The sequence below is a fragment of the Alligator mississippiensis genome, chromosome 1, assembly GCF_030867095.1.
Source record: "Alligator mississippiensis isolate rAllMis1 chromosome 1, rAllMis1, whole genome shotgun sequence".
NCBI classification, from domain to species: Eukaryota; Metazoa; Chordata; order Crocodylia; family Alligatoridae; genus Alligator; species Alligator mississippiensis.
This window is the reverse complement of record NC_081824.1, coordinates 447,255,426-447,488,516: the sequence shown is the minus strand read 5'-3', so window position 1 is coordinate 447,488,516 and position 233,091 is coordinate 447,255,426. Positions and strand designations below refer to the sequence as shown.

Sequence of the window (233,091 nt, the reverse complement as noted above, 5' to 3'; positions counted from 1 at the left end):
CAAAAGAAATCTCATGAGGTTCAACAAGGATAAGTGGAAAGTCCTGCACTTAGGATGAAAGAATACCGTGCACCAGTATAGTCTTGGGATCAACTGGCTAAGCGGCAGAAAAGGATGTGGGGGTTACAGTGGACAATAAACAGAATATGAGTCAGCAGCGTGCCCTTGTTGCCAAGAAGGCTAACAGCGCTGTTAGTGGTGTCAGCAGATCGAGGAAAGTAATCATTCCCCTTTATTCTGCACTGGTGAGGTCATATCTGGAGTTCTGTGTCCAGTTTTGGGACCCCCTCCAATATAGAAAGGATCTGAACAAGGTGGAAAGAGTCTAGTGGAGGGCAATGAAAATGGTTCTAGGGCTGGGGCACATGACTTCTGAGGAGAGGCTGAGGGAACTGGGATTATTTAGTCTGCAGAAATGAAGACTAAGGGCAAATTTGAGAGCAGCCTTTAAATACCTAAAGGAGGGTTCCAAAGAGGATGGAACTAGACTGTTTTCAGTGGTGACAGATGACAAAACAAGGAGTAACAGTCTCAAGTTGCAGCAAGGGAGGCTTAGATTGGATATTAGGAAAACCTTTCTCATTAAGAAGGAGGTGACACACTGGAACAGGTTACCTAGAGAGGTGGTGGAATTTCCATCCTTGGAGGTTTTTAAGGCCCAGCTCGACAAAGCCCTGGCTGGAATGATCTAGTTGGGGGTGGTCCTGCTTTGAGCAGGAGGTTGGACTAGATGACCTCCAGAGGTCCCTTGCAACCCTAATTTTCTATGATTAAAACAAAGCACATGTTTGTGTGCATTTAAGACCTCTTTTGGGAGACATGGTTTCCTCTGACTCCCTTTTGGTTAGCATTCAAATTCTGAGGTACCTCACAGAACAAATGAAACACATATGAGGATATGGGAGGTACCAAGATTTGTATAGTTTACATATTGATCTGCAGAAGAATGGTAGAATAGCAATGGCTCTGAACTTTAGAAAGAGCCAGAGTTGCTAGGTAAGTGGATACGTGCTACAGATAAATAGGTGATATCTTTTCCAAATCCCAAAAAGGGGAGAGATCTGGGGCACAGAGTTGGCCATGTATGCAAGAAGGCCTCAATCAGGCAGTACAGTAGCAAGTTAAAATGGAGGAGCCACAAAACATGGCACAGAGCTATAGTGGGTTTGCTGTCCTGATAGCCAGATGCTGAGGTTTCAGGAGAGACCTGTGATTCCACGTAACAGCCTGTTAACTTAGAACAGGGGCAGGCTGGAGGACCACTTACCAGCTTTTGGCAAGCTGTCGAGTGCTGCATTGGTAGCCCCTCCCCACTTGGCAGGTGCCTGGCACCCTGGTTGCCATCTTGTGACTGGAAGTCCCGCCCCCTAATCCATGACCTTTGCAACAGCTGGGCAGGAGCGTGAGGCCTGCTCCAGTGTCCCAGGACCACGGCCGACAGGGCCCAAATGCGATGGCAGAAGCACAAGGCCTGGGCCAGCAGGGGCTCTAGAGCCAGGTCAGGCTGCACCAGCAGAGATGAGGGGAACCAGCCTAGCTCATAATGCTCCTGCTGGCCCAGACATGCACTCCTGCCACCCCGGTCTGGGTCCCACCGGTGCTGGCCCCGCGCTCCCATCCAGCTGTCACTGCACTCCTGTGTGCCCTTTCGCTGCCACTCTCCTCCCCCACCTGCTGCTTTCACTGCTTTCCTGCCTTCCACCTTGGTACTCTGGCACCACGTGGTTCCCGGCTGCATGGCTGCAACCACAGGACCCAGGAGGAGCCAACCTGGCCCAGCCCCAAGGACTGGGGCGATCGCCCACGGTCCCCCCTTGCCTCCCCTCCCTACTCTTATCTGAATTTCCTTCCAATTGAGGGAGGTGGGAATAGCTCCACAATCCCAGGCCAGAAGCCTCTGCTAGGCAGAGGGTTCCAGAGGCTGAGGGTAGGGCGGGACCGGCCTGGCCTTGCTGCTGGGTCCTGCCACTGGCTTCCCCTGGGTCCTACTGCCCCTGGCTCCTGTCATCTTTGACAGGCAGCCAGGAGCAGATAAATATTAATTTTCTAAAATTTTTAGGGGTGCCACGGGCCAGATAGAATGGCCTGGTGGGCTGGAGGCTGTATTGTGCTCGCCTCGGACTTAGAGTCTAATTCCACATTGTCAGTGGTTTGTTTATATGGATCTGAAATTCTGTATTACATTAATATTGACTGCTCTTGTATTAGTTATATTTGGAGACTTGTGTTACAGGACCAATCAGCTAGAACTCATATGCTAAAGGAAGCAGACCTGTCTAGCTTAGGGACAGTCAATTATTTTGGGCAGAGGGCTGCTTACCCAGTTTTGGCAAGCTGTCCAGGGCTGCATGTGTAGTGCTGCCCAGTGACAGGTGCCCTGCCCCTTGACAGGTGCTCTACCCCCTGGTCACCATCTTGGGACCAATGTCCTAATGTCTTGAGACTGATGTCTCAGGGCTAGCACTGGTGGGGCTCAGAGCAGGGCACAGGCTAGCAGAGGTCTGTGGATCTGGGCTGGGCTGCACCAGCAGGGAGAGGGGGGAGCTGGCCCGGCTCCAAAGAGCCCTTGCTGGCTGGGACCCTGTACCCATGTCACCCTGCTTTGGGCCCTGCTGGTGCTGGCCCTGTACTCCCACGCCCACTCACTCCCAGTGCCCCCCAGTACAGGTGGGGGGCAGCGCACAGCCTTGACCCCCTGCTCGCCGGCAGAGAACGAGCTGGTGCCGAGCGCGGGGAAAAGCGGCCCTTTGCCTGCCCCGTGGCCGGCACTCCCTGCCTCAGCTGCTTGCAGCCTGCGCGGGACTGTCCTGAGCAGGCACAGGCAGCCCCAGGTGGGCTGCGAGTGGCTGCAGTGAGGGGCACCGGCCACGGGATGGGTGAGGGGCCACTTTTCCCCCTCATGCTTAGCGCCAGCTTGTAACCTGCCCCTGCTGCCAGCCTGAGCCCCGTGCGGCTCTGGGCTTGCCTGTTGGGACTGCTCCACAATGGCAGCAGCTGCGGCTCCCCTGCTTGCTGCACCAGGCATTGTTTGCCACCGCTGCCTCTGGGCTGCCCAGCATGTGAGCTCTGGGTGGGCAGCAGCAGCAAACACTGCCCAGCACAGCAAATGTGGGGGGCACAGCTGCTGCCTTCATGGAGCAGCCCCGACAGGTGAGCCTGGAGGTGGTGCGGGGCCCAGGCTGACAGCAGGGGGCAGGTTACAAGCTGGTGCTGAGCGCAGGGGGAAAAGCAGCCCCTCCCCTGCCCCATGGCCAGCGCCCCACACTACAGTTGCTTGCAGCCCACCTGGGGCTGCCTGTGCTTGCTCAGGACAGCCCTGTGGGCTGTGAGCAGCTGCAGCAGGGAGCGTCAGCCACAGGGCAGGTGAGGGGCTGCTTTTCCCCCCACGCCCAGCTTTTACCCAGGCTCCTTCTCTGCCCGGGGTCCTCCCCTCTCCCCGCCCTTACCTGAGGTTCCCGTGCCAGGGCAGCCATGTGGTCCCAGGCCAGAAGCCCCTGCTGGGGCTTCCAGGTGGGGGGGTGGGGCCGGGTTGGCCCTGCTGTTGGGGGAGCCCGCTGGGCTTCCCCTGAGTCCTACTGCCCCTGGCTCCTGTCATTTCTGACAGGAACTAAGGACAGATCAATATTAATTTTCTAAATTTTTTAGGGGCCCCATGGGCTGGGTAGAATGGCCTTGCAGGCCAGATGAGGCCCGCAGGCCATATTTTGTCCACCCCTGGTCTAGCTCTTTGGCTCTGAGAGATTTTTGGAAACCTCACAACCACACATGGTCTCTACTGGCCTAGGAATTGAGAGACCTGGGTTCAGTCCCTTGTTTTACTGAACTCTACTGAATGACCCTTAGCAACTAATTAGCTCAGTTGGTGCCTCTGTACCCCTTCCCTCTCTTAGTCTGTCTGTATAGTACAAAGGGTCTTTGATCCCAGCTGGGGCTCATAAGTACTACTGTAATACAAACGAATAAAATGGAAGCAAAGCAAAGATGAGACATATGCAAATGTGAAGAACACTACAGAGAAATAGAAACCATTCCCCTAGGGCAGGAGTCTTGCATCATTAGGCCACTGAAAAACAGAGCTTCAAAGTCAGTACCTTATACAATTTTAGAAGTTAAAACTCAACTGCTTGAATCCTTGACTGCTGTTAACTAATTTCAGTGTAGAGGAAAAAAGCATCATCTCCAATATAATGGATTCCTGTAATCCCTATTTTCAGCTGCTACTACTAAATAAGTAATGCTGCAGTCTTCAATCAAATTTTAAAAAGGAACATAATCATGGGACTTATTGCCTGCTGGTCCATTATTACTTTGATGTTAACTTTCAAACCAGGTGACATTTACCCTGGGCCAGATTCTGCCTCTCCTCTTGGACTTGGGGCATAATGGGGTTTATCTGCATGGTAACAGGAGCTACAATAATGGATTTGAAGGGTGAATCATCCAATGCTTACCCCATTGTAACTGTGTTGGGGCATTTTTTTTATGGAAGAAGAGTTCCCGACTTTGATATCATATGTAGTGGTAAAAAATAATCTCTCAGTTTAACTGAAGTTTTATTAAAGCACAAAGCCATATGTAGATTTGCACCAGAATAACAAAATGTTTGAACTAAGGGTTGAGTTGCTACATTGACAAGGCTGGAGAGAGAGTTGTTGACTTCCTTGTTACTTTGAACAGCTGTATTCAAAGGGAGACTGAAATGTCTTCTAAGAACATGCAGTCTTGTGCTTTACCAGTTCATAGTTATCATAGTCTTATGGATCCCCTGGTGGTTTATAGTGGGATGAATTTTATCAACTTTTTAATTATAATTCATGCAGAATTAAATATTAAAAGCATGTGAAAGGTAAACTCTCAGTGATAAGGAAATGACATGGTTTTAAGGTAATTTTATTTTAAATCTGCCTTTGGTATATTTGCATTGTGATACAAGGTCAGATCCTAAGCTGGTATATATTAACTGTTTATTTTCTGAGGATGTGGCTCATGGCCTTTGATTATATGATTAAAGAATCCTGTGTTGCCAATCCAGGAAAACACATTGTCATGATCCTAAATTTATGCTTCAGGTTAAATCCTATTGATTATAGTGGGACCAGTCATGTGTTGAAACTTCAGCTTAGACTTAAATTTCCCTATTGGATCAAGAGCTATTTCCATACTATTACAATAAAATTAAAACTTACTACATCTTTAGATGTGTGCACAGTATCTCACAGTGTTTTATGTTTCACTAATTTAGTTTTTATAAATGCCCTTTTGTACCATTACTGTTGGATAATTTATCATCTAAAACGTCTTTCTATTTAAAGTGCATATTTTAATATTTTAGTCAGCACAAATATATTAATCCATGTTTGTTTGTGTATTTACAGCCAACACCATATCTTTTTAGGTGTCTAGAGGGGGAAGAGGCACATAACGGGAACGTTAACTTACTGTGCACTCATTCACAACCCACACTTTCTTTTATGTGTTAATCAAGCAGGAAGGCAGATCATCATTATGAAGCTATCTCCACTAACAGTTTATCCCCTAATTCCACAGACTCCCATACATATGTTTGACTTTAATGGAACTCTGCCTGAAAATAATGCCAATGGGACTATTTGCATGTGTGTGGGCATGAAGTCAGAAAAGTTAGGGGGACATCTTGCTATAAATCCAGAGATGCGGTGTATAAAAGTCATTCCAGGCTTACATAAAAAGCATTCAGGCTGGGGAGACAGGTGATCAGATGTGATGCTTGTCACATCTCTCCCTTTTCTGCTGTTGATTATGAGGCTGGCTTGTTTTAGCCATGCTAGCCCAAAGGACCATCTAGGATCAGGTGGACCTTGACTTACAGGAGTAAATGTAAGTATTTGAACATTTACATGATCAAATCTGTAGGTAGCCAGTATATAGCAGCAATTTCGTGTTACTCTCTGTGATGTGGTTCATATTTGGCTCTCTAAATACTTCAAAGGAATAAAAAGTAAAATCGTAGAAAAACAGGGCTGAGAGGGACCTCAGGACATCATCTTAGTCCAGTCCCCTGCTCAAGACAGAACCTTCCTTGTCTAAACTATCCCAACCAACTGCTAGTTTAATATACATTGCAAACTTCCCAGAGTGCTTAGCCATCCTCCTAGTTAGAATGATCTCCTTAATATACTTAAATCTCCATTGTTGCAAGGTAAGCAATAAGAGAATTTAAACAAGGGAGGAAAGCTGTTTAAGCTAAAAAGACAATGCAGGTACAAATACAAATGGGTGCAAATGGACCATTGGTACTTTTATAAGATAGTTTCCTACCATCAGAGGAGTTGAGGCTCAGGAGCACCCTTCCAATTGAAGTTAAGAAAACAGAAAATGTAACTAGTTTTAGGATGAAGCTTAATGAATTTATGTTCATGATTATATGACAAGGTTAGATCATGCTTGGTCCAAAAGGTTGGACCTTTTATGATCCAGGAGATCATTTTCAGTCTTCAGTCCTATGTTCATAAATACAATTTAATGAATGCTTGTCATATAAATACCTTTATGGACTGTTTAGTCATAATAGTTGGACTATCCTAATCACCATCTACCTTGTTATTCTCAAGAAATGTATCCCTTTGGCATGAGGTTATATAAAGCCAAATTGGGGAATGAGACTGAAATAAGTGGTTTAGAAGAAGCACTGGACTAAGCTCACTAAATTCAGTCTGGATACCTGAATGTAAGTGAAGGTAAAATGTAAACACAGGCAAGATCAATCTGAATAAATTATTCACAATATATGGAAACAGGAAGGCACAACAGCTGATTCCAGTACCATCACAGGTGCTTATTAGATTGAGCCAAGGTGCAGCAAAAGATCTTAGGGCTTTGAGACAATTAAAAAAAAACAACCCAAAACTGGAGCTCGGGGTTTATTGAGAGGCAGTTGCAGCAAATGTAGGTGTCCTGGGCAGCAGGAATGGATACGCCTTAGGTGGAACTAGAGAAAGGAGGGCTGAACCTGCAGGCCATTAAACTATGCAGTTTTGCATTTTTTGTCAGAAGTTTCTCTTGAAAACGACCTTTTTTGCAAGGAAATTCTACTTCTTCAGTAACTGGTTAACAACGCAATAGGTTTCCTATGGAAGATTTGACCCTTTAGGACCAGCTGCACTTAACTCTGCGAGTTGCTCAGCATTTCTCCAGTGAAGTGCAGCACCTTTTAGCAAAGGGGTGGCAACTGCCTCCATCTGTTCAGCAGTATTACTTCACTCAGGCCTAGGCACTGTTCTGTAGAAAACAAACAGGACCTGGTCCTGCCAGAAACACTCTGTGGTTTTTCTGGAAAATCACCTGCTCCCAGGATAATTTGGCAACATACGGATACCTCCTCTAAGTCTTTACCTAGTTTCCATTCAGAAAGAAGCAATTAAGTGACCTCATTTACTCCATAGCTGTGAGAAACAGTGTTTCCTTCTAATATACTATATGAGGTCTGGAAGTTCATGTGGAAATCAAGAATATCCTCATTTGTTATTAATGACAATTATTTAGAAAGAGTTGATCTCTGTTGGAGGTCAGGATGAAACCAAACAAGACAAATTATTTCACATCAGTCTTTTGTGAGGTTCGTATACCTTCTTTTGAAACATATATTACTGTCAAAGTTAGGATACCAGATAAGATGGACCATGGGTCTGGTCCATTTCTCTGTTCCTAGAAGAGTTGATCAAAGAGGAATGTAGGACTCAGGTCTGAGGGTTATCAGCCTTATGTGGCAAGAGTCAGTATCCAGGGTCTCCCATGGCAACTGTTACATTGGCCCTTCTGTGATTGCACGAGTTTTCCTGCAGTCGTGACAGTGGATGAGTTGCTTCACATCCTAGATTTATCAAGTCTTGATCTCCACCAGTTCGTCCATATACCTGAAATGAAAAGAGATGATTACTCATGCAAGATTACACTGACTTCTGCTTCTGTTTCTAGGCTTGTGGAAGTGTGGTCTCCCAGGACCTGAATGCTAAGAGCACTCTGGAATACAACAAACAGGCTTATCACAAGGGCTGCCTTGATTCCCCTCCCGCCCCCTCCTCTTGCCCATCCCTAAAGAGACTTTAGAGCTTCCCATCAAGACTTGTAAACAAAATGCAAAATTCAAAGGAAACCGGCAGTCTCCCTGTGAAAGAACGTACTGTGTGTGTTTCACTGGGGAATGGCTATCGTAAAACTCACTGAAAAAGAAGTGCTCACAGAAAAAAAAACCATTGCAATCACAACACTGCCTTTTCACACTCCTTAGCGGATGGTGCAGAATGTATTCAAGACATGGGGCATAAAGAACTTCTTAGCAATACGTCTTATAGGCAATATAATCCAGTTTAAAAATGCATTTAAAGCAGCAGTACCTTGGAAATCATCTCATAATGTATTGAAAATTAATGGGAATATTTGTTCTGTGAGGAGGGGGAAATGTCAGGATTATCATAAAGCTGTACTGTCCCACAATGCTGCATTACAGCAGAAAATGAAATGATAAGAGCAAGCGACAGTGACCACCATGAAGTCCACATTCAGCCCTGCCAACACAACTTCAAACCTGGCTATGTGCAGTGTCCTCCTGTCCCTTCCTTTCTCATGTCCTTGTGACAAGGCATTTAGAAGAACTCACAGATTCATTTGGTATCTGACATGGCAATGCTGTGAATGCTTCTGCTATGGCCTCAAACTCTCAGTCTCTTGACTTCTGGCTTCTCACCCACATCCCTGGCACTGGAACAGAGCGTGTCTTCCTGTAATCAGGCTAGGGACACTGGATGAAAACACCGCTGTGCAAAACAGTTGGCTCAAAACTTTATGCATAAGGTAAGTCCTGTGTTTGTGCTCAGGGCATAAATAACACAGGTGTTGTGTAGCCCTCTGCACAGGGATGATTTGCCTCAGTCACGACATGTGTGGAATGGTACCTCACTGTAATGATCTTCAGGGCTAGATCCTACCTGCTCTTGCATAAGCTGGCAAACTAGGCAGAGAGAGCATGGAGATGTTTTTTTACTTGAGGAAAGGAAGGGCAAAGGAGAGACATTTGTTTTTTAAGGTTCCTTCTGAGTCTCTCCTTTCCCCTGGGATGAAGCAGCTCCATTTATGAGCAGTCCCCGTTGCTCTTGTTTTAGTTCACCATTGGAGTTAGGCCAGCGGTAAAGTGTGTGAGAGCCACTTCAGACATACCTGCTCCCTCCTGGCTTAGTAGTGGCAGCCACAGCTGCAGCCGGGCCTAGGGAAGTGGCAGCTGGTTGACAAGCTCTTACATGTGAGCTGGCAGGAGGTGGATGCATTAGAGCTGCTTCATGATACCTTCCCTCCCGCATCACTTCAGCTGCCCATCCGGAGGCAGTCATATTTGCTTTCTTCTTTCACCTCTGCCTTCCTGTTCAGATAAGCTGAGGGAAGCAGGACCCTGAGGCCCCTCGATTGTTTGAAGGGTTTGCTTCCCTGAAGTGTGACATGGGGAAGGTAGTTTGTCTTTGTTGTGGAACTGAATGCTGAAAATTATGACTCATGAAAGCTTATGCATTAGGGCTTTGCAAAGTGGGTGGTGATTCGATTCAGAGGAGATTCGGCCCAATTCGGTGGCTGAATCTCCAAATCTGAATCAAATCAAGGGACCAATTAAAAGGTCCAAATCGAGTCGAAGCTCTCTGAATTGATTTGGAAAAGATTCAGAGAGCTTTGGTGATTTGGGCAGTGCCCATTCACTGCCGCAGGGAGCTGGACTGAGACTCTGAGTTGGTAAGTAAGGGGGCGAGGGACGAAGGGCTGGAGGAGGGGGGAGGGGACCATGGGGGGACCCTGCCAGGCCCCCTCCCCTGCCTGTTCCCCCAGCTCCCCTGAGTGCCCCCCAACCCCTGCCTCTCCCCCAGCCCCCCCATGGCTGCCCCACCCACCTCAGCTCCCAGCCCTTTAAAAAAAAAGCTCCCACTCACCAGCTTCTGCCCAGCAGCAGGGTGATCCCCCCCCCCCACTGCCCCATGCCATGTGAGGGACTCTGTTACAAGCCCCCTGACCCCCCTCTGCTCTCCCAGCCCTTGCATGGCTGCCCTGCCCATCCCAGCTCTGGCCCTTTAAGGAAAAAAAAACAACCCTCCCACCCCCCAGCAGCCTCGGGGCTTCTCTGGGCTCATGGAAGAGCCCCCCACGTGGCATGGGGCAGTGGGGATCACCCCCCTGCCGGGCAGGAGCCAGTGAGTTGAGACCTTTTTGGTTTTTGGGTTTTTTAAAGGGCCAGGAGCTGGTGTGGGCAGGGAGGGGTTGGGGGAGCAGGTGCAGGGGTTGGAGGGCTTCTGACAGAGCCACCCACATGGTGTGGGGCAGTGGGGATCACCCCCTGCCGGGCAGCTGCCAATAAGTGTGGGCTTTTTTTCCCCATAGAGCCAGACCTGGGGCCGGGCAGCCGTTAAGAGTGGGCAGGGGATGGGGCCTGTGTGATTCGGAGATTCAGCTGATTTGGCAGCAGTCGGAGCTCCGAATTAGATTCGGCTGAATCAGTTCAGGTCAGTGATTCGAATCACTGAATCAAATCACTGTCCCCTGAATCAGCCAAATCCAAAGCGACTAGTAGCTGCTTCGCACAGGCCTGTTATGCATCTCTGATTTAGTTAGTCTATAAAATGCATCTCTACCCTTCTCCTGCCTGATTACTGAATAGACTGATTATGGGTTTTTTGATAGCATAAGGTAACGGTGATGTTCTTGATACAGAAGTTGCGTGGCTGGAAGCTGGAATGGTGCTTAGTTAGGACATCATTGCAGGGTACTGTGTCACTGTCACTAAGAACATTCTATGGTGATTATTACCTTATTTTTAATTAATGATATAAAATGAACATGCTCCCAGGGTCTAATTTTATTCCTGAGGTCAACCAGGAGTACCTCTGCCGACATCTTCAGGTGTGTCCAGTTCCAAACAACGCAGCTTGAAGGCCATTTCTATAACAAACAGACAAAAGACACTGTGACTTGGTTGCTCTGGTGTTTTTTATGTCTCATTTTAACATGGGAAGCATGTAATTGGTGCTGACTGCCACACAGACCACAACTGGACACAACCAATAGCCTGGCTACAGTGGGAGAAAACTCTCCAGGTAAGATGGCAACAGTACATCCTGTATTTATTGATGCCCCAATACTGCTGAGACAGGATCAGGATTAGGGTCATGCCAATAATTGTTTTTTCAGTTTAGCTGCTGAACTGAAAAATTGGGGTAGGGGCCAAGTTTGGTTTTGATTCAAAGTGAATTTAAAATATTTATTTTTTTTCTTGCCATAGAATCATAGAAAACTAGGGCTGGAAGGCTCTGGACTGTCTAGGATCATCTAGTTCAGCCCCCTGCTTGATGCAGGATGACCCCTGTCCAAACCATCCTATACAGATCATTGTCTAATCTATTAGTAAAACTACACAGTCTAGCCTGTCACACGGCCTACCTGCTACCAGTAAAGCAGGGGGCCAACGGTGGTCAGTGCACTGTTGCTGCAAGGGTTGTCAAAATACATTCCAGAGATCCAAGGGAAAGGGCCGTGCCCCCATCATAGACCAAGGCAAAAGTCCCCACTGTCTGTGCCAATCTGACCATGGGGTAAAATTCCTTCCTGATCCCAAACACATTGGCAGAGGGGCAGGAACCTCCATGTTTTAGTCCCAGCATGAGCATTGCCACACCCCAGTCAAAATCACCAGCCTTTGCTGCAGCCAATACCTAGTGCGTCTAAGGAAAGTGGGGGGAAAAAACAACCCAAACCTATAATAACTGGGTGGAGGAAAATATCCTCCCTGGCCCAGAGAGGCAACCAGTGAAGCCCAGAAGCATAGGAAACACCCACAGCATCGGCACAGGCATAAGCATTGCCATAATAGGTTTAAAATGTATGTTGTTCCGCATAAACCTTTGCATTTCTCTGAAGTGCTAGCTAAAATTAATGTTGGAGAAGAAGTTGCTACTGCCTCTGAGTCTCCTGTTTGCCATTAAGTCAGCAGTGGGAGCAGTAGCATAACTAGAGGGGCTTTGAGTGGGGCAACACCCCTGGGTGCCAACTATGAGGGTGCACCAAAATGCCCAGTGGGAGACTTTGCCATGACAGGGGCAGCCTTGTTCTGTCAGCTGTAGGAGCTGGGCAGGTACGGCCTTGCACCCAGCAGCATGGGGGCAGGGCACAGGTGGGATGAGTGAAACAGTGCTCCTTCCCCCACCCCCCTGGGGAGTTTTTGTCACAACAGGCACAGCTGGCACCCAGTACTGTATCTGGCCAGGGGAGGAAGGGGTAGAAAAGTCACTTGGTGCAGCTCCAAGGGACCCTACACCATGGAGCTGCTGCCATCCAAGCTGAAAATGCTGCAGCAGCACCAGTGGCAAGCATGTATCAGCTGCCTTTGGTGTAGAGAGCCCAGGCTAGTGAGATTTCCCTTCCCTGCACCCATGCCCCTCACCTATATTACTCAGCATATCCCCCACCTGGGTACTAAATTAGCTTGATTTGCCTCTAGGTGGGAGCTTAGGCTGTGAGAGAGCTGACTCTTAATTTTCAGGCTAGAATGACCCTCCAGTGTGGTGCTTAGGACACTCGCTAGAAGAGGCAGAACACTTGGCTTCTAGTGTCAGCTCTAGTGAATGTGTATTCAAAGTAAACTAGTAGCAAACAGACAGCTGGAGAACTTCACTCCTTCCCCTCCCTAGTCTCCCCAAACCAATAGTCTGATGATTGGAGCACTTACTTGGAAGGTACAGATTCACATCCCCTTAGCCAGAGAAGGGCACCCATGTGAGTGCTGAACTATTGGGTAAAAGGGGTCTGCTACTACACAGCTACCTCCTACAGCCTTCTTGTGAATCTAGCCCCCAAAATCATTTTTCCAGTTAATTTTTTTTTCAGTTTGGGTTGAACTTTTGAATAGTTAGGGGATGACCAAAACCTCAATTTTTTTAGTAGTAGTACAAAGATATTTGTTCATAACCTGGTAGTGTGAACAATTTCATGGGCATAGAGCATCCTGGCTTGTTAATGGAGCCAAATATGTTGGTGGCTAGTGATGGCTGCTGATGAGCTGTGACTACAGCAAGAGTGAGAGAGAGAGAGAGAGAAAGAGAGAGCTAAGGCGCCCATGCTCTTGGCATCCAAGAGATTCTCCAGGGCTGAGAAAGACCCCAACAGTGAAAACTCTGAAGTGCAAAAGCTGGTATTCAAGATTCAGAGGGCTATGAATGGGCTGAAGAGCAGTCGTATAACATGTGCATGGGTTGGAAAGCATCAAGTTTTGTGTTCCCCAGTTCCCATGTAAGAACACCCACATAAGGACCACCCACATTCAGTCTATGTGAATGGTTCAGTCCTTTTGATTTATGAACACATTCTTCCCCAGCTCTGCAGGTACCCTTACCTGTAAAGCCAATGCAGTTCCACTGCATAGCGAGGAAGGAGGAACTGGATCTGGGGGAGCCTTACAAGGGACGCTTATTGTGGCTGGGACATGGTCCTATTCACAGAATGGAGCTAGTACTGTATGTCGAAGAGTGCTCCACGGAGGCAAGTTGCATGACCGGGGAGACGGAACATGGCAGTGGGATTGGGGACCTAGGTTCTCTGCCCACTTCTGCTCCCAGTCTGTTGTGTGACACTGGGCAAGTAATTCCCCCGTGTCTTTGTTCCCCCACCTGCAAAATGGGCATAGTGATATGGACATCCTTTGTAAATTCCTCTGGGATATATAAATGAAAAGTGCCATCAATAAAGGAACTGTAAAAACTGATCAGAGATGAGGCATCTTCTCAGGTGGGGTTGTGGGTTTACCCTGTGGCCTAGGAGGAAAATGCCTGTTCTCTGCCCCAGTGTCAGCTCGGTTTGGCTTCTAACTTCATGAGATGCATTAAGAACAAATGAAGGTTTGGGAGCAGTTTCAAATGCATAGACTGGATTTTTGGGAGAGAGGCAAACTTTATCACATTTCACAGCATTCAGCATTTGTTCTTGGCTCATGGGCAGGATCAAAATCACTGAAAAGAGTCTGGGGCTAAAACCCATACAATTGTAGAATTACAAAGAACCCAGCTCAGTAGAAACACAGACAGTTAAAGTGAAGGGCATGTTTAAAAAGCCACGGGAAAGTTTTTCATCTTACATGCAGTTCCTCAAATATGCCAGACATCTTCATCTATTGTAAAATTTAAGTCAGTTATTCTGCATCATACAATTAAAGGAGAGAAAGATTTTTCCCTTCACTTTGCCCTAGGAGGCCTGATCCAAAGCTCTTTCAAGTAAACAGAAAGACTCCCATTGGTATTGATAGGTTTGGGAACCAGACTTCTTAATACATCTTAAACTTGCAACCAGACTTTTTTTTATTTGAAAAGTGCTTGACTCTAGAGAGTATTTTTTCTGTCTGAATGATGGATTGCTGGTGGACTCTCTGCAACAGGCTTGCAAAAGTAATAAGAACTATTGTGTATTACATAATGGAATAATTAAATCAATCCATTTCCACAGCCTTCCAGCTAGAGCAGAGCATGTTCTGCTATAAACTGTTCTTGTCTAATTGTCCCAGGGTAAATATGCTTTACAGGTATTCCTCACTGTTAATCATATGCTTATTGGGGTCTCCTGTGAATCACTGGACCATTGGATATAATTGTTAGTTGATTCCCATGCTGAGAAATCAAATGATGTGCCCAAATCAAGAGTTTGCAACAGCTACAGACACACTGCAAAGCTAAAGGGTACTCAACTAGCCATTAAAGAAGAAAAAGAATTGGCACAGGTAATGTTTTATCTGGAAAAATGTCACAGCAAAATGTATATCTTCATGGTGGGAGACAGTTTTATTTTCTTAAAAATGCAAGTGGAGCTGGCTGGAAAGTGTTGGTTCTGCTTGGGAAAAAAATTGAGAGGCTTCAGAATTTTGCAAATTTTCATAAAATATTGAGGGAGGTCCCAGACAGCCTGAGTCTGGTGCTTAGGGCAATTAGAGTGTTTGGGTGAAGTTATTCAGTACATTAGACCATAGTAAATCTGTAGAATGTTAAGTTTAGAACAAGCTGGGAGGAGTAGCATGGTAAGGGTTAATACCATTTCTTGCCTGCCGGGTTCTGACTTGCTATTAGAGGGCTGGAGAACAAAAGCATGTCTAAGAGCCAGGACACCTGGGCTCTATCCCTGCTGGGTAGAGGGGAGGGGGAGATTGGGAGTGGTGCATTCTGGGATACTGGAGAACTGCATATCACTCATTTTATCTCTGGAACTGACTAAAGTAACCCTAACACAAGCTAGGTAGCACAGGCCAGAGTTAACTCTCATCAGAAGTGACATAACTTTGAGATGCTCTGAGGGCATTTAGCACAAGAAACAAGCTTTAATGTGGATGATCACGTTTTAAGTGCCCTTAGTATGGTATAAGTGTAACATCTAACTTCACCCTTAAGAACACTGGACCAAAGTCCCTGCTCTGCCTGATTATTAGCAGTGACCTAAAAGTGCCCTGACCCCTGGATTATTCCAGACTCTTTGGGCATGTCCACACACACAAGCACGTGTGCTTGCAGCAGCTCAAATAGAAGCAGTGCAAATTTAAGCCGGGGCTTTTTGCCTCAGCGCACACGCTTGGACATGCACTTTGTTGTGGAGCAAATTGTGCCACTTGGGGCAAAATAACCCTGCCTGGCTCCTCTCAGATCTGCAGCCAGGGGGAGCCAGAGCCCAGGGCCAGCACCTGTGCTGTCCCCAGCAGTATAAAAAGCTGCCCTGTCCTGTCAAGTAGCTGAGGGCTACTTGCTCTCAGGTGCTTCTGGGGCCATGGGTGTGTATGTGGTGAGCTTCATGGACACCCCAGTCTCCTGCCCCTTCTGCAGGCAGAGGGAGACCGTGGCGTACATGACCCTTGAGTGCGCCAGGCTGCAGGCCCTCAACCTCCACTACCGGAGCCTCCTCTTGAGGTTCTGGTTGAATTTCACCCCCCACCTTTTTGTTTTGGTCACCCCATCCATGGTCCCACCAAGTCCTGGGACCTCCTGGTCAACCTCCTCCTGGCCCTGGCCAAGTGGGCCCTTTACTTGACCAGAAAGGAGGCTCTGGCTGGGAAGGTGCCTGGAGACTGTGGGGCTGCTTTCCTCTCGCTTATCCATGCATGTCTCAGGACAGAGAACAAGTGGGTGGCATCCACCGGCTCCTTGGATGCCTTTGTGGACCGGTGGGTGTGGTCCGGGAAGCTCTGCTTGGCATCCCCCTCAGGCACACTTATTTTCACGTTTTGACCCTTTGACCCACACAACACTCCTATTCTGTTTTTTGCCTTTGTTGTCCCAAGAATTCTGTTGCATCACCCATTGGCCCCACACAGTAGGGGCTATTAGTTAGCCAGGTGGGCCTTAGAGCCCACGATACTTGAAGGATACAAATAGACAGGAGCTTCTGGGGCCTGGCCAATTGGTAACCACGGACACGATCCCTTGTGCCAGCTGGTCTGCTGAAGCAGCCTTGTGAGTTCCCTGCACCCTCTACCCACTACAGCAGTCTGGCCATGAGGGCTGCTGCCTGGCTGTGACCTGCTGCACACCTGTCAGACCCGGATGAGGCATCTGTCCCTCTGGGCCAGCTGCCAATGGGCTGTAGCTGCAGAGTTGGCCTTTGTGTGGCACTACTGCCATGTGTGCCCCCTGCCTGGCTATCTGGGCAGCTATCGCCCAGAAGATGTTCTGGGTGTGGTGGCCTGCTTTGAACCATCAAACTGGCCCCAATTGGCCAGGAGGTCAGCCACAGCCAGCTGGGTCCAAGGTGCCAGCTCTGAGCAGGCAGGGTCCTGCCACTGGCCTCCCTAGCAGAAATTCTGGTGTTCCCTATTGGAAAACTGAAAAATCCCTGATTAAAAAAAAATCCCAAAGTCACTCTGTAAAATACCCCAAAATCTATGTTCCTCCACAATTAAAACAAAAGACCACTAGAAAGAGAGAGAGAGGCACAGAGAGATGGGGATCAGTTGGGCAATGTTTTATTGATATATCTACAGTGTTAAAGCAATTTGGAAGACTACCAGTGTCTCGGTCATAATAAAGTGAATTCTAAACACATTTCAGGAATTCATGAATACATAAATATATGTTTTGTTGCCCCCCCCTTCAGGAGCTACAACCCCCCAAAAGGGGCCACAGCCCCCCTCAGAGGCCATGACCCCCCAGGGGGGCTACAGCCTCCCACAGGGGCTACTTCCCCTGCAGGGCCCACATGCCCTGCCCCACCCGCGCTTGCTCCCCCAGCGCCTTGGATTGCTACCCTGCTTGGCCCCATCCCCTGCCAGCTCCTGCAGTCCCCCAATGGCTGGCTCCCCCAGGCCCTCCAATGGCTGCCCCCCCAACCCCAGCCTTAGGCACTTAAAAAAAAAAGCCTCTACTTACCAAGCAGGGGCTGTGGGAGCTCCAGGGCCGCCTCAGCAGAGCCCCCCACAGGCAGCATGGGGCATCAGGGCCTGGACTGGGGCCACTGGGGCTGTCTCCCTGCTCCATGCTGTGCAGGAAGGGGGAGTGACCCATATGGCAGCTCAAACTGCCAGATTGGGGGTGTTCAGGGGGCAGGTGGGGCATGGGGCCAGACGGGGAAGGGATTGGGGGGCTCAGGGCTTAGGTGGCGGGTGGGACTGGGTGGGCAGGGCTGAGGGAGTGGGTGGGGCTGGTGGGGGTCCCCACATGATCCTCTCCCACCTCCTCCAGCCCCCCAACCCCTTACTTACCGGCAATGGAGCCTGGCTCCAGCTCTTTGCTGCTGGCATGCTGCCTGCCCTCCATGGGCAGGCAGCATGCTTCAGCACCAGGGTGAGAGCTAACCATAGAGATGCTCTGGCAGCCAAAGCATCTCTATGGAGGACCCAGCCTCCGGCTACCTCAGGAGCCCAGCCTCCTGCCTCCAGCTACCCAGCTTCCTGCCCTGCTTTTTTTCTCTGCGGGTTTTATTGACCCCTGGATATCCAGGGGTCTAATTTTGCCCCCACACTACAGATTTGCAGCGCAGGGAACATTTTCTCATTCCTGCACATGCCTCTAGCAGTGTCTCACAGGAGTTTGAGACAGTGCAAGAGGCATGTGTGGGCTCATCTAGACATGCCCTTTTTCTCTTTCTCAGGTTTTGACAAGAAAATTCTATGTGCAAGTGGTGTTTGTGCAAGGGTTGTGAAATACTGTTGCGGTGAACATCTGTGAATGCAGTCTATGCAGCTTTCCCCAAGTTACCCTTCCAAGGCACCTCATTCCTGACCTGCCTGCTATTTTCAGCCTGGCACTCTCTGGAGTAAAGACTTCCATTTATGCTGAGCCGTGCACTTTGTGATTTGAATCAAAGTCTTAACTTAGTCCTATGGCAGCTGCTAGCTGGGGATCAGGAACATGACTATCTCCTACATAAAAATTCTTGGCAATTGTATTATTTACCCAGTGTCACAATGTAGGGCTCCAAGATGTGTTCTGTGTATAGCAGGAACTTCTTAAGTAAACAGTAATAGCAAAACAAGCACATAAGTCCCTTCACCTGTATCTCATTCAGCCTCATTAGCTCAATGCAGCTTTCAGGCCAGAGCTCAGATTTTCAAAGGTATCTTAAGGCAGTGGTTCTCAATCTTTATTGTACCATGACCCATTTGTAAACATCAATAGCCAGTCCTGCCTAGAAATGTGAAGGCCTGGAAAAAGACTGGAAAAATCCAGGGAAAAAGAAGGGTTTTTCCAGTTTTTTTCCAAGGATTTTTTTCCTTTTTTTCCAATGGAAAAATTGGAAATTTTGGGAAAAACTGAAAAAGACTCTTATGAAATATTTTCTTTTAGAGTAATGAATGAAATGCTTTTTAAGACAAGATTTTCAAATATTGTTTATTACAGCTGCCCTTTACTACCTCAAAATGATTTCTAATTATATAATATGAAGATGTTTTATTTAAGACAATTTACAGGATTAGATGGTTACATTTCCTTTATATGGAAGAACACAGGTGATGTGTAGGGGTTGCATGGGGTGGTGTGTAGGGAGCTCTCTCCCCTGACAACGAGAGCTCTCACCTTAGGTGATGGGCAGGGGGCAGGCAGAACACTTGTGCCCCTCCCCCCAAAAAGTGCCACTGGCACTTCTGGGGACACTGCTGGCACTTCTGGGCTTGGTGTCCAGCCATGGGCCGCCCCCCCACCACTGGCATCACTGCAGCTGCCTGCGGACAGTCCCCACTTGGCCCACCCTCGCCACCAACTCTTGCATCACCACCTGCGGGTGATCACTGTGCCCCCTCCCCAGCCTCAGGAGGTCCACATCGCTTATGGATAGACATAATACAACTCTCAAATCCAAGATGCAATTCTTTCCTCACATGGCACTGCCATCTGCACATGAGGAAGAAGGAAGGATCCAGGATAGGGGCAGGCAAAATACGGCCTGCAGACTAGATCCAGCTCACCAGGCCATTACGTCCAGCCCATGTGGCCCCTAAAAAATTTAGAAAATTAACGCTTATCTGCTCCTGGCTGCCTGTCAAAGATGACAGGGGTCAGGGGCACCAGGGCTCAGGGGGCCCCAGTGGCAGGACCCAGCAGCAAGGCTGGCCCAGCCCCACCCCCCAACTAGAAGCCCCTGCCTAGCACAGACTTCTGTCCTCTGCTTGAGACTGCCCTGGTTTTCTCCATGAGTAAAAATGCATCCAGTGAGGGGCAGACTCATTGTGCTGGAGGGAACACTTGAGCTAGAGTGGGAAGCAGACTGTTCCAGCCCACCAGAAGCCCCGGGGGCAGGCAGGGCCCAGGGAGGGGTTGCATTTGCCAGATGCTGTGAGGCTATGCTGGGCAGGGGAACTGCTACAACTTGCAGTTCAGACACTGCTCCCTGCTGTGCCAGCGGATGAGGATTGGGGCAGGAATAAGCTCTCTTGCATGGATTGCAGAGGAGGAGCAACTGCCTGCTGCACTAAGGCCCCTGAAGCTCCTGAAAGGGATGCCAGCAGCAGGGACCGCCCATGGTCCCTGTGCCAGAGACACAGAAGCAGCCCTGCTCCCTGAGAAACCCAGTGAGGGGCAGTGTACGCAGGGTTCTCATAGTTAGCCTGGAGCATACACATTATAGACTGTGTGTGTAAATAATAGGCTTGTGTGAAGTGGCTGGTATTTGCTTCAGATTTGGCTGATTCAGGGGACAATGATTTGATTTGGTGATTTGAATCACTGTCCCAAATCAATTCAGTCAGATCTGATTCAGAGATTCGGCCCCTGCCGAATCTTCCGAATCTCTGAATCACACAGGCCCCACCCCCTGCCCACTCTTAATGGCTGCCTCACCCAGCCCCAGCCCCAGCTCCCAGCTCTTTGGGGAAAAAAAAAAGCCCCCACTCACTGGCTGCTGCCAGGTGGAGGGGCAATCCCTGCTGCCCCCCACCATGTGGGGGGCTCTGTCATGACACCCCTGCCCACTGTCCCAGACCCCCCATGGCTCCCCCACCTACCCCAGCTCCCGGCCCTTTTAAAAAAAAACCCAACCCCCCCCTGGACTCACCGGCTACTGCCCAGTAGGGGGTGGTCCCCACTGCTCCCCACTACCCCACGCTGCATGGGGGCTATGCCAGGAACCCCCAGAAGCCCTGAGGCCACTGCAGCAGCCAGTGAGTACAGGGTTTTTTGGTTTTTTGTTTTTAAAGGGCTGGGAGAGTAGGCAGGGGGCTCATGGCAGAGCTCCCCACATGGCATGGGGCAGTGGGGGGCAGCGGGGATTGCCCTCCCGCCTGGCAGCAACCAGTGAGCAGGGGCTTTTTTTTAAACAACTGGGAGATGGGCTGGGTGGGGCTGGGGGAGCAGCAGGGGTTGGGGGCACTCGGGGAGCCTGGCAGGGGGGCCAGCAGGGACTGCCTGAGTCACCGAAGCTCTCTAAATCTTTTCCAAATCAATTTAGAGAGCTTCAAATCGATTCAGACCTTTTAATTGGCCCCCTGATTCAATTTGGATTCGGAGATTCAGCCCCTGAATTGGGCCGAATCTCCTCCGAATCTAGTCAGCACCCAAAGCTTCACACAGCCCTAGTAAATAAATTCTTCATGGTTTATTATGGTCTATTAGTTGGTGTATCAGTTATTTATTTACTAGCCAATTGCCCATCAAGAATGATGGGGTGAGGTGGAGATGGAGCACTGCCTCCCAGGAGCAGGGAGGGGAGGTGGAAGCTTGCCCTGCCGTCCCTTCCATCCCCGCATACTACCGCCCCCTCCAGCACTGCTGGCCTTGCCCCCCTCCTCCACCACTGGCCCTGCTCCTCAGAGGTGGTGGAGCACTGCCATGACATCAGGGACAGAGTGGGGGTGGGGCAAGGCCAGCAGCACTGACCTTGCGCCCCCTCTCCATCCCCCTCCTCTGTCCCTGCCGTCATGGTGGCACTCTGATTGTTTCACTAACCAATCTGAGTGCTCCAAGAATGTTACGGCTAGACAGACCAACTAAGCCCTTTATTATATAAGAATTAGTTCTTTATTTAGCATGGGTAATTTGTATGCCTTCCTCTGGTGTAATATGTATCCAAGAAGCATTAACCCTTAAGCCACCATTGCCCAGTTACGTTGTGTAACATTACTTGTATTATTGTATTAGTTATATGGTATCTTGTAAATAATTAAATTCTTTCAGTAGTTTTATAATGGTCTGCAAGGTTGTCTGGATTGTCAGGGGAGGCGCTCCGCTTGGGGACCCTGCAGGAGCTACCCAGGGAGCTGAGTAGGAGTACTGGCTGTTGGGTACCCCAAGTTCCCACTCTTCAAGTGAGGGTATGGGTAGAGTCACACCCAGGGTTACACATGTATGAAGTCTCCTGCAGACATAAAAAATATCCTTCAGGAGTGTGAGTGAGGTAGATCATGATGACAGTAGAAGTAGCACTTGCAAACATTCTCAATCTAGAAGTCCTCCTGCTTCTTCTGTAACATCAGCATCACAAAGGGTTGCCCAGTCAATGTCATCAGGTAAACAGATATCTCAACCAACTGCATCCAAAAGACTCCCAATAAGTTCATTTGTAGACAAGATGACACCTGAAGAGCAAGAAAAAAAACTGACCACCTCTTGCAAGAGCAATATATGCTTCTGGGACCACATTATCAATCACTAAAAATGAACATTGGCAAGTAGCATTTAAATTAAGACCATCATACCATTTGTCCAGCAGATGTTCTTAGAGCAAGCCTCTTCTAGAATCAGAATATGAATGTGTAATGCAATCTGTGCATGAAAAAAGAATCAACGAAGCACTCTGTCTTAAAACGTAGGGGGAGAAGGAATCATAAACTTTGGGATAACAACATCTCAGTCAGTTTTTCTATGAAAGCATTGAAACAGGAGAGAACAGACATACTGCACAGTAGATCAGTAGTAAAATATGTGAAGTCCTACACAAGATTGGGAGTGTTAAAGTATTTGTCCTGCTGACTGACAATGCAAGTAATATCAAAGCAGCATGGGATATCTGTCCATTATGAGATCATAATGGACAAATATCCACATAGTACTGCAATAGGATGTGCTTCTCATGACCTAAACTTGCTTTTTAATGACTTCATTAAGTTGGACACACTGCAAAAGATCTATATTGGAGCAAAAGAAGTTATAAAATACATTAAATCTACTCATATTGCAGCTGCAATCTTTAAGAAGAAGCAGGAAAAAAAAGAATGGGAAGAATAAAATGGTAACAAACTTTGTAGTAAGACTAGAGGGGTGTGGTGATGATCTCATTTGAAAATTTACTAAAAAACAGAGAAGCTCTTCAAGAAACGGTGATAACTGAAGATCTTAAAGTAGTTTGAAGAGTAAGGAACACTGTACTTGATAGGGATGTTTTCTGGATCCAGCTGCTGAACTCCTTGAAGTCTCTAAAGTCAATTTCTTCAGCAATCACTGCATCTGAATCATACAGTGCACTTTTGTCAGATATCCCTTACCTGATGGCCCAAACAAAATCAACTGTTTGACAACGTAAGTATATCTCCACTTATGAGTACAGAAGACAGAGAAGTAAAACACTTCATCCACAGGCAGGAGGAATTTTGTCATCAGCCAGTTTACGCTGCTGCAAAACTTTTGGATCCAAGATTCAAAGGTAAAAATGTTAGTGATGATACCACTGCTACCGCATTTGACTGGATTACAAAACAAGCAACACACTTAGGACTTGATGTCGGCAAGGTACTTTCAAATGTTGCAGAATACAGAACATGATCAGGTATTTGGTCCAGGAGTGCAATCTGGGACTCCGCCAAGTGTGTTCCTCCTGGAACATGGTGACAAGGCCTTTGTACAACACAGCCTCTGACTTCATTTGCTTCTCACTGCTTCCTCCATCTGCTACAGTATATGAAAGAACAGGCCTATGTTTGGAAATACACACACCAAATTTAGAAATAAGCTAACCTGTGAAAGAGTAGAGAAGCTTGTTTCAAGCTGTGCAAACCTTCAATTTTCTGAAGTCCATCGAGATAAAAAACAAAGGTTCAAATTATCAATATAAAAAAAAAATCAATAAATATCAATATTTATATTTAAAAAACTGAGTCTGACTGATTAGACAAAGAAACTTGCAATGCTAATATTTTCAAGGATATATTTGGTTGTTTAAATGACATATTGTTTTCATATGCCAAATTCTCTCTCCAGCCTTAGAGGGATGTTTTTTTCTGACCTTTTTTCCCCTCAAAATATGAGTTTCTTCTGTTTCTGGAGAGTGCTGACTATATGGAGGAGACTTTCCAAGTCCAGGTAATAAAAAAAAATAATTTTTGTTTACTACAATGTTGATGGATTCTATTTTCAACTTTTATTTTTTCCTGGTTCTCATGAACTGGCAAAAACTAAGATATGCTTAAGTACCCTAGGGTGCAGCAGCTTGTAGCTCCATCTGTAACACTAATTACAAAAAATTAATTTTAAAATGTCTTAGTTTTGTTCAAATAACAATAAGGCATGGATGTCTTCCATCCAGGAAGAGCACACACCAACTGCAGGTGCTTCTTCAGGCTGACAAAGGGTATTTATACCCAAAAGCTTGCTAAGAAGAATTTTTCCAACTGTTAGAGTTGGTCTAATAAGAGATATTAAATTTACCCAAAGACCCTTATCTGCCTATGTCCTCAGACTAACACAGTGACAACCTATATCCCTATAAGGCAGTAGTAAAACTTAAAATTTTAAATTCCATAAATATAATTAAAACAAAATTGCAATGTTTGGTAAGTTATACATTATATATTATGTTCTTAAAGTAGTACATTAAATGTAGATAGATAGGACAATAAATAATGCATGTCTTCCACCCCCAATTTTTTTCTCCCCCCCACCCCTCTGGCATTGGGGCAAGATCTGCAGCTCCATTCCTCCCATACACCGCAGCCTAAGCCTCACAGATGGCATCCACAGTTGTTAACATCACCAGCCCCACACTGGGCCCCAGAATCCTTCAGTCCAGACTCCTACACTCAGGCAGCCCAAATGAGAGTGGAGTAGGCCGCCTAGCTCTCTGAACCATTTCCCCTCTCCAATGTGGTCCCCCCGGGACCTTTGGCCACAAAGGCCCTGGCCTTGCCCCAAGGCCAGTCAGAAACCCCAGGCCCTCAGCTCTGGGTGTTCCTCACGGTGGGTCCCTGGCCCTTTTGACCATTCTGGTCCTGGCCCCAGCATTGACCAGTCAAAGGTATTCTACGTCAGGCCTCTGAGCCTCTAGTCCACTCTCTCTCCTGGGTCCAGCTTCTTGGCCCTACTGGGCACATCCACACATGCAAGCATGTGTGCTTGCAGCAGCTCAAAATAGAAGCAGTGCAAAATTTGAGCCAGGGCTTTTTGCCTCAGCACACGTGCTCACACATGTACTTTGGTGTGGAGCAAGTGCCACTTGGGACAAAATAATCCTGCCTGGCTCCTCCCAGATCTGCAGCTAGGGGGAGCTAGAGCCCGGGACCAGCACCTGTGCCATCCTCAGTAGTATAAAAGCTGCCCTGTCCCGGCCCCATCCATACAAAAAGCTTCTCTGGCAAGCAACTCCGGGCTACTCGCTCCCTGGAGCTTCTGGGGCCCAGCCACTTGGTACCTGGGGACGCTACAGTTTGCGCCAGCTGGACTGCTGCAGCAGCATCCAAAATCTGTTTTTTAAAATACACCAAAATCCATGTTCTTCCACATTTAACACAAAAAAAACACTCTACACAAACACATATAATTGAGAGAGAGTAAGAGAGAGAGATAAGTTGGGTAATGCTTTATTGGTATATTTACAATGTTAAAGCAATTTGGAAGCCTACCAGTGTCTCTATCATCATGAAGGAATAAATTCTAAATACTTGTGTGTGTTGATTTATGCTTTTGGTTTTCTTCATACATGAGTGTGTGATAGGGGGGATGTGGGTTGGTCTGTGGGTAGGAGTGGGGCAACTGCTAGGGGCACTGTGGGTGTGGGGGACCTTGTGTGGGGGCTGCTCAGGAGGGATGGGTCCCCTGGCCCCCACAGGGTGCAGCCCCCCCACACAGCACACAGCCCCCCCCCCCCCCCCCAGCGTCCCAGCTCCCCCCTGGAGGGCTACAGCCCCTATCCCCACAGGGCCCCAGCCTCCCTGCCCAGGGCCCATAGCTAACCTTTAACAGCAGCTGCAGGGGGGACCATGCACCAATCCCAGCCTGGTTCTGCTGGCCCTCGGGTTGCTCTTGCTGCCCAGCCAGGTCTTGTGGCAGCAGGACCCAGTGCAGCATATGGGGACCATGTGCCAGGCCCAGCCGGGTCCTGGGGCCCCTCTGCAGCCCAGCCAGGCTGAGCCCAGATCCCCGAGGCTTGCTAGTCTGGCTTTGCACTGGAGCGGGGGTCGCACAGCTCCGGGAGGTGCGCACAGGAGCCATGCCTCCTGGAGCCCTGTGACCCACTCCAGTGCAAGGCCAGACTAGCGAGCCACATGGGGCTGGGCCAGGTCCTCACACCCCCGCAGGCACAGGGGGCAGAGGCAGGAGCCAGCCCTGGGGCCCAGCCCATGCCGACAGGAGCCGGCGTGTCATGCAGTTCCCACGTGCCATGCTGGGTCCTTCCTATAGCTGCAGGATGGGCAGCTCCTAGGCCAGTAGGACCCGGCTTGGCTCTGCGTGGTCTCCATGCACCGGGCCGGGGAACACAAGCCACCTGGGGCTGGCAGAACACAGCTCAGCTCCACACAGTCCCCATGCACTGGGCCGGGGGCATGAGTCGCCTGGGGACTGCGCAGCTCGTGCTGCCTGGCCCAACCTGGCGCATGGAGACTGCGCGGAGCCAAGCTGGGTTGTGCCAGCCTTGGGGCTGCTCATGTCAGGAAGCATGAGCAGCCCCAGGGCCAGCAGGACCCGGCTTGGCTCCATGTGGTTGCTGCACGCCGGGCCAGGTCCTGCAGCTATAGGAGGGGCCTGGCCACAGCAGGACCCGGCACAGCACGCGGGAACTGCATGCTGCGCTGGCTCCTGTCAGCATGGGCCGGGCCCTAGGGCCAGCTCCTGCCTCTGCCCCCTGTGCCTGCGGTGGGGGGCGGGGGTGAGGACCTGGCCCAGCCCCATGTGGCTTGCTAGTCCGGCCTTGAACTGGAATGGGTCACAGGGCTCCAGGAGGCGCGGCTCCTGTGTGCACGTCCCGGAGCTGTGCGGCCCACTCCAGTGGAAAGCCAGACTAGCGAGCCTCAGGGATCTGGGCCAGGTCCTCCCCCCCACAGCCCCAGGGACATTTCCCACTCCCACACTCCCCCCGCCACTCTCCGAACCCCCTCCCCCCACCAACTTACCTTGGACAGTGCCGGGGGCAGCAGGAACACAGAAGACATGCTCTGGCCAAAACAAGAGCATCTTTTTTGGAGGACTGGCTCCAGGTACAGTCTTGAACTGTGCCTTGCTCTGCTCTATTGTAGAGTGTTTTTTTTTTTTAGACCCCTGGATATCCAGGGGTCTAATTTTCTTCCCACACTGCAAACTTGCAGTAGGGGGGGAACATTTTTTTGTTCCCGCACGTGCCTGTTGCACCGCCTCAAAGGGGTTTGAGGTAGGGCAATAGGCACGTGCGCACTCATCTGGACATGCCCACTAGGTGTAACCCACCCAGTTGTGGGAGCTGGGGTTAAGGTGTCCTGACCCGCCTTTCACAGGGGTGGTAACTGGCCTGGTATTTCCTGGGGGCTCCCACAACACTGGGAGTCCCACCAGGCCACCCACTCCCGGCAGGGTGCAGTTTTAGGTCATGCCTAGGACCAGGAACCTCCAAATCATCCCCTACAGCTCCTGCCCTTACCTCCAGGACTGTTGCATGCAACCAAGCAAAGTTGCTACCTACCTGCTAACAACAAAATGCTGTTTATATAGGCGGCCATAGATCTAAAATGGCCACCACAATCAAGCACCTGCTGGCTGCTTGGCTGAGCCCTTAAAGTGGCAGGCACCAACAGTGCCCTGCCACACACCCCCAGATATGTGCACCCACAGAAGGCACAGGGCTGCAGCCTGGCTGAACTGGCATGGGCAGGACCCAGAGCATGGGCAGGACCCACACTGTCAGCAATATGAGGAGTAACAGATGGGGAGGTGGGTTTCCTCACTGCCCTCACTTCTTCCTGCTACCAGCCACTCATACACCAGGCCATGGCTCTACCCCACCACCATGGCCCGGTCATTGCCACTGCTCCACCTGTTGGGTTGGTCTGGCTGGGTTGGGGACTGGAGGACCTGGACACTGCATCCTTTTATAGGATATCAGATCTCTTCCAGTAATTTTTCATAAGGGGGCTTCTGCTACTTCACGACCCCTCATCCTTCCAACTGGAGCAAAGATTTGGCTTTACAAACTCCCATCTGTCCCTGAGCCATGAGCATCAGTTGCCCCAAGACAGGCTGAACTACTGGGCCCTGAAGTCTTCCATCCCTTCTCTCTGCCTGAGCAATGCTGACTATTTCGCAACAAGCATTAGGGCTACTGCCATGCAGAGTCATTTCCCAGCCTGATACCCCCACTAACAGCCTCCTCTTTAATTCTGCCTCTTTTGTTCTTAACTCGCCCTTTTGAGAAATGAAGATTAGCTGATTTGAGTCTTAATAATACCATTTACTTCCATTTATACCACAGACCTTGCTTTGAGCTGAGCACAAAAAGAGTTTTTCCTATAACAGTAGCAGAGAAGCCTCATAAATCTGCTCTTGAGTTTCAGTGAGCAGAGATCATTGTGGCTGAAGCATGGGAGTCTTGAAAGCCAGGCTAGTAGAGTATAAGCACAAAATGAGATCTTAGAAGCACCTCTGGCACCTGTGTTTGCTGATCAAGTTCTTTAGGAAAAAAAACAGCCAGAGATGGAAAGAGATTTGGCGCCCAGAACAAGGTTAACAAGCATCAGTTTCTCCAAGGCTTTCCCTGCCTCTGAAGCATCACGTGCAGCACAAAAACTGCTGGAAGAAGAATGCAAGGCTAACTAGATCGAAGTATTCATCCAGGGACCTGGAAGATTATATGGTTTGAGGCTCGGGCATGGATTTGTGCCAGCAAGGAACTGCTCAGTCATGCGACTACAGATACTTAAGGGCTGACATCTTGCAGCCATCCCTTGAGAGAAAGGAGTGTGTTATCTCAATGGAGTCAGAACTCTTGGTAGAGGTAATATCTTATATTAGACCAACTAAATAGTTGCAAAAAAAAATCTTTATTTGCAAGCTTTCAGGATTACATGCCCTTCCTCAGGCGAAGGAGAATGCACAGATTGTAACATTTCTTCCAGATAGAAATGAAACTGCAAATTGCACAGGAGAATAGAGAGATGTTATAGGTCGCCTGGGTGGAAAAGTTCATTTTATACAAATTATCTGAATGAAAAGCTCTGAGATACTGTGTATCCCGGCTTTCTAATGGCATGATGTGTAAGGGCTCAGTCGTACCTGGCAGTTCTTGGATGAGTGGAGGGAGACGAGCACAACCCCTGCCACCTCAATTCTGGGGCTGCTCTAAATGGGGTTAGCTTGCAGTTTATTATTTGTAGTTATCCCATTGGCCCAGAATTACCAGAGGGCAACGTAACATTTGCACTACAAGCGGGAACGGGAAAAGCGGGGTACAGAGCCAGTTTACTTAGCCTGATGCCAGCTGAAGGTTTCCCCCTTTGAGGGGACAAAGGAGATTTGGTGGAGCATGATCTGCCCAATCTGTTTCAGTTGGTTTGCAACACCTGCTAAAGTCGTGTCAGAAATGCACTGAGGAGATGGTGGTTAAAATGATGCGATCCTAAAGCCTTGATGTCTAATAGCCTGGCTACAATTTTAGCACAGAACTCAAGGCAGCAGGAACGGTTCCCAAACACTAGTTTGGGATATTTCCACCCACTTTGCCATCCCTTGTCCAACCCAGAAAAAGGGCAGTTCAGAAGGCTCTGATGCAGCTGCTTTACCTCAGGACCATAAGCATTTCTCCACTTACCCGGTTTGATGAGATCCTGCACACATGTATCCTAACCCTGGAGAATGTAGGCTCCAGGTTATTTTTCCCCTTGATCTTGAGGAAGCTCTAACCCATAGCTATTGCAGGCTTCAAAGATCATGGCCAGGAAAGGAAAGCTAACCACACTCCTTGGGATCTTCTAAAACCCACAGATCTATGGGATAGAGAGAGAAAGAGCCACTATCTTCAAGAGAGCTATTTGTGGTGGCTGTAGTCCTAAAGCAGGCTATGTGCCACATGGTTATTTCATCAGCATCCCTTTCTTTCAAACCTTGAAATGCAAAGGATGGGAGGGAAAATTTGGATTGAATTATAATCTTCTGCCTTGTTCTTCTTAAAGGCAGATTTATTCAATACAGTGTTATAAATCTGTTCTGTAGTTAATGACTCACTTCTTGAAGCACTTCAACGATGTTCTCAAGGCCATCTTGAAAAAAATTCAACTTCAACATCAACTCGTGGGCAACTACCATCTGGGACTGCCCCCAAATGAGGAAGTCTGCTGCAAGGATCTCAGTACTTTGAAACCTTATAGGCATTTATACACATACTTCTTTTCCTGTGACACACCACAGATTTGCCGCTTTGAGGTGTTTCAGTTCAAAAGTGTGCTACCACCATTTTGTCAATGCTAATGCGCATTTCACCACTTATACAACTGCAAGAATCGCAGTGCCGGGCACTTTTCAAAGGTCCCATTTGGGACCGATTCAAGAACCCAGAGACACCCATCCTTCACAGAAACATGTGTCTGAGTGCAACAGAGTGTCAATCCTGGATAGGCCTTGTCAGCTGTCTTTGGACCCACAGATAAGACAAACATGAAAAATAATCATCCTCAACTGTGAGGGATTGCTGAAGAAGAATGACTTGCTTATATAAAATACAAGGAATTATTTGAATTGTGCAATATCTGCTCATCACCTTTTCAAAGATGGTTTCAGCTTGCCTTGTTTATGTAGGAGTAAATGTGCCTATGCCCCAAGCTGACTGATAACATCTCAGCGCAGGTATGTAGACTAGAGAAGAGTTCCTGCATGCCCGCGCCAGTAGGCAGGAAAGATTGTCAGGAGTCTGTTGGCAATGTAATTACAGTTGCGGGACATGGATTTTTCCTGATATGGAAACCCTAAACCCCGTTTGCAAATGTCCTAAACCTACAGTTAGGGTTGGAGATGGATTCCTATTTAAACATGGTGCTTTTCTTAGACTCTCCAAGAGTTTAAACTAATATCTCAGAGCTGAACTCTGAGGGAGAGTTGAATTTGAATCTACCTCTGAACCTTCTCTAGTTTCTTGTCTGTGAGATCACAAATGGCATCATTTTTTGAGCTCCCAAGATCTGTGATTAGAAATATACTTCCTTATCTGAAACCATAAGATGACGGGATAATTATCTCGCTCTTTTTCTGATCTGTCCATGTCCAGATTCATATTGGGCAAGTACTTGGGTAAATTAGGAGCGACTCCACTGAAATCAGTGAAGCTACCCTGATGCAGTGTTGACACATAGGGGGGGCATAGGGGTGCACGTGCACCCCCTGAGAGTGCTGGCGCACCCCCTGACAGGCAGTGCTCCCCGCTTAGGTGATAGGCGGAGGGGGCAGGTGGGAGCACTGGTGCCACCCCTGTGAGTGTTGGCCGGGGAGTGGGGGCACCAGGTGAAGCACCGCTGGCACTTCCAGGAGTGCTGCTTATGCTTCCCAGTTGGCGAGATTGGCTGTGCGGGGACCCCTCCCCCCCATCACTGACTGGCCGCTGGGTGGGGGGGGGGGAGGCAAGTGCCCCCTCTGACTCAAGTGGTACCAGTCACTCATGCCCTGATGTAAAACTTGGGTCTGTGCAATCAGAACTAGACCCCCTCTTTTTGATCAAAGAGAGTTTCTCCTTTCATACAACAGACTGGATGAATTATTGCTCTAAGCTCAGAGTGCCTGTCAGGAGTCCAAAGGAAAAGAGCAGCATAAGTCTGTCATCATGTTCTGCAAGTGTCCAGGTCGGAGATTGTGTGGGAGAGAGCTTGGGGTCCATGAGCTGTGAAACCTGTTGACCACTCTGAGTAGAGAACTGACTTTGCCTGACTCCAAAGGAAACTATGGCCATTGTCCAGAATGTGGTCCAGACCATAATTTGACTTTCAACATGCTGATTAAAATGTTTACTTTGTCTCCCTTCTCAGCCCCTTTTCCAGACACTTCATTGTTAATTGGAGCTGCTCTAAAATGTAGAAATGGCACTGAAAAGTAGAGGGAGCAGGTCTGTGAACTCCCTCCCTGACATGCAATGCTGTGAAGAGATCTGGCACAGGATTCTCATTCTAACAAGGTGCAGAATCAGAATGCTTTAAATTCTGTGCTAAAATTGGCAACTCCTGGAAATCTCTGCCAACTCTGCATGTGGGAGAGGATGATAATGATGTCCTAAATTAATTCTCTGTCCAAGTTGGTTCCTCGCACAATTCTGGCAGCAAACTGGAATGTCAGATCTGAATCAGCTTGTCCTGCCTTTTCCCTGCTTGTGTGTGTCAGGGATATAGCCTGAATATTTCACTGTAACACACACATATTAGTTGACATCAACTGTCATCGTCAGTGGCAATATCTGAACCAACCCTCCCCTTCCTATGCTTGGTCACTTGAGATCAGGGTTGAGACACGGTGGTGGAGCAAGACTGGCATAACTGAAACTTTTATGTCTTGGATTGTACTTCTTGCAAGGATAAAAAACATCAAACAGTGAAGTTCTCTGGTATATGTTCAGACAAGATGAATGTGATGGTCCCATTTGCCTTAGTATCAGTGTATGAGATGGACTGATTTTCCTTAAGTATTTGACTTGTAGAGAAGATCCAGGGTAGAAGTGTGTTGGCAAAGCAGAAAGTGGAAGCCTGTGCTACTGGCACCTAGATTTATCTGTGGATAAATGAAGGGCTTCAGTCTTCAGGAATGTCCATGGAGTTCGTTCCACAACATTAAATGTACTTAATATTCTATTTTAATTAAAGAAGTAGGGAAAGGAAGAGAGAAAAAACAAAACTTATGGAGATTGCCTTGGGCTGTCTAAACTTCACTCACATAAAAGTGTGCTATGCTTTTGTTCCACAAGTTCTTCCACAGATTCATAGATGATAGGGTCGGAAGGGACCTCAACAGACCATTGACTCCGACCCCCTGCCTAGGCAGGAAAGAGTGCTGGGGTCAGATGACCCCAGCCAGATGCCTATCTAGCCTTCTTTTAAAGACCCCCAAGGTAGGAGAGAGCACCACCTTCCTTGGAAGCCCATTCCAAATATTGGCCACCCTTACCATGAAGAAGTTTTTCCTGATATCTAGCTTAAATCTGCTCTCTGTCAGTTTGTGACCATTGCTCCTTGCTACCCCAAGAGGCGCCCTGGTGAACAGAGCATCTCTGATCCCTCACCCCATTACGGCACCCCGTAATGAATTTGTAGGCTGCCACAAGATCACCTCTCAGCCTTCTCTTGCAGAGGCTGAAGAGGTCCAGGTCCCTCAGTCTCTCCTGAGCCCCTAACCATACTAGTGGCCCTCCTCTGGACCCTCTCAAGTCTATCAACATCCTTCTTCAAGTGCGGTGCCCAAAACTGGATGCAGTACTCCAACTGCGGTCTGACCAATGCCACATAGAGGGGAAGTATCACCTTAGATCTATTTTCATGCATCTGCTGATGCATGATAAAATGCGGTTAGCTTTGCTGATGATTTCATCACACTAATGACTGATGTTCATCTTGGAGTCCACTATGATTCTGAGATCCCTTTCTGCTTCTGTGCTGCTGAGAGGGTCACTTCCCAGCTAGTAGGTGTGCTGGATATTTTTGCACCCTAAGTGCAGCACTCTGCACTTGTCCTTGTTGTATCGCATCCTATTGTGTACTGCCCACTTTTCTAACCTGTCCAGGTCTGCCTGCAATCATTCCCTACCCTCCAGAGTGTGCACTTCACCCCACAATTTAGTATCATCCGCAAACTTGAACAGAGTACACTTCACACCCACATCCAAGCCACTGATGAAGATATTGAAGAGTACAGGTCCAAGGACCAAACCCTGTGGGACCTCACTACCCACATCCTTCCAGGTTTATACTGACCTATCTACTACCACTTTCTGGGTGCAACCACTAAGTCAATTTGCCACCCACTGGACCATGTAAACATTTGTCACAGCCACTTAATTTATTTATGAAAATAGGATGAGATACTGTATTAAAGGCCTTGCTAAAGTCCAAGAAAACAACATCCACCTCTACTCCTGCGTCTAAGCATTTTGTGACCCTGTCATAAAACAAAACCAAATTGGTCAAGCATGATCTACCTGCTACAAATCCATGCTGGTTTCCCTGCTGCATTATTTTTCCCACTGGACTCCCACAAATATGATCCTTCATAATCTTTTCAAAGACCATTCCAAGGATGGAGGTGAGACTGACTGATCTATAATTACTCAGATCCTCCATCCTCCCCTTCTTGAAAATAGGGACCACATTGGCCCTTTTCCAGTCCTCCGGGACCTGACCTGAGCGCCATGAGTGCTCAAACAGCCATGCCAGTGGTTCTGCTATGACACCGGCCAATTCCTTCAGTACCCTCAGATGCAGCTTATCCGGGCCTACTGACTTGAACACATCCAGTCCATCCAAATGACTCTGCACCAAGTCAGTGTCAACAGTTGGTAGGCTAGTGTCCCTCTGATGCCCATCCATCTTACTATACTTTCAAAGATACTTGCTTTCTTTTTCTTGGGCATCAAGGGCAGTCAGCAACTTCCAGATTATGCTCGCACCATACAAAAGCAGGCCTTGGGTCACTATTATGCTGATTATTCAGGTTGGGGTAGGCCCTTCCCCAAAATATACTAAGCACTTCCTAAACAAAGGAAGATACAGTCCCTGCTTCAAGGAGCATGGTCTAAGGAGGCAAAGCTGAAGGGTTAGGGAAGCGATGCAACCTTTAAGGAAAGTGATCAGGGTGATCATAGCCACATGGCTTAATACAGGAAACTCTTGGTATTTGCAGGTTCAGCATTCACGGTTTCAAATATTAGTGAATGCTGAACCCACACTTTAAACACTTACCAGAGCTCCTTGGGAGCTCCGCACTTGCTGCCACCAGGCTCCTGCCACCGCCATCGGGCTCCCACAAGCACCACCGGCGCCATGTCCTGTTCCCCAACCTCAGCCACTGGGGGCACTGCATTCATGAACGCAGTGCCCTATTTGCAGATTTTGCCATTCACAGGGATCACAGGAACGTATCCCCCGCAAATGGTGAGTGTTTCATAGATTTCATAGATCCTAGGGCTGGAAGGGACCTTGGAAGATCGAGTCCAGCCCCCTGCCCAAAGGGCAGGAAGTCAGCTGGGGTCATAGGATCCCAGCAAGATAAGCATCCAGTTTGCTCTTGAAGGTGTTCAATGTAGGCACTTGAACCACTTCCGGTGGCAGGCTGTTCCAGACCTTAGGGGCTCGGACAGTAAAGAAATTCTTCCTTATGTCCAGCCTAAAACGGTCTTGTAGTAGTTTATGACCGTTCGACCTAGTCGTCATCCCTTGGGGCGCTCTGGTGAACAAACGTTACCCCAGATACTGGTGGTCACCCCTGATAAACTTATAGGTGGCCATCAGATCACCCCTGAGCCTGCGCTTTTCCAAGCTAAAGAGCCCCAGGGCTCTCAGCCTGTCATCTTAGGGTCTGCTTCCCTGACCCCTGAGGGGAAGCAGACCCTATGATGACAGGCTGAGAGCCTGTTGCCTGTAGTCACAAATTTGCTGAATTTATTTTTAGTAATGGCTGTCTAAAATCCCTTCCTCTTTCCACAGTTCCTACCCCTCACTTCTCTTACCCCCCAAAGTTGTCCCACCATCAGTTCCAGTATCTCTTCTTCCACGTTTGATCTTTTCCCTCAACATAATTTCATAAATGTAAAAGCCAGAAAGAAACAATAAAGTATCCAGTCGATCTCCTGCCCCACGCAGACCCAAGAATTCCATCTTAAGCATTATTCATAGATTCATAGATGTTAGGGTCGGAAGGGACCTCAATAGATCATCGAGTCTGACCCCCTGCATAGGCAGGAAAGAGTGCTGGGTCTAGATGACCCCAGCTAGATGCTTATCTAACCTCCTCTTGAAGACCCCCAGGGTAGGGGAGAGCACCACCTCCCTTGGGAGCCCGTTCCAGACCTTGGCCACTCGAACTGTGAAGAAGTTCTTCGTAATGTCCAGTCTAAATCTGCTCTCTGCTAGCTTGTGGCCATTATTTCTTGTAACCCCCGGGGGCGCCTTGGTGAATAAAAACTCACCAATTACTTCTGTGCCCCCGTGATGAACTTATAGGCAGCCACGAGGTCGCCTCTCAACCTTCTCTTGTGGAGGCTGAAACGGTCCAGTTTCTCTAGTCTCTCCTCGTAGGGCTTGGTCTGCAGGCCCTTAACCATACGAGTGGCCTTCTCTGGACCCTCTCCAGGTTATCTGCATCGCTCTTGAAATGCGGCACCCAGAATTGCACTCAGTACTCCAACTGCGGTCTGACTAGCGCCTGATAGAGGGGAAGTATCACCTCCTTGGACCTATTCGTCATGCATCTGCTGATGCACGATAAAGTGCCATTGGCTTTTCTGATGGCTTCGTCACACTGCCGACTCATGTTCATCTTGGAGTCCACTAGGACTCCAAGATCCCTTTCCGCTTCCGTGCCACCCAGCACGTCATTTCCTAGGCAGTAGGTATGCTGGACATTTTTCCTCCCTAGGTGCAGCACTTGTCATTTCTCCTTGTTGAACTGCATTCTGTTGTTTTCTGCCCACTTGTCCAACCTGTCCAGGTCTGCTTGTAGCTGTTCTCTGCCCTCCGGCATGTCCACTTCTCCCCATAGCTTTGTGTCATCTGCAAACTTGGACAGAGTACATTTCACTCCCTCGTCCAAGTCACTGATGAAGACATTAAAGAGTATCGGTCCAAGGACCGAGCCCTGCGGGACCCCACTGCCCACACCCTTCCAGGTTGAAACCGACCCATCCATCACGACTCTCTGGGTGCGACCCTCCAGCCAATTTGCCACCCACCGGACTGTGTAGTCATCCAAGTCACAGCGTCTTAACTTGTTCACCAGTATGGGGTGGGATACCATATCGAAGGCCTTCCTGAAGTCTAAGTATATGACATCCACCCCTCCTCCTGTGTCCAGGCGTTTCGTAACCTGGTCATAAAAAGAAACTAGATTGGTCAGGCACGATCTGCCTGCTACAAACCCATGCTGGTTTCCCCTCAGCATAATTTGTTCTGCTGGGCTCTCTCAAATGTGAGCCTTGATAATTTTTTCAAAGATTTTGCCAAGGATGGAGGTGAGACTGACTGGCCTATAGTTGCCCGGGTCCTCCTTCCTCCCCTTCTTGAAGATGGGGACCACATTGGCCCTTTTCCAGGCCTCCGCGACTTTGCCCGTGCGCCACGAGCATTCACATATTCCCGCCAGTGGCTCTGCTATGATGTCGGCCACTGCCTTCAGCACCCTCGGATGGAGCTCATCTGGGCCTGCCGACTTAAAGGCATCCAGTTCTTCCAAGTGACTCTGCACCATCTCAGGGTCTACGCATGAAGTCTGGCGCCTTGCTGCTGCCTCTCTACAACCCCAGTGAGAGACTTGTCATGCCCCTCACTTAGGAACACTGAGGCAAAGAACTCGTTGAGTTCAGCCGTGTCCCCCCTGTCCATCACCAATTGTTTCTGCCCATTTAGCAGGGGTCCTATTCCTCCCTGGGCCTTCCTTTTACTCCCTATATATCAAAAAAACAATTTCTTGTTGTCCTTTACTTGGGATGCCATCCTCAGCTCCATGGTAGCTTTGGCCCGTCTAACTGCCTCCCTACAAGCGCGAGCAGAGGAGGTATATTCATCTTTGGTGACCTCTCCCTGTTTCCACTTTTTATGTGCTCCCCTTTTGGCCTTTAGGCTGCCCTGGATTTCTCTGGTCAGCCAAGGAAGCCTCCTGGCCCCTTTCCCTCTTTTTCCTCGCATCGGGATCATCTTGCTTTGTGCCCGAAGGATCGTTTCCTTAAGGCACAGCCACCCTTCTTGGGCTCCCATCACTTCAAAACTCCTACTCTGCAGTGCGTCCTTGACTAATTGCCTGAGTTCATTGAAATCAGCTTTCCTAAAGTCTAGCACTTTCACCCTACTAGTTACCTTACCCACTCGACGTCTTATGGTGAATTCTATTATTAGGTGATCACTGTCTCCCAAATGGCTACTGATCTGTAGGTCCCCTACCACGTCATCCCCCATTGCCAATACCAGATCCAGTATGGCATTCCCCCTAGTGGGACCGTGTACCTCCTGTGTCAGGTGGAGGTCCTGTACACAGGTTAGAAACCTGCGTGAACGTTGGGACTTTGCTGTCTGCGTCTCCCAGCAGATGTCTGGGTAGTTTAGGTCCCCCATAACTACCGCCTCTTTAGCTTTTATGGTCTCCGAGAGCTGCCTCAGGAGCCCTGAATCTATTTCTTCCCCTTGGTGTGGGGGTCTGTAGCAGACCCCTACCACCAAATCCCTTTCTCCTTGCCTCCCATGTAGCCTAACCCACAATCCTTCTACTTCCTCATCCTTGGATTCCGTCTAGATGAGGGTTGACGTATATTGCTCAATGACATAGAGCACAACCCCTCCCCCTTTCTTCCCCACCCTGTCCTTTCTGAACAATCTATAACCCTCAATATGTACCGCCCAGTCGTGGGACGAATCCCACCAGGTTTCTGTTAGCCCTACTAAGTCGTAGGTGTTTTGTGCAAGCAGGAGCGCTAGTTCATCCTGCTTGTTCCCCATGCTCCTAGCATTAGTATATAGGCACTTGAGCCCTGTGACTGGTGCCTTTGCTGCCCCCCCGCTCCGAGTCCCAAGGGGCCCCTTATTTCTTACCTTCTCGTTGCTTACCTGTGCTGTAGTGCTGGCCGCCCCATGGCTTGCAGGTTCCCAATGTTCTCCTTCTTCATCTCTAATTCCCCCAAGAATTATTAACAACATAGAAGTCTATAAATGGTTTAGTTGTTTTTCTTTTTCAGCTTGTCTATGACCTGGAAGCCTTACCAAGAGATTTCTAGCCTAGACAGCCTAAAGGCAGCATAGCATCAGGTTTTCTTTGCCTGTATCCTAGATGACTCAGCCTAGATTCATCACCAGTCAGGATTACTTGCCTCTACCTTCTCTATTATTTAGTGAATTATCAAATAAGGGACTCTTATTTATTTTAGAAAGCTATAGCCAGATCCCAAACTACTGTAAATCAATGTATTTCCAGTGCAGTCAGCATCTTTTATATCAGGTGAAGTTCCTACCAATTGTATTAATAATAAGCACAAGAATCAGTTCCAGCTTCTTCAGCAGCTCCTGTGATTTAGCTGTGTATAATTTAAAAATATATTTTGCAACATATTTCATCCTCTCAGCTATCTGCATCCCACCAACTTGGAACATGCAGTTGGCAACTTCCTTTGTAAAAGTTTTCTTTGTTCTCCGTACACTCACTCATCTTTGGCGGTAAATAAATTCTTTGAATTTGGCATGGATGTCCTTCTCTAGCCTAGTAAAGCCATTTATTAGAGTGAGTTTCATTGCTGCTTAGCATACTGTCCTGTGGGGCATCTAGGAAGGGAGCAGGGAGCAAAGTGGATGGAACTGTAAGTGGGTGCAGGGCGCAAGACAGGGGGGAGCAGCTCTTGTTGCTATGTGCACCCCGAGAGGGCTGCAAGCTGGGGAGCTGCACCAGGCTCTTCCTGGGGGTGAGGGCCCCCAGATCTGCATGCAGGATGAGAACAGGCTGCTGCTGCAGGCTGGGGCTGGCAGTGGCACTGGGCTCTTCCTGCCGCTCAGGGTGGGCAGTGATGCTGGGAGGGGGGATGCTGCCACTCCAAAACTTGCCATAGCCCTCCCCAACCTGCCCTTCCAGTGCTGCTGCCAAGCACCAGGAAAAGCCTGATGCCACTGCCAGCCTGAGCCTGCAGTGGCATCCTGCTCTCATCTCACACGCAGATCCAGGGGTACTTGCCCCCCGGGAAGAGCCTGTTGCAGCCCCCCAGCCCACAGTCCTCCTGGAGTGTGCACAGCAGCAAGAGCTGCGCCCCACTGTCCTGCGCCCTGCACCCACTTACAGTTCCCTCTGCTTTGCTCCCTGCTGCAGCCCCGGGAGCGGCCAACAGGCTTCACCGCACCCCTTGTCCTGCCCCTTCCCTAGTCCCAGCCTGACTCCCTCCCTCACCACCGTGGGAACATATCCCTATTTCTTACATTATAAACTGGGTTCCCTTTATGCAAATTCAATTTATGTACAGTTTTCTGGGAATGCATATATCACATAAATCATAGGAAACCTGTACCTGGAAGTCTTACCAAGAACTTTCTAGCCCACACAGACTAAAGGCAGCATAGCACCAGGTTTTCTTTGCCTATGTCCTAGATGACTTAGCCTAGATTCATCACCAGTCAGAATTATTTGCTTCTACCTTCTCTCCAAGGAAGGGCCTATTCTGTGACCCACTGAAGTGAATGAGCTCTGGATCAGGGCAATAGGAGCACTTGTACATGTGACAGGGGTTTAGTCCTCAGGGTTTTATTCTATGCCATCTAAATTGAAACGGTGGGTTTTTAATTGAAACCCACTATTTCAAATTTTCTGTCACCTTACAATGAGAGGCCTGATCCTTTTTTTCTTTTTCTTTTCAATGCTGGAGCCTGCCCATGGCTGTGGGGGGCAAGCTGCCAGTAAGCCAAGTATCCCCTGATCTGTGCTAGTCCTTCCCTTCATGAGGATGGTGCCCCCTGGGGCTGCCCAAGTGGGCTACTAGTGGGCAGGTGCTGCCCCAGCTGAGGCAGCACCTGGCCTGCTGGCAGCCTGTCCAGCCAGCCCCATGTGGTGATGCTGCTGCAGAAGGAAGGACAAGGTCACCCCTCAGCTCAGGGGCCTCCTGGCCCTCCGGCAGCTGTCCCCCAGCCCAGGGGGCAAGCTGACAGCTGCATCATTGCAATTTGCAATATTGCAAACTAAAATACATCCAGATGTAGTTTACTTTGTAATGATGCAAACTCATTTAAAACGACCAAAACTCTTGCATGTGTATAGTGTGACAACATTAAGTCACACAAAGTGATATTTTCATCATGTGTACAAGCACCCTAGTACTTCAAGTACTTTAGGAAATACTTATTTGCTTTACCTCTCAATGTGGAATATATAGGAGCTAAAGACAAGCCAGTGGCTCTGTAAATTAGTGGTTGGGAATATATGAATTAGAAATATCCCTTTAAATAAAAGAATCATTTTAATACTACCCCTCCCTTAGGCAAGGGGTTCAACCAAATGACCTATGGATGTCCCTTCCAGCCCTATTTCTCTATGATTTTAACGATTTTTATGATTACTGCTAAATGTCAACTTCTCGCAATAATTCTTTCCACCTTAGGTGTAAGAATGGTTCTTTTCTTTCCCCTTCTGCACTTCTAGTGGCTTAATTAGTTAAAGATAAGTATATAACATATAAAATGAATCCAAACTCCCAGTACTCTTAATACTGATAGGTAGTTTGTAGTAATTTGAAACTCTTTGAACACAAGAGAACAGTTGAATTCCAGTGCATAACTTATACAAGACTAAGCAAGTCCAGGCAATGGCTTGCATAGTTTTCATAGAGCCTTCACTGGATAAGGAACAAATACCTCAGCAAGAGAGTAATCTTTGGTCTTGCTGTATCAAGGTAAAGACAGAGAGTGCCAAAGAAGTTGCACGACAGATGCTTGGTAAGGTAAGATTTACCGTTTGTATTCTATGCTTTTTGAAAGGTCTTGTCCAAATCAAAGCTGGAACATTTCCTACTGAGAATACAGAAAGTAGCCATGTGCTTTCTGGTGCTGTGTGCTTTTAGTTCACAAAAGTGCCACTGAGAAATTATCATCTCTTTAATAGATAAGCAAAGACTGGGTGTAAAATGAATTGGCATGAATCAAACTGTGAATACCACTGGCTGAATTAATGCTAATGGGTGAGGAGGATCTAGTAGCTGGTGCTTATTATTTGTTCAGAATGAGCAGCATGCTCAGTTCGAAATGAGAGACAAAAGAAAATGTGGTTTGCTCTGAAGATCTTAATATCCAAATAAGGGTTTTATAGTCTGATTTAAAAGCATACAGCCTCTGATATGGAAAGGAAATGCAAACAGATGAATTAAAAGTGCCCAGGTTTGCACTTCCATAAAGTTTATTGTAAAAGGAACTTTCAAATTAAAAAATTCAGAACAAACCCATGAACAAGATACCTGACAGTCCTACCAGCTCCAGAGAGAGATCTGGTATTTTCCACAACTTTTTGTAAGATGGTGGTTCATTCCACTTCCTGGTCCTCATTTTCATGCTGATCAACAGGCTGCTTCTCTCCACCTGAGAGGTGGCTACATTTCTGTGGCCTAGTCTGTACCGTCTGTGAGGTTCTTTGGGATTACCTGTGAGGAGATCTTTTGTTCAAGTTTGAAGAGTCACTCATTTGAAATAAAGAGCAGGAGTAGCAACATCTGGGGGCTGAAATAAAAGCTGATTGTTAGGAGCAGATGTGCTGGTGTTTTACATAGGCAGCCTGAGACGGATTTGGATGAAGATTGCTTTGTGTACATTTTAAGTCATGCAAAATGGAGAAGTGATTTCAAATGAAATGAAGACACATATTTATTATTTGTTAGATTTGACATGTGTTCTCTAGCTGTGTGGCAACGGGCCAGGTCCTCGCTCCAATACCATCAGTTAGGACGACTTAAAGTTACCTGACTATACATAGTTCTCCTGGATGCAAATGGAACCAGATTTTCAGCTCCCATTGTGAGACATGCCTAGATGCTCAAAAAGGGCCAGCATCCCATGAGCACCCAGAAATCCTGAAAGTCTAGCTTGGGCACACCATTACTTAGCTCAAGTAAGGGTGGCAGAATCTATGCAAGTATGTTAATAAACACCAGGTGTTCTCAGGAAGGTAATTGGCATTGTAGTTTGTGTATGTTCCTCCCATAAAATCTTCTCATGCTTAAAATGGAGAGTTGCTTATATTCCAAAAAAACAGCTGTTCTCAGGATATTATTCCTTTCATGAACCATGTGCACCCAGGCAGCACAGGGTGTGCTTTCTCCAGAAAGAGGCTGGGAGGGGAATGCATATTTCAACATGAAATCCTCCGTCATGTCCCAACATGCACAGGCTTCCTGTAAACTTGTGCCTGTCTCCAGTCCTAGTATTCCCCTCCTGAGGACTGTGATGCCTAATTCTCCGAGTGCTCTTGGCTTCTCCTCTAGCTGTAATAAGGTCACATTAATTATATATCAGTTCAAGATAACTACCATGAATCATTCGGTTAACATTGTGATCATATTCTGGGCCAATTGGCTCAAACTTCGCTCTTTAAGGAACTCCTTAAGAGCAGCTACATAGAACATTTTGAATGAATGCATTAGTGAACAGCTCATTAGTCACCTTTTTTGTTTAATTAAAGGAGAGCTTCACAGGGAAGGAATATATGAGGCAATAAAAGGCTTATGAGGAAAATTAAATGAAGAAACCAGATGGAAGGGTTTGATAACTGCAAGATCAGTTTGCTGCCTTGTATATTCTAGCATGAAGTATTCCTACTATATGGCTGTGGAAACTCCACTCAAACACACAATGCTTTTCAAGCTCATGAAGGTCTGTATATTGAGCATTGCTGCTTTCCAGGCCTGATCCAAAGCCCCTTGGCTGGAGTTGTGACCGGATCACACCTATTAACTTGATTTTTTTGTGTTCCCCTTGAGGGAGAAGAGTAACTGTTTTAAGGCAGGCTTCAGTAGGTGAATCTTTTCCAAGGGCTGTTCTATCTGCCTGACAGCAGCCTGCAGACATGCTGAAAGATGTGGTTGTACCACATTAACACTTTCAAATTGGACATCTAAGGGTTTTTTTAAGTTTATCTGCATTAATACTGCTGGAATAGGTCAGTGGCAAATTGTCCTTGTGTAGGCACAGCTGCATCCATATGTATAAGTACAAAAGTGCTGAGAAAACGTACTCATGCTCAGCAAAGCACAATAGCTTTTTCTATAGACAGATCTATGATTTTGAAAAGGGAGGTACAGATAGTGTGGTGCCTCATTTTATAGAGCACAACAGAGTTTTCTCTAGGCAAAAAGAAATTAGAAGCTTTGCTAACATGCTCGGGGCCTAGGGCTGTATTATTCAGTTTAAGATCAAAGCAAAAATAAATATCACTTTCATTGGAATGTGTATTTATTTCCTATATCATATACTATATTTATTCAAATATAAAATGAGGTTTTTCCTCAATCAGCATGGGTATTTATTTCCTATATCATATACTATATTTATTCAAATATAAAATGAGGTTTTCCCCCAATCAGCATGGGGAAAAAATTGTTATCTTACATTTGCAGATAAGGAAACCTCATTATATAGATTATCTATCATTAAACAGTAGGCCTGTGAGAAGCGGCTAGTTCTTCGCTTCGTCTTTGGATTTGGCCCATTTGGGGGACAGTGATTCAATTCGGTGATTCGAATAGCTGTCCCGAATCAATTCGGCCAGATCTGATTCTGAGATCTGGCCGCTGCCGAATTGGCTGAATTTCTGAATTGGCCCCATCCCCCGCCTGCTCTCCCAGCCCCGTCAATAGCTGCCCTGCCTGGCCCCAGCTCCTGGCAATTTGAAAATAAATTTTAAAAAGCCCCCACTCAGTGGCTGCTGCCAGGTGTGTGGGGGGGGCGCGATTCCTGCTGCCCCCCACTGTCCCACACCATGTGGGGGGCTCTGCCACAAGCCCCCCCAACCCCTGCCCACTCTCCAGCCTCCCCGGCCCCAGCTCCTGGCTCTTTGAAAAAAAAAAGAACAGATGCCCCCACTCACCAGCTGCTGCAGAGGCCTCGGGGCTTCTGGGGGCTCGTGGGGGCTACGTCCTCTCCATCCTCTCCCACTGATTTCTCATAGTAGGACTGGAGTTCACTCAGAAACATTTTAATACAGTCCATTTGCTTGAGCTCAGTGTGTCTGTACATCAGGAGCTTCCTGCATTGCCACAGGGTGCTCCTGATGTAGGACACAAACTGGTCAAAGCGAGTAGTCTGGGACCCCTGATGTTTAGTCAGGTGTCCATACAGTGCTGCCTCCTTTGTCAACAGCCTGACTCCTGTCACTTCCTCAAGGAGCCGGCTTACCTTTTCCAGAATCTCTTGCATAGGGGCAGAGCCAAAAGAGGTGGTCGATGGTCTCATTCTCACCTTGGCATCTTGCCCAGGGGCAGCTGGCTCAGGGGCAGCTGACTCTTATCTCACTCTGTGCCTCCATGCCTTCACTGGGAGTACACCATGAGCTATAAGCCAGTTCAAGTATCTGTGGTCCTTTCTTAGGTCTTTGTGAAAGATCTGGTCCTAGACAGCCTGGCAGTTGTCATCAGGGAGCAGCTCCAGGGTCGATAGCCTGTCTCTGACTGCCTTCTGTATTTTCCTGTGGTTGGACATGGTCTCTGGGCTTTCCTTCTGTAGCCCCTACTCGCTCTGGAACTCTTTCAGCACACTGTAGATCCAGGGGTGTTCCTTGGTGCACAGTCTCCCTCTGGCTGGTGCATACCACCACCCCCCATGGTCTCAGGAGGTGACTTGTAAAATACTTGACAAGGCAGGCTGATTTGGTTGCTGGCCCAGTTGCCAGCTTGCAGATCTAGCTCATGCACCATGCCCACAGGAACAGGTGGATGTCTGGCATCCCCCTAGCCCCCACCTGTTTCTTCTTGTACAGGGTCTTCCTTGCCACCTTCTCCATTCTGGATTCTCAGAAGAAGATGCACATGGCTCTCTGGATTCTGTGTGACACACTTGGGTCGGGGAAGACCAGTGTGGTGTACAGAAGCACTGATAACAACACTGCCTTCATGAGTGCTATGCGCCCCACCATGGAGAGGTGACATGCATGCCACTGACCTAATCTCTGCTTCACTTTGGCCTCCTTCTTAACCCAGGCCCTTCTTCCGCTCAGCTTGGGGTCAAGTCATAAGAAAAAAAAGGTGGTACCCAACTGTGGAAGTGAAAGGGAAGTAAAAATGTATTCAATGTAGTGGTTCACTATGACTTGTGGGCATTTTGGCACCATGGGTGGGTTCCAGAATTTGCCCTAGCTTTTCACCCTCTCATGGTGCCAAAAATGCCCACTGTGTGCAGTTTGCCTCAGCATTGACTCATTTTCAAGTCATAGTGAACCACTACATGGAATACATTTTTACTTCCTTTTCACTTCCACAGCTGAGTACCACCTTCCTTTTCCATGTCTTATTATTTATTTTTTTTCACCAGCTTAAATGTCTGACAAACATCACCAAATGGGGCCCCAAACAGTTCACCCAGACTCTCTCTCTTAGCCTATCACGTATGATTTGTGTGGCCCAACTCTCCATGAGGTGAAGCCGGACCAGGTTGCCCCGTGCGTTATCTGCGTAAAAACTTCTGGCGTATCCCAGGACTCATGACAAGAATACCTGGTTCCAGTCATGAGTAGGGGGCTAATTAGCACATGAATCCTTTTTGTGGGGTATCTGGAGTACACACACATACTGAACAATGCTGAGCTATGGGATTAGCATGGCTTGAAAAGCTGTTGATTCCCTTGGGGCCCAGTCCAACGAACTTTATGGTAAATCATTCATGAGCCTTTTGGCTTTGAACTAATATCACGCATACCTGAGTGGGAAGATACCATGATAATGGTTTTGGCCCAGGTGGTTTTACATACCTAGCAGGGGAGATTCCCTTTTCCTGGCCTTAAATAACTTGATGTTGTTGAGGGTGGAGAGCTATCCATTGTACAGTGGGTGGGCACCCCTGTGAGAGTCTACTATAGCCTCCCAATGGGAGGATCTCAGCTACCCAATTCATGATGATGGGGGATTGCCCTTGGACTCTCTCTCTAGCTTGCTCCTAAAGCCCTTGGACTAGAAGCAAATGAGACTAAGGGGGCATCTGAACTTCAAGGCCTCTGAGCTTGGGGTTTGCATGTAGGATTCCTGCCATGGATTTGGGAGTATCTGAAGCCCCAGGCTGAAGAGTCTGGGAATTAGGATACTTGACAGTTGTAGCACCACACAGACTGAAATGATTGAGTTATTCTCAGTCAATAGAATTCAGAGCTGATTTGGCTAATTTGGCTTGAGACACAAAATAAAAAAAAGGCTTATACTATATATAAGTAGGTACAAAAGTGCTGCTTAAAAGTATGTTTATAGAGTACCTGTGTTAAAACTTGCAACAGTTTCAAAAAAGGTAAGATGCATCAATTCTGAATGAACTAAGTCTATGGGAACTTTTAGTAATTTGCCTATATCCAAATTACTACAGGCATGCTTATTTTAAAATCAGTGGATGCATCTACATGAGACACTTTACAGTGGAACTAACTAATTAGCTCCACAGCAAAGTGTCACCATTTACACATGCGCCTGTATTAGGGCACAGCAAATTAATTAACTCCACTGTAGGCTAGTACTGTCTGGGACAAGTACTATCCTACAGCAGAATAGTTACCTGCACTAAAACACATGTTTAGACAGTGACCAGGGCTCACTGGGGCATGAGGGTGCTAGAGTGTGGGGGCTGCCTGTTGGCTAGCCCCAGACTGTTGCACCCTCATGCCTCAGCCAGCCCCTCCACAGCACACTGAGCCAGAGTGGAGCAGCCCCATGCTGGCAGTTTATCTCTCCCTGGCTCAACATGCTTCAGTCCTGGCCACACATGTAAACGCTGTGCCTGGGAGAAAACTCCAGTGTTTAATTGCACATGTAGATGCACTCACTTTTTTCAAATTTGCCCCTCACTTCCATGTAAGTAAGTGTAAGGTCAGACAGTAAGGATGGGGGGAAGTGGTTGCAGGGGGAAGAAGCTGGGGGGGCAGAGGGCAAGGTGGCCACCTGACCTGCCCCCCCTCCCCCCCATTTATTTTCCTTTATGTAACAGTAGGAGAGGGACAAATTCAAGGAAAACCTCCAATAATTAGAATTTATACCTGGAAAATTATAACATTTATACATTTTTCATATCTAGAATCTAATTATTGGGGGGGTCATCATATTTTCAGGGTCATCTTCTATATGAGTAAATACAGTACCATGTATAAAAAAAGAACACATCACAATAGGCAAAAATAATCAAAAGATGGGTTTTCTTGTCCTGTTGTAATCAGAATAAAATTTACCTCTCTTTCAGCTTAATAAAACGAAAGTTAGCATTGACTTCCTTGGCAGTGTATCCAGCGCTTCACTGAAAGTTATTTCCACACCTGAGTTGATGTTCACTGGAGTTAAGATTTCCACACTTGAATAATTTTTTTAGCTAAAGTTAAAACAATGTGCAGGGCTGTGAAATAGGAGCTACAGAATTTCAGAAAGGATAGCTTGATTATTAAAAGGAATCAGGTAGCTTATAATGATCCATGAAGTCAAGTAACTCCCCCACCGCTGCCTAAATAGAAATGCTTCTGCCACTATAAGGCAATTACTTTTAATTTGGGTGAACCAGGAATAAAAGTGTGTTGTGGGGGGGAGGGGGGCAACTGCATCACTTGTACCCCCTTGGATCCACCCCTGGTTTTTACTAGTGCTAGCAGTTCTTAAACTAGTGAAACTGCATCAATGCGATATGTGGCTATATTGGTCAAACTCTCACAGAAGTGTAGAAGAGACCTAAGTCAGCAGGCTTATTTGTGTCTGAGAGGAAGAGCAGCACCCTGCAAAGTGCATTCTCTCAGTCATGTGCTGCTGCTGCTGCTGCATCTCAGGCTGCCTTTAGTACTGCTGGGTCACAGGTAAGCTTCTTTGGGGGTTCATACTGGGACAGGGGGAACTGGGCTGTCAGGGGTAAGACTGGGGGCTGGGCTGGAGGGGCAGCATGGTGAAGGATGAAGTTAGGAGCATCAGAATGTAGGGAGTGAGTAGGAGGTCCCTGGCAGGGGAGTTGCACAGTCTAAAATAATTGCTGCAGCCAAGCAAGGTTGCCAACCAAAGAACTTTTTTTTTTACTGCAAATTTTTACCAACAACCAAAATCCTTTACTTTTTTCCTACAGTTGATATTAAACCCCTAAATTTGAACTCAGCCTTTCTAATTGGCTGGGCAGCATGACAGGGTATGGCAGAAGAGTTACATTTACCTTATGTAGAACATATATATCAGTAACAACACGTGTCAATAAAAAAGTTTGGCTGCCATTAAAAAGGTTTGCAGATAGTAAAAAAAATTATTGGATTTACAACCCTACTTGGAGCATTAGTGTGCTGTGAGAGTGGCAGAAGGTGTTCCACAGAAAATGGGCTTGATGGGGCTCTGGCTGTGCTAGCCCCATGGAGAGGAATTGGACCCTGCATAGTTGGATAAGGCCCTAGCTAGGCCAGTCCTGTGTGGAGGGATCAGGCCCCAGCTGAGCCAGCACTGCACACAGGATTGGGCCTATTGACTGGATCTAGCCCACCGACTGGTGAGTGAAGTGTACCATGAATTTTAATCCAGACAAAAAGTGTGCCCCAGGTATCAAAAGTTTAGGAAACACTGAATTAAACCTTTTGCTTATATAATAAGAGCAGTTGTCCTGTTGCTGTCTGATCTCACTGGGACAGAAAAACTCTTGTAATACACAGATGTACATAATATTTCCTTCTCCCCCCATCCCTTACAAAATCTTAAATACAAATTTGTAGAGTAGGGGAACTGCGTTTAACATTCATTTTCCTGTTGTTCTGGTTACATCAATTCTACACAGTTTACGGTTATAAAAATGCAAGTGCAGCTGCTTACTTTCTGAAGAATTCATGCAGCAGACTGTTGTAAACTGGAAAAATTCCAAACCAGAAGCTTAACTGTCTTTTGTTCTCTGCCATCCAGTTGTTACAGATTAGAGATTGTAAAAATGATGCTGGAATAGTAATTCACATGTAACAGTTTTTAATCTGCAATTTGGGAAGTCTTAGGAGGTGGAATACAAAAGGGAAAAGAATTGCATGTGTGTCCTATTTTGCTTCTTTTGGATGTGTGAAGAAGGCCCGAAAATTATTGGGATCTTTACAGTATTTTCCCACCTGTTTGAACATCAGGTATTTGTCATGTCTTGTTTTGTTTGCAGTAGAGAGCTAGTTGGAGCTTCTAGGGGTGTAAACTTATTTGCTCTGTAAAGCAGTAGGGCTCATCCTTTTCAGGTCAGTGGCATGGAGCCCATCCAGGGGCCAGATTGGACCCAGTGTACTAAGATAGGGCCCATGTGGCCTGAGCTAGGATGTGCGCTAGGATTGTGCTGCCTCTGTCTGGATTGACCTTGGGGCCCTGCACCATCTCTGCCCAGCCCTGTCATTGGGATTGGGCCCTGGGCTTGGGCACCACTTCCATCCAGCCCTGAACACCAGGATCAGGCCTGCAGGGCCCCACACCTCTTCCACCTGGGCCCATGCACTGGAATCAGACCCTGCACCACTCTGCACCCTAACTAGAGTGCAGAGCCATGGCCCACGCATGGCTGAAACTGGGGAGTCCCATGAGCCAGAGGAAATGTCAGGGGCTGGATCTGTCTGACCTGCTCTGACTGCGTATATGAAAGGAAATTAATTTTTAATGTGTGCTCTTAGGCTTAGGTGTTTTTGAAAATCCACACCCCTTGATCTTTCCTAACGACTCCTAACATGTTTGAATGGCATATTAGTTTTAAACAGCCTGAATGAAAATAGCATCCCATCTCAATCGTTCAAGTTTCATTTGAATTGTGCCTGTTGTGTCATATACTTAATCCTTCTCCAGTTGTCCAGGGACTCTTCCTGAAACGAAGGGGCTACTGGCAATCTCCCATAACTGGGGAGTAAAGTAGGGTTCCTCTGGAGGACTCAGGACTCCCCACCTGGTTGAGGGCAGTGGTGTGGGAAAATAGGTCTCCACTGGCTGGCTGTTGGAAGCCGAGGGAAAAGTTTCTCTAGTAGGAGTAGCAGTTTATTTATAGCTTTTGCTAAAACAACACAATTAAATGAAAAATACAATTATATATAATATAATAACATTTATAAAAGCATACAATAAGATTATCCATTCTCAATTTACACAAATTAAAACAGAATATAGTACATAATTATACAAAAAATAGATAAAATGAAGCAGTGGACAATACAGTAAAATAGCCAGATCATATTTGATTTTGGCTTTTGTTCTTGGTGCAAGTAATGCAAATACATCTAGGGAATATAGGACAGGCTCCAAGCTGTTAGAGAGAAGCCAAATTGTTTTTTCTTCAGTAGCCCAGTGTTAACAATTTTCCACTAACAGAAATCCATTTCCTCCTATTTCTTCAAAAAATAAGACCACAAATAGGGTTTTAAGTCATTTTTCTCATTCTTCCCTCAAGAGCATATTCTGTCCAAATGTGGTGTCCAACACCACCTGCCCATGACAACTGCAGATCTCATTAGAATGAATCCCGATCTAGTAAGGGTCTCTCATTGTTTGTAGTTTTCTACTGCAGCTAAATAAGTTTCTAGGCCGAAGGAATGCTTTATTAATCTCAGCAAGGGGAAGTTTGAGAAGGTCTCACTGCTTGCGTATCTGTTTGTATTCTGGCAGCTTTAATTCTTAAATTTATGTCCTGCTTTAAATATAAGGGAAGTACTGGCTCAGTGTTTCTCAGTACATTTCCCAGGCCATTTGTCTGGAGAAGAATATAGATGTTATTTAACCATCCTAACAAGGGTTTAGTTGGAAAAATAGAGTCTTCTAAAATACACTTCTTAGGGTATCTGGTAGGCATTAAAGATCTAATATTCAGCCAATAGTTTAGAATTCTTAATTGCCTTAACATGCTCATATAAATCAGTCCTGTTTCAGAGCACATGGAATACATTTTCTTCTGTAAGGTCTAGAAGAGAGAACAGGCTTCTAGGTTTTCTCCAAACTGGCCCTTAGGGAGAAAGGGGATTCTTGCCTTGGAAGTACTGCAGTTTTCAGCAGCAGGGAAACAGGGACACCTCTTCATTACTGTATTGGCAGACATGGTTTTTTTTAACAAAATTTGTTCAAACTTTAGGCCAACGGGCCTTGATTTTTTCACCTAATTTACACCTCTATGACTCTACTGGGCTCCCTGAGTGGAAGTGAAAGAAGAATCCACTCTATCAGGTATAGGTTCCCTCTGATCTAGTATCAGATCTTGGAGATATGATCCAAGCTCTGCCATGTAAGAACCCACGATTTGGGATATACATTCACTGAAAAACTGGAACTACTGACTGGAGGTTTTCAGCTTGTACCCAATGCTACCAGCTCAGGCAGATGGGAGAGTCCTGGTCCCTAAGGTACACGTGCCTTTCTAATATCAACCAAAGCACTCTTGGTCCCCACCGCCACAGTGTCTGTCTCACTTTCATTCCCCCACCATAGACACATTGTACACCCTTGAGCTCCACACTGCTGCACACATGAGGTTATGGCCAAAAGTCAGAAGACAGCTATATGGGGCAGGTCCTAAATTGGAGTAGTTTAGTGCAGCTCTGTGGTTAGCACAGTACTATGCTGTTTCACAGTCACTGAGGATCTGGCCCTGTATAGTTACAACCTGTTATCTATTTAATGCTTGTGCTTCTGTTGTATTTACAAGCCACATATTACTTATGGTTTCTGAATACTGTATTGATACCATTAATTAGATGCAGCCAGAATAAAGAACTACTCCCAGAAACTTCGTTCTGGTTCAATACAACAGCTCTCTTCAACACCCTTGTTCCTTCCAGTAATAAAAGTTCAGCTGCTGCCTCCTATGCAGGGGTAGATAAGTAAAAGCTAAAGCAATACTTGTGATTTATGACACTATTAATAGTTTCTCAATGCCTGATATGATTAGCCTTAATACATTTTTACTCTTTTTTTCTCTAATGCTGGCATGGAGTTCATGCTTCAGTGGAGCCAGAGAGTTTGCAGTTGCGGTTAATATTCTACTTGATGTGAGTTTGTGAATCATGTCTAGATGATTCTGAGTAGAAGCCAACAGCAGGCCCAGAGCTGAGATTTGGCAGTTAAAGACATTGGTCTTTTCAGAAGAGATGGTGGATGTAGAAAAGCTATTTTATCTCTTGCATTGTGTTGATCCCCCTTTTATTCTCTTACTTTGATGCTTTCACTGTGCTTGTAGGCAAGCCCTTCTCTCATCAGTGGGAATGAACAAACTGCCAGTAATATGCTTGCATTTTCTAGAGCTGCGCAAATAATGGATTTTTCAGTCTGGTGTCCAAACCGAACACTTGGAATCAATTTTTGCTTTTAGTTTACAGTAAAGAGAATTTTTTTCATGGTACTGAATAAAAAATTTAATTGTGGGGTTAAACTCCTTTTTAAAATCTTTAAAAAAATACTGGGTCACTTTCAAAACAAAAACGTCATTTTGAAACAAAGTTGAAAGTTATCATGTTGAAATACTCAGCATAAACCGTTAAAGCATTTCTGATAATTTTCCTCTTTTCAGTCAAAACTATTCAGTAAATTCAACCCAAATTTGTGAATAGTTTTGGTTGACCCTGAACTGCATTTGTCATTGAGTATACTTTTCACCAAAAAAAGTATTGCTGAGCTCTATTCAACAGGATTCTATATTTACTCTCTGTTTTGTTGCAGGGATACCTGAATACTTAGTGGGTGCATCTACATGTGCTAGTTATGCACCTGAATAAATTCCAATGCAGTTTGTGCCAGAGTTTTTTGCTCCTGGGTGCAGTGTTTACACATGCATCCAGGACTGCAGCACGTTGAGCTGCGTCAGAGCAACCGCAACTGGAAGGGAGCCCAGGGAGTCAGCCTGACAACCCAGGGCTGCTCCACCCCTTCCCAACATGCTGCAGAGGGGCTGGCTAGGGCATGAGGGTGCTCCAATGCAGGGCTAGCCAGCAGGCAGCCCCTGCACTGAAGCACCCTCATTTCCCCCAGCCAGCCCGTTACCATCTACACCAGGGGTGTCCAACCCTTTTGAATGTGGGGCCGGATCATGAACTTTTTATCACCCAGTGGGCTAGCAGGAGCGGGCTCACATGGCCTGTCCAGTCTGGCCGCGGCCTGGGGGCACAGGGGTCAAGGGATGCCACCTGACCCCGCCGTGTCCTCCCTGCCATCTGGGTGGCCTCGAGGATGCTCCCACACCTGCGCGCCTGGGCTTAGCAGCCAGGGGGACATGCGGGGACTCTACAGGGGGGTGCAGGAGATGCAGGGACACCCCCCTGCTCCCTCTCCCGCGGGGCAGCCCGAGCCCAAGCAGCAGGGCTCCCTCCCCCAGGGCCCGCGACTGACCACCCCCAGTGTGATGTCTGCGGGTGCAGGGGGAGGCAGGGAGGCGGGAGTGGCGCTGGCTTCCTGCCCCAACAGCCACAGCAGCAGCTGCAGCAGCATCTCCTGCAGGCCCAGCTGCAGCATCCCTCCGAGCCAGCATCTGCACCCCCTGCGCCCACCTGCCTACTGCACCGCGACCTGCTCCAGCCCATGTGGCTGGTGGGGACCGGTGCAGGGCAGGGGCGACATGCAAATGAGGAAGGGAGGGGTGGGGCTACGAATGGAAACCCTGCAATGTGGGAGGGGGGGGAGCTGGCATGCAAATGAGGAGGGGAGGGGTGGGGTGAGGAAGGGACACCATGAAATGAGGGGGGAGGGGAGGAGCCGCACCGCTTCGGCATCGTCAAGCTGACACAGTGCATGTAGGAACCTTGTCCCTTTCCCAGCCCTTCAGCAGCCATTAGGAAGCTACTGAGGGGCTGGGGAGGGACAAGGGGTGGGAATGAAAGTAAACAGTGTTTACTTTCGTTTCCTGTCGCAGCACTGAGGGACTTAGAAAATGGCTTGGTGGGCTGCATGGTGGCCTGCGGGCCGTATGTTGAACAAGCCTGATCTACACATACAATGTGGTACATTAAATAACTCCGCCATAGGATAGTACTTGTGTTGGGCAGTACTGTTCTGCAGTGGAGTTAATTAATTAACTGCAGCCCAATAGCACTGCACATGTAAATGGTGACACTTTACTGCAGAGCTAATTAGACAACTCCGCAGTAGAATGCACAGGTAGATGCCTGCAGTATCTAATACTTAGGATCCAGTGGTGTTGTCCTGACATCTAAGTACTGAATAGGTATTGTTCTGCTATGGTAATGTTATGTGGTAACTGTGGTCCATAATCTTCCTTTCCCCTAGGACTGTATCAGAGTAACATAGCTTTAAAACTAGTATAACTCCAAACTGCATCAGCACAGGATCTAGTTCAAAGACTTTTTGTCAGGACTTGCCTCAGTCAGAGTCTTGGGCTTTCTCTGCACGCGTGCATGCTCTCTTCCTCTCTCAATCTGTTGTCTCTGCTCCCTTTCTTCTCCACTCATCTGGCAGGGGCTTCCCTCTCCGCTCAGCCTGCAATCTTCCTAAAACAAAAGCCTGCTTTTCTCTATGGGTCCTGCTGTTTAAAACAAAATTCCTTTGTATCTGCAGCTCCTCTCTGCCTCACCGACTCTGTAATTTTCTGAGAGACTTTGTTTATTATAGCTCTATAATATCCTAGTGCTTCTAGCTATATCTGGATATTGTAGCAACTAGCTGTAAGGAAAAACCAGAAGTAACATGTTGACTCCTTTCTACCCTGGTATAATAAGGAAAATATAAGTCTGTGCCTCCATGTGTTGTTAATAATCTTACATAAAGTAAGTTTATGGGTAATCAATATAGGTCAACGGACAATAAATATTTCAAACTTGGAGCTATTAAAATAACAGCATAATACCAGAGCAGATAGTAAATCACTTGGGTTATTAACTTTAGCTCAAAAACACATCATTGTGCCATATTTAGGGACCCCCTAAATGGCATCAGTACATCTCTGTATTAAAGGAACGTGGTCTCTGGTCCTGGTCTGGAAAGAATGAATTCAGGACCTATGGGTATAATAGCATAGGATCCCACTGCCTGAGACAAAGGATCACAGCCATTAGTTTGAAATCAGCAGCAAATTCCACAAACTTTTATATTGACTAGTTGCAATAGAAGCCAAAGAGTCATATGATTCAAGTTAACTCAGTCCCCCAGGTTCCCAGGATGCTTTGCACCTCCCCCTACCTCTGCTTCCAGGGTGGGCAGGCTAGCCTTGGCCCAAGCTGTCTTCTCCAGCTGAGCAGGAAGGCATGCTCTAGTGCCGCCTCCCCCCCCCCAGCTTTTGGCCTGAGCCACTATAGGCATGTGGCTTCATTTCTGGAATCCAAAGTTAGTGTCTGGTCACTTGCTTATCAGTTCAACCTACGCAGCTTAGACTAACCTATGAAGATTGAATTGATTCAGGGTCAGGCTTTTTGACTGTCTATATTTAACTACTGTGTTACTGTGATTATTTTATTTTGGAGTTTTGCTACTCAAATTCTCTATGCACATGGTCAATACTTAAAAAAAGGAATTATACTAAAATGTTTAGAATTTGATTCACTGCCCATAAAGAATTGTCTGCAACATCAGCTCAAAAAGCCCATCCAATAATCCTTCCAGCAGCTTTCCTCTCATTGATATGAAGGCCCACTTGCACAAGCACCCACAAAATCCCTACCATCTTGATAATCTTTAAGATTAAAACCAGCAGCTAAGCTTTCTCTCAAAACCCTGTCCCCTCCTACTTTCTCCCCCCCAAACAGCCCCATACGGACTAAACACAGCTTGACACTCTCCTTCAGTGGATATCTGCATGCAGATTTTGAAGCTTGGCAATTACAGTTCCAAATCTGTTTTTGTTATTCCTCAGAAAGAACTGCGGGAAGCTTGCTAGTAGCTCTTTGATGCTGTGTGCGAAATATGGACCTTCATGAAAACTGGAAACTGGATGGTATCAACTGGCTGGCTCATGATGGGACTCTTCCCTTTGCCACTGCAAAAGGAGGTACAGTAACTGTGTGGCTTTCAGTCAACAGAGTGAACACTCAGGGCAACCTCAGCTTCTGCCACACTCACTCACAGACAGGAGCTCCTTATCCTCCGAGTAATCTCACTGGTTTCATCAGGGCAATTTTTGAGTGAGGTGCACCTTGCTGTAAGGATGGGGGAATATGGAGTGAGGCACCTTAGTGCCTGGCTCATTGCTGACAGACAGAGCTCTTACGTTAAATCCTTTTTTAGGCTTGTCTTCATTACTTAGGGGGACTAATTATAAATGATCATCCTTTCAGGGATTCATTCCTCTGGGGCCCTGCCTGTTGGATTTGATCACCATGATCCTCTCCTAAAAAAAGAGCTTTGCAAGAATGGCAGAGGGCTGGAAGTGGCCAAGTAGACACATCTTTATTCAGTGACATGCTTGGGTGAGGACTTTGGGCAAGGTAACTCCTGGAAGGGGAGTGAGGGGCAGAGAAGGCAGTCCTCTCCATTTGTTCTATCCAGAGCCCCTCAACTTTCCCAGGGTGTGATCAGTCCACCGAAACTAAGGCTGTGGGAGCCCTCCTCCGCTGGAGCTCTCCACACCCAAGATCTTGGTTGTGCTGCTACCCCAGAGCTGCACGTTAGTCTCATAAAAGCTCTCCAAGGTGTTGTAGTGGGAAACAGGAAAGGGGGTTATTTGTAGACACCAGGGTACAGCCCTTCTGGGTCATGGCAACACCAAAGGTTTAGAAATGTGCTTTTTTTCCACATTGCTCCATTCCAGGCCACTCCAAATCATGGAAATCAGCAACCTGAACCTCCAATTCCCACATCCCAGGCCATGACACAACACACTCCACACCAGAGGCAGCCTGTCTGTCTTTTTCACTCTGACTAGCCTTGACACCTATTACAGGAAAAGGGGACAGGCCAGGATATGGTACAGCCTCTCGTCCCACAAATTATTTTAAGTTGTTGGAGTTGGCCCTGTAGTTCAAGCTGCCTAGTTTTGTGTACCTGACCCAACTGGCTGTCGGTTCAGTCCATCCTGATAAGAATTACCAAAATGTCATTCTAGCAGAAAAGATACTCTTAACCTATTCAGTAGCATCAAGATGTGAGGCATTACTGTGTTGTGCTGAAGCTAAGGCTATTTTTCCCTGCTTATCAAGATTAGGCAGTGCTTCACCTAAATTGTTTCCACCCTAATCCTAAACTCCTTGTTTCATAGTTGGGATGGGCTGTTCAAGGGCAGCATAGGGTCCTCTGCTCATGCTCCACCTGAATGAGCTAGACTGTGGATCTAACATATTTGCACAAAAATGTCATGGATTTTCCTCATGCAGTTCAGGAGTTTAAGGGGGAAGAAGCCAAATGTACAGCCCAAATCATTTGTCTGTTTGTTTGAAGGGGAGTGGCATGTGACTAGATAAGCTAAGATACAACTGAAGTGTTCCTGGAGCATCTACTTCCTATCCATCTTGAAAATCTAGAAGGAAAAAATTGTAAGTGGTTTGTCTCACATGAAGGTGAAAGGGCCTCCTCAGCCTAGCAGCTAATATGGTCAGCACAGTTACAGCATGCCGATGTCTGTGCTCAGCACACAATAGTGTAACTGGGAGGGACGGCTAACTAGGGCAGCAACAAGTGCTGTCCTGTGCATCGCTGCTCCCCAGAATAAAAAACTGTCCTGCCACACCTCAGCCAACCACACACAATACAGTGATATGGCTAACATTATGCTCATCTGCATACAACTCTCTAGGCCAAATGACCTTGCCCTGACACCACCACAGCTTTCTTTTTCACCGCATTAACCTAAATGTATTTGAACTCTGACCACATGTGTAGGTCTGTGTTATTGTTTCATGTTTATATTTTGGTAGCGCCCAGACCCCCTGTTGGGATTATGCCCCTGGCCTGCTTGTGTCTGTACAGATGACAGGGTCCTGTTCCTCCAGAGTTTGCAATTTAAAAAGCAAAGTAACCTGGAAAGCCTGGAATCAAATGTACAGAATGGTTAGAGACAAGTATCAGTTTGCATGCACATTGGGTACATGTGTCTCCATAGTTTTATTCTGAAGGTAGGTAACTGCATTACATCTGATAGGGAAAAATCACAAACTTTATATCCCCAGAAATGCTGCTGCATTTGTGGAGTCTTGAAGATGTTGAAAAGTTCATGATTTATTTATTTTTTAGAAAATAAAAAATTTGCACCAGTTTTACAATTAATAATGACTCAACAGCTCCTCCACCCCCTGTGCCCAGTTCCTACACCTTGAACCTGGTGGAGTTTCTGCAGGCATCACAGCAGAGTCCTGATTTCAGCTGGGGTCAGGATAGGGCTGAGGGGATTGTGGGTAAGGTGTTGCCTTGGGATACAAGAGATTTGCATTAATTTCCCACCTCTGCCTTCAACTTGCCACATGCCTCTGGGCAAGTCTCTACACTTTTCTGTGCCTCAGTCTCCGCAGTTGTAAAATGGGCTTCCTAGCATCGCCCTGCCTTCCAGTGCAAGTTGTGATGATTGTTTCATTCATGGGCATGAAGTGACACAATCCCGTGGTAACAGAAGGTGCATGGATTTCAAGGCTTGCCTAGAGACTAGTGGAGGAGCAACACTGATTGTATCACCCGTGAATATTCACCGAGTTAAAGGAGCACCAGTGTCAGGCAGCTGAAAGTCTTGCTCTGTCTGCTCTTCAGGAGGGGGAGAGCCAGGCAGTAACATTTTCCCTTCTGGCCAGTGGCTGAAATCAGCCCTGGTTACTTTCTGTCTGTTTGACAGACAAGGTTTCAGTATCAGGCAGATCAGATGCAGTCAAGTGAAGGAGCAGGAGTCTTTTTGAGTTATTTAATCTCTTGTGGGAGGATCTGGCCATTCCCTAGCTTTTGAATAATACAAAGCAAAACAGAAACCCCAAAATACCCTCCTAAGAGTGGGAGAGCTGATGCTGAATGCATTTGCAGAGCATGTCTGCTGCAGTTGCCTAGCGACCAGTAGGGAGGCAGGCTGGGTGGCAAAGAGGGGGTCCTCTTAGCATAGGGAGGTATTTGTGCTGTCAGGTGGGTGTGGGCTCAGCGCGCTCATCTCTGTTCCGGCTAACAATGCTTTTGGCCAAAGTTTGGGTGCAGAACAAGCAAAGGAGGAGATGAGAGACACAGCTTTTCTGAAAAGTCCGAGGACCGCAGCAGAAAAAGAGGTCAGAGTTGTGTGAGTGCAGACTGGGCATCCCATGAAGAATGAGGATGGTGCAGTGCAGCCCTCTGGGACTGTGCCAATGGAAAGTTTCTGGGGGCTGGAAGGATGATGAGGTTTCCCTCTGCAGCAAGAAAATGCACCGGTTTCATTGCTGAATTGACCAAAAGTTTCTCTGCCAATTGCTAATTTTCCAAATAGACATGCTAAAATAAAGCATGCCTGGGAGGAACAGGGGACAAGCTCCTCTCTGCAGTGGTACTGAAAGTAGGTTTAATACTCAAACTATATGCGCCTATGAATCCAGTTGATTTTTCCAGGCATTTATTTTTCTCCCTCCAGGCAATGAGGTTTCCGAAGGTACTCCAATTCTGTTCAGTTTGGATCAGTTGGGTAAGTCCATGTCGAGCATATTTTCCTATTTCTTTTTCTTCTCTGCATTCTGTCGGGTAATTACAAAGAGATTACTTAGATTAAAAAAAGGAGCAGCTACTGAGTGTGGTCTGCTGCATACATGCATAATTTCTTGCTTTTTCCTGGCTTGTTTTTGAATATGCAGAGCACAGAGATAGACACAGCTGGATACCAGGAGATTGTATTTAGTTATCTTCTGAGTTACATTTGCTTAGGAATTTTTCTTTGCAACAAGAGCTTGCATATCCCTGTTGCAGGTGCGACAGCTTTCCTGAATATAGCTTTAAATTTAACCCATGCCTGTCACTGGAACTATTGTGATCTGAAGGTGGAAGGTCCTACAAGGATTTCCCAAAACTTGTGTCCTCTTTTGCTAGCAGTTCAAGCAGAGGGCTAGGAGTCAAGACTGAATGTATGTGAGGCATGAGTGAAGAGTCCAGCTCATAGGTGGAACTCAGCAGTTCACTTCCTATACGTTCCTATGAGTTTGACAAGCTCACAGGTTCAAGAGAAACAGACTAAAGCACAGTCAGAGCTCAAGACCTTGTTCACAACTTCAAGTGGGGCCTAAGAGAGGGTGGCTGGAAGGTGGGAGCTTGCAGTCTGAGTAATCTTGTTCTATCTTGTAGTTATCCCCCTCACCTTCAGACTTCAGGGAGTGCTATCTAGCTTTTCCTCCTACCACTAATTTCAGAGAGAGTGTAGCCCAGTTGAAGCAACTCCCTGGGAAAGCCACAGAGGGTCTCTGGGAGGCTGGATGTACTGCATGTACCATAAATCTTCATCAGGGAGCAGTAAATAGACTGCTGCAGACAGCTCCACTCAGCTGGACTGAGACACAGCCCATAATCTTTTCCCCCAGGGGTTCTTCAACACCTCTAAACTAGAAGACAAACATCTGTAATCTCTAAGTGGTTTATTACAGGACCCTTAGGCCATAAAGCTATGGAGGCTCTTTTAGTCCAGAGTTCTGTAGGACCTAGTGCAAAGCAATCTGTTTCTCAGTCATAGTTTGACGTGGTCTGCTGAGATGGAGTGAGAGCATGGCATGCTATATGCTCAGTACAGGAGGCCCATGTCATCAGCCTCAGTGGAACCAGCTGAAGATACTGCGATATCTGGGCCCCTGAGGAACAGGGAAAGGGCATGCAGGCACAGTGGTGGTGGGGAGGTCATGCTGCCAAGAAAGGGAAAGGAAAGAGAAGGAGATTTCAGGGATGGCTCAAGAGTAGGAAAGGCCAAAGGCATTGTCTGCAGTGAAGTACAATGTGCAGGTAGGAAGATAGAACTCATTCATATGTTGTGGTTCTGAAGGGCAAGGGCTTGTTCTCAGAAATGCTGACTGAGTGGCACTCAACGTGGATAGCCCCAGCTGGCCTCTATGGACACATTAAGAATCCTGATTTATTGCCCCTGAGCAGGGGAGGCTTTGCAGGTTGTAGGCTGTTACCATGGGAGAGGATAGTGATAAACCAAAAGCTGCAGCTCAGGCTGGGTCACCTCAGGAAAGGACACTTTCTTTTTCCATTTAACCTGTGGCACCTGTGCTCCTAGAACAATGGTTTTCCCTCTGATCTTCAACCAAAGCTATCCTAACCAGGAATGGTTGTTTTAGGTGCAAGCCCCATAATTTTCATCAGTATTTAGCACTAAAGCTTCTGGAGCATTTTTAGGCAATAGAGAGCAAATTTCTCGTAGGCTAGGAATAGACATTAAAAAAGTCTGAGCCTGAATTGAGTCAATCTTTGTAGGTTAGTCTAACCTGCTTAGGCTGAATGAGTTTGTAACCACACAGACATCCCCTCTGGACCAAAAAAATTCAGGCACATGCCTGCAGTGGCTCAGGCTAGAAGCTTGGCCATGCTAGAGCAGCCCCCCCCCCCCTTCCCTTCCTCAGTGCTGAGCTGAGGGGTGTGTGGCCAGGATGCTCTGATTAGGGAAGGGCTCCCCTCCTCCTGATCACCCCAGCAGGCAGCTGATAACATGGTGTTTATCACCCCAAACTCAGTATTTATCAGCCCATTAAGAAAACAGAGGGACATTACCAGCTGCCTGTTGATTCTGCCTTTCTCTCACAGCATGTACTGTACCAGCATGTGGCCTGCTAGCTAATGCTGGGAGGTTTCTGTGTAAGGCAGAGGGGAGTGGTGAGGGGAGGGAAAGGGGGGAACAGGGGGAAGCCAGGTAGACATCTGCTGTCTCTGCCAGAGCTCCAGCCAGGGAGCAGAGGGGAGAGGCCAGCCCTGCTGTGGAGCAGACAGCCCAGCCCAGAAAGCATGCCAGGGTCCTGGGGAAGTCTGGTTTAACTTAAACCAGGGAGTGGTCTGGGACAGACATTGTATAAACCGGGTTGACCCAAATCAGTTAAGTCTGATACTACATTCAACCAGGTTTACCTCAAACCAGTTTCAGCCATTTTCAAACTGGTTTATGTGCACTGAACATCTGTTCTGTTACAGGTTTAAACCAGTTTGTGAAATGTCTGTCCCTAGCCATAAAGCCTGAATGATGAAAGAGTCACATAAAAGAAGGTGATCAGGGTTAATCCTTAAGTATCATACAAGAACCATATTAGTTTGTTGTGCCTTCCAAAGTTCTGCTTAGCTGGAACCAAAGAAAGACTCTTCTCTGATTAAGAGAAGTGGGAGACTAGTGATCTTTTAAAAATAAGTATACCTGACCATGAGGTGGAGCATCTTGTCCCATAGACAAGAGGGGCAAAGGGCTTGTTCTGACTGTATCCATAAAGCATGTATTTTCCTAAACTAGAACATAATAGTCTCCCACATCCAAAAATGAACAGCTAGGGATAGTCTTTTTACCCATTGCACCCAGTGCACATGACCATGTGTATAACATGGCAAGGGGAGGGGGGGAAATGTCTAGCTTACCTTTAATTGAAGCATGAGATTTGAATATTACTGCAAACCCAATCTCCTTTTATGAAATACTGGATTTCTCATATGAAAACTGAATTTACAGCCTGGAATAGCACCAGCATTGGAGGGTAAAACACAAGGTTGTCCATAAATAGACGTAAAGAACATTCATTTTATCATGCACATGTCTGTACTGTAAATCTAATGCTGGGAATCTGGATTTCTTAACACGGTGACTAAACACAAGCTACATTATTGCTAGCTGGTTAAGGGGGGTGGTGGACAGTAGCAGTTATTTACATTGATAAAGATTCTTTCATGCAACTGAAAGGATCTTAGGAAAGCTCTACGGGGCAAAGAGTTTGGATGACTATCAAGGTCTCTACAGACTACAAAACTATGCTCACCCATAGCTTTGTAGGAATCCTGAGGGAGGGCTGTGGCATTACCATGCTGCTCTGGAAGTAGATTAGCAGCTAGCTTGTGCCATTGGATGATCTTTCCTTGCTCCATTTCTGCTCTAAAAAGGAAATAATTTGCATCAGCCCCATACAATTCTCTTCCTCTTGTGTGCTGGTAAAGCTGAGCTGGCTGGAACATTGTGGGGGCTCCCACACAAACCCTGCTTCACACCTGCCCGTTTTCTGCCCGCTTGTGTGGGAAGGGAAGTAGCAGCTCTCTGGAGACTGCTTTTCCCTGTGTGGGTGCATTAGACATCCCACAATCTGGACTCCAGGATAGCAATGATTATTAAAAATAGACTTGGTAGCACTTTACATAGCCCCTGTGTCTTCCAAACATAAAGCGAATCATCATGTTCCTATCTAAGATAGTCAGGTCCAACAAAGAATATGGGATAGCAGTGTAGAAAGGAAAGAACAAAACAAGATCAGTACTTAGAAGAAGAAATGCATTTTTAGTAACAAGGCGGGTGGGGTGGGGTGTATGTGAATATGAGAGAAAAACAGAGGTCCTTATGGCCAGGAAGTGAGTGACTATTCCAAGTGTAGAGGGGTGTGCTTTCATGAGATTTCTGGTCTTCCCTATGTTCATCTAGTTCAGGGGTGTCAAACTCACTCTGGGCCAGTTCTGGACCAAGGGGGTACTTGTGGGCTAGATCAGTGGCAGGGCAGGCGGCGGCACTGTGTGCAGCATTGTCAGCACGCCCATTGCTGCCCTCTCTGCTGCCAAAGGCTGCCCTCAATAGGGCCCCAGAGCTGGACACAGACATGGGCAAACCAGGGTGGTCGCCTGGGTCCCAGACAGAAAGGGGGCCCGAAGATGAATGGTTTTTGGTTGTTTTTTTTGCAACCAAAAAATAATTATGTCTGGCAAAACAGGGCCCAATACTAAAAGTTTGTCTGTGGCCACCAGGAGTCTAGGCGTGGCACTGTCTGGCCCCTCACTCACCCTGCCACAAATTTGTGACCCCCTGGTAGCTCCTGATCTAGCTTGAAATATCATAAGAATTATTATGTTATTTTGCTATTTTGGCTTCCAACATGAAACATAGCAGCGGAAGAAAGTTTAGCCATTTGTTTCTTCAAGCTTTATGAAAGGCTTACTTTGCATGACCAGTTCTTTCATTCCTAGTAGCTGCCAACAGGCCACATAATAGTGAAAGAAAGTTGCCAACAGGCACGACAAGGAGCACCTTCTTTCAGCCTTTACCAAACAAGATGGGAGCTAAGGGTAATGAACCGCATTGGGAAGTGCTCAGCATCTGGCAGGATTGGGTCCTTGGAATGCTTCTACAAGCAGCTGTTTCCTTTCTCCAAGTAAAATTACTATGATAAGCAAACACTGGAGACATCCTTTTGCTATGGATGTATGACAGCTAGCCACAAGTAAACTTTTCTTTCTTTTCATTAATTTGTCCCTTCTCTCCCATAGTTCAGTTACAGGTTTTTGAGTGTATGAATCAGCTGGTGATTGTTGGGTTCCTTTTTTCCCTGAATGAGAAAACAGAAAATTTGAAAACTTCACATTTCTTTGTTACCTAACAGAATGATATTGCACTGACTCCTAGGTGAATTGCAAGATGGACTTGTTGGCTTAAGAAAAAAGGAGTGAAGGGAGAGAGACTCTTTTAAGCAAGAGCATCAGCTGTTGCCAACATACTGTTCCACTCAGTGAAGTGCCATTAAGACAAATTAGCACAATATTGGGGAAGGGGGAGAGAGATAGGACAGGTTGGAAAAATTAACTGGGGGGGGGGGAGAGGGGAAGAGCCCCCTTCAAGAGTTAACCTTGGACAGACTGATAGGAATTTGATGACAGAGGGAAAAATGAAATGCAGGTGGAGGTATGGGAAATCCATCTTCTCATAATCCTGATCAAATTGCTTTTGTAAATGACACAACATACATGTGAAAATTTTTAGGGCCTGTACACCAAAATTTCTGATAGTTGGATACATGCTTGATTATTTTGGTGTATTCTTTATATCTGCACTATGTGTATTATAACCCTGTTAGAGATGTCTGTTATATTCTGCTTGCAGGAAATAGAGCTTCTGTGGTACTCAGTTCTTGCAGAACTATTACAACTGGGAATCAGATCCCATTTGATTAAAAAAAAAACCATCTCTGACCTGTTTGTTCCCATTGCTTAGTAGCCATCTAAGCTGGGGGTTTTTTTCTTTGTTGTTCTGACCTCATCTCTCACTGGAATGAATCCAGGGAGCTAGTGCTCTGCTTAACACAGTCCTCTGCCAGAAACCATATAGGTCAAATTATTAGAGGAAAGAAAAATGAAAGCTCTTTGGCAAAATTGGAAAAACAGATGTGCAAAAATTATTTGCTTTTCCAGAGACAACCCTGCCTGTTAAATAAATGCACATTGGGGGGAACATGATAAGTCTGTACAGTCATCACCATAGTGAAAACCTTGTGGTGACTTAATATAGCACAATCCTATATTTCTTTTAATGCTCACTGAGTTTTGGAGCTCACTGTCTATCTGGTAGCTAGTTTAAACACCTTTTGTAGATGGAATTTTGTAAGTGCTGTTCAAAGAGCATGCGTGGAATTGTCTCTGCTCATAACTTAAAATGTTTCAGAGAAGCTGGTGATTGTTAAAATAGTATCTGCTGAAACAAGCTGTGGATGTGGGGTGAGCAAAGTTTGTGACTAATCAGAACAGCTAGCATTCTTTCCATCTGATGGGGCAGGAGGCATGGCAAGGACATCTTTTTTTTTTTCTTCAAAGGATCTGTGTAATTATTTACTAAGCTTAGTTTAATGGAACTTCTTGATACACTATAAGCTAATTCCATGATTCAGTTCATGCAGTTGACCATGATTGTTTTAGTTCATATCTGTGGCTGGTTCTACACACTGTATCACAGGGGGTAATGTTAACAGGGCTATAATTCATAGAGTATCTAGTTGAATATCTCATGAAGCTGCAGGCACATCAAGAAATGCATGCAGGCATTTGGGATTACCAGAGTGTCAGCTGTAGTGGGACAATTATTTGTGATAATTATTGATTACATACATGGGTAGTTTTATATGTAATAAGTGTCAATACCAACCTGCAATTGCTGTTCAGAACAGCAGAGTCCCTTCCACAGGAGCTCAGTGATCTTCCCTGAGGCCCATTATAATAACCAAGTCAGACCTCTATAGTCATTAATACAGAACTGACAGGACCGGGAGATCCAGGAGCCTGGTCATGACTGAGTCCAGTAGACCCCTGGAAACAAATGGAAAAAAGTTGTCTCCTTCGCTTCAGATCTTGCCAGGGAAATATGTGGGATGTTTTCTTTTCTACTTCCAAGTTACTGGTCTTAAATCTATTCCATTGCCTTAGTTACCAACAGGGAGCTGTGGGGGAGCAGGCTATGTGAAATGAGATTAAATTGTCTATTCAGTTATAGCGCACAACTCTTTACCTGCCAGCAAGGCATCTGTAATATTCAGCATCAACAGAGTGGCCAAGGGCAGCATGAACACTTGGAAATGAAATGCCGTAACTGGAGGAGTTCTCTTCTAGCCTGCTGCAGGCAGTGGGCCTTCGGAGGAAATTCTAAATTCAGTGTATCTGTGCTTTGAGGAAATTTGAATTACTGCTGGCCTCCTCCCTACCTGTTACTTAGTAGAGAACATATCATCCAGTCTGCACCCTTTACAACTATCACTTCATTATAGCATCAAACTGGAATTGAACTAGAGGAGGATACTGAAACACCACTCTAAAAATGAAGGATATGGGGACAAATACAAAGTTATGGACCCCAAGAAAGAGCGAGAGAGAGCATCATTCACTGAAATTCATCACAGTCTGGATCAGGCCCCATGGGTCAGACGTGCTGTAGAAAGATTGATTCTGAAACAGTCCTCCTGCTCAGTGCTTCCCTAAAGTACTGTGATTGTTATTGATCTTTGGGAGAACAGTGTATTAACAAGGGAAAAGAAAAGTGAGGACTTGGTAAAAAACATATAAACCCTTCTAAAAGCTGGTGCAGAGGGAGCTGTGGATAGTCCAGCCAGACTCAGCTGGTTCCCACAAGTCCAGCTCTATTCAGATGATATAAAACTCTTTACTAGATCAAGTTAATTAAAAAAAATTTACCCTATTTCATTCAGACAATAATTAGAGAAGGAAGACAAGAGGTGTTTAAATTGCCATTTTGAAATTAGCTTTGTGAGAAATCCCTCCTTCCTTTCTGCACACTGACATGAATATGCATATTACAAGCCAAAGGCCAAATGTTGTCTTTGTTTATGTCTGACTAGTTGCTCATATGAATACAAATAAAAGCAGCCTTTATTTCCAGGGTCTCAGCAGATATCTGCCCTGAAAGACCAAGGGCCATATCAATCACTCGGAGTTTAGGTGTGTAATAGTATTCAAGCACTTAAATGCCTTTTGGGCCTGAACATAAGTGACTTGACCAAATGCAGACAGGAATCCTGTTTCAGAGAAGGAACTGAAGCCTTCCCCAGTCCAGGCTAGTGCCTGAGCCACTGGACCATCCTCTCATCAGAATCCTGAAATATGTAGGTAGAATATGATTCTTTGTTCCTTCACCCTTGAACCATAGTGTATTTGCAATTCTGCTGTGTTTTATACCTGTGCCAGTCCAGAGTGTATCTCTGACTTTGGGAGTTTACTCTGGAGCTCTGCCACTCTAGCTCAAAGCTAATCTTGCACCCTCAGAACTAAGGGGAACTACCGAGTGCTCAGCACTTCTAAATCAGCCCACTTTGGTGTCTAAACACAAACCCAGGAGACTAACTTCAGGCGCCTGTTTTGACACGCGTGGCTGGTGCATATTGTGATAGCACCCACTGTTCGCAAGGAACCGCACAGCCCCACTGGTTGAAGTGTTCTACACATACAGACAGGAAAGCTCTTGTCTGCTGTGCCCAAGCAAGATGTGCAGTTCAAATGGGGAAAATGCTTCCAAGTTAAATACTAGCACAGAAGAGACGTGCATGCCAGGACTGAGTAACCCTGTGATCTTAGTGTTGCCTTCAGTAAGGTCACTGGTGCAGCCCTGTCATGGCCCCTACCCATCATCAAAGTGGGACAGATGGACCAGGGCAGAGCCCAGGATCAGCCGCACACTGCCCATGTGCCACACTTGGGAGTACTCTGTGAAGTGTGGCGTACCCACTCACTCCAGCTCTGTGTGCACCAGATTCTGGAAATGAGGCAGTGCAGTGGCCATGTAAAGCAGCCCTAAGTGCTTCTCATAAGTTTTTTGTCTGCAATGTGCTTCCTGGGACGTGCACAGTGCTGTGCCAAGGCAGGCACATGTTCTCACTTTCAGGATCTGATGCACAAGAAATGTGCTGCTTGATGGTGGCACAGAGGCAGTGCAGGCTTGCTTCTTTTCTTTTAGGTGAGTCATAAAGCACTTTGCACATAGTAGGCTCTGCAGGAGTAACTCAGATAGTCCTGCTGTTGCTGGGCACTGTGCTTGTGTGTGGAGCACTGAGAGAGAAATCTCAGCAAGGTGCAAACAAAAACCCTGAAGAAACACCAAAGAACTGTCCAGCTATGTTGACCCCAGGAAAAACAGTGAAGGTACAGAAAGATGTATGTGGCATAAAGTGGGGGTTGGGATGCATGACTCCCCAGGCCTCAAGAGAGTCATGCGCACACTTTAGTACAGTGCTTAGAGAGCCTTTGAGGAATAATGGCACACACAAAGGTGCTGCTACTTACCAATGAGCTGGGCTTCCAATGAGAAACACCCCTCCTCCCCCAGCATCAGTGTGAAGAATGGTTTGACTAGGTTGGGTCAGTGAGGTGAAATCATGAATCCTTCAGACTACAAAGAGAACACATCCTGTGGAAACGGCATGCTGCACAGCAGAGAGCCTCTGGGTGCTGACAAATTTCCTGTGTTCCTGTTAGTGCAGTACTGCTGTCTAGCATGGTCACTAAATCCATTGCTTGACTTGAAAGAATAGGTACTGTGTGCTATTTAGGTGAAAATGAGTGATGAAGCAAGTATACAACAAGGGAGAGGATCTAGAGTTAATAATAGCAATGCTACTTCTAATCCTCCCCCACGTCCGCACGATCAGATGCAAACACACAAGCTACATTCACATCAGTCTGGGAGGATTGCCTAGCAGGTACCAAGAAGAGATATGGTTAAGGCACTGAACTGAGACTCAGGTAAGCTGGGCTCACTTCTGAACTGCCTTTATGGCCACCTGAAAGTCGCTCAACTCCAGATCCAAATCAGTAGATTAGGTCCTTGTCTGGGGCTTGGAATTAAGTTAAGTGCTAGCAACCACAAGCCCCATAAATGTCTAAACTCACTTAGTTCCTACACTTTGGTGCAAAAAGATATATAGGCGCCTGAACTTAGGCTTTTGAGAAGTAGCCCAAGTCCAGGGTTGCCAACCCAAGAACATGTTTTCACTGACAATTGTAAAGATTTTTATTGATGGCCAGACTTTTTTACTGATATATGTTATACATAGTGTAAATGTAACTCTTCTGCTAGGCCTTGCCCTACTGCCAGGCCCTAGTTTAAAGGGCTGGGTTCAAATTTCAAGGTTTAACATCAAACATAGCAAAAAGTATAAAGTTTGGTTGTCAGTAAACAGTTTGCAGTAAAAAAAATATTCAGTTGGCAACTCTGCTTGACAGCACGTATGGTTTTACAGGGTGGGGGTGATTAAGGGCCCCCTAAGTACTGCCTATCCTGAAGTCCCTGACTGCACCCTGCATCATGTTTCCCACATCCCAAGCTCACCCCCTAGTCCAGGATGGGCAACTATTTGGGCTGGAAGGCCACTTAGGGAGTTTTGGCGAGGTACCGCAGGCCAAGTCCTGCCTCTCCCAGCCCTCAACAGCTTACCCAAATTCCCTAAGTGGCTCTGCTCCAGGGCCCAGCCCTGCACTGTCACCTCCCCAAGATCCTGGCCCCAGTCCCACCTGCCTGTCTTGCTCCCAAACACTACTCCGTGCTCCACTGCAGCCCCATCCCATCCATCTGGCCAGGTGCACCCTGCCCACGTGGGACCCGGGCCGGTATCCGTGACACTCCCAGCGGTGGATGTGGGGCAGACAAGCTGGGGTGCCCAGGCAGTGGGGCCAGCTTTGGCAGCAGTGACAACACTGGCAGCAGCAGCCAGAAGAAGTGGCCACCACCGGGGCTGCTGAGAAGTGGAGTCTGGCCATCATGCCACTCCAGCCCTGCCCTGCAACCAGGGGTGGTGGGACCAGTGCAGGTGTCATGGCTGGGACTTCCCCTTGCACCTAGGCTGGGTAGGGCTGAGCGACCTGCCACAGGCCTTATTAAATCCCTTGGCAGGCTGAACTTTATACACCGTTTCAATTTAGGGGCTTCTGTCACTGTTACAGAACAGGGGCAGGCATCACTGAGGAAAAAAAATAAAAGTGATGAGGGGTCTGATCTTTCTTGTTTTTCTTGCAGAGACTGCCCACCTCTCTCATGGCTTGGGTGGTGAGCTGCTGGTTGCCCCTGAGCTGCAGGGGGTCTCGGACCTTCCCTCCGCGGTGGTGGCACCCCCCAGGCAGCACCCACCTGCTAGCAGCCCACCCAGGAGACCCTGGGGGGCACTGCTGCTGCAGAGGGAAGGTCTGCGAGAAAAGAAAAAAGAATCAGGCCCCTCAATGTTTTTTCTTGGCAGAGCCTTCCTGCATGAGCTGCCACTAGGTTGTGCAGCCCCTGAGCTGCAGGGGGGTTGGGTACTTCCCTCTGTGGCAGCGTCACACCCTGGGGCTGCCTGGGCGGGGTGCTAGCTGGATGGGTGCTTCCCTAGCTCGCAGGCAGCACCCGGCCCAATCCAACAGTGCATGGGGCACTGGAAGCCCAGGTGTGCTCTGAGAAGCTGGGGCTTGGCAGGCTTCCAGCGCCCTGCGCACTGTCCTGGCTGCCTGGGACTACCTGGGAATGGGCTGGCTTGCCGCTGGGGCAGTGCAGGAAGGCAGCAGGAGGGCAGCTGGGTGAGCTGGTGGCCAGAGAAGGTGGCAGAGATAGTGCACAAGGTGCTGGAAGCCTGCCAAACCCAAGCTTCCACGAGCATGCCTGGGCTTCCCTTATGCACCATCCCTGCCACCTTCCTCAGCCACCAACACACTCAGCCGCCCCCCTGCCACCTCCCCATGCTGCCCCAGGGACAAGCCAGCCCATTCCCAGGGCAGTACAGAGAGACGGCAGGAGCTGTTTGACATGTACACATGACAGATTTTTTTGTCCACAATGGGACAATTTGCCATGACCAAACTAAAACACATCAGCGGTGGTTTAAATTGCCACACTCAAGAAAAAAGTTGACAAAAAACCTGCACGTGCACATGCTGATGCCATTATGCTAGGCAAATGGCGATTTCTCGTCACTTTTCATCATGTGTACAAGCGTCCCCTGAGAACAGAATGGAAGTGATTGAAGGGTTCTCAAATAAAGACTCCTGAACTGTTGTTGGAAATGATTAATACATTAACACCAATGAAAACGATACGCTGATGGCTGGAAAAATGGAGAGAACTTATTTTCTGAATAACATTGGGCTGTCTCTGCAGCTCTCTGAAGTGGGAAAGAAAATCTGGGAATCCTTTAGGTCCTGATCCAAACACATTGAAATCAGTGGGAGCTATCCCATCAATTATAATAGGTTTTGGATCAAGGCTGCACTTCAGGAATGGAATAAAATGTTAATTGGCTTGAACTATTTGTGTTTACTTTTCCATCATCTAGAGTTTGACTGTAACCAGGATCAAGGGCAGTCTTGCAGACGTTTACACACACACTTAACTTTACTTACTACATTGTGAGTAGCCCTATTCCTGGGAGTAAAGTGAAAGCAGGTGTGTGTAGGAGTTTGCAGGATGGGGACTTTAGTAACCTGGATCACCTAAACCAGTGGTTCATAATCTTTTTTGTACCAGGACCCATTTGTAAACATCAGTGGCCAGTCCTGCCTGACCCAGTGCCCCTCCGTCCTGACCAGCTGTCTCTAGCTCCCCAGTGTGTGGGGCAGGGAGGGTGTGTGGGGTGGGAGAGGCTGGAACTCTGCCAGCCTGCAAGGGAAAAGCTGCGGTTTCCCATGTTGTTGTCCTTTAAAGGAAATTCCATTTTTTTAAGTTGTCCACCACCCTTTCATATATTCCTGTGACCCAGGGGTGGAGATATGCTGACCTAAATCAACTGCATGCTAAGTGACTGCAACAGATCTTGCAGGGAAACCTATTCATGGCCTCCTTCAAAGACAGTCCTGTCCTTTGCCTCGGTCCTGAGAAGGCAGGGGCCTGTGAGGTGTGCTGAAGGCCTGTCATGCACTGCTGGCACAGTCATCCCCAAACTATTTTAACTTCTCTGTTTGGCAAATGCAGGGCTGCTCCAGAAGTGGAAATACACTGCGGTTGCAGGTGGGGGTAGGGCAGAGAGGATTTTGTTTTTAAAAGCACCCATTTAGCCAGGTTTGAGCCCAAATGCTTTTATGCATTTAATATTCTAAGCAGTCCTAACAGGGTGGTGGGGGCAGAGCCCATGTAATGGCCACTGGCGTCAATGTCTGCAGTGCAATCAGCCCTGGAGCCCCCCAGTTGGGGGTCAGTCACCCAAGACTGCCCCTGTTGAGCCCTCCCTCTGCCTTCAGTTATTAGAAGCCGGGTGTGAACCCCGGCCTCCCGTCCAAGAGACCAGCGGGTCGCGTCTGCAGCCCGGCTGCGACCTCCCCTCCCATCCCACGCCTGCTAGGAGCTGGCCCGGGCGTGCACACGCGCGCTTGTACGTGTGCATGCGCGTATTTGCGCGTGTGCACATGTGCGCGCATGTGCATATGTGTGCGTTTAGGCGTGCGTGTTTTTGTGCAGGCGTGTGTATTGGGGGGTGTGTGCACGTGTGCGTCTGTGCATGTGCGCGCGCGTATGTGTGTGCGTGCACGCGTGCGTGTTTTTGTGTGTGCGTGTGCATGTGCGCGCGTGTGCGGCGGTCGATGCCAGGGCCCCGGGCCGGGCGGGAGCGGGCGGCGCTAGGGCCCGGGGGCGGCCGCGCGGACATTCCCCGCATTCCAGGCTGAATGGGCCGATTGTTGCGCGGGTCCCGCGCGCCCGCCCCGCCCCGCCCTAGCCAGGAGCGCCCATGCGGGCGGCGGGCGCTGCCGGGCGCGGGCGGAGAGGTAACGCGCGGTGCGGGGCAGGGAGGGGAGGCTGAGGCGGAGGCTGGCGCGGGGAAACCCCCAGAGCTCCTGGTGTCTTCACGAGCCCCGTGCCCGGCCTCCCTCTGCCCAGCGGCAGCAAGAGTCACCGCTCCTGGTCACTTCTAGACGAGGCTCGGAGGAGATCAGGGCTGGCAGGGAGGTCACCTCGGCCAGCAGGACCTGCCCCCGCTACATCAGCCCAGCCCCGGCGGTGGCCAGCCGGGGCTTAACGACCTCCAAGGATGGAGGGAGAGAGCTGGGGGATGCTCCCTGTTGCAAAGTGCTTCTAAAGTCTCCCAGGACCCGATTATTTCCCTGCGTTTTTCCTCTGGAAAAAAAAAAAGAATAGCAGCGGAACAGGTCAAGGATAATCGAGGAGTGACCAGAAGTTGGGAGGTATGTTTCCTGGCTGTGTTGAGGGATTGATGTTTCCAGCGTTTGAGGACAGTTTTCTCGATGCTTTAATAGAGAGGGGTGCAACACTGCAGGGATCGTGTCCATCTAAACTTCGGGGCCCGGGACGAGGTGTCTGTGGTAGCAATCGTAGCCTCTCCTTATTTAAAGGGTGGTAGTGCTCGGCTCTGAATTCGTTAGAAACGTGCTGTGTCCGACAAGTGGTAGCGCATCTGTGTGAGAGGCCAACTGCTCCCTTTGAAACATTTTCATTTCAGTAATGGCAGGGGCATTAATAAGGACCCCATCGGTTACTACCCTGCAGTGCACAGACCTGAGAGGGGGTGCGGGAGCATTCGCGAGGATGAGGAGGAAGGAGCTCTTAGGATATGTTTAGCGCTAGGTGAAGATAACGGTCTTTTTGGATGTTTGTGCCTAGCAGGTTTAGTCGGGGTTAAGACGTTAACAACCAGTAGTAATGCCTGTGAAAGGCTTCAGAGAAGCAAAAAGGGATAAGTAAGGTATTTTCTTTTGCAGCCCGGGGGGAAGGGTGGTCAGAAAACTGCTTTAATATTTAGGTTACATGTTAGTAGAGGAAGGTAAAACCTACCGAGGCACAGGACAAATTGATTTGGCTTTAAAGTGATGTCTCAATTCTAGTCCATTTAAAATAAGTTTAAAATGAAATTTTAGATGCTAAACCCTGCTTAAGAGCCTCCTGCTAGTATTTGTGGTTTTACATTTACCTGTTTAAAAAAAGAAAGTTCTTTTCTTTTATTTTCTTTTATTGCTATATGAAAGACCCACACAAATAAGAGTAAAATTGATTGTTTTCACAGCAGAAACAGTGCAAATGACTGCACACAGAGTGCTGTCAAACACTCCACAGAGGAGGAACTGTTACTTGTATCTAATTTGTCAGTCAAGGCATTTATAAAGCCCACATCCCTCTAGGTTCTGAGTGCATATACTGTAGTAACCTAATTTTACAGTAGTAGATCAAAACAAAAAAACAAGCTTGCGGAGCAGGAGTGATCTGAGGACCCCTTTATTTTTTTGCATGAAAATTTGAGGAGTGTGTATCTGACATCTGTTGCAATTAAAAAGGTACAACTATTTGTAAATACTGGAAGGATTTGTTACTTCAAAGGTGGCCTTGTCAGTATTTTAACAAAAGGTGTTTGTGTGTTGATTGCTTCAGACAGTTAAAAAGTACATAACTCTCCAGTTGGAATGAACTGCTCCTTGAAGCCCATCGCCCTGTACCTGCGTGTGATGTCTGAGCATGTACTTTGCTGTGGTGTCACAGCTAATAATAATTTTATAGCTGCCATAGTCCAGGGCTGGCTTCACTAGTGTAGTCTGGTGGCTTGAATGTGGGACTGGGATTTGGGGGACTTTGATTCTAGTCCTTGCTTGGCTACTGCTAGCCTGGGTGGGCAACACTGAGCCATTTCCCTCTGCCCTGGGCTCCCCAGCTATAGAATGGGAATAGGATTGTAATATGAGTCTCTTTAATAAAGCAGCTGAGCCTTATAAAGAGCTTTGAGATCTTCAGACAAAAATTGACATAAAACCTAGCTTTTATATAGCATTTTTTTCATCAGTAGATCTCTATAAACACCTTACAATGATTAACTGATTATGCCTCGCAGTATGTGTGGAAATAGCTTTATATTGATCTCAGTAAACTTGTCAAACTCAGTAGGATGAAAGCTACTCCAGAGCTACTATCTGAAGCAGAGCAGAGCAATCCTGAATACCATTTTAGGACAGGAGGTGAAGCACATTGACCTTGCTGTAACTGCAGAGGGAATGTAAATGGGCAGAAAGCAATCACCAAAGTGACCAGAGAAATCCAGTGAATGTCAAATTGGCCAATAGGCATTGTAGAGGGCCTGGCACAATGGGACTGTGACCCACCTTGGTCTCTTGGGCATGACTGTCATGCAAATAGCAACAAGGGGTCAGTCAGTGAGGTTTTTTGGAGGCAGTTTAGTCCAGCGCATGACACACTGGGCTCTGGCTCTGCTTCTAGCTCATGAGACAAAATTGGACAAGTTGTTTCATCTTTCTGTGCCTCAGGTTGCCCCTTCTGTGAGCTGAGAGTGGTGGTGCCCATCTCCTTCATCCATTGCTTTGACAACCCTGTCTGAATAAACCTGAGTGAGGCATTATTACTGCTATAGTTGTGTGGCCCAGTTTAGCACTGTTTTATATCTGCTGCCTCAAAAGATATAAAGTAATAGAAATGCAAACCTCTGTTTGATGCTGTCGAACAGCCAAACATTCTGGTTTTTGCTGTGACTGTCAGCAAATGTGAGCTTGTGAGACCCTCTGATGTGGCCGTCCTGGGCAGGGGGCTGCATCAGAGGCTCTCTCAGGCTCACATTTGGCCTGCGGGCTACACACTGGAACTGTTCGAAACTGTGTAGAATATAGTTGGCTCAGTGTTAGTGAGCTCTGCTGAAAGGCAGATCTGCTGGCACATGCACAGCACTAAGTTGGTTACAGTATGTCTGACTTAGGCAGGCTTCCAACCTGGAAGTAGTGTGGCTGCTTCAGTGTGGTGTGGCACATGCCTGAATGCTGGCACCATCCTGGGGTGGCATTGTCTTGGTTTGGGCTGTCATCATTCTGTGGCCCCATGGTACTTGCATGCATACCTGCAGGGTGGCCTGCCTTCAACTGGAGGGGTGGGCAGTGCCCCCACCTGGATTATTCTGTAGCCTAGTGGTCTGGGAGCTCCTGGGAGAGCCAGATGTTGGGTTTGAGCCCCTCAGGCAGAGGAGGAGATAGGATTCAGGTCTCTTGCTTCCTGGATGACTTTTAACCAAGTGGCTCTTGCATCAATGGGTGGTGTGGGGGCGAACAGCTACTGCCAACTCTGTTTTTGAATATATGCTGCTGTGGTTGCTGTGTTGTCTGTGTATATTAGGTATGTTCAGAGTACACCAAGGGGCTTAAGCTCCTCCCCGCTTCATTTCTGGATGGAAATGGGCCTGAGGCTCCGAGCTGCTCAGACTGGTGCAGTTCTGCACACATGCAAAGACAGAGCTGCGGGCATCTGAAGAACTTTCAGGCCAAAAAAGTTTATAGCGTGGAGCTTAAAAACTGTATATGGCCTGTTTCTTCGCTCCCTTGCCGCAGTTTTAGGCTGCTGTTGCTTTACTGAGATCAATGGATCTAGAAGTCTTGCATCTTAGAGTTATAGCTGAATTGGATCACTTTGGGGATGGGCTTGGTTAAGATTATCAGACATTTCAGATCTACCAAGTTGGGTTAATTTTAGTTCTGTAGGACAAAATGGTTGGTCCCAAAAGGAGAGTCTATAGAAAGCCCAAGTCATAACCTTCAATACTGAAAGGAATTTCACTGCTAGTAGCAACCAGATTGAATTAAAACTGTATACCCACACACTTATTTGAATTTAGGGATAACAGAGTGGCTGTCTCCTTAACCAGTTAGACAGCAACCATGCCAGTTCTGAGGGGCTCTGGATAGCTCTCAGGTGTGTGGCTGATTTCATGCTGTCCCTATCCCGTGTAAATGCAGGGGTAGTGCTACAGAGATGGTGAGAGGCTGTGGGGTGAGGGCAGGGAGCCTACTGAGTAACAAGATAATTGGAAGCGGGAAGACAGCTGTGCTGGCTAATGATCCCTGGATGGAGGAACTGATCTTCATGCCTGGGCTACAAAGAGAATGTGGTCAGTCTGGTTGAATACTGACTTACTGGTATGTGGAGTGTGTGTGGGAGGCAATAAGTGAAGAGAGAGGTTTGAGTGAATGGAAGAGATCAAAGGAGTGTGGGGATGTGTGAATAGGGTGAGACGGGAGGAATGCTGGTGAGGTTCTGGGGGGGAACAAGAAGAAGAAAACTTCCTTTTTTTTTCTTCCTACTTCCTGTAGGGAGGGAGAGGTAGAAAAAGGAGTAGAAGTTGGAGAAGTGGGACCTGAAATTAGCTGTGGCCTGTGAGGAAGAGGGGAAGAGATGCCAAATGCACAGAAGCTGGTGAGCAAATATCTCAGACAGGAGGAGGGTAGAGCACAGAGTGAGTTGGGGAAGAATGAAGGATTGTTCAGGGTGATTTTATAGTTTGAGGATCTGGGATTGCATTTTTGATGCAGAAAACAGAATGACAAGAGGTAGGGGGCCGGGTGAGGGAGAGGGGAATAAGATGACAGGCCATACCTCAGGGGTGGGCAAAATATGGCCCGTGGGCCGAGGCCATTCTATCTGGCCTCCGGGGCCCCTAAAAAATTTAGAAAATTAATATTTATCTGCCCTTGGTTCCTGTCAAAAATGACAGGAGCCAAGGTCAGTAGGACCCAGGGGAAGCCTGGCAGGCTCCCACAACAGCAGGAGCTGCCCAGCCCCGCCCCCCAAGCTGGAAGCCCCAGTAGGGGCTTCTGGCCTGGGACCAGGTGGCTGCCTTGGCTGAAACTGCAGGGAAGGGGGGAGGGCAGGGGAGGATCCTGGGCAGGGAAGAACCCCAGAGAAAAGCTGAGGTGTGGGGGAGGGGTGGGGAGAGGGAAGCTGTCCCTCCCCAGCTCCATGGCTGCACTGCAGTTGCTCACAGCCTGCATGGGGCTGCCGGTGCCTGCTCTGGACAGCCCCATGCGGGCTGCTAGTGGCTGCATCAGGGAACACCAGCCACCGGGCGGGCGAGGGGCCGCCTTTCCCCCACACTCAACATCAGCTTGTAACCTGGCCCCACTGCCTTGGCCGGAACTGCAGTCGGCCCCCCCGCTTGCCACACTGGGCAATATTTGCCCCTGTCGCCTCTGCGGCCAACCACGCGAGCTCTGAGCGGGCAGCAGCAGCCAAAACTGCCTGGCGTGGCAAGCAGGGGGGGCCACAGCTGATGCTGCTGCATGCAGCCCCGATGGGCGAGTCCAGAGCCAGCGCGGTGCCCAGGCTGCCAGTGGGGCCGGATTACAAGCTGGTGCTGAGTGTGAGGGGGAAAAGTGGCCCCTCACCTGCTCTGTGGCTGGTGCCCCGTGCTGCAGCTGCTCACAGCCCACTTGGGGCTGCCTGTGCCTGCTCCAGACAGCCCCGCATGGGCTGTGAGCACCTGCAGCAGGGAGTGCTGTCCACAGGGTGGGCAAGGGGCTGCTTTTCCCTGCGCTCACCTTCAGCTTCTTCCCTGCCGGCAAGCAAGGGGTTGGGGCTCTGCGCTGCCCTCTGCCTGTACTGCGGGGCTGGGGGGCACTGGGAGTGGTGTGGGAGCCAGCGCGAGCATGGAGCCTGCACCAGTCTCCTGGGGCCAATGCCAGCGGGGCCCAGAGCAGGGTGGCAGGAGTGTGGGGTCCCAGCCAGCAGGGGCTCTATGGAGCCGGGCCAGCTCCCCCCTCTCCCTGCTGGTGCAGCCCAGCCCAGCTCCACAGACCCCTGTGCCCTGCTCTGGGCCCCACTGGTGCTGGCCCTGGGACATTGATCCCAAAACACTGGGACATTGGTCCCAAGATGGTGACATGGGGGTGGGATACCCATGTGGCCCTCCACAGCCTGCCAAAACTGGGTAAGCAGCCCTCTGCCCAAAATAATTGCCTGCCCCTGCCATACTTTAACAGGGGGGCTTACTGGTTCCAGTATGGACACGGGAACTTCACAGAATGAATGCTTTAACACAGGATGGCTGGTGGAGGGGCACACCTCATAGTTGTTGCATGTGACCTATAAAGGTAAGAACTGGGGCAGTGGCTGGATTGGCAGCTGACATGGGTGTGAGGGAGCTGAATGGTGGAGTGAGGAAAAAGGGGTAAGATGCTGCTTAAGCAGCAGACCAGCTTGTGTGTTAGGCGAAGCTGTGATGCATGAGGCAAGGTGTTGATTGTGAGCAGGTGTGCCCCACCTGTGCTTGACTTCACTGTCCTTACTGTCACCCAATGAGAACCAGGATGCAGTTGCCTGACTCCACTTTAGTCGTGCCTTACTCTGTCCCTAGGCCCCCTTAGCGCTACAGAAGGAGTAAGGCACCGTTCCAGGGAGGGAGGCAGTAGTGTAGCAGGGGAGAAAGGGGGTGAGTGGGGCAGTAGTATAACAAGGGGGTGCCAGAATAGCATGTGCTGCCACAATTAGCTCAACCCTTGCTGCTGCCCAGGGCACGGACCCTGTTCATTATGTTTCTGGTTGGGGAACCAGAACCCAGCCAGCAGCATACAATGAACGGAGCAGGGAGGGCTTTTCAGTGCCTTACTGCTGTGGTGTCTGATCATCAACAAACTTCAAATGCCTCCCAGCCTAGTTTTGCTGTCTGAAGTGCTTCCAGACATGTTTTGTTGCATCAAAGCCATCCCTAACAGAATTGACTCCGTTTCTGTATTTAAAAAGGATGTGTTTATTGCCCAGCTGCCTACCTGGCAAACACAGCCTGATCTCTGAAGCCTTTGAATCTCATTCATCTTCAGTAACTGCACATTGAAGGCAGCCTTTATTTAAACCATTGTTTAACTGCATTGTCTTCAGTTATAATTTAGGGTGGATACATGTATCTGAGGTTTGAAGTGACATAACTGAGGGCAGAAAAATAATAACCAGAGGTGAGAAATGGGAGGAAAAGAGCTGGGTGATTTTCAGACCACAGGTGGTGCTTGCAGGGCTGGCAGGCAGAGAAAGGTATATTTGAATTTTTGTACAGGGCACTTAGTAAACAAAAGCCTGGTGCCAGTATACTCTGTATAGCCACTTTTCAGAGCAGAACTGCTCTTTACAGACCAGATTTGGTGAAATGTTCCTCCCTCTTTCAGGTGGGAATAGTTTGTACTTTGCAGCCCTCATACTTGGAGCCTGGAGGGAAATGGCTGAATCCATGTACTTTCAAGAGAGGCTATCTGCTAATGTAATAGTCCCAATGGAAACTTCAATGCTTAGGAATATTTTGTGGATTTGGGAAAATCCCAGGGGGATTTTCCCTTCATAAAACAATTTATTTTTGGCAGCTGTGGGACAGATATAATGTGGTTCCCATTTGTTTCCTGAATTTTAACATCAAACAGCCTTTATTTTGTTTGGAGCCATGGACCTAAACCTAAGTGTCATCATCTTAATCACCTTTCTCCATGAGAAGAACCATAGAAAAAATCATTAGGCTTCAGCTTTTGACCTTTGTGAAGAGCAAATCAGTACAGTTACCTCTTTGTGACTTCTTATGACAGCATCAAATGCTATTCTCGATTTCCTAGGTGTAAATCAGGAATAAGACTTAGAAGTCAGTGAAGTAATTCCAGTTTTATACCAAGATTGATGAGAGAAGAATTTTATCCCACTCAACAAAGGGCAATTGATTAATCTCAAATGGTAGCAGATATGGATGGCACTGTGTATCAACCTGAATGTCATACACCTTCTTTTCAGTTAGCAGGTCTGTGCTAAGCCAATCCATAAGTAGGTTATATCTGCAGTGCAAGGCAGTTGATGCACTCTTTCAGCACCAACATTTCGAAATACCTAGCACTGTCTTATTAACTGGGTGGTAACTGGTAACATGACTCTCTGTAGTGTCTTGGGGGGCAGAAGCAGGGAGGGTAGTTTGCTTTTTTGACCTTTTCTATGATACAGCAATTTAGGAAAGCATGGTTGGGATAATCTGCCATGAAACAGTCCTTTACATTTTTGGTTATGGCTGTCTTCTACCATAAATATAAGTATGCTTCAGATGAAGGTAGTTGCAGGGATTAGGCTCTTTTGCATGGACTTAAGTTGGAGAACAACTAGGCTGAACATTTGGAGACAGATACTGTTCTCATTGTAGTCAGTAGCAAAGCTCTCTCTGACATCACTGACTTCACCCTTCCATCTGTATTAGACAAGCAGCACGAGGCTCCTTGGTCCAGCAACACAAGCTTAGTTCTGTGGTTATGTTTAAGACTTACTCTTGTTTAAGCAGTTGAGAAGGGCAGATCTGGAAGCCTCTGTCTGAGTTATGCCCGTGCAGTGGGGCCCATGGTCAGTAGTGCAGACCTGGGCTGATTTCTGCTTACTTGCAACATTGCTGTGATCTACAGAGTAGTGGGAAGTGGCAGAGAACTTGGCCTCAGCATCTGTAAATCAAAGAGCAGTTCCTGGAGCTGGTGCAGTTAAGGTATTCCCGTTTCTGTAGCAAACATCACACAAGGGTGTGATGTGGCATCATATCCAGCTACCTCTGACTCCCCAGCAAAATTGATCAGGTACCCGTTTATAGCTGCTGATAGCCTCTGGAACGAATCTAGAGCAGAGCTCAAACCCATGCCTCTGCGGCTATAGTAGGACACTGTAAGCACCCACCCCCAGTGCCTGTAGTAGTTAGGTAATTTTAAGTCAAATCTTTATCACTTTGTAAAAGTAACTCTAGAATTATTGGAGTCTGGCCTTAGCCCTGGTGTAGGTTATTACTTTGACCTAGTCATTTTACTGAGACCAGGAAATAAAAACAGTTATCTTACTAGCACTTCTGTATAATGCTGTTTTTAAAAGCAGTGTGTCAAGAGTGACAGCATAAATTCCACGCTATGCTTTGTAAATGAAGAGTGTATAATACTTTCATATATTTTTTCTGGTGGAAATGGGACTAATTTTTTTTCTCTTTAACCTGCCATTTGGGGGAAGGAGGAGAAATTCAGAGGCACTTCTTAGTGTAGTTTCATCACTGAGAACCAGTAAAATTGATAAAGCAAGTGATTATGGCTCCCTCAGCCAGTCTCTGATCTGTTGATGCTATAAACCAGGCCTGCAGGCTGGATGCCTCTCACCCAGTTGGGGGTGTAGCCTGCCCTGGAATTCAAGGCCTTTTGGCTCTCCTGGCCATGGCCATAGTTGGGGAGTTTGGCTTGCTATTGCTGCTGCCTTTGGTCTCACTGCCACTGCTGGTGGATCCCCGCTCCCATACCCCTCACCTCTTCCAGACCTGACACTGCCCTTTGCATCTGGCTAGGGCTATTGAATTGATGCAACTAAATTAGATCTGACCCATGAGGAGCTACAGTTTGGATGTAGCCTAGGATCCCAGGGGAGTTTGACACCCCTGCTACAAACTATAGAAAGTGTCTAGTAATCTGAGGTGAAGCATTAAGTCAAAATGTGGAAGCTTAACTACTTTAAAGCCTGTGCATACCTTGTTCTGCTCTCATTCTGGCCTCATCCCAGCTTAATTTAATGCCCACAAGTTTGTTGGAGTAGTTCAGAGAGAAGAGCTATTTAATTTAAAGGATGATGTTGGCCAAGAAAGAGGGGTGTAGTGTAGCTGTGAGTAAACAGAAGCTGGAACTTAAAGGAAAGTTTGTAACCCTCAAAGGACTGAGAGTCTGAAAGAGAGACCTTCCACCCCCTAAAAAAGGGACAGCAGCAGAAAACCTTTCTTATTTCATAATGCAGTTTGATAAATTTGGGGAAAGGATTCTGTTTTGATTATCTGATGTAGCAGGGACTCGTTATATATAGCTGATTCACCTATCATTTTTGATATACTGGTGCAATCAAGTAGGTAAATGGTCAAGTGATATTAATTGTACCAGTCACTTTCTGAGACTGGAAAATGTATTTACTTCTAAAGGGAATCACTATGGTAAAATAAATCAGAACTTGAACTCCAGTTTTGCAAAAGTCTGCCCGATAATTTGCAGCAGTTTGATGGGTTTAATTTAATTTCAGAAGTATTTTCCTTGCTCTCACACCCTGCATACTGAATTTTATTCTGAGGAAAAATGTCTCTTGTGGCCTCAAGATCAGAATTTACATGGTAATGAAAATGCTGGTGGACCTCTAAACTGTAATGATAAACTGGGGCTGCTACATTGGAAGTGACACCTTGAACTGCAAGCTCCATTTCATCCTCTATATTTCAGTCTTTCCGGGAGAGTTTTCTGCCTTTCCATTCTCCAGGCTGTAAAATTCTTAACCTTTTGTGTCAGAGCTATAACCCTGATATCAGGCTTTATGATTATAACACTAGCAGCTCATGTTGCTGGTGATCGAAGTGGTAGCTTAAAAAATAAGTTAGTTCCAATAAAACCTTATTATAAATTCAAGTTGTTTCAGTATCATGGAGCCAACTGTGCCTTAGAGAGAGAAAATTCATAGCTAATAATATAGAGGATTCTAAAGTGTATGTAAGCATCTTAACCGTCACCCCCAGAGCCTATAAATCATAATGCAGCCTCATTAAGGTCCTATGTTTCATCATGTGCCAAGGCTAGAAACAAAAAGTGCTGCATCTCCTCTTGGACAGGCTGAATCCTAACTCTCCAACTGGATGAACCAGTTCCACACTGCCTTGCTCCTTCTGGAGGCACTTATGTTCCAGAAAAATGATGCAAAATAAGTGCACTTTGGATCTGACTAATTTTATGCACACTATGCGCTTGTTAGTAACTACACAAAGCACACAGTATTGGAGAAACAGGTCCCTATTTGCTTGCTTGCATGGGTCCTCACATAGCATTGTTATCCTGTTGCTGGTCAGGGAACAGGAATTAGTAACCAGCTGGAGCTCAGCAGAGATGAGAGCGCACAAAGCAGACAAAATGCAAGATAATAGCAAAGCATCACAATAATATCATATAAGTGGTCTAATAGGTATAGCTATTCTAAAACACATGCACACACTTGCCCTAATTAGAGCATGAAATCTGTAGGAACCTATCAATGGATCTCTTAGACCAGCATTTCTCAACCTGGAGGTCGCGACCCAAAAGTGGGTCGCAAAAATATTTCAAAGGGTTATGAGCTGCAGCAAGGCAAAGAGGCTATGGGAAGGGGCAGAGAAGACCTGCGTGGCCGGGCTGGCAGCATGGGGGCCGGTGCCCATGCTCATGGGGGCAGGGCAGCCGGGAAATGCTGCTTAGGGGGAGGAGGGGCCATGACCAGGCTGCCCGGCATGGCATGGCGCAGCAGCCCCAGCCCAGGGCTGGAGGGGTGTCACAAGAGTCTCCTTCTCTCTCCAGCCTGTGCTGGGGCTGGACTCCTCCGCTGCCACCCACATGAGCGGGAGCCGCCACATCACCGCTGTATCCACCATCTGAGTGGGATTGGAGCAGCTGGGGGCCCCTCCGGCAGGGCTGGGGGGCAGGGGCTGCGGGTCAGGTGTGAGGGACACCAGCATGGCCTGGGGTGGCAGAGGACTGGGGGGTTGGGCACAGAAGGGCCAGGGGGGTATGGGTTAGGACAGGCCATGGAACTTTGCAAATGAGTCCTGGTAGGAAAACGGTTGAGAACCACTGTCCTAGATGGTCATATTTAGCTGAAGCTTTGTCAGTAATTACGTGTTTGTTTGTTTTTTTAATTAGATCTGATTGAAAAATCCCCCCTGCCTTCCTCCTCTCCCCCCAGAAATATTTAAATGAAAATGGGAAAAAAAAGTTTTTTCATCTGTGCAAAATTGTACATTTTCCCATATATACTTAAATAATACAAGTATTTGATTTAGAAATGCTGCTGGGATGTCCTAAGCTCCCATTTTCTATTACCTGGGCTCCCACATTAGATTGTATCTTATATGATTCATCTCTTATTGTGGGGAGGCCATTGGAGACCATTGGGTCTCCCAGATACACCAAGGTATTTAGGATCCTAACTCCTCTTGTCTTCAACAGAAGTGGGAACCAAAAGACCTTTGGGGTCTGGGCTATAGGATTGCAAGGAGTTTGCTCACTGAATGGAACGTGGTGATTGAACTAGGTTCTCCATGGGCTAGGGACAGAAATTACACATAAACTGGTATAAGTGGTCAGAAACTGGTTCAAATCTGTAACACAACAGAAGTTCTGTGCATATAAACAGCTCTGAAAATTGCTGAAACTGGTTTAAGATAAACCTAGGTGGATGTAATATCAGACAACTGATTTAGGTTAAATCAGTTGATGAACTTCTGTCCCAGATCCCCTCCAGATTCAAGTTAACTCTCAGTCTCCCAGGATGCTTTGCACCTCCCTTACACCCCGCTCTCCCCTTGCACAGCGGGCAGACTAGCCTTGGACCAAGCTGTCTGTTCCAGTCGAGCAGGGAGATGTGCTTTAACGGCCCCCCGGCTTCTGGCCTGGGCCACTGCAGGCATGTGGCTGCATCTCTGGAATCAAAAGTAAATATCTGTTCACTTGCTTATTGGTTCAATCTACGTAATGTAGACTAACCTGCAAAGATTGAAGTGCTTCAGCCTCAGGCTTTTTGACTGTCTTATACATGCCCCTAAGGCCCAGGTGAACGTGTGTAAACCATGAAGTTGCCTTTCCTTTCATGAGCTAAATATGATTGCTACAGTCGAATCTTGGCTGGGAGGGAGGATGTGACTAATCATGTTTAAAAGGTTTAGGAAACATTAATAGATTGAGAGCTTTATTTAAAATATCACCTGTTGTTTTCCTTGTAAATCTGTTGTTTGGTGCCTTAACTAGATTTCTATTCCTCTGTGAGAGGTTTTTCTATTGTAGTGTTTCTCAACCTTGTAGATTCAAGGCACCCTGGTTAGACTCAAGAGTCTTCCCTTACCCCCTCTCCAAATGCCAGCTCTTGGCTTTCACTAGTTTTTCCATGACTGTGGAAAAAATAACACAGCAATTCTGTTGCAAAGACCTCAGAAAGACCATAACAGGTTCCAGAATGTTTTTAACACTATGGATTCCTATTTGAAATCTCTAGGTTTATCTGGTGAATCAGATATAGGTGTTTGCACAGTGCTAGTACTGAACTGCCCCCCAAGACACACTACCCCCCAGGGTGCCACAACACCCTGCTTGAGAATCACTCTTCTGTTGTAATAAAAATAGTGCTAGCAATGATAGTTCAGTTCTGTTCTGGCAGTGCTTGCTAGCAGGCATGGATAAAAGGTTGTGCATTCTCTTTGTATTTATAAGAAGCCTTCAGGATATATAAACTCACTGATGTGAAATCAAACGCTGTGCATGGTGGGGGGCTTGGTGGTGCTTGCTTACCTTTTGTTTCAGTGCAATTGCTTTATGTTCCTCCTTAAACCTAGCTGGTGTGAGCATGAGCAGCATCTAACGATCAAAGTAGTATCTTGAAAGTGGCACCACCAAGTCTAGGAACATTTCAGCTTGAAAGTCCTTGGGAAGAAGACAAAACAAGACACTAAGGGTGAGATCATTTCAAATATGTTGCAATTCTGGTGCAAACAAGTGTGCTATGCCTGAATGCTGTACATTGAGATCTTAGCAGCTTTCCATAATTAACATTGCAACTTATGGCTTTAATGGGATACTGCCAACTTTAAAAGATTACATTCTGTCTGGAAGTGTTTCACCTACTGCTGTTGCAGGTAGTACCTAAGAAGATTGAAATGGTAATGAGATTAGATAAGAATATATTCTCTCCTGCGTTTGCCCGTATTCACAGCAACAGTAGGATATAAGAACCAGACAACATCTGCAAGAATTTGTCCAGGTTGATGTGATCGTATGGAACCTCTGAAAATCTCACACAGGCAGATAGAGCAATCTTCCAGTGATATAAAAGACTGGTTAGTCCATTTAGCAGCCTGAATTGTGAAGGGCACGAAGGAGACATCTGTACCTGCCACACCTACTCTTTGGCCTAGGCCCGGCACTAAGAGAATCTAGCTTGTGCTATTAGTTTGCTTTATGCTTTGTGGTTTGGACACCACTATGGTCCTACCAAGTTTCAATGCTTTCCTGGAAGAGCAAGTTTCCATTGCTGTTTGTATGCATTTTTCATGCAACCACAGGAGAGAGGAAAGTGCTTTAAAATAGAATAGTATGTGTAATGATCCTCCTCTAACTGGCTGTGGGACAGGTAGAGAACCTGGAACTACTTTAAATCATTGGTTGTTCTCTGTACCACTTTCAGAGCTTTCTTATAAACCACAGAAGAGTTTGCAGGCATGTTCAAAATCTCTTTCTTTTTCATTTTCAAAAGATTACTTTGAATGTGATTTCAGAAGCCTTAGGACCCTTGGATCAATGCAATAAATTTAGACAAGCATATTTCAATAGGAATATTTTCTTTTGATCTGTACTGTGACTTTCTATTGAACATTCTGCTTTCATTCCACACTGGGAGCTCTGAATATCAGAGGAAGTGCCATATGTGCAACTAATGCAGAGTATGGCACAGAAATGCAAATGTGTCGTAAGAGATTAAGGTACAGAGAAGGTAGTAAGAGGTGTATAAGTGAATAGATCGCTTAGGTTTATAATTACTCACATGAAATGTGTCTCTAAATGGTAGCAAATTAAAACTAATATCTGTCAGTCTGTCTTTGCAAGATAACTATTTTTCATGGCATAAAGAAGATCTATTATCACCCTGTGTGGTTGTGTGTACAGCATAGGCATGCACACATTTTTAGTCTTTCCAAATGCATTTCACGTCATTTGGCTCTAATTCTGCTTCAGATCTGGATGGGTTAGAATCTGCTGTAACCCTTGCATTGTGCTATGGGGCAGGCCCTTAGGAGTGAGAGATTTATAGCATTCTTTAAATTAGCAACATTCCCCTAAAACTTTGGCAGCAACGTGTGTGTGCATGTGGAATTAGGAACAGTATTCTGGGAAGAGTATTCTGCTCCCTGTGACTTGTATTGTACTCAGCACCTATGTATTTATCCCTGGGGAATCGCTCTGAGCTGGAATTTCTAATATAGGGAATTGAAAACAAAATGGAAAATGTCATTAGGCCACTGTATAAATCCATGGTATGTCCACAGCTTGAGTACTGCCTGCAGTTCTGGCCCCCCCACCTTTGAAAGGATATGGTAGAACTAAGCAAGGTACAGAGAAGGGCAGCAAGGATGTTTAGGGGCATGGAGAGGATTCTGTCCTAGGAGGGATGAAATAGGATGGGACTTGTCAGCTTAGGGAAAAGATGACTTCAGTTGAGAAATGATGATACAGAGAAAGCAACTGGAGGTGTCTCACAATAATAGAACAAGGGCACACACAAGGAAACTATTGGGAAACAGGTTTAAAACAAAAGGAAGGTTTTTTTTCACACAGTGTGTAATTAAGTCATAGAAATCTGACACGAGGTTGCAGAAGCTGATGGTTTAACCAGGTTCAAAAGAGAACTGGATAAATTCATGCATGATAGGCCCATTGGTGAGTATTTGAGGCATACAACCTTCAAATAAAAGGACCTCTCAGTGCTAGAAGCTGTAAGGAAAGAGGGGCAGGGAACAGGTCAGTCTGGATAGGACCTGCATAATACTCTTCCCCTTAGCATGGGGCACTCTGCCACTATGAGATACTGGATACATGGCCTGGCCCCATATAACATTCTTTGACCAGGTCACTCACTTCAAAAGTTTCACTTTTTCTCTCTTTAATGTGAGGTTCCCTGCTGGTTTTTAATAACCCATTTTCCCCAACCACTTGACATTCCTTCCACACCTCCTTTGGGGAAGAAACCCGGTTCCTGGGGGTGCCATCATGGTTTCAAGAAATCTGCCTCTCTCTTGTGTTTGTAGGAATTTTTTGGTTTTTTGATGTTTCCTGGACCCTAGACTTAACTCACATCAGACGCAGGAAATGTCTACGTACCTCTCTTCTGCCTCTGGGTTCTGGCAGGTAAATTACTCACCTAGATAAGTCTTAAAAGATGAGTCACTGCGATTTAGAGGTGTTACAGAGTAGTGCAATCCTATAAAGCATGAAAAAGATACTTGCAAATAAAGTGGGAGCAAGAAACATCCTCTTATACTTGAGAGTATTGGTAATATTGAAATTGCGCAGGGAGCAAAATAAAGATCTAGTTGTGCTCCCAGTGAATGCAGTAAAAGCAGGATCAGGCTGCCAAGCCCTAGAATCCACTCAATCACAAGGGATTGGTTTTGAGGCAGCAATCACTGGATTAATGTCAATGTAAAAGGAAGAACCCCATGGCCATTAATGCAACTAAATTAAATTCTAGTTTAGCAGTTTTAGTGACTGGAACAATAAATGTGTGCACTACTGCATATGTTGACACTGTTTCAGTGAATAGCAAGACTAAGTGCTGGTGGTAAATGTTGATCTTGGCTTTGGTGCAGGCAACATTGACCTCTCAGATCAATATGTTGTGATGTTCCCTTTAGCTGGGTGCATGCAAACTCATACACATAGGTGCATGCACAAGTCACTGTGCCCACTTCTGAAAGGCTCTCCTGGTAGTCCTAGTAGAAGGTAGCAGTTGTTAAACAAGACATAGCAGGAACACACAGCGGCTTGGAAGAATTAAGGATTGAAGGAAGAATATTCTTTACTGTTGAAGCTTTAGTGGACTTTTCAGTAGGCTGAATAGACTTTCTTAAATTAGAATGCAACCTGTACATCACAGTCTGTTTTATCCTTGTCAAAAGTGCCAAGGGATAGTTAATGGCTGTCAAATGGCCAGGACCAAAAGATGATGCTGTCACCAAAATAATGCCTCCTACAGACCTTAGTTACCTACTGATTCAGACAGGAGTATCACTTGCTGAATCACCAGAGCCCAGTCCCTGAAACCCCAGCGAGGTTTCTTGTCTGAGCTTTGACGAGGTTAGTCTGCTTGGTGCGTATGTTCTGAAATGGTGACAGCTGGAGGATGTGTAATGGACTTTGCATGTATTAAGTGGTCATTGGTTAAAACTCACAAACAGTATTGAAACTGAGACCAGATCCTGGGACTCCATCTCTAAAGGGGAGTGTCACCGAGTCAAGTTCTCTCTCGTTTGTTTTCTCTCTGGCCTTTCTCTCTTGAATTCCTTTCTGCCGAATGGTGTAGCTTTAGTTAGGGAAGTGTCCTCCTGCCAACCTGGGCAGTCAAGGTTCGTTGGGTAGATGTGATATCTTTTATTAGACCAACTGAGTAGTTAGAAAAAACTTTCCTTGCTCATGCCAACCTAACTTCTAGCCGGGTGGTTTGGGGCACTCTTGTGGGAGTGGTGGTCTTGAACCCTCTCGAGTCCACATGAAGCTGCAACCTCTCTCTTATGTTCTTGGTGAATGCTCTAGCCTCTGCAAATGCTAGTGGTGCCTGCATTTTGCATACCACCACTGAAAATCTTGAGCCAGGCACCCAGGTGGAGTTTCAGACTGAATGGGGTTCCAACTCCGGGCTACAGGGGGAGCCAAACTACTCCCTAAATCTGAGCGAGAGGTGAGATTTCAGGCAATGCCCCCTCCCCCCCCTTTTCTGTTTCCTGTTAGCTGCTGTATGCATATGCTATTCAGCATTCTGCATGTTGCGAACCCCAGTCATAGGATCCGTTTACATGAGATGTTTACTGTGCAGTATACTAATTAGCTACACAGTAAACTAGTCTCAGTGTCTACACTTGTGCCCCTATTAGGTTGGAGTAAACTAATTTACTCTGCAGCAGCATGCATGTAGATACTGCCCCGACTGGCTGGGGCGTGAGGGTGCTTCACTGTGAGGGCTGCCTGTTGGCTAGCCCTGTGCTGAAGCACCCTTGTGCCTTAGCCAGCCCCTGTGCAGCACATTGAGCTGGGGGAGCAGCCCCAGGCTGGCAGGCTGACCCCCCAAACCCTTTGCCAGCTGGGGATGCTCTGACTTGGCTCAACATGCTGTGCTTCTGGGCACGTATTCAAATGGCAATAAGCTCCGGAGTTTATTGCTCTTGGGTGCACGTTCAAACAGCAGAGCTGGGAGCAATAAACTCCAGTGTTTGCTTTGTATTAATTGCACGTGTAGATGCGCCCATAAGGACTTAGTTTCTCCATTTAAAGCAAGAGGAACTTAGAAGCCTAACTCTGGTTTGCAAAGTTCTTTGGATAGATGTGATATATTTTATTAGACCAACTAAAGAGTTGGAAAAAATGTTCTTTGCAAGCTTTCAGGCACAAACACCCTTTCTCAGGCATAGCTTTGCCTGCCTATATCTTTAGACCAACACAGCTACAACCACCACCCTTGTAACTATGGTTTGCAAATGTAACTTTTGGAGCTGAATGCCTCACTCTTAGGCCCAGGAATATTTAGCATCACGGCTCCTAAGTTCCTTTGTGAATCTCGCTCTTGGCCTTGGGATACCGGTATTCTCCAAAGCTTAGTGCCTAGACACAGCAAAGGGCATAGTAGACGTATCTAGACTATAGCTTATAGTATAGGAGAGTGAGTCTTTCTGCATGTGTTTTATTATCATATCTTTATATAGTCAGATATTTGACCTTGGGTCATTCAGCACTTGCAGTGACTTTAAAAGAAAGGCTTTATTTGCATGTATTAAGTGAAAGATTTTGGTGCAGGGCAGAGACAGCATTCTTGTCTTCTGAGAAGGCAAGAACACTCAGCTGAGAAATGAGACCTAGAGAAGGCAGGATGCGACCTATAGGTAGGGACTTACCAAAATGATTGCACGATCTTCACAGAAACTGAGATTTCAGGTGGTCTCTGTGCTTTTGGTGGGCGTGATGCAAAATAAATAAATAAACTTACTGGTAAGCAAAGAAAAGTGTGTGGGGAAACTGCAGTTTTAGAGCATGGCGGGAGTGGGGCAGGGTGGCAGGACTGCTTGCAGCAGCTTGCTGCAAGCAGTACCACCCTGCCCTGCCTCCCCCGTGCTCCAAGACAGTAGGTCTTCCCGCACGCCTTTGTCTGCTTGCTGGTAAGTTGGTTTATTTTTTTTGCAAAGAGCGCACCAAAAGCACAGAGCCCGGCACTTTGGGATGGCCCGAAACTGTGGCTTAATTATCCTGATTAAGCCCAGGAAAACCATTAATGCGCACTTAATAATGCATGGATAAATGGCTTCCCCTGGCTTAATCAGGGTAATTAAGCCACGGTGCCATGTGGCAATCTACGGGGAGGGGCAGGACTGTCGGGACCCCTTGGCCAATCGGAGGCATGGGGGGCCCCTGCCACATCAGGCCATGAAAATGGTGGCTGGTCTTGGGATCTGCCTGTGAAATTGGCTGGCCACCTCCTTGAGCTCGGTAGACCCCTACCTATGGGATGGTTTTGTAGCCAGCACAGTACCATGAGTCTGAGATGTGTACTAGGTGTGTGGACAGGGAAAAACTTCCTTCCTAATCTGGAGACCTGGCTTCAGGCTACAGTACTACCCACGGTTATCCAACCCCCATGCCTGGGCAGTGTGCATAGCCACTAGCTCAGTGGCCATGACGGTTCCCTCCAGACACATCCCAGGGGCTTGCTCCTCAGTGCTGTGGCAAGCTCCTCTATCCTGCTGTGCACAGAACCTATGTAGCGCACATGTGGGCTGCCAGATTGAGCTGAAGCTGGAGAGGAAAGCACATTCTGTTTACCAAGGAAATATTTTAGGATGAGTCCTTCACAAGTGAATAATCAGCCCCTACATTCCTGAGGATCAAAACTAAATGCTACTTTGGCCAACAAGTGCACACACAACCTGCCAGCAGTCAGTGCATGTGATGGAGCCAGAGGCAATGCCACAGCTGCCAGCTTAACTGCTGAATGCAGAGGCTGCCAGCAAGCCAGGTGCTGATGCCCCTGGAAAAAGACCAGGGGCTTTCTGACCAGCACTCAGATTTTGGTATATGGATTTGCTGCCCACAGAAGGAAAGAGGACCAGGATGAGGGGGAATGTGGTATGGGGCAGGGGAAGTAGAGGCATAGTCCTCCAATAGCCTTGTGAACAGGTTAAAAAGCCATAAAATAATCGCCATGATATACTGAATATTCAGGCAAAACAAGTCCAGCATTTGTTCTGCTGCTAGGTTATCTTTCCTTTTTTCTTAATATTTCCTGCTCACAGCTCATGTTGAACAAATAATACAAATACAATAACTGGAGCAGAATATTCAGGTCTGTATAGTGGGTTTTCCTGGGTAACACAATGGGATTGCACACAACCACGCATACAACAAAGCCCTCCACTGACCAAGGTGATTCCCTGCCTTTTTTAATTTATATATTAAAAAAGAAGTGTGAAGGGGAGACAATCTTGTTTTAGTAAACACAGTGCTAGGGAAGTGACGTGTGCCTGCCTGAGAGCATTAGGGACAAGGTGACAGGAGTCATTTTAGCTGTGGAAAAGCACAGTCACTACAGTGCAGGCTTTCCTACATATCCAAGCCCTAACCTGAGCATACACAGATGTAGGATTTAGCAAGGGGTGGGGTAGAGCAGCACACTGTCCCTCAGACTTGTTGTGGGGCATGGGGGTGAGTTGCTGTTGGAGTCCCCAGACCAGCGGGGCACTGGGGGGTGGGGTAAGCATCAGGAAGGGAGAACCTACTCCCTGCTGCCACTGTCCCCAATTGACCTGGATAAAGGGGGATCTCCAAAGCTGCTTCTCTCACCTTATGCGACTTGCTGGGCAAAGGGGTGTTTGCGAGGAGTGGCTGTGCAGGGAGCGAGGCTCAGCCAGGGACAGCAGTGGCAATGGGCAAGTTTCTCCTTCTTGTGCCTGCTGCCTGCTTATCCCCTCTGATCTCCATTTCCCCTACGAGGACTAGATGCTGGAAAGAGCCTTCCCCTCACCTCCACTGCTGCTGTCCCTGGCTAAGCACATCATCCCATGCAGCTGCTTCCTGTGGCCCCTGTTGAACTGGGGCAGGAGCAGCTCTGGGCTCCCCTGTGCCTGCATCAGCCAGGGGCACCAGCAGCAGATGGGTTCCTTCTCTTACACTTTCTCCTGGCCAGTGGGGCACGAGCAGGTACAGGAGGAGGAACCCTGCTGCTGCTAAATGCATCTGTCTGCAAACCAGGTACAGCATAGACTCCCAGCATAAGTTTCACCCCACTTCCCTATCTATGCACCTTGGCTCAGATGTGAAAGATCCTATTCAGCCTAAGGTACAGTGCACTTCAGCCCACACTCTCAAGTTCTGGTGTGGATCCAGGAGGAGTGCAGTGGTGCACCCTGTTCTGCCGCTGTCTCCAGCAGAGACTGGCACCCTGTGAAGCCACTCCCCACAGCTGGAGCAGGACAGGAGTAGCTTTGGGGCTCTGCCCTGCATGGGTTAGCTGGGGTCGGTGGGCAGGTCCTTCCTTCCTGTTCCTACTCCCTTCTTAGCCCGCTGGTGTCCCCTGCTGACTCTAGGTGCAGGGAAAGGCTGCCCAGAATGCCGGGCTTGGCTGGACACAGTGGAGGTGGTGAAGAGGGGGTGCAGTCCTCTCTTGGATCTAACCCTAAGTTCACTGTCGCTCAGGTCTAAGTTAAGGTGCATAGGTAGGGAAGTATGGTGAAACTTATGTTGACAGTTTCTGTGTTGTAACTTGTTCACAGATAGATGTTTTTAGCATCTAAGACCGTAAGCCTAAGACCTTTCACAGCCATTAAACCAGGGGTGGGCAAAATGTAGCCCATGGGCCGGATGCGGCCTCCCAAGCCATTCTATCCAGCCCGTGGGGCCCCTAAAATTTTTTGAAAATTAATATTAATCTGCCCTGGGCTGCCTGTCATGTGGCCCTCGATGGCTTGCCAAAACTCAGTAAGCGGCCCTCCGCCCAAAATAATTGCCTGCCCCTGCATTAAACTCACTCATGAACCCCCCCAAACAAACAGAAAAGTATCTGTATCTTCTTTTTTAACTGTCCTTTACTTGAAGTAATATTAAAAAAAATCTTTTAGTTAAGTCTCTTCAATTCCTATGCAGAAGCCCTGCCGCCAATAATCTCTGGCAGGAGAAGTAAGCCACATAGACAGACCCCATTCTCTATTTCTTTTGCTCGTCAAAATTTCAGTGGAATCTGTGCTGGGCAGATTTCTCGGCTGGAAGCTTCAGCTCATTAAAAATCCACCCAATCTAAGCATCTGTGGCTGTTTTGTTCAGCATAGTTCTGAGCTATCCACCCATGAGCTGTGGTTTTCAGAACAGTTCAGGAACAGTTTGCTTAATTATTTCTCATCTCTGCTTGGAAATTCAGACTTATATTTTCAAAAGTGGTTGGTGATTCTGGGGGCTTTGGGTTTTGGTGGTTACTGGGAAGCCTCCAAATCAAGATATCCGGAACAACATTGCCAAAAGGACTCAGCCCCAACAGCTTAGGCACTACGATAAGTAGTCAGTTTTCAAGTGCTCAGCATCTTCTGTTCCCAGTGGGAGCTTCTGAGCATTGGTCTCTCTTAGGGTATAAACAGAGCTGATCCTCTTTATTGTCATTTACAGACGTCACCCAAAGCTGTTGTCCCATGGGCTTGGGTCCCTGTCACCCTCTGGGGATTCAGGGGCCTGATCCTGCAGGACAGTGTCTATGAGTGCTGTGCCCAGACTTGGGGCATGCCTCTTCAAGTGGGGGAACCCCCAGGCGTTCTCACTAGGAAGGGTTCCCCCACTGCAAGGTATTCCTGCAGCATGTGTCTGCAAGTGGGGGAACTCGCGCTAGCCACAACCCATGAGTTTCCTTGCTTGTAGACATGCACCGTAAGTTGGGGTATAGTAGCCTGGTGCATGCACTGTGGGAATCTTCTGCAGGTGAATTCCTGAGGCAGGTAATAAGCAATCACATAGCTTCTTCTGTAAGGTGTCACAAACTGTGACAACCGTTGATTGTGGCAACATTTTGGGGCATTTGGAGCATGGCAAAGGACTAAGACATCAGTTTGCTCAACTTGGGCTGCCATAAAAGTTGGTGATATAAAGGCTATTTGCAGCCTTGAATATCTAGCCATGCTGTTTAATGGGACCTACATGCTTTTGAAAATCTGACTTTTTGAGGCTGATGTTCAGAACTTCTGCGTTCCCATTGATTTTGGCAGGTCAGTAGTTTGGTCCCAAGCTTCTTGTCTCAGTCTCCAGTGAATAGACTAAGTATGGTACTCCTAGGCAGGACTACTGCCAAGGCAAACACTGTCCCTTGCCTTGGGTTAGATTCTTGCTTCTAGCTCTACCTTTCTTCAGGACCAATCTGTCATCATGCCCACGGTCCTTGCTGGGCACATTCTAGGATCAGACGGTACTCTTGCCCTTGTCGCTTCCTGTATGACTAAAACTTCACTGGTCGAGGCCAGCCAAAGGACCCCCCTCAGATCAATACTGTCCCTAACAGTTTAATTAAAGAGGATCTGTGACCTCTGGTCTGCATGCAACTTTAGAGATAGCACATAAAGGAAGAATTACACATCTTGCCACTTGCCCATCATTGAGTGTCTGGATTTATAACTAGCCACCAGGCTTCTCCAAAAGTCGCAGCCTGGAAGGTGCTTGTGTTCTGCAGGTTCCCCTGTCCAAAACCAATGATCAGTGGTGGTTATCCCTATAAGGATCAGCATCAAAACTGCGGTGTAAGAGATGGACTCATAGGCAGCTCTGCCAAGCTTCCTGAGTCCATATTGCTGTTGATTTTCTGACCTGTTACATCTCTGCTGTACCCCCATGCTCCCAGGCTGTGAGAGGGGGAGAACACACCTCAGAGCCAGGGATTGGAGGCATAGTGGTCAAAATCCCAGTTCAGTAGCCATTTTCTAATCATCTTTCCTGACTGGGTATTAAGGATCTTCCTAGTCTCACCTAACATTACGTACCCCTGAGCTGGCATTATGGCTTTAACCAGGATCTCCTATCTTCCTCCCCATCACAATAAAAGTGTTTTTTAAGGAGCACCAAGAGAAAAGTTTTCAAGTCCTTTGTGAAACTAAGGACAAGCCATATGGCAAAAACGATCCCAGTAGATCATATGATAACTCCTTTGCAACTCGCAGCAATCCTGTCCCTGCCACAATTTAGGTATGAGACACAGAAGGTATAAGCTTCCAAAGAAGCAGTGCCAGATGCTGATGCATACATATTGCACAGCTCGCTTGCCCTCTTCTGACTGCGTGGGAGCAAGGAGTTCACGTTTTTTTTCAAAAGTCTTGGTTTCAAAGGAAATTTCCTCAAAGGTGCCCCACCTCTTCCTAAGACTTCTCTGACCAACGCACTTCAGGCTGAGGGTCATCTGCAGGAGGAGGAAAACCATGGGAGTCTTCTTCTTCCTTCTCCTGGGGGCAAGGGCAGTTCTTTGAACCAGAGCTGTCCTGGACAAGCATAATGGAAGCCATCCTCACCTGTTGCAGTTTGTGACACTCACAGTCCCCCAGCTTATACACATGGAGGTGGGTTTATTTATTTTAGCTGGTCCTTCCAAAGCTCCAAGGAGAAGCTGTTCCTGTTTTCAAAAAAAGCTCTGTGGCAGGGGAAGGTATCTGTCATCTGGTGTGCTTAGCAACAGGTGTCCTCACAGACCTCTTCTTTGCCAGGTAAAATAGAGGGGACTGCAGGAACTGTATTGCTAGCTACCCAGCTGCTAATGAAGAGTCCCATTGATTCAGTTGCTGCATGTCTGCCCAGTTACATCCATAGGTTGGTTAACAGATTTAGAACAGAACAGAAGTGCCAAGAGCCATGAGAAGGAAGGAATGGGATGTGCCATGTCCCTCCAGCCACAGACTCCTGTCTGGAAGGATGTGGCTCTTAGGAGCTGACTCAGCTGAGCAAGATTTGTTTTTGAAGTGGGATCCATGCTGGACAATGTCAGGGATGAATTAACAATCATGGTGGGTGATTACTCTTGTTAGCTGCAGGGCTGGTAAAGTAACTAGGCCCATCCCAGCACAGCTGATCCTACTCCAAAGACCATGTCTTTTTATACCCTAAGAAAGACCAGCACTTAATAGCTCCCACTGGGAACAGAAGATGCTGAGCAGTTGAAAACCTGATCACTTATCGTGTTGCCTAAACAAGAAAGCTGCTGGGGCTGAGTCTTTTTGGAAATGTTCAGGTTCCATCGTCATTTCGCTGGTGGGACTGCTAGAGTCTCTGCTTGAGATTAGTGTTTTTGATGATGTAGATACCTTTCCCTGAGGAAATGGATTGAAATCAGAAATCTGTTTCACAGAGGACAGTAGACCATTGTCAGATGGGTCCAGTTTTAGGGTCCTACCATAGGTGAATCTAGAATTTTGAAAAAGGAGGTGCAGATGGTGTGTGTGGTGCATCATCACATGTGAAAGAACACACATTCTTCTTCAATTAAAAATAAACTAGAAGCTTTACTAATATATCAGGGGCCTAGGGCTGTATTATTTTGTTTATGATTGAAGCAAAAACAAATATAATTGGAACGAGTTAAAAACAATATGCAGGGATGTGAAATAGGAGCTTCATTACCAGAAGCGAGCTAAGAGTCAGCAGAATTGTAAAACAAAGGATAATTTGGTGGAACATGAAGGCTATTAAAAAGAAGAGAGGGCTGTTAACACCTGTGGAATTAAGAGTTTAGAAGGGATCAAGTCGATTACAATGATCCATGAAGTCAATTGACTCCGTCAGCACTGCATGACTAGAAATGTTGCTGCCACTGCCAAGCAGTTGGTTTTAAATTTTAGGTGGACCAGGAATCAAGGTGTGCCCAGCCACCTCCCCAGTCTGCCCCAGGATCCCACCATTGTCAGGGATGATTTGAACAGGTGAGCTCAGGGTAAAGGATTCCATAACTTGCTACCAGTCTCATGAACTAGAAGCAAGATCTGAGTGTGCATCTGGTTTGTCTCATGTGTTGTGTGCAGGTAATAATAGGATGGGGACTCATAGAATCATAGTAAGTTAGGGTTGGAAGGGACCTCAGGAGGTCATCTAGTCCAACCCCGTGCCCAAAGCAGGACCAGTCCCAACTAGATAATTCCAGCCATGGCTTTGTCTAACCGTGCCTTAAAAACTGTCCAAGGATGGAGATTCCACCACTTCTCTAGGTAACCTGTTACAGTGCTTCACCACTCTCCTACTGAGAGAGTTTTTCCTGATATCTAACTTAAACTTCCCTTGCTGCAACTTGAGACCATTGCTCCTTGTTCTGTCACTGCCACCACTGAGAACAGTCCAGCTCTATCCTCTTTGGAACCACCTTTCAGGTAGTTGAAGGCTGTTATCAAATCCCTGATCAGTCATCTGTTCTGCAGACTAAATAAGCCCAGTTCCCTTGCTCAGCCTCTCCTCAGAAGTCATGTGCCCCAGCCCCTGAACCATTTTCATTGCTCTCCACTGGACTGTCTCCAACCTGTCCGCATCCTTTCTAGTGGGGAGCCCCAAACTGGACACAGTCCAGTTGTGGCCTCACCAGTGTAGAATAGAAGGGAATAATTATTTCCCTCGGTCTGCTGGCAATCTGCTACTAATGCCAGCCCCGTATGCTGTTAGCCTTCTTGGCAATAAGGGCACACTGCTGACTCGCATCCAGGTTATTGTACACTGTGACCCCCAGGTCCTTTTCTGTAGAGCTGCTGCTTAGTGAGTCAGTCCACAGGCTGTGACCAAGTTGTTCATATCATTAAAAATGAAGAGGCCTCTTCCAGCTTTTTCCAAGGGTCATTTGAGGAGTTCTTGAGATAGTAGTTTCCTCCTCCTGTTGAATGATATACGTTTTGCAGAACTTGCACTAGTTCATGCATAGTCTCAACTAGACTAGTGCCTGGCAACTGGACAGCCTGGCATGGCTGTCTAGGATAGAAGTATGTATCCATCTCATGATCATGACTCTTAAATCTCCTGAAACAAAATCCCCTCTTGCATGTACCTCTCACCCCTCACCTGGATACAGAGGGTGACTTCCTGTGGTCCTTATCCTCCAGATCTGGCCAGATCATAAATTGTTTTACTGTATGTACTTCGCTGTCCCCTCAGGGTGCTGGAGCCTCAATGTTGTTGTAATTAACGTGTGTGTATTCAGCAGTGGCTTCTTTACGGTGTTTCTAACCAGGGTGGAGTCAATTTAAATCAAATCAATTTAAATCATGATTTAAATCACTGGTCAAAAAACCTCGATTTAATCATTGCTTTCTACAAAAAGTGCATTGTTGTTGTTGATATAACTTTAATAGATAATATTCACAACTCGGAGATAGATGTAGGTTTCATTTTTAGAAGGTACATGCTATACATTTTAAAGCAGTGATTTATTTTGGTATTTTTTCAGATTAATTTTGCAGCTAGATCAGAAAACTGAATTACAATTTGTTTATTTTATTTACCAAAGCTAACTGAAGCAGATACTTGTGAAGTCATTGGGAGGTGAGCTATCTCCAATTCACTAGATTAATGATAGATATTTGGGGAATATTTTTGCCATGTTATATTAGGAAGCCATATGTTATTAGCTTGGGGCTTCCTTCACTGTCTTCTAGATATCTTATCATCTTTGATTTCTTCTCTCTTTTACGGCCTGGCAAGCCTACTGCCTTGATAGTTTTTCCCGTCTACCGTACCATTCCCACACTAGATCTCAAATCGGTGGAGAGGCTATACTCAGAAATTTATCCCTCAAGACTTCTGGAATATTCTGCTCAAAATTTCTTTTGTTTCTACCAGGCACGGCTGGTGAACTCAGACTGGTGGGGTGGTGGAGCGTCCCATGGGAGCGGGGAGGGGGGGGTTTTGCAGCTGGCCGGAAGTGGGAGAGGGGAGGGGGTTGCAGCCCCTGTTCCTGGTCAGTTGCAAACCTCCCCCCGCTGCTCCCATGGGATGCTCCACTGCCCCACCAGTCTGAGTTCACCAGGCGCCCCTTTACCTGCATTTACCTTGAGACTCTTCCTCCTTGCCCAGATCTGCTCCTCCCCCAACAATCCTCTGTTCATTTAACTTCTTGAAACTTTGCACTTTTAGAGAGGTAAGGGCTTGACTGTATGCACAAACTTCGAGAGAGACAAGAGGACTGATGGGTAGGTAATTGGGTCCATTGTCTCCATATACTGCTGTTAACAAGGATGTTATCTGTGGAGACACACATTCACAGTTTGAGAACTGAAACTAAGCATCACAGAGGTGCTTAATGGGATCTTTTAGACTGAGCACTGAGTCCCATTGAGTAGAGTGGTTTTCTTCACTCTTTACTAATCTATAGAGGAGCCTCTGGGAACCCCATAAGGTTGGGCCCCTAATATAGTCCATGGCCTGTTGTGTGACCTTTTATAAAACTTTTCTAAAAAAGTTACATGAACATATTGTCTCAAATAGTATATAATTAGAAGTTATACTCCCTGTTCCATGATAATATCTTTGAGCTTTAACATAAGTTAAAACTATCTTTGTATAGATTTAAATGTTTTTAAAAAGCATCTTAACAAAAAATATTTAAAAATGCGATTAAATAAAAAATTCTGATTTTTTTTAAATCAACAATTTTTAAAATATAAAACCCCCCAGATTTTTTAAATTTGAACTTCTAGCAGCTTCTAATCAGACCACATGTCCACCTTCTGCCTGTAGGATTAAGTCCCTGCTCCACAACTTGATGAGCTGGTGGGCCCAGCTGAATTTAAGCCAGTTCCTGTCAACCCACTCCACCTGGCCCTGGCTCTGTACTTGGCTGCTGTACTTAAGTCCTAATAGCTGACTTCTGATGCTCAACAAACTGAGTTTCTAGTCTGAATCCTGGCTTGACCTGATCTGGTATCTCATCCTGCCTCTTGACTTGGCACCCTAACTAAACCTTTGACTCCTGGATTCTGCCTGTGTTCTGTCTGTCACTAGGGCCCATGGCTCACACTGCCCAAGTGTGAATGTGCCGAATCCTTCCCTTCCACATGGGATTCTTTTCTGTGCAGCAGTCTCCCATGTGAACATACCCCCTTGCTGTATCTACCTTTGGATCTCCTTCTGAAGCCTCTAAAGTAGCTGACTCTCTCTAGCCTAATGGTTAGGGTGCTCCCCTAAGAATGGGGAGTCCTATGTTATGATCGCTGCTACCTAGGGAAATCCCAGTGTCCAAAGTTCCTGTCTGCTCTCTTAGTATTTCTGTGTGTTTGCATCTTAATGATAATCTTCCTTTCAGAGGGTCTGATCAGAGTAACATTAGCCACCGTGACATTCTGACACTGCTATCATGTTTCATGCACTGAATGCCAGGGAGTAATGTGAGCAAATTCCTTGCTTTTAAAACAAAGCTCTTTGTTTATTAAGAGGACCATATACAAGCTGCTGCAGCTGCAGATGGCATTTTAGCTGTGTGCACACAGACGGGGTTCCAAGAGCTGCCTTCAAATTCCTCCTGCAGCCTTTTCTCTTCCCTCCATGGTCCATGCAGCTTGGTTCATCATGCACATGCATAGCCTTAGAGAGAGGAGTCCCAGTGCACGCATGTCCAACAACCTGTGCTGCTGGCCCTTTGCTCTCTGCTCCTGCACTGCTGTTCCAGGGAATCGGAACCTCGGAGTGCCAACCATTTCGGCTGGACCTGATTCTAAGGCTGGGAACTGATGTCTTCATGGAAGGTGATCAGCTCTGCCATGATATACAATCAGCTGTGCCAACTTAGGGTGCATGTGCAAGCAGGGGTAAACTTGGTCCCCCCCCCTACCTTCCCTACACCCGCATTTGCAGGCGTGTAAGGGGGAAATCCCTTTGAAAGGGATTGTCTTGTGTGGATCTGCAAGCTTGGTTGTGGGGTGGCTTGCACAGGGATTCCTCCTCTGCATTTGCAGATGCCCAGGGAAATCTTTCTGCAGGAAATTTTCCCATATGCTCCTGCAAGCTCTGAGGGGGGGACTCCCATATGAGGGTCCCCCCTCCACATTTGTAGCCCATGCTCCATGCTGCTACCAGAAATTTGTCTGCTGCTGCGTGCTTGCATACGGCCATCCTGAAGGCCTGGCTTTCCCCACTTACTCTGAAGGGATGGGTCTGGGTAAGTGGGAAAGCGAGGCAAGTGCTCCCAATGTTTCAGGGGACTGAGCCTGCCCCTGGGAAGTCTGCAGAGCCCGGGCAGTTTCATACTACCTGAGGTCTTCTGCTATAAGCAAATTGATGTGGGCCACAATAAAGCGGCCCAGTTGAGTGCCATCTTCTGTTGCAGCCACAAATTGGAGCACTTGTGGTGCAACACAAGATATGGGCATTTGTTTGCTTTCACTTTGTGCTTCCATAAAAATTTGTGGCACATAAAAATAGTAGCACAAAGGTAGCATCTGTTTCCACTCAAGGGTGAGGCCAAACCTAACATTGGAAATGTTTCAAAGGGTTGTGTGCAGATGGGACACAGTGCTCTGAAGCATGACAAAAATGTACCTAGAGGGAGTAAAGTACTGTTTTGTGATGATTTTTTTTTGGTTTTTTTCCATCTTATGTCTATGTGGTAAGTTGGTTCTCCAGTATCTCACAATGCAGCGCTGTCTTCCCTCTCCTGACTCTCTCCATATTTTGGCCCCTGTTGTCTCCCACCTGCCTGCTCCCCCTCTCCCCACACCTGCCATTCCCAGGACCCTGGGTGCTTCAGGGATGGGGACTCAACGGCAGTTTGGGTGCTGGAGGCGCTGCTGGAGCCAGGGCCCTGATCTTACTAGATCCTCAGTGCACTACCATAATATAAATAGTAAGGTTCTCATGTTTCTCCCAGTTAGTGCTACCCCTGCCCACCCACACACATCCCTGTCACACTGTATCTTCTCAGATTGTAAGCACTTCCTTTTTCATTTTGCAATTCACGATTTTAAAATGTTGTAGTAAAGTTAAGCACCTTTTGCCCCTTTCATCAGCTGATTAAAGAACAGACAGCCAATTGATGTCATGCATGCAGCAATGAAAAGGCCCCTTTCAAAGCAATAGAAAGCACAAGGCCTACTGTGAGCCAGAAAGCTAGAAAATAAACGCCTGCCACATCCGTCACTCTTTCCCGGCTCTATTTTCTTTCCCAGCAATGCTCCCAAATTCAGCTTGTTTTTAAAATGTGGGAGAGAACCTGCAGCTTTGATAGGTCGAGACACAAATAATAGCTTTAAAAGGAGCCAATTTCTCGCCTTAATCTCCTTCAGAATTGGCCTTTGTGTGGTCACATGTACTGCCTGCCCTGCAACCTTGTGCTTTTGCTCCCAATCCTTTTGCTCTTCCTGCCAGCTCTTGTTTTTGGAAGCTGTGGTGTCTGCTAACGGAGTCCCTTTAGTTTAAGGCTTTTCCTGGTGGTTTCCATGTCGGGTGTTAAACTTGTAGCATATCTGTAGGTTGGCCAAGAGCAGGTGTGTGACAGATGATGCTACCACTAATGTTCCTGGCAGGCCATCCTGGCATCCTGCAAGTCCAGCCTACAGAGCCATTAGGGGTGAGCAAAATGCAGCCTGCAGGCCAGATGCAGCCTGCCAGGCCATTCTATCCGGCCCGTGGGGCCCCTAAAAATTTGGAAAATTAATATTTATCTGCCTCTGGCTTCCTGTCATGTGGCCCTCGATGGCTTGCCAAAACTCAGTAAGTGGCCCTCCACCTGAAATAATTGCCTGCCTCTGCATTAGAGGCTCCTGTCTCTAGTGGGTTATGGAATAGAGAAAATCCCACACAATTTACTGATTCGTTTTGATGCACTGGCTGGGGGAGTAGTTAACTGATTGCACGATTTCACAATGATTATACACTTAATTTATACAACATAATTTTATTTTAAAACTCTTTGCTACGTATATAACACTGCTTAGCTTTAAGAAACACCACAAACATTAAAAACACAATAATTACATATATCAGAAACAATGCTCCGAATGCACTTCCTTCCCAAACAATACTATAAGAATTAGTGTTACAAAAACAACTACAATTACAACTAAAAATTAAATTTGAATCAATACTATTATTTTTCATATTATACTTACAATCCTAGAATTCCGAGAAGCCAAATACCAAAATATGGTTTCATTCCTCAGTAGTACGATTTAATGGGTTGGCCTCAGTAGTACGGTTCAATGGAATGGGCTCAGTAATACAATTCAATAGGCTGGCCTCAGCAATGATAGGACTAAGTCCCCTTCCTTCAGTCCCTTTCAGGTGCTCCGTGGCTTCAGCGTGAACTAAGAGATTCATGTTCACGGAGAGGGTGGTTCAGGTGATCAATCTGACCCGGGCTATACTTGCGATTTTTCCTTCGTTGGTCTACAAGTATAGTCACCTCCAAATTGGGACAGTAAGTTACAGTTTTTATTGAGTGAGCTGCCATCGGTGGGCTCCTCCTACTCAATCTGTCACTGCTCCCAAATTTGGGCTCGGATCTTACTCAACAGATTCTTTTGCCTTTGTTGAGCATTTTAAATTACCTTTGGGAAACTTCCATATCACTGCAAATGCCCTTTTCTTACCAACCTGGTCAAAAGGCCTCAGGGTTTGATCTCTTGGAATTCAGGATATTTGCTCTCTTTGTAAAAGACTTCTAAAAGATGAAATTTAAATTAAGACTTTAAGCAAAGTCAGGACCTTTTGCACGTAGTCCCCAAAACAATGAACTAGATAAGGAGATCAATCTTATCTTCTTCCTGAAACTGGCTAATGGGCAACCTTTACAAACATTCAAACTATTTCATTCAATATGACATCCCCCCGTGCCCATTAGGCAGTTTGATTACAATTATATTTCATTACTAAGCCTTACAAACTTATTATGATGATTCCATGACAACATACACAAAATTAATTTTCCAAAAATGATTAACCCAAACAATCCTATGATGCTTATTATAACATATATCACCCATTTTCCCGAAAATACAGTCTTTATAGTGTTCCATAGTTGTTGTCCTATCGATCCTATTTCATGTATAGTAGATTTAACACCATTCCCCACTGCATTTCCAATCGTGGCTAGTCCTTCTAACACTGAAGCTGATGGTGCATTGAGGATCTTGCTGGCGTTGAGTAATTTCAGGTAAGTAATGTGTTCTCCATAGTCCTTTGACAACATCACTAATTGTCCAGTTTCCAAGTTAAACGATATATGAGTCAAATTTAATTCCTGCAAGTCAATGTCCCACGCAGATAGTTGGGAATGCACCTTGTTCTCCTCAGTCGTGCTCCAATGATCTACAGCGATCCATGGGATACCTGTTTTGGACCAAAGTACTACCTCCATACTGGAGTGTAGATTATTAATTTTTGGCTCTATTATGCACACACATTTCCTTGCAAATGTGTCTCTCCATAACTGAGCTCCAGGCTCACAGGGTGAGTCTTGAGGGATATTATATTTTATTTCCATTATTTCCCCTGTATCTCTCCAGAACTGACCCTCTTGCTTACAGGGCTGGAGTTGAGGAATATCATATCCCATTTCTACTATTTCATAATACTGGGTTGCTTCATCTTGGGGGGTTAAGTCAAAAGCATAATCATAGTTTAATATGTTTACTTGAACAGTTTTAGTGTAGATTTTACATTTGCAATCAGTACATTGCACAATATGGGTTTGATTCCATGCTTCCAATTCAGAACATTTATCATTTAATTTTACTTGGTTGTTTTTTACTTGTGTGCAATTATGCTTGGTACACCGCATGGTGGGTAATGTACCTGTATGTTTTCCTCCAATGCGGGTATGTACTGTCCAACCCATTAGTGGGTTCACTGAACAAAGCCATTGTACACTTCCCTGATTTTCGTGACTAAATAATTATGCTATTTAACTATGACATTCTACATAAGGTGTATGTCCAGCATCTGTGAATTTTTTTCTTTAAATTTGTTACAATAAGTTGTTCAAAGGTACTGGATTCATGAAATTGTGTGCAGGTGATGAACTGTAATCTAGCTTGGATTTTCCTCATGTTAGAATTAGTGATATTTTCATTTTGTTCAGTTAATGTTATGAAATTTTGCATTCTTTGTGTAATGTTTTTTGTAATGGTTACATGTGTAGTGGCAAATCCCAAAAGTGACATGAATTCAGGTTTTACTATTTCTTCCCATTCTTTATCTTGATTTTGCTGTGCCCAGTCCGTCCAGACTGACCTGCGCTTTCTTTGTGGTTGCGTGCAGTTAATGTTATATGTAATGCGCATGGCAGTGTGGGAATATTCAGGAGATTTTAAATGCCAGGCTATTGTGCTTTGTTCTTGGTGCGGTGGATCCCTTATAATTAAGAGATAAGGTAATATCCCTTTTCTAGTATGTACTATAGTCCGACACCAAGTGCTAGTGGTAAGCCTGCCACTGTTCTGGACAGTGTTAGGTTTCCAGAAAAGTTTATTCCACTTACATTGGATGATACCATAGGGGTCTACTGTAGCATTTTCAAATAACCCTACTGGGATAATAGTTAATTTTACCCCAAATACACCTTTTTTTGGGTGTGTTCTCACAAAACCCCATGGTGTTGGATAGTACGCAGTTTCATTTATCCCTACTTCTGTTAATTTAATGCCATATGGATATGGTCCATTAATTATATCGCGAGGATTTAATAATTTGGAGGGGTTCCATGGTCCTTCCCAAGGAATATTACATTTAAGGGAATAACCTGGTATTGTGAGATTCCATACATCAGCATTATATCCCAGAATCACGTTGGGTGGTCTATATACTGGTTTGCATAATGTTGCATTGGTTAGCCACATCCAGTTTTCATCTCTGGGATCATTTTCATCCTTGATCTCCCACTGTTGCCACTTCAATCCTTGACACCTGTAACAAAATTAAATGATTGCTTAGGTCCTCATGAGACCTAGCTTCGTGAGGTTAGCCAACTTTGGTGTACTAATATTGTTTGATTTTCCTCAGTTAAACAAAAATAAGTGTGGGGATGTTTCCCCAGTTGATCAATTACACCTTTTGTTACTTTTTCTTCTTTGGGTAGGTGTATCCACACTTTATCACCTTTTTTATACTTATATGTCCACACTGGAAACTCTTTCTTTTCGTGTTTCAACCACATGGTCTTATCATTATTGCACTGAATTAAAGTTACATGCAATACTGCATCCCAGTTTTTAAAAGAAATTGATTTTAAATTTGTTTTCAGTTGTGTCTTCAAAATACCAATGTGTCTCTCCACAACCCCATTAGATTGTGGATGATAAGGAGTGTGCACATGGTGTTCTATATTGTTATTTCGGCACCATTCAATAAATCGTTTACTTTGAAATGGCGGACCACCATCTGTAGCAATTTGTTTTGGGATCTTCCATGAACCACCAATTTTTTCTAATGCCTTTACAACATCATTAGCTGTGGTATGTTTTAGTGGAACACAATTAATCATTCTTGTTCCCATATCCACTACTACCAGTCCACTTGGGAACCTTTTTGCATCTGTTAATGGCCCCATTAGATCCACTTGCCATGTTTCACCTGGGTTGAAATAGTCACTTTTAAGATAATTATACGCATACTGATTTTTGGGTGAAATTTTGAACTGGTTACATACTTCACACTGTTGTCTAATTCTTTTCCTTAGATTATAGGCATTTATTGGCCCCCATCCATTAACTTCTAAAATTCGGTTTTCCTGTACTTGGTTCCAATGCCCACTGTATTCATGTAACCATGTAAGGTATGGTTCTAATTCAGCTTCTTGGTTCTTTTCTATACTAAAATTTTGTACTTCTTTATCCAAAGCTGCATGATGTTGGTTAGTATTTCTTGTATGACTTTTGGTGTGGGTAACAAATGTTGGGATTCTATGTGTAGTTAACACCTTCAAGATATTTTCCCAAATTTCTAAATGTACTACTGGCTTAGCTCCCTTAGTTAGCACTTGCCAAATGTACTTACTATCTGTTACCAACTCCCAGATGTCTGAACCATGATTCAACATACAATGTTGTATTAATGCTTGCATCCCCTTCAATTCTAATAATTGGGCATTGCAATTATTAATGTTATTGGTTAGGTGAGTTACCTGACACTTGGTACACTTCCAACCAAATTTATACCCATTTTTGGTTGAACCATCACTGAATCCCCATCCTTCCATAAACATGCCTCCATCATGTGTCCATTGTGGCATTATTTGTTGGCTGTCATTTGGGATTCTTCGCCCTTGCCAATTCTTTCCCCAGTTTTGCATCAGGCTAGAGGCTAACTTTACCCAAGTGTTCTGATTTCCTTCAAAATCAACAGGTGGAGCATTAAGATTTACAAGCTCTCCCCCTGCAGGATGGTGGATCTTTGCATTCTCTGTTAACTCTCGGCTATACCTTTTATAACAGTGGTGTAACCCAAGTAATACTTTACCTATTAGGTAAAGTTCCATATCTAGCTTCAGATCCTTTAAGTGTGAGACTCCATAAGTCTATCACGTTACTTCCTTGGACTGCCTTTCCACTTACCCAATCTATACCTGTCCTGATGTATAATTCCATTGGTAACTGATTATGTATTCGATGTAAAGTTAATTGTTTTGAACTTAAATCTGCTACTATTCTTTCTACTTGGCCTTGAGCTGCTGCTGACCAGTGCTTACTTTTTATTGCTGCCCTGATTAGCTTGGTTTGTACTGTGGCATTTTCAATCCAGTCTCTTAACCAATTAATAATTCCTAATATTGCTTGCATTTCAGTTACAGTCTTTGGAGGTTTTTCTATTGCTTTCTTTAAAGCTGTTACCCATTTATCTTCTGGGGTTATTTCCTTTTCATTCATTTTTCTCCCCAAGAAGGTGAAACTTGTAGCTGTACATTTTGTTTTATCTGAATTTACCTTCCAACCTCCCTGAGTTAAATGTTTAATTAACAGCTTTAGAGTTTCATTAACCTGTTTCTCAGTGGGTCCAGTTATTAGTATATCATCTACATATTGCCAGATCTTTATTCCTTCAGCTATATAATTTGTGTTTGCCTGAAATTTGATAAGGGTTTTACCTATACAACTATTAGCTATAGCTAGTGAATTTTTATACCCCTGTGGACATACCTTCCATCGGTATGTGTTCCCATTAAGGTTCATGTTTAACAAACCTTCTTTGTCATTTATGGGGATTGAGAAAAACATATTCTTCAAATCAATACTTGCTCCCCATGGGTGTTCTTTTAAATTTCTAAGGGAATACAATATTTCTTGTGCAGTGTGATTTTGCATAATACTCACATCCTCTATTCTTAAATTTACTTCTCGATAATCTACTACTAATCTGACTTTCCCATTGCCTTTGTCTATAGTCCATGCAGGATTAACATATTTGCCTGGGGTGGTTAATTCTGTGGCTTCTTCATCTATTAGCTCTTTTATTAATACTTGAGTTGGGCCTGATAATGAGTCCTTAATTTGGTAAGCACGCACCTTTTTTGGCATGGGTGAAATTTTACTCTTTAACTTAGGCTTGTGGAGTTCCTCCTCTGAGACTTCAATTGGCAACATCTCCTTTAATGATTCTTTTAGATAAGGATCATGCCTTATGCTATTCATGCCTAATATATTCTTTGAGCCAATTAATACTTCTATTTCTTTTCCCCCTGTTAGGATTATAGTTCCAACTTGATGTTTAGTATATTTCCCATTCACTCCCACAATGGTAATTTCTTTATTTTTTGGAATAACTAAATGTGAGTCTGCCTTCCTGATCATATTAACTTATGCCCCTGTATCCATTAGGAAAGTTGCTCTCTCTAATCTTAAATCTTTGTGATTCATGCATTCTAAGGTTACATAAGGGCGAGAATCTCCATTCAATTCTTGTTGTTCTGGCATAATTTCAGCTGTCTCGGGGGAGGGACAGAATTTTACTGGCTCTCCCCCCGTGACCCGTTTTTTGGGTTGCTTTGTTTCTCAGCAGTCCAATCTTTCCAAGGTTTCCATCCATGGCTTATGGCTAACTGCTTGTTTTCCTTCAGCGTATTCTTTCTTAATTCTTCCCTTTCAAACCCTTTACTTAGCAAGAATCCAAACATAGCCTTATCCTCTTTGGTTGGGGTAGGTTTGTTTGGGCCCTTTCCTGTTACATATACTTTGGGCTTTTTCTTAATTTCTTCCTCCTGCACTATAGTTCCTATTTGATCAGCTACTTCCCAGGGTGTCTGCCCCACCAGCGGCAGTAGCCAGGCTTTTACTCCTGGAGTTTTCAGAACATTTGATGCTACCTCTAACGACATCCTGTTGCAAGTTATTTGTTCAGGAGTGGTGATAAACAAACAATCATTCCTTAATCTCTGTTGTACTGCCGATAGGGTGTTTGGGGGTGCTGTCCAATGGGCAAAACTAATTCCCCATATTATGTACCTGATGCTATTCATACCCCCTTCTAAATTTTGGGGAAAGCTTAGAGCTCCCAAATGATTTTTCACCCCGGTGGCAATTAATCCAGCTAAAGTTATGGGATACATGCCTCCTGGAATTATATTCATGGTATTTGTGAGAATTGCCCCCTTACTCCATCCCGAATTTCTTATTAGTGGAAGGGCCTCCTCTGAACTTAATAGGGTCCCTATTCCATTTTCTTCCTCTATAATCCTTCCTACCCACACATAGCAATTTTCATTAGTACGTCGTGCTGTTCTCCTAGCCAAATCCTCTATTTCCTCCCTGTTCCTTTCTCTATAGATATTCTGCCTAATCGCAGGATTTGTGCCTTGTTGTTTCCAACTAGTAGTTACTATAGGACATGCCTCCAGTATTGGCTCTGCTCTACCTTTAGCTACTTCTACCTCATAGTCAGCTTTTAATTCTTTCAATTCTACTGTAACTTCTGCATATGGGGGTGGAGTGGATGGAGCAATTGGAGAGGGTGCAGTAGGTTGCACAGATATTTTACTTGGTTTCTCTCCATGCTCCTCTGTTTCATTCACTTTGCTCTGGTTCATAACCAATTTTAAAACATTATTCTCGGCTGCTAAATTTTCTACCTCATGCAATAAGTGAATGATTCCCCGAGCTGCCTCTCCTAAGAGGGACGGGTAATTAGGTTTTTTCAAAGGACCTCCTGCTGCTTGTTTGCAACTTACTTCTAACTCTCTTAGTATCTCTTCTGCTTTTAAACACGTTACCTCCCTTGCTAGTGGCAATTTTAACTGATCGTAAACTCCTTTCCCTAACACCTTTCGCATTATCTCTCGAAAACCTCCCTCTTCTTTTCTACTTTCTTTCTTCCTACACACCTTTACTTCTGGCTTTACTTCTTTATTTTCTAAACTCCAATCTAGTGGACCATATGATTTCTGAATTCCTCCCAGACAGCATCTTAAACTTTCTTGTGTAAACATAAAACTATACGTGATTGTTTCATCCTCATTATGAAGATCCCTTATATTTACCTTCCAAGTTCCCTCATTATCATTGTGGAATGTGCAATGCTGCAACACATTCATCCCATTTTGAAATGGGCAACCAGCGCATCCTGTTCGTGATGCCATGTCTCTAGTGGGTTATGGAATAGAGAAAATCCCACACAATTTACTGATTCGTTTTGATGCACTGGCTAGGGGAGTAGTTAACTGATTGCACGATTTCACAATGATTACACACTTAATTTATACAACACAATTTTATTTTAAAACTCTTTGCTACGTATATAACACTGCTTAGCTTTAAGAAGCACCACAAACATTAAAAACACAGTAATTACATATATCAGAAACAATGCTTCGGATGTACTTCCTTCCCAAACAATACTATAAGAATTAGTGTTACAAAAACAACTACAATTACAACTAAAAGTTAAATTTGAATCAGTACTATTATTTTTCATATTATACTTACAATCCTAGAATTCCGAGAAGCCAAATACCAAAATATGGTTTCATTCCTCAGTAGTACGATTTAATGGGTTGGCCTCAGTAGTACGGTTCAATGGAATGGGCTCAGTAATACAATTCAATAGGCTGGCCTCAGCAATGATAGGACTAAGTCCCCTTCCTTCAGTCCCTTTCAGGTGCTCCGTGGCTTCAGCATGAACTAAGAGATTCGTGTTCACGGAGAGGGTGGTTCAGATGATCAATCTGACCCGGGCTATACTTGCGATTTTTCCTTCGTTGGTCTACAAGTATAGTCACCTCCAAATTGGGACAGTAAGTTACAGTTTTTATTGAGTGAGCTGCCATCAGTGGGCTCCTCCTACTCAATCTGTCACTGCTCCCAAATTTGGGCTCGGATCTTACTCAACAGATTCTTTTGCCTTTGTTGAGCATTTTAAATTACCTTTGGGAAACTTCCATATCACTGCAAATGCCCTTTTCTTACCAACCTGGTCAAAAGGCCTTAGGGTTTGATCTCTTGGAATTCAGGATATTTGCTCTCTTTGTAAAAGACTTCTAAAAGATGAAATTTAAATTAAGACTTTAAGCAAAGTCAGGACCTTTTGCACGTAGTCCCCAAAACAATGAACTAGATAAGGAGATCAATCTTATCTTCTTCCTGAAACTGGCTAATGGGCAACCTTTACAAACATTCAAACTATTTCATTCAATATGACAGCTCCCATCACTGCAATATCACGAGGACAGTGAGAAGGAAGAGATGTCTTGAGCTCATATTAATACTTATGGCTGGTTTAGTACCAGTGCTGTTGTAGGATGTGGGGTGTGCCATAAGACAGACAGAAGGACCCTGGCTGCCCCAAAGGGTTTGCTGTCTAGATTACAACCACTTCAGAGATGTGCTGTGCTGTGCTGTGCTGTGCTGAGGAATGTAGGGACTCCAGGCTCTGCTGCATCTTTTGTACTTTAAGCTCCCTCTGCACCATTTTGATTAGAGGCTGCTTTGGGGGCTAAAATGCCCCCATGCATGACTTGGGCAACTCCGAGGCTTGAGCTACACCAGTGATTGTCAACCAGGGTGCCATGGGATGCCACCCAGTGACAGCATTGTTAGGTGTGCGAACATGATTCACAAGATAAACCCAATGAATTTGAGTAAGAATCCATAGTGTTAAAAGCATTCTGACTGGTTGTGGTCTTTCTGAGTTCTTTGCGACAGAAGAATTGCTGTATTATTTTTCTATGGTCAAAAAATGAGTGAAAACTAAAAGCTGGCAGTTTCCGATGGGTGTCTTGAATCTAAGGAGGTGTGCCTTGAGTCTAACAAAAGGTATCTTGAGACTAAAAACGGCTGAGATCTACTGACATACCCTATGACAGGCTCTCCTAGGCACCCTATGGGAAGTACCATTGCTCAGAATCTCTCCTCCCACAGCTTTCAGCTCCTGGCTCCTTGCTGGACACGGTCTCTGTGCTGATCTTGTGAAGGACCCTGTGTAGGTCTTACATAGCACCTGTACTAAGTGAATTGCGCTCTGTCTGATGCTTTTGTAGCCCCTGTTCACTATTGCAGTGGCACAGAGGACTCAATCTTAACCTTAGCACTTGAGGATTTTCTGTCTTATAAGCCCAGCTTTGGTAGGATGTACAGAGGGCTGAGGTGTACAGAAGGAGCAATGCTTTGGTGACTGAGTCAGGTGGGTGAGATTCATGCTGTGAATAGCAGTGTGATAAAATGCATATAGACATCATCGGGAGGAGATGAGTTGCCACACCTAAGAGTTCATCCCTGGATATACAGTCTGCAAGGAGATAAGATAGTCTTGCTTGGTGATCTGTGAGGGTGCTCAGGAGATGTTTTAGAACCTTATAATAATTGGGAGATTTGCCATTGAGTGTTCGGAGCAACACTCCTTTCCAGAGAGACAAGCTGGGAGCATTTACACATGCTTTTTACTGTACAGTAGACTATTGTGCAGTAAAGCATCACTGTCTACATATGTGCACCAAATGAACTGGTGTAGACTAATTTACAACACTGTCAGATAGTCCTGTCAGACATGGGTACTATCTGACAGGGGAGTAAATTATTGCACTTAAATGCACACATAGACGGTGATGTCAGGGTTAGTTTACTCTGGTTCAAATTGCACTAGAATTTATTCAGTTGCATTAATTGCAGGTGTGGATGCACCCTCTCAGTTTCTGAGGACTCCATTGATAACATCAAACAGAGAAAGAAAAATAGATAACTTCTGCTTTGGCCCAAAACTGCTTACAAAGCTAAAACAGCTTCCAGTTGTATAATATTGTGGGTAGTCTGGATTGTGGCTATCTGCCAAATACTGATCTTTCAGCAACTGTTATCTGTTTTACACATAAACTGGTGTATGGTTCTTGTGCCAATTAAATCTGACATTTAATTGAAACCTACAGTGAATGAACATAAAACACCACTACAATAACACACAAGGCACAGAGGGGGCATTTTTCCCTGGGTATGAGTAATATGGTGACGTTGTTGTGACTGAGATCAGAATCTGGCCAAGTCTGAGAGCCATTGGGAGATGATCAGGATTACTAGCTCTTGTGATTTATTTTTTTTTTCTCAAGTCTTGTTACAGAGCTGTTTTAGTTGATGCCTCTGCTCCTAAAAGACAAGTGATTTGATTAGAATATTTGCTTTCATTTAAAAAGAATACCATTAGTTTCCTGCCTGCATGTTTGATGAGAAAAACAGAAAACCTGAGTGCACCCAAAAGGTTTAAAAACCGTAAGGCCGGGGGGGGGGAGGCAGGGCATTTTAAATATAAAAATACTTACTTTTTAATCTCACTATTTTAAAGTTGGCTAAGTGGATGTCAGTGTCTGATTCATGACTCTTTCACTGTTTGGGGCTGGCTGTGCTGGATGATACCATTTGTTTTCTTACCTTCTGTTTTTCTAAATGAAGTATACAGCTTATATTCAGAAAGACTATCCAAGCCCTCGTCCTGCTTGTTTAATACAAAATTCCTATTGATTAATTCATAAAAAATTTTGTGTAGGAAAGGCAGGCAGGGAGATACCTTTAACTTGACATTGAAGCAGAAGACTATAGTCATTTCAGAGATAGCAAACAGAGCAGTGGCCACCTGTTATTCTCAAGCTAGCCATCTCCCAGTGGCTCCTGGTGTGGTATCAAGAAACAAGGGTGTTAGGGAGTCCACAAATAAGCAGTCTCTCACTAGTTCCTGCTGTGTTCTTAGGTTAGCCCTTTATGGGACCCTTGACAGTTCAGTAAGTGAAATGATCCAGTTGTAGTGCTGCAGGTCCTTGCAGAGGAGGGAGCTGGGCAAAGAGCCGACTTCTGTTGCTTCACCTAGGTTATTATGCAGATGCTGGAGCCGGGACGTTGCTGAAGCTAGTTTGAGGAGCAGGAAGGCTTGAAGGAAGCCCCTGAGGAAAAGATACGGGGCCTGAAGACAAACTTGAGCATGCTGCATAATTGCTGTATCGCCAACACCACTTCTCTCATTAGAGGGATGCAATCTGAATTAAAACAATCGACCAATGGCACTTTATCGTGAATCAGCAGATGCATGACGAATAGATCCAAGGAGGTGATACTTCCCCTCTATCGGGCGCTGGTCAGACCGCAGTTGGAGTGCTGCGTGCAATTCTGGGTGCCGCACTTCAAGAGGAATGTGGATAACCTGGAGAGGGTCCAGAGAAGGGCCACACAGGTCAAGGGCCTGCAGACCAAGCCCTACGAGGAGAGACTAGAGAAACTGGACCTTTTCAGCCTCCGCAAGAGAAGGTTGAGAGGCGACCTTGTGGCTGCCTTTAAGTTCATCACGGGGGCACAGAAGGGAATTGGTGAGTTTTTATTCACCAAGGTGCCCCCGGGGGTTACAAGAAACAGTGGCCACAAGCTAGCAGAGAGCAGATTTAGACTGGACATTAGGAAGAACTTCTTCCCAGTTCGAGTGGCCAAGGTCTGGAACGGGCTCCCAAGGGAGGTGGTGCTCTCCCCTACCCTGGGGGTCTTCAAGAGGAGGTTAGACGAGTATCTAGCTGGGGTCATCTAGACCCAGCACTCTTTCCTGCCTATGCAGGGGGTCGGACTCGATGATCTATTGAGGTCCCTTCCGACCCTAACATCTATGAATCTCTTTAAAATTCAATTCAATAACAGCATTAACACTACGAGAATACTCTATGCTAAGTTGACAATTTTTTTTGGCTCATATGCACCCAATTGAGTAATCTTTCCTACTTGCTCTCTAAATATAGATAACTGCTGTACATAGTCATGCATAATATGAATGATAAAATGATGAATTCATTAACATTTCACAGAAATTCTGTTTTCCTCTCCTCTGGGCACAAAAAAGATGGCTTCACCCTGTAAAGCTGTTGGGACAGATTTTGTTCTCATTTAGTCTAATGTGGCCCTACTAGGAGTAGTGGAGTTGACTTAAACTGAAATGTTGTAGGTGAAAGTGAAAAGAAACCTTAATTCACTAAAAATGAAAATCACTGAAAGTAACTACATGCTTTTTCCTCTGACTCCAGATCCAAGCCGACAGAATAAATGCCTCCCACTGAAGTGTGCCTGAGATTGGCATTTAGGAACAGTAGATTGCTCAAGGGCAGCCCCAAGCCCTGAGTGACCCTTCCCAGCACTTCTCTCTGGCTCTCCTGAGACAGAGCCTGAATGCAGAACTGGGGCATGTAGTCACAACCTCTCTGAGGTGTTTGCTCTGACCCATCACTGGTCTTTTTGTCAGGGTTGACTTTAGTTTGGGGTGGAAGCCTCATTGACAAAATGCCATTTATTTAAAATATGCCTGGTGCACATTATTGAATAATTAACTACTCTCCTCTTATTCTGCATTATCAGGATATGAAACTTCAAAGCAGGCAGAGGCTCCTAATGGATATCCCCAACAACTCCAGGGAAGGGTGGTAGCTCAGATGTACCCTGTACTTGGTGTTTCTTCTTGGGTAGTTCTAGGCAACTTTTCACACTCAGTGTCTGGGGTTTCGAAGCAGCTGGCAGATGCCCCAACTCTTCCACTGTCAGTGCAGGGAGCCTAGATTCCGAACCCTTCTTCTTTAAATTACCTCCTTGGAGCCAGGCACCTATTTTCAGGCATTTAAGGTACTGATCTAGTTGAAGTTACTGGGGCTACTTGCCTGCTTAAAATCATCCCTGACTGCTTTCTCAGATGCGGGCTCACCATCACCTAGATGCGGGCACTGTCATCTGTTATTTCTTTGATGCTGACCATGTTCTGCAGAGAGAAAAGGCATGGCTTTCTAGCAGCTTACAGGAGTAGAAATAAAGAGGAACTTTTCCTACATCATTGTTATACCAGCATAAAGCCAGCATGGGTGGAAGACGTGATCTAGGATCCTTGCTCTAAAGAGCCCACTCTCTAGAATAAAAATATAAGAAAGGTATCATTCAAACATGGGAAGGGAGGTGGGAAGTATAAAAGGCAGAGTGACCGGAGCAAAGTTTGGCTCATGTTTTAGCATTTCTGTGACTTTTTATAGATTATTATAATAAAAATGAAATAATTGGGGGAAAAAATATTTGTTTTTAGTAAATGGAGAGGCTGTAGAGGAAGAACCTATCAGGACTTAGTGGCAGGGGCAATATTTCAGACAGAGAGAGGAGTCAAGGGAACACAGGGTACAAGGGCTGCTGAAGGATAATGGAGTTGCCAACAGTACCCAGGAAGGATGCAAAGATGATATGGCAGAAAAAGATGTCAAAAAGGGTGTCAGAGATGCATGTTTGGTTAAGGTGGGATAATTTAAGAGTAGAGAAAGAAATCTGTGAGTCAAGAACATGGTGGTAGGTGAAGCTCTGTGTAGTCAGATGAGATCATAGCAAAGCAGGGCTGGAAGGGACTTCCAGAGGTCGCCTAGTCCAACCCCCTGCCTGGGGCAGGATCATCCGTGTCCAAACCTTTCTGTACAAATCCATTGTCTAAACTCTTAGCAAACCACACAGTCAACCCGGACACAACACAAGACATATCACCCTAACCTGCCACAGGTAAAGCAGGGGGACCATGGTGGCCAATGTCCGTCTGCTGCAAAATGTGCTCAGGAGATCCCAGGAAGAGGGCCATGACCCATGCTGCAGAGGAGGGTAAAACCCCCACAGTCCATATCAGTCTGACCATGGGGTAAAATTCGTTCCTGGCAATCAGTCTGACCCTGAGTGGAGGGGCAAAATCCTCTAGCCAGGCATCTGCAGGTTTTAAGTCCCAGCAGGAGCACTAACCCACCCTAAGCCAAATCCCCGGCCTTGGCGTAGGCCAACACTCAGTGCCTCTGAGAGGCTTAAAAACCCTGGCAGACGTGGCAGTGGTGGGGGGTGGAATTCCCTCTCAGCCCTGGGGCAACCAGCAAGGCCCAGAAGCATGGAAAATACCCTTAGTACAACATAGGCATGCTTATGCCTAGAACATCCCTGACCGATGGCTGCCCAACTTCTTGAACACCTCCAGTGATGGACAGTCCACAACTTTCCTAGGCAGTCTATTCCACTGCCTCACTGTTACAACACTGAAGGAGGTTTTCCTGATATCCAGTCTAAACCTACTGTGCTGCAGCTCCAGGCCATTGATGTGCATTCTTCTCTCTGCAGCGAGAGAGAAAAGATATTTTCCCTCCTTTTTATGATAGCCCTTCAAGTATTTGAAGACTGTTGTCATGTCCCCTCTTAAGTGCCTTTTCTACAAGCTGAAAATGCCTAGCTCAGAGGTCAGCAGCCCCTGGCATGCATGCCAGAGCATGGCATTCAAGGCCGTTTTGCTCGGCATGCCACTATCAGCCTGGGCAATTGTCGCCAGCCATGGACCTGGGCTGCTCACAGCAGGTGGTCAGGAGCAAGTAGCCTGGGCTCCATGGCTGGCAGCAGCTGCCCAGAGCCCAGGCCAGATGTGGCAGGCAACTCCAAGCCTGCAAACAGCTGCACTAGGGTCCAGAGTCCCAACCCAGCTCATTGTCACATGTCTACCTTGAGGAGTACCGCAGGGAAGGTACTAGGGGTGTGCCACTGCTGGGGGCTGTGCGTCCGTAAAGGCTGGCTTCCCTGTGGGGGTTAGAGGGGCTGCAACTTGTGATTGTCGCTCCTTGTTCTGTCATCTGCCACCACTAAAAACAGTGTAGCCCCATCCTCTTTCAACCTTCCTTTCAGGTAGTTGAAGGCTGTAATATCCCTTCAGTCTCTTTTTCTGTAGACTAAATAAACCCAGTTCCCTCAGCCTTTCCTCACAAATGTCCCCTAGCCCCCTCACCATTTTTGCTGCCCTCCACTGGACTCTCTCCAAGTTGTCTGCATCCTTTCTGTAGTGGGGGGGCCCAAAACTGAACACAGATGTGGCCTCACCAATGCTGAATAGAGGGGAATAATCACTTCCCTCGATCCGCTGGCAACACTCCTACCGAGTGAAGAAGTATAGCAGACAAAGTCTGCCACCTCAATGCAGAGAGGAGAAGGATGGAGGGAAAGCCATACAGATATATACAGAAGAGGTCATTGATGATATTGATTAATTGTTTTTTTTTAAGTGGAAATGCAGGATTCAATGGAGTTGTCTCAGTAAGCTAATTTAATGCAACAGGCAGCCCCCCCATATCACCAATATAGACATAATGTAACAGCTATGCTAGAATATTGGGTGGGATTGGTGGGTGATGCTTTAAGCAAGATAATAAAAGAATTATCTGATTTTTGTAGTGTAAGCCAATGGTTTTCAACCTTTTTTTCATTTGTGGACCCCTAAAAAAAATTCAAATGGAGGTGCGGACGCCCTTGAATTGTAAGTGTGAGTATTTGCATACTTTTGATTGATCATAATCATCTTTCACAGACCCCTTAGACATAGTTTGTGGACCCTCAGGGGTCTGTGGACAGGTTGAAAACCACTGGTCTAAAGCCTAGAGAGATAGCCTGCCAAGGCTGGAGATGAATACTTTGTACCTTTATGGGCTAGAGTCTCCCAGCTTCCCGATGCTACAGAACAATGTGCAGGTTCATAGGTTGACAGACCTTCCCAGTCACTGGTTCCTTAGTCTCATATTGCACCAGGGCTCAAAATAACAAATCCTGATCCTCAACTTGTGTAGCTTTCAGTAGCTGTTTTTCCAGTTCCTGATTTTGAACCTTCTGGGCTCCTTAAAGCAAAAATTATTAGATTTATAAAGTTCAAAATAAGAATGGATAAGATCATCTAAAATGTTTCTTTACATATTGCAGGCCAATTAAATTGTATCCTGTGTTTGGTATAAAGGACAGCTATGCTTTCTTTTCTTGCATAGCTAGGTATCATACATTTCTTTCCTAGGGCTAAAGCAACAGAAAATAAGGATTGTATATTGAATTCTGGTTTAATATCGGCCTTCTCTGTACGCAAGGGAGTAATTCTTTATTGCATTGAAAATTGTCTTTTGAAGTTCTTAGGTAGGTTTCTGATACAGGATAAATTTTGCACAGTAAAGAACCAATCATATGATGGGCTGAGCGTTTATTGAGAGATTCTGCATATTCCACACTCAAGGAAATCAAGGGGTATTGAATATGCAGATTCCCCTTTCCCCCAAACATTCAGACATGTCACGAGTGGGTCCTAGCACCTGAAATAAGTGGATCAAACAAGAGGTGTGGCCTGGCAAGGCATGCTACTTTTGCTCACTTAGTCACACTCACAAAATGTATCAACATCGAGCCATAGCATCAAAACTGTCTATTCAAAAAGTTTATTGATACTGACATCCCATTTTTCTTTCTTGTAGGCCCCCCTTGTGTATGTTACAAACCCAGTAGTCCTGTCCAGATACTGGAAGACACTGGGTTTCTTTACCAGGACCATCCACTCTTCTCCAGTAGATGTGATATTTCCCCGTTAACAGCAGAAGCAATTGGTAGTGTCAAAGCTGGTAAGCAAGCAAGATCACTCATGTACCTGCCTGTGAAATTAGCCCTCATTCCTATTTGGTGTCATTGATACCTTGATAAGAAATTGGGTAGCTTAGATTTCATAAACATTAGGTCTGGAAGGGACCTTGGAAGATCATCAAGTCCAGCCCCCTGCCCCAGGGGCAGGAAGTCAGCTGGGGTCATAGGATCCCAGCAAGAAAAACTTCCAGGTTTCTTTTGAAGGTGTTCAAAGTAGGTGCTTAAACCACCTCCAGCGGCAGGCCATTCCAGACCTTGGGAGCTTGGACAGTAAAGAAGTTCTTCCTTATGTCCAGCCTGAAACGGTCTTACAGGAGTTTATAACCGTTCGACCTTGTAATCCCTTGGGGTGCTCTGGTGAACAAATGTTCCCCCAGGTCCTGGTGAACACCCCTTATAAACTTATAGGTGGCCATCAGGTTGCCCCTGAGCCTGCGCTTTTCCAGGCTGAAAAGTCCCATGGCTCTCAGCCTCTTGCCATAAGGTCTGTTTTCCTGACCTCTGATCATGCGTGTGGCTCTCCTCTGGACTCTCTCAAGCTTCTCCACATCCTTTTTGAATTGTGGAGCCCAAAACTGGATGCAGTACTCCAGCTGTGTCCTCACCAAGGCCAAGTACAACGGGAGAATGACGTCCTGGGATTTGCTTCAGAAGCATCTATGGATGCAAGCCAGTATTTTGCTCACTTTACTGGCTGCAGCATCACATTGCAGGCTCATGTTCATCTTGTGGTCAGTCCTGACCCTCAAGTCGCTCTCATCCGTAGTGCTAGTCAGCGTAGCGCTGCCAAGCCTATAGACATGCTTCAGGTTTTCCCTCCCAAGGTGGAGAACCTTGCGTTTTTCAGTGTTAAACACCATCAGGTTCTCGTCCACCCATTTACTGAGCCTGTCAAGGTCAGCCTGGATTACCCCCCGTCCTCAGGTGTGGATGCTTTTAGATTTTCTTCTGAAGGATCTCAAAACCTTGAACATGCTGTGGGTCAAATCTTGATTCCTGTGGAAATCCAAGGGCATTTTTGCTGCTGGCTTTGGGGTTTGATCTACAGCTCATGGTATATTCTTCTTCATCTACTGTCATGGATGAAGTAACATTTCTTAGTTGCACTATGTTGCAGGGGTTTAGGTTGTAGCCATGTTGGTTTAAGGACATAGGCAGACAAGGTTCCTTGAGTGAATTTGATATCTTTTATTAGAGCAACCCAAATAGTTGGAGAAAAGTTATTAAGCAAACTTTTGGGTTCAAAAACCCTTCGTCAGGCTAAGGAAGTTTCAGCAGTTGGTGTGTGGTTTTCCTGGATGGTCTAATAAAAGATATCAAATTTACCCAAGGAACCTTGTCTGCCTTAGTTGCACTATAGCATTCAATTGTTTCATAGATTGTAAGGCCAGAAGGGACCTCACAAGATCATTGGGTCTAGCCCCCTTCACCAAGCAGGAAAGATAACTGGGGGTCAGGTGACCCCAGCAAGCTGACTCTCTAGTCTCCTATTGAAGATTTCCAGGGTACCAGGGTAGGTGATTGCACCACCTCTGGTCGGAGCTTAGTCCACAGTCTGGACACCCTGACTGTGAAGACGTTTTTCTTAATGTTAAGCCTGAATCTATCTTCCAGGAGTTTGTGGCCATTACTTCTGGTTTTCCCCTCGGGTGCCCTGGTGAACAGTTGCTCACTGAGCCCTTGATGTACTGCCCTGATGTAGCGGTAAGCTGCTACCAGGTACCCTCTAGGCCTTCTTTTCCTCAGGCTGAAGACTCCCAGATCCCTCAGCTTTTCCTCACATGGCTTGCCTTTTGAGACTGATCATATGGGTGGCTCTTCTTTGGACTCTCTCAAGCTTGTCCACACCCTTGTTAAAGTGTGGTGCCCAGAACTGGATGCAATACTCCAGCTGCAGCCTCACCAGTGCTGAGTAGAGTGGAAGAATCACCTCCTTGGCTTTGCTGGAGATGCATCGATTGATGCATGCCTGAGTATTATTTGCCCTACCAGCTACAGCATCACACTGCCGGTTCATATTCATACTATGGTCTATTATTACCCCCAGGTCCCTTTCATTCGTGGTGCTAGTCAGTTTGGTGCTGCCAAGCCTGTAGGTGTGTTGGGGGTTGCTCGTCCCCGGGTGGAGCACTTTACATTTATCAACATTGAACTTCATCAGGTTCTGATCCACCCACCTTGCTAGCCTGTCTAGGTCCGCCTGTAACTGTAGCCTATCTTCAAGCGTGACCACACTTCCCCGTAACTTGGTGTTGTCTGCGAACTTGGCCAGTGAGCTAGCTCTTCAACTCCCACATCCAAATCGTTAAATAAAGATGATGAAAAGTACTGGACCGAGCACTGACCCCTGCAGGACACCGCTGCCCACTTCTTGCCAGGATGACACAGATCTGTTTGCTACGACTCTCTGGGTCTTATCCTGCAGCCAGTTTCTCACCCACCTGACTGTCTTGGAATTAAGCCCACAATCTTCCAATTTTTTCGTGAGGACACCATGGGATACTAGATCAAAGGCCTTTTGGAAGTCTAGGTGTACAATATCAACCTGCTCTCTTGTGCCTGGGTGGCGAGCTACCTGGTCTTAGAAGGAGATGAGGTTGGTAAGGCAAGACCTGCCCCTGATAAAGCCATGCTGGCTGTCATTCAGAATCTTGCCTTCTGCAGGCTTATCGCAGATAGGCTCCTTGATGAACTTTTCTAGGATTTTCCCTCAGATGGAAGTTAGGCTGATTGGCCTATAGTTACCCAGGTCCTCCCTCCTGCCCTTCTTGTGGATGGGCACAACATTGGCCTTTTTCCAGTCCTCAGGGACTTCTCCAGAGCACCACGAGTTGTGGAAGAGATTCGCCAGGGGTTCCACAATGACTTTGGCCAGCTCCTTCAGCACTCTCAAATGAAGATCATCCGGTCCTGCTGACTTGTATACGTCTAATTGTATTAATTGGTCATGCACCAATTCTACAGCCCAATAGTAGGAAGGTGATTATTCCTACCATGCTCATCCTCTACTCTACCTGGCGTAGTTTTCCCCTTGGTCTGGTGAAAGACCGAGGCAAAGTAGTCATTCAGGAGTTCAGCTTTCTCCTGGGTGCCAGTAACCAGCTCTTCTGAGTTGTTGAACAGTGGCCCCACACTCCCATTTGTTTTCTTCCTGTTCCCTCTGTACCTAAAGAAGGACTTCTTGTTGTCCTTGATTCCCCTTGCTAATCTAAATTTGGTCTGTGTTTTAACCTTTCTGCCTTGTTCTGCCCTGGATAGTTATAACAAGGCACATAGCTTATATTGCCCAGAATAGTTATACCAAGGCACATAGCTTTTTTTATGGCACAGGACTGCAAAAACTGAGAAACATAATCATGGACCAGGCCTTAGGGGATAGATTGTCAGAAAATAGGCAGCTAAATCGTGTCACCAGAATATTTGTGCTGGGGCACAAATAGGTCAGTGACTAAGCGGGTGTTGAAGCGAGACCTCCACGTATGTTTGGTGCGCTTGCTTTCTTCATCCTGACCTGTCATTCTCCACCTATCGCATGGTGCTTGTTGTCATAGCCTGGATAGTGAGCTTTATGGGGCAGAAATGATACTGTTGCAGTGTAGTGTGTCTGCAAAATACCCAGTCTGCCAGGGTCTCTCAGGACTGGTGCAATAAAATAAAATAACAGCAGCAGTTCTGAGTTCAGAGTAGTAGCTGGAGGGGCAGGCTGGGGAAGAGTATAAACAGTCCCCATTTGTGTCTGTTCATGGGGGTGTCCGTCTGTGACTTTTGCAGGTTCAGCTTTCCAGCCTATCCAAAAAATGTACACCATATTATTTTGAAGATTTGAATGGAATTCAGCCCTTGCAAAAGTATTCATCTTTCAGTGATTTCAGAGGTGCATGCTCTGCACTCAGGCAAAATATTTAAGCTAGTGAATAACTTTAGGCAGGTAAGTAGCTTTCCTAGTAACTTTAACTGGATTAGTCCTTTAAATTTCTGAAAATAGGTGCATAGTCCCATGGAAGTAATTCAGAGAAGCAGAGTTAGGAATCTAGTCTCCCTGTACTGACAGTGGGAGAGTCAGGGCCCTTGAAGGGCTATTCAGAGAGCCCAGACACTGAGTGAGGGGAGTTGCCTAGAGCTACCCAAGCACAGGGTGTGTCTGAGGTACCACCCCTCCCTGGAGTTGTTGAAGATACCCAGTAGGAGCCTCTGTTTGCTTGGATCCAGAGTGCAGCCAGTTGACCACGGTTGGTGGAGGTACCCCCCTTTCATACAGTAACCTGATGGTTGATATCTTAATGGTTAGAGCACTTGCACAGGAAGAGGGTGGTTTGGGATGTTTCTGCACCTCTGCGGTCCCATGCTCCAGTCCATATGTTCCTGAGCATGTCCTGCTCAGCTGGACCCACTCACATACTTAAAACCTGGAAATACATTAGTGAAGTTGCTGCAGGGACTGCTCCCAAGAGCTTGATCCTCAAAGTGCTTGAGAGTGGCCTCTGTGTATGAGTCCAGAACCGTCTCACTGGCTTTCTTCTGGATTTGGTGTGTGTATAGAGGGTGGTAGGTGGTATGTTGTGCTGTGCTCAGGATCAGCCTGTCCAGGGCAGATTGCTCCAGGATGTAGACATGACCATGGATTCTGCCTGAGGGGGGGGTGTGTGTGTGTGTGTGTGTGTGTGTGTGTGTGTGTAAAGAGAATCTCTCCATCCCTTTAGTTGGACCCAGGCAACTGTGCACCCAGAAATAAAGCAAGCCAAAGGGAACCTGCATTTGTAGCCTGGTTTTCTGGATTTTTAATTTTTTTTTTTTTTACTCCAATGACTATCTTTGTAACGTAAAATCCATACAGAGCCTTGGGAACAGGGACTGGAACCCAGAACTTACCTGTGCTAAGCTACAAAGGCAGGGGCCACTAGGCTTTAGTGACAAACCCCCTCTTGCTTGGCCTCGTGACTCTTGACTGTGCAGCAGTCCCACCTTCAACATGAGGGTGGAGAGTGCCACCCCACCTGGCCTTCATTTTAGCCCATTAGGGCAATGGGGGCAGCCTCTTTGTGGCAGGCATGCCACAAATTAGCCCAGCACCCTCCGTGAGTGCCACTCTGATCCCCTTCCACTGCCTGATCTGTTGCTCTGTTTTCTGCTCCATACCCTGTGCTCCTGTCCAATGTCCTGCTCTGCCTTTTGTTTCCTGTCCTGGCTGCTGCTGTGCTGTCTGCCCCCTCCCAGATCTGCCATGTGCCACACACAGAAGCTACTTGTGGCACTCATGCTGCAGGTTGACTACCTCTGGGGTAGGGTACTCTTCTGGGAAGAAGGTTATGCGAGTTTGAATTTCCTCAGTCTGCGAAAGGTCTGGACCCCAGGTGTCCTGTGTCCTCTGTAGCCACTAGCCTATTCTACAAATGATTGGCTATGAGCGCAGTATGCCCTGATGTCTTTGAATGAATGACTGTGGCTGCTGGGCTTTGTGCTGAACTCAGTGATGTGATTGGGCATTTGACATGCTTGAAGCATGCCTAATAGATCAGGTCTCTTTGGGGATTTAGGTGTCAGTCTGTCTCGTATCTGCATTGTAGTGGAGAATGGGCAAGAGGTAGGCACCTAACTGCTCAGACTGGATTGCGTTTTAGCATACTTGAAAGCCCCAGGTTAGACAATGAGGAAACTTTGCTTTCTGCGTTTTGTGGCTGGGACTTTCAGGATTGGTTTTTCTCTAGATTTTTTTTTAGGTCCTTAATTTACCAATTTGCATTTTGCCCTGAATTTTTTTAATGCAACTTAAACATCTCCTGACAGGGATTAGGTCCTGCATTCTTTGTCTTGTTAATGAGGACAGGACTGATTCTCAGTCAGGGTGTCGGGACACCCAGGGATGCCACAAGATCCTTTGAAGAGTGCCGCAAGGTGCAAGGAGATGCGCAGTCAAGTGCAGGCTCCAGCTTAGTCCCTGCCTAGCTGTTCCCCTGCCCCCACTACCCAGGCCCTCTGCAAGGATTTAAGCACTATAATAAGTTAGTTTTTTAAATGGGGTGTCAGTTAATTTACAGAAATTATGAAGGGGTGCCTTGGGTCTATTGTATAGTGCCTCGAGCCTATTGAAGGTGCCTTGAGTCTAAAAAGGTTGAGAACCATTGGCATCGGCAGTTAATGTCTTCTGGAGGAAAGCGGGACAGCATACAGTGCTATGTCTCTAGAGTAGCAGCATGCAGTCTTTTTTCCTTTGCACACCCTATAATCATCTTGAAGTCTTTGCCACAAAAATGTTAATGGAAATGGCCTTTTCTCTTAGCTAAGAGCTGAGGGTGTTTCTTTTCCATCTGGCAACCAAACTGTATATAAGCGAACACACAATGTGCGGGATAACAGATGAAGGCTTAGGGAAATTCCAAGCCTCCAGAGAAAGTTTGTTTTTAAACTACTTTCAAATGGAGAAAAAAAATAAAGTGCTTCTAAATAACTCCTCTGAGAACTGTGAGCAGCAGGGTTGAGAAGTAACATTTTCAAGAATGACCTCAAAAACCTGTCCCCGAAAAGGCAGGAGGCCAAGAAAAGATCATTAAAGAATTTGAGAGAATTCTTTCTGGTGCTGAGGGCTTGATTATAGTTTAGTTTCCACCAGTCACTCAGAAATTACTTTACTGAACGCAGTAGAGTTATTCCTGTTATATGGAGTGGCAGGTAAGAGTAGGTACAATCCCCTTTACATGTGGTTATTGCTCTGAAGCAGTAGAGACTCTAGCTCCATATATCACTTTGGGCAGTTCATTGGGTTCAGATTGTTACTGGTGGCAAATGGGTGAATGGGTTCAGCTGTTGAAAAATTGGATTAGAATTAACTTCAAATACAAAGTAACTTTTTTTTTTTTTTTGCACTGAATCACAACCTATGCAAATTCCCTGAACTCAGTGTGCTGCCCAGGGTACAAGTTCATGCAGTATTTGACCTCAGGTATATAGTATTTGGAAATGTGTCACTTTTCTTTAGTTTGGAAGGATGGCACTATCCTTTTTATTGTCCATATGAGCTATGTGACTAGTTATCTGTTCCATTCATGGTGTTTCTAAGGAGCCTATCAAGCAGGAACTATGTAGCTGACCTGACTTGTAGTAAATCTGCCACTGTATCATCATAGAATCATACAGTTGGAAGGGACCTCAAGGGTCATCTAATCCAACCCCTGGCTCCTTGTTAGTCCCCACCCTGCAAAATTATGGAGCTCAGTTATTTAGAGACAAAATTAGTAGAAATGAGGTAAACCACTGGATTGAGAGAGAAAGCCAAAGGCTGATTCTGCTTTCAATTGCATCTTTACAATCTTACTATTTGCATTAGCACTACAGAGTTTTCTCAAGGTATTGACTGTATTTCTGTGTCCAGGCTTGGGAGTAGGGTGTTGAATGTGAAAGGATTAAAGTTTCTCAGCAGTTGCATGGTTTAAAGACTGGTGTGATGGCAAAATACAAATCCTCACTTTCCTCTGTTTCCATTTAGTTGAGGACCCTGTATGCACGTTGCATCCCCCAAACTTCCTCAGGATCTCGGAGGTGGAAATGAGAGGTTCAGAGGATGTTGCAGCTGGAACAGTATTACAGCGGTTGATCCAGGAGCAGCTGAGGTATGGCAACCCAAATGAGAACATGAATCTGCTGGCAATTCAGCACCAGGCCACAGGGAGCGTAGGACCATCCAACAGCACAACAAGCACTCTTTCTTCCACGGAAAACCTCACACAAGAAGACCCACAAATGGTCCACCAGTCAGCTCGCCAGGAACCTCAGGGGCAAGAACATCAGGTGGACAATACTGTGATGGAGAAGCAGTCTAGGGCCACTGTTCAGCCTCAGCAGAACAATGAGGAACTACCAACCTATGAAGAGGCTAAGGCTCAGTCCCAGTTTTTTCGGGGCCAGCAGCCAGGTGCTGTTGGGCCCAGTTTTTATGTTGGTGGAGTGTCCAGTCAGAAATCCAGAACAGAAGGGAGACCAACTGTGAACCGGGCCAACAGTGGGCAAGCACATAAAGATGAGGCGCTTAAAGAGCTAAAGCAGGGCCATGTCCGCTCTCTAAGTGAGAGGATCATGCAGTTATCATTGGAGAGAAATGGTGCTAAACAACATCCCCCTACCTCAGGGAATAACAAAGGGTTCAAAACTGGTGGACTGCCACCTGCTCAGCCGTCTGGCAAAGGAACGGACCCAAGAGGTCCGCCACCTGAATATCCCTACAAAGCCAAGCAGGTGGTGTCTCCAGTCAGCAAGACTCAGGAACATGGGCTGTTTTATAATGACCAGCACTCTGGGATGATGCAAGATATTCTCAAACCCTCCTACCCTGCTCCACAGCCAGCGAGAACAGAAGTAGCAGTTGTCAGATACCAGCCTCCCCCGGAGTATGGTGTAACAAGGTAACATTGGATGCTTGGGTTTGATTTCTTTGCTCTTGTAAATACCCTTTGGTTTTGATGTTATTTACACTGTTGAACCTTTTAGACAAACAGCGCTACTGCTTTCTTAACCAACAGCCTAGCTGCAAGGGTGAACTGCAGCAGCCTCATAATCTAGAACACCAACTGGGTTAAGATGTGGGCATTTTTCCCATTATACATTCTTGAACAGAGGAATCAGGTCGTGCCAGACCATCCCACAGGGATGTAGTGTTTAAAAATATACTCTGTGTACCATAAATAACTGGTTTCTGAAAAGGAAAAGGAAGTTCAGCTAGAGAAAATGTAGGTGAATCTATATACGGGCCTGTTCCTGTGCTTATGAAGTGAGCAGCAAAATGCTAGTTGTCTTACACAAGTGCTGATCCCATATTAATGTATATCCTACAGGCCAAATGCTCGTTTATACGTGGCCATTTTACACCAGTCTAACAGTATAAAAGCAGTACAGTGGATAGAAATATAGTTTACTTCCATTTCAAAGCCTCTATAGCACTCTGTGCCAGAAACACCCTTAATATGAGCAAGGTGGATGCATTGCTGTACTGTAGACCAGGGTGCTCAAACCCCTGCTTGCAGGCCAGATGTAGCTTTCAGCCCCATGTCATCTGGCCTCTGGGGCTCCTCATGGATTTGGAAGTTTAGCAGTGGGACAACAGCAGCATTACTTCCCACTGCCAAATTTCTGGACCCATGAGGAGCCCCAAGCCCTTTATGCTGGATTGGGTGCCCGATCCCAGGTTGTAGGGCCAGGTGGGCGTGGCATTGGGACCTGAGAGGGGTGGCACCAGGACCCAGAGCCCAATCCTGGTATGGGGAGAGGGGGTGGTATCAGGCACTCGGGACCCAATCCCAGCGGGCAGTGCCAGGTCCCAGGGCCTGATCCTAGCATGCAGGGCTTGATCTGGCCCATGGACTGGCCTCACCTTATTCATCTGGGCTGCAGGGCCAAAAGCTTGAACATCACAGATATACACCATCTATTGAGATGCAGTGGGCCATATTCTACTTTCAGTTCAATTACATAAATCTATACAGGAAACCCTCGCTATTCATGAACTCCAGATTCGTGTATTCAAATATCCAGGAGGTGGGCACAGAGCAAGTGCCAGGGATATGGAGGGAGGCGGCAGCAGTGGTGACATCTTCTCCCCTGGCGGCAGCCATGCCAGTGCTGGGGGGGGGGGTCCCCAGGTGCTGCAGGGGAGCCCCAGGGATGGGGAGGGCAGTGGTTGCGGCGGCGCTTGGAACAGCTGTGGCAGCATTGGGGAGGGATCAGTCCCCAGGCACTGCAGGGGAGCCCCGCAAACAACTGTGGGGAGCAGGGAGTGGCTGTGGGGTCTGACGGGGAGCCCTGTCAGTATTCACAGATTTTGCCATTTGTAGGGATCTCAAGAACATATCCCCCGTGAATGGCGAGGGTTGCCTGTATTAATTTAATTAAAGTCACTTCTGTGCCAATCCAGAGAGCAGTGCCTGATCCAGTGGTCTAATAATTTTGGAGCTTTAAAGAACTTAAATTGAATATTATATGTAGCAGTTCATTAGCGCCTTAACCCTTAATAAATTCATTTTAGGCGTCAAGCTAAAATTATCTGAATATGTTTATGCAATTGAATTCTCCTAGAAGAAAGCACCAGTTTCCTATTATTTAATCTAATACCAGCCCATACAGGGACTATACAGATGTTCCCATTTTAATAGAAGTTATTGGAAACAGCAGGGCTATGGGGCACTCTTGACACTGTAGGTAGCTAGGGATGCCATAAATTTTCAATAGATATGTTTCAGTTGCCTGTGTTGCAGACGGTGTTACTCTTGTAGAATCCTGTTTTTCAGTTTTCTGTGGACTGAATCCTGAGAACTGTAAGAGACCTGATGAGCTTCACTGCTCCCAGTGGGATTCACATGCTTGAAGGTAGAAGTTGGCCTTGGGCTTTGACCATTCCACCAGTCTTCTCCGCCGAGATGTCATTTAATCTCATCGCTTCTAGTTGTTCTTCCTTGACTTCCTTGACAAATTTTTCTTTATCCTCCTGGGGTTTGGAGGATTTTTTTAAATCCACATTTTTGAATGTTTCATGCATATATCAATATTTTCTATTTTCCAGAATATAATTAGCTCTCAATTGACCCCTAACCCTCCTGAGGGCTCACCACATGGTGCCTCTTCTTGTATCAGCAGTGTCACCAGGTGAAGCTGCAATATCATCCTGGATTGTCAGGCCCAGCTCTACATTTTTATATGTCTGTTTGAAAAGTGTTAACTCAGAACATAAATGTTTGATTTTTATGCCTGAAGTGCTGTAGGTAACTGCGCAGATAAACAAGCACAGACAAAAGTGATTGCAAGTATTGCAGTGGTTGTGACATCTGGATGGGATAGAACCCAGTCCTACAAGACTGAGGCTTCAAGTGTCCTTCAGATGGGGGACCTCACTGCTTTACATTCAAGCATATGCCTGCATTGACTGCCTCTGGACTTCCCTGTAGGTGTAGTGAGGCCTGGCAATATAACTTGAATTCCACCAGCTAAACATGTGTTTGGAATACCAGCATTAACTAGCCAGAGCTTGTGTAATTTTCAGTGGGAAATGCTGTTTTTAAGAGCCAAGTGAAAATACTTGTTTATGCTAAGAAACAGCTCTGTGAGAATGGGAAACGCAAGATAATAAGGTCAAGTTTAGGTTATAGTCTCAGGAAGCATGACAGGATTCCAGTTATAATTCCTGATGTTAACAAACACTGCAGACACCAAACAGATTAATCTCCCCATAAAAGGATGATGGCTCAGTTTTTTTATTGCTCTTGAAAAATGCTGATTGCAAAACTAACAAGCCTGTTCTGCTGAGTCTGTTTAAATGCCCTTTGGGCAAAACCTCATGTACTATGCAGCACATCATACTCCAGCATCTGTGGCAGAGCTGTGTTGAATTCTGTAGCAAACGGGGAATTATACAGTTTGCATGCTCCTTGCTGCTCACTGGTGAACAGGTGCTCTTATGAGTAGTCACATTAATTTCAAGAGGCTACATGTGAAGGGGAATTACTTCCCTGTCTAAGGGGCTTATGACCTAACACCATGAAAATGGGACTACTTATACAGTGAGGTAGTGCTCAGCTGCAGGGAGGTACCAGTCCTAAATCCGCAACACAGATTGACAGTTTGGACAGTTCATATGATTTCTCTGCCCTATAGCAGAACACCCCCCCCCCACCCCCCCAGTCAGAGCAGGTATGCAGAAGCAGATTGTGTTTTGGAGGTGGGGACTGGCTAGCAAAGCAGAAAGCCCACTAACCTGGGCTGACCTTTTTGAAAACTTGGCAGATTCATTTAGTTTATTGTATGGGGACTGGAATATTTCCTCATTTACCCTTGTCACTTCTGAGGACTTTATCAAGCTTTTCCAGAGGTTTGTTTAGCCAGTTCCATGGCTGGCACCCATAGGTTGTGACCATGCTTTAGAAACCATCCAGCGGCGTGGAACTGCTCCCTTCCAAATGCAGGTGGCTGCTTTTCATTGCAGAACTGGTCATGAGTATGAAGCCAAGGCATTGTTCCCTCTGCACCCCAGTATTATTTCTTCTTTCTTTTGAAGATTGGCTGCGATATAAAGAAGGGGAATATCTTAGGTCCTTAGGTCATGGGCCCTTTTAAGGAATTCTCAGCCGCTTCGGGTACTGTCCCAATGACATCCGGGCTTCGCTGGGGTTTATTCTGTGCGTGGCTGTTTGTGCTGTGTGACTTGGCACTTTGTATTACATTTTAAGCAGTTGTTGTTGCAGTCGCAGGCACCCATGAACAGGCTGAACTATTTTATTTTTTCAGCTGGAGTGGTTAGAGCTGCATTTGCTTTTACACTTAGGCTTTGTGTGTCCTTCCTTGTGGTATATTTCCCTGCTTTACCTGTGGCAGGTTATGGATCTATGCTTTATAGTTGTGTGGCAGGGTTGCCAGTGTAGTTTTAATAATAGGTTAGCCAAGGTTTTGCTCCAAGTTCTGCCTCAGGCAGGAGGTTGGGCTAGATGACCTCCAGTGGTCCCTTCCAGCCCCACTTTCCTATGATTCCATGATTCCTCTCTGACGTGCTGTTTTCTTGCAATCTGTCTGGCCATCAGGGAGACATTTGAAATGGCAATCCAGCCCTTGCATGAATGCTATACACCTAGTGAACACCATTCTTATTTCGGGCTCTTTTTCTTCTGTGTCTTCTGCTGCAGTCTTCATTGACACAGCAATCGCCTCAGTTCAGAGACATATGCTTAATTAGCCTGTGTCAGTAAATGTTTGGGCATCTTGGACCACACTTCAAATAATCCCTCAGGCAATCAATCGCACAGATCTGCTCCAAATTGACAGGGCTGGCTTAGGCTTTGCAGCAGTGCCTCATTCAGGCTTCTGGGCTTCTCAGGCTGACGATTTCCCTATGTGGATCTGGAAACAGTCTGTTATGACAAAAGATTTTAGTACTGAAAGCCTTTGCAGCCTAGCTGTAATCTTTCATAGTTCATTACCTTTGGCTTCTCTCTTGCAGTGTATGCAGCACAGAGTCTACGTCCCAGAAATCATAGAAGGGAAGAATAGCCTTTTGTGGTATGCAGTATGCTGAGCATCAAGCAATTGCTCTTGTCTTTCAGGACACGGTTCTCTGTCATATTCATTATGAGGAGCCATATCGAGCTCCTATACACATGCACAGAGCCTACTTCGACACACTGGAAATCCTGCGTGTTGGAGCAGACTCAGTTAATAGAGTCTGCTGGAGTATGGAAATAGATGCACTCCAGCATCCTTCCACGTCATGTGTATCAGTGTCGCTGAGCGTCTCTGCACTGAAAAGATGGTGGTAGGTTACTTTGAAAAAAAACATATTCAATGAGCTTTAGTTCAGAGCACCCCACTGCCATTTGCTCAGCATGGGGATGCATGGCGACGCTGATATACATGACGCAAAGGCACTTTTAATTATCACAGTTTACTAATTAAAGCGCCTGGTGCCACATCCTGCAGCATGTGTAAAAATGCCCATTATGTCTAAGCCCAGAATGACTTCGATTACAGTAAAGCTTTAGAGAATTGCCCTCTATTTCAAATTGTTCATTGTTGTTAACATGGATTAATTTTCTGGGGAACCTATCCTTAACTGCTGATTCGTGGCATTTTTATGCTCTTTGGGGGAAAATCTACAGCCAAGGCCAGTTTTGATGGATCAGCAGCCTTTTGCTGATGTGGAAAGGTGCTTGCAAACTATAGTGGAGCAGATCTTCATGAGTTGGATGGACCTCTTCATGGGCCAGGTTCAACCCACAGGCTGTAGGTTACCGACCCCTAGACTAGATTAATAATAGATGAGAATAATTTAGATTAGAATATTTTAAAACATTTTACAGCTTCCCCTAAGAAATTCAGATAAGCTACATCACAGGTGGCCAACCTGTGACATGCCAGAAGTGGCACAGGAAGTCTGTGTCACAGGCAGTCTGTGGGGAAGGACAGGCAGCAAAGTGTCAGGCAGGGCAGGGAGCGCAAAGCAAAGCAGCAGATTGGGCAGGGAGCACTGGATAGGGAACAGAAAGTGGAGTAGCAAATTGACTTGGGGGCACAGGGCAGGAAGCAAAGTAGCAGGTTGAGCAGGGGAAGGGTTTCGGAGTGGCACTCAGGTGCATAATTTGTGGCATACCTTCCAGAAAGGTTGGTTCCTACTGTGTTACATCATTGAGTAGCTTCCAATGGTGAACTGTTTTAGAGCTGTCCTCTAGATCTCTTAAGCAGTTTTCTACTAGCCATGGAGGTGCTAGAGGAGTGGAGAAGATAACTGCTGTTTTTGAGCTCATCTGGAGGACCAGTGTTTTGCTATTAAACAGGAGGTCCTGGAAGTGGGAAGAAAGAGAGAGAGACTACACTCTTTCAGCGGTCATGGCATCCACAGTAAAGGGGGCATGCTGAAGCGGTGGTTGATCTGAAAGTGTGAGGTCCCTTTTTGGATGTGAATCTGGAGGGAAGAACTATACAATTTAGGAATGAAAAAGACCAGTTCGGTCCCCATCCTCCTTATCATCGTGTAAACAGGCTATAGAACCATAAACATTGGCAGGGGACAATCAGGGCAAATGGGGTACCTACAGCTATTTACTATTTTTGCAAATGCCCAGATTTTTTATTGGCCATGTCCTTGTAAGCTTTATTAACTGTTGCCAACCCTCCTGGTTTTTAAACAGTAATAAATATTGGGTCCCTTTTATTAGTTTTATGGGTTTTTTCTTTAAAAGATTAAGCTTTAATGGCTATAAAGTAGACTAGAAATTTTTGTTTCTTAACTGAAAGCTGAGATTCTCACATCATCACATGGCTCCAGGAGTTGGGTTTTTAAGCAGATTATCAAATATCATAAGTCTCCTGGGTTAATCAGGAGACTCATGAAATTTGATAAAAACCCAACTCCTGGAGTCATGTGATGATGTGAGAATCTCAGCTTTCAGTTAAACAAAAATTTCTAGTCTACTTTATAGCCATTAAAGCTTAAACTTTTAAAGGACAAAACCCATAAAACTAATAAAAAGGACCCTAATATTTATTAGTATTTAAAAATATCACAATGTTTAAACCAATTTTGATAGTTTTAGACTTGACTGGTGATTTTTGGATGCTTGGGGTTGGCCAAGTTTCAGTAGACTTTAAGTCCCCCTTTGTTGCTCTGCCAGAGAACAAACATGTAAGAATGGTACCTTTGCTGATTTCCTTAGATGTTTTGATTTATTTATAAAGTATAAGGTTTAGAAGGGACTTTGGGAGTGTCAAGTTTCATGCATTGAATAATGCAATCCATAAGACTTTCATGAATTAACACTTATTCATGATATAAAAATTTTCCAGTGTTGGTCAGTCTTTTACCAGAACCCTTGGTAAGTTGTCCAGTGGTTAATTACCCTCCCTGGTAGAAGATCTACATTTTATTTCTAGTTTAATTTTGTCTTGCTCCCAATTTTCAGCTTTTGGGTCTTGTCATACCTGTCTGCTAAAGCTGAAAAGCCATTTACAATCAATTTTCTTTTCACAAGATATGTACTTGGAGACTGTGACCAAATCTTGCCATAGCCTTTCTTGGATAAGCTGAATAGATTATGCTCCTTAAATCTTTTGCTCTAAGGCATATTTTCCAATCATTCATTAATTTTTCTACATTCTTCTTGTATTGTGGACACCAGAACTGGTTACATTACTCCAGTATCTGGGACAAAAGCAGAGGTAACACTCCACACCTTTCTAATCTAGTCAATATTCTCTTGTTTATACTTTCCTAAATCACTTTAACCTTTTTGGCTATAATGTTGTAGCGGGGAGTTTCTAGTTAGCTGGTTATCCACCATGACTTTCAAATCTTTTTCTGAGTTGCAGTATCTGAAGACAGAGGCCCATCTTATAAGCAGGTCCTATATTAAGTATTCCTAGATATATGACCTTACATTTGGACATAAACACAAGATGCCTAGATGCCATTCCACCTCCAAGTGCCAATTGCATATCTTAGGCAGGTTTTAGGCATCTTGGACTCTAAATGTAATCCTAGTCTACCTTGCTGATGTTTCCGGAAAATGTGCCTCATGTTATGTCTTCATCATTTACCATGAAGAGGTCTGAACCCACATCACCCACTTTTGCAAAACTTATTTAAAATATTTTGGCATCACATAACAATTGGACAAAATGCCTGCAAAGCATTTGGAGCAGAGGCCAGAAGGCAGGACTCCCTCCTTTCCAGAGTCAGGCTCCCTTTTGCTTACTCTCCATCTGACACCTTGACTCCTGTATTTCTTTCTAACCAGTGGCCCGGCTGGTTAGAAAGAACAGACGGTTGGAGGGTTCTTTCAGTCCTGCCTAACCTACACCCTAGCGAGGAGGACATCGTCCTGAAAAACACACGTATTTAAGTCACTTAGGTTGCATTGGACCTAGAACTCAGATCTCCCACTACCTAGGCAAATGCCCTAACCAGTAGGGTATGGGGCAGAAGCTGAGTGAGTCTTCCCCCTGTTCTAAAGGGTGGGTGGAAGTTCAGTCCTGCCCATGTCCTATCGGCTGCTTATAGGCAGGTCCCTGAATGCTCTGGAGGTGCATAAGTGCCCCACTGCCAGAGTGGGGGAGCTTCATGGCCCGGGGTGGACTAGGTTGCTTTCCTGAGGCAAGATGTGATTTTTTTTTTTTTTGGTGATAGTATAAACTGGGGCTTCCATTAGGCAAATAGGATACCAGCCATACTGTTTGTTTGTACCCAGATTAAGAAGTGATGATATTACTCGGTATAAAGGACCTGTCTTCTCCATTATTTACCTCTCCTCTTCAGTCTTTGTCTGAGCTGCAGACTTTATCAGTAGTCATTTTATGTTTTCATCTAGGTCCTGATAAAGTCAAAACCTTGTCCCTGAGGGCCTCCACTGGAAACATACCCCACCAACTTTATGACAAGTCCTTCTTTCTAATTGCATGTTGGGAGCCATCTCCTAGACTGTTTTTAATCCAGTCAACTGATCTCAATCCATTTGTTTTATAGGAAATTGTTGTAATTCTGAAACTAAAGAATGGGGTTGGGATTTTCCTCATGTTCCTTTGAAAAATCTCACCATGAACCTTTTATTTTTCGAATGTACAAGACTATATTTAAATACACAAATTCAGTAGGTGGCTTCCTCCAGTTGCTTGTTCATTAAAAAGAATCACTGCTGTTTTCAGTCAAACTGTTTATATTTACTTTTCAGTAGCATGTCTTTGGCTCCTAAGGAGTGTACCAAGAAGTCTTTTCATCTCCCTGAGGCTCTGTAATAATAAAGTTATTTTGGTAGCTTGGTAAACTCAATGGATGTCACAAGGATGGATCCAATAGGGGCTGAGGGGGTCATCCTAAAGACACAAAATGATCATTTAATTTATAAATTTATTATATAATTATTGGAGGATCATTTTAAATTCATTCCCAACATCGCTGTTGTGGGGAAAGCAGTAGTAGAGAGTCAGGCAGTGAGGGGGCATACAATAGGCAAGTGGTTGGGGAGCAATGAGGGGCAGGCAGCAAGGGGGGAGGTTGTAGTGGGAAGGCAGCATGGAAGCAATGGTGGGGCAAGAAACTTGCCACCTGCTCCCCCACACACTTCCCTCTTGTGCTTGCCCTCCGCTGAAGCCTCTGTCCCCTGTGTGTTCCCCCACAGCCTTGGGCCCTTTCCCCCGTCTCTCCACCTGCCCTACTTCCCTCCTGCCCCCCTGCTGCTTACCTTTGCTCTGGTGACAGTAGTTTTCTGTCTGTGGCACTGAGCATTGAAAAACAAGAAAGTTATGCTGTTAGTTTTCAGAGGATTTGAATTGGTCCCTATTCTATCATTTTTTAACGACAAAAATGATCAAATTTTGGTTTACCAAAACTGTGTTTTCTTCCTCTGTATCAAAATTTCTCATCTGTGTACATTCAGATTTTCAGGAAACTAAAACAGAGTTTGAACAAGAATTTTGATTAAGTAATGATAAAAACATTTCTGAGCATTTTTGCAGGAAGTGAAGATGTCTGATGTTAATTTTTTTTATTTTTGCAAAGTGTCTTGCACTCTAAAAAAAAGGACATTTTTAATGAAAAACTTTTGTGTAGTTTTTAACCCCGTATAGCACAGAGTAAAGGCAGGATGTAAAGCACTGCAAGAAATTCTCTGAGATTTTCTTTCCCGCCTCCACCAAGGGAAATCAAGTCTCCTGACCTTCGGAGCTCAGCAAATGCTAGATTCACTTATTTATTCAGGACTGTTCTTGAGGGACTGGATATAGACTGAACTGATGTCCATATCAAGGGAGTCTTCTTCGTTTTTACAACTGCCGGTTAGCTAATTTCAGCGGTGGTGTTGTAATTCTCACTTCTCACTCCCAGAGTTTACAGTGCGTGGGAGCTCTATAAATAAATAGTAGAACCCAAAAGAACTGGGACAAATGGAAGCAATAAACAGAAAAGTATAAACAGTTCATTTACAGCGCCTTGCATTCTTCTACAAAAGAAGTATCGTAAATCTGCTAGTTTAAGATGGAAAATAGTTTATGAGAACATCTCAAACACCCTGTGCCTGCTCAGGGACTAGAATCTGATTCTGCTCATGCTTCTCTGTGTAAATCTAAGTATTTTGAAACCCATGGAAAATGTCAAACTGGTGCAAAGAGAGGAGTTTTCTGAAGTCTTCAAAGAGCAGTCAGGGCTTGTCTAGAGCAGAAAAGCCCTCCTGCTTTATAGGTGATACAGCTCCCCTGGTTTGGGTGCAGATAATGATATAAAGGTACTTTACTATATCCTCTTGCATACCACACCCCTAAATAAGACACACACTTTGCTTTTGGGAAGGCAGAATGAAGAAAAAAAACGACTTTTCCAGAGTTATGCCTGCATATAGTAGGGACAGCCTAATCTTCAGCTCGCTCTCTCCCTTTCCTACTTTGGCAAAACCTGCAGTTTTAACCCTTTCACAGCTGAATTGCCAGAAGTTCTGGTTGCTCTGCCAGTAACTGAAACTGTAGCTGCTGCTAAAGACTGGGCTCTGTGGGCAGATTAAGGATTTTTAAGACAGCTAAAAATAATCTGTAGGAATGACGTAAGAAAAGAAAGATCAGGAGCATCTAAATTGTAAATTCTTCAGCAACATTGCCAAATAAAGGATAGCTTGGTTAGTGGAAGATCAAGATCATTAAAAGGAGAGTGGTCATTAACATCTGTTGACTGAAGAACAATTAGCAGGAATCAGGTAGTTTCTAATGACCCATGAAATCAATTGTCTCCCTCAGCTCTGCCTGAATAAAAATGCCACTGCTGCTATTCTAAGCAGAAAAAAAATTCCTGTTCAAGATGTGCACCATAATTTTGGAAAGTTAATTTTGAGGAAAATTGCATATGGTACGTCAGTAAATGTCATATATCGACATAATTTTTCATCTGTACCAACAAAAGGCACATTTGTACTGGTATAACTATCCACAATAGGGCTTTTACCAGTATAAAATCAATGAAAGCTTTTATTTCACAAAGAAATATCACACCCCTAACTGAAATACTGTATTTACTCAAATATAAAACACGTTTTTTTCCCCTAGTCAGCATGGGGGAAAAAATCCCCTCGTATATTTGCATACAAGAAAATCTCATTAAATAGGGCTGTGCGAAGCTTCAGGTGCTGATTTGATTTGGAAGAGATTCGGCCTGATTCGGCGGCCAGATCTCCGAATCGGGAGACCAACAAAAAGGTCCGAATTGATTCAAAGCTCTCAGAATTGATTCGGAAAAGATTGGAGAGCTTCAGAGATTTGGGCAGTCCCCGCTTACTGCTGCAGGGAGCTGGACCGAGACTCCATGACATAAATAGGCGGTGAGGGAGGGCTGGAGGCGGGAAGGTGGGAGCACTTGGCAATTATGGAGCAGTGGTGAAATGCATCTGACTACAGATCAAAAGATTGTAGGTTTGATTCCTGCCTGGCTCGTACTGACTAGCGTTTTTGTCTTCAAAAGGAAGCTAGACAGTCACCTAGCCAGGGTCATTTGACCCCAGCATTCTTTCCTGCCCATGGCAGGGGGTTGGACTTGATGATCTGCTTAGGTCCCTTCCAACCGTATCAACTATGAAACTATAAAGGGGACCATGGGGGGCCCCTGCCTGCTCCCCTAGCCCCCCTGAGCACCCTCCAACCCCCGCCCACTCTCCCAGCCCTGTCAATGACTGCCCCCCCCAGCCGCAGTGTCCCGGTGCTTTTAAAAAAAAAAAAAGGCTCTACACCCACCGGCTCCTGCCTGGTGGGGAGCGATCCCCACTGCCCTGCGCTGCATGGGGGACTCTGCCATGAGCCCCCATCCCCTGCTCACTCTCCCCCTCCCCCCACCCCATGGCTGCCCCACCTGGCCCAGCTCCCAGCTCTTTAAAAGAAAAGCCCCACACTCACCTGCTGCTGCAGCAGCCATCAGGGCTTCTGGGTTCTTGTGGCAGAGCTCCCCCATGCAGCGCAGAGTAGCGGGGATTGCCTCCCCCCCACCAGCCAGGCAGGAACCAGTTAATGCGGGGCTTTATTTTTTTTTTTTTTCAAAGAGCCGCGATGCTGGGGCTGGATGGGGCAGCCATTGATGGGGCTGGGAGAACGGGCAGGGGATGGGGCCTATTTGATTTGGAGATTCAGCTGAATCAATTCAGGACAGTGATTGGAATCAACAAATTGAATGACTGTCCCCTGAATTGGCCGAATCCGAAGCAAATACTAGCTGTTTCCCACAGGCCTATTGTCTATCATTAAACTGCTGCCAGAAGTAGCTTGTGCTCAGTAACGGAAACCAACCAGGAAGTTGAGTAAATGCAACCAACACTGATCATGCCTATAAAACACCTGGTACATATTGGGTAAACATACTGATGGTACCTTTTTTTCCCTTTTACTATAAAAATATAAAAAAACTTAAAAATATGCCTCCATCAGTTTACATTGTGTTATAAAAACTATGTCAACTAAAAAGAAAACAAAACAGTAAGGTGTCAAAACTTAAACCATGCTTCCCTCAGCTTCCAAAGCTTTGACAAATAAGACCAGCAAGAAACACTGAATATACGTTATCCAACAATTCCCTCCTTCTAATTCCTATTAATCCAGGGACCTAGACCCTTTTGTTTCTAATACCGCATTATTCCCTGTCCCCTTCCAAGCTCATCTATTAATTCCTGTTACCCCTTGTCCCTTATATGTCTGGACTTATCCCTTATCATGCCTTTCCCTAGCCAGTCCCCAGCCTGTGGCTACAGCTCTGCTGCCTCTCAGGTCTTCTCATCTTTTCATCCTCCTAGATCTCTTTTCCATAAATCCATTGCTTGCTCCTTACCCAGTTCTCTTGTGTCCTGCCAGCAGTACCCCCCAGTTTGCTCAAGGCCAAATGAAAGGTATCTTCTACTTAGAGTTCCAGGTGTTGCAAGACTAGTAAGTTTCTTGCCTTCCACAGTGCTGCACCAAAGCTCACTACAGCTTTCCACACTCTTCCTCTACCCTTCCTCTGGGCCCCTGCCCACACCCTGCACAGAACCACTTCTGGGGTGAGTTGGCTCTCAGCACCCAGCCACTGTAGGAGTTTCTTTGCCTTCCTCCAGGCCATTCTGGCAAACTGACACTCCCACATCAATGCCATGTGCTTTTTTCACTGTGACATGTTTGTCTGGGGCATTTGGCTGTTCTACACTGTCCCCAACTCTAGTGGAGTACTTGTACTGACACAATCCAAAGTACTGGCAGCCAACCAAAGTCCCATTGCTGCTTCTATAAGCTTTTTTCAAACACCCTGTTCCAAATTGTCTGTGCTTCTTCCCCTATGAACCTCCCCTATGAAATTCCTAAGACTGGGAACACAATCTCCTTTTCCCTGACTCAGACTTGATTTTTTTTATGGTCCACCAACTCTATTGTGGCTATTGTCTGCATCCCATACTGATTCACATGTTGTACATTGGCAACATTATTTGGGCTCAGGGCTGTGGGAGTGACCTTTTACATACATTATATTTGTGCAGTAACATCTCTGCATAGTATCGGACAAACCCAGCCCATTTGGTGCAGCACAGATTGATGTACTTCACATAAACAAACAAATGCAGGGGAAGCCCCATCTTTCCATCAGTTTTTCCTTATATAACTTTGTTCTCCTAAACAAGAAGTTCATAGATTCATAGATGTTAGGGTCGGAAGGGACCTCAATAGATCATCAAGTCCGACCCCCTGCATAAGCAGGAAAGAGTGCTGGGTCTAGATGACCCCAGCTAGATACTCGTCTAACCTCCTCTTGAAGACCCCCAGGGTAGGGGAGAGCACCACCTCCCTTGGGAGCCCGTTCCAGACCTTGGCCACTCGGACTGTGAAGAAGTTCTTCCTAATGTCTAGTCTAAATCTGCTCTCTGCTAGCTTGTGGCCATTGTTTCTTGTAACCCCCGGGGGCGCCTTGGTGAATAAATCCTCACCTATTCCCTTCTGTGCCCCCGTGATGAACTTATAGGCAGCCACAAGGTCGCCTCTCAACCTTCTCTTGCGGAGGCTGAAAAGGTCCAGTTTCTCTAGTCTCTCCTCGTAGGGCTTGGTCTGCAGGCCCTTGACCATACGAGTTGCCCTTCTCTGTACCCTCTCCAGGTTATCCGCATCCTTCTTGAAGTGTGGCGCCCAGAATTGCACGCAGTACTCCAACTGCGGTCTGACCAACGCCCTATAGAGGGGAAGTATCACCTCCCTGGACCTATTCGTCATGCATCTGCTGATGCACGATAAAGTGCCATTGGCTTTTCTGATGGCTTCGTCACACTGCCGGCTCATGTTCATCTTGGAGTCCACAAGGACTCCAAGATCCCTTTCCACCTCTGTGCCACCCAGCAGGTCATTCCCTAGGCTGTAGGTGTGCTGGACATTTTTCCTCCCTAGGTGCAGCACTTTGCATTTCTCCTTGTTGAACTGCATCCTGTTGTTTTCTGCCCACTTGTGCAACCTATCCAGGTCTGCCTGCAGCTGTTCCCTGCCCTCCGGCGTGTCCACTTCTCCCCATAGCTTTGTGTCATCTGCAAACTTGGACAGAGTACACTTCACTCCCTCGTCCAAGTCGCTGATGAAGACATTAAAGAGTATCGGTCCAAGGACCGAACCCTGCGGGACCCCACTGCCCACACCCTTCCAGGTCGAGACCGACCCATCCACCACGACTCTTTGGGTGCGACCCTCTAGCCAATTCGCCACCCACCGGACTGTGCAGTCATCCACATCACAGCCTCTTAACTTGTTCACCAGTATGGGGTGGGATACCGTATCGAAGGCCTTCCTGAAGTCTAAGTATACAACATCCACCCCTCCTCCTGTGTCCAGGCGTTTTGTAACCTGGTCATAGAAAGAGACTAGATTGGTCAGGCACGATCTGCCCGCCACAAACCCGTGCTGGTTTCCCCTCAGCATAATTTGCCCTGCCGGACTCTCACAAATGTGAGCCTTGATAATTTTTTCAAAGACTTTACCAAGGATGGAGGTGAGACTGAAGGGCCTATAGTTGCCCGGGTCCTCCTTCCTCCCCTTTTTGAAAATGGGGACCACGTTAACCCTTTTCCAGTCCTCCGGGACTTGGCCCGTGCGCCACGAGCATTCTAATATTCCCGCCAGTGGCTCTGCAATGATGTCGGCCAGTGCCTTCGGCACCCTCGGATGGAGCCCATCCGGGTCTGCTGACTTAAAGGCATCCAGTTCTTCCAAGTGACTCTGCACCACCTCAGGATCTACGCATGGAAGTCTGGCGCCTTGCTGCTGCCTCTCTACAACCCCAGTGAGAGACTTGTCGTGCCCCTCACTTAGGAACACTGAGGCGAAGAACTCGTTGAGGAGTTCAGCCTTGTCCCCCCTATCTGTCACCAATTGTTTCTGCCCATTTAGCAGGGGTCCTATTCCTCCCTGGGCCTTCCTTTTACTCCCAATATATCTAAAAAACAATTTCTTGTTGTCCTTTACTTGGGTTGCCATCCTCAGCTCCATGGTAGCTTTGGCCCGCCTAACTGCCTCCCTGCAAGCTCGAGCAGAGGAGGTATATTCATCTTTAGTGATCTCACCCTGTTTCCACTTTTTATGTGCTCCCCTTTTGGCCCTTAGGCTGCCCTGAATTTCTGTGGTCAGCCATGGAAGCCTCCTGGCCCCTTTCCCTCTTTTGCCTCGCTCGGGGATCGTCTTGCTTTGTGCCCGAAGGATCGTTTCCTTTAGGCACAGCCACCCTTCTTGGGCTCCCATCCCTTCAAAACTCCTACTCTGCAGTGCTTCCTTGACTAATCGCCTGAGTGCAATGAGATCAGCTTTCCTAAAGTCTAGCACTTTCACCCTACTAGTTACCTTACCCACTCGCCGTCTTATGTTGAATTCTATTATAAGGTGATCACTGTCTCCCAGATAGCTACCGATCTGGAGGTCCCCTATCATGTCATCCCCTGTTGCCAATACCAGATCCAGTATGGCATTCCCCCTAGTGGGACCATGCACCTCCTGTGTCAGGTGGAGGTCCTGTACACAGGTTAGAAACCTGCGTGAGCGACGGGACCTTGCTGTCTGCGTCTCCCAGCAGATGTCCGGGTAGTTTAGGTCCCCCATGACTACTGCCTCTTCAGCTTTTATGGTCTCCGAGAGTTGCCTCAGGAGCCCCGCATCTATTTCTTCCCCTTGGTGTGGGGGTCTGTAGCAGACCCCTACCACCAAATCCCTTTCTCCTTGCCCCCCATGTAGCCTAACCCTCAATCCTTCTACTTCCTCAACCTCGGATTCTGTCTTGATGAGGGTTGATGTATACTGCTCACTGACATAAAGGGCAACCCCCCCCCCCCCCTTTCTTCCCCGACCTGTCCTTTCTATACAATCTATAGCCCTCAATATGTACCGCCCAGTCATGGGATGAATCCCACCAGGTCTCTGTTAGCCCCACTAAGTCATAGGTGTTTAGTGCAAGCAGGAGCACTAGTTCATCCTGCTTGTTCCCCATGCTCCTAGCATTAGTATATAGGCACTTGAGCCCTGTGACTGGTGCCTTTGCTGCCCCCCCGCTCTGAGTCCCAAGGGGCCCATTGTTCCTTACCTTCTTGTTTCTTACCTGTTCTGTAGTGCTGGCCTCCCCATGGCTTTCAGGTTCCCAATGTTCTCCTTCTTCAGGCTGGGCTGTCCTTGTGGGTGCCACATGGTTTGGTGGTCCACAGCTTCCCCTGCCCTCGTACTCCCCTCCCCCGATGAGCCTAGTTTAAAGCCCGCCGGAGGAGATCCGCCAATCTAGTAGAAAACACATGCTTACCTTTGGGGGACAGGTGAAGCCCATCCCAGTTGAGCATGTCCCTCATCGTGATGTGCGGGTCATTGTCCAGGAAGCCGAAGCCTGCCTCGAGACACCACTGCCGAAGCCGCCAGTTGGTCTCTCTGATGCAGTTCTCCTGCCGTCTTCCTCGTCCGGTCACTGGTAGGATGGAAGAGAAAACCACCTGGGCACCGAACTCCTTCAGCACGCCACCCAGAGCACAGTAGTCCACCATCAGGTGATCGGGGGTTCTCCTGGCCGCATCATTAGTACCCACATGGACTAGGCCCATGGGGTAATAATCAGTGGGCTTGATCCTGGCCTGGATTACCTCCGTCACATCCCGAATCTTTGCTCCAGGGAGGCAGCATACCTCTCGTGCCGAGGGGTCCTGGCGACAGATGGGTCCTTCCGTACCTCTCAGGATGGAGTCTCCTATGACGAGCACTCGTCGCCTCCTCCTCTGGGTCCTCGTGGATCTCTGGATCTGTTTGGAGTGTGAAGAACGTGGTGTTTCTTCTTGCTCAAGGGTTTTCTCCTCCCCTTCCATCTCCTGCAGGGTCGCCAGGCCCTCGTACCTGTTCACCAGTCGGACTGGAGAAGCTGGCACCGGTTCGCTGCGTGCTGCTCCGGTCCTGGCTGTGACTGTCTGCCACTCTGCTGTGGAGGGTATTCCCCGGGGTGCTTCTTCCTTTGGTGCCTGGGCCTGCAGGGAAAGGAAATAACTATCAATTTCATCCTCCGCCTCCCTGATCCCCCTCAGCCTGCTAACCTCCTCCCGGAGCTCCCTCACCTGCGCCTCCAGAGCCCTAAGACGGGCACCTGCTGGACAGGTGTGGGGGCCCCCAATCTCTGCCCCCCCACACATTTCTCAAAGTTCTCAAAGTTTTTCTTATTGTGTATCCTCTTCCAGATTTACCAGCTGCCCATGTACCCCTACCAGCATATGTTTTATATTTTAACCCCTTAAGTGCCAATTATTATTATAATGCAAATTAAATCTGCTGTTACACCATTTTTCCTGTCTACCCCCTAGCAATGCCTTGCCCCAGAGGTACACATACCACAATTTGGGAACTTCCTTTCACCATGTCCATTGCAGGCAACAAACTTTGTATTTTGCTTTCCTCTAAGAACTTTACCCTTAATGTTGTATCCCAGCCTCCCCTACTGAGTCTGCCCAGAATAATACCTGGGCTCTCCCAGTCCCAGTCCATACCCTGAGTCTTGGACCTTGTCTGCATTTTCCTCTTTCACAGTTCCTCAGTAGCCAAAATCTTGTATCCTCCTCCTCTTCAGTGAATTCTGCATAAATGTTAATTGTGACTACTCTTTCTCCCATGTCCTTGGAAGCCCCAGAATTAAAATGTGCCAGGATGGGGTCTTCCCAGTGTTCCTTTCAGGATTCATCCTGAAACATTACCTCCCAGTCTAAGTTGCTCAGCATCTGGATTAGGCAATTCATATCAAGTGCCCAAACCTTCATCATCCCTTGCAGTATCAGTCTGCTGAAATCTAGCTGGGTCATCTTTAGCTTCAAGACACCCAAGCAAAAACCTTGCCTTGTGGAGATCATCACACAGCTTCTTTCTTCTGCAAGCTCTCATCCATTGTCCTCTACCAGGTTTAGCCTGTCCTCTCTCTTTCCTTGCCATCATTCCAAACATTGTTGCTGTCCTTGCCACCACTGCTGCTCCAGCTGCCACCAATCCCTTCTAAACCTTCAGCCAGACTAGGCCATCATCCTGATCTTTGTTCCACAGCCTGAAATGCAAATCTACCAGGTCAGGTTATGCAACACATCTGAATAAGTTGTACCCAAAAAGTCCTCCTCAGGGCTGACTCTTTTTCAACTTGTAGTGAACCATTACCTTGAGCAGACAAGGTTCCTTGGGTGAATTTGATATCTTTTATTAGACCAACCCAAATGGTTGGAGAATAGTTATTAAGCAAGCTTTCGGGTTCAAAAACCCTTCCCCTTGAGTACATTTCAGATTCCTCTTCACTCTCACACCTGAGCATCACCTTTCTTTCCCATTTTCAGTTATTCCTGTTTCTTCATCAGCCTTAAATGTCTGGCAAACATCAAACATCTATGTAGGTGAGAGACTCTTTCACCCCCTTTCTCAGCCTGTCACATGTGATTAGTGTGGCCCCTTCCTCCATGAGGTGGACCCAGACCAAGAAGTCCCGTGTCTTATCTGCGTATACATTTTTGAAGGATCCCAGGACTCATGACAAGTACACCCAGTTCTAGTCATGAGCGAGAGGCTAATTAGCACGTGGATCCTTTGTGGGGGGGATATCTGGAGTACACACATACTGAGTAGTGCTGAGCTGCAGGGTCATGGCTTGTAAAGCTGTTGATTCTTGCAAGTCCAGTGAGCTCCATGATAAATCATGAGCCTTTTGGCTTTGGACTAGTATAATGCATAGTTTGTACACTAAAAGCTTTGTTATCCAGCACCCATGGGGAATGGATGGTGCCAGATAACAAAATACATCAGTTAACTGAGCGACCCGAACAGACATCTTTGCCTGTTCGGGCAGCTGTCTGTCCTGCCGCGTCTGGGGTGTCACTGCCCCTCCTGCCACATTGGTGCCCCTCCTGTGGGCCCCGTGGGCCCTGAGGGACAGGGAGGGGGGACCCGCACAGGCTGCTATGCCCCGGGCCGTTGGGGCTTGACAGCGCAGGCTGCTTTACCCCGGGCCGTGGGGGCTCCGCAAAACCAGAAGTGCCACGGTGGGCACTTCCAGTTTCACTTTTCCCTTACAAGCCCTTACAAACCGGCATGCCGGTTAACAGAATATGCTGGCTTGTAATGTGCTGAATAACTTAGCTTTTACTGTACTATGTATAAGTAGGTAGAAAAGTGTTGCTCAAAGTGTGCTCGTGGAGTACATGTTCTCAAACTTGCAGCAATTTTCCATATATAGAATCTAATTATTGGGAGATCATCTTATATTTGAGTAAATATGGTGATTATCTTGATAAAAACTTAAATTAGGCCACCCAGTACATAAGTCAGTAACATTCTGTTTCTAAACATTTGACATAAACTGTTATGCTGCATATTATATTTCCTTGGACAACCCAGTATCATTAAACTTTTTTGTTATTTTCTTGATTCTAGCAGTTTTTTATTGTTACCTTTTTTGGAGCAGAATTATTTAAGTTCCCGAAAAAGTACAGGGCAAAAAGGGGTTTCTGTGAGGTTTCAGGGGACTGAGTGAAGATGAAACTGAAGACAGAAATGACAATTTTCACTTATCTGGCCCCTGAAAGTACTCTACAGCCATGACCAAACAGAAATGCATAGCTGCAAAGCACTTTAAAAGGGCCTGATCCTGCAAAAAATCTGAACCCTCATTGTATGAGAATTCAGATGAAACATAGAACATAGAAACATAGACAATTAGGTTTGGAAGGGACCTCAGAAGGTCATCTAGTCCAACCCCCTGCTCAAAGCAGAATCATTCCCAGCTAGGGCTTTGTCTAGCCAGGTCTTAAAAACCTCTAAGGATGGAGATTCCACCACCTCTCTAGGTAACCCATTCCAGTGCTTCACCATTGGAAAACATAGCGTCTTCAGTAACTTGTGTCTGCCCTACCTCCCAGCCTTGGAGCTGTTTCAGAATGGGAGTGGGGAAAGGGAGCAGAGGGTGTTCGATCTGGGTTTTGTCAGCTGGTGCTGGCTGGGGAACCCCTAAAAGGAGCACCTTCTGCTCCTTTCCCTCCTCCCATTATGAAAACAGTGCTCGGCTGGGAGGGAGGAGGGGCTGTTACTTGGTGGAAACTGACTGCAGGCTTGCAACTGAATTCTTCCCCATGCTCCAACCCAACAGTGAACTTCTGTTTGGTCCAGGGGTTTGTTGCAAGTCAGAACACTTCCTGCAAAGTGTTGCGAGTTGAAGTGGGGAGCTGCTCTTCTGTCTGAGACAGATCTTCAGTTGCTGTAAAACAGCATACACCTGGGAGAGTGTAGATAATAGTTAGTGGTTATGGGATAAACATGTAAATGTATGTGCTAAATGACCAGTAGTGATATTCTTAACAATGTCAACACTTGCACTAATCGCTGTTCAGAGTCACAGATAGTAGCCCTTGGAGAGATCACTAAAGCTGTTTAACTTTCTCAGAGGTATTATTTCAGGGTGTCTGCAGGCTTTGGAAGTTCATCCTGCATCAGCTTAAACCTGGTTCATATTTTTTCAGTTATCTTCCCAACTATGGGAGATGAATGCTACAAATGTCATGGCTGCAATTACAAGTGACACCAAGAACTGTAACCAGGTACAGTATCTGAGAGCAGGACTGGCTTCATAAGCTGTCTGTCTTAGAGACTGATTAAAATCTATGGAAAATTCTGATCCAATGGTCTCCCGCCTTCATATGCTTTGAGAAATTTGATAAGGATACCTCTTGTACAAGCATGTAAAATAAGTGAGATCAGAATTTGATCTGTGGTTCCTGCATTCAGGGACCAACAGACCAACATCTGAAGGGTCACACTGCTCATGTCATAACATGCCAATTCACTACAGATAGATCCACTCTCAACAGCGCTGTATAAGAATTAATAAATGGAGACACAGTAGAACCTCACCACTTCTCCGAGTTAGATTCCTTACCTTCTTCCAGTGATGAGGACTTGAGAATGGGTCTGACTGGTTGGGGCTTTATAGAGCCCCAGCAAACAGTTTCATGGGACCACTGAGTTGCTCCATTTGCTACTGTATTTAAAAGGGCAGCACCTCTTCAGTCAGTTCTGCAGGACCCCAAATGAGCTCTGACCAAGCGGAGAAGCCGCACCCTTTGAAGGAAGTCTCAGCAAATTGCTGAGTGGATCATCCTTAATTTGGCAACAGTACAAATTAAGCAGGTTGCAAACCACCTGGATTCAAAGGATCTGGGTTCTGCTGTATGGAAAGGTTCTGGCCAGCAGCACACATGGTCACATGCACACTGTTCCTTTCTTTGATTAATGAGATAACCAATATGAGTGTTTCACCTGTGATGCTGACCCTTCCACATAAGAGAGCAGCAGACATTGTGTGCATAGTCTTTCCTTTCCATTGTCATTAGTACTGGCTGTATCTACATGAGTGGCAGACTGTGCAGTTGTTACTGTGCAGTCATTTAGTACTTGCATAATCAAGTACTAAATGAGTGAGCACAAACCAGCTTTACTGTGCAGTAATGTTCCTGCATGGGTTTATTCTGATGCTGCTGCTCAGTAGCAATGAGCTACTGTGCAGTAGCTCATTACTACTGTTCATTAGTGTTGCATCACTGTTAGTGCTCCCCAGTGCTGCTGCTGCACAGTAGTGTCTTATGTAGACAGGGCCATTGAGAAGCTTTGCTGTAATGTCCTACCAGTTAGATAGCATTAATGCTATAGCCTTGCAAGGGAATTCCCGTTTTCTGGCCACTGGTGTGTTCAACTACTATTGTTTTTGCTTGTCCTTGCTTCTGTGAATTCCTTTTCCCTTGCTGACCTTGCTTTAGTATTGTGTATGATGTCATATGTGTGACATGGCATGTGGTGTGAGGGAGCCAGGAATAAGGAGTTTCTGCCAGCGGCGGAGCGGAAAAATAGTATAACAATGCAAGGCAACCTGTTTCCTGACTTGACTTGTTTGGTTCAACACTCTTTTCCCAGCTGTGAGTCACATTTTCACAGTAACTTAATCATTAGTGAATTAGAAAATGTGTAAGAAATACTTAATTAAAAAACCACTACCAGGATGATGTATTCAACAAAGTAGTAGCCTTGTGAGTATACTGTGCAAGTTTCCTTCCTGCCCGTTCCCATCCCTCTGTGTACCACTGAATAAAATCTCTCAAACAGGGCTGGTTTTAGAGAAAATGGTGCCCTGGGTGAACTTACATTTTGATGCCCTTTCTTTGAGTTTAAATATGTAGTAGTGTTAGTTGAAGTGTCAGAAATAAAGCTGTGGGGAGGAGTGGCTCCTGGGCTGGATCAGAAGACTTGCTTCCATGCCAGCAAGCACCTCTGCTGCTGTGTGGGAGCAAGGCAGGCAGACTGGAGCAGGTGCCACCCTGCCTGCATGTGCCCAGCCTGGCTTGGTTCTTCCTCAGCCTGCCCTCTGGCTGGAGGGGGAGGGTGAGCTGGGCTGGGTACTGCTAGTATGCTTTCAAAGTGTGCAAGTGACTCAGGATTCCATTTGGACTTGGGTACCTAAGTCACTTAGGTGACTGGAATTTGTATTTCACATTTTTAGGGAGCATAAATAGATGTAGCTCCATTGAAGACAGTAGAGGTTTACCAATTTATGTTACCTGCCCAGGGGGTGGTGCAGGTGCGAAGGCACAGGGTGGACAGCTTGGAGGTTGCAAATTCAAGGCCATGGCAGTAGCACCCACAGCATGGCCCTGTCAGATTCCAGTGAATCTGTAAATTTTGCTAAAATACCTTGTCACAAGGACATAAAAAAGGAAAAAGACCACCTGGCCCCATGTGTGTCATTAGAGGGTTGTCAAGCTTCTCTATGGTGTGTATCATCTTTTCAGAGAGAGAGAGAGAGAGAGAGAGAGAGAGAGTTTCATGGGCATCTCTCCTCCCATTCTCAACTGCAGGATGCCATTTGCATCCACTCACAGTTCAACACATCATCACTCCTCTTCCAGCCCTGATGACATGGCATCTCTAAAGCAGTTGCAACAATTTTCATGTGGAATCTGCCGTTAGAAAAGCATTTAGTGTATTTTTAGTTTCGTTTCATGGAATACAGTGCCATGAGACCAGCCAACTCCTCACAGAGCTCCACACTTTTCATAGGACTGAGCTTTTGACACAAGTTACATGGACAAGAGATAGTTGTGAGCTGGCAAACAAGCCTCCTGCCTAGTCATAGTTACTAGACAGTGGTAAGATTTGTACTACAGAGACCTATGCTTTCAAAACCATTCAGTGTTGATCCAGTTCTGCTCTCATTGAAATGAGTGATAGACTAATTTCAGCAGGTGCATCTACACGTGCTTTACTGTGAAGTTGACTAATTAGCTCCACAGTAAAGCATCATTGCCTATATGTGTGTCTCAACTGGGGTGCAGTAAATAAATTAACTCCACTGTAAGATAGTACTGTCCAGGACAAGTACTATCCCATGGCAGTCATTAAGTGCACTGCAGCGCACATGTTGATTGTGACCAGGGCTGACTGGGGCATGAGGGTGCTACAGTGCTGGGCATAGGCGGCAGAAGGGGGGCATTAATGGGGCTAACCTCGCCAAACACGGGGCAGTGGTAGGGCCGCAAGGCAGCCCGGCCACGGACTTCTGGCGGCTGTAGCAAGGGTGGGAAGGGAGTGGGAGTGGGGCTGGGGTGCAGAATGGCGTCGCGAGCGACTTATCTGGGGGGTGCCCGGCATGGGGAGGGGGTGGTGGCTCCTGCTGCTGTGCACAATCTGGGAGGGCATGGGGGGCATGTGCTCCTGGATCTGTGCCAGGGGAGGTGGGCTGCCGCTGCGGGCTGGGGCCAGGGCTAAGCTGGACTCTTCCTGGTGTGGGGTGGGAGGCTGGGCCAGGCTGCAGTTGAGGCAGGCAGTAGCAGTGCTGGAAGCGTGAGATATTTAGCCACCCTAAAATTCACCATAGCTCCCCCAACCCCCTTCCCAGCACCAGCACCGCCCACCTTGAGTGCACTGTGGCCCAACCCCCTGCCTGGAAAAGCCTGGCTTAGTACCAGGCCAGGCCGAAGCTGCAGCCTGCCTCCTCCCAGGCAGAACTGGGGGCACATGTCCACCATGCCCTCCTAGGGTGCACACAGCGGCGAGAGCTGTCACCCTCTCCCTGTGCCAGGTGCCCCCAGACAAGCCGCTTGTGGTTCCATCCCATGCCCCATTTGAGGGCTCTGAGTGTGCGTGCATGTGTGCTCAGCTCCTGCCAAATAATTTTTTCTCCCTCCACCTAACCCTAGCCTTAACCCTGCTGCCTAGCTCCATGCTGTTGCACCCTCATGCCCCAGCTGCTCTGCTGCCCAGTGCCACCACCTGGAGCCTCGGGCTGGCCCCCTGGGCCCTCTGCCAGTCCAGGGCTGCTCCGTGTGGTCTTGGGTGCATGTATAAACACTGCACTTAGGAGAAATAAAACTCCGGCATAAACTACGCTGAAGTTTATTACTCTGTACTAATTGATGTGTAGATGCACCCAGTGAGAGCAGATCTAGGCTGGAAAGAGCTTTTGGATACTCCACCATGCACTATAGAATACAGTATGTAAACAGCAATAAAATTTGTTATGTATTTATAATGAACTGTGCTGTATAAGTAATACTATTGATAGATTTCAAGGCCAAAAGGGATAATTACAATATTTTTGTCTGATTTCTAGCATCAGACAGGGCACAAAAATAAACACAGGGAACAATGGTTTTTGCTTTGAGCTTAGTAACTTGGGGTTAAACTAGAATTCACTTTTTAGGATGAGCAGGCTGTCTTGATTGAGAGACTTCAGGCTATGGAGAGGGTCTAGTCAGAGAAGGAGAAAACTGTAGTGGTTAGGATACTGTTAGGACTTCAGACAGCCCAGGTGCAGTCCTCTCCTCTGCCACAGACTTTGTGTGTCCTTGGGCGAATCACTTAGTGTATATCAACCCTACTTAGTGGTGTAATGGTTTAACTGTGCAAATGAATTTATCACAACAAATTCTTAGTAGTGTGAGTTACCATATGTAGAATGACAGGCTCCCACAGTCAGATTGCTTCTGCTACCCAGGTTAACTTGCTTAGAACTGGCTCCAGTGTCTTGACACATCACTGAATTGTGTAATATATTCATACCCTTTGCTTCAGTTGCTCATCTGTAAAATGGAGATAACAGTATGTCTTGCCTCTTAAGGTAGTTGTGAGGGTAGGTATATTGAAGACCTTGAGGTGCTCAAGATACTACAGGAGTGGTGGCCAAGTAAGGACCTAAGACACAATTATCCTTCCTGTTAAAAATTTGCTCCTTATATCCATTCTGGATTTGTCTGGCTTGCCCTCCACACATTGGATCTAGATAGGCCTTTATCCACCATCTCCTATCAGAATATACATTCACATGTAGGTACTTACAGACCATGACCAAGTCTCTTCTTAACCTTGCTTGCAGTAAGATCAGCAGGTGTTTAATGCGCCTGTGCATAACTCATCTATTCATACCCTTGACTGAGTATCATAATGAGGTCTTGTAACATAGGCTGCCTTTGATGATTTGAGATAATTGATCACGGTTGTCCAGCCAGCAGTTTTGCAGCAGCTGTAGCTATTTCACTCACTTCACTTCCTCTTAGCTTCTAACTCAGCCTATCAGCATTCTGCTCACCCACTCACTCCAGGCAGGGAATGGTTTTTGAAGGGTGAGTAATATATTGCTTGTTTGTCATAAGCATCCATCTCCCAATGCTCCTGGATGATGTTGTGAGGAGGGGAGAGGCTTTCTGAGCTCTGTAACACTAGTTGTTGCATCTAAACAAGGACAGGGTTTGGGGATGGATGTGTCTGCATGGTTTTAGAGAGCCAGATAAATCAATCCTTGCCAAGAGCAGGTGAGTGGACAAGTTACCTTGATTGCTGTTGTTGTATCTGATTTATGGTAATGCAAGAGGCTAAGATTCAGGTCCCCATTGTTAAGGATGTATGGGGTAAAGATATTCCTTATCCCAAAGACGGCGAAGTCTTGAGAAGTGGTTGATTTTCAGGACAGTTTTGCCAAGTCAATGTTATTCTCTTCTACATTTGCTTTTCATGTAGCCGACAATGCCAAGCCCCGTTTCCACCTGTGCCGGCACAACAGCACAGCCCAATGTCCTCCCAGGCATCTTCCGTGACTGGCCCACTGCATTCAGCCTCCCTGACTCCACTCTCCGCAGCCGGAGCCGTTCAGCCTCCACCAGCAACACCGCCCAGCCAGCAGCTCACGCCCGATGCATTTGCCATTGTGGAACGTGCACAGCAAATGGTGGAGATGCTATCAGAGGAGAACCACGTTCTACGGCAGGAGCTGGAAGGATACTATGAGAAGGCAGACAAACTCCAGAAGGTAGGTGGAGCGTACTCTCAGGGTGTAAAATAGGCAAGACCCTTCTGCACTATGTGTAAAGAGGAACAGGTAGTGGCAACAATGGGGAAGAACAGCTTATTTACACAACAGAGCTACTGCCGTGACAGCTTTGTCAGCATGTCTGCTGGTAGAGAACCCTGGCAGAGATAATGCATGTGCTGGCTGAAGGTGTTTTTGGCTATCGTAGCTATAGCTGAACAGCACAGGCTAAGCCAGAAGAGCCCCTTTTTCTGTTAGGACAGCTGCATCCACACTTAGCCAGCAAAACTTTGGAGTGCGGCTCAAACCCTCCGTAACCCTTAAACTGAGTCCCTCAAACTGCTTAACGCAGCCTGTGGTTCCCTGTGTCATCATTACTCAGCCCCTCTGTACATCCTCCCTAGACACAAGACAAAGAAGGCCGTGCAGACTCCTTCATCACAAAGACAGAAGGCTTGTCAGATTTCCTTTTGTTGGAAACATCATCTTTCACTTTGCACATATTATCTTAATGCCAATCTTAGGGAACCCCCCCTTCAGTAGTCTTCTTGTTAGGTTGCAGAATCTGAATTTAGGGTATTCTTAAGCCAGCACCTAGTTACAAATGTAGCATAATCAGTAGCACATTGCACAAAATATATGTAGTAATTATAACAAAATATGTCTAGTGTTGTATTTCATATTTGAGTAGATTTGCAATAAGCCCACTCTTTTAATAGAAAAATAATATGCTGGAGCCGAGGGTTGACTGATGTTTCGGGATTTGGTTTCACATGTTTTTAAACTACACTACACTATACTACACTACACTAAACAAAAAAATCTTCTAGAATCAGATCCCAGTTGTCAGACATCTGTATCAGCAGCCTGATTTTTAGAGGTGATTTCAAAGACCCCAATATGGATTTAGATCTGTAAACCTAGGCTCCCCAGTTTGAACGTGTTGGCTTTAACTCCTGGCTCTCACATCATACGTAAAATAATAAAACAGTGCCTTTGCTGAGACATCTTTTATAGGGATGTTTTTGTCATATTTTCAGTGTGCCCTGCAAAGTGAATGAGGCTCTTCAGTAGGAAAGATAAGTGTGTAACTAACTGCCTAAAGCAACAGAACAACAATAGGAGATAACAGAAAAACAGAGAATTGAGGGAAGCTGGTGCTCTTTAAAAATCAGAGTCACTGCCAAAAATGGGAACTTTAGGGTATCTCTTCTCCAGGATAATATCTGGCGGCTTATCACGGCTAGAATTTTGAGGACTTTTTTAGTAACTTGAGTCCTGGAGTTTGAGCATATTTGCACATAAAGGGTTACGTGCAAAGGCAAGAGCCACCGTTCTGTGCATATGCATAAATGATGAACAAGCATGAGCAGCATATACAAATGCAGTGACTAGGCATGCAAAGCCAGGGGGTTATCCAAAACTTTACACTCTCAACTGCAACTTGCCCTCCAATCTCTGCTGTGGGCTCTGACAGATTTGTAATTGGGATCTGACAAGTTTCATCAGCCACTGTCAGGATAGAAATAGATATCGACTTTGTGCCACCATAAACATTTTTATGGCAGCACAAAGTGAAAACAAAAAGACATCCATGCCTTTTGTCATGCCACAGATGTGCAAATTTATGGCTGTGACAAAAGCTAGTATTAATTTGAGCTGCCATTTTGAAGTGGATATTTGTTTGTTTTAAGGTGGGAAAGTGTGGGCAGCATGGACCTACCTGCACTATCCAGCCACCCTAAATAGGTGCTCTTAGGGCTTCAGGGTCTGATCTTGAGCACCCCTAGAATTCCTGGGAGAGAATTCTGTTTATAGCCTCAGTGATTGGATCCTGGGATGGATGGGCCATTGGTCTGACCCAGAATGGCACTTATGTTGTTACATTCATTGGTCATTCATCTAAAAGGGCTCTTTTCTTACCCATTTGGATGCAATTCACAGACAGTGTCAATCTAAATTATTTCTGGGGATGAGGGAGAGCTGTGGGTCTTCAGCAGCTCTACAAATTAATCTAGTCCCATAGAAGCCTATCTCACATAGTTGAAGCGATGACAAACTTTAAAAAAAGACATGGACCTTGCTTTGTATTATTGAAGTGAAAAAGCTATATATTTTTTTCTAAGGAAAATATGAATTTATGAAACAAAGCAACAATATGAGTAGCAACCTCCCCACCACTCTTATTTATAGTACAGAATAGAACAAAATAGGATAAAAATAGTGGGGAAAGAAAAACAGACTGTCCATGATATATACAACTCCTTGTTAAGAACAGATTGTCCCCCAAGTGGTATCAAATTCTACACCATACTTGAATAGATAGTTAGCAGTGAGTTACAAGGTAGTGATTAATCCCAGTGTTGTTTGAAATGTTGTCTCATTTTTATAAATGAGCTGTTATCTTTTTTATATCTCTTTTTTAGCTTATTTGTTCATTGCCTTTTCTTTTTTGGTCGAGAGTGTTACCTCTTTGAAGCTTAATTATCAGGTTGGCATGGTTTCTATCAGTGTCTCATCATGTAGGTTGTTTGAGTGGGTTGGCACTAGAAACTCAAGGGACAGAAGGGATTGGGTTTTTTGTGAAGGAAATTGCAGTGCTGCTGAGAAACATGAGCGTCATTTACTGGTGTTCCTCTCCTCCCACTTTATCATGTTTAAACAAGAGTGGCTTTGATGAAAGTCCTCATTTTATCCTAGAGCAAGCCTGCTTTTGCCAATACAGCTAGACTGGGCAAGGAGCTTATGTGGTGGAGGGCATTTTGAAAAATGATGGTGTTTAGAGCACAGGATAAAAGTCTCACTTGCTCTATGTAACTGTATTGATCAGATCTAATAAGCTGTTAAACTACCAGGATGTGATAGTACATTAATGTCATTGCAGTAGGAACTTTATGGAACAAGGGTGCTCAACCCCTGGACCATGGGCAAGATCTGGCCTGTGGAGCCATGTCATCCAGCCCATGGGACTCCCCATAGGTCCAGAAATGTGGTAGCAGGGGAGTAGTGCCAATCAACACCACTGTCACTTCCCTGCTGCCAAGCTTCCAAGCCCCATACACCTGGATCAGCCCTGATGGGGCCATTCCCATGCAGCTAGATCAGACCCAGTCAGACTGTTCCCATGCAGCACTGCACTGGGGCCAGGACTGCATTCCAGATTGGTCCCATGGACCGGATCCCACCTGTGGACTGATTTAGCATCACTTATCCAGCCTGTGGGACAAAAAGGTTGGGCACCACTGTTATAGTGCATCAAAGAGTAACAGATTAACACAGGAAGATGGTAGTGTGAATAGAGCACAGTTTCCACCTCTTCCACAGGTTTTCAGTATGGACTTAGGTTAGTCACTTCAGTTTTCTGTGCCTGCATTGTGTTCTGATCTGGAAAATGGGAGCACCAATTGGAAATGAAATCCTGGTATGATATTATAGTTAAGGGGAGTGATAAAGTTCTTGGCTGTATCCAGAAGGGAGTATTGATTGATAGTAGGGAGAAGGGGGGTTATCTCCCCTGTTTGTGGAATTGACAGTTGTGATCCAGTCATGATGTCTGAACTTTAAAATGGATGTTGCATAATTGGAGAGGATTCAGACAAGAACTACAAGAGCGATCCAAGGTCTGGAATACCTGCCTCTCAGTGAGGGTCTTGGAGAAGGTCGTTTTATTTATCTGGTCAGAGAGAATGCTGAGAGATGTCTTGGATGTGGTCTATGACCTGTTGAGAAAATTCCTGAAAATAAAGGGGTCGGACTCAATGATCTATTGAGGTCCCTTCCGACCCTAACATCTATGAAAGGACTGATTAATCTGGCAGTGGGCATAGCAGGACCCAGTATCTGGAAGCTGAAATTAGGTGAGAAATAAGGGACAAACTTTCAACAAAGAAAGTGTCAGGACAATTTTGACTACAATGTGCTGGCTTCTCCATTGTTTGAAGACTAAATGCAGATGGAATATCTTTCTAAAAGCTATGCCTTCAAACAGCCCGAATGTTTGGGGCTGATTGAATTGCTGAGTGAACTCTTTTGGCTTATGTTATAGATTCATAGATGTTAGGGACCTCACGAGATTATCAGGTCCAGCCCCCCTGCACTTGGGCAGGAAAGACGGCTGGGGTCAGATGACACCAGCAAGATGCACATTGTTATTTTTTTTAAATCTCCAGGGTAGGTGATTGTACCACCTCTGGGGGAAGTCTGTTCCAGACCATAGGCACTCAAATCATAAAGACATTTTTCATATATCCGATCTGAAGCGATCTTCAGGCAGTTTGTGTCCATAGTTTCTTATCTTCCCTTGAGGTGCCTTGGTGAATAGATGCTCCCCCAGGCCCTGACCTATGCCCCTTCTATACTTACAGGCTGCCACCAAGTCCCCTCTAAGTTTTCTCTTCTCCAGGCTGAGCAATCCCAAGTCCCTCAGTCTCTCCTTGTATGGCCTGCTCTCCCGACCTCTAATTATGCATGTGGCCCTCCTTTGTACTCTCTCAAGCTTCTCCACATTCCTCCTGAACTGTGGCACCCAGAACTGAACGCAGTACTCCAGCTGCGGTCTCACCAAGGCCAAGTAAAGTGGAAGGATGATATCCTTAGTCTTGCTTGAGATGCACCGGTAGATGCATGCCAGTATTTGATTCACTTTGCCAGCTACAGCAGCACATTGGTGGCTCATGTTTATTCTGTGGTCTATCATGACTCCCAGGTCTCTTTCAGTTGTGGTGCTGGCGAGTGTAACACTGCCGAGCCTGTAAGCGTGTTGGGGATTATTTCTCCCCAAATGGAGCACTTTACATTTCTCCATGTTAAACATTATCAGGTTTTGATCCACCCACCTTGCAATCCTGTCCAGGTCAACCTGTCCTCGAGCGTGACTGCATTCTCCCATAATTTGTTGTCATCCATGAACTTTGCCAGTATGCTTTTAACATCCGAATCCAAATCATTGATGAATATGTTGAAAAATACTGGTCTGAGTACTAAACCCTGAGGGCCACCACTGGTCACCTTCCACCTTGTTGACTCAGTTCCATCTATTAATACACTCGGGGTCCTACCTCAGAGCCAGTTACCTAGCCACTGAACCATAAAGTAGTTGAGGCCGCAATTTCCCAATTTTACCATGAGGACATCATGGGAGACTAAATCAAAGGCTTTTTTGAAATCCAAATATATGACATCAACCTTATCTCCCTTATCTAGGTGGTGAGTTACCTGATCGTAGAAGGAAATGAAGTTGGTCAAGCATGACCTGCGTGCAGCGAAGCCATGTGGGCTGTCCTGTAGAATAATGCCTTCTCTTAGCCTTCCAATAATGACTACTTTGATAATTTTTTCCAGGGATTGAGGTCAAACTGATTGGCCTGTAATTCTCTGGGTCCTCTTTGCTCCCTTTCTTGAAGATAGGCACTGGGACCTTTCCTGAGTGCCACGAGTCCTCAAATACCTTTGCCATAGGTCACATGATGATGTTGGCCATTTCTTTCAGCACTTTCAGCTGTAGTTCTTCCAGTCCTGCTGACTTGTAGATATCCAGCCTCTCTAGATGTTCTTCCACAAGATCTTCACCAACTACGAGAGGATGATCACCCCTACCTTGATCATCTTGTAGCCTGTCAAGCAGGCTAGCACCCTTGGGCTGATGGACTACCAACATGAAGTATTTGTTTAGGAGTTTGGTTTTCTCCTGAGTGTTGGTTATCAGCTGTCCCATTTTGCTTAGCAGGGGCCCTATGTTTCCCTTATTTTTTCTCTGACTTCCTACATATCTAAAGAAGGACTTTTTATTGGCCTTGATTCCTGTTGCCAATTTGATTTCAGTTTCTTCCTTTACTTTTCTTATCCACTCCCTACACGTGTGGGCTATTGTTATGTACTCCTCCTTGGTGGTAATTCCTGACTTCCATCATTATAAACTCCTATTTTCGATTTCAGGAGGTCAGTGACTTCCCTACTGAGCCAAAGGGGTCTCCCAGCCCTTTTGCTGCCTTTCTTATGAAAAGGAATGGATTTCCTTTGTGCTTCAAGGATTGCATCCTTGAAGAACAACCACTCTTTTTGGACTCCCTTCCCCATTGGACAGTGGTTCCACAGGGCCTTGCCACCTAGTCTCCTAAGCTTGTGGAAGTCAGCTTTCTTAAAATCAAGGATTTCTACCCTAATGATGATTTCCAAGTCTTACAGTAGATGGAGAAAGTGATCATCTCATGGTCACTGGCACCTAGCTTCCCTTCAATCCTCAGGTTGCTCACTAGATTATCCCCTTTGACCAGAACCAAATCCAGGAGTACCTTACTCCTGGCTGGCCTGTAGACTTCTTGAGTCAGATAGAGCTCGTCAATGCCAGCGAGGAAGCTTTACAAACGATCAGATGGCAGAAGCCAGGCTCTATGATCATAATAGGTTTTTCTGGCCTTAAAATCTCTGAATCTATGACTTTCTATTACTTCACTGTCATGCGTGGAAAACACTTTTATAAGTTCAGAGCACTTCTGGGTGGTAAGTGTTATGATGAAGCAAAAGCCAACTAAGTAAAAAGTATGATTTTGCATAAGTATCCTGGAAAACTTGCAAAAAAGAGGCTTTCTCATGAGGTTTTAAAAAGTTCAGTCATTTTTGTTTTTCATCTCCTGTAAAGCGGCCAAGTTTGGACACAATCTCATGAGAAAAGCTGTTTTGGACAGGATGGGAAAGATTCAGGTTGGACAAGGATTCTTTGGGGACAGAGGGTAAGGAATCATATTTGAGTCTGTTTGCTTGTTGTTGTTGGGAAAGAAAGAGCTGGCCAGTTCTCCATTTGTGTATAGGAAAGAGCATAAAATAAAATCTCTTCCCATGCCAGGTGGTTTTCGTGTAACAACAAAGTACTGGCATGATTTCTGCAAAGTTACTTTAAACATGCTTTCTTCTGTGGTCAGAATGTTACTGCTGTCTTGTTCTATGTCAGCTGGGCTAGGAGGAAAGTCCACCTTCCACGATGAGATTAGCTAAAAAATACTGCTGCTTCCCGGAGCCCTTGCTTTTAAAACCAAAATAAGATGTTAGGACGATAATTTGAGGTAGGACTAGAAAAGTGTTTCAGAACATACCAACTCACAGAGGGCATCTACGGGAGACGCTTACTGCAGTTGCCTAATTAGCTCCACAGTAAAGCGTTACCATCTACATGTACGGAGCTATTAGATTGAAGTAAACTAATTAACTTCACCGGAAGTTAGTACTGCCTGACACAAGTACCATCTTACAGGGAGTTATTTACTCTGCTGCAACACACTTATAGCCTCCCACTCTAGCACCCTTGTGCCCCATCCAGCCCCTCTGCATCACACTGAGCCAGGGTGAAGCAGCTCCAGGCTGGCAGGCTGACCCCCCCTGAGCCCCCTGCCAGCCAGGGGCTGCACTGCCCCAGCTCAATGTGCTGCAGTCCCAGGTGCACATGTAAATGCTGCTTCCGGGAGCACTAAAGTCCAGCATGAACTGTGCCAGAGTTTATTTCATCACACTAATTTCACATGTGATGCACCCACTGTGTAGAAAGGTCATTGTTTTCTTTATGCTACGTAAGATTGAGTGTCACTTGAGAAGCAATGGACAGGAGGTCATTTTTTGTTAGCAAAGAGCATTTTTAAAAATCTGACCACTTAGGATGATGATGTTTTTACCTGTGTAAAACACATAACACTTGGTAAATGATCAGGAAAGCTGAATACATAGTGTGATGCTTGGCAAGTTTGGGGCCTGAACTAAGTTGGATCTCCTTTGTTTCCAATAGGAGATATTCCATTGACTTCCATCAGCTTTGGATCAGTCCCATTATTTACCGTACTACTTTCCGTCATAAAGATTTGTACATCTTGAGCATCTGAATAAACTGAAAACTGAAAGTCTGTGGAAATGGCTGAGTTTCTCCTACTTCACTCCATATCAGAACTCTGCCAAGTTTCACATCACGCACTGTTCTAAATATTCCCAAACTTCATGGCAAATCTGGATGATGAAGCATGAGTCTGTGTTGGTTTCACATGGTTTCAGGTCATCTGGCAAATATTTTTCATTACTGTGATACCAGCTGGGTTTCTACTTTTCCAGTGCTGCAGTTGGCAGCAATAAGTCCAATAGCCACATCCTCCCTACAGGGTTCTCATGCCTGCATGAAGTCTATTGTAAGCAGAGGTGGACTCAGATCCAGTGCCCAGAAATCATGAGTCAGGCCTAAAATGTCATGAGGCTGGCTTAAAAATCATGAGATTTAAAAAAGGAATACTGTCGTCTTGGTATTTGTTTACTGGTTTTTACAGCTACCTTTAGGCTTTCCTTAACAAGTGTGAGGACTGGAAACATAGGGTCCAATCCTGAGTTGGTGTAAGTCAGTGTGGTACCATTATTTTCAGTAAAGCTATGACAGGACACAGGCTAAAGCTCCGGTTGTTACTTTTATTTATTTGCAGAGACAGGTAGTTAGACATGCTAGTCTGAAGTCTGGCAGAAGGCAGAGTAGAGGTGCATCTTATAGGCTAACTGAATCAGAGATGCATAAGCTTTCATGAGCAAGAGCTCACTTCACTTAGTATCTGATGAAGTGAGCTCTTGCTCATGAAAGCTTATGCACCTTTGATTTAGTTAGTCTATAAAGTTCATATCCATCATGCCGCCTTTTTATAGATTTCTCTTATCCCTGGACTCTACAAGCTCGTTATCATAGCTGAAAACCACACCCTGCACTTAACTTTCCTGGTGCCACCCTTGTGTCCAGCCTGGGATCTAAGTTTGTAATATAAGTCTCTCTTTTTAATAGTCTACATACCAAATCTAGGCATCCAGGAGTTGGGGAAAGTTTGGATTTGAATCCCATTTTCAAAGTGAAGAGTGTTGAAACTTTGGGGGTGGGTTTTGGGGTTTTTTTGCTAAGTGCAATTCTGTTCTCACTTATACTGGAGTAGCTCCTTTGAAAGCGATGGATTATAGTGGTGTAAAGGTGATCACAGTTGGTTTACCTGGGGACTTGGTGTTTACAGCTGAGTTTTTCATCTGGGAATCATCTTTCATGGTCAGGTAATAAGCCTTGCCTCTTCAAGCCCTTTCTAAGATAAAATGCTGTCCACCCTATTTCCTTAATACCTTTCCTCCCAGGGCAGTTTTCAAGTGAAGGCCTTTGTTGTTGAAGAAACGGAAGGTGAAGGAGAAGGTGAAGTTGTTATGTCACACTAATCTCCACTTTGACTTTGTTCAGAAGCATTTGACTGAGTACTGCGTTATGCTGTTGTAGCAGGATGTTTTCAGCGTGGGTGGGGAGTTGATTGCTCGTTGCAGTAGGAATGTTCAAACATGCACAGGGATCAGCTTTGTCATCTGTCTATGAGAAGTCTTATTATAGAATCGTATGCTTATGTGAAACTTGGAACGCTCGTCGGCCCTGACACACAAAACCCCCTTTGAAATGTTCCAAAGCGAATGTCAGAATGATATGCATTCCTGCCTTGCTTTAATGAGAGGTCTCTCTCCTTTCAGTTTGAAATAGAAATTCAAAGGATTGCAGAAGCCTATGAGGGCCTGGTCAAGACCACCACTAAGAGAGAGTCTCTGGACAAGGCTATGAGAAACAAGCTCGAAGGAGAAATTAGGAGACTTCATGATTTCAACAGGGATCTCCGTGGTATGTGAAGCTCCTTAAGCTGTTTTCACCCCAAGTGACATGTTCTTATCTCTCCAAAATTATCAGGCTCCACGTCACCAGCCGCAGGCTTTGGACAAACAGTTTCCTGAGTGTTCTAGGTAAACCCCTTGAGAAATCCACCTCTTTTCTTTGGTAAGGGACAAAACTACCATTGTCCCCCTGGGTACAAACATACATGAAAAACAGCTTTAAGCAAAAGTTTTTTGTTTTAGCCCTTAAAATACTAATTTAGTCCCAGGATCACCAATGTGTAAATCCAAGCTATCTACAAGGAGCTCAACAATAAGCTGTAGCATAGCATAACATAATATTGAAGTGCTTTATAGTTACAAAGGGAGGGGAGTCATTCTCAAAGGGCTTCCCTTTGAGTATGGGAAATTAGGAGGCACTTTTTTGCATGCAAATGGAAGTGCAAATTGTAGACTACTCAGTGAATGTGCGTAGATTCTTCTCCAGTGGACACCCTTTAAAAGGTGGGGCCATGTTTGTACACAATACAGAAGGGAAGCTGGCAAGCTTTATTGGAGGTAAAGAGTTATATTACCCCTAAGGCCAAGGGAGTGAAGGCAGTGTAGACTGATCAGTGCCTGATTGAGAGTGAAAGGCACCATAGGCATGTGTAGAGGGAGTCATGGTTCCAGGCAGAGCTTTGGCTACATCAATAGCTGCTGCTCTTCATGAGTGAAGGTCTTTCCGTGGTGACATACAGAGCTGCTGGCCACAGCACAACTGCCTTTGACCTTAGACTGTGAGTCACCCCTGTGCAAACCCCTAGCACAGTGCCTGTGCACTATTTCATGATCTCATTATACCTAAAGCAGGGGATATAAGCATTGAGTCCTTGCTAGCTGTCTCCATGGAGCTGACTTTTACATACAAACCACAAGGAACTTGTCCATGCTGCAGTGGTGGCAGGTCCTAGTGAGGATGCCCATGCCCTGCCCACCCATGCCTGCTGACATGCTCCAGACCTGAGAGCTTGCCTGGGAGGCTGGTCTGGGCTCTTCTCCAGTGACCTCTCTCAGTCCTGTCAAAGACGGAGGGTCTAAGAGCAGGCACAGAGGGACAAGCCTGGAGCAGTCTCAGTGGCATGTGTTCAGGCTTGGAGCATGCTTTTGAGCACAGGTGGGCAGGGTGGTCTTCAATGGGACTCACTGAGGCTGTCATATAGGCAAGCCAGAGAAATCGTATGCTGCAGTTCATGGCACGTTTTGTGCTCAGGTCCATCATATTTCCTGGATTGTTAATGTTGGCCTCATCTCCTGAAGCTAGAGAGGCTCAAACGGGAAATGGTGTGCAGGTTTTAACAGTAAGGGTAGCAAATGGTTGGAACAGATTACCAAGGGGATGAGGTGGGTTCTTCATCACTCAGCATCTTTAAATCAAGTTCTGGGATAGATTCTTAGTCAGCCATAAGTTACTAGGTTTGTTGCAGAGTGAAACACTATTTGCATTATGTAGGAGATGAAACTATTATTATTAATCCTGTTTATTATAACAGTTCTTAAAGGCCAACCAAGAAAGGAGCCCTGTTGTGCTATAAACTAGAAGATCTAATTATCTCCTCTGGACTGAAAAATCTATGAAGGCATGAATTCTGCCAACCAATAAACAACTTGTTACCAACTAGAAAAAAAGGCTGTTCTTCTGGAGTGTGGGGTCTCATCCTCTACTCATATATACTTCAGCCTCCTCCATTTTAATATCTCCCTTCTCAGGTTCTATTTATAGCATACCACTGGCACGCATCTTATTTTCTTGGTTGGCCTATAATTTTATATACATATATTTATACTTAAAAGTATTTCCTGTTTATATGCAGAACGACTTGAGACTGCCAATAGGCAGCTAGCCAGCAGAGAATTTGATGGGCATGAAGATAAGGCAACAGAGGGCCTTTATGCCTTTCAGAGTGAGTACTGCATTCATCTGTTCTGAAGATATGGATTTAAGCTGGAGTAGAGGCTGCTTAGCTATCATTTTTATTGCCTTTGTGGTTTGGTTTTACTCAGTTAATTTGTCATGTAACCCTACGTAAACTACAGATTGGACTGCATAGAATGTTTTTCTTCTGAACAGCGGGAGTTCATGGTAACAAGAGTTAGCTTATTTTGTATAAATATTTATTTTATAACGTAAAGTGTTGCTTGCAGGGTAGTTTCTTGGGAGACATACATTTTGGCAAAGCCAAGTTTTTCAGCTGGGCTGAATCCAAAGTAACCTCCACTGACTTTATTGGGTTTACTCTGAATTGATGCCAAAGTGAATGAGAGAAGAATCTGCCCCCTTTTCATGAGGGACCAGAGAGACAACAATCCTACAGTTTCTCATGATATCAGGAGCATCCACTTCCTGCAAGTAAGAAAAGCAGTAGCCCTGGGCTCAGGCTCATTGGTATTTTAGAAATTAAAGGACCTCTAAATAGTCTTAATATTCCAATAACTCCTATCTATAATTTAGCCTGTGGATATGTGATTACTGTTATATGTTACTAATAACATTAGGCCTTATTGAAAGTAAATCACGTACCACACCACCCTGCAGATCTATTCAAAACCAATCCTCTACTAGGACCTTGGCCAGGGAGATATCAAACAAAAATATCCTTCTCACAAAAGAGTTTGGGCCAGATCCAGAAAAGCATTTAGGCTTAGTTGTAGTTCATGTGTGTAAGTCAAAGTGAGCCATCCACAAACTGAGGAGGTGCCAGAGGGGCCATACAAGCCTAAATTGTCACTGGTACGTTTACTTAGGTGCTGAAAATTCTGCTACATGCCACAACTGCCACCATCTTGGCTGGGCTGAATGTCTCTGTCCCTTATTGTCTGTCTCATGCCATTTGGGATTCACACACTACAGGGACTTGGGCAAACCTCCCAAGTTCATACAGATTGCAGCAGATTTTGCAGTAGGAGTTAAGCTGATTTCTCTTACTTCTGAGAACACTCATTAGTCCAGCTTTAGGTTCCTAAGGCTCTTTTCAGTATAAAATGGAAGCACCTAACCTAGGAAGCTAAGTGATTTGAATCACTTTGTATGACTTAAGTGCCTAATTTCTACCTAAGTCCCATTTAGATGTCTGTAGGGTGATTCAGAGCTTGTTCGACAGAAGACCTCAGACAGAGCTTCCTAGTGGTTGCTTAGGTATCCCCAAGCTCAGCATGCTATGTGTTGTGATCCCCATTCTGGGTAACTGAACCCACCTTATTCACTGTATGGGGAACTTGGGCATTTGGCAATTCCACTTTGAGAGCTGGGTGCTTAAGTGTCTTTTGGATAAAATCCTAACATGAAAGGAGTGTACTTTATGTACTTAATGAAAGCTTGCTAGGAGGCAGAGAGACTCTCATATGACCATGAATTCCACAAAGTTAAAAATATTTAAGCAGAAATTTATCTGCAAAATGACATTTTATGGTTTCAGGTATATTCCCTTTCCATGGCTTCTGTATCAAATTGGACAAGTTTACAAGGCCAGAGAAGCAGGCGGAAGGGAAGCAGTTAGCAGATCCTTCACTCCTATAAAACACCTTCACTTAGCTGATGTCAGTGGAGCAATGCTGATTGACACCAGCTGCAGATCTGACTTAGGGTCCCCATCCACTGGCCCAGGAAACACCACTTTGGACTTGAAAAGTGTACTTCATTCTTTCTGGCTTGTGCAACATCATCAGTAACAAAGATGCCACTATAGGAAATCACTGATAATTTGGTTGTTGATGCATAAAGTAAAAGAGAGTCTTATTCTTCCATTGCTGTGCTAGCTCTTCAGTGTTAACTAGTATCAGCAGTAAGTTTTGCTCTGAATATAGGAAGTAAATCTGTTGTACAGGTTGTATAAAAGTATGAGATCTCTAAAAATTCCCATTTGTATATAGGTTTCTCTACCCTTTGGGCAATTTCAAGCAGGGCCAGTTTGCCCCAGTGCAGATGGCATCTTACAATGACTGCCTTACTACATCACGGGTTTGTACCTATACAGCTATACTCATGGCAGGGCAGTTGGTAGCTAGCATTTCTAGTACAGATAGGGCCATAGTGTCTTGTCTGACAAAAACTCTGCTTCAAAACATGCTTTTACTGGCACATTCCTGGCAATAATGATGTAACCATGTGCTGCACACTCTGTATATAACTGATATCAACTCACAGCTTAAGGACAAATATAGCTATTTGAGATCATATCACATAAAATGGCATGGATGCTTGGAGTGTCCTCTGGTCTGTGCTGAGAGCTAAATGTTGCTACTATGATGGAAAGTGTTCCTAAAATAGAGACGAGGGGTTCAGAATTCTGTTTTACTATTTATGTTTTCTGGGCAGCCACGGCTTGTAGAATAAATAGCTTTATGATAGTGTTGATCAACATGCTTAAGATCCCTGAAGCATTTAGATTTTTCCAGATGTACTGGAAATCCCCTTGGCTAGTCAGGTTTAGTAGGAACTGCCAGTGTCTTTACATGTGCTCTGGGAGTGGGGGTGAGGGGGCACTTTAATTAAAGCAGCTCTCTGGGGCCACTGTAATTAAAGTGCCCATAGTGTCTTGTATATTCAGTGTCCTCCACTTCAAAATGGTGGCGGGGGCACTTTAATTAAAGTTTGATGACCTTTAATTAAAGTGCCCTGCCACCATCTTGAAGCGCCAGGACGCTGAATACACAAGATGCCAAGGCTGCCGGATTAACCTAATTAGCAGATTTGAGCAGACTCAATTAATCGAGTCTGCTCTGACACGCTGCAATTACTGTGCATCAGAGCAGGTATCCCATATGTCTACAGGCACCTTATGTGACTGTGACTGCTGACCAGGTGTTTTTGTGAGTTCTTCCTCCAGGACAGAAGGCAGTCACATTGGTGAACCATTGCAAGTGAGGCTCAGTGGTTTGCAGGCTTAGTTTGAGCACCCTTTTGCAAAGTGATGTAGCCCAAAAACTGAAAGTACTTTATATCTGGGAGGTTAAATTCTAGCCCGATAACCCTCAGCACCGCTTCATTTACCCCTAGATCTTGTTATTTATTTAGATTTAAGGAATAATTTTTTAAATCTTTGGCATGCTCTTGGTGCCGTAGCACAGTGTTGTCAACTCTTGTGATTTTATCATGTCTCATGATACTTTGTGGTTTTCTTAGAGTAGCAGCTGCCGGAGTCAGGTTATTACCAAGCATCTCAGATATCATGAAGCAAATAAAAGTAATTTTCTAGCCATCCTGAGTGGGAAGAACAGTTTGAAAGAACCTTAAACATCCAAACACCAGAAGATGAATAAAGAAAGCCAGCATATATTATTTACTAAATGTTATTATGTTCAAGCTAAACTCATGATTTTGGGGGTCTGAGCTCATGGATTTTAAATCTTCCTCATGGATAATACTGTAAACACAGTATTATTTTCCAATAATACAACTGCAGTAAAACCCCTGCAGCACTGAAACAATCATTCAAATAGGAACTCCTATAGTGCAGGATACGCTAAGATCACTTCACCTACCAGCTGTTTAACAATGCACCACGCTTCTAAACAGAAATTGAAGCAAGAGGTAAAAAAAAATACGCCCGTTCTTTTTGTAGTAATAACACCAGAGTGATAGTGTCTACCTCAAAGTACTAGGGACACAAATGAGTGGTAGGGGATGTGCTGTGATGAAAAATGTCATGATTTTGCCTGGCAGAAGGCAGGGTAGATTTGAACCTTATAGATTAACTCGTAAAATAGGAGGCACCCCACTTATTAGTTCTTCTCCCTTATTAGTTCTTATTTGTTTGTATAAAGATTGGTCATTGGATAGAGGTACATTTTAAGGAGGGACCTTAAAGCAATTTACCCAACATGGCTCAGGTAGTCTGTGGTGAAAAAGGGAATGAAACCTAGGTTTCTTGCATCTAAATTTAGCATGCTACCATCGGATTATCCTTCCTTTCATTTTCCAAGAGACTATAAATGGCCAAATTCTGCTGTAGGGTATGCTCTAGGGCTAAGTACAGATATTCAAAAAGCCTGAGCCTGAATTGATTCAATCTTTGCAGGTTAGTTTGACCTGTGTAGATTGAACCGAGAAGTAAGTGAACAGACATTCACCTTTGATTTTGGAAATGCAGCCATACACCTGCCGTGGCTCAGGCTGAAGCCGGTGAGTGCTAGAATGAGCCCTCCCTTTCCTTTGGCAGTGGCCAGAAGGCTGGAGGGAAACTGAGTTGGAGGGGCAGGGGGCATGGCCAGGCCTTGGCAGGCTTCTGAGTGTGATTGGGGAGGGGTTTAAATCTCCATCCTGGCCTGTAGGTCCCTAGCCAGGGCGTGCCTGGAGGGAGAAAGGTGAAGTAGCCCCTGCCAGGTTTATCCCAGGGGGGAAGGACATGGCCAGACACTGCCTCCCCCCTCTCCCATTGGCATGGAGACTCCAACTGGGGTCTGCTGAGCTTTCCCCCCACTGGCCACTTGTGCGGGGAGGGGTGTGGCTGGATCCGTCCCGGGCAGCAGCCTCAGGCGAAGGGGAGGGAGGGGTATTAAACCCCCTCGGGTGCTACCTAGGCTGGCTCCAGCCATGGCCCCCACTGCACAGGCAGCCAGGTGGGGTGAAGAGGAAGCCAGACAGAAACATTAACAGCTTCCATGCTGAATCAGAAGTACTCACTTCTGGATGTTTTCTCAGTCACATCTATTTTTCAACAAGTGCAGGGTTTCATTCTGTCTCAATTCTCTTTGCTTCCAGCTGCTAATTCTAAATACATTGCCTTGGGACCTTGTCTTTCTGGAGCATTAATTCCTGTAGCCATTTAATCTTTCATCAGTCTTGTAGTCCCTGACATGGCAAGCTTTCTGATGAGCTTTGTCACATGCATACCAGTTGTAATTGAAACTGCAGGAGGAATTAAGGGAGGTGAAATGTAATTACCTCTGTTGGAATTCAGCCAGGACACAGGGGTTAAACCTGCTGCTCTTGTGAAATGTGTCCTGGATCTTTAGTATCTGATTTTCAAACTCCTAGGAGTCAGGATGGCCGTGCGCGCAACGGCCTTCCTTCTGGGGATATGTAGTCACTGCGACTTTGTGTGGAGATCCACAAATTGCACCGGGCCCTGACCAGCAGCCCCAACAGGAGGGTTATGGAAGGAATATGACCCTCATATGGCCCTCATATGGCTGAACTTTCCTCATGTGTAGAAGCAGGCATGAATTAGCCCCAATAAAAGGAGAGCCCCACAAACAGAAGCATGGCTGTTCCTCACCCATTCCATGCACGGACTCCTCTTACCTCACCGCACTCCTCCAGTGGGCTCCTTAACTTGACCCCCTCCAACTGTCCTAGCTAAAGTCTTGGCGTCTATACTGTTGTCATGTTCCCTCTCACTGTGAGTTACACCTGCCTAAATGAACAAAAGTAAATGCTGGATTTCTCAGCGTTACTTTGCTACATCGAGCCACTCAGAGCGCTGGACTTTATGATCCAAAGGTCCTGCCTTAAAGTGACCGGTTGGCCTAGGCACACAGCCTAGCAGTGGGGGTTGAGAAGGTCATCCTGCTGCTCTCAGTACTCTACCTCCTGGGCCACGTCCTCATGAACGTGGATGTTTGTTTCCCTGGAGACAAGAAGCAGCGGTGCACCTTGTGCCACTATTGCTTGTCCTCGGGGAATGCCCATGCCCTCTGATGCACGGCAGGTTAGCTTGTGTGGGGTAGGGGAGACTGGGGCCAGCAACTGTGCTGGCCCTAGCAGCCTTACCTGGGGCTCGGGGGGCCTCAGGGAGCTGCAGCTGCGGTGCTCCTGCAGCTGGGAGCCTGGCTGTCAGCCAAAGTGGTACTCCGGCAGGCCAGATTCCAGTTTTGGGTGGCATATGTTGCTGCCACATGCAGTGCCTCTCTTTTTTTAGGGCACAGGGTTTTTTGACCCCAGGATCTCTTGGGGGTTAAACAATGCCCCCCCTGCCCCCCCCCCCCTCCCCGCCCCTGGTGTGTTGCAAGATAGCAGCATGGGGAACACCTGCACGTGTGGTGTGTAGCACCGCAGATGGGTCTACAGTGCCACATACTGCACGTCTGCGCTCATCTGGACATAGCCCAGGAGGATATTCAAGCTTTTCAGTCTCTGGACCTGGCAACCTGGCCCTATTCACTTAGGGGGAAAAAACTCATTTAAAGCCTTGTTCTGGGCTTAACAGGTTCTGATGAGTGAAAAACTTGTGTGGTGCTTTAAAAACTTGCAGACATAGGTTTTTGGAGCAGGTGAAACAATCATGTTTGAATTGCAGCATCTTCTAATGGGCAGTTCGGGTTTGTTAATACTGTATTCATCCCACCTCTCTCTGCACCCCCTTTTAGTACTGACACTCTGGCATGCAAGTTTCAGCATCCAAGTGGCCCTTTTTGCCCCTGTGACCCTTTGATCCCATCAGTTTGTGAAGGTCAGACCCTGTGAACTGGCCAGATCCAGGCTGGAGCTCGATGGCAGATCTTTTTACCCAACACATTCTGCTGAATTAGTCACTCCATGAAGAGACTGGCAACAGATGCAGCATTGGATTCCAGTGCCTGTAGATTCCTCGGGACAAAGCTCCTCAGGGAGTTTGCCATGTCAAGGACTGGAAAACCGATGAAAGGCTAAATACGTGCCTCAGATTTCACGTAAGAAAGACAAGGTCATGATATGGTATCTTCAGAATTAATAGCCCGTAAGTACAGAGCAATAAACCAGAACTAAGCACCACATTAGTGTAAACAAAATTGGATTGTGAAAACACTGCAGGGAAATCTAGATCAATGGTTTCAGCAGAACCTTTGGGGCAAGTTATGTTCTCAGTTACATGACTTGATTTCAGTGAATTCTAGAGGAAGCAAAAATGTTTTGAAGGCTTCACTTGGTATGATTTTGCAGCTGGTAGTTTGACATAAAGGAGAGCAAAAGTCCTGGATACATTGACGGAATCTCTAAATTATTTGTATTTATTAACCATCAGGTATACCTAATAAATGATGGATAGTGCAAGCATGGTAAATGTGCATACACTATTAAATGATTCTAGGCAAATACAAGCATGTTACAAATAGTATTTTTTTTATAGTTGGTTACAAACATCTGTATTATGTATTAGAAATGGTCGTAAGCAACCTATTGACATATTGTACTCTCTGACTGTTAACTAACTATTTATTTAAAATGTATTGATCATTTATTACCTATTTATAAGCTATATATGCATAAAACTTTAATAAACAGGTGCCTCATTTTGTTCCTGGGTTGATCAGATTTAGGGTAAAAATTTTGCCATGATATACAGTCCCAATGTAAGTCAAGGTAGTGTTTGGTTCAAGCTCCTGAAAATAAATCTTGAAAACAAACTACTTTGTTTTCTTACCTTTGGATTGTGGATCAAATCCACAGTGAATGTATCTTTCTGTACAGTGTTTCTAAGCAGAGCCAACAACAGTGGCCTGCTGATCGAATTATATTTTATCACAACCCAGAATTATGTGTTTGGGAAACACTTTAACTGTTCACTGAAGTCTGACCATTGCAATCAGGGAATTAGAGATCTCTGTGATTCTAACATTGGGGTAGGTAAAATATGGCCCGCAGGTTGGATCCGACCCACTAGGCAATTTTCATCTGGTGTGCATGCGGGTTCCTACCAATTCAGTGTATCCAGCCTGGTCCCAGGCTGCCCCTGCTGTGCTTGCACGAGGCTGAGCCCTGCTCACTCCCCCAGGAGCAGCACATACTGCGTTCCCACTCTTGCCCATGGAACAGCCCTGACTCCAGCCCTGCAAGTAGGAAAGCACTGGTGGGTGGGAGGAGTGGCAGTGGTGGGTGGGCAGGGGAGGGAGGTGGGGACAGCGGATGGGCAGGAAGGTAGGCCTGCATGATGGAGCTGGTGGCCTGGTCACGTGCAGTCCTGGGGCTCACTGGGACCACGCACCACTGTGGGGCTCCAACTGCTGCTGCTGTTGGCAGCAACGGCTATGTGCAGTGGGAGAGATGTGTTTGTAGGTGGGTCACACACACACCCCACCACACACACACACGCGCACACACACACACACACACACACACACACACACACACACCCCAGTCACCCTCTCACTCTACAAACCCCACAACCCCCCCACACACACCCACAGTCCCCCACAAACCTCATGCCCACCCACACATCCCTACAAACACACCCCCACTAGTTCCCCATACTCCCCACACTCTCCCCCACAGCACACATACATCCACATATGCACCCACATCCCTCCACATGCCCCCATACCCACATACCCACAACCTCCCCTACACCCCCCCCACACACACACACACACACAACCCCCCAAAAACCCCATACCCCCCACAGCCCTCCAACCCCCGCCCCAATATACAAGAATAAGATTTCATTTTGAGCTATAATGCAATCATCTCTATATACATGATACAACACACACAAATCAGGACAAAAATATTTTTTGAAATAAAATTAAAATTTATTGTAGATATTTGATTTTTAGTATATAATTTGGGGTTTTTTTTCTGGTTCCAAGATGGCAAACCCCCTTCCCAAGAGCAATACTTCTAGGGGCGAGGGGAGGGATGTCCGGTGGCAAAGGTCAGGTGTTAGGGACAGGACTTCCAGTCCCAACCTGGCGACCAGGGGGCAGGGCACCTGTCAAGGGGTGAGGCTACCCATGTGGCCAGCCCTCAACAGTTCACCAAAACTAATTAAGTGGCCCTCCAGCCGAAATAATTGTCCACCCCTGTTCTAACGGGAACCATTAACAATAGCAGGATGTGGACCTGTTTGAATAACAGCTCATTAGCTTGTTAGATAATAAACACATTATAAACAGGCAAAAGACACCTCCTTTGGAGGCATAGCTGAGGGCTGTGCAAAACAGTTGTTGCGATTCAGTTTCAGCAGTTTCGGAGGACAGTGATTCATTTCATTGTTTTGAATCACTCTTTATTTTGTTTTGGCCAAATCTTTGGCCTCTGAATCTCTTTTGAACGGGCTTGAAGGGAAGTTTTGCACAGCCCTACCCAGTCAGGAGGGTCTTGGGGCCCCAGCAGGGAGCAGGACAGGGCCGTGGGTGGCTCGTCTGGGGGAGGGAGAGGGCCACTGCCCTCTGTGCAGGCAAAGAGATGCCTGTGTGGATCTCTGATCCCTGTTACGCTGAGTCGTGGGTCAGGGAAGCAGCACAGAGTGACAAACAAGCCTGCTGGTCCCTGGTGCATGTCATGGCTCTGCAGGGAGTAGAGATTTGTGTTGGGGTCTCCTCACCACTGCTGCCTGCCCTGTGCAGTCCCACATTGCCGCCGCCAACCCTCCCCGTATGTTGTCATGTACCCACCCAAAAGCAGGATTGATTCTGAGGTTCACAGCATGTCATACATAGATATTTTCCTGAATTTTCATTGATTAATATAATATTTGGCCTCTATTTGTAGCTAATGTTAAACTACGTTCAGTTTTATCATTTTTATATTTGTATGAACTGTGTTCAGAGTCTTTCAGGTAGCACTTATCAACTTACCATGTTTGGGCAGGTTTGGATTATTTACCAGACCTTTTCATTTCTAGGAAAGTTAAAGCTCTTTGTAGGTTCGTGCTGGCGGTGTCACCCTGTCCTGTTCTTCTGGCTAGCATTTCAAAAACTGAAGCCCTTATAAATCTAGGTAGGATACTTGTACTCTCTTAATTTGTGTTGTTGCTTTGAAATACCAGTAGCAGCCAGAATTTGCATACAGTGGCTGTAAAAGAAGATATGTTTAAATAGACACACGAGCTACCTGGGGCCCTTTTTGCTCTCCACTCCTTCATTTTACAGTGTATTGAGCACATTTGAATATGCGTTTACTCTGTGACTACTTGCATGCTCTGTAGGTAGCATCTTCTGTTAAGAGAGCCAAAGGGATGTGGTGAATCCTTTTCTTTGTGGTGGGAACTAATGCAAAGCCTAGTAATGAGTTGGCAAGAACAGATATAAGAAACTCTACCCAACACACTCTAGTGCTGTTGAATCCTAGATGCTGTGTTGTAATGGCCCAACTGTGTGCATCTTCATAAAGCTTTTGTTTGTGTCACGGAGTGCCAACTTATCTATGGTACACACCCCGGAGTGTGTGTGCTGTTCTCATGGAGCCGCTCTTGTTGTCTTTCTTCCAGACAAAGAACACTTGAAGGAGAAGGAGAAGCTGGAAATGGAATTGGTGACCCTGCGTTCTGCCAATGAGGATCAGCGGAGGCACATCGAAATCCTGGATCAGGCACTGAACAATGCTCAAGCCAAGGTCATCAAACTGGAAGAGGAGGTGAGGCAAGGCATCATTCTCTGGCTCTGCTGGAAATTATTGCTTTAATCACTATTCATTTTACAGCTGTAATTCAGTCCAAGTCCTGAACCCCTTCTTGAACAGGGGTTAGAACCTACCCCCCACTTCCCTCATAACCCCTTCTAGGCAGAAAACATGTAGTTATAAAACAGTAAGCCAAATGAAAGGAGACCACATTCATAGATGCTTTCAGAGCAATATGTAACCAGAAAATTGACCAGATTATACCAACTAAATGCTAATGTAAGGGCAGGACATGTAGTTCTATAAAGTAAAAAAAGCCTTACATTGATTTAGGACATGAATCCGATATTGGTTAAGCCCATTTCTTTCCAAAGAATCCTAAGTTATTTGAATGAAGAGTGACAGCCAGTTAATTAACCAATTCACTAAACACAATGTAACAGGACTAGACAACTTGCACCCAAAAAAGAGTATTAAAAGAATTGACTGAGGGTTTTTTCTGAACCACTTATAGTCAGCAAATCTTAAAATATTGGTGCAGGGCCAACAGAATTGAACAGATATAATGTCCTGCCAATATTTAAAAAGGATTAAAGGGGTAATCTGGAAAGCTATAGGCCAGTAAGATTGATACCCATCCTGGGGAAAATCATGAAAAGATTGATTTGGGATGCAGCCAGGAAAAAAATAAAACAGGGTACCATAGCACTATGGTGTGATGGGTAAGGAACTTCCTATGCCAGCGCTTACTGACTCATTGCCAGGCTTGACATTATTGTGAGAGGAAAATCGTCCACCAGTTCCCTTTGAAATCATTGAATGGATGATGCCAACTATTGAGCACACAGAAGGAGTCATTATACTATGTGCAAATTCATATGTGATCACTATACTCTAAAACAAGGGTGGGCAAAATACAACCTGCGGGCTGGATTCGGCCCATAAGGCCATTCTGTCTGGCCTGTGGGGCCCCTAAAAAAAAGTATAAAGTTAATATTTCTCTGCCCTAGGTTCCTGTCAAAAATGACAGGAACCAAGGGCAACAGGACCCAGGGGAAGCCTGGCAGGCTGCAACAGTGGGCCTGCCTGGCCCCGCCCCCTAGCCGGAAGCCCCAGCCACAGTTTCTGGCCTGGGAGCATGTGGCTGCCCAGGCGTGGGAAGCTCAGGTAAGTGGGAGGGGGACCCCAGGCAAAGAAGGAGCACAGGGGGAAGTGGCCCTGGCCTGTGCCTGGTGCCCCACACTGCAGCTGCTTGCAGCCCGCATGGGGCTGCCTGTGCCTGCTCCAGACAGCCCCATGCGGGCTGCGAACGCCTGCAGCATGGGGCACCGGGCATGGGGCAAGGGAAGGGCTGCTTCTGCCCCCTCCCCCCCTCCGCTTAGCTTTTCCCTGGGCTCCTTCCCTGCACGGAGAAAAGTGGCCCTTCACCTGCCCCATGGCCAGCACCCCGTCCTGCAGGTGCTCGCAGCCCTCAGGGCTGTCCAGAGCAGGTGCCAGTAGTATGTTTTACTACTTGTTTCTTAGTTCTAAAAGAACAAATAAATAGTAAAACTTACTGAGAAAGGATGATTGTGCAATTAAGGCACTTGACTGAGATTTTGGGAACCTGAGTCCAACTTCTAGCTTTACAGACTTACAGTAAGTTCACGACCTGCTTGTGTGACACTGATCAGTCACATGATCTCTTTGGGTCTAAGTGAACAGTATGTAAAGCAAGGTTAATAATGCATCCTTATGACCACATTTTGTCTGGTACTAATCACAAAATTAAAACACGTTTTCAGAAATAGCTTCAGATTTTGTGTGTCAGTTTTTATCTGTCCAACTTGAGATTAAAATTTTTAAAGTTTTGAACTGTGATCTTAAACAGGGAGCTCTTAAAATAACTTGGAATTACATGAATAGGGGAAAAAAATCAGAGGGAAAGTCTACACTATTAGTGAGATTGTACCACCTACGCACTTCCGAAAACCCCTATGGAATTTTTGTATTGCCAATCATTATAATTTAGTTTTAAAAGCTTTTTATAGCTAGACAGGAACAATCATAATTCATGAATATTAATGCAACTTCTTGAACATGAAAATTACCCAATATGTAAATCTCCATAATTTTGAATGCCTGCTTGTATGGAAGGATTTTATTTAAAATCTGACAGTGGAGTTGCATCTGCCTGCATCATAAGTTTAATCACTACTGGAATACAGTGCCAAGTTCTGGTGTCCCCATTTCAAAAAGGAAATTGAAAACTGGGAAAACATTTAGAAAATAAAGTACAATTAGATGTCAGAAATCATGGCTTTTAGCAAGAGATTAAAGTTAAGGCATGATTGGATGCCAGTCCACATGTTCGTAGGTGACGAAATGTCTGATCATAAGCATCTCTTTTATCTCAGCAAAATAGGTATAATGAGGCCCAGTGGCTGGGCAGTGAAGCTAGACAAATGTCAGGCAAGAGGTGAAGTGCAGATTGTTAATAGTAAAGGTAAGTAACTGTAGGAACCAAGTTATTGAGGGCTCTGGTGTGTTCTCCAGCACTTGGAAGTCTAAATCAGGACTGAATGTTTGTCTAAATAAAATATGATAACTTGTCAATGGACTTTAAGCAGAAGTTGCTAAGTGACCCTCTATGACCTGTATGCAAGCTATAGGTAAGAGGTCAAACTACATGATCATGGTGACACCTTCTGGCTGTTTGAGCTGTGGATCTAATGCTAGAAATTTGTCAGACCAGGAGAAAAATGTTTTCCCCCGTGATCATTGGCTGGGACCAGCACTTGGAAAGGTGTACTGGTCCTGTAAATATTTGTATTGCTTCATTAAGTGTTTCTTGCCCTACTAGATCATGAGTTATTGGATCTTAAAATCATATCATTCTGATTTACAAACTTGCTTCCCTTTATACATTTCATTTCCCAGTCACGCAGCATTATTTCCCTATCAAATCTTTCGTTTTCCATTTAGCAAACGTTTATTTTTTTTTAAATAAAAATGTGCAAGAACTCAGTAAGGATATCAGGGTTGGCCCAAGAACAATAAGAACTTAGCTTGGAGAAATCTTGTTACTACTGATAAATGAGTCAAGGAGAACCCGGTCTGACTCACTGGTCCCAGCTCAGTTTTCAGAGCTGGTAGTTGGCAAACCCATCCTGTAAACTGAACATGGAACCCAGAAATACCTGTCTCATAGTCACAGGATCTTTGAGGATATCATCTTCCACTTGCTTCTTGATACTTGTCTAGATTTGAATCCAGTTAACATCAGTGTAAATCCACTGAAATCTTTAGAATTGTTCCTGTTTACACAAATGTAATGGAGATAAGATCTGGCCCATTGCCAGTGGTCCTTGAAAGGTTGGTTAGGGTCAGCTGCATTTTGAACTAGCTGTTACGACTCAAGAAAGAGACCACAGTAGGTGGTTCTCTGAAAATGTCAGTTCAGTGTGCAGCAGCGACCAAAAAAAGGCAATAAAACATTAGGCATCCTTCAGAAAGGAATTGAAAATAAAACAAGAACATCATTGTGCCACTATACAAATCCTGGTGCATCCTCGTCCTGAATACTCTGTGCAGTTCTGGTCCCCACATCTTAAAAAAGATATAGCAGAATTAAAAAAGGTACAGAGAAGGGTAGCCAAAATGATCAACAGCCTAAAGCAGTTGCCGTACCAGGAGAGAGTGAAAAAGCTAAGACTCATCAGTTTGGAAAGGAGAAGACTGAGGTCTATATGTTAGTCTATAAAATCATGAACTGTGTGCACCAAGTGAACAGGGAAGTCTTGCTTACCAGGTCCCAAAATACTAGAATTAGGAGGGGTCCACTGAAATTTTTAGATGCCAGGTTTACAAGTAACAAGGAAAAATATTTTTTTACACAATACGTAGTTAACTTGTGGAATTCATTGCCACAGGCAGCGGTGGACACAGATAGCATAGCCAGGTTCAAAATGGGACTGGATAAATGATAGATATATTAATGGCTATTGAACAGAATGGTCAGAGATGTTTACTCTGGCATCTCTAAACCAATAATGATGGATGCCAGGGAGGATATTGAAAAGGGAATAGAGCACTCTAGACATATCTGTTTCATTGCTTTCCCCCTATAGCATCCATTTGTGCCACTGTTAGAGACAGAATACTAAGCTAGATGGACCACGGGTTTCACCTTCTATGGCACATCCTACGTTGTGAAGTTTTGCTTTGTTCCCTTGTGGTAAAGACAAAACAACAGCATGGATTTGCTTGTCAGTTTTAGGCTGGCATAAGGGAGCTCTGAGGAACAGGAATTCATTGTCATTACAGTCTATGGGAAGGAAGATAGCTCAACCTCAGTGTCTGAAAACAATGTTGTATATTCAGAAGCACCATCCAGGGCAGTGATTCTCAACAAGGGTGACGGGACACCTTGGGGTACCTTGAGATCCTTACAAGGGACTGTGAGGTGCCATGCAACATTAGTACTGTTAGGTGTGCAAACATGATTCACAAAATAAAGCCAGAGATTCCATATAGGAATCAATAGTGTTAAAAAACGTTCTGACTTGTGGCTTTTCTGAGTTCTTTGCATTATAAAATTGCTGTATGATTTTCCTGTAGTCAAAAATGTTTGAAAATTAACAGCTTGCATGTGTTGAGTGTTAATTTCTCTACCTCCTGTTTAGCCTCTAAAATGTTTAAAGAACTGAAATTTTACCCACATCCGCACAAATAAAGAGGAGGAGTGCTTATCTAGGTTAAAAACTGTAAATCCTTGTGACCAGCCATGACTTCACACAAATACTAACATCTACATCTCAATTTCCACATGTCAAGTGTGCATGGTCATACCAGTATTCTGCAAAGTGCAAGCTTTCTAACCCTACCTCCCTTCTGGGCTGAGCGAGTATTTTCTCCAGCCTAGAAATCTGTAGCTTACTTTAGACTTTCAGCTTAGGCTACTTGATTTGTTTCTGTGCTGTAAAAACAGATGCATTTGAAAGGGGATTGAACATTTATGTTGATGTAAAGAGAAAAGAAAAAGAAAGGAAGAATGGGAGGAAAAGGAAACAGTCATAGCAGAGAAGGGGATTTTAATCTGTAAGGCTGAATTCTTGCACCTGGCTGCAGTATGGCATAAGCATCCTTGCTACATGGGCAAGAGCTCTCCATCTGGTTCAGAAGTCATTTATACTTTGGATCACACTGGGACTCACTCTGAGAGATGCTGAGCACTTACCTCTTGCCTTCATAAATCTGGCGCATTCACAAATCAGTTGCTTCTGTAAAATCAGTTTTCGCAGAAATCGTTGATGTTGTGCCTACTGACAAACGTATGCCTTGGACCATCTAGAGCAGTATTTCTCAACCCGTGGGTCAGGACCCAAAAGTGGGTCTCAAGAATATATGAAAGGGTCGCAAACAAACTTTAGAAATGGATTCTCCTTTAAAGGAGAAAAACATGGGGAAAGGGTGGGTTTTCCCTTACAGGCTGGCAGAGTTCCAGCCTGTAAGGTGTTGCTTGGAGCCCCCCCATGCCCCACACACCCACTCCCTGCCCCACACTGGGGGACTGGGACCTGGGGGCTGGGGCCAGCGGGTTGGGAGTGAGGGGTACTAAGTCGGGACCGTCCTTCGATGTTTATGAATGGATCCTGGTACAAAAAAGGTTGAGAATCACTGATCTAGAACATGGGTGTCAAATGTTTTACCTGCAGCCCAGATACAGCCTGCAGAGCCAGGTCATCCAGCCTGCCGATTTTTGCCACACCCGTGGCTGGGATGGAGGATCTTTCTGCAACAGCAACCAAGTGCCCAGGTGACAGTCACAGTGCTGCTGAGAGCAGGCCCAGCACTGTGGCTTGTTGCCCCTTGTGGCAGCCAGGCACCCATGATACCTGACGCTTCCTGGGGTGCTGCTGGGGCTCCAACACCCACTTAGCTACCAAGTACCCAAGTGAAAGCAGTGATGCTGGAGACCAAGCAGCACTGCAGGAAGAAGCCCAGCACCCAGTCTTGTTCCTATGGTGGTAGCCAAGCACCTGTGATGCTGGGCTTCTTCCTGACATATCCCTGTCTGTACCAGCTGGAGTGGATACCATACACACTGGATCCAGCTTGCAGAAGTCCATGGGTCTGATCTGGCCCTCAGGCTGGTCCCAAGCCATTCATCCAGCCTGCAGGATCAGATGAATTTGAAACCCCTGATCTAGAACTTCTGAGAACTCCTTTCTCCCCAAAAGGTCCTAGACTTGGTAATTTCTGCCATTAATAAAATATTGTTCTACTCTATTGTCCAGTAGTTACAGTGGGAAGCATTGACTATAACAGCACAGGAAGCACCTATAGTTCTCCTACTGTCTGCATCCACTTGTATGCCTGAAAAGTCACAGGGAAGGGAGTCAGTGTGCTTCCACATGTTCAGGCTAGGGTATGCTGCTTTACTAAATCAGAGATTAACCTCAGGCCAGAAAATGTGGTGTGTTGCAAAATCAGCATGTGATGTTTGGAATAATTTCTGTATATACAATAGGAGTAGCTGTAGTTTTAACTAGCAGTCAATGTGTACAGATACAAAAACAATCCCTTAATAGCAAAGAACACATCTGGATCAATCTCCTGACCTTAAAATGAAATCACAAAAATGCGCTGAGAAAAAGGCCCCATCTACTTTTCATGTTAGCAGTTTTTAAGGGACTTGGCCATGGTGGAATTGGATCCCACTTTGGTGGCTAGGTCTACTTAGGTACCTAGTTTGCAGAATAGGATCTGACCCATAAATTTTTTGACCCATAGATTTTAGGGACCATTAAGGATCATCTAGTCTAAAATCCTGTGTATCACAAACCATTTCTCTACCAATGAGCCCAATAACTTGTCTTCAGACAGGCATCCAGGCTGAATTTGAAGACTTCAAGAGATGGAGAGTCCACTAGTTTTCTTGATAGTTTGTTAATCGCCTCACCAGTGAATATTGGAGTCTAATACCCAATCTGACTTTGTCTGGTTTCAGCTTCTAGACATTGGTTTGTGTTATGCTTTTCCCTGCTAAAGCAAAGAGCCATGTGGTATGGGGTATTTTTCCCTGTGAAGTTCTAGAGTCATTGAAAGTCGCACTTACATTTTTCATGTGCCAGCCATGGGTGCATATCACATTGGCTGATTTGGTCTGTATTTCTGTTTTACTGCCAATTACCTTGTGCTTCCAATACACTTTTCCCCAAGCTGCGCAAGAAGCAAGCCTATGTGGAAAAGGTTGAGAAGCTGCAGCAGGCTCTAACCCAGCTGCAGGCAGCATGTGAGAAACGGGAGCAGATGGAGCGGCGATTGCGCACACGCCTCGAGAGGGAGCTTGATTCACTGAGAATGCAACAGGTAAGAGACCAGTCTTGAGCCACAGACCTGGGATCATATACCCAGGCCTACCTTCCACCCTTTGGTGCCCTCCACCCTTTGCTATGTCACTGAAAACAACAGTGATTTTTTTTTATTTGTCCATGTTTGATGTACATGAATAGACCCTAGACTTTACGTGTTCATGAGCCACTCTCCTACCACCAGTAAAAATGGTAGTGCGAATACTGCACCAGTTACTGGCAGCAGGAGTGAGCTGGAGTGAGAGAGGTCTTTTCACACAGTCACATAGTGGACAGATGCCGAGGTGGAAGGGGTACTATAGCTACTTAGGAGGCAGTATTTTGTGGGAAGACTTTGATGTTGCCATTCATTAGGAATGCCAGTGTAGGAGCAGGTGCTTGTGGTGAGATTGTGCAGAGACCTGGTGGTTATGTGCACTATGTGACCTTATTTTAGCTGCTAAGAGTTACTTCCCTTCTCTCAACAAATAGAGAAACTATCCTGTAATGCTGAATAAGGGTGTTTCCAAATCAACAGTTATTTCTCTAATCCCAGCTGTTTTCATTAACCAATATGCCCCTTTTCCCATCTGTTTGATGTAATGGTTGCAGGGCTGGACACGGACATGGGCGAACTGGGCAGCTGCCCAGGGCCCGGACAGAAAGGGAGCCCAAAAATGGTGATTTATTTTTTTCCATTGTCCGGTTATTATTATCATTATCCCTGGCAAAGGGGGGCCTGATACTAAAAGTTCAGCCAGGGCCACCAGGTGTCTAGGTACGGTGCTGAATGGTTGCAAGAGTTTCTCTGTGATGTGGCCCTTGCCTCACTTAACTTGCAACTGAACTGGACTCATGCAGTGCTCTACATGTGGAGCTATCTGTGGAAGCCACTTTGAAACCAGTCCATAGTGAAGGTAGTAGCTGGCATGTTTAGTGCATTTTCCAAAGAATGCAGTTACTCTTGTACTGCCTGGACTTTCTCTTTTTCTCTAGATCCAACTCATGTTGATTCCCTAGACCTGGGGTTGTATGTGTACCCCTGAGGGTACTTGGGACGGCCCTAGGGGGTACACGTGGTGGTGCAGGGAGGCGGCGCACAGTGATGGCGTGGAGTGATGAATGCTGGTGGCAGCCACACGCTGCTTCCCCACCCCCACTCCACCGTCATTCACCACTCCATGCTGCACACCGCCATGCACCACTGGGTTTGTGTCTGGCCGGCTTAAACACCCCCCATGTGGAAGGGGGTACTCTCCAGAAGGGGTACCCACCAGAAGGGGTAGACTCCTTAAAAAGGTTGAAAACCCCTGCCCTAGATATCTCAGGCTGCATTCAGAGAGGGACCCTTGGTTGAGGCCTTCTTATTGAGAGGTCCATAAGGTACTTAAGGCTAGATAGTGAAGTTTTGAGTGACAGCCTGTGCTGACCAAGTCTGTGGTGTGGAAGTACTCACAAAACACTTGCTAAACTCCCATTGCCCTGACCCAGCTTATTTGTGGCTTAGGAAGCCTCTTCTGTGGTTGCTAAATATAACAGTCTCTAACTAAATGGATAGCCAAATGGATGTCAGTGCATTCTGGAGAACTGTCATATGCTTAAGACTTATTTTTTTACCAGTCACTCTAAAGGGTTCATTGACTTCCTGCAGCGTCATCAAAACACCTGCATTATGGCTGTGTGCAGCACTGAAGTAGAATCCTGGATGCTTAATATACATGAATAGACACAGGGGCAAATGGCATCTTTAATTTTGTTTTGCAATCAGGGCAGTCAGTTTCAGCCCTATCGAAGGTCACCTTGCTGCGGGTGTCAGGTTCATTTAGACAATGCCTTCCTAAATTGCTGGTTTTCACTGGTAGATTGAGTGGACTGTTTATTATTTTTACTGTGTCGTTGCCTGATGCTGCTTGGCTTGCTTGGCTTACTCAAGCCCATGCAAAAGCACTGCTTCATACACCACTGTTGGAACCAAAAGCTGGGATTTGCCATCTGTGCTGTGTCTGAAGGGGCCAGTATACTGTGCAAAATTTCTTTTCAAAAACCATCTGTTGCACCAGAGATGCTGAGGGCTTGAGGAGAAAACATTGTTTGTACACGTGTGTCCAAGCAAATGTAAAGGATACAGCCAAGGACCTGGCCCTTAATTTCAGTAGGCTTTTATTAAGAAGAGGCAAGGTACAGAAGGATGCTCAGACAGCATGTGGCTAGCATTCTCTACTGTAAGACAATTTGCATTTGGTCCACATGAATACTGGCACCAGTATAAAATATTTTACATGATTGCAAAGAGCCACCTCCTCCTGTCACCCTGGGATATTATTCAAATATAGGTTAGATCCAAAATTGAACGGGGATGGGGATAGATTGTGCATGTGTCTATGAATGAGTCCTTAGAGTCTGCGTTTTTTTGGCAGTCTTGTGCCTTTGTGCTTAAGTGTATGCTTGGAGGCTTAGTTTAACTATATTAACAGCACAGTTACTCTTCTAGGTAAGCAACTGTCTTTCCCCCTTTTACCATGTATCTGTTTCTGAATTCTGTCTGGTGTTATTTCAGGTAATGAGGAGCTTATGAAAAAGAAGAACATGACGAATTAGTTGAGAGAATTTGCAGCTAGCAGCCAGTACATATGACTTTGGGCTGCAGATGGTCACCAGATGTATACACTAGTACATTAAACCACCACTTAGAGAAACTTCTGAATGGTGTAAAAAGACACATAAAGCATGACACATAGCTTTAACTCTTAGACAGTTAACACATTTCCCCTTGAGAAACTCAGTGGCTTCCATAGCCCTTCTTTAATTAGGAGCTGTTACTTCAGTAGTGAATGAGTGCACTGGTATGTAGTGTTTATCTTGTGACTTCAGAATAAACGATCTTATTCTGCTCGCAGTCACACAGGTGTAAATTGGGAGTAACACTGTTGATGGTAGAGAGTTTGTTTATTTATTTATGTACAGTGCCCAAAAGCTTGTCCAACAGCTCTTTCAGCTATACAGTTGGTCAAAAAAAGATATTGCAAAAAAAATCCTTGCCCCTTGGACATTTCCTGAGCTATCATAACTACAACACTAGCATATATATTTGATTTATATGCTGTCCTTCCCAGCAAAGGCTCAGGGCAGCTTATAGGAAGAGAATATTATAACTTAAAAGGGAACTAGTTTAGAGGGTATCTGGTGATATTCTGTCTCAAATGAGTTGCCCAAATAGGTCTGACAGTGTTCCTGTCAGTCTACAGCCTCTGTCATCATATCGGGCTGTGGGTGTCAATTTATCTCCCGGTTCTGGCACAAAGCCATGAGCCTACTGGGAGTCCATGTCCATCTCTCGTTGGCTTACCATCTCCAGACAAATGTCCAGACTCAGAAGACCAGTCAGGTCTTAAAGCACTGTCTCCATCACTACCTGATTTTTCAACAGAATAACTGATTCTCATTCCTAAAGTTCACAGAGTTTGCATACAATAGCTCCAAGCATAGCTCAAACAGACAGAGCCCATTCTTTGCAAACTATGGGTTCTACCCCCAGGTTGCATCCTGACTTACCTATAAACTCCAACAACCCCACAGCTACAGAATGGGCATACCACATTCATAAAATCCAGGAGGAATTAATGCAATACCTGGATAAGACGAAAGAGGCTTGTAAGTGGCAGGCAGGCCAGCACTGACAGCTGTGGCCTGCCTATTTTGTGGGACAAAGTCTGGTTGTCAACCAGACATGTCCACACTGACGCATGGAAATTAGACCACCACCTCCTCAGCCCCTTCCACACAACCTGCCAAATCAATCTGGTAGTCTTCAAACTACAACTCCAGACACTGAAGATACATACACCTGGTATACACCCGGTATACACCCTGTCACTATTTAGACTCCATATAGAGGATTCTTCCCCTCCACCACTTCCTGTAACAATCCAGGGACAGGAGGAATACCTGGTCCATGAGATTTTAGACTCAAAGTGGAGATGAGGAAAGTTGCACTACTTAATCGATTGGGAAGGATACAGGCCTGAAGACCACACATGGGAATGACCTGAAAACATCCATGAATCCAACTTGTTGAAAAAAATTCCATGGCCTCAAACCTAGGGCCTCAGCCTAGCCAACACTGCTGCTCATCTCAGCCTGTTGCCCCATAGCTGATCATCCAGACTGGTCATGGCCAGCCTGAAGCTCTCAGCAGGATCTAACTCTCTCCTCTCTCTCCCTCTTACTGAAGTGGCTGTCTAGGGTCAGCTGACCCTCCACTTCTCACATATAAACCCCTGAGCAGGAACAGAAAGTGTCTGAGCAAAAGGGCTGTACCTAACCCATGATTGCTCTGATGCTCCCTCCAGCTTGTTCTCTGCTTGATCTTTCAGCTCCCTGACTTGGCTCATGGTAACCTCCATCTACTCCTCTAGTGCTCTTGACTTGGCATGCTTTCAGACTCTACTCTCTGATTGAACTTCCAGCAATCTGACCTGGTTTATCCCTAGACTCTTCTCACCTTTCCTGACCCTGGCAGGTTCCTGACCCTGAGTGACTCTAGACCTGGACACCCATGCCACAGTCTGACAGCTTCCAAAAGCTGTCCAGGCTTGGGTACTAGCAGGCCTCAAGGGAGAGATTTCCAGAGCTGAGGGCAACTGCTGAAAATGACCTTCCATGCATTTTTGCCAAGCAGACTTGGCATATTGATGATACTTGCAGGAGGTTGCTTGTGGAAGACCTTAAGGATTGTGATGGGACATAAGAAAGGAAGCAGTCCCTTAGGAACATAGGACCCAAACTAGGGTGCACCGATAGAGATTTTTGGGGCTGATACTGATAGCCAGTTTTTAAGGAGGCACAATCTGCATGTGGGGTGCGAGCGGGCTGCAGCTGCAGGCTGGGGCCAGGGCTGTACTGGGCTCTTCCCAGCGGGTACTGGGCCGGGCTGTGTTCGGGGCATGCAGCAGCAGTGCTGAGAGGGGGACTATGGTGAGGCTGCAGCCACCCCAAAATTCACCATAGCCTCCCTCCCGTAGGCGCCTGCCCTGCCCCGAGTGCAGCCCAGCTTAGCCCACACCAAGAAGAATCCAGCACAGTGCTAGCCCCAGCCTGCAGCTGCAGCCCACCTGCACCCTGTACACAGATCTGGGGCACACGTCCCCTGCCCCCAATGCCCTTCTGGGGTGTGTGCAGCAGCAAGAGTTGCCCACCCCTCCTTCTCCGCGCCCTCCAGATGAGCTGCGGCTCTGTCCCATGCTCCACTCCACCCCGGCTGGGCAGTGCCTGCCCCAGCCCATGCCCCAGCTTCACTCCCTACCTCACCACGGGGGCCTTGATCTAAAGCACAACGTCTTAGCAACATCACCATACAGCAGTGTGTAGGTCCAAGGTCTTTTAACTTCTGGTCCTGTGCATTCTTATCCCTGTTTTGCATAAGCAGTTTATCGTTTTCTCATCCACAGTGTTCAGAAAGATTTGAAAGGAAACTGTATTTGTTTTGCTTGTCCCAGAGGTCAGACATTTCAAAAGATGATGCTAAAGGAGACCTTGTCTAGGTAAACAAACTGATCAGTGTGTTATCCATTATGTGAAAAGGCTGCTTTGTCCACACTGGGTTTTTTTGTTTCTACAGTTTAGTATTTATTTAAGTGTCATTATTGTACTCTTTGCTGTAGAAGTCAGGTTTGGTCTGTAAATTTGTACACAGACAGAAAGTCTGAATCTCTTTCTTAAGGAGCCAGTGGTGATGTGCATATATTTACATCCATGACCGTTAATAGTTTACCAGTTGCAGCTTTATTTTAGCATACTGTGTCCCTTTGCTTCTTTTTTGACGGGGGTTTTTTCTGTTTCCTATATAACCTTCTTAGGGACATGCAAGAAGCAAGGATTTTTTGTGGGTGATACTTATACCAAACACTGTCCATGCGCAATAGAAGAGTGATAAAATATCTCAAAAGAGGTGTCTTTTATAAGAACTGTCATGCTTTCCTACCAAATTCTAGGTGTGGAATACTCCACAGAGCTCTTGCAGCCCATGGTAAACAGCTGGTGTCCTAGTTAGCATCATGGGATCATAGAAAGCAGTGATGGAAGGGAACTTGTCTGAAGGGACAGAAGAATAGAAAAGGAAAGTAGTGAGAGGAAGTCTGGGCAGTGCCGTCCAGAACCCCATCCAGTGTGTGCAGCATGCGTGCAGCATGGGGCATGCTGGAATGGTTCACTCCCATGCATTGATATGGGCTGTAGGCAGTAGATATACTGCCCCTGCCAGTCTATCCCAGAATCTCATTGTGTGTTCAGCACTCCATGAATCGAGTTGTATTTACAGGTGTGTGATCACAGCTTATGTCAACTCATTTCAGTCTTGTGAAGCACATGCCTCTTTATGGGTAGACGGCAGGAATGCAAGCTCTGCCAGCCCATTTCACTACCACATGAACTTTTAATATACCATGTTCAACAGTAAGACTGGCATTTGTAACCTGGGGATTACAGTGGACAGTAAGCTGAATGTGAGCCAACAGTGTGCCCTTGTTGCAAAGAAGGTTAAAAGCATCCTGGGCTGCATTGGTAGGTGTGTTGCCAGCAGGTCAAGGGAATTGATTCTTCCCCTCTGTTTTGCACTGATGAGGCCACATCTGGAGTACTGTGTCCAGAAAGGATATGGACAAATTGGAGAGAGTCCAGTGGAGGGCAGCGAAAATGGTTAGGGGCTTGGGGCACGTGACTTCTGAGGATAGTTTGAGGGAATTAGGTTTATTTACTCTGGAGAAGAGACGACTGAGGGATTTAATAGCAGCCTTCAACTACCTGAAGGGGCACTCCAAAGTGGGTGGAGGTTAGATATTAGGAGAACTTTCTCACAAAGAGGGTAGTGAAGCACTGAAACAGGCTCCCCAGAGAGGTTGTGGAATTTCCATCCTCAGAGGTTTTTAACACACCGCTAGGCAAAGCCTTGGCTGGGGTAATCTAGTTGGGGATGGTCCTGCTTTGAGCGGGGGTTGGACTAGATGACCTCCTGAGGTCCCTTCCAACCCTAACTTTCTATGATTCTGTGATTCTGTTTCCCCACCTTCTGTGTGGACACCAGCTCTGCCAGCCTGGTTCAGTTCTCAGAAACTTTGTGAGGACCCTTAACTAGATGTTTTACACTCTCCAGCTATAGCACTTGTGTCACTTTCTTAACAAAAAACATGCTCGCACATTGCTGTTTAGTCACAGATCCTAGAGCTGTTTTTCCTTTTCCTCCTTGTAGGCAATAGCTCTTAGGTTTGACAAGTAGCAAGTTCTTTGAAAGCTTCAGGACCCTTAGTGGATATTGGTGCGTGGAGAATCCGGAGTAGTTTGGTAGAAGATTTTGCTGGGAAGATTCCTGCAGCTCTCAAGTTGGGATGGAGTGAATCTCCATCATTGTTTTTCTTTCCCTCCTTCAGAAACATGGGAACTACCAGCCAGCCAGCCTGCCAGAGCATAATGCCCCAGCACTGATGGAGTTGGTTCGGGAAAAGGAGGAGAGGATTCTGGCTCTGGAAGCTGACATGACTAAATGGGAGCAGAAGTATCTGGAGGAAAGCACAATCAGGCACTTTGCCATGAATGCTGCAGCCACAGCTACGACAGAGAGGTGAGGTACCATTGGTTCAAGCAGTTGACAACATGCTTAGTCAAATGAAGTTATGAATAATAACAAGGAATCAGTGTTTGCCTAAGGCTAAACACTGCTTATACTAACCAGGAAAATAATTCCTTCAGTGGTGATGGGACTGCTCAGTGGAGTAAGGCCACCAGAATTGTCCTTTAATGAACATAGGATTTGCCATTCTGGCTCAGGATCAGTATTCCATCAAGCCAGTGACTAGCATCCAGCAATGGCCTATAAATGGTGCTTCAAAGGAAGGCATCTTAAAACACCTGACTATATGTTGCTGGGGGAAAGAAAGTGTTCATCTAAGTATTCTGCTATCTGGAACAAACTTCCCTTCATGTACAGCTAAATTCTACAAATAGTTCACACAGACACAAGCATTGTAATATACCCAAGGGACGAGTGCATTGACTGTGGGCTTGCATAACACCCACAACTTTCTTTGACTTCTGTTACACCTGGGAGTGCTCAGGGAACATGGTTTGTAAACTTTCTGTGCAAAGCATCATCACTGTTGGCCGATGTGTGCTGGAATCTGTATCATACTTAAAGAATCCTACTTAAAAGGACTTTTTCAGATGTTTTATATTCTAGATGTAGCTTTTGCATTATAAAAAATATAAAACAACAGAAAAACAAAATCGGGATTTGCAAAATCTAACAGCGATTTTTTTTTCATGATTTTTTACACTAAAACCTCGATTATATGTTCATATATTTTGCCTTGAACAGATTCCCCTGCAGTGTTTGAAACCCAGGTGCAATAGATCTGTTCTAGTGTAGGGTTGTCCAGTTGGCGGTCCCCAAGAGTTCATTGTGTGGCCTGCAGACTCCCACCCAGCTGCCACACTCTCCATTGCTTCTGCTACTGCAGTGGCCAGGGTCTCTGGGGCAGGACAGGATAGTGGGAGGGAGCTCTGTGAGCTCGTTGCCTGCACAGAGTGGGGGGCTTATGCTGCCCATATAACAAGTGCAAGCAGAGGGCTTGAGGGTGGCTCATGCTATTGGCATGACAGTGCAGGGAGGAGCTTGCGCTAATTGCATGGTGTAGGGGGCTGTGCTGGCCCTGTGGTGGCAGTCCAAGGAAGCCCATGCGGCATGCAGCCTTTGGACGCTGAAGTTGAACACTCCTGTTCTAGTGCATGAGAAATAGAGAGCAAAGCAGACCTGTTCTGCTTCAGTGCCCAGCAATGATATGCAAAAAGTAAACAAATAACAAAATTGTCTGAAAGCAAATTAGATCCAGGATAGATAATTCTCCTGGTTTTCTGCCAATTCTCTGACTGTGCCATCACTTCCAAGGCTAATGTATTAATGTATTATTTTATTTAATGTATCAGGCCTGGCCTTCAACATAAGCAGTGATCCACTAAAACTAATGGAGTTATGCTATTTTAGAGTGACTGAGGATCTCGCCCATCATTTTTATCTTGACAGCGTCCTTTCCTTATTCATTGTGGAACATGATATTTCTCTTCCAGTTTGTTTTTCCTTTTTTTTTCCTCCCCCCATATCTGAAAGGTTTGTTTCACTAGAATATTACATTCTCCAGTGATACCTGGTGTATCACAGATGTGCTACCTGCAAATTTCCTTTGTAATGGCAATGGTAAAATAATAGCTTGTCTGCCTGTTTGTATTGACACAAGCTTTTTGTTGAAGCAAGTGACACTAAGGGGCCTGGCTGTGTCTTGTATTGCTAGGGATACCTCAGTCATGAACCACTCACGGAATGGCAGCTACAGTGAGAGTTCCCTGGAGGTGCGGATATGGCAGGAGGAGGAGGAGATTGTGCAAGCCAACCGGCGGTGTCAGGACATGGAATACACGTAAAGGACAGCTGTTAAATACTTACTGGGGTGGGAGATGTGCTGAGGCCTCCTCGTACAATCCCCAGCGTTCTTGCCATTTGGATTCCTGGATAATCTGGGATATACCCGTTTAGCCCTTCACTTGGTAACTCTGACACCCCTGCTACATGTTACATATATTATGCAATTTACTGGTTAAATGCACAATAAATTTAGACCATCCACATGTGCAAATTAAGACTGGCCGCAGGTGCAAAGTAATTATCACACAAATAACTGGTTAATCATGCAGCCTGTTTAGACTAGCCACACATGAAAAATAATTATCACTCAGTAAGAATGACTACCCAGATTAAAAAAATCCAAACAGCTACATAGTTAGTGCTTTAAAATTTGTAACAGCTGTATAGCTGGTTTCTCTCCAGATTTAATTTGAATGTGTAGCAGGGCCCTTAAAGGAAGGGCTTCTCTCCAATTTGATTTCAGTTTCACTCTCCAGCTTTTGAAAGCTAAAAAGAGATTAGATTCATTCTGCCTCCTCCCCTGCCTGGATTTAAACCTTCTATGTGCTACAGAGACCTTCATACAAACATATGTCTCCATTGTGAGTGGAAAGAGGCGGGTGTGTGAGGCTGCAAAATGCTTGTAGCATGTCAGTCAAACTCCTGCTTTTTAAAACAACGCTGTACTAATAAATACTGAATAGTGACCCCATCACCATATCATCTAAAATATGTGTATGTATATGTATCCAGTATCTACAGATCTAGATAAATAGATATCTGGATTATATTTAATATATTGTAGCATTTAGGTACATACCTTCCAAACCTAGCTCTAAAGCTGCACACACTAAAAATTTCATATACAAGCATAAGTGACAAAAAACCCTGCTTGTGTATGTCCAAGTAGACAATTAAAGGCACAACCATTCATTTGCCTATGCAATTTCCTGTTATAAATATGCAAATATATTTATGGTATTTTCAAATACCTGTTAGAGCTGGTCAGACATTTTAATCAGAACTTTTTTTGATAAAATAGATATTTATTTGAGAACATCTCATGATTTTTTCCTAGGATTTCACTGAAAAACATGTTGAAGAGAAAAAAATTCTGCTTTATGATTTTAAATTTTGGATAAAAGCCCAACAAAATCCATACAGTATTCACATACAAAAAAACAATTCCAATTTCTGTGGAAAATCAATTCATACATTTGTTACCAGTTTGACTGTACAAATCTGTCTCACACATGGAATCTCAAGGAATTTATTGGGAAGTTCCTACAGGAGAACAAGTTGATCAGGAACAGCTAGCATAGATTCACCAGGAGCAAATCATGCCTGACCACAACCTGATTTCCTTTTATGATAAGGTGGCTCTATGGGTGTTGGGAGAGTAGTGGATTTGATATACCTTGACTTTAGCAAGACTTTTGACACTGTCCCTTGCAACGTTTTCATGAACAAACTATGGAATTACAGACTAGATGAAAGTACTATAAGGTGGATATATAACTGGTTATGGCTCAACGAGTAGCCATAAATGGCTCAACATCTAGTTGGAAGCTGGAGTCCCCTAGGGGTCTGTCTTGGGTTCAGTATTGTCTAATATCTGCATTAACTATGTAGACAATGGAACTGAGTTCACACTTGGCAATTTTGCACACAACACCAAGTTGGGTGCGGTTGCAGACACTGGAATGTAGGGCTAGGATTCAGAATGACCTAGATAGACTGGAAAAATGGTTGGCAATCAACCAGGATTTGGCAAGGACAAGCGCAAAGTCCTCCACTTGGGACAGAATAATTGCATGCACAAATACAGATTGAGGAGTGACTGGCTAGGTTGCAAGACTGCAGAAAAAGACTTGGGGGTTACAGTAGACCATAAACTAAATAAAAGCCAACAGACTGCTTTTGCTGCAAAAAAAAAAAAAAAAAAAAGCCAACAGCATACTGGGTTGTTTTAACAGAAGTGTCACTTGCATATCAAGGGAAGTGATTCTTCTGCTCTATTCAGTACAAGTGAGGCCTCACCTGCAGTCCTGTGTCCAGCTTTGGACACGACACTTCAAGAAGGATGGGGACAGTTTGGAAAGAGTCCAGTACAGAGCAACAAAAATGATTAGGGACTTGGGAGGCGAGATTTATTAGGAAAGGCTGAAAGAGCTAAGGTTATTTTGTTGAGAGAAAAGAAGACTGAGGAAGGATTTGATAGTATAAGAGTGATGTTGTAGCCATGATGATCCAAAAATTATTTGACAGGCAAGGATCATATATTTTATTGACCAACTATGTAGTTGGGATAAAGTTAGACAAGCTTTCAAATGCAAGACATTCTTCGTCAGGTCTCTGATTGTAGGAAGCCAAGCACAGCATAGCAAAAAACAGCAGAAGGTAAGGGCTGAGAGAAAGTCTCCAGGGTAGCAGACACATGATTAGCAAAAGAAAGGAAACTGATTACTGGGAGGTAATGGCCTATCAAAAGGGAAAAGGATCATTCTCACTTTTCTTCTCGCCTTTGTGGGGAAAGAATTCAGGCATTGGTTAAAATATAATGTTCAACAAGCCCAATATCAGTGTAGTCCTTGGTTCTTAGTGTCCAGCCAGCTTATGAATTTTGTTCCCAAGTTCACTTTGAAGGATGTTGGGTAGCTTTCCCTTGAGCAGGGGAAGAGTGAGGTTAGAGAGGGGGTGCTTGTTCTGTGAGAAAGTGCTCTTAATGTTTTGTATATGTCTCCATTTTTTATATTTTTCTTGTGAGAGTTCATACTGGTGGGAAATGGCTACTCATGTTCCTCATGTAGTTACCATGAGTACACTTTATGCACTGAATCAAGTATATTACATTTTGGGAAAGGCATGTGTAGGAATTATGGATTCTGATGGTTTCTTTATGGGGGGAGTTGATAGTAGTGATAGTGGAGATGTGATGACAGGTTACAGGGATAAAGGTTGTAGGCATGTTGGTCTAAGAATACAAGCGGTCAGTGTGCTAGAGCTTGCAAATCAAGAAAAAAATTTTCCAACTGTCTGGTTGGTCTTCCACTTGATGTATGTTGGGTAGTGAAGACTTTGCTTCTGATGAAGCGTTAGGCAAAGTTAGGGGGATGTTTGAAAGCCAAGAGCAGAGGGGCTGGGAATATTTCTCTCCAGGTCTGATCTTTGTTGAGTATGGGCTGTAATTGTTTGGTGATTCTTCTGACTAGTTCCAGTATGGGGTGGTAGGTCACCACCAGGGGTGAACAGTTGCAGCGGGGGGGGGTTCGTTTTACATTGTAGCAAGTTACTACAGGGTATTTGGATAGCTCTTTCAAATGTACAGTCCGTCTCACTACTGGGGTTGTATAAAGGCAAATTTTAGGTTGGTGGGGTAGGCATCACAAGTATTCTCTTCTGAGCGAGTACACTGATATCTGAGAGCTTGGCTACACATAACAGCTTTTTGAAGTGCCTGGGATGATTTCTGGTCTTGTAGACATAGGTATGGTGGTCTGTAGGCTTTCTATAATAGTAGTTTGTAGGTTACTGTCCCGCATATGGATTGTTGTATCTAGAAAGTTGATGTTAATATAGAAGTATTCCAAATGATCGTGCAGTTTTCTAGAAATTTTTCTTCCAGGTGGCTCATGAAGAGGTTGCCATATTTGAGGGGCCTGGCCATCTTTGTGTCCATAGCTCTGCCCATGGTTTGGAGGAAGTGACAGTTGTTAAAAATAAAGTTTGTTTGAGTTGAGATGAAGTGCATGATTTGTGCAATGTGTTGCAAATCTGAGTCAACTCCATGTTCTCAAAGGTATTTTAGGCAGGCAGCTGTCCCTTCATGATATAGGATTTTAGTGTATAGGCTAGTGACATCTGTGGTGACATCCTTTTGCAAGTGGTTGATGTTCTGGATTCTGTTGAGGTCTGTGGTATGTTATAGAAAACTTGCTCTTTGAGTGACAGGTGATTTCACTATAGTTTCTATGAATCCTAATAGCTCTTTAGTGAGGGTACCACAGTTGGATATGATGTGTCTGCAGGGTTTTGATAACAGTCTTTAAATACCTGAAGGGTGATTACACAGAGGATGGAGATGGGCTCTTTTCTATGGCTGTAGGGGACAGGACTAGGAGCAATGGCCTCAAGCTTCAGCAAGGGAAATTTAAGTTGGAGATAGGATTCTAACAACGAGGGTGGTCAAGCATTGAAACAGGCTATATAGAGAAGAATTTCCCTCCTTGGCAGTTTCTGAAAGCAGGTTAAACAGACACTTGGGTAGGATGGTTTAGTCAGAGGTGCTCTTGCCTTGAACAGAGGACTGGACTAGATGACCTTGTGCGGTCCCTTCCAGCCTACTTTCCTATGATCCTATTCTTATATGCATGCACACACGTACAGAAGATCCAATCCTATTTCCACTGAAATGATGGGAGTTTTGAAACTGCTTTCATTTAAAGATGAATAAGGATTTTATGTTGCCAGGGCAAATGAGGCACTTGATTTTAAAAATTCTGTCTTTAGAAGTTTCTACCTCCCATCATGTGCTTATGTAGTACGTACATATAATTTCAATTTTAAATACCCCAAAATCCTGCTGTTGTATTTGATTAAGTTCTGCCTAGCACAGTTTTCATTAGAATTTTTTTTTTTTGTTTGTAGGGTCAAACTTTTTCAGTTTGATTCCCCATCCCATCATTCCTCCAGCCCGTTCTCAGATAATTGATTCTTTCTAGTTTCAGGGTCTGTAGTGGATTGCTGCTGTACACTTTGAAAGCAAGGATTGTTGATTGTTTCCACACCCTTTAACAAAAACTAAGGAGCAAACAAACTCACTGAATCTTTTCACCTATTGCAGTGATAGTTGTTTTGGGCCTTAAGAGATTTCAGCAACAGTGTTTACTTACTAAAATCTTTATGCCAAATGAGTATAGGGTCAAATCCTAAGATCTTTACCAGGTACCAGACAAACTCTCCAATGGCAACCTGCCAGAGTAAGCAACACAGGATTTGGCTTTTTAACGTAGTGGAGCAACCATAATTGCTCATTTACTCATTTTAGTAGCTTTAACAGTCCGTGGCATAGTCAGGCTATTATTCAATTTATTCTTGCTAGTTTATTAAAGTCATATCAGTGGATCAGTTTAATTAGCATCTCTGTTTCATGTAGCTGCTAAGAAATGATGCTTAATTAGGTTCTGTCAGTGTCCCACAAAAGAAAGAGTGGAAGTTGCAGTGCTTGAGTTACTTAAAACTGGAGAGGACAAAGCAACTAAGAATATGCTGCAGGGAACAATCTTGCAAAGACAAGGGGGAGGAAGTAGCTGGGATCTAGCTATTCTTTTCCATCTCTGTAAGCAAACATTCATATTTTGTCAGGATAAAGAATCTCCATGCAAAAATCATTGAAAAAGATGCCATGATCAAGGTCCTTCAGCAACGTTCACGAAAGGATCCTGGGAAAACTGACACCGCAAGCTTACGGCCTGCTCGATCGGTCCCGTCCATCGCTGCAGCAACAGGGGCACATTCCCGCCAGACCTCTCTCAGCAGCAACCAGATCGCTGAAGAGAAGAAGGAAGAGAAGACTTGGAAAGGTAGCATAGGTGAGCTGCAGTTTGAGCTAGATACTGGCCATGCAAATGCCTTCAGAGAAAGGAAGGATAACCTTCTGTCTGAATCAAGGAGAACTGGCTAGAATGATGGCACATTATCCTAGGCAATCCTTGTTGGATTAGCATTCCCAGAAAAAGAACCCACATTCTATCCCTGAGCTAAAATAAAGCCTTACTGGGCCATTTTGAAAAACATGGGTTAATATTTCCGTGCAATTCATTAGCAAAAATCCTTCTTTGGCCAAAATGGGAATAAAAGAAAATGGCAGCTCTTGATGCTGCAAAGAGTCAAATACAGCCTAAGCCACCATGTTCCTGTATGCTCCTGTGTACCGAGACAGCTGTATCCTTTGGAGATTCACTGCTGCAGGCAAGCCAAAAGTATCTGCAGCCTTCATAGCAGTAAACATCTTGTCTGGCTTAGGAACATTTGGATTTAACTTAAACAAGACACGTTAGACAGGAGTTTGTAATGTGCTGTGGCAGCAAAAAAGGGGAAAAGAATGCACGCAGTTTTTTTCAGCAAGCAAACAAAACTGCGGGTCAGTGATATCTTTTCTCTGCCATTATTCTGAAACAACCATTTTATGAAAAAGGGCGAAAAAGAACGGAGTGGGTTCAGCTTGGGGAAAAGGTTTTTGAGGGTGTCGTGATAATAGCATAAACACCAACAAAGAAGAAAAACAGCAAGGAAACAGGATACAGTGAAGGGCAATGTGATCAAAACCAGGGCTTGGTGCCATCCTTGTCATGTAGGGGAAGGGGAGGGAATGTATATGGAGATAAGCTGGGAAAGTGAAAGACTGGGAATAGCACCTTCATTCTCCTTCCCTCCCTGGTAGCTCAGTCAGGTTACCTCCATCTCAACTCTACAAGGCTTCAGGGAAAGGAAAGAGGGAGTCTGTAGCAGGTGCTGTAGGTGGTATACTGCTCTTTTAACTGATCAGTTTTGCTCATTAGGAAACCACAGGGAGAAGAGGAAGGTGGAAACACCATAGGGTTGGTAGAGAGGAGAGGAGCACACATTTGAAGACAGATTTGGGCACACAAACAAGTTAGCACAGGGCAAAGTGCTTTACCAGGTGTCAACAGCTCTGCAAAAACTATACATTTCCACTTCCTTTGTATGTTAAATGAAAGCTGACTTACCATCTTTTATTTGGGACTTTGTCTCGCATAATTTGTTTGTATGCTTATTCCTTACATTTGTGCAGTCTCCAAGCTGCTCAGCACTGAGGTGCATCTCTCACCATTCCTGGCCCCTCTCCCCCACTCGAGAACATTTTTTTCTATGGACTCCAGAAAAATCACTCTGCAAGCTGAATAAAAGGAAAATCTTTCTTATGGTGAGAGCTAGGAGGCAGTCTCTGAGGGACATTTTAAGAACAGTTTTTGTAGCTGGATAGTGGGCACCATATTGATGGAGATATGGTATTTAAAACTAGCCTGGATAAAGCCACCAGTCAGAGTTCCTGGGGAAATTGTCTTGCCTGGGGAAGAGGATTTGCTGGGTGATGCAGAAGGTCTTTTCCATGCCTGATTTTACTGATATAATTGTCCTTGTGTCTTTTAGGGTTGCTTTTAGGGAAGGATCATCATGACCATTCATCAATCCCAGCGATGCCACCTCCCCTTCCCTCTCTGTCATGTGCAACTGCATCATTACCAGTGAGTGCCTCCCATGCTAAAACAGGAAGCAAAGACAGCAGCACTCAAACGGACAAAAGCTCAGAGCTTTTTTGGCCAAACACTGCCTCTTTCCCAGGCAGGGGAAGGTTAAGCACCACCCCGTCCAACAGTCCTGCCCTGAGGCACACCGGGGCCAAGGGCACTGGAGAAAAAGTGGGTAAGTGATGCCAATCTTCATGATATAGGCAGTGTGTAAACACTACAGAGACTACAGCTACATACTATTTGAGAGATTATAAGTAAAGCTGAGAGAGATATTATAAGTAAAGCTGTAGATAAGCAGACACCTAATAGATATAAATGTCTGTTTGTTATTACACCGACTGAGAGAGAGATTGGACCAACTCATATGCTTTGGTTTTTTCAAACTTTGCTATACAGGATTTAGATTTCATAAGGCTCCATCCACTAAGTTGTTAAAATGTCAGGAAATATAATTATTTATGCTGCCAAAAATACCATAAGGATTCACATATTGAAAACATTGCAAGTGTGTTCATATATTTAATTGGAGAATTATCCCAGTTCAAACCATTTTAAACATCAGGGGCATTACCACGGCATGCAGAGTATTCAGAATCAGGTTCTTCCAAAAATATACTTAAACCCTTCCTTGATGGAAATCCATTGTGCCAGTGAAAACCTCCTATGTTGAAAGAAGTTGCAAAAGAAAGGGATTATGTTTCCAGATTTCAAAACTGCAGCATTAAAACAGGAATTTCGTCCCAGAGGGCATACGTGGCTGGCAGCTCGTTCCACTCTAACACAAACAAAAGCAGATCTCACTCTTGTTAGCTTAGCAGGGCTGTTTTTGGCCTTCAAATGTATAGTGAGAGAGGTAAGGATTTTTGTGGAAGACATCTTTCTTTGGATCAACTGCATGGTGCATCCAATAAAAGATATCACAAACAAAAATCCTTGCCTCGTGCCTATTTCTTTGGACGATCATGGCTACAATATCACTCCAACATTACCACAGATAGTGAGAATTTTTTCCCTCCACACAGATTTTGGATTAGTTTTAGAAAATGTTTTGGTGCATCTGAGATCAAGATTTGCTTTCTGTCATCCCAATCACAGAGAACACCCCCAGCCATGGGAAGCCACTTGATAACAAAACCCGAGTAAGCAGTTTGATCAACAAGCCTGAGTTTCCTGACACAGATATGATGGAAGTCCTTATCTGAGGAGAGGTAACTTCCTCAGCACTTGTACAGCTCCATTCAAGTCAAAGGAGGCCGTTGTGCAAATCTTAAAACTAGGTATAAGAGTTTGAAAAAAGATGAAGAAAGTTTGGATCTGGAAGGAGCCTAGAGTTTGGAGTGATTTTGACTTGGAACCAGAGAGGGAGAAAAGAGTTGTGAACATGGGATCGTGGATAATGAAAATGAACATGAATGGCTGGGATATTCTAACAACAAAAGAGCACTGGTTATGAGGTGTGGATTGAGAATGAGAAGGTGAAGGAAAAAGGAAACTGCATTTTCTAATCTAAAGAACAAGTATCTTTAATATTTATAGTGGATGCATACAAGATGTTCCAAATGCTGTTCTGTTTTACTGTTTAGCTACAACCAAGACTGAGGGTGAAATCCTCGCTCTGTAAAAGTCAGTGGGAGTCTGTGAATTGTCCAGCAGAAGTTTACACTCTTCTGAGACTTAGTCATTATCCAAAATTGTTCACCAAATAGTCGTAGTGAATAAATCCTTGACTGTAGATCATGCACTACCCAGCTATTATCAGTATTTGTTTCAAGCCATGTTGGTTTATTTTGATTGGACATACAGGTCATGTGTTTGTTTCCTCAGTGTAAGTCTTGGGATCAGGTTTACAGTGCAGTCCTTTGTGTTTTTTAGATTCAAGACTTGCCTAAAACTCTCTCTTGCCAAGAGCAGTCCTTCACTAGAATTTTCTTGCAGGTGAGGATTAAAGAGGCACAAATTCCCGCAGAGCAATCTGTATTACTCTTCCGAGAAATGTTTGTTAAAAAAAATGGGGAGAGCTCACTCAGCTCTAACACACAAACACATTCACTGTGTTTAGCAGCAAATGATACGAAAAGTGCTAGAAGCTTTTACTCAGGATGTAGTTGGAGTCAGTGGCTGCATAGAACGTGGAATAGAAAGCATCGAGTGCCTGGCAAGTAGCAACCTGAGCCCCTGCCAAGTATATTCTCTTGAGATAAACTTATGGCTCATTAAAATAATACTTCAGTATACAGCAATATCTGTCTAAACTGCTCCAGCTTGTTGTATTGTCAGTGGAGGAAATTTGATTTGCCAGGTGTACCCAGATGTAAAGGAGGGTGAATTTGAATGTGTAACTGAGGGTGAAATTTAGCTAATAGTTACTAGTAAGGGGAGGAGAATATAGTTGAGAGGAAAATACTAAGACTGTGAACTGGTTTCACATTGATTCTGATGGAGTTAATCTGGGTTTGCTGATGAGATCAAAATCAAGCTTCTAATGTGTATGAAATAACAACAACAGATGAATCAAAATATTTGGGATAGGAAATGCTACATTTCCTCTCTGTTAAGTATTGGTGCAAAGGAATGGAGGGCCAGATTTAGGTTCCTAACTCTCAGTGAAATCATTGATGGTCTCCACCCACAAGCCAGTGTAAGAACTGATTCTCATGACTGCATACACAGTTAATTTTGTTGGCTTGTTTTCTACATCACCTGATTGGCAGTCCTGTCTCACGCAAACACTCATTACTTGTGAATCAGGATTAGGGGACTGGCCTTGAACTTTAATCCCAACACACATACTTGTTTAACATTGCATAATTCATCAGCTGAGTGTCCTTCAGGTATTGTGATTGGCATATTTCAGTGTCGTGGATGTGTATATTTACACATGCCGAGAAGTTAATGGATGTTGCCTGTCCTAAGTTTTGCTCTTAGATGGTGTCACACACTGCTGTTCAGCGGTGCCAGTAGTAGACCTAGGCCCACGTGAGCCCTTAAAATAAAGCTTAACATGGCACAAGCACTATATAAAGGGGTCCCAAGACTGCTTTCTTCACAGGATTGAATTTCATCCTATGTGATTCTTCTAGCACTTGTTCAAATATAAGTTTTCTGTGGAACAAGGCTCTGTATGCAGAGCTCCTCAATGGCAGGCTATTGCTATGCTGGAATTCATCATTCAGTCAGGTTGATTGTTTAAGGAAAGGTCACAAGCAGTTTTGTTTAATAGGAAAAAATGGGCTTTTTCTTTTTCCGTTCAATCAGAGCTGGATATTTTTTGCTTAAAATGAAAATAAGAACATTACATTTGGGCCAAGCTTTGCAAGAGTCTCCCCAAAACAAATAGCATCTTAACCATAGTGACCGTTTTTCAGCCCACCCCCATTTTTGGAGAGCTTAGCATGGCTAAACCTGCTGTGTGGAACTGAGAGTGTAGTCCCTTTCTGTGCTGCCTTGGCTTAGCCACTGTCTTGTCCTGTTTCCTGGGGCAAGTCAGTTAATTTCTCCTGATCCCTTTCACTACCGTTTTGCACCATTTTTATCCTAGTGTTTATCTTGGTGGTATTTCACTGACCTAAGATGGAAGCAATGCATTGTGGAATCAGTCTCCCTTCATGTCGCTGCTTCTCAACCTGCAAAATAGAAATGGTGATGCTTTCCTACCTGGCAGAGGTTTTAAAACCCTGACATCTCCCCACTTTTCACTTGGAGGAAACAGAAGCCACCCAGGGTCTGGCCCTGCATTCCTGGAGTGCCACCAGCTCTTGTTCAAGTTAGTGGGAGCCTGGAGCACTTCAGGCATGTAAGACTGGGCCCCAAAAGTTGAATTGCCTCATGCTGAGGATTGATTATTTTCTGCTGGGCTGCTGTCTCTTTCTCTACTTGTTTTTTCCCCAAGATAGAACATTTCTCATTTTAAATGCGTCTTTCTTGTGTGTGAGTTGCTGAGCAGTTCAGACACACAACTTACCAGTTCGGAGCTACCAGTTGCATGCAGCTTTGCTTCATGTATTGTTGAAGCTGATGGGTAGGTGTTCCTCTTCGGGATTTTGTTGACTCTTCCCCAACCTTCTGGCTACTTTACCCCACTGACACTAGAAATGATGTGGCATTGAAAAGGGGTGATAGTGCTTTCAAGGGAAGCAGCACAAAGCAGGAAAAGATTTGCAGTTACCTATTTGGGGTCATTCATGTTATTAGAGCTGGCCCCAAAGTCATATTGGGCCATTCTTGTAGACATAGAAACAGCTCTTGATACTCTCAAGAAACTGCAACCACTTTAAACTCTGCTTCCGTTGAAAACAGAAGATATTGTGATTACAAGGTATGCAGGTGTCAAAGCCAGCCCTGCACTTCATACAACATGGAGTAGTGCATAGCAAAGAGACCCTTTTCCTGAACAAAACTAGTTTGTTAAACCTATGCACTTATTTTTGTCTGTACATAGAAGTAGTCACGTGTCGGTGTCTCCCTCTTTCTGATTTTTTGCACTTGTTAGACAAAGACGTAGTTTATAGGTTATTCAGTAAACAGAAATCTGTGTATGTTTTAAGTATTGGAAGCTTTGCCTTGCCAAACAGAATGTGTAAACCTTTTGAAGACGTTATGCAGCTTAATATATGCATTGTAAAATAATTTTATTTTTCCTCTCTCTGTTAATTTAAAGTCTGTGTGTTCGATGTGCGGCCTCAATGTGGCAACAAATAAGTGCTGGTATTTAACATGCTCCTGATCTTGGTGTTTCACTCGCATCAGTTATCCTTTTGCAAGTACAGAGTTGCCCTGTTAAGAGGAAGACAAGTAAAGCAAAGGAATGAAGATAAAACCAACCATGACAAATGTTTCGCTTAATGGATCTTATCCAAGGAATACCAATGCACAAATGCTTTCTAGTCCCTTGGTTTGCTGAGTATTTTATTGCTAGCTGTACTATTTCTTTTCAGAACAAACTATTTAATAAATGCTGTACATGTATATAACTAGTCGTCCAGCAAAACCAGCGTTCCGTTAACATGCATGATGTTGATGTTGATGCTTTCACACAGTTACTATATTCCTTAGTGGTGCAGCTTTCTCCTCTAGGTCAGTTAAAAGACAGCTCTCTTTCTCTCTCTCTCTACATTACTCCCTCCAGTTTCAAGTACCCAAAGTTGTGTTTACAATTGATACTGCCCAAGATTATTTGTTTGTATACCCCCCCCCCCTATTTATTACAGACCTCTGATGTAGACAGATTTAGGTAGCTGAACTGAATGTAGAGGGTCATTCTTAATGGTTTTGTTGAACTTGATTCATTTTTGTTTTGGTGCAAAGGGGGAGCAATGGATCTTTACCCTGAGTTAGATCACTAGTGGACTTTATGTAAAGTACTGCTGTTGGTAAGTCAGTTCACCTAACCTCAGCCAACCAGTGCAATGATGTTGCTACTGTCAATCACAACTGTTTGATTTGTATTGTGTTTTGTGAAATTGTGCTGTAGCCATTCCAGGTGACATCAGTAACTGGTTGTAAAATATTGTCATTTTCGATTGTGGTCGGTTGTATAGAATGGTTGGTGTACAGTGTTGTACAGCTGGAGGGTTATTTGTACATATGTGGGGAAATGAAGAACTTTGTGTCGCCCACAGCAAATATTGATATTGTTGGTCAGCCAAAGATTTTCTTATTCTTTGCTGCTTAAACCTGTGCCTTAATATTGTATATAATAAATGTATAAAATGTTTCTTTTCTTGTTTCTTCCAGTGTGCAGTGTATTAGCATTCTGAGGAAAACGTGTCATCTGTGGGTTTTTAAGTGATTCTCCAATTTTTGCAGGCCAGCTGTAAATAATGATCCAGATCCTTCCAGATTGCTTGTCTTCTCTTTCAGTAATCCTGTATTACTGATCTTGTTGCAAATTCACAATGAGGACAAGTGGGAAGGAAGTTGGTTTCCCCCTTGAAAGACTGGGACAAGACAAACCCCCTGTGCACAGCAAACTCTTTCATAGATTGGCCAGCGAAGCCAAGAGCAAACACAAGCAAATGGAAAGAACCTAACTGTGCCCCTACAGACACACGGACCAGGCTCAGAGAGAATCCATCTGTTTTGTCTATGTGGAAGCAGTTTGCAAAGACAAGCAAACAAGGTGCTTTGGCTCAGATCCTCAAAACTGTTCAGGCACCTGATTCTCATTAAGGTCCTTAATTCCTTAATCCCAGTGATTTCAGACCTTTTTGGAGCTGGGGCTTCTTTTCTCAATGGATTAAAATAAGCCCTGATTCAGCTCCTTTTGAAGAGAGTGGCAAAACTGCCCCTGGCTTCACCTGTTCAGGAGCTGGGGCATAGGCGACGCGTAGGAGGCACAGGGGAGCGCATGTCCCCCACCGGCAGGGCCATCCCCACCACAGGTGGCGTCTGCGGATGCTCGCCAGCTCCGGCCCGCCATCGACACCCCCGGTGGCATCTACAGGAGCTCGCCAGCTCTGCTGCCGATGCCACAGGCAGCTTCTGCGGGTGCCCCCCCAATCTCAGGAGGCACCAGTCGCCCATGAGTTGAGGCCATATGAACTAGTGTAACAGTATCTTCTGTAAGGAGATCACAGTCCTAACTCTGCATGGTTAGATGGACTTTGAGAGTATTCAGCACCTCCTAGGAGCAGACCCCTTGGAAGAAGTTCATTAGTTCGCTTGTTTGTTTATTCAACAGAAAGTAAGGCCAGGAGGAAGGGGAGCTTCCAGGAGCATCTGGCGCTTAGTAGCTGAGAGCCCAGAAGACTGTCACATGCTCCTGAATAAGTCTATTAGAAAATTCCTGAACTGACTCCAAAGGAGCTCCATATATGCAAGGTATGAAAACCACTTAGGGCATCTCACCGTCTGCCTGCCACATTCTTGACTGGCTGTCCTGCACCTGTTCAAAGTAACCCCGGAATTAGCATATGTCAGCAGACACACAGGGATGTCACTGATTCCAGGGCAGATTGCATCTCTCACACACATCACAGCCGACTCATGCCCCATACACAGAGCACAAGCTTCAGCGCTGAGCTGGTTTCACCTATCTTAGGTCTCTCTCAAATGCGGAGCAGATGTATATATTTTTAGTGCACATGGGCATTGCCAGCAACAATGAAAAATGAGGTAAGATGCTTGGCCTTTGGAAGAATATGGCTTGTCACTTTGGAAAAAAGCTGGACCCTGGATTTTGGACTTAACTTTGCAGCCTGAGATCATGGTAAGAAATGAACCAGGCCAGACAAAAAACAATAGGAGACTGAAATCAGCACAGGAGGCTGTGTCCATAAAATTGTCCAGCTGGAAACCACAAAGGATTGTATCACATGTTGGAACATGTGCTCCTGCTTTGGCATTTCAGGAATACCAGCTAAGCTTGAGAAGCTCCTACATCATGTCCAGACTGAAGGGTTAAATGCATAGCATAAACATCCTACCACTGACAGCAATACACATAAACAAACTAGCAAACAGTTTTTCAGTATTTAAAATCCCTGATTGCTGCATTTTCCCAGTGATAGTTTAGAGGAATTTTTCTCCTTTTCTGTACAAACAAGGGAATGGATTAGAGGATCCAAGACAGGATTGATTTATACCTAAGAGACTAACTAAATTAGAGATGTATATAGCATGAGCTTTCATGAGCTTGGACTCTCAAAAGCTTATACTAAATACCTCTGATTGAATTAGTCTGGAAGGTGCATATCCAGCCTGCTTCCTGCCTCACTTCAGACTAACGCAGCTAACTACATCTTTGCTTGTACAGGATCTTACGGGATAGTCCTGTAAGACTATCAAAATAGTCTTACAGGACTATTTTTAATAGTCATCCCAGCTATTAAAAAAATATGAGTCAAGTCCCACACAAAATCATGCAGTTGGCTTAAAAATTCTGAGAATTTTCAGAGTGAATACATTTGTGGTTCTTTCTAATTGCCTTCTGATATCTTAACCTTTCTCAGTTCCAGGTTTCTCAAAGGATCAAACTTTTTTTTTAAGGAAAGCTGAGATTTTTCATTTATTGCCATGACTTCAGGAATAGGTGCTGTAAGAGAGACCCTGACCATGAAGATTCATGCTGATAGCAGAGGCCTTGAAAACACTACTAAACATATGTTCAGATTGAAATGTCACCTGTGACCACCCTTCAGCTTGAGGAGGGTAGGGAAGGTGATCCTCATAGGCCCTATTGCTGCTGCTTCATTAACCTTTCAAAATGCAGCTGGGTAAGTAGACACCTTAGGCATTTATACGTGTGCTCTGGGAGTGTGTGTGGAGGAGGATGCAGCGCTTTAATTAGAGTGGCTCTGAGAGCCACTGTAGTTAAAGCACCTGGAGCAGCTCATGTATCAGCATCCCTGCACATAAGAATGGTGGCGGGGATGCTTTATCTAAAGTTCCTTTGCTTCCCTGTGGTTTGTTGGTTGCAAACTCACAATACAAACTGTGTCAGCCCATTACTTATATCCAATCTGAGGAGATCCCTTCTAGGACCCTAATAATAATATCTGGACACTCCTTTAATAGGCCATTACTCCTTATGATTTGGGCATACAGCAACTTGAATTTGAAAAGAGTGTGGCCTTGGAGGACTTGTCTTCACCACTTCCAACAGTGCCAGTGTCTCTGTGAAAACACTTACAATGTAGCCAGTGGTTAAGGTGGGTCTAGGGCTCATGTATCTCTGCTGTCACGCTCCGTGTCTCAGTGGGCTTGCTGGTGAAGTCCCAGCACTGTTCTAATGGCACTGGATCATATTTTATTGGGATTTGGTATGTTTAAAGGAGGAACAAGGGGTGGCTTCTGTTTTTGCAGTGAAGCTCCCTAACACAGGCAGAGGTGGTACTGAAGTGCCCCGAGGGACTGTGCGAATTGAACCAGTGACCCAAGTTTCTTCTTTAAAATGATACTAGTAAACTCCATGGCACTCCCAAATAGTAGATCCCAATGTTCTTCTGGAAATATCCATCATCCTCCCAACTGCATGAGGTCAAGTTATTAAAACCACTTCTGAGAAGAGGAAGCCAGCATCAAGAAACTTGCCAAAGGACACACAGAGTTAGTGGCAGAAAAAGATGCAGACCCCAGTACTCGTTGCCTGCTGGAATTCACCATCCAGCGCAAGGTGGCAAAAGCCTGCAGCAAGGCAGCAGCCGTGGACTTCAGGAGGGCAGTTTTCAATGAGGTAAGAAGAATAGTTGGGGAAGTACTGAGGTCCCGGAGGGGAGGGGAGTCGGGTGTCCAAGATGAGTGGTCGTTCCTTAAGGAGACGATTGTCCAAGCCCAAAGGGAGGTAATCCCAACAAGGATCAAAGGGGGCAAGAAGGCGCAAAAACCCCCATGGCTCGCCAAGAGCATACGGGAACGTCTCCTAGCTAAAAGGGAGGCATACACCCAATGGAAGGGAGGGCCATCACCAGGGAGGACTGTACCTCGGTTGCTCGGGGCTGCAGGGGGGCAGTCAGGAAGGCCAAGGCAGAAATGGGACTGGGACTAGCAACCCAGATCAAGGACAACAAGAAGTCCTTTTTTTAAATACATAGGGGGCAAAAAGAAGGTACCGGGTAACGTGGGGCCTCTGCAAGACACGCTTGGAAATCTGGTTGTCGCACCAGACGACAAAGCTAACCTATTTAACAATTTCTTTGCCTCCATTTTCCTGAGCAGGGGCCAGATCAGCCCATCTGCCAGGACCCCCTCAGGCCCCAGGGCAGGCGCACCCAGGCCTAGGGTCAGTGAGGATCTAGTCAGGGAACTTCTGGAGGGACTGGACATATTTAAATCAGCTGGTCCTGACGATCTCCACCCCAGAGTGCTGAGGAAATTAGCAGAGGTCATTGCGGGACCCCTGGCACGGCTTTACAAGCACTCGTGGTGCTCTGGTGTGGTGCCAGAGGACTGGAAAAGGGCCAGTGTGATTCCCATTTTCAAAAAAGGGAGGAAGGAGCCCAGGAAACTATAGCCCAGTCAGTCTTACCTCAGTCCTGGGTAAGCTTTTTGAGAGAATTATCCTGGCACATGTCTGCAAGGGGGCAGCAAGGGAGGTTATGCTTAGGGGCAACCAACATGAGTTCATTAGAGGCAGGTCCTGTCAGACCAACCTGGCGGCCTTCTATGACCAGGTCACAAAATCCTTGGAATCAGGGGTAGCAGTGGACGTAGCATTTCTGGACTTCAGGAAGGCCTTTGACACTGTCTCCCACCCCATTCTCATTAAAAAACTAGGGGACTGTGGTGTTGACACCTACACAGTCAAATGGGTCACTAGTTGGCCGGAGGGCCGCACCCAGAGAGTGGTGGTGGACGGGTCATTTTCGACCTGGAGGGATGTGGGCAGTGGGGTCCCCCAGGGCTCGGTCCTCGAACCTGCACTGTTCAGCATCTTCATCAGCGACTTGGACGAGGGGGTAAAAAGCACCCTGTTCAAATTTGCTGACGACACTAAGATGTGGGGGGATGTGAGCACGCTAGAAGGGAGGAATAGGCTGCAATTGGACCTAGACAGGTTACAGAGGTGGGCGGATGAGAACAGGATGGGTTTCAGCACTGACAAGTGCAAGGTGCTGCACCTGGGGAGGAAGAACCAGCAGCATACCTACAGGCTGGGGAACTCCCTTCTCGTCAGTGCACAGGCAGAAAAGGATCTTGGAGTCATTATTGATGCCAAAATGAACATGGACCGACAGTGTGGGGACGCCGTCAGTAAGGCCAACCGCACCTTGTCATGCATCCACAGATGCATCTCAAGCAGGTCCAAGGAGGTGATCCTCCCCCTCTATGCGGCGCTGGTCAGGCCACAGTTGGAGTACTGCGTCCAGTTCTGGGCGCTGCACTTCAGGAGAGATGTGGACAGCATTGAGAGGGTCCAGAGGAGGGCCACCCACATGATCAGGGGGCAGCAGGGCAGGCCCTACGAGGAGAGGCTACGGGACATGAACCTGTTCAGCCTCCACGAGAGAAGGCTGTGCGGGGAGCTAGTGGCCATTTACAAACTAGTCAGGGGGGACCAGCAGGCATTGGGGTAGTCCCTGTTCCCCCAAGCACTACCAGGAGTGATAAGAAATAACGGTTACAAGCTGGCAGAGGGTAGATTCAGACTAGATATCAGGAGGCGCTACTTCACAGTCAGGGCAGCTAGGATCTGGAACCAACTTCCAAGCGAAGTGGTGCTGGCTCCTACCTTGGGGGGTTTTAAAAGGAGGCTGGATGAACACCTTGCTGGGGTCGTTTGACCCTAGTACTTTTTCCTGCCATGGCAGGGGGTCGGGCTTGATGATCTGCTTAGGTCCCTTCTGACCCGACCAACTATGAAATTCAACTGCCACTTCAGTCACATTTGTGCTGATTAGTTTTCAAGAGGCTATTTTAAAGGCTCAATCAGCAGCTTTCCCTATAAAGGTGGATACTTGTGTGCCTTCCTTCTTGCATTGGATCATAGTTTACACATGGACATGGGAAAGTTAGTGAAACCAATTCCATTTGTACAACAGAAGATGGAAAATGGCTAGTCATGATGACATGCTCTGTATTTGTTGCAAATGCTTGAGGACGGCTCTGTAATGAAGTCAAAGGGTCGGGAACCAGGCGTCCTGACGCCTTCTCAAGCTAGCACTAGAAAAGGCTTGCTTTCCTAGTGTTTGTGGGCAAGTGTTTGTACTCAAGTCATTGAATCTATTGCCACTCAGATAGGGATAAGAATATACCGCTACCTCACAGACTTGTTACGGGGGCATCCTTAGGCGCAGCTCAGCTTTTTGTAATGTACTTTGAGATCTCAGAATTGAAGGCATTTTCCTAATCAGATTTTCTTAATTCCACTTGCTCACACCATTGGAGGCCACAACCCCTGTTTCTGTTCTCACCTCTACCACTAACCTGCTGTGTGACACCAGGCAAATCAGTTAATTTTTCTCCACCTTGGTTCCTGCTGAGCAGCCTTAGTCCCACTTACTTGCAATGTAAACCTTTCAGAGCTATGTAAGAGGAATATAAAACTAGATTTTGTTATAGTGTTCAGATTGCGACATACATAGTTCCACTACTATGTTGCTTCACTCTTCTTGAGACATTTTTTTAACAAAACAAAACACCAGATCACAGCCCACTGGGTTGTTGCTTGGTGTAACAATTGCTCTTCAGTATTTTGATCTACGCAATCACTCAGAGGACACTTTTTGGGATGATTTTCTACCTGTCTTACCCAGGTCAAAATTCTTTCATGAATAATCAAATCCACAAATCTGCCCCCGTTATAGCATAAGGAGTCATCCCCATTATAGCATAAGGAGCCATCTTTAAACCCACAGGACATGGTAAAAGCACTGTGGCTTGAGAAACAGAAAACCAGGTGAGACAGACACAGAAGGATACGGTCTATAGTGCAGGGAAAAGGCTTTCCCCTGTGGAAATGGATGGACTGATCACAGAACTCAGCTTAAATCAACCAGAACTCAGCTTAAGCTTTTCCTTCCCGCTGGAGTATACAGCTGGGTCACACTGCAAAGCATGTCTGTAGGCTGCTTTTCCAGAAGTCCATTGCCCTGCAGTTTAACTGAGCTGTAAAAGCAGAACTTGTCTCAAACACACAGGAGAAACAAGCAACAATGAGCGTGATATCCTTCACAAAGCCCAGTCAAATGAGCAGTTGTTGTCATCTCTGTTACGTGTTAGTGGGAATCCACTCTTTAATCTGTGGCTTTGCAGGCAAGTGGAGCTAGTTTAGAATAGACACAGCATTCTCAGGCTATAAAAGGGCCAAGAGCTAGATGACACTGGGCATGAAAGAAAAGGGAACATCTTCTTTCATACCAGCTACTTCAGCTTCAGATAAATAAAATATCACAGTGCATATTTTCCGGAGTGTCCCTCAGCGTCCTGACTCAGGGGGAGGAATTCATTCCCAAGCAGAGTGCCAGTCTCCTTTATGCCCTATGTTGATGCAAGTGAGGGGCAACTCTGCTAAAGCCAGGGGTTCTGTGCTGGTAAAACAAGATCAGTATCATACCTAACATTATATAAGGACCTGTGAAATGCTGGGGATTGAGACGACTTAGTACCTGATCCTGTACAAAAAGTACAGGATCATGGCTTTTCCTAGATTAATTTTGTAGCATGCTTTGGAAGCCAACAGAGTTCTTCCAGGGTCAGCTCATTATCAGTTACTAAACCTCTGTGGACAGTATTTTCAAACTGCGCTGCCTAAAATTAGCTCAGCCTTTTTTTTTTATTAAAAAAAAAAAAAAAAAAGGATTACATCCTTGGCTGTCTGAATCTGAGCACGGTGCCTCAGTTCAGCCCCTCAGGTTTGAAAATGTGGCAACTAGTGGCCACTGGGTGTCCAAGCCTTTCCTCAGCAATAAGTTTCAGTGATTGACCAAATGCAGTTTTGAGGACTTTTTCCCCTGATCCTGATTTAAGTCACCCCAGATCTAATCTGTACCCAGCAGTTTCTCTCGTGGAAGTAGCTGGCAGGGGGAAGCAGTCAATGCATCCAAAGGACAAGAGACATTTATCAGTACAAAAGAAGAAGGTTTCTTGCAAACACGTTCAGCTCCACTGCATTTTGCTTTGGGTGTGTAGATTGTCAGCCCTTGACTAATAATTCACAGGGACCTTTTCTGAACTGACTGGCTGGTAAGCATTCAGAAAACAGATCCCCTTGGTGTGCTCTAAATATTTCTACTGTGATTGAAATATTTCTACCAGCCTATTTATGTTACACCCCAGCGCAGCATTTACCAGAGCAACCTGTGCAGCTTACACAAAGCAGAGTCCTCAGAAAAAAATGGCCCTAATGTCTATTTTAGTGAGGGACCTGGCATAACCTTGAACTAGTGCTTCAGCCTGCACATTAAATTACTCTTTGCTCATAACTTGTAATGTTACTAGGAGTCTCAGTGAGTTTCTAAAATTTGTTGCGATCAACTTAGATGCTAGGGGGAAAAAACATTGGCATGGAAGACAATATTATCTCAGCCTAAGACTTCAGGAACCAGGCGTGCGGAGCATGCTCTGCTGGTGGTTTGTGCCTGCTCTGTGCGTGCAGGGAGGGGAGACTCCAATAGTTCCTGTGCTGTGTGACTGCTATTGAGATTTGCCATCTCAGCCCCCCACAACTCTTAGTTGGAAACTGTTGGTGGCCGGGCTCAGGTTGTCCTTTGAGTTTATTTCAAACTATGCTGCCACTGCAATGGAAAAGCAGCCACTGGCCTTCCCAGGTAGTCTCCTCTAGAGACGTGTGTTTGGCTGCTGTGAAATGAGTGTCTTCTCTCAGCCCAGTTCCCAGGGCCCGATTTCCGTTTATACCAATGGAGTCACTTTATTGCTGTTGAAAGGCTGATTTTACCACTGAAGTCTGGCTTGTGGGGGCCACACCAACCCCATCAAACAATTGTCAACATGGCTAATCTGGCTGCTTCAACTCTGCTTCCAGGTCCTTGGTGTGGTTCGAGCAGTCCACAGCAAGAGAACACACTGGTAAGGCAGCCCCAGTGGAGTCTACTATGAATACTATCATAGGTGTAAAATTAGGCCCAGCTTTTTCCTTTATCGGACTTGGTCCGGCACCAAACAAAGTGCAGGGAGGGCACTGCCAGAGTGTTTGCGACTTGGCAGGCTCTTTCCTCATGGCTAAGTTAGTACCTCTTTGGTTTTCTGCAAATATTTGTGCCCATGGGGTTTTGCTCCCTCTTGACTTGGGGCATGGCTGTTCTTTGTGCCAGTACCTGTGTGCATATGCACAAGAGGGTGTTTAAGCCTGACTGGGGGCAGGGAAGGAAGAGGGATGGGGTATTATTTGCTTCTTAATAACATGTTGAGCAACAATTAGGGCACAGCACCAAATGCTTGTAATGCTTTCCCATCTTCTTTGTGACCTCTGGGTTCTTGCCAGCTCAGCAGCCAGTGTGTGATAAAGCAGCCATGGGGGCTGCTTTTAGTACAACAGTTTTTTTCTACAACTGCAGGAGGCTGCACAACAACCCAGAATCCCTGGTGGTCTCCAGTGTTACAGCTACTTCCCATCCCACGCCTGACATTCCCTCTTCTGCTTCCAGCTTGCCCTATATACATGGCAGTTTAGGGTCACTTACATTAGACCTATGCTGCTCCTACAATGGGGGGAAACTTCCCTGGCCCCTTTGGCTCCTCTGTGACCTCTATGCACTGCTGTAGTTGTATTAAGGGGCCAGACTTAAGGGAAGGCCAGACTACTGCTTGTGCACAATCTGCAGGACAATCGATGCCTTCCAACAAAAATTGCTCACTCAGAATGGCTTGTCCAGATCTCACCAGTTCTTGTCCTGGAAGTGTCACCAGAGAGGCCAAGAACTGAATGGACCTGAGACAGAATTGGTTCTCCTTATGCCAGAAGGGTAGAGGGGATGCCTTTGTAGCACAGTGTTTGGAGAGCGTACACTGCCACTAACCCCTGCAGTGCACTGACCTCCCAGTCTTCTCCTGCAAGAGCGATCCTCAGCCTTTAGGGGTCTTTGGAATAGATTCAGACTTTTTTCTGGCCCCATCACTATCACAGTCTGAGTTAACCACTGGGTCTAGACATCCTGAAAATTGCTGGCTCTAGATGCTACAGGTTTGGCCCCTTTCTGAGCAGAGCCAAGTCCATTTGCAGTCTACTGGCTCTTTGCTTTCCTTTCAAAGAGCAGCAGTTTCCACTCTTTTTCAGGTCCTTGGCAGATCTGAAGGTGTCTTTGTTTAAGAAAAGGTAATGTGAGGGGAACTAAGGTCAAAGCTAGCTGGGCATTGACCTTCTCAAGATACCAGCAGAAAGAGTTCCAGTCCACCAGTCTGACCAGTTCCCAACATTGCAGCACTGCGACATATAAACTGTAGGCCTGTGCAAATAGGCAACTATTCAATTCGAATTCAGCCGATTCAGTTCAGAGATTCAAATCGCTTTTCTGGTTCGATTTGGAAAAGATTCAGAGATTCAGCCATAGGGTATAATGGGAAATCAATTAAATATCTATAACTTTACTGATTTGAATGAAACTTGCAGGGGTGGTAGCCTCTGCGAAGTGCATGAAGCCTGCCAAGTTTCAAGTGATAGGTGCAGGGGTTTCTGGGAAACAGCACCTAAAACTGCTGATAAGCAAAACTCATGACATAGGTGACACCGTGTGTGTGTTAAGGCATAGGGGGGTGAAAACTGCAGGCCTGCTGTGGCCACAAAGCCTGCCAGCTGTCAAGGAGATAAGTGCAGGGGGAGTCTGGGTCTTGGGACCCTGCACCTCTGGCTGCAGGTAGGCAAAACTCATGACATGGGTGCTTGTGCAACTGTGTGTGTGTTCATGTGTGCCTTTTCTGGCACTGGGGCCTCTGCACAACATGGCAGTGTGCCCCCATGAGGCCTCCTCCTCCCCTACAGCCTCATTCTGATCCACCACTGTAAACGACGGCAGGTCAAGATAACTTAGCTGACTCAACACCAATAGCACCAGCGGCACCAGCAGCATCAAAAGTAGCCAGACGGAACTGCCACAGAGCCTTTCTTGTTATAAAGGAATTGACAGCAAGAAGTAAAGATGTTGTGTTGGATATATGTTACTCATGGTGTGTGATGGCTTATCTTGTGTTTTTATGTGTATATGTTTATTATGAAAAAAAAATAATTAGAAAAATTTCGGGTTGAAAAGCCCTTTGTCAGGCTGAGGAAGTACTTGCAGTTGGTGTGTCTCCTGGTCCTGGATGGAAGGAATAGTAAAGAAGCCAGAGGCCAGGCTGGCACGCAGTGCAGGCAAGAAAGCCAGTCAGTGAAAATGGAAATGGAGGCATCATGGGGGGAGGGACAGGCCGGGGCAGGGGACGGGATGTAGCAGAGCAGGTAGAAGTGCAGCGGTACCTGAGGAGTCGGATGTCCGGCAGGTCGCAGTGTGCCAGAATTCCCGTCTAATCTATATTGAGCCCATTTTACCCCACTGTGGCTTAACACATACGTGACACAGGTTTTGCTCATCAGCAGCTTGAGGTGCAGTTTCCCAGAAACCCCTGCACCTATCTCCTTGAAACTTGGCAGGCTTCATGCCCTCAGCAGAGGCTACCACCCCTGCAAGTTTCATCCGAATCAGCCAAAAAAATCAAAGTTATAGATATTTCATTGATTCCCCATTATACCCTATGGCTGAATCTCCAAATTGCTGAATCTTTTCCAAATCAATTCGGAAAGCCTAAAGATTCTAGAGATTCAATTCTGATTAGTAGATTCAGCCTCTGAATCATCCGAATCATCTCTGAATCCGAATCATGATCCGAACCTTTGCACAACCCTAATAAATTGCTGCTGCTAATACCAGACATTTCAGCTTGGTGCACCCCTGCACTGAGTGCAGCCTATGCCCAGAATCAGCTTTAGATAAAATCACCAAAAAGCCTCACTGAAGCACCCAATCTATACAGACACTGGGAAGCCAGGCCAAACTAACATGATTCCTCTTCTGGTAAAGTGCTGGTTTTTGTGGGGGGGGGGTTTCTCATGTCAGCAGCCTCAGTTCTTTCTCAGCCAACAAGCAACAGACTGCGAATGGCAGCGAGCAATGACCTTCATTTCATGGGCATCTGAAGTAAAAATCCCTTGCTATAAAGATGAGGTGTTGGCTTTTACAGATGCTGCTTTTTTTTGCATTTACAGCTTTAGAGGCAGCAGAGTGGAGGGGGCTGGTCTCCAGAGAGCGTTCTCTACTTATGCAACACTCCTTTTGACTCCCCATTTATGGCTGAAAAATCCTACACATACACATGGCTGAGGCATTACCTGGAAATGCAATTAGCTCCCTGCAGAACATGGAGCAGGCAGCTGGTGACCCTTGAGGAATTCAGAACTTCCTGTGCGACAGCTGGACCCCTGAGCGGAAAATAAGGGCTACCCAGCAGTCGGCTACCTCATACAGCGCTTGAACTTGACCAACCAACCCAGGCAAAGTCCTGAGGGAATTAAATGAAAGAACAGATATTTGAGACCATAGGGAACCTGATCCCAGCAAGGACTGAGTAGTGGGTCTGTCTCACACTGAGTATCTCTTTCTAGCCACTGGGTGTATCTGCACGTTCATTAATGCGCAGTGCGTACTGCACATTAAATGTATTACTTGCAAAAGGAAGTACAAAATGTGCAGTAGCCTGCCCTTCTGCACGTTAGCACAAGTGTATGCTTTTTTTCGTGACAGTTAATGCGCAGTAGACTAATACTACTGTGCACTAGCATAATAGCATGGTTTTTGCCTTAACACTGTAATGCAGCCAAGCAGTCTACTGTGCATTAAGCTTCTCGTCTAGATGCGCTCACTCAGCTCTCGCCCCCGTCTTTGTTCATCTTAGCTGCCCCTATTGGGCTGAGCTGACTGGGTTGCAGGTTGACAGATGTGAACAGGAGGGCCTTCCACCAGATTCTTTCCCTGCCCTCCAACATTTAGGCCTGGGTTGCTGCAGACTCAGAGTCAGACTTTTCAGTCCCTTTGTCCATCTCCATGCTGGAACAAGATTGCTTTATTCAGTGTGTTGTCTTTGAAATGGCCTCCATGTGGTGGTTCCCACCATTTCACATCGTCTACTGCAGATGTGATCAATAGCCAGTGGAGTTGTTTCATTCAACCCATGGGGCTCCCCACAGGTCTGAATATTTGGTGGTGGTGAGCGCTGGCCGCCTTAATTGCTGTAGCTGATTGTAATTAATACTGTTGTTGCTTCTCCTGCTGCCAAATGTCTGGATCCAGGAGAAGTCCCACGGGCTAGATCTGGAGCATGGAGCTATACTATCTGGTCTGCAGGGCTGCCCATTTTGGGCAGTGGGAGGAGTAGCAGCTGTCGTGGCTCTGGGAGCTACAGCAATCGATGCTGCCACCACCAAATTACAGTTCTGTGGGCCAGTTGACCTGGCTGTGCACTCCAGTTCTTGCCTGTGGCCTGGCCCCACACCACTGAAAATGGATTTCCTGTGACTGACTGTTAGCAGTCACAATCTTCAGCTTACATTTCCCTCTTCTCGGCTATTCCCTTGCTCTTAATTCTGTCCCCTTAGATAACTTTATACATGTGGTATTACCATCCTGCATGTGAATGGGAGATGTAAATCATGAGAAATTCAGGAGTGTAGGTTGTAGCCGTATTGGTCTAAGGACATAGGCAGACAAGGTTCTTTGGGTAAATCTGATGTCTTTTATTAGACTAAATCAAACAGTTGGAAAAATTCTTTGCAAGCTTTCAGGTATAAATACCCTTCATCAAGCTGAGGAAGCATCTGCAGTTGGTCTGCGCTCTTCCTGGATGGAGTAGTTTCATAGTTGGTAGGGTCGGGAGGGACCTGAGGAGATCATCAAGTCTGACCCCCTGCCATGGGCAGGAAAGGATGCTGGGGTCAAATGACTCCGGCAAGGTGCCCATCTAGCCTCCTTTTGAAGACCCCCAGGGTAGGAGCCAGCACCACTTCTCTTGGAAGTTGGTTCCAGATCCTAGCCGCCCTGACAGTGAAGTAGCGCCTCCTGGTGTCTAGTCTGAATCTACACTCTGCCAGCTTGTGACCCTTATTTCTTGTCACTCCTGGTAGTGCTTGGGGGAACAGGGACTCCCCCAATGCCTGCTGGTCCCCCCTGACTAGTTTGTAAACGGCCACGAGATTCCCCCTTCAGCCCTCTCTTGTGGAGGCTGAACAGGTTCAGATCCCTTAGCCTCTCCTCGTAGGGCCTGCCCTGCTGCCTCCTGATCATGCGAGTGGCCCTCCTCTGGACCCTCTCCATGTCGTCCACATCCCTTCTGAAGTGCGGTACGCAGAACTGGATGCAGTACTACTACTGCAGCCTGACCAGTGTCGCATAGAGGGGGAGGATCACCTCCTTGGACCTGCTTGAGATGCATCTGTGGTTGCATGACAAGGTACGGTTGGCCTTCCTGACCGCGTCCCCACACTGCCGGCCCATGTTCATTTTGGCATCAATAATGACTCCAAGATCCTTTTCTGCCTGTGCACTGACAAGAAGGGAGTTCCCCAGCCTGTAGGTATGCTGCTGGTTCTTCCTCCCCAGGTGCAGCACCTTGCACTTGTCAGTGTTGAAACCCATCCTGTTCTCATCTGCCCACCCCTGGAACCTGTCTAGGTCCAATTGCAGCCTATTCCTCCCTTCTAGCGTGACCACTTCTCCCCACATCTTAGTGTCGTCTGTGAATTTGAACAGGGTGCTTTTTACCCTTCATCCAAGTCACTGAAGAAGATGTTGAACAGTGCAGGCCCGAGCACTGAGCCCTGAGGGACCTCACTGCCCACATCCCTCCAGGTCGAATAGGACCCGTCCACCACCACTCTCTGGATGTGGCACTCCAGCCAATCTGCGACCCATCTGACTGTGTAGGTGTCGACACCACAGTCCCCTGGTTTTTTAATGAAAATGGGGTGAGACACAGTGTTGAAGGCCTTCCTAAACTCCAGAAAGACTATGTCCACCGTGACACCTGCATCCAAGGATTTTGTGACCTGATCGCAGAAGGCCACCAGGTTGGTCTGACAGGACCTGCCTCTAATGAACCCGTGTTGGTTGGCCCTAAGCATAACCTCCCCTGCTGGCCCCTCGCAGATATGCGCCAGGAGAAATCTCTCAAAAAGCTTCCCCAGGACTTAGGTAAGACTAACTGGCCTATAGTTTCCTGGGTCCTCCTTCCTCCCTTTTTTGAAAATGGGAATCACATTGGCACCTTTCCAGTCCTCTGGAAACCACACCAGAGCACCACGAGTGCTCGTAAAGCCGTGCCAGGGGTCCCTCAATAACCTCTGCTAATTCTCTCAGCACTCTGGGGTGGAGATTGTCAGGACCAGCTGATTTAAATACATCCAGTCCCTCCAGAAGTTCCCTGACTAGATCCTCACTGACCCTAGGCCTGTGTGCGCCTGCCCTGGGGTCTGAGGGGGTCCCAGTGGGGGGGATGACCCAGTCCCTGCTCAGAAAAATGGAGGCAAAGACATTTTTAAATAGGTTAGTTTGCTGTCTGGTGTAACGACCAGATTTCCTAGCGTGTCTTGCAGCGGCCCCACATTACCCGGTACCTTCTTTTTACCCCCTATGTATTTAAGAAAAGAACTTCTTGTTGTCTTTGATCTGGGTCGCTAGTCCCAGTCCCATTTCTGCCTTGGCCTTCCTGACCGCCCCCCTGCAGCCCCGAGCAACTGAGATATAGTCCTCCCTGGTGATGGCCCTCCCTTCCATTGGGTAAAGCAGCCAGAGGCTAGTACGTACTCAAGATACTACTGGAGACAAAAAAAAAATTGTGGACTAAATATAGAAATTGGATTTAAGACACATTACAAGCTGCCTAACATCTGACTACCCAGCTAAACCCTCCACTTTTTACAAGCTATTCTCATTCCCTTCCCCCAAGCTGCCATCTATTGACTACACCTGCATTCATTCCCCTTCCCCGCCCCAACCTGTTTCTTATCTACTGACCACTTCAATTTACATTTTAACTGACTGGCTTTCTTGCATACTGCACTGGCCTCTGGCTGCTTTACTGCTCTATCCAGGAAGAGCACAGACCATCTGCAGATGCCTCCTGACGAAGGGTATTTGACCAGTGTAAAAAAAACCCAGGCCAAAAAAAGTGGGGACAGTGCACATGGTGGCAGCATGTACTGCCCAAAACCAGAGCCTAGCTGGCCAGAGCCACACTCCAGCTGCCACCCAAGCTCTGTGTGCCCGGATCACCACCACTGGTGCCCCAGGAGACCCCCAGGACCCCAGGTAAGGCTGCTGGGGCCAGCCCAGTCTCCCCTACCCCACCCCACCCTGGGCAACTTGCTATGCTCTACAGTGTGCATGCATTAGCATTACCTGGGGACAGGCTATTTGTCCCCAGGGAAGTACACATGTGCACCTGTCTGGAAGCACCCTCTGCGTCTGATTTTTTTTCTTTTTTTTTTTCTGAATAATTTAAGCACTTTGAGGCAGCAACTCCCTTTTATAATGCCTGGTACAGTCTAAAGGTGGGGCCAAGAGGTCTAACTGGAATGCAAAGGCATGGCCAATGCTAATGTCAAATTTTATATTTAAAGCACAGCTGTGGGGTGGCAAGAGAATAGCCACACCATAGCCAGAGCTGCTGAATACAGAAAGGTAAGTTTCCTGACAGTGGAAGAAAATGCTCACGTCAATGAATGCAAAGAAAAGGAATCAGGCTGAAAAAATGTGTGTTAGGTTGTTATAGCAACAAAAGTGTGTATGGGAAAAAAAACTATTAGAAGACACTCCCCCCCCATATTCACCTGTTAAGACTGGTGAGCTGTTGGGTCTCAAGACAATCTGTTCTGCCATTTGTGTGTCAAGCCTGTTTGATGTACTATCAAGAAGGAATAAACCATATGTTGTGAAATGCTGCTAGAAAGTGTAGCAGGAGCAAGGCCAGTTGAAACAGGGAGCTGGGCTATCCTGAGGCTTCTGTCGCATTCACAGGCCAGCTGTGTGCAAGACATGGAAAGTGACAGTCCGAGTCCACTTGCCACCAGCTGGGCCTCAGATGGAGTTTCATGTCAAGTTTGGGACACTTCATTTTGTGAAGGATGTAGAGGACCTGGAGAGAATCCAGAAGTGAGATAAAGGGGGTTGCAATTAAAGCCATATGAGGAAAGGTTGAAAGAACAAGGTATGTTTAGTTTGGAGAACAGGAGATTAAAGAGACATGATAGCAATTTGCAAATATTTGAAAAGCTGCCATGAAGAAGATGGAGAATCACTGTACTCCCGTGCCCAGAAGGCAGGACACAAGGCTGTGTATTTAAACTATAGGAATGCAGACTTAGATTAAATCTCAGGAAAAGCCTTCTAACTGTAAGAGTAGGACACTGAAACGAGCTGCCTTGGGACATTGTGGAATCTCCTTCTTTGGAAGTTTTCAGGAAGTAGCTGGATAAGCATCTGTCTAGGATAATTTAGCTATCCTTGCAGCTGTGCACAGGACAGAATTAGATAACTGATGAGGTTCGTTCCCACCCTACGACTCTGTGACCCAGAGGGGCTCCTGACCTGCGACTGAAGTAAACTCAAGTTGCAAAGTCAGGGTCTGGTTTGTAGTTTTTCCAAGCCTGCTTAGGTTCATTTCTGCTCCACAATGTAAAAGCAAGTTGAGAAGCTGATGCCAGGTTATTTTTAACAGAAATCTTAGTTGGATATTTTCCCTTAGTGGGCACATCTACATGAAATGCTTTACCACTTAGTTGACTAATTGACTGCGTGGTAAAGTATCACCATCTACATGTGTAGATGCTTACTGCACAGTAAATTAGTCAACTGTGTGGTTAATATGCTACCTGCAAATTAACTGTACTGTAGTTACTGTGCAGTAGCCCACATGTAGATGGTCCAGGAGGGTGGGAGAACAATCCCTTCCCCCAAGAGCTGCCTGTTGCCAGGGGAGGCTCTGGTCCTGGGCTTGGACAATCGCAGTCACAGCTGGGGTTGGGAGCTGCTTGCTGCTGGGGAAGGGGGATATTGTCCCAGTCTGCGCTCTCTGATTGTAGCTTGGGACAGAGCAGGCACTTGCTGGGGGCAGGGAGCAATGTCCCAGTGTCTGCCAATCATGGGGCTGGGGCCAGGAGCTCCCTGCACAAGAGTTCCCCACCCAGCCCAGACCTGGCTGGGACCTGGCCCAGAACAGGAAAGCTCCCGGCCAGCCCCGGGCTGCACAGGGAAGTCTGTGTGCAGCCCAAAATTAATAAACTTGATTAATAATAACAACATAATGAATTGAAGCAATTGCATTTCAGACAGATTTGTTACCAGCCTGTGAGAAATTCACAGGCACCAAGCCTGATCCATTACTGTGATGCTCCAGCTTTCTGCCAACATAAATCAAAAGTGATTGTACTAAAATCAGCAGAGTCACTCCAGTATAAAAAGCACTTAAATGAAAGAAATATCAGCACTATCTATGCTTTGTTTTACCAGACAGAAATAATGGATGGTTAAGAACTCAAGATGAAGATAGAGATTTTTGTCTTCGAAGAGGGATTTTAAATCTATTCTTCTTTTACTCTCTGAGAAGAATGGTCTTACCCTAGACTTGGAAAGGAAAGCCCGTTACTATGTGTGCGTGGCAGAAGTGGGGGCCTCAGACAGCGCAAGGGAATTATGTCTTGTATAAAAGACATGGCTAACCCAGCAGAAAAAGAACACTGGATGCCTAGCCTTGGAGAGCACCCACCAGCCCAGCTCCAAGACTCACCTCTGCATGAGCAGGACTTTATAAAAGGATCTTGAATTTAAATCTGGCAAACAAGCAAAAGACATATCACTAAGGTGATAAAATAATGCCTGTACTGTACCCCTCCAACCTTTCTGTTGACTTCCCATTGAGCTGACTGCCTGACTCTTCTCCCCAGAATGCCGGGAACTCAAGTGCTGGAACTAGCCACAGCAGGTTGGACTTACCATTAGGTTAGACTTACCATTTTAAGACATGCCGCCTCCTTATCATGTTAGGCAGAGACCTGTGAGTATATGTTCCATGTTACCTCCTGGCTGCATGGACCTAGCGTGGCTTTCCTGCAAACCCATGGGCAAGGCTCAGTAGCATTTCTGCTTTTTCAACGAACCCAATTCCTCTTCTCGTGGCCTGTTCCTCCCAGTTTGTCCACATTCTATTTTGTCTGTTTCAGCCACTTGCTTGTGCCTGTTTCATTAATTAATAATGCCAATGACAACAGCCAGAGGAACAACAACGTACACTCCTTGCCCTGGATCAGACCAAGATCAGGATGCTTAGCTTCTCTCCCACTCCTGCTTCCTGTTGTCCACTCTTTCTCCTCTTTTGAACAGCACTGTGTCTGACTCTTTCCACCTCTCCCCATTCATGTTTCTGTCATGTACTGTCACCCAACTTCTCCCCACCCACCTCTCTCTGATGGTAACCTCTATCCCTCTCTTCCTCAGCTCGTGGTCTACTGCACTCATCCTTAATGATGTCAGCTTCCAAGTTGATGAGCTCAGTCTTTGAGCTATGTTTCCTCATCTGTGTGCCTTCTGTTGGCCTGCTAGCATGCTTCAATTTCCCCACTCAACAAAAGCATGACTCTCTCAACTCACTCTCCACCAGACACTGCTCCCTTTGTTGCTGAGTTCACTCTGTTTAGCCATCCCTTTGTGCCCTGTCACTCAGCCCTTCTGAGACTTCCCCTCTGACAAGCTTGATGATTTTCAGTTTGCCTTCAGCCCTCTCTTCCATGCCATCTATTACATTCCTCCTTCTCTCCACGCTTCACTCTTCCCCCTTGGCTCTTTTGCTTTTCTTTCTCATCACATGCTCTACCCAGCCATCCCCTAACCCTAGCTCCCCTATAGCATCCTCTTCTATTGTCCTTTCACCAAGGAACATTTCAGGTGGAAATCCCATGGCAAGGCGGACTTCTTCAAATGTATTTTTTCCTCCATCATTCCTCAGGTCTTCCTGGCCAAACAACTTGACTTCTCCACCCTAAATGAATGTGCCAAGTTTTAAGATGGAGCTCAACAGGTTTATGAAATGGGTTATATGAAATGGTTGACATGTGGCAGTGGTTGCATGGAGATGATGAGCCAGGAGTGTTCCTAGGAATCCCACACCTGCAGTCCTGGGTGCCTTTTTACCATTTTAACATATACTTCAAACCTTTAACTTCTCTGGCTTCCACTTGTCTCTCTATGCAGAGGTTCCCAAAAATATCCTCTAAAAGAAAATTAACAAAATATAACATGTCCTTACATCTCCTGTCCATTCCTTGTCCTGCCCCCTTTCCTGCTTGCAAGTCTTTCTCCTTCTAGATGCACAACTGTCTCATTTAGCTATCCTCCTCTAACCTTCAGCTTATGTTAGTGACCCCATCCAACCCCATCTTACCCGCTTTCTTCATCTTTCTTGTACCCACACTCATCCTTTCTGTTATCTCCTTGGCCTCTCCTTGTTCTCCTCTTATTCTATTCATGCAGTCTCTTCTATCTTAAAAAATACTACCCTGACCCACTGGCCTCTCCAAATACTGCATCTTCTCACTTTCATCTTTAAGCTAACTGAATCCACTATCTACAATCCTTATTCTTTTCTTCCACTTCCATTCTACACCCACACTGATCTGTACCCAGTTGAAATTGTTCCACAAAAGTCTCTAATGACCTCTTTATTCTCAGCGATATGTCAGCTGCCTTTGACACAGTCAACTAGGATCTCCTTGAAATCGCGTTCTTCTGTGACTCCCTCTGGTTCTCTCCCTATTACTCTGATTTACTTTAAGAGTATCCATCAGTGAATCTTCCTTATCTTCCCCTTCCCACTTTATGCTGGAGTTTCACAAGGCTCTGTCCACGGCCCCTTTCTCTTCTCATTCTGTACTTAATTCCTGGATAATAGTATCCAGAAACACAGATTCACCTGCCTTCTTCAAGCAAATAAATCACAACACCCTCTTGCTCATAGCTAAGATTCTTGCCCAGACTCTCAATTACTGGAGAAACCTTTTATCTGACCTTGAAAAATGCAATTTTGCTCATATCATTCCAGAATGGTACTATGAGGATCATTTTCTGAGCTTGTTGCTTTCACCAGATCATCCCACTGTTTGTATACAACAGAGTGATGGAGAGGGTAAAATCTCTTGTCATCTTTAACTCCCCAGCCCAAGTGACCAGGAACCCATATACAGTTGGGTTAACTGAGGGCAGCCTTCAGCACACATCTGGAGCAGAGATGCCTTAACCACTCTGGCACTGCTACTGTTAAAGCTTCTACATCCAACAGTAAAAACACAAGAATAATAAACAACTTGATTCATGAAAGACAGTGGAGGGGAATTGAGTTTGAAAAAAATCACTTTTAAATTATCTGTTTAGGCAGAAATTAACAGCTTCTCTCAAAGAGATGCTAAGTGCATGCTCACAGATTCTATGTGCACCCTGGTTTGTGTGAGCAAAATCTGGATTAGCATGTGCAAAACAGGAAAATGCCCGTGAAGATATAGGTTGCTTATGTGCAGATTTCTGCTCCAGTGATTTAGCACCATGTGAACGTTTGAGTCAGTGCTTGCATCTGATGATCAGTTACGACTGAAAACAGCTGTTATATTTTGATTTCACTTCAGTTTTAAAAAACATTTTAATACAACTTTTTATACAACAATTTTTCTACCACTTCCCAGAAACTTTTCCAGTACGTGCACTTTCCCAATGGAAACTTCACTGGCCTCAATATTTTCCCACGTGAAAAATGTTCATGAATTAAAGGTTCTAAATAGAGAAGGTTTTTTGGATATGCAAAGCAAAATATAATCATGTTTTTAGACTTTCCCTGGGCATATTTTCCAACACTGTGTTTCATTGGGCATCTTTTGGGTCCAAACCTACTAGGAGTGGAATACCATCTGTAAGGTAAAAAAAAAATGGGTGGGATTGAGCTGTGTGGTCATGCTATATCTTTGTGAAGCACTGGTTATTGTAGGCTTCCTGCCACTACACCCTGTTTAACTGCTATCTACAAATGCAGCAGGCAAATGATAGTCAACTAAGCCATCAGTAACTGAGTCCCAAGGGATAGCAATTAGCTGCCAAGACACCAACCATATAAAGAGATTATTCTTTTGGGAGTTTCTTTTAATATATTTTTTTCATTCTTCATATTGGAGCAGGGGGAAAGGCAACTAAGAAATGTTTTTATTGCCTAAATATAACTAGAAGGAAAAGGAAAATTATTCTATGCGTGTAACTCAGTGCCATTTTTTAGTTTCCTACAAACATTTACTTTGCTATATAGGCTATATAATACTATAGAGATTTAAATAATCCCTGCCCACATGTAACATGCATGCAGTAACATGCATACAGGGTATGATTTCAATGGCTGAATACAGACAACAGTATGTTAAATTTTGAGCTGAAGGAACATTATTACAAACACTGATATGAGGTGACCCGAAAAGCAAGGGATGGAAGATACCATTTGTCCCCACCACCACAGGAGCTTAGCTCACAGCCTGACAGACTTTGATTGGAGGTGATGGGGAGCATCATTCTCAAACAAAGCTATGGGTTATTTACTGGTGACTGGAGAATCATTAGAAGTGGTGGCCAGGAAGGGGCTGAGAACCTGCTGTCTCCACTTCATTTACTGGGAGTGTGATTTGCTTGCTGGCAGAGTGAACAGCCCAAGTGAACTTGCAGTCATGACAGAGGGAGTTCACCTGGAAGTGGATGCCCTGAGCTGGAAGTTGCTATTGAAGGGTTAGATCTATAAGCAGCTGGATTCAACCAGGAAAACCAAACAGCTGGCCCAGATGAAAGGAATCAGAACTTAGCTTCCCGTTAATTCACAGTGCCTGTGAACACCAGTAACTGCTGGATTATGTAAAAGGCTCCTTATCACCCTGCATGATTGCAGAGGTCAAGTGAAGTCTATGGAGCTATTTGCTGGGTCAGAGATCATCAAGCTGTATGTTTAAGGCACTGGAAACATCGTGTTATTGCTGGGGAAACATGTTCATGTAGCTTCCCAGAGAGATCTTCTCCTGGTATTACTCTGTGATGCATGCTAAAGGCCTGCTCTGTGAATTATAGCAGTCCCAGTGCTGCTCTAAATTAAAGTAGATTGTCCAGGGCTATCTATAACGTACAGTGAACCCCAGTACCTCCATTCCTGTGCCCCCAGCTTGTGGGGACTTCTGGGATATCATATCAGCATATCAGTGAGAGCAAAAGGTTGTTCACTATAGACCTATGAAGCTCTTGCGCTGAGGAAATGTTTTCCTGGCCCCTTGTGGCTCATTGGGAGTCCCTATGCACCGTCCTAGGGGCTAAAGTAGGAGCAGAATGGACACCAATGGCTGGCTAATGCATCAAGGCTATAAATAGAGATAACCTATGACCCAGGGTCGTAGGTGGATCTAGGATTTTGAAAAGGGAAGTTCATGTAGTGTGGTGCATCATCACATACACATGAGACTTTTTTCTCCTGTTAAAGAGAAGCTAGAAGCTTTACTAATATGCTAGGGGCCTAGCACTACATTTTTCTGTTTAAGATGAAAGTAAAAAATTAATATAACTGTTGGAGTGTGTACTAATTTGATAGATTATATAATACATTTAAAAACACAACAAACTAGGCAAAAAAATGTAAAAAAAAATCAAAGTTATTGTGTCATTCGTCCCATAGTCCTTTCACTTAAATATACATTTCTTGCTTAGATTTGTAAAGCAAACTCTAGTTTTCCTGAGTGGCTTGCCAGTGGGTTCAATACTTCTGTAGAAGTCGTTTCTACACTTGAATTAATATTACTACACCTGAGTTAAGGTTTTTAGCTAGAGCTGAGAATAGCCTTCAGGGCTGTAAAAGAGAGAGAGTTATTACCAGGAATGGCAAACAGACAGCAGCATTGCAGAAGAATGGATAGTTTGAATAGTTGAACATCAAGACCATAATAAGGAGAGAGGGTAGTTAGCACCTACGCAATGGTGAGAGATTAGCAGGAATCATGTAGAAGATAATGAACCATGAAGTCAATTGATTCCCTTAGCACTGCGTGCTGTTTCTATTGACTCTGCTGCACTGCCTGCATAGAAACATTGCTGCCCTTCCCAGGCTGTTGGTTTTAAAGTTTGTGTGGAGCAGGACTCAAGGAGCAGGGACTGCACCTGCACCTCTGCACAC

At 45.7% G+C, this 233,091-nt stretch overlaps 1 protein-coding gene and 1 long non-coding RNA gene across 9 annotated transcripts; one reads left to right on the top strand and one right to left on the bottom strand.

Moving 5' to 3' along the window:
• Window positions 1–21,729: 21,729 nt before the first annotated feature.
• Window positions 21,730–27,340, bottom strand: LOC132248227 (uncharacterized). Its single transcript, XR_009459438.1, has 2 exons — window positions 27,280–27,340; window positions 21,730–22,036 (listed from the first exon to the last, which is right to left on the bottom strand). It is a non-coding gene; the product is annotated as an uncharacterized LOC132248227 (long non-coding RNA).
• A 13,834-nt stretch (window positions 27,341–41,174) lies between these two features.
• AMOTL1 (angiomotin like 1) lies at window positions 41,175–209,161 on the top strand. 8 transcript variants are annotated; one of them, XM_019483639.2, is made up of 15 exons: window positions 41,175–41,268; window positions 56,303–56,437; window positions 59,957–60,007; window positions 121,991–122,134; window positions 129,634–130,546; window positions 157,170–157,458; window positions 166,966–167,110; window positions 168,954–169,043; window positions 179,265–179,410; window positions 186,599–186,748; window positions 194,151–194,341; window positions 196,065–196,190; window positions 201,539–201,756; window positions 203,348–203,620; window positions 204,544–209,161. In XM_019483639.2, exons 2-15 carry the CDS (start codon window positions 56,353–56,355, stop codon window positions 204,648–204,650), a joined length of 2,928 nt encoding a protein of 975 aa, XP_019339184.1. In that variant the 5' UTR covers window positions 41,175–41,268; window positions 56,303–56,352; the 3' UTR covers window positions 204,651–209,161. The 8 variants fall into 8 exon arrangements, with proteins under 8 accessions (XP_019339184.1, XP_019339185.1, XP_014466752.2 ...); XM_014611266.3 differs by having other exon boundaries at window positions 41,176–41,268; window positions 201,539–201,765; XM_019483638.2 differs by having other exon boundaries at window positions 41,184–41,263; window positions 201,539–201,765.
• Window positions 209,162–233,091: the final 23,930 nt, after the last annotated feature.

What these genes read in the sequence shown, in the direction of transcription:
- AMOTL1 (XM_014611266.3), top strand. Translation starts at nt 56,353, where the DNA reads ATGGACCTTCATGAAAACTGGAAACTGGATGGTATCAACTGGCTGGCT. An exon ending in CTTTGCCACTGCAAAAGGAG is followed by an intron (nt 56,438 to 59,956) that starts GTACAGTAACTG and finishes TTCTCCCTCCAG; the next exon opens with GCAATGAGGTTTCCGAAGGT. An exon ending in GGGCCTTTATGCCTTTCAGA is followed by an intron (nt 169,044 to 179,264) that starts GTGAGTACTGCA and finishes TCTTTCTTCCAG; the next exon opens with ACAAAGAACACTTGAAGGAG.